Source organism: Myotis myotis, unplaced genomic scaffold, assembly GCF_014108235.1.
Source record: "Myotis myotis isolate mMyoMyo1 unplaced genomic scaffold, mMyoMyo1.p scaffold_m19_p_19, whole genome shotgun sequence".
Lineage (NCBI taxonomy): Eukaryota > Metazoa > Chordata > Mammalia > Chiroptera > Vespertilionidae > Myotis > Myotis myotis.
In genome coordinates this window covers 23,619,968-23,908,325 of record NW_023416323.1, presented here as the reverse complement: position 1 = coordinate 23,908,325, position 288,358 = coordinate 23,619,968, and the positions used below count along the sequence as shown (strand labels likewise).

The following is a 288,358-nucleotide window of genomic DNA, read 5'->3' as shown; positions in this document are numbered from 1 at the left end:
TTCAGAAACTAAAGATTCAAGGAAATAAATCATGACCACAAAATACTTCAATCCTGAAACATCTTATTGAGTTGATATCCTATAAGATACTTGAATAAAGCAAACAAAAACTTAGATAACTTTTTTTGGATCATAAAAAAATATTGACATTTACTGTAGAAAATATGGAAAACAGAAAGAATATTAAAATAATCATTATGTTACCATCCAAAGACAACCAGTTAATATCTGCCTAGCTAGATTTCATTTATACACATTACAGATGTGCTTCAGATCTTTTCATGAGTTTTTTCCCAATATGCTAAATTTTCCTCAGATTCAAATTAAAAGAGGTAACTCATTACAATGGGCTCTTTGTGTCTTTGTCCCCAAGCAGAGAGCCAGCTGTTTCGGCAGGTGTGGGGATGATGTAATTCTACTGCAGCAGGTGTTGAAACATCCTTTCCCGTACCTTCTATCTCCTCCAGCAGTGCCCTGAGCAACAGAAACTATTCTAAAAACCCACCCTGTGGAAGGCAGAGATTAAGCAAGAATGATCTGCACCTGTGAGAAAGATTGTTTGCTTAAGAGTCTCTTTAAATTGTGGTTAAGATAGATTTGCTTGGGAGCAATCTTAGCATTGGGGGAAAGCTCAAAGTTAGCTAGTGAAGATTATCTGTACCTGTATGTTTAATGCTAGGCTGACTTGAGCTTCCCTAGAATTCAGATTGTATGTTTTTTTTCTTCTGTAGTTTGAGAGTAAAAAAGGAGGGGATGGTTACACAGAGCCTAATATGGTTAGAAACTGTCCAGTCCCAATGTTGTATTTAATAAGTTAAAGCTAAGTTTTTTTTAGGTATATTTTTATTGATTTCAGAGAGGAAGGTACAGGGAGAGAGAGAGATAGAAACATCAATGATGAGAGAGAATCACTGACCAGATGCCTCCTGCAGTCCCCACACTAGGGAACCGTGACCTCCTGATTCGTAGGTCGACGCTCAACCACTAAGCTATGCCAGCTGGGCTAAAGCTACTTTTAAAAATAGTTTCTAATGGAAGCAGAGTATTTATGACCTTACCACTGCCTTGAAGAATACCAAATGCTGTTCCACTATACTCAGGTGCAGCTGATGACTCAAGAAGTATGAATCAACACTGGAAATGCAAGTTACATGGTAGCCTAGAACACAGCATCAAATGTGCTAGTCAAGCTATATTATTCTATTAGTGGCCCAGTGCACAAATCCATGCACACTGAAAGGATATTAATTAGAAGAAATATTTTAATATCACGATTCGCCCTTTCTCTATAATAGAAGTGTCAAACAAATTCACAATTGACAATAACAGATTGAAACACACACAAGCGACTGGTGCCAGCGAGAGTTTTATATATATACATAAACTTGCTTAATTAGACCTGCTTTCTGATTTAGCTAAACTTTTTCCAGCCCAGTGAAGCACCCCAACTTCTCTTTCAGGTAATTGTCAGCAACACAGCAGTAAATATCAACACAAAGCAGATTATTATTGTAAATCACGCAGGGAGAGCAAGGTAAAATATTTCACTGCAGCAGTGTTTGACTATATTCTGTGCACTGAGAAAACCTAAAGTCATTTTCAAGGTCCACCATTTCTTACTTCTTTTCATTCGAGTCAAGTTTCTAAGCTTTCTAAATCTCCATTTTCCAGCTAATGAAAAGAAAATAGGATTCCACCAAGTCTCCTATCTACCTACTCCAGGACTTCTGTGAGGATCAAATGAGATGAGGCACAGGAAAATGCTTCACAGACATTTGCTTAAAGTGTAAAATGTTTGCACCTGGCTTTAAGCAAGTCGTGTTCCTGGGCTGAAGAAACTCCAAGGAGGCTAATCGCTAGGGAGAGGAAGCCGGGTGTTGCTACGTGACATCATTACCCAGTACCCACAGCCACCATTTCCGGGCTGGGCTTGGCTGGGAGCCGCATTTTGCCCCCGGGGGTCTCAGAAGTGTCAGCTGTGATTTGGTGGGGTGTCACTCCTGGGTGGTGGCAGGGTCTGTGTCCCACTTGGGGGAAGCTGAGTGTTGCTTTGTGGGTGCCAGGTCTTCGGTGCCGTTTATTGTTAAATGGCCTGTTGCTAGGGAAAGGAAACCAGGCGTTGCTACATGACATCATTACCCAGCGCCCACAGCCACTGTTTCCGGGCTGTGGGCCACATTTTGCACCATGGGATCTCAGCAGCATTGGCTGCACTTTGGTGGGCTGTCACTCCGGGGTGGTGGTGGGGCCTGTGTCCCACTTGGGGGAAGCCAAGTGTTGCTTTGTTGGCACCAAGTCCACAGTGCCATTTCTCTGCAAATGGCCAGTGCGATTCACGGCAGCTCCTGTGTTGAGTGTCTGCCCCCTGGTGGTCAGTGCGCATCACAACAACCAGTCAGACAGTCAGACACTTAACATATTAGCCTTTTATATATATATTAGAGGCCCGGTGCACAAAAATTTGTGCACTCGGGGGGGGGGGGGGGTCCCTCAGCCCGGCCAGTGCCCTCTCGCAGTCTGGGACCCCTCGGGAGATAACGACCTGCTGGCTTAGGCCTGCTCCTGGGTGGCAGAGGGCAGACCCAATCCCTAGGTGCAGCCCCTGGTCGGGCTCAGAGCAGGGCTGATTGGGGAGTTGGGGCGCCGCCCCCTGTCATGCACAGAGCAGGGCGGATCGGGAGGTTGCGATGCCACCCTCAGTCATGCTCAGGGTAGGGCTGATTGGGGGGTTGGGGCACCATCCCGTCACACTCAAGGCAAGGTCAATGGGGAGGTTTCAGCGCCACCCCCTGTCACGCACAGAGCAGGGCCAATCAGGGGGTTGGGGCGCTGCCCCCGTCACACACAGAGCAGGGCCCATCAGGGGGTTGGGGCACCGCCCTCTATCACCCACAGAGCAGGGCCAATCAGGGGGTTGGGGCACCGCCCTCTATCACCCACAGAGCAGGGCCAATCAGGGGGTTGGGGCGCCGCCACCCTCACACTCAGGGCAGGGCCGATGGGGAGGTTATGGCTCTACCCCATCACACACAGAGCAGGGCCCATGGGGGGGGGGGGGAGCTCCCCCCTATCAGGCACAGAGCAGGGCTGCTCAGGGGGTTGGGGCCCCGCCCCCTGTCACACACAGAGCCGCAGGGCAATCAGGGGGTTTGGGCGCTGCCCCCTGTCACGCTGATCCCGGTGCCAGGAGGCATATTACCCTTTTACTATATAGGGTAGAGGCCTGGTGCATGGGTGGGGCCGGCTGGTTTGCCCTGAAGGATGTCCTGGATCAGGGTGGGGGTCCCCACTGGGGTGCCTGGCCAGTCTGGGTGAGGGGCTGAGGGCTGTTTTCAGGCTGGGAGTGACTGAAGTTCCCAACCGCTCCTTTTTTTCTTTTTTTTTTTTTTTATTCTGGGCCAGCTTTACCTTGAGGCTTGGCTCCAGCTCTTAGGCCTTGGTACGGCTGAAAGTAGGTTTCTGGCCTTTGCTTACAATGTTGCGAATCTGCTGGCTGAAGTCCGCGGTATTTGTTACAATGTTTCTTAAACGAATCTGCTGGCTGAAGTCCGGCGGTATTTGTTACAATGTTTCTTAAACTGCCTGCTCAGAGGCCTGCAGCCGCAGGCAGGGAACGTTGGTTTCCTCCAACGATCCTCCGTCACTGAGGCAAGCAAGCCTCATGTTAGTTTCAAGCTGCCTGGCTGCCGGCCGCCATCTTGGCTGACAGTTAATTTGCATATCTCGCTGATTAGCCAATGAAAAGGGTAGCAGTCGTACGCCAATTACCATGTTTCTCTTTTATTAGTGTAGACTAGAGGCCCGGTGCACAAAAATTTGTGCACTCAGGGGTAGGGGGGGTCCCTCAGCCCGGCCTGGGTTTCGCAGTCTGGGACCCCTCAGGGGTGACCACTTGCTGGCTTAGGCCTGCTCCCCAAGGGATTGGGCCTAAGATGGCAATAAGACATCCCTCTGGCAGCCCGGCAGCTCTCAGGGGATGTCCACTTGCCAGCGGGGAGCAGACCTAACCTGCAGTCAGACATCCTTAGCGCTGCTGAGGAGGCAGGAGAGGCTCCCACAACCACTGCTATACTGGCAAATGTCAGCCTGGCTTGTGGCTGAGCAGAGCTACCCCCTGTGAGAGCGCACTGACCACCAGAGGGCAGCTCCTGCATTGAACACCTGCCCCCTGGTGGTCAGTGTGTGTCATAGTGACCAGTCATTCTGCTGTTAGGGTTAGTTTGCATATTACCCTTTCACTATATAGAATAGAGGCCTGGTGCACGGGAGGGGGCTGGCTGGTTTGCTCTGAAGGGTGTCCCAGATCAGGGTGGGGGTCCCACTTGGGTGCCTGGCCAGCCTGGATGAGGGGATGATGGCTGTTTGCAGCTGGTCACACCCCCTTCAGGGTGGGTGTCCCCACTGGGGTGCCTGGCCAGTCTCGGTGAGGGGCTGAGGGCCGTTTTCAGGCTGGCGGGGGACTGAAGCTCCCAGCCTCTTTTTTTTTCTTTTTCTTTTTAATTCTGGGATTTATTTACCTTCTATAGCTGTCACTGGAGCTGAGAGCTGGCTCCAGCTTTGAGGCCGTGGCTGGCTAAAAGCAGGTATCTGGGGTTTGTTTAGCTTCTATAATTGAAACTCTGTTGCTATCACTGACGCTCTAAGCTCTGAGCCCGCTGCCAGCTGAAAGCAGGTACCTGGGGTTTGTTTAGCTTCTATAATTGCAACATTGTTGCATCTGGAGCTCAGAGGTGGGCCACAGCAGGCAGGGAACCTTGGCTTCCTCCATCACTGGAGCAAGCAAGCCTCATGTTCGCTTCAGCTGTGTGGCTGCTGGCCGCCATCTTTGTTGGCAGTTAATTTGCATATCTGCTGATTAGCCAATGGGAAGCATAGCAGAGGTATGGTTAATTACCATGTCTGTCTATTATTAGATAGGATATAGATGCTTAAAATCAGAAGATTTGTTTTGCATCAGATACTGCTCTATTGCTCGTTTAACAAAGTGACATTGATATTACTGAACATCAGGCAAAAGTAAAAGAACATGCCAGCAAGAATAGCAAATATGACAGGGGAATTCTGCTTAGGACACTGTTCAGTATAGGGAAATAAGTATAAAGGTATTTCCGTTTAAAAATAAGCATTGCATATAGTCTCAAAATGGAAAACATCTTTGGTAATCATATACTCTGCTATATCATTTTAAATATCCTAGAAAGATGTCAAAAAAGTTTATTATTACCACTATCTTCCATAACTTAGGCCAGTGGTCGGCAAACTCATTAGTCAACAGAGCCAAACATCAATAGTACAATGACTGAAATTTCTTTTGAGAGCCAAATTTTTTAAACTTAAACTATATAGGTAGGTACATTGTTATTAACTTAATTAGGGTACTCCTAAGGCTTAGGAAGAGCCACACTCAAGGGGCCAAAGAGCCACATGTGGCTCACAAGCTGCAGTTTGCCAACCATGGACTTAGGCTCATGTTGAGAAATGTTTAAGGACAATAACTTCTCTACAAATGTAAAATTAATTCATCATTTTGGATGTTTGGTTTTATTGTGCATCTTGCCTCAAGTCTAAGGACCTAGTGTGGTAACCTTCTAGTTTCAGAGGAAAAATAGAAGTCTGGAGAGCAACAGAATAGTCCAGACAGTTAATTGAGGAATCATTTAATGCCTTCTTTAAAAAACTAAATTAGGCATAACATCTGGACTATTACATCTGCTCCCTTAACCAGGTAAACCGAATAGGGTGCCAGGTCTCCCTGGTCAGGCTTCCCTTTCCACACATAATTCCTTTAAAAAATGGGCACTTTGACCTCAGTCCTTCACATAGCTCTTTGAGAATGTAGATTCTTCATTCCACCAAAACCACCATGGCTTATTAAGGAAGATGAACAATTGAAATCTGATGGATTCACATTATTACCAACTAACTGCATCTAAGAGTTGATTCAAATTTGAATTTGCAATTATCATGATCCTAAGGTTTTTCTAATTTGGCCCCTATTAATCCACATCTTCCTTAATCCTATGCATCCTCTTGCTTCTTCCAATTAATTAAACTTCATTTTTAAGAAAGTTATACATGGCCCAGCTTCTGTGGCCCAGTGGTTGAGCACAGACCTACAAACCAGGAGGTCACTGTTCGATTCCTGGTCAGGCACGAGCACAATCCCCAGAAGGGGGCGGGCAGGAGGCAGCTGATCAATGTTTATGTCACATTGATGTTTCCATCTCTCTATCCCTCTCCCTTCCTCTCTGAAACCGATAAAAACATATTTTTTAAAAAAAATTTTAAGTTACACATGGACATTAAAAAGCATAAACATGTTTAAAAAGAAAATTCAAGCAATAGAAAAATGTATGAGATACAAGACAGGTATCATTTGCTGTCCAGATCCCCAGTCTCTCAGGCCCTCTCTACAGCAACCACTGTTACCAGATTTGGATCTCCTTCCAGAAATAGTCCCAGACATTCATGCACACAAGTGTTTATGTAAATATGTAGCCTTTTTTCACAAAGCAGGAGCCTACCACACCTATTGTCAGTATTTTTCTTTTCTACATAGAAGTTAGTATAAAGATCTAGGTGAATAGCCCAAGGGGATTATTCAAGCTTATCAAGGTCACTTTAACCTAAAAATGGTAAAAGTGTCACATGTGTCCTCATCTAGATGCTGAAGAACAGACGGGGTGGGGGGGGGGGGGAGCTGTAGCACTCCACTACCAACTCTTCCCACCCCAGCAAATATCAATTAGCTCTCAGCGGGCATTGAACCCACTTAATGGTATTGTTATCCTGCCCACATTATTTCATTTCAGTACCCTGGGAGGTAAATCAGAAGAAGTACCAAGAAACGTGAACATATGCAGAGCCATTTCTTCAGTTACCCTGAGTTGCCATTTTTATTGACTTCCCCCTATTCCCTCAGGCTTAAAGAGAAAAAAACCTTTAAAGTGTATGCTTGGTTATATACAACATGCTATGAACAGTAGTCCTTACTTAATAAGAATACTGAGAACAGTAACAAAATAAAGGTAGTGATAAGGCTAAAATCTACAAGCCAGAGTAGCAAGATTCTCGCTTCTCTCCAGTGAACTTCTAAACCACTTGAAGTTCAAAGACACATCATGGCATTGCATACCTGTGTGTCACAGAATAGGCCATCCCTGTGAGTCAGAACAGCAGTTACCAGATGGATCTCTGTGGGCATTTCTATCCTGGCATCCTTCGGGGATGCTTCAACCTCTCCTACGTCTAAAGATCTAGCTTGCTGTGTGAAAATTCACTGATGCAAAAGAATAATGAACACCTTCAGTGGACCATGGTACTTTTCACTGGTACATAAATTTGCCGTATGTTTCCCCTTTCTTTAAGCTTCTACTTTTGGTTCCTCCTGCAGGCATATTTCATGTACTGCTGTTAGCATATGTGTCTATGCTTTTCAGTGAGTGAAAAACTCAATAAAAATAACTGCCTTGCCCGACTGGTGTGACTCAGTGGTTGAGTGTCAACCTTTGAACCAGGAGGTCATGTTTCAATTCCTGGTCAGGGCATATGCCCGGGTTTCAGGCTTGAGCCCCAGTGTGGGGTGAGCAGGAGGCAGCTAATCAATGATTCTCTCTCATCATCGATGTTTCTGTTTCTCTCCTCCTCTCCCTTCCTCTCTGAAATCAATAAATATATATTTTAAACTGCCTTAACCATCATCTAACCCCATGCTTTATGCTGAATCATATGTACTATGAATTTGAGAATTAACAATATTTAGTCCAGGGACAACTTCCCATGACACATGCATTCTGTTTGAAAGAAAGTATACCCAGACCATTGGGAGAAGATATGAATACAAAATTAAGCCACATATGGTTTCAAAGCTGAAAATAGAGTTTATCACAGATATGTATTCAATCATTGGTGAAACTGCAAGGTTTCATTTTTAAATGTAGAAGCAAGGAAAACATGGTAGTCATAATTTAATTGTGGGTTTTCTGCACTTATAGGTACACTCCCATTTTTGTGAAATGTGTATATTTCAAACTACTGTAAGGGTGTCATTTCAAATCCAGTATGGTTCCCTTATATTGACTTTACACTTCCTCTCTCATCTCCTATCAGTGATTGCCTCCTAGATGTATTTGCTGAGACACTACCTACAGGAAGAAAGTACTATTGTTGCTACATGTGCACATAAAGTGTATCTGATTCACACTTTAGATAAGAAAAAACAAATAGGTAATTAAATATTACAATTATATCTGTTATTATTCTAATCATTTTAATAACTATTGCTATTTGAGACTTCTAATAAGTTGAATCCCTAACGGGGCATATGCCACTCCAGAACCAATCAATCATTTTAGTCATATACATATGATATTATTATTAGCCAGACTTGTGGAATGAGTGGGAGGGGTAAAGAAGTTCCTAATAGGAAGATCGGTGATCTTACCATAGAAAGGGTGAGAGTGCTACACATGCAAATACACAAACACAACTTCAAATTCCTTTAACATGCTCCCATTAAGAAACGGGTCTAAGTCCCCTGGACTTGAATCTGCTTCTGTGCCTGCTTGACCAGTAAAATATGGTGGGAGTGATGCTGTCCAGTTTCCAGTCCAAAGCAGTAAGAAACAGGCAGCTGCCCTATCTCTTGGGATGCTGCTCTTAGAAACCAGCCATAATGTTGCAGGGGAGTTTGTGAGGAAACCCATGCAGAGAGGAAGCGAAGTCTGAGGCCCTGATTCCCAGCTTATCTCCCAGTCACAGCCAGGACCAAATGGCCAGTCACGTGAGTGAGCCATCCTCCAAGTTTATCCTCCAGCCCCAAGTCGACCCAGCCCAGCTGATGCCACATGGCGCAGAAACAAGCCTTCCCTGATGAGCCCTGCCAAAATTGTATGTTTGTGGTCTGATTATTTTTGTACTTTAAAATCACTAAGTATTGGTGCATCTGTTATATAAAAATAGATAACTAGAACAACCAGTCACCAAATGTTCCTCTTTCTTTTGCACCGAATGCACAAACTGCTACGCACCTTTTCCATAGCCCTCTAAGTACAAGCACTATGCCAAGCACAACGAAGTTGTGCTATAAATATTCATGAAATAGTTGAATTATACATTCAGAAGGTATTATCGTCTCTTTGTAAATGGATAAATGGCACCAAGAACTTAAATGAATTGCACAAGTAGGTCTTAAGCTGAGCTGGAAATAAAAGATTTTCAGATGAGTGTTTTATCTGTGAGGCCCCTCAGAATAGTCTCTCTGCATTAACTAAAATCCAACTATTCTTTTTTTCATGAATAAGACAATGGGCAGATGTGAATGCTTTCTGAGCTTTAAAAATAAACATGCTAAAATATCTGGAAAGATAGGTTATAAACCAACAGTAGTTAATGTTGGAGAGTAAGACCTGGGGTTAGGAAGCAATTCTTTTTATCTTCTGTGCCATTTTCATTTCTTACAATGAATACACATTCATTTTATATGTTAAAATGCATTAAATTAGATATAGCAAGGAACCCACCAAAATGTTAGTAGCAAGTGTCTTGATTATAGGATTATGAGAGTTTTACATTGACATTTAATATCTAAATCATATCTTGCTAGTGAAAATGTATTCCCCTACCTTTCACAAGAAATTTAATTTCAAAAAACTTTTTAAGAGCCCAAAGTTATAGAACGTAACATATCTAGATGTGTTGTACAAAATCAACTGTAATATATGAGCTCAGATTCACCCAGGAAGAAGAGGGTTACACATCTGGTCATGCACTCCCACATGCACCAGGAACCATGGTGGGATAGCTTTGCTCTCATAGGACATAGCACCACGAAGAAAATTGCAAATCACTTCCTAGTTAAACCGTTTTACTCTTGAAACTTTTGTCTTGCCACAGCATTTCTAGGAAAGGAGTTTGAAATATGCCCTTTCTCGCTGTTATGGTCAAGTGGGAAGGTGGTAAAGAGCCCATTAGTGTCTAGCTCTGAGGCTCAAGCACGGCTAAGGGATACTAAACCTTTGATACTTCTGAAGCTTTCATACTTATGTAAAACCTAGAAAACTAGTTAATGTGGCACTTTGTATTCTCTTCAGTTATAACTGAAAATTTTCTCTAGGCACAAAATTTCAGGGTACTCATATCTTGCTTCCTGGTTTTCTATTTCTATCAGTAGATTGAGTAATTTTCAGTACACATTACAGGTCCTCAAAGACCAAGCCTTTATTCATTCATTTATATATTCAACCTATATCTAAGGAACAGGTATCATTTGACAGGCAATCTGCTGAAGAAATATGAAATTGGAACATAAAGAATAATTTGTACTTTTAACTAAATGTCCAAAAGGATGATCTCTTATCTGCCAAGTGCTATATTTAGTTTCTTACCCAGCTATAATCCCTGCTCTCTATAAATTAAATTTATAGAAACAGAGAGTAGAATGGTGGTTACCAGAGGCTGAAGAGCAGAGGAAATGAGATGTTAGTTAAAAGATGCAAACTTTCAGTTATAAGTTTATTAAGTCCTGAAGGTACAGCATGCTGACTATAATTAATAATAATGCATGGTGTATTTGAAATTGGCTGAGAAAGTAGATCTTAAGTGTCCTCACCATACATGCTAAAAATAGTAACCATATGAGGTGATAGATATGCTAATTAGCTTAATTGTGGTAATCATGTCACAATGTATACACTTATAAAATTATCACTTTGTATCATTTAAATGTATATAATTTGTATTTGTCAATCATACCTCAATAAAGCTGGAAAGAAATGAGCAATAGACTTACAGCCACCTCACCAAAGAAGATATACAAACAGAAATAAGCATATGAAAAGATTCTCCAGGAAAATGGAAATTCAAATGAGATACCACCACAGACCTATTAGAATGGCCAAAACCCAGAACACTAACAATACCAAATGCTAGTGAAGATGCGAAGCAACAGAAACTCTCATTCATTGCTGGTGGAAGTATAGCCACTCTGACAGTTTGACAGTTTCCTACAAAACTAAACATACTTTTACCATGAGCTCCATCAATTGCACTCCTTGTTATTTACCCAAAGAAGTTGAAGACTTTTGTCCACTCAAAATTCTACACAAAGATGTTATGACAGATTTAATCATATCTGCCAAAACGTGGAAGCAACCAAGATGTCCTTCAGTGGGTGAATAAGTCAACTGTGGTACATGCAGAAAAATAGAATATCATTTAGCACTAAAAAGAAATGAGCTATCAAGCCATGAAAAGACATGAAGGAAACTTAAATGCATATTATTAACTGAAAGACAACAACCTAAAAAGGCTATATACTATATGATTCCAAATATATGACTTTGCAAGAGATTTGGGGAGAGGAAAGGATGAAGAGGCAGACCAGAGAGGATCTTTATGGCAGTGAAACTAGTCTGTATTATATTACAATGATGAATATATGTCATACATTTGTCCAAACCCATAGAATGTACAACACCAAGAGTCAATCCTAACATAAAGTATGAACTTCACGTGATAAATATATGTCAATGCAGGTTCCTCAATGGTAACAAATGTACCACTTTAATGCAGGATGTTGAAAGTAGGGGAGCCTATGTGTGTGGGGGGGACAAAGGGGATATGGGAATTCTCTACACTTTCTGCTCAGTTTTTCCATGAACCTAAAACTTTTCTAAAAAATAAAACTTACATCATTCCTAGCCCCTCCCCCCCCCCAAAAAAGGTGGCTGCTTTTCTTTTCTTTCTACATTTCCAAAATTAACCACTATTAAAATTAATTAGTTTAATTTTCTAATAAGCAATGTATATTTACTGAGCATACCTGAAGATTTTGCCCTTCTCTTAATTCCCAGGATTGCTACTCTAATTTAATCTTCAACAAAGTCACGCCTGAACTACTGCAACAGGAGCCAAACAAAGTTCTCCATCATCACATATATGCTCTGGTTCATCCTACATATATATCATTCTTCCTTAAGTACCATTTCACCATGCCACTGTCCTCTTCTTAAATCCCTCCCGTCAGTCTAGGACTGGTGCAGGCTCCCTCCCCACATGCATTTCTCCATTCATCTTCTTCAAATGTCCCATTCCAGAGTGATTGCTTTCATTATGCCATTTTAGAAAGCAAAGGCCAAGGCTTTAGGAAACTGCCTGTAAACCAATGTGCACCACATATTGGTTTCATCGTCTGTGAGTCATGGTGATATATCCTCAACCAGATTTTAAACCCTGTCATTGCAGGTACCACGCACCACACTTGCCTTCTATTTCATCAATTCCACTTCCGATGGGCAAAATGCCATCATATGTGGAATTTATGTTAAAATATTCTGGCAAAATTACATGTGGGGGGATACATTTTTTTTAAAAATGGACACAATAGCACAATGTTGGTATTTGCTGAAGACAGATGTTAATTATATGGGGATTTTAAAAATACGATTTCCCTAGTTTGTGTGATTTTTGAAATTTTTCATTATAAAAAGTTCTGAAAAGGAACTATGAAGAGTTTAAGACTGTTAGAACCATTTCTGAAACTTTAAATTATCAGACAGATTTGGGTTCAAGTTATGTCTTGAACTTTTTTCCAAATTATTTACATATAGCTAAATCGATCCCTTTTGCATATATATACTTTTATTTTTAATATAAACCATTTCACCTATACAAAAGTTCCTATTGACTGTTAAGTCGTAAAATGTGTTCCTATTTATAGAAATAAATTATGTGAAGATTAAATAACCTAAATATTAATTTGGAAAATAAAGTACCTGACTTGTGACATCATTTTTTCATTGTCCAAAGAAGCAGTGAACCCCACTTCTTATTTTGCATCATTTTTACATACTGACCTCAGTATGGGTTACAGAATGGCAATATTATTGCAGCAAGCATGATTAATTCACTTGTTTATTTCATTTATAAATCATTTTAATTAAATAGAAAATGTCAAGGGAGTTGAGGCCTCACATTTAGAGCTTTAAAAAAAAAAAATGAGGTAGAAAGATGATTTTAATCATGGCCAAAACATGCTGCTTTCATATTAAAACCATAAACAATTAAAAACAACACACCTGACCCCTTCACCCAATGAGACCTCTTTAGTTGTGATAAATGGGAGCTTATGAAAGCATCATAGTCCCTACTTAGCAACTAGAAAAATTTAGGCTGACAAAGTCTCGGTAGAGGCCCCCAAGTCCCTTTATTTATCAACCCCCAGTAGCAGTATATGTAGAAAAATGCACGCAGTTATTCACTGTGTAATGTGCCCACAAGTGCCTTCAAATAGGTGGGAATGCCTACCATGCAAATGACTTCTCATAATCTCTGCTCATGTCATGCTTTCAAACACCTGATAATGTGATCTCTAGCCTGGAAATTGTGCACAACGGCATACCTTCCCAATTCTCATTTTCCTCACGTATTAAACTGAGATAAGAACAGGATGTATACCCCACAGAGTTGTGGTTATTAAGTGAGATAATGCATGTGAAACAGTGCCTGGTACAAAAAAAATCTGAATGTGAAAATAAAAATAGAACTTCAAATAGTAGTTGTGAAATTATTTTTTTCTTCTATTTATTTTCATCACTCAAGGTTTTGGGGATCATTACAGAAAGACAACATAATTCTCTAGGTGGAATTCTTGCCTCCCATGCCCCTGAGACAACCTCTAGTCTAGGGTCCCCATCATCCCTCTTGAACGAGGATCTGGTAAGAGACAATTCCAGGAATCTGTTGTGGTTGGTGCCCAACTTAAGAAAAAGAATATAAAATGACAAATACAGAATTATATACAAATGTTCGTGCTCATTTAGAACGAGAAATCACAAAAATTATCTACAAAAATTCCCCACAAAATTCAGAATACACATACAGAACATATTTTTATTGGTTTTTGTAACCTGCATACTCTTTGATTGCTTTCTTCTATGGAAAAAAATTTGTAATTTCATTTTCTCCAGGAAGAATAGAATGTTAATTTAGTCATTCCTCTAGCATGGCTGATTAAATTTTTTGTTTTGATGGATAAAACGTGCAATTTTGCATATAGTTGTACTTTGTTTGCAGTACTCCTACAAAAGAGTGCCTAAAAAACAGAAATCCTCATGAATTCCATTTCATACTTGTTTCCATTAAAAATGCAGAGTGTTATTTACAATTTTATATGTTGCATATATTTCTCTGAAAAATAAGATATTAGAGAAACATGCCTGAGGTTACTCTGCTGGCAGATTGCTGAGCTGGGATTCCATCCTGACAGCCGGCATTCATTATCACTCACATTCTTCCCACCACTCCATGCCCTTAAGTTGGCTTCCAACTTAATGTCCAAACCTCTGATAATATGATCAACTGTGAAGAGGAGAGAGAGGGAAAGGAAAACTAACATTTACTAAACCTTTGCTGTATGTCAGGCTCTTATATTTGTCACTTTCTTTATCTCACATACTCCTCAAAGAAACTCTGAAAGGTCAAAGTCATTTCCCCCAAATTACAAGTGAGGAAACTGATATGGAGAAGTTAAAGATTACGATAAAAAAGAGGCAACTGTATGGCTCCAAGTCCATGTCCTTTGCACTAGACCAGTGGTTCTCAACCTTCTGGCTCTTTAAATACAGTTCTCATGTTGTGACCCAACCATAAAATTATTTTTGTTGCTATTGCATAATTGTAATGTTACTACTGTTATGAATCGTAATGTAAATATCGGATATGCGGGATGGTTTTAGGCGACCCCTGTGAAAGGGTCGTTCGACCGCCAAAGGGGTCGCGACCCACAGGTTGAGAGCCGCTGCACTAGACAAATCTAATTCCTTAAAAATGTAAGAGAAAGATGTGTAGTGTCAGGGATAAAATTGTAAAATGAGACTTCAAACTGATTTATTTTACAAATACTCTCATTGGTTCTATCCTTTCTTGAGTTGTAAGTGGACCAAGGAAAGCACCTAATATTTGCTGCACTCAACACTCCTTAGTGATGGTTAATCTGATGCAGGACTACGGTGGATAATGGACACTTGGCAAACCCGTGTTGGTGAGGAGGGAAAGAAAGTACTGGAAATAATTATACAGTTGCATATTTTGGTAGTTACAACATACCTGCTTCATCCCTACGATGTTTAGTGCCATACCCAAACGCATTTCCAAATCGCTCAAAATCATCTGGCCACTTCTGAACTCTAGCAATACTAGTACACTACCCAATACACTGTCCACAATGCTAATAAAACCAAGTATCTCCTCGTGGTGACTTCCTTGTTGTTGTGGGGGATTTGGGGATTTGGGTGCAATTTATTATGGTGAGGGGAATGACTGCCTTCTTGTTTTATATTTTTTATTGAGGTAAGATACATGTAATACAAAATTTACCATTATTATCATTTTTAAGTGTAAACTTAGTGGTATTAAGTATTTTCACATTGTTCTGAAAACATAATCATCAACCTCTCAAACTTTTTCCTTCCCAAACTGAAACTGTGTAACCATTAAACAGTAACTCCCCATTCTCCTCTCCCCACAGCCACTGGTATTCTACTTTATGTTTCTATGAGTTAAACTACTCTAAGTACCTTATATAAGTGGAATCATATAATATTTATCTTTTTGAGCCTGGCTTATTTCACTTAGCACAATGTTTACAAGGTTCATCTATGTTATAAAATTTTAAGGCTGAATAATATTATATTGTACGTAAATGCCACATTTTGTGAATTGTTTTTCCCTTTTGGCTATTGTGAATGCTGCTGCTTTGAACACTGGTGTACAAATATCCTATATAATAAAAGGCTAATATGCAAATAGACCCAACGGCAGAACATCCGAACAACCAAACAACCAGTCGCTATGACATGCACTGACCACCAGGGGGCACATGCGGAACATGGTGGGCATCGGCCATGGCAGGATGGTGGAGCAGGTGAGCGGGGACACCAGACCAAGGAAGGGCACCGGTCACTGTCACAGGGACAAGTCTCTGGTGGTTACTGAAAATTCTTTTCTCCCGCGTGCCATGGTTCCGCCCAGCACTCGCACCTGCTGCTGGTGCCAGAGCCACCGCTCGCACCCGCTGCCAGCGCCCGGTGCCAGTCCCAATCGCTTGGTGCCGTCAGCAGGTGCAAGTGGCGGCTGCCGGCCCTGATCGCCTCTAAGGTCTTCACCTCCCCCTGCTCCTGAGGGGCGATTGCGGCAATAGCCGCCGCTTGCACCCACTGACAGTGCCAGTCCCACTCACAACCACTGCTGGTGCCAACCCCAATTGCTTGGTGCCATCAGCAGGTGTGAGCAGGGCCAGCACCATCAGCATGTGGGAGCAGCGGCAGTGGGCGCGGAGCTGCTGTCAGACAGGGGACCAGGGGCCACAGTGGGAGGGGTTGGGCAGGGGCACTGATGATGGGCCAAGACCCACACCTGTGCCCACCACAGCCTCACGGCCCACAGTTCCTTTAAAGGTGCACAAATTCGTGCACTGGGCCCCTAGTCTGTTCTATAACTTGAGATGAAGAATTTAGCATTGTTGGTTTGAAAGTCAAAACCGGTGATCCTGAGAGCTCCACTCCTAGCAGTTGGGTCCAAGGGAGGAGCAAAGAGGCAATAACTTTGAGATTCTGCCATAGTCAATGCTTGTTGGAGGCAGATCCTTGTGTAAAAGACTTTGGCCAGCATTACTCAGGGTTATCCCACCAGTGTTGCCATGACCCAGGCTGAAGGAGAGTTGCAGCATTTCCTGCAATAACCCATCTTATGCCATGTGCCTTCATCCCAGGGTCCAGGTAAAGTTACCTCCAAATGCAGAGAGGTTCAGACTCAGTTTCCTTAGTGTCTCTAATTCACTGGTGACAGAAAAAGAGCCTCGTTCTACCAGTCTCCATGGGGAGTTGCTCAGGGGCAACCATACCAACTAAGATCAGAGGTCATCTACTAGAAGATTTGGGAGCCAATAGGATATTTTTAAAATCAGCTAGACCTGCATTGTGAGTGTTCCTTTGAATTAAGATAAGTAGACACTCTTTTTCTCTCCTATTGATCAATTAAGTGTTTTCAAATAATTAGATACTACAACACCAATCATAATATGCAAATAATATGATTACTGTATACAAATATATAATCTTTAAATATAGGAATTACACATAAGTAAATTGCTGGCTCTACATTTATTTCATATTTAAGCTTCATTAATTAATACCTTTATTATTTCTGAGGCTTCTATATATTTATGATCAGTTTGGCAATACAGCCCATCTATTTAGGAAACGGTAAGAAACATTTATTTATGCCCCTTTTCATTTTTTTTGAACATTCTAAAAAATATTTGGTTCTCATCATCATGGGAAATTGAACAAAGTATATTTTTTCATTGTATCCAAATGGGCATAAAGTATAAAGATGAGAAAATATTTCCCAATAAAGCTTATTTTACCCTACCTACTTTTCTTTTTCTTAAGAACAGTTTTGCTATTTCATAGAAAGAATATTTCATTTTTGTTGGTTTTTTCATTTGTTTATAAGTGGGGTTTTTTCCCCCTGTAGGCTTAATAATGGGATTCCCATAAACTTGAAATAAGCATCCCCAATAAAGATAATAGCAGATGCCTGTTCTGCTTCTCACACTCTGCAGTGACACTATACTGGGATCAGTTATGAACTGCAAGCACAGAAAAGGGTCCTTTCACTGGTGGAGCTCTTTTATTAAATAGTGAGGTCACAATCTTTATTATACACTAGAGGCCTGGTGCATGAAATTTGTGCGGGCGGCGGGGGGGGTTAACCTCAGCCCAGCCTGCACCCTCTCCAATCCGGGACCCCTTGGGGGATGTCCGATTTAGGCCCGTTTAGGCCCGATCCCAGGTATCCGGCCTAAACCGGCAGTCAGACATCCCTCTCACAATCCTGGACCGCTGGCTCCTAATTGCTCACCTACCTGCCTGCCTGGTCACTCCTAACTGCCCTCCCGCACCAGACTAGTCACCCCACACTGACCCCTCTGTCAGCCTGGTTGCCCCTAACTGCCCATCCCCCGCCGGCCTGATCACCCCCAACTGCCCTTCTGCTGGCCTGGTCACCTCAACTGCCCCCCTTGCTGGCCTGGTCACCCCCAACTGCCCGCCCCCCCCCCCCTGCTGGCCTGGTTGCTCCAAACTGCCCCCCCTGCTGGCCTGGTCACCCCTCACTAACCCCGCTGGCCTGGTCACCCCACGCAGCCTGCTTATTCAGTCATTTGGTCGTCCCTCACTTACCCCCCCCCCCCCCCCCCGCCCGCCGGCCTGGTCGTAGGCAGCCATCTTGTGAGGGTTAATTTGCATATAACCTCTTTATTATATAGGATTGAGGAGAGAAAGAAGAGGCTGGATTAGGACCTTTACCATCTTCACCAAAGCTCACTCCTGAATAGTCAGAAATGCTAGCTGGTTTGCTTCTACATTCTTGAGAAATTAAGAGAGTTTAATGGAAAAAACTCTCTTAACTGGGTGCTACTTTTATTGAGCTTCAGGATAATAAATTTAGACCTCCATGTAATCCCCTGACTGCTTAAAAAAGATAGGCCAGGGGAGGCTGGGAGTAGAAATGTCCACGTCTGGTGACGTCCCTGAGCCTGCATTCCCAAGAGCAAGTACCAACCTGTCCTGGGGTCAGGACTAGGGGCCAGGGCCTGGGAAACATTAGGGCACCTCCTTTTTCCTTTAGGATTTCTTTAGGAATGTGGGGGACGCTCCAGCAATACAGAACCACTCTGCATTTCACTGTATTTCAATGACTTGAAGACAGGTTTTTACATCCTGATGGCTCTGAAATTGAGATATGTCTTATGATTGATCACTGTTAGCCAGACAGTAGCTCTGGCCTAATTATTTCCTGAGCATGCATGAACTTTATTGTATCTCTATTCTCCTTTTCATGTTTGCACAATACCAATATCTAATTTTAACAAATCTATGTCTAAATAAGTAGAAAGGGGCTCTTTCAATAAGTCTGAAATTATAAAGAAGGTACTGTGTTATGGTTTAATTGTCAGTATTTTTTTTTTCTTTTTGGAAAATCTAATAATGGTACATCTTAGAAATAACATTTTATATTTGATGAAAATTATAGTGAGTAATAGTGAAGCTTAATTTATTTTTTCATTCTTATACTTTAAAAAGAATGGGAATTTGCCCTGGCCACTGTAGCTCAATTGTTTGGGCATTTTCCCATGCACTGAGAAGTCACTGATTCAATTCTGAGTCAGGGCACATACCCAGGTTGCAGGCTCCATCCCCAGTAGAGGGTGTACAAGAGGCAGCCAATTGATGTTTCTCTCCCTCTCTCTTTTTCAAATAAATAAAAAACCACATTTAAAAAATAAATAATGGGAATTATTTCTTTTTTAAAAAACATATTTTTATTGATTTCAGAGAGGAATGGAAAGGGAGAGAGAAATAGAAACATTAATGATAAGAGAGAATCACTGATCGGCTGCCTCACACACCAGGGAGCCCTCAATCCAGGCATATGCCCTGACCTGGAATCTAACTGTGACCTCCTGGTTCACAGATGAATGCTCAACTACTGAGGCACGCCAGCCTGGCAGAATTCTAATCTGTTCTTCCCAAGCCCAGAGGATCCTTCTGTGCATTTCCAGGATGCACACAACACATCCCTGTAACAGCCACTTAGGAAACAGCTTGACAGTGATTTCCTCCTGCTTCACGATACTAATACAAACAGCATTAAAAGTAATGAAGGAGGGAAAGAATTTGACCTTCTCAGGGACAGCTTCTTCCTGACTGCAAGCTTGTACCAGAACTGCCCTGCCTGGCACCAAGGCTGGATACTCAGCGCACAGCTCTGAAACATCACTTGAGACCTTGATTAGCCCACTGGCTAAGTGCACACAGCTGTTCCTTTCTAAAGTCTTCAAAAAACAATAATCAAATTATGTTCACTTCCTGAGTTCCACAATCATCTCAATGGCTGAAATGAAAAGGGAAATCATTTGCAAAAAGAAATCATTTCTTCCTGGGTTACTATTCAAGTAAATTCTACTTTACTAGTATTCTTCAAAAATTTACAAAACCCTCTCATTCCTTGCCACTCCGAGTGTGACCTAGGAGCCCCACCCCAGACCTGCGGAAGCAGAGTACAATGGAACACTCCTCAGCCACAAGAGATGATGACATACTGCCATTTGTGACAATATGGATGGATCTTCAGAATAACATGCTAAGCAAAGTAAGTCAGATGAAAAAAGTCAAGCAGCATATAATCCACTCATACGTGCGATATAAAACAGAAAGCAACAAATGAACAAACAAGACAAACAAACAAAAACTCACAGACACAGACAATAGTACAGTGGTTACAGAGGGAAAGAGGGGTGGAGGGAGGTAGTAAAGGGTAAAGGGAGTCAAATATATGGTGACCGAAGGAGACTTGACTTTGGGTGATGAACACACAATGCAACATACAGATGATGTATTATAGAAATGTACACTTGAAACCCATATAATTTTCTTAACCAATGTCATCCCAATACATTTAATAAAATATTTTTTTAAAAAGACCTCCATGTGACACCCTCAGGTTTGAGCGCACTCTAGCTCTCATTTGTGCTTGGACTGAATGAGGAAGTGATTTTTTTTTTCCCCCTGAAAGAAGTCACTGCATGTATTAATCCTGGGACTGGGACCATGCAGTCTCTTTCCCAGGAAACTGAGTTTATTTTGACTGTGATGAGACTCTGACAAAGCCAGATGAAGTCTCTCAGGTGCTCAGCACTGATCCTGAAAGCCCCATCCACTTGCAGCTCTTTCCTTTGAGAAGAAACTTTGGAACCTTCTTGCAAGAGGCCCAGCCTAAAAAAGGTGGGGGTAAGGGGGGAGGGGGAGTAATGAGAACACCTCAGGCTAAATTGCCACAGTCTCAGATTGTTGTTATCCAAGGTTCAATTCTTTATCTTTAATACTGTCAAACTGTTGTATGCCTTTGGTTAATTTCCAGAGTCCTAAATGGTTGTTTTGACATTTCTGTCCACTTTTATCGCTGGTTTTTGGAGATAGGAATTGCCAAGCTCCTCATTCTGCCATTTTTCAGACTGTTAATTTCAGATTGTTAATTTATCTTCAACTTTTTGTTTTCTTTCTTTCTTTGTTCCTTGGCTTGGATAATTTCTATTGCTCTACCATGAAGTTCACTTACTAGTCATCAGGCATTTGAAATATGCTGGTGATTCCATCCAGTATATATTTTTGTTAATTTTAGTATTGTCTTTTTCAAACCTAAAAATACCACTTGGTTCTTTTCTATATTTTCAGTGTTTCTATTGGGATTCATCATTTGTTACATAATTGCTATTACATTTTCCTTTAATTGTTTCAAAATGAAATTCTAAACATATTTATAACCATTGATTTGAAGTCTTTGCTAAATTTCTTGTCTAGTCCTTATAGAGTCAGTTTTAATCAGTCCCCATCCCCAAGTATGACTCACACATTAAATTCTTTGCATGTTTTATATTTTTTGGTTGAAAGCTGAACATTTTAGGTAATATATTTTAGAAACCATGGATTCCCTTTTTTTAATATATATTTTTATTGATTTCAGGGAGAGAGAGATAGAAATATCAATGATGGGAGAGAATCATTGATTGGCTGCCTCCTGCAGGCCCCACACTGGGGATCAGCCCACAACCCAGGCATGTGCCCTTGACCGGCATCAAACCTGGGACCCTTCAGTCTGCAGGCTGACGCTCTATCCACTGAGCCAAATCAGCCAGGGCACCATGGATTCCTTTTTAAGATACTATATTTCAGGAGCTGTGGATTCCTTTTTAATTATTCTATAAACTAGAGGCCCGATGCACAAAATTCGTGCAAGGTTAGACCTTCACAGACCCGGCTGCCAGGGCCTTTGCAGCCCTGGCTGCCTCACAGCCCTGGCCCTGCACCCTTCCCACACCCTCCTTGGCCTGGTGCTGCCCACATCCGCCGCCTGCATCCACCGCCACACACCCCAGGTTCCCTGGTTCCATGGAGCCCTACATTGATTGCCCTGCAGAAGGTGGCCTGAGCCTCCCTCTTTGGGGCGATTGCGGAGCCCCCTGATTGATTGCCAGTGGCCAGGGCCTCCCTCTGCGGGCGATCGTGGGGCAATGGCGGGCCCTCCAACCAATCGCATCGCACCCGCCTTGGCTGGCCTGGCGCCAGTGTGTGTCATCACGTGGTCATCCAGAGGGTCATTCTGCTGTTAGGCCGTTTGGCTAATTTGCATATTACACTTTTATTATTATAGATAATAGTAGCAATGGTGACTATTATTATTATTTTCTTGCCTACATTTTAACTGCCAAGAAAATATCTCTCAAGTAGTATGCTCTTATTCTTATTTTTATTCTGATTTCTTGGGGGTTTCCCTTAAGTCTGTATAGTTTAGTGGTCAGCTAATGATTTGGGAAAGATCTGTGCTCAAGCAACTGAAGTTGAAAATACTTCTACCCTCTACCAATCAATGTGTGTCTGTATTGGGGAAAGCATTCAAAGTCACAGCTAATTGTCCAATATCCCTTGGTATTCTCTCTCCACTGGACTCTCTCCGGTCTTTTTCCTACACAGGTAGAGTCCCAGACAGCCAGTTACCTAGTTACCTCAGCCTCAGGCATTTTATGTCTCCCTCATTTCCAGGGTCTCCCTTTGAGTACATACATTTTAAGCAAATTCCATTCTAATGAACTATTGTGCTTTTTAAATCCAATGTATCCCATAAACACAGATGATACATTGGAAGTTGGTGTTCTTGACTCTAATGAACTTATGAAGACTGTGTTTTGGTTGCAGAGTTGTATTAAAATAGAGTTGCTAGTGTATCTTGAAAAGAGGCCTTTTATTGCAGAATAATCATTATAAGAACAAGTGAAGCACTTCTCAAAGTTATCCTAAATCCTTAATGAATGTAAGTCCATGTGGTGCTTGTAGCATTAACTAGTGTTTTCAAAGCACCTGCCTTCTATACCTTTATACCTGAACAATAAATAAAAGCATGCTGAAAGATGGGGGTAGGGAAAAAAGCACAAAGCAGTGCTTAAGAAATTAAGTTACAGGAAATCTCGATGTGAGGGTGCAGTCTTCATGTAAAGAACTATTCATTTTCATTTTGAAAATATGGTCTATACACGTTGCTTCACATTTCAAGTAAGGGGTTTTATGCAGGAGCTTTAAATCTAAGTTTCTAGATTTCACAAATAGGGCAACTTTCCAATAATGTACAAGTAAAGCAGACAAACCCTCACAAAACAAAAATTAAATATCCTCAGGATATTGAGAAAAATAAGCAGTTGTCTTTATTTTTATACAACTTGGAGATATTTTGATGTTATCTTTCTAGCATGCAGTGTGTCATAACAGCCAGATGTATATATTCATTAATTTCAAAGTAGAAATACTGAAAGCCCTATGAGACACAAGAGTACCCATGGTGAACATCTTTGCTTAAGATCCACACATCCCAGATATCATCTGGCCCACCTATTTAAGAAAATAAAAATAATCTCAACTGCCCATACAATAGCATCCTTGTCCAGAGATCTCCTTTTCTTCAGTGCAGTAATTAGTACTCTCAATTCTGGATTAGAGAAAAATAGTATTTTTCCTCAGTTTTGCTATATCTTTGTAAACTGAAGAACTGCATGGCCAAGCAGGCATCTGTTGCCATAGCTCATTGAGTACTCTCTGGGTGAGCAGATACTTACAGGATGGAGAGAAAGGAAGAGAGAAAACCCCAAAGAGAAATATCAATCAAATGTTTCTTCACTCCCCTGCACTTCATTCCCTCGTTGGATTTTACTTCAGAACCAAAACAAAAATCACTGCTACATTATCATCTCAGTGATTTCTCCAGTATTTAGATGCAAATGCAAGACCATCCTTTTCCTGGCTGGAGGCCTTCAAAAGCAGCACTCTGAATCTAGTTCTCAATTCACCTCTATGCCCAAACCTCTTATTAGGAGAGGGAAATAAGAGGTGGCGTTTCTTCCAATAATAACTACCCAATATATCCTACTAGTCTCCCAGGCCAGCCACCTAAACTCTTGAATGGACATTCAAAGGTTTTTTTCCTACACTGATAGCCACATTCTCAGTAACCTTCTAATTGAAAACTGCAGGGATGCTCAAAGATGCTGCTCTCTGAAATGTCTGTGCTGCCTGCACTGAGTTTTTATCAATCTCGAGGGCAAAAGTTCTCCCTGGGAGTTGAATTGCACTAAGCCTCATTTTATAAACAGAAGAAAAGAAGCCAAGAGGCAAGAAAAAAATATAGATAACTGCTGAAAATCATATATCAGCCCAATCAATTTGTTCTTCATTGAAGCCTAATTTTCCCTTTGAACCAGAGAAAGCTAAGGAGATAGCTTTCTGATACCATTCCTTCATACAAATCTATGTCGGCCTTCTAAGTGCAGGTAAGTGACAAAGCAGATTGGGCCATCAGGTAAGAGATTTAAAGAGAAAAGAGAATTGTGTGATAGGGAAAGCCTAAGAGACACCCATAACAGTTGCCTAGAGCTGTCTGAAAGTCTTGGTTTCTTTCTAACAAAGGTTTTCTTAAAGGTATTGGGTTTAGCCCTGGCCAGTTTGGCTCAGTGGATAGAAGGGCACATCTGGACTGAAGGGCTATGCGTTCCATTCCAATCAAGGGCACATACCTCGGTTGGAGACTCAATGGGGGCTCAATCCCCTGGCACATACAGGAGGCAACCAATGTTTCTCTGTCTCCCCCCTCCCTTCCACTCTCTCTAAAAATCAATAGAAAATGTCCTCAGGTGAGGATTAACAAAACAAAACAAAAAAAGGAATTGGGTTCAGACAGGCATAAATTGAAATCACAGTTTAGTCAATTACCAGATACATTGCTTTAATTTATTTCAACCTTTTTGAACCTCAGTTTATAGTCTGTAAAAAGAGGACATGGGTAGTGCCATTATTCTTTGTTCTCCCAGAACCTGGCATGAAATCTGAAAATATTTGTCCATAAAACTTTGTTTGTTTGTTTGTTAATCCTCACCTGAGAATATTTTTTCCATTGATTTTGAGAGAGAGAGAGAGAGAGGAAGGGGGGGAGGGGGAGAAACAGAGAGAGAGAGAGAAACATTGATTGCCTCCCACAAGTGCTCTGACCCAGGGCCAGGGATGGAGCCTCAATCGAACCTCCAACTGAGGTCTGTGCCATTGACTGGAATTGAACTTGACCCTTCAGTCCCCAGGCCAACACTAACCACTGAGAAAACTGGCTAGGGCCATAATACTTTTGAAGAGAAGAATAAGGAAGGGAAGAACCAAGTGCTCTGCTTCTGCTTAATAAACTTGGATGTATGTTGTATACTTTCCTTAAATCTCTTCCAGACTTTTCCAAGCACACAGACTTCCTGAAAACTTTGTGAAGATCCTTAACTAAATCAAGTGAAGAGTGCCTGCAGGTGCTCATTTTAAAAAGCAGATTGGGAGAATTGGAAGGGAGCAAGATGATGGAATAGGAAGCCCTAGACCTCCCTCCCCCAACAGATACATGGATATAACAACAAAATACCTTGTGAGAAATCCAGAAACCAATTAAAAGGTTCCTGCACCCCAGGCAAGCTAGAAGCCAACCACATCAAAACCCATAATTCTTGACACTATTCATTGTCTCCATCAAGGCCCTTGTAAGGGTAAATAATATAGACAAATACAGAAGCCTGTGGTATTGGAAGGTAGATAAGTAAATCCCTTTTAAATATGTATAGAAATTTTGAAAGCATCCTATATAATAAAAGGCTAATATGCAAATTGTCCCTATGGGCAGGAGTTCGACCGGGAGTTACACATGCGTTGACCACCAGGGGGTGGTGCAGAACATGGTGGGCTTTGACAACAGGCAGCCGGGAGAAGAGAGGCCCCGGCCAATGGCCAGCAGCCGCTAGGGACCCTTCCCGTGTACGAATTTCATGCACTGGGCCTCTAGTAAAATTATAAATCAATGTTAACAGCTATTCAATATAAGAAGTAATATCATCAATTACATAATACACAAAAATTAATTCAAAATTAAAGACAAATGTAAAACCTAAAACTTAAACTTCTTTTTAAAAAAAAATAGGGGGAAAGCTTATAACATAGATTTGGTAATGATTTCTTGGATATTATACCAAAAACACAAATAAAAATAGACAGGAGTTAAGAAGAACAAATTGGTAGTTACAAACAGTCACAGGGATGTTTAGTATAGCATAGGGAATATAATCAATAATACTGTAATAACTATATATGGTGCCAAGTGAATACTGGAAACCTTGGGGGAAACACTTTGTAAAGTATGTGATTGTCTAGCCCAGCCGTGGGCAAACTACAGCCCGTGGGCCGGATCCGGCCCATTTGAAATGAATAAAACTAAAAAAAAAAAAAAAGACCGTACCCTTTTATGTAATAATGTTTACTTTGAATTTATATTAGTTCACACAAACACTCCATCCATGCTTTTGTTCCGGCCCTCCGGTCCAGTTTAAGAACCCATTGTGGCCCTCGAGTCAAAAAGTTTGCCCACCCCTGGTCTAGCCACTATGCTGTATACCTGAAACTTATACAGAATAAACTGAATGTAAATTTTAATTGAAAAAAAATTTAGAGCACTGTTGCTTATTGACATGCACAAAAAAAATTAGACAAATGGGACTATACCAAACTTGAAAACTTCACATCAAAAGAAACAATGAAGAGAGTAAAAAGGTAGCCTATGTAATGGGAGAAAACAACTTCAAATCATATATCAAACAAGGGCTTCATATACTGAATATGTAAGAAACTCCTACAACTTAACAACAAAAATTAATAACCCAATTAGAAATTGGGAGAAGAACTTGAATACACATTTCTCCAAAGAAGATACACAAATTACTGATAAGCACATGAAAAGATGCTCAACATCACTAATAATCAAGGAAACACAAATCAAAACCACAGGGAGATATCACCTCCCACCCATCAGGAGTGCCAACAACAAAAGAACAGAAATTACGTGTTGGTGAGGGTGGGGCAGAGTTGGAAACCTTGAGCACTGTTGAACACTCCACATCTGGAGGTTCCTCAGAAAATTAAAAATATAATTACCATATGATCCAGCAATCCCACACTTCTGGGTATATGTATATATCCAAATAATTCAAAACAGGATCTTGAAGAGATCTTTGCACATCCATGTTCATGACAGCACAAGAGGGAAGTAACCCAATTATCCATTGACAGATGAATGGATCAAGAACATGTAGTATATACATACAATTTTTATTCAACCTTAAAAAATAAAGAAATCCTATCAGGCTACAACATGAATGAACCTCGAGGACATTTGGGCTAAATGAAGACAGTCAGGTGCGAAAGGACAAATACTGTATGATTCCACTCATATGAAACATCTAAAATAGTCAAAATCATAAAAACCGAAAATACAAAGGGGTTACCAAGAGCTAAGGGGAGGGGGAGGGAAGGTGGTGTTTAATGAATATAGAGCTTCAGTATTGCAAATAAACAAGTTCTGGAGATCTGCTGCACAATAATGTCAATATACTTAACACTACTGAACTGTCCACTTAAAAATGGTTAAAATATATACTTAATGTTATGTGATTTTACAATTAAAAAATTTGAAAAAGAACTAGATTTTCATTTGAATTGGTTTATTAGGTTGTTTTGCCTTGGGTAATATTTTTGGAAAATAAATTTTCTAGTTCAATAGAAAAAATATGTATTTACATTCAATTGGCAGTTCAGCAAAACAGGCCAATCCAATTAAGACTCTATTCCTAACTAGGGCCAATCTGACTTGGATGGGAGCTAGTTGGTCTAATTTAAGCCAGCCTGTGGCTATTCTGAGGGTTTATTCTGCATGTCAAGCACAGAGGGGCTGAGAAAACTATTGATCACAGTCCTGGTTTCCCAAAAATGTCAGGGACATTTTATACTTTTTCTCTGAGATGTTAAATATCAGACCTACCATTAACCAGACTGTAAGAACAGGCACAATAAAGCCAATTCCAAAGATCACATTACAGAATATCTCTCCAAAGGTCATACCGAGCTGGAGATCGTAATGACCCTCTCCTTTGACGGCTACTGATTTCAACAAAAGATGTCCCAACCCCTGCTTTGCAACTTCCACTTCTCCATAACAGCAAACAATTCAGAGATGATTCTCTTCCTAAGAATCATTTAACACAAGCACAAGCCTCATTTAAAAAAGAAAATCTCTCCCTGTTCCTTCTTACCAAACCATACTTCATGGGTCACCTAGCATGCTTCCCTCACTGCAGTAAACCAACCTACTTTGTTGAACAAAAGGTTTGCCCCTGGTGGTCTTTAGCTACTGGAATTTTTCATCTCCCTTGCAGGAAAAGAATGTTTCCAACATACCTAAAACCAGCAGGCTTAGGTAAAAGGGTGTGTTCTTCTGCAACAGTGAGGATAAATCTGAGATTTTTAAAGAATTATTCCCATCTCCTGGCCTGGCTCACCAGCAACCAGCCCAACAGAATCAGTACAATCGCTGGAAGTTGGGAAAGATGCCTCAGTCTGTGACTTTGCACAGTAAGCGCCTTTCTCAAACTCCAGCCAGTGTTTCCCAACCTTCCCTTGAAAACAGTGTGTCCCTGAGGGTCTTTAAATCTAAAACCTCCTTCCTAAATTTTGGCGTTTGACACTCATCCCCCACATCGGGTCAAGACAGATTTAATCATTCAAGGTCTTGCTGAAATGTCATCTCTTCAGAGATACCTTCTTTGATCACTCTAACACATCTTCACAGACAATCTCTAACCCACGTCTTTTCTTCTTCTTCTTCTTCTTGGCACTTATATAAGGGACATTGAGTACTTAGCACTTTATGAATTTGATTCACCATTTTATCAAATTCTCATCTTAATTTTCACATTTGAGAGTTTCATGGGTTAACTTTACAATCATGTCATCAACACGTCTCTTTTCTACAATATTTATTGTAAATATGGCATTTCTTGTTCATATTGCATTAGCTATTGCTCCAAAGAAAGACCAAAACAGTAGTGATAGACTGATTCCAGTTTGGTGGGTTTTATTTTGTTTTTTAGTGTGGGGGAGATTTAAATCCTATATAATAAAAGGGCAATATGCAAATTGACCCTCACAGCAGAACCACTGGGAATGACTGGTCACTATGACACACATTGACCACCAGATGCTCAATGCAGAAGCTGCCCCCTGGTGGTCAGTGTGCTCCCACAGGGGGAGCTCTGCTCAGCCACAAGCCAGGATGATGGCTGCCAGCACAGCGGTGGTGGCTGGAGCCTCTCCTGCCTCCTCAGCAGCGCTAATGATGTCTGACTGCAGCTTAGGCCTATTCCCTGCTGGGAAGTGGACATCCCCTGAGGGCTCCCGAGCTGCCAGAGGGATGTCTGATTGCCAGCTTAGGCCTGATCCCCCGGGGAGTGAGCCTAAGCCAGCAGGTGGACATACCCTGAGGGGTCTCAGACTGCGAGAGGGCACAGGCCAGGCTGAGGGAACCCCTGAATGCACAAATTTTTGCGCACCAGGCCTCTAGTATAGTTATAAAATCAAAGCATTTTATTTCTGTAAGAAATGTTAGCGGTTATAAAACTAGTTTCTCGCCCAGCTGGAGTGGCTCAGTGGTTGAGCATCAACCTATGAACCAGGAGGTCATGGTTTGATTCCGGTCAGGGCACGTGCCTGAGTTGCGGGCTTGATCCCCAGTAAGGGGTGGGCAGGAGGCAGGCAATCGATGATTCTCTCTCAGCATTGATGTTTCTCTCTCTCTCCCTCTCTGAAATCAATAAAAACATATTTTTTTAAAAAATAATAAAAAGTCAAAATTTTCTCATCTTACAGAAATAAAATTGAGGGCTGGAGTGTGGAGGCAATTTGAAAATGCCCCAATTTACTGGTGACTGAATGCCAGGTGATACTTGATTAGAAAAGGGAAGAGGGTGACAGAGTATGTTTTGATTCCTATACCACTTTAGCATTTTGCCTCTTGAATTAATATCTTTTAAAATGTACAATATATACAGCGTTTAAACAAGTATAAATCAAAGAACCACGAATAGTCCATTTCCCTTAATAACTGAGCAGTGCTATTGAAACTCTGTGACACTCCTTAATCACATTCGTCTCTTATTTTATTATGTAGAAGGGGCCAGGAACTATTCTGAATTTTCTCTTCATCATTTTTCTGTTTTTATTTGTAGTTTCATTACTAATGTGTTCTTGAATTTAAATGAATGATTTCATACTGCAGGCATGCATTAACAACTTGTTTTTTCCACTGTTTTTGAGACTCATCATTTTCATGTTAATTCATATTGCTACATTAATTTTCACTGCTGTATAATATTCAAATGTCTAACAATGTCCTACTTTACCCATTCTCCTACTTGTAGATAAGTTAAACTTAGTAATTTAGGATGACAGCTGAAAAGACATGAGTCAACGCAAGGTAACTATTTGCTCCAAGAGAGTCTCCTGCAAAAAAATAAGACTACAACCTAATAAATAAGGTCACTCTTATCTTCAGGAAATTCTTGCAGTTCACTTTATCCAGGCAAGTAATTTGTACATTTGGAAAACAGATCTTTTAGAAGGACAAGAATTTGCTCATCCTGACGTGGTGGGCTTACCAGAACAATGGCTTTAAAAAACAACAACAACAATAAAAAAAACTCCATTAACTCAAAAGGTGGCGGAGAAGAGGGGGAAAGGATGGAAGAACAGATGGAACAAAGAGAAAATAGCTAGCAAGATGGCAGGTGTAAATCCAGCTGTATCAGTAATAATACTAAGTGTAGATTATCTACACACTGCAAGCAAAAGGCAGGGTTGTCAAGGAGGAAAAAAGCAAGAACTATTTGTCATCCACGAATTGGCAACTTTGAATATAGATAGGTTATCAGTAACAGAATGGGGAAAACTATAGCATGAAAACACTGATCCAAAGAGAGCTGGGTAAAATTAATGAGACAAAATTCCGTTTCCTTTCCGGTGTAGGGACCTAGTTGAAGAAGCCACAAAGGAACGAGGAATCATTTGTGAATTTGACCGGCAGGGCAAGAACAACTGCCATGTCCACTTACTGTGAGAAGGAGGCGGACACCGAGGGCCCAGAACATTCCACTGAGCCGGGATGCCGTCAAGGATTGGGCTGCTGTGATTCTCTCTACAGTCCCGCCACAACCCCACCAGCACCCGAGATGGCTTCCTGGAGGAGCGTGAGGCCACCCTGGAGTACATTTTGCACCAGAAGAAGGAGATCACCCTGCAGATGAAGGCCGACAAGAGCAACAGGGTGCCCGGCGTGAGGAGCGCCAAGAGCTGCAGCAGCCACCGTGCAGGACCAGGTGCAGGGCTTCCTGGAGAAGGAGGTGGCCATGGAAAGCCGTCCCTTCAACCCCTTCACGTCTAAGGTCCAAGGATGCCTCCGGCAACAGCCCGGTTGGTGCCAGCCTGCAGCAAGGACAAGGACAAGCGCTGCCCAGCTCCTGGATCCCGTCTCTGAACCCCGAGGCCAAGGCCACCAAGCTGGAGCAGCCCTGACGCACGGAGACCTGCCCCAAGTCCCGGAAGCTGCTGAGCACGTCGACGCAGTGGCGCTGCACTCCGCGCGCAGGATACGTGGACCACGTGGCGTTCATCCCACGCAGGGGCACTACGCATGCGCCCTGACCACCGCTGGTGCTGCACTCCCCGCGCAGGATACGTGGGCCACGTGGCATTCATCCCAGGCAGGAGCATTACGCATGCGCCCTGACCCGCGACAGAGCAATGCAGCGCCAGGTGGCCCTTGAGAGCACCGAGAAGCTGATTCTGAAGGGCAAGGGAGTCCTGGTGAACAGACAGGCTATTGACCGGGGCATCGGCGCACCGGAGACCCAATCAACGGGCTTGGACGCAGGTATGAAAAAAGCCTGGACCCAGACTGCCTGAGTCCAAATCATGTCTCACTGATCACTGGCTGGACCAAATTGCCATAACCTCTCTTTGCCTCACTTTATCCATCTTTAAATGGGAGGATGAATGGTCTCTTGCTTAAAGGCTGGTGTGAAGATTAAGTGAGTAAATAGATGAAGTAATTAGTACTGATTCCAGATTTTAATGATAAATGGACTTAATATTTTACCCTTTAAAATGGTGTTTTCTGTTTTTAGTAACTGGTATTTGTTTAAGTAGCTTCCTTCTAATCGTACTCTATTTGTTCATGGGAGCTCTATATTTTATTGAATAGTTTTTCAACATCTATCGATATCCTTTAGTTTGTTGTTTTAATGAACTAAGTTGATGAAGTTTCTATTTCTGAAGTCCTTGTTTTACTGAAATTGATCCCATTTGTTTATATCATAACTTTATAAATGGATAGCTAGTTCAGACTTCTAATCATTTATTTGAAATATTTGCTTCTATATTTGTAAGTAGATTTGTCTTTTTTTTCCCTCCTGTGCAATATTTATGATATTTTCTACAATGAATTAAGGGCCTTTCATCTTTGTCTGTGGACAGGAATTATTTAAATAACATAGGAATTACATGATGTATGATCTTAGATGAAATTCAGTAAGACCATCTGAGCCTGCCACTGAATTTGATTCTGGTTATTGGCCTGTTCAAATTTTTTATATCATTTTGGGTCAAGTGGGATATTTTGTCTTAATAACAAGTTATCTGTTGCACTCAGATTTTCCAAATTTATCATCATGAGTTTGTACAAGATGCCATATATATATACATACACACACACACACATACACATTGACTTCAGAGAAAGGGAAAGAGTAATAGAAACATCAATGATGAGAGAGAATCATTGATCGACTGCTGCTTGCACCATCCTCACACTGGAGATCGAACCCGCAACCCAGGCATGTGACCTTGACCAGATTTGAACCCGGGACCCTTCAGTCTGCAGGCTGATGCTCTATCCACTGAACCAAACCAAATAGGGCTGTACAAGTTGCTTTAATATAAATCTTTAAACTTTTCTGCAATTGAAGAATGTGTTTCATTAACACTTTATTCATTTTCTCTCTTTTCATTCTCTCTCAACTAAGTTTGCCAAGGATTTCATTTTTTATTTTACTACCCTTTCAAAAAACAAAATGTGTGTTTTGTATCATATAACATAGACCATGTGATATATTACAAAAAAATTAAGGAGCAGTGTCTTAAATGAGACAAAAGTTCATTTCTCTCACATGTAAAAGAGGTGCAGAGGGTCCAGATTGTGTGGGTCAGTGATTGAGCATCGACCTATGAACCAGGAGGTCATGGTTTGATTCCCAGTCAGGGCATATGCCCAGGTTGCAGGCTAGATCCCCAGAGTGGGGTGTGCAGGAGGCCGCCAATCAACGATTCTCTCTCTTCACTGATGTTTCTATCTCTCAATCTCCCTTCCTTTCTGAAGTCAATAAAAATATATATTCCAAAAAAAAAGGTGCAGAGGTGTGTAGGCACCCTGGCATCATCTGGTGCCCAGACTTAGTCTTCATGCTCTGATTCCCAATTAATAATTTCCATCCTTATAATCCTTAAATTCACAAGAACAATTGGAGATCTAATGATTGGAGTCATGTTTCTGATCAGCAGCAGGTAGAGGAAAGGAAAGAAAAGGATCATTTCACCAATAATTCATCCTCTTTTATTAGCTTTCCCAGAAGTTCCTGACCATGTGAGGGGGGAACAAAATCAAAGCTCTATACAGGAATGAATATTGCGTGAGAATAGAAGTGTCTGATACAATTTCATATATCATCTCAAACATTTCTGCTTTTATTTCTACTTTAATTTTCATTGCTTTCATGTGAATTATTTTTTTCTAATTTCTATTCGTTTCTTTTGATACTCGTCTTATAAATTCTAAGGTCAAATCGTTTGTGTATATTTTGTCTTTTTAAAAAATAACAATAAAACACTTGAGAAATAAGTCAGTCAGAGAAAGACAAATACCATATGATCTCACTAATATGTGGAATCTAATGGACAAAATAAACTGATGAACAAAACAGAACCAGAGGCATAGATACATGGAACAGACTGACAGATGTCAGGGGGAGGAGATAGAAGGTGAAGAGATTAGCCAAAGAATAGGTATGCATATATAGCCCATGGGCACAGACAACAGTGTGACAATGGCCAGGGGAAAAGAATGAAAGAGGGCAAAGTGGGGGTAAATGGGGGACATCTGTAATAGTGTCAACAATAAAAAATATCCCTGGCCAGTTTTCTCAATGGTTAGAGCATTGGCCCACAGACCAAAGCAGCGGTTCTCAACCTGTGGGTCGCGACCTCTTTGGCAGTCAAACGACCCTTTCACAGGGGTCGCCTAAGACCATCCTGCATATCAGGTATTTACATTACGATTCATAACAGTAGCAACATTATAGTTATGAACTAGCAAAGAAACTAATTTAAGGTTGGGGGTCACAACATGAGGAACTGTTTTAAAGGGCTAGAAGGTTGAGAACCACTGGACCAAAGGGTCGCATGTTCAAATCCCTGGCGTGTACCTCAGTTGCAGGCTCAATCCACTCATGAGGTAGGCAACCAACCAATGTGTCTCTCACATTGATGTTTCTTTCTTTCTCCCCTTCTTCCCATCCACGCTCTCTAAAAAAAATCAATGGAAAAAAATACCCTTAGGTGAGGATTAAAAAATAAATAAATGAATGAAAAATAATTTTTAAATAAAATATAACTTTGAAATCCTGCCTTTCATTGCCTTAGTGGCTAGCTCTTAACCCTTACCAGTGGGATAAATGTTTATAGAGCTGTCCAAAGACAGCTGGAATGAAGAGCATTAGATTTTACGGTTTATGATCTTTGAACATATATTCCCAGAGCTGGGTAGTTATTTGACATATTAAATCTCTCTACTTGCGCACATAGTCCCTCATATCATAATTCATTTAGCAAATTGCCTTTTGCCAGACACTTAGTGGTCTCCAGTTCTTCAAGATTATAAGTATTTGCTGTATCTGCCATCCTTAAGATAAATCTTTGTCTACCTGTGTAATTATTTCTATGGGATTAATTTTTAGGAATGGAATTGCTATGTCAAAGAGAATAAAAATGTAAAATCTGATACCTATCACAAAACAGGTTATTAGCTTGGTTGTTTTTTGCCCTCCAGAAAATATAACATTGCTTTCTCTCAGACATTTTTGGTAGGAGCATAACTTACTAAAGCTGATTTAGATAGCAATCTGGTAGAATCGGCCAGAATTTAAATAGGTATAGCCACTGATGCAACAAGTTCTCTTCCAAGAGTTTGTCTTTCTGAATTGCTTTTATATGTATGTAAGTAAATATACATTGTATATGGTGGTTTGGAAATGCAACCTAAAGACATTAAAATTAAGTGAAAAAATTCACTTTGAAGACATATAAATACGTTATGATTCCATAACTAAAATTATCAGTGCATATGTAAATGTATATTAATACTTAAATGCAAAGTAAAAGAATGAGAAGGGCCGAAACCGGTTTGGCTCAGTGGATAGAGCATCGGCTTGCGGACTGAAAGGTCCCAGGTTCGATTCCGGTCAGGGGCATGTACCTGGGTTGCGGGCACTTCCCCAGTGGGGGATTTGCAGGGGGCAGCTGATCGATGTTTCTCTCTCATCGATGTTTCTAGCTCTCTTCTCTCTCTCTTCCTCTCTGTAAAAAATCAATAATAAAATATATTAAAGAAAAAAAAAAGAATGAGAAGGATACATATTCAACAATGGCCAGTAGTTACCTCTGAGGAGTAAAAGAGACCTAGCCCAGGAGAGAGGGAATGTGATAAAGAAAAAGGTCCATGTTTAAAGAAATATGCTTTTTTGAATTATATGGATTTTTTATTTTGTAATACCTTTATTGTTGACACTATTACAGATGTCCCCATTCACATCCCCCTTGCCCACCTTCACCCAGTCCCCATCCCCTTCCCTCAGACCATCTGCACACTGTTGTCTGTGTCCATGGATTATATATATATACAGTGGGGCCTTGACTTACGAGTTTAATTCGTTCCGTGACGGAGCTTGTAACTCAAATTACTCATATGTCAAATCAACAGTGAACAAGTGAGACACGTGATGCTGGGCTGATGTTGTGGTGTTCACTGTGACGTTCGCTGCGCCAACTAGCGGTGGGGTATCTGAAGCTGGCTCGTAACCTGAATTTTAGCTGGCAACTCAAAGCAAAAAATCGGCTGAGAGACGGCTCATATCTCGGAAAACTCGTTAGTTGGGACACTCATAAGTCAAGGCCCCAGTGTATTAGAGGCCAGGTGCACAAAAATTTGTTCACTTGGGGGGATCCCTCAGCCCAGCCTATGACCTCTTGCACTCTGGGACCCCTCGGAGGATGTCCACCTGCTGGCTTAGGCCTGCTTCCTGTGGGATCGGGCCCAAGCTGGCAGTCAGACATCCCTCTGGCAGCCCGGCAGCCCTCAGGGGATGTCCACTTGCCAGCGGGGAGCAGACGTAAGCTGCAGTCGGACATCCTTAGCGCTGCTGAGGAGGCGGGAGAGGCTCCCACCACCACCACTGTACTGGCAGCTGGCAGCCTGGCTTGTGGCTGAGCAGAGCTCCCCCTGTGGGAGCACACTAACCACCAGGGGACAGCTTCTGCATTGAGCATCTGCCCCCTGGTGGTCAATGTGTGTCATAGTGACCAGTCATTCCCAGTCATTCTGCTGTTAGGGTCAGTTTGTATATTACCCTTTTATTATATAGGATAGAGACCTGGTGCATGGGTGGGGGCCGGCTGGTTTGCCCTGAAGGGTGTCCCGGATCAGGGTGGGGGTCCTGCTGGGGTGCCTGGCCAGCCTGGGTGAGGGGCTGATGGGTGTTTTCAGGCTGGTCACACCCCCTTCAGGGTGGGGGTCCCCGCTGGGGTGCCTGGCCAGCCTGGGTGAGGGGCTGATGGCTGTTTGCAGGCTGGTCAAGCCCCCCCAAGTGGGGACCCTCAGCCCATGGAGGTTTGGCCAGCCTGGGTGAGGGGCTGATGGCTGTTTTCAGGCTGGCCACACCCCCTTTAGGGTGGGGGGTCCCCACTGGGGTGCCTGGCCAGTCTGGGTGAGGGGCTGAGGGCCGTTTTCAGGCTGGCCAAGCCCCCCTGCCCCCCAGACAGAAGTGCCCAACCTCTCCTTTTTTTTCCTTTTTTTTTTTATTCTTAGATTTATTTACCTTCTATAATTGAAACTTTGTTGCCTTCAGTGGAGCTCAGAGCCACGCAGCAGGCGGGAAGCTTGGCTTCCTGCTTGCTCCAGCTCCGTGGCCACGGCCGGCTGAAAGCAGGTATCTGGGGTTTATTTATCTTCTATAATTGAAACTATGTTGCCTTCAATGGAGCTCAGAGCCAGCCGGGAAGCTTGGCTTCCTCCATCACTGGAGCAACCAAGCCTCCTACTCGCTCCAGCTCTGTGGCTGCCAGCCACCACCTTGGTTAGGTTAATTTGCATATAGTCGCTCTGATTGGCTGGTGGGCATGGCTTAAGGCATAGCAAGGGTACAGTCAATTTGCATGTTTGTCTTTTATTAGGTTCTATGTTCTTTAGCTAATCTCTTCACCTTCTTTTACCCAGTCCCCACTCTCACCCCCTCCCTTCTGAACGGTGTCAGTCTGTTTCATGTATCCATGTCTCTGGTTTTATTTTGTTCACCAGTTTATTTTGTGCATTATATTCCACATATAAGTGAGATCTCGTAGCAATATGTTTACAGATCCATCTCCAAGGGCAAAGGAAACTAAGGAGAAAATAAATGAGACTACATCAAAATAAAAATAAAAAGCTTCTGCACAGCAAAAGAAACCATCAACAAAATGAAAAGGGAGCCCACTGTATGGGAGAACATATTTGACAATGATACATCGGATATAAGTTTAATTTCCAAAATGTATAAAGAGCTCATCCAACTTAACAAAGGGAAGACAAACAATCCAATTAAAAACTGGGCAAAGGACCTAAATAGATACTTCTCCAAAGAGGACAAACTGATGGCCAAGAGACATATGAAAAAATGCTTCAAGTCACTGATCACCAGAGAGATGCAAATTAAAACATCAATGAGGTATCACCTCACATCTATTAGAATGGCTATCATCAACAAATCAACAAACAAGGATATGGAGAAAAGGGAACCCTAGTACACTGCTGGTGGGACTGCAGACTGCTGCAGCCATTATGGAAGCCAGTGTGGAATTTCCTCAAAAAATGGAACTGTCATTTGACCCAGTGATCCCACTTCTAGGAGTATATCCTAAGAAACCTGAAACACCAACCAGAAAGAATGCATGCACCCAATTTACAAAAGCTATGATCTGGAAACAGCCCAAGTACCCATCAGTAGACGAGTGGATAAAAAAGCTGTGATACATTTACACCATGGAATACTATGCAGCAGTAAAAAAAAAAAAAAAATAAGGATTTCTTATCTTTTGAAATAGCATGGAGGGACCTGGAGAGCATTATGATAAGTGAAATGAGCCAGTGAGAGAAAAACAAGTATCACATTATCTCACTCATATGTGGAATCTAACGAACAAAATAAACTGATGAACATAGATCCAGAGACATAGAAGCATAGAACAGACTATGGAACCTCAGAGGGAAAGCGGGGGAGTGTGGGTGGGTGGGAAGAGATCAAAGAACTTGCACGCATATAAGCATAACCACTGGACACAGACAGTAGGGTGGTGAAGGCCTGGGGCCTGGGTGGGTGAGGGCAGGCTAGAAGGGGTCAGTGGGGTTAAAAATCAAACATATGTAATACTTTCAACAATGGAGATGCTTTTTTTAATGAACAAAAAAAGGAAAAATACTAGTGGTCTAACATTTATTATGCTAATGAGGTGATATTGCAAAGCCAGTAGGTAACCAAAACCATTAGGTAACAGTGGTCTGTCTAGTAAAACTCATTTTACCCTACAGGTCTTACACGTTTGTATGATTATTTTGTTGAAGTTTAAGCTAGTCAGCAGTTAGTTAACTTGGGAAATAACATGAAGGAGAATAATGCTGATGTTTATTAACAACTGTATATTTGAGTTGGGTAAGCACATATTTCATACCTTAATCATCTTGGACATTACTGGATGAATGGGATATATGAAACTTGCTCCTAAAATATGTTAAATGACATAAGGTTGAAATCCATCAGAAGCTTTCACCAAATGCTTCTTTGTATGAGAAGAATCTGATTTGGCCCTTGTCATTCAAAAGTTCTAAACTATGACAAGCAACCCACTTGAACATTGATCATATACACAGTTGAGTAAAGAAGAAGAAAAACATTTACTGTGATGAGTAGAATAAAGAAAATATTTGTGGTTTTGGTGGTGTCGTTCTCAGTTAACATTAATTGACTGCCCATAAAATGTTGCTTAATGAATGTTAAATCAGTAGAAACTTGCTTAGGTTTTCCTATACATTATCTCACTTCATCTCCAGAATTTTCCTGTAAGATGTTTTTTAAGTCCATAGATTGTGACATCCAAACTTGAAGCAGTTAATGGACTTACTTGTCCCAAGACTTTGGGAGATCATGCAGTGCTCTCCCTATGTGTGCTGTGCTGGTTCATTCTTCTGGCTCATCAGAATGCAGGTCCATGGCCTAGGAGGTGGGAAAGGAGCTGGATTTGCAATTGGTAAAAAAGGTAGCTATATTGACTTGCCCCCTAGAGGTAAGGTGAGGGTTTGTGAAGCATGTGGGATTCCAGGAATAGAGGGAACATCAGAAAGACAAGACTCATCATGGCAGCTGAGTGCAGAGGATGCCACTTGGGGAAGGTATGTAGGCAGAAAGGGGGCTTATTGAAGAGACTTGGATGGAGAGATAGGGAGTGTGGTATTGTAACTTATAATAGGAAATAATGTATTTGGTCTTCAACCTGTTCCTGGCTCACAGCTTCTAAAACTTTTGGAATTTCCTTTGATAAGAGCAATAAAGGTGTCTTTTATTATGTTAACTAGAGGCCCTTGTGCATGACATTCGTGCACTAGGGGTGAGGAAGGGGGGTCCCCTAAGCCCAACCTGCACCCTTTAGCAGTCTGAGAGCCCTCGGGGGATGTCCAACTGACAGCTTAGGCCCACGGGAGAGGCTCCCGCCACACCGCTGTGCTCACCAGCCATCAGCCCGGCTTGTGGCTGAGTGGCGCCCCCCCTGTGGGAGCACACTGACCACCAGGGGGCATCTCCTGCGTTCAGCATCTGCCCCCTAGTGGTCAGTGTGCATCATAGCTACCAGTCATTCTGCCATTCAGTCGATTTGCATATTAGCCTTTTATGATATAGGACAGTGATGGCGAACCTATGACATGCATGTCAGAGGTGACACGCGAACTCATTTTCTTGGTTGATTTTTCTTTGTTAAATGTCATTTAAATATATAAAATAAATATCAAAAATATAAATCTTTGTTTTACTATGGTTGCAAAGATCAAAAAATTTCTATATGTGACACGGCACCAGAGTTAAGTTAGGGTTTTTCAAAATGCTGACATGCCGAGCTCAAAAGGCTCGCCATCACTGATATAGGATTATATAGGATGAGGTGATATTGCAAAGCCAAAAGGAAGGGTCTAGTTGCCAGGGGAACCAGCTATTTGATCAGAGGTTTGGAACTTTCCATGTCCCACCCCAAACTCTGGGGAAGAGGCGGGGCCTAGAGGCTGTAGCAATCACCAATGGCCAGTGGTGTAATCAATCATGAATATGTCATGAAGCCTCCCTAAAAAAAAAAAAAAAAAAAAAGTAAAAGAAAGGGCAGGGTTCAGAGAGCTTCTGGGTTGGTGAACACATGGAGGTGCTGGGAGGGGGGATGAAAACTCCACACTTCACCCATGCCTTGTCCTATACATCTCTTCCATCTGGCTGTTCCTGAGTGATGCCCTTTTATAATACACCAGTGGTCTAATAGATAAAATGTTTCTCTTGAGTTCTATGAGCCTCTCTAGCAAATGAATCGAACCAGAGGAAGGGGTGTTGGGAACTCTAATTTATACCCAGTTGATCAAAAGTACAGATAATAATCTGGGCTTGTGACTGGTTTCTGAGATTGGGGGGCAAGGGACAGTTGAGTAAGAAGCTTAATTGCTATGGAACCCTTACCCTGTGGAATCTGATGTTATCTCAGGGTAGATAGTGTCAGAATTGAGTTGAATTCTAGAACATCCAAGTGGTCTTCCAAAAATTGCTTATTGATGTGGGGAAACCGCACACACACACACACACACACACACACACACACACACACATTGGCATTGGTACCAGAACTTGCTTAGAGAGAGAGCTAAGTCATTTATGCAGAAAGTGGGCATCTTGAGGCTGTGCGACTATGTGAAAGAAAGTTATCAAGTCAAAAGTTGTGAGTGGAAAATGAAACTCTTTAAGAAAGAAAATACGTGGTTACTTAAATTTCTTGGCTGCTCACTGGTGGATCAAACCCCAAATCTGGCCAAGTCAACATTCCTTTGCCTTAAAAATAATGGGATGTGGTGTCTTGTTAGGGATTGAATTCTTCATGGTGCCCATTATTCCCTATTCACCCCTGGACTATCTGTCTGGCCCCTTAATCTCCCACAGTCTCCCAGTAATGCACACAGGCATGTTCCAGCAATAAGGAGCCCCAAACCTCGGCTCCAAAAGGAACAAAGATTAGACCAGCATGGAATAATTTTTTATTGACTCGTTGGTTGACTTCTTTGGGCTCATCCTTGCTTTATTAGCAACTTCTTTCAACCTGGCTTATAACTATGCAACTACAGTACCTGCTAGAATCAATCAGCCTTCCAAACCCAAACACGTTCATCTTTATCCAAATGTAATTTATCTGAAATGCCATGTTGGTGTGAGCATTATGTATTACTGCATAGGCTTTTATTTTCTTCTTAAATAATGAAACACCCTAATGGAAGCTATTCCCCCTAAATAAATTTTAATGAGCACTTATTTGCCCAAATTGTTCTTTCTCTGAATGGCAGAAATTTAATATGAACTTGAATTATCAGAGGCTCTTTGTTATAATGGGCTTGGGGAATAAATCATGCAGAGATGACTTATTTTCCTTTATCTTCCTAAGCTGCAAGTGCTGTAGTCACAACTTCCTCTTAAATGTAAAGTGAGTGTCAACATCTTACCTTGCATCTCTACAGGAAAATGTCACATCTGACATCATGCCCAGGCGTAAGATATTACTGGGGATTGGAGTGAACGAGTAAGAAGCTTAATTGCTATGGAAGGGCGTGTATCTCAGACTTTGCTACTACAAATGAAAATTCATGTGTCTGCTACATTTTTTAATCCCATGCATTGAACTCTTTTTTCTGAGGAAAGAAAGCAATTGGGAAATATTAGTCTGTATCCTGGCAGGCCACAGAGCTTGGGCCTCGCTGTGCTCACGGAGCATTAGAGCAGGGCCAGATGCAGAACTTGGAAAAGTGCCTTCCGGAGAAGAGCTCCAGCTGCAGCAAGAGTTATGAGTCAGTGGAGTAGGGAGCCAGATATGTGAGGGCTCCCTTAGACTCCAGAAAGCACACCATTCATTGCTTCTCTAGACTTTCTCTCCATCTGAAATCCTGCCAAAGGGAGCCATTGCCATTTCCGAGTTGTTTTTTATAATAGAAATGACACTAAGAGGGGTCATTTAGTCCAGTTTTAAAAATTTGGGTCACATACCTACTAGAAGCTTCTGGTTATTAAAAAAGCAACAGCGAAAGAGAGTTTCCATTTTTCAAGGAGCTCTGCTCTGGGATGAAAAACGCATCGCTAAGTTCAAGACACTTCAGTAAGTATCAGGCAGGTTCCTCTTTTTCAACCCAAATAGTGTCAGCTCAGGGAGCACCTTCGGTGGGGCAGAAGGCCACCAGAGTTCCTCTGGGCATGGTACAAAAGCATGGGTATCAGATGCTGATGGCTGCACCACCCACCAGCTGAGTGGCCTTGACAAAGTCAGTGAATACCCTAAAAACTCTCCTTCCTTATTGGCAAAATGGGCAAAGAACACTGATCTTGTAAGGCGGCCGTGAGGCACACACACATTCTAGAGACAGTCAAGGAATGCTCACTTGACCTCCTCTCCCCTGAGCAATCTCCAGTCATTCTGCCCTCTATCCTGTATAGGACCCCGACCTCCCCACCTTCCTAGCAGTTTTGTCCAAGAGCAGCTCTGTCCACAGAAATGATCCAATCATTAGAATATGGGATCTCAGAAGATTTGGGAAGTGGAATTATTTAATCCATGTAGAGAGAAAGTGAAGAAAATGTTATTAAATGTGATTAAGGTTATTTTATAGCCAATAACAATAACATGCTTTCTCATAATTTAGGCATCCTAATGATTACTCCTAATTTAACAACAATTAGAAAGCATAAAAATAACATTTATAAAACATTTAAAGGTTACAAAGCACTTGTATTTATTTTGTAATATGATTCCAAGAACAGTCAGCAGGACAAGTTTTACCACAAATTTTAAAAATGAGGAAACTGAGGCTCCGAGGATTTATATGGCTTGACCTAGTCACATGGAGAGTTATTGGAAAAACATGCTGTGCTTCCAAATCATATCTCCTTGCAGCATGTCATATTGCCTGAATACATGTCTGTAAAAGAGGTCCCACCTTGACTTTTATTCCATATCAGCATGCGTACCCAGCAGCTCAACTTGAATGTCAAATAGGTAACTCAAACTAGGTCCAAAACTCTATTCATGAACTCTCACCACACGCCTTCCACTCCTTTAAAGCTTCCTGACGTTATGCAGGCACTGCCAGTGAACCAGGTGTTCACACCAGAAGACTTGAGGTCACGCCAACACTTCACCTTTGCCCACTCAGTGGCCTATCACCATCTCAGTGGACTCCACCTCTTAAATTACTTCTGACTCTGGCCCCACCATCCGAGACAGGACACCATCATCTCTTCCTCTCATTGCCATGGCCTCCCAGAATTCATTCCTGCCCCGTAATCTGATTCTACAGAGAACCACCAAAGCCATCTTTTAAAGCACAGGCATAGATCCATCCCTTCTTTACCTAAATCCTTCTTCCTCAGGCTTTTTAGAACACAGTCAAATCTTCCCTGAGTGAGCCATCAGCAGCTGCTTTGAGCTTGTCTGTTCTCCCTCTCCGTCTTCCCCACAACTACACGGACTCTCAGTTCCAAGCAGACAAATCTCTCCCCACCTCTGGACATTCCCATAAGACACTCTCTGGATGATGTGTCCATGCTGCTCACTATAACTGCTTCCCTCCTGCTGTCCCTCAAGAATTCTTCTGAAGACCTTTTCTTCCTGGTGCCCTTTTCTCAACTCTTCTTTTGCTCCGTGTGGTAGACAGAACAATGGCCTGCTTGCAGACATCTGCATCCTACTCCCTGAATCCTGTGAATATGTGACCTTACATGGCAAAAGCAACTGCAGATGTGAATAAACTAAGGATCTTGAGATGGGGAGATTATAATCCAGAATAGTTAAAATCTAGGTGGTCCAATGAAATCTAAGGATCTTTATCAAGGAAAGTAGAAGGCAGGAGAATCAGAGAAGATGTGACTGATGGAAGTTGAGGTGGGTGTGATGCAATTACTGGCTGGCAACCACAAACCAAAGGGGACAGCTACTAGATAACATCTCCCTTAGAGCCCCCAGGAGGAGCACAGCCTGGCCAGAAGACCTTGAGACCCATTTCAGATTTCTGACCTTTAGAAGTGAAGATGTGTTTTGTTTAAGCCAGGAAAACTTTTTTCTGCCAAGGTCCATTTGGATATTTATAACGTCATTCACAGGACATACAAAATTACCAACTTAAAAATTAGCCTGCTGTATTTGGTCAAACATTTCATTAACTCACCTCTAATGCCTTGGCGGAAACAGACCAAATGATTTCACGGGGATTACAAGGCGAGAAATACTGGTGATAGCAAACTAATATCCTTCGACTCCCAGGCTCTTTTGGCCTCCCTTGTCTTGTGTTTACATGACATTGTCTACTTCTCCTGGCTGCACTTAGATCTCTGGCAAGTACTTACTTGGAATATTTTGTTTAACACTCATTCTCCTGATCAGAGTGTGACGCCTCACGCCATGTCTTTAAACTACCACTGGATCCCCAGCTTCTATCTAGCACAGGACTTGGCCCAAGAAAGAATTCGTTGATTCAAAGAAAAAGTTCACAGAGCATTGCTGTGGCAGGGGAAGCACCGTGTATTAGTAAAATAATGGAAATAGGCTATTTTCAAAGAAAGAGGCAAGTTTCAGGCAGCGTGCGGAGGAGGTCTCCCAGCGCTAGCCCACCACCTTTCCAAGTTGACGCAGGGTAAACGCTGCTGAGCAGGGTGTGGCTGCGGCCTCTGCAGCGAGCTTCAGAGTTTGTATAGCAAGGGACTGAGGGGCCAGGTGCCTCTGAGGGCAGAGGACCCAGAGACCTGGCTCCTGGGCTGCTCTACTCAGAGGAGTCTCCCACCAGGCAGAAGGGACCTGGGCAGTGCTTGGTTGCCACCTGCTCTGGAGTGCAGAGGTCTTGGAAACAGTGTCTCCTTGTGGGAAAAGAGGAGTATTTTTGAGTGCCTACCATCTACTCATAGTTTACTCACCAGTGTAACACACACACACACACACACACACACACACACCTTCTTTCGGATGTGCCAGATGAGACTTCCCAGTGAGGAAGAACTCTAGTGCAGGGTTAGGGATGATCCATTTCTAAGTTACTCAGGTGATGTCCAATTCTGGCTTTTTCATCTCTAGTGAAGGGACCAGCATCAGATCCCTAAATCTCTTTCCTCGTCGGCAACGAGTGTGTAATGCTCCTCTCATCACATGGTTCCGATGTGCCGAGGATCAAACAACACGCAGCTTAGATGCCTGGTGCGCACCGCGTGCTCGGTAACAGCAGGAATCATTCTTTCCTGAGGGAGAGAAGGATGATGCATTTAATTGGGCGCTGTTGTAAGCTGTGCACTTCCTCCGGAGCATTCACAATCACCACGTCCTGGATCCACACCACACCCCTGAGGGAGGCGGCATCCTCCCGACCTCGCAGGTGAGGCGTCTGGCTCATGGAGGTGTGGGGTGTGCCCGGGACCACACAGTGTGCAAATGGCAGAATGTTTGATCATTCCAGAGCCAGGGTGGCCTCCTGAAGGGGGCTCGGCTGTTCTTTCTTGGGGGAAAGGAACAATCAATACCTCTGCGGGATTACTGCTGGAGAGAAGCCTGATGTGAGCGCAGAGTTTCTGCGAAAAAGAAATTGGCAAAGCTCACTGTCAACAATCAGAAGACGATCAACAGGAGGAGAGTACTCTGAGGAAGCGTTTTTAAAAATATCTTCTTTGAAACAGAGCTGATTTCCCTAGACAAACGCAGAGCGAAATTCGTATAATTATCTATGCATGCACCCCTGCCATCTTCTATATTTTTAGACAGTGCATTTTTAAAGAAAAAAGACAGAGGCACCATTATTCACATTTTAGCAAGCTGAAAAATCTCCCTCCCCTTGCTTCTCTGTTACAGTCATCAGCACAGCATGCTATGATGAATTTTAGGAGTGGGTTAACATGCATCTTAAAAAAAAAAACAGTGGAAGAAACATTTACTGTTTCTTGGTGCTTGTTAATGTGAAAATATAATCAATTGCTTCCTGATTCTTTACTCCAGCAAAGACTAGGAACATGAACTCACAGGGACAGACGTGCCTGGACATCATTGCCTACTGTTCCTCGCACCGATACCACCTGGACAGCCAACTCCTCTTCCCAAGGCCCGTGTAGATTCTATGTCTCCAAAGAGGGAAAACTACATCTCACTATCCGTTTGCCTAGACTTCCTTGGAAATGTTGGGGTGACTATGCAGGGTGGTTGGAGGGGACCAGTCATGCTGGGGACATGGTAGGGTCCTAGATTTCATGTAACCGTGTGTGCCCACCACAGCCTGGGCTAAGGACACATGTTCATTCGCACGTGTTGAACTCATTGTTTCCTTCCATCACCCCGTCGAAAGCTGAAGTGGTAAACACCCTTCTTCCAAACCCACAGAAACCCTTAGACACAATGCCAGCTGTGTTTGGAACTGTCCAGCAGGCGGAAGCAAGCTTTTGTACTTTGTGAAGCATTAACCTTTTGGATCCTCATTCCTGGGGACCTCAGGAAAGCCAGTAGAGTGAGAGCAGCTGGTCTGTGCCTTCTTACCAGGGAGACCCAGGCCCAGCCTCAGTGGAATCATGAGGCCAGTGAGAAAGGACCTGTGTGAGGCAACCTTGGAGATGCAGGAGGGTGACCAGAAACCAAGATTTTCCACGGGATTCAATGAGGCAAAGGGTATAAAACAAATTGTACAATATAATCTCATTCAAACAATAAACATATATTTTGAAACAACACCAGAAGGAAATGTATGAAATTTCAAATTTTTGAGCATTTTCCCCCCCACCTGACTACTAGGAATACAGGTGGTTTTCTTGTGTGTGTATGTTTGTGATGCAGACCTATGTTTCCCCAAATTTTCTGTATTAAGCATATACTATGGTCATAATGACTTAAAAAATTGTTTAAAAAAAATTGCAAATGATCCACATCAGCCTCTGAGTTGGAGCCAAGGGAGTCCAATAAACACAGAGTCATTCCCCAGGCTCCCTTGTGCCCCTCTGTTGGCTTCACTGTAACCAAGGAAATGGAGCTTTAAAATGTGCGCATCATCAAGCGCTTAGTCATTGGACCACAGAGTTTTTAGGGGTGTGGATGTAAGTTTGTCAGAGCAGCCTGAGAAGCAGACGCAGCTTCCTTTACCCCTTGTCTCCTTTCTCACCCTCTCCAAGCAGGGTGGCTGTCCTTGGACCACTGTCCTCCCTGGAGGTCCAGGGGAGTAAAACTGCACACCAAGGTCGATAGCAAAGGAATGGGGACTTGGGGGAATTGGCCTGATTACATGCCAACATGCAGAACGAGATGCAGAACGAGAGCCACACTGCGGACAAGGCAAGTTACTTAGTCTCACCTGGCCTCGTGTTCCTCATCTGTTCGGGGATCCGTAGGCATTGTTGAAAGTGTGCAGAACAACCCTAACCAAGTTTGGCTCAGTGGATAGAGCGTCGGCCTGTGGACTGAAAGGTCCCAGGTTCAATTCCGGTCAAGGGCATGTACCTTGGTTGCGGGCACATCCCCACTAGGAGGTGTGCAGGAAGCAGCTGATCGAAGTTTCTAACTCTCTATCCCTCTTCCTCTCTGTAAGAAATCAATAAAAATAAATATATTCTTTTAAAAAAGAAATTGTACAGAACACTGATTCCTCCTCAGAGCAGAAACTGAAAAAAAATTACAGCTGTGACTCAGAAACACAAGCAAACCATCTTAGCTTGGTAACCGTGGAATGGAAATAAAGCGTGTGACTTTATTTCTCCTTAAAATGAAAGAAAACCAAAACCCCACCCTCTCACACACCCCAGGTACAGTTGTACAAATTCCTTTCATGTTTCCAAGTAAAGCCAGAATGTCAGGAACTTCGACACCTCTGATGTCGGGCTTGGTAGCCACAAAGCACATGTGGCTGTTGAAACGTGGCTCGTCTGAACTGAGATGTGCTGGAATGTAAAACACACCCCATTCCAGAGATTTGGCATGAATAAATATGCAACATGCCATTCACATTTTGCACTGGATAGATGTTAAACTTACATTATATTGGTCATCATGATTTAAATGTATCATTAAAAACATTTTCACCTTTACTGTGCTATACTTGAAAATTTAAAATTATTCGTGTGGCTCGTAGATAGTGTTGATCGAGATTTCCTTTCTGGAGATAGTCTCTCTGTCTGTAAGGCCTTTCATACACTGCCTACATGATGAGAGAACTATGTGAGGTGCATTGCAACACGGAGGTAGGGTTGAAGGTAGTCTACCACCCTAGCCCTCACTGGGTTATGGCTGGCTATGATTTAAGCCACTTTCTCGTTTTCCTTCCCTCCTTCTGCCTCTTCTTCCTTGCTCATTCCTCTTTTTCTTTTTCTGTAAAATCTCCTACACCAAAGCGGCCGGCCATTGCTGAGCTCTAATAAGAGTGAGGTGTGGGCCAGATAATTAGGTACTGTTTTACTTCACTCATCATTAGCAACTGATTTACTGGGAAAGCTTTACTCCAGGAAAAATCATTACCTGCCAGTGTGATGTGACTCGTAGTCAGGTTTTGCCGCCCAGAATACTTCCAGTGTGCTTTAAGTAACAGCGCTCTGATTTTTCTTTGCAAAACAGATCAATACCTTTGTTTGTGTCAGTCACAGTGCCCTACCCTCTTCCCCTCCCCACTGGGCATTCAGGACAACCCCACGCCCTTTCCCAGAGCTTGAATCTCAAGAGGAATGGCACACCTTAGGAATGGAGGTGTAACTAGGCCATGTGGATATCAGTCTCCTGCTACTGGATTCTTAGAGCTGTCTTGATACTGTGCCTGATTGATTTCCAATTCTTCTTTCAGTCTGATGAGCTACCCAGTAGCCTTGAAATAACTTCCTTTTGCATTTAAGCTACAAAGAATCATTTTCTTTTTAAAAACATATTTTTTTATTGATTTCAGAGAGGAAGGGAGAGGGAGAGATAGAAATATCAATGATGAGAATCATTGATCAGCTGCCTCCTGCACGCCCCCTACTGGGGATCAAGCCTACAACCCAGGCATGTGCCCTGATATGGAAGGAACCATGACCACTTGGTTCATAGGTCTACTCTCAACCTCTGAGCCACACCAGCCGAGCAGGAGTCATTTTCTATTCTTCGAAGCCACAGCCCTCTTTGCTATTATCCTGATTTTGCAAAACAGTGAAATACTGTACTGTAAAAAGTATCCAAGGACCTTTGTCCCTGGATGCAAATATTAGTGTCAACAGGAATAAGAAAGAATAAATTGTTGAAATATAGCCCGCAACGTTGTCATTGTAAAAACTACAATGAACCTGATGCCAGGCTCGCTCAATTGAGAACAGAGCTGAGTCCCACCAATGCCTGGCAGACCTCACCTCCATGCCATAGGGTGGAGCTCTGGGAACTGAGAGCTAAGGGAATGGATGGCCTGGATTTCCCCAACCTTTCGGTACAGTGAGTCCTCACTCAAGCAAAATAAGCTATCAACATCAAAACTTGATTTTATAAAGGATAGCTTGAAAAGAAAGAAACATCAATTGAGCTATCAGCTGTTAAGTGTATAAACATTTTTGGGACACCCTGTATATGAAACTTCAATTATTCTTTGTTATTCAAGCAGAATACTCGGGGTTTCGCCTGGTTAATTGAGATTTGAGGTAAAGGAGGGCTTTCTTTTCTCCCCAAAGGTGCCGAACTTTCCTCTTGTTATGAGGGTTTAAAGACTTGGTCATGATCCCTCACTAATGCTAATTGTTACTCAATGCAAATCTCTGTAGCATTTTATGATGGGAACAGGAGAGTTAATATAAGTAGCTAACAATTTTTGCAGCTGTGAGCAGCAAGCTTGCTATTAATAAAATGTCTTGCACTTGTAAAATAAGTTATCGAGAAATTGGTTGTTTCTTCATGAACTCTACACTTGTAAATGTTGTATTTATTAGAGAGGATGCTGCCAACGAGGGAAAAAGGAGTCAGGGATAGACATAACTGTCTTGATGTATGTAACCAAGGGAAGTAATATTCTTCCCTTATTGATTATTTTTTAATATATTTTATTGATTTTTTTTTTTTTACAGAGATAAAGGAAGAGGGATAGAGAGTCAGAAACATCAATGAGAGAGAAACGTCGATCAGCTGCCTCCTGCACATCTCCTACTGGGGATTTGCCCACAACCAAGGTACATGCCCTTAACTGGAATCAAACCCGGGACCCTTCAGTTGGCAGGCCAATGCTCTATCCACTAAGCCAAACCGGTCAGGGCTTCCCTTATTGATTATTGATTGCATCCTGAGTTTTAGGCACTGAACTAAGGTTTTTCATTTATTATTTTTAATTCATTTATTTACAACAGCCCTAAGATTAGATATCATTATCCCAATTTTACAAATAAGAAGGCTGAAACCAAAATAATTAAGTAATCTGTCTAAGGTCACCCAATTAAGAAATGGCAAATCAAGGTTACAAACTCCCAACAAAATCTGATTTCAAATCCTAGTTCATTTTAGCACATCTTCCCGTTTCATTGCTATTGTTGCTGTTCAAGAAAATAAATTTTAGTTAATTTAAAAAACACCTTAACTTTGGCTAAACATAACCTGTTTCTTAGATTAGCCTTCAAAGATATGTGAACGGACTTAAAGAAACAGGCCCCTCCCTTATCAAAGATAGGGACACCAAGCCAACAAACAAGTGGCATGTTAGGTACCATCTCTTTGGCACAGACACCACACACTTGTCTTATTCTCCCAGGTCCTGCTGCCTAAAGTTTCTGGATCCAGGGACACTGTCTCCTTAAGGCATAATGTGACTTACTGGCTGTCCCTCCTCACAGTAGGTCTGAACAAACTCTGCCTCTAGATTCATTCTGCCATGTTTCTCCCTGAGGTGAGCTAAAGTTGAAAGAAACTTACTGGCCAGGCTGATGTGGCTCAGCAGTTGAGCATCAACCTATGAACCAGGAGATCATGGTTCGATTCCTGGTCAGGGCACATGCCTGGGTTGCAGTCTCGATCCCTAGTATGGGGCATGCAGGAGGAGGCCGATCAATGATTCTCTATCATCATTGATGTTTCTATCTCCCTCTTCCTTCCTCTGTGAAATGAATAAAAATATACGTAAAAAATAAAGAAAGAAACTTATTGATTCTACAGGCTACCACCGCCCTGCAGTCCCAAGTTCCTAAACTTTTCATGACTGGATCCCATCCTTTGAAATATTTCAACAACTACATAACTTTATTATTCTCTGGCTCTTCATGCAGGATAAACCACCTCGCAAAGTCACTCATTTGTGACTGTCAACCAAACACCTAAAATAATTTAAAATACAAGATAAGGTTATACAATTATTACCTAAAAAGTCATGGATGGATTTATTAACTCCAAGGCTGGCCATTTCTGGCTTTGCCTGCTGTCCCAGAATCTTTCTGAGGTTACTTTGTGAGATTGTATCTGAGACTACCCCACAGGGATGGCAACCACTGCTCATCGAGTCCACTCCCATTTCTACAGCTCTGGATTACAGAAGGAGAAAGTTGGCAGAATTCATTTCTTACTCGCTATTTTCATATGGTGAACATCTCCATTCTCAAGCCAGCAATAGAAGGTCTACCATGTACTACTTGTCTTAAGTTTTGGATGCTTATAGAGAAAGGGTGGGGAGGAGGGAGACTGAAGAAAAATGGATTTCAGCCCTGGCCAGTTTCTCAATGGTTAGAGCGCCAGCCCGAGGGTCTAGGCTTTGATTCCATAAAGGGCATGTACTTGAGTTGAAGGAACGATCCCCCACCCAGGTCAGGGCTAGTTCGGGAGGCAAACAATCGATGTGTCTCACTAACATCAATGTATCTCTCTCTCTCTCTCTTGCTCTCTCTTTTCTCTCTCTTTCTTTCTCTTTTCTCTCCCTTTCACTCTCTCTAAAAATCAATGGAAAAAATGTCCTCAGGTGAGGATTAACAACAACAAGAAAACATTGTTTTGGCCTTATTTTAAAAAAATGGATTCCACAGAAAAGTTTGTGGATAATCGTGGAGTGGAATAAGAAAGGCAAAAGTATAAAGATTTGAGTCAAAGAGTAGAATAAGTTATCTTTATCAGTGTTAGTCTCTCTTCTTCTGAACCTTTTATTTTTTATTTTTTATAGGGAAATATTTTCTGAAACTACAAAATACATATTATGCTATGCCCCATGGTAGTCTATATCTATTCCAATTCTATGAATCTGATAAAGTTGAAAATTTAAATCTGTTTCTAAAGGAAGCACTGAGCACTACCCTGAAATATCAAGCATACGACATGTATAGTTCTGCAGCTAGATATGCCATTTAAAATCTTTCAGCAAGAAACTCCAAAAGCCAAATGAATTCAGCCCTAGACAGCTCACAGTTTATTTGGAAAATAACCCTTTGGCTGGCAGTTGAAAAGGAAGAACATGGAAGCCCCGTGGTTAAATGGAGGGAAACATGAGATTGTTCTAGAGTGGGCGCCAGCTGCAGGGAGCAGATGTTCTGAAAATTTCTAAGTCAGATAACCTCTGCCCTTTTTGCTTCGTGGACAGTAAATAAAGACGATGATCTGGATCCCAACCCTTGCTCTTCCCGTTGCTAGCTTTGTGACCTCGACAGGATGTTTAACTTCTCCAACAATCAAGTTTCATCAACTATAAAAATGAGCATAATTACTTTTGCCTCGTAGGACCATTGTTAGGATGGAGCAAGGTGATGCATATAAATGAACTAGCTTAGTCCCTGGCATGATAGGTGCTTAATGAATATTGGATTATTTTCTTCTTAATTTGAGAATATCTAACATTTCTGTTTGAAAAAGAGCCCTGATTTCAACTACAAATATCATTGCAGCCAACTTGTGAGTTGAGATGAGAGCTCAGATGAAAACTCCAATCACACTTCTCATCACACACTCATTGGGTTTGAAACCGGCAGCCAGTCAGATGTGGAATTTTAATTTTCTGAGATTCAGTCGTGGGGAGTTGTTTTTCCCTGACAGGATTGTGTGAGTAGGAAATAAACTCTGTACAACACCTGACAGTAAACTAGCATTGACGCCGTGCCTGTGAGTGTGGAGGTGTGTCTTACTGGAGAGATTGTTGCCAGCTGCTGAGGCTGTACTCTTAAATTATATTCTAGAATCATTATTTTGTCTCTCATACTTAGGTCTACAGTCCACCTGGTATTGATTGTTGCTTATAGTATGAAAAAGGGAATGTATAATAACTATGGATTATAACATAAAACCAGCAAGGATACTCAAGACGAGCTCATTCTACAGTGGCTTCTTCTTGGACCTGGGGACACTCTCATGACCTTGACCCTACAAAATTACTGGGGTTACATTGCACTCTGTTTTTCTTCCTTCCTACTGCCTGTCTCAAGTTCTCCTTCCCACTCTTTGCTGTATGTGCAGACACATCCACTAAGGAAAGAGGCTGCCTATCTGTCTTCCTAAAACCTATCTATATCTATAAGAGGCTAACATGCAAAGTGTTCCCTCAGGAGACCAGGAGTTTGGTCACTCACTATGACATACACTGACCACCAGGGGGCAGTGTGGAATGAAGGAAGGCCCAAGCCAGCAGCTGGAAGGCCCCGATAGGCCCTGATCACCAGTCAGGCCTAGGGACCCTACCCATGCACAAATTTCGTGCACCGGGCCACTAGTCTATATATATATATATAAAACCTGAATATGCAAACAGACTAAACAGCGGAGCAACGGAACAACCAAACCACCGGTCATTATGATGTGCGCTAACAACCAAGGGGCATGCGCAGAGTAAGGCGGGCATTGGCAGCAGGCTGCAGAGCGCAGAACATGGCGGGCGGCGGCCACAGCGGGATGGTGGAGCAGGTGAGCAGGGGCGCCAGACCAAGGCAGGGTGCCAGTCACTGTCATCGGGGCAAGCCTCTGGTGGTGATTGAAAATTCTTTGCTCCCACATGTCGTGGTCCCACCCAACGCTCGCACCTGTTTCCGGCGCCGGCCCCACTTGCACCCGCTGCCAGCGCTGGAGCTGCCGCTCACACCTGCTGCATGCCATCAGCGAGTACAAGTGGGGCCGGCGCCATCAGTGCATGGGAGCAGCGGCGGTGGGAGCGGGGCTGTCATCAGACAGGGGACTAGGGGCTGCAGCAGGAGGGGCTGGGCAGGGGCGCAGAAGATGGGCCGAGACCCGCCCCTGTGCCTACTGCAGCCTTGCTGCCCACAATTTCTTTCAAGGTGCACAAATTTGTGCACTGGGCTCCTAATACTTTATAAAGGATGCTCTTGGAGAATCCCTAAAAGGCCGGAATTTAAGTGGAAAATCACAGGAGGAAGAACCACACTCCCTACCTCTCTTCCTAACCTTCTGTTTTTATAGGCTTGGCAGGGAAGGAGACAGCATTGCAGCGGTTCTCAGCCTGTGGGTCGCGACCATTGGAAAACACATATAGCATATCAGATATTTACATTACGATTCATAACAGTAGCAAAATTACAGTTATGAAGTAGCAACGGAAATAATTTTATGGTTGGAGGTCACCACAACATGAACTGTATTAAAGGGTCGCGGCATTAGGAAGGTTGAGAACCACTGGCTTAGAGACTTCTGTGAGGATCTGTGCTCTGATTACAGTTTAATCTATTATGCCTCTTTCCCCTAAGCTTTGGGTCTCATTTCTCAATTCTAAGGCAACCAGACAAGAGCCAGAAATCAATCTCCCATCACACTGAGGTGGACATGCAGGGGAGAGAGGGCAATACAAAGAGAGCGCTGGGGTCCAAACATATATGGTGGCCATTTGACGGTTTTATCTGCTCACATGCTTAGAGAAATAAGGAAGGACAGCGCTCCCTGCAGTACAGAGTTCCCGGTGCCCAGGAGGACTTCAGTGACTTGGACTGTGACATTCAGAGTGCATGTCTTATAAGAGGCTCTCCATCACCCCGAAAATGAAAAAAAATCTCACAGCTGAGCAGCTGGCGATAATGTTCATTAAAAAAACAGCTAAAGCAGTCTGTGTGTTATCAAAGAGCCACATGGCACCTGGAAAAATAGCATTTTGATATTTTAGGGGGGAAAAGTAAAACAAGAGTTAAAAGGAAAAAGAACTCTTCTATCTCAAAAGACACAGATTTCCCAATTCTGAGAATGTGAATTACAGCCAATTTATAAAGTCCTTTGAAATTAACAGGTTATATTAGCAAAGCTGAGACATCCTTATCTAAAAGTGAGCAAGAACAGCCTCATTACAATGGAAAAACAAAACCAAAATAAACCTCTAAAGCACGCAGTGGCCCGAGACAAAGAAAAACCAAGGTCTTTGCATAATATTGTTCCAGGATGAGCTCATTATATATTTTCGTAAGGAACTTGGAATTGGGGCCAACAAGTCATATTTTCTTGGGTTGCACAACACGTAAATGGGGAGTTTAGAGCTGTGGGTGCCCAGGATGTTTGCTAAGAAGCAGGAAAAGTTCAGGGATAAGAAATAAGAATAATGGAGACATACAGAGAGAAGAATAGTGGGGATGGGAGGTGGACAAAGAAAAAGGTTTCAGGGTTTCTCTGGTTTCTGATTTCATCCCCTCTGAAGTCCAGTTGCCTTCCATTCTGTGTGTCATGAAGTACACATTGATTTCAGAGCCACCTTTTTGATGAACTGCCTGGCATTGGGTTTTCTTACCTTCTACCAAGAGTTCTGTCTGTAGCAAGTCTTGGGAAATTAGCCAATAAGTAGAGAGGCTATTTCTGGGCATAGAACTCTGACACAAGACAGCACTTCACAGATGACCTGCCCTCTGTCGAAAGGGTGCTGATGAAATTGCATAAAATTCTTGAACATCAAGTTATAAATCAGAGAAGCACATCAGACTGGATGTGTTGTGCTCTTGGAGGAGGTCAAGGATAGACTTGAGCTGCATCTTGAAGCAGCTGGGATGATTTAACTACTCCGTCACACCAAAGAAGGTCTTGTAACCTGCAGCCAGCAGGACAGTCCTGGTTTAAAATATCATGTCAACATCAGCCTAGATATGGCCACAGTGCTCCCCAAGAATGTATGTTCATCCTTACTCAGGGTAGCAGAACTAGAACTTTTTTCCAGACTCTCACTTATCAGTGGTCCAGTGATGAGGAGATTTTAATACATGTGTCACAGGCCCAAAGGGACAATTGCTTTTGTTGTTGTTGTTGTTGTTAATCCTCACCCGAGGATATTTTTCCATTAATTTTAGGGAGAGTGGGAGAGAGAGGGAAAGAGAGAGAAACAGTCTATGTGAGAGAAACACATTGATTGGTTGCCTCCTGCAGGCCAATGCTCTATCCACTGAGCCAAACCGGCTAGGGTGGGACAATAGCTTTTCATCCAAATTCATAAAGCCCTAATGATGTTAACATCAAGGACCATATTGATAATGCCGTGAAATATAAGTAAAATTTTTTAAGTCGCTTACATTTTTCTATTATATGACCATAAGTAAATTGCTTAAACCCTCTGCGTCTCTATGTACTTATCATTATTGTCAGTATTAAATAAACTTGCCAATATAAAGTGCTTAGTATAGTGCCTGGCACACCAGTCATTATTTTGACTAGAAATACCTTGCTGCCCCCACCATTGTCTTCATTTCAGATGAACTCTCTCCTGTCCAAATATTTGAGACGCCACCCTGGCCATTAGAGATTCATCACTTTGGGTTATCAAATAATCCCTACTGAAAGGCAGAAAGTTCTAGTAGGAAATATTAAATAATACCTAGTAGTCATTCCAACCTTTCATGAAATAGTTTTCAATGTAGATTCTTTCCTCCTAATATGTTTGAATGGTTTATCTCATCTAACCATCCGACTCCTGAGAGAGGTACAGATTGGGAGGACTGACATGGGAGTGGGCTCATGTTACAACGCTCCCTGATTCTCTATCCCCATCGGGCAAATGAGCTGGTCTCATTAGATACTCAGACTCCAGAATCTTAGAACAGGTGCCTTCTATCAGGTACATGGATTTTTTCTGCCATCTAGTGGTGTCGTTGAGGACAACAGTCTTGATCTGAGCAAAGAAGGCATTTGTACCTCACTGGCCTCTATAAGCTTGATTTCTCCAGGTATCTCATATATGTGGAATCATGGCTCCACAGGTGTGAAACTGTGTCCACACTCATCAAATTTTACACATGAAATATTTTTGTATATCATTTACACTTTATAAAGCCATTAAAACAACACAGCTCACTGGCTCCCACGCATCTTCTTCAGCTTACACTAACCTGAAATTCTCAATGAGGCAGGAAGGAAATCAGAGGCTTGGATCTACAGGGAGGATTGAGCCCCAACCTGGCTATTTGAAGACCAGTAACTCAGCCACTGATTCTCTGGGTGGCCTCAGCCCTGTCACTTCTCTCTCCCAACGTATTTTCTCCTCTATCAGATGAATTGCATTGGCTGGTTCCTGCTAGCTCTAATATTGTGGCATTTTATTGTCCTTCAGATTGTAACTCTTTGTTTAAAGAAACATATATAGAAAAATTATAACATTTGGACAATTAACTAATTTACTATTGTCTAGGACACCTTTTTCATCTCATGGCACACATAAACTAATTAATGAAATTCTGCGGCACCACCAAAATATATATTTTTGCCGATTTGACAGAAATATAGATTTAGTTTCTATTCATTCAACTCTGATGGCTAGTGTTGTGTTGGCTGTTATCATTTTTTTAATTGACAATCTAAGACAGTGGTCAGCAAACTGCGGCTCATGTGCCACATGCGGCTCTTTGGCCCCTTGAGTGTGGCTCTTCCACAAAATACCACGTACAGTGCGATTGAAACTTCGTGGCCCATGCGCAGAAGTAGGTATTTTGTGGAAGAGCCACACTCAAGGGGCCAAAGAGCCGCATGTGGCTCACGAGCCGCAGTTTGCCGACCACTGGTCTAAGGGAAAAGAGATCAGTGCCCCCTGAGTAAATAGATATTGCATATTTTAAAAATTCTTGTGGCCTTAGCTGGTTTGGCTCAGTGGATAGAGCGTCAAACTGCGGACTGAAGGGTCCCAAGTTCAATTCCAGTCAAGGGCACATGCCCAGTTGCAGGCTGGATCCCCAGTTGGGGCATGCAGGAGGCAGCCGGTCAATAATTCTCTCTCATCGTTGATGTTTCTATCTCTCTCCCTTCCTGTCTGAAATCAATAAAAATATATTTTAAATTCTTGCGGCACACCAGTTGAAAATAGCTGCTTTAGGACAACAGTGATAAGGTGGATAAGTATAATGTTTTTGACATCATCTTCCTCTTGGGGAAGCTCTTCCTTCTTAATTGCCTTGTAAAGACTGTGTGACTTATTGATTCAATTACTCTAAAGTCCTTAAGTTAAATGCAAACAACAGTGAGCAAGTGATTTGTTTCTAATACTCATATATTTCTTGATGAATGCCAGAAATGCTTTACTCACAGTAATACACAGTTACTTATTCATTTGTGGGATTTATTTAATCCAGAATTTTGCCGTGACACAGCACTGGCTTAATCCCTCCCAAATAGGACTACCATATATTCTTTAACATTCTACCTGCTTCTAAAATCTCTCCTTTCCCTTCATCATTATTGTATCCAATATTTGAGATAGAGGAATCTGAAAAAAAATTGACTCCCTATATATCCCACTGGCTTCCCATGGCCAACATCATCCAGTCCAAACCTGCAGCACGCCACCACAGCATCCCTTGATTGGGCCTCTCAGGGACAGCTGTTTATTGCTTCCTTGGCATCCCCACCCCCACCAGCTGCAGCACCCTGAATTTTCTTTGTAAAATTACCCCCTGCTATTGCTTGAGTAGTCTTGACCTGCCTTCCAAGAACAGAGTGACTCTTTATTGACTTAGGCCAGTGATGGCGAACCTTTTGAGCTCGGCGTGTCAGCATTTTGAAAAACCCTAACTTAACCCTGGTGCTGTGTCACATATAGAAAGTTTTTGATATTTGCAACCATAGTAAAACAAAGACATATCTTTTATATTTATTTTATATATTTAAATGCCATTTAACAAAGAAAAATCAACTGAAAAAATGAGTTCATGTGTCACCTCTGACATGTGTGTCATAGGTTCGCCATCACTGCCTTAGGCCATTCAAATGACTCCTTGCCTGGCCACAGTGATTGATTCGGGGGTGGACATATGATCCAGGCTGAGTCAATGAGATTTCTGTGGAGACATCTAAGAATTAGACTCCATCTACAGTGGGGCCTTGACTTACGAGTTTAATTCGTTCCGTGACGGAGCTCGTAACTCAAATTACTTGTATGTCAAATCATTAAAGTGAACGAGTGAGATACATGACGCTGGGCTGATGTTGTGGTGTTCACTGTGACATTCGCTGCGCCAACTAGCGGTGGGGTATCTGAAGCTGGCTCGTAACCCGAATTTTAGCTCGCAACTCAAAGCAAAAAATCGGCCGAGAGACGGCTCGTATCTCAAAAAACTCGTTAGTTGGGACACTCGTAAGTCAAGGCCCCACTGTAATCCCTTCTAGATGCAAGCTGGACATAGGTAGCCAAAGAAACTGATGGATCCATCTTGGAATCACAAGGGAGAGTCCTAGAAATTGAAGTGAGCATCAAGAAAGAAGAGCAAGAAATAGAAAAAAAAGTGAACCTGATCACATCATTGGAGCTCTGAATCAAGCCTCACCTGAAGCTAGCATTGCCTTTTTCCTCCATTTAAGGCAATTTGAATTGGGTTTTCTGTAAATTATAGTAGTAATAATAATGATAAGCAAAACATATAGGCCCCCATGCAAGCTTTCCATATTTCTCATTAGTCCTCATAGATTCTTGTCTCCCCATATCACTAGACTAAAGGAGAATGTTCGGACTGAAGGGACAGTGTAGGCGATGGCCCAGCAGCTTGGATCAGATTCTGGAGGTGCTTACTTGGTCATTAATATTGGACCTGAGCGTGGGGGAGAAGACAGAGGCAAGGGTGACTCCAAGGGGACAGACACAAGTCACTTTGGGACTGCTACTGCCATTAACTAGGAGAATAAATGAGTTTCGGAAAGGGGACAAGGTTCAGTCTAGAGCAGTGGTTCTCAACCTTCCTAATGCTGCGACCCTTTAATACAGTTCCTCATGTTGTAGTGACCTCCAACCATAAAATTATTTTCATTGCTACTTCATAACTGTAATTTTGCTACTGTTATGAATCATAATGTAAATATCTGATATGCAGCATGTATTTTCATTGTTACAAATTGAACATAATTAAAGCATAGTGATTAACCACAAAAACAATATCTTACCTAATAATAGACAAACATGTAAATTGACCATACCTTCACTACGCTAACCAGCCAATCAGGAGAGTATGCAAATTAACCCAACAAAGATGGCGGTTAATTTGCATAGATAGGCTCCAAGCAGTGGAGTGAAGACTGAAGGCGAGCCAGCGCAGCGAAGACGGAAGACTGAAGGCGGCTCCGGCCGGAGCAGCAAAGACTGAAGGCGGCTCCGGCCGGAGCGAAGGCCTGGGTCCCGGGTGCTGGAGGAAAACCGGTGCCAGCAGCCAGGAGAAGGGAAGGCCTATTGCACGAATCTCTTAGTGCAACAGGCCTCTAGTGTAATAATATTATGTGTTTTCTGATGGTCTTAGGTGACCCCTGTGAAAGGGCCATTCGACCCCCAAAGGGGTCACGACCCACAGGTTGAGAACCGCTGATCTAGAACAATTGGAATTTGAAGAGAATTATAGCACGCTGCAAAAGGCATTGTCCTATCTACCATCCCCAGGAAACTGGCAGGTCCATAAGAGCAGGGACTGTGTTCACCTTCAGTATACCCTTCTCCCCCACAGAAACCCCCGAGGACTATCTGTCCAAATAATGAAGAAATAAATACATGAAAGCTAAATTCTCTAAAATTAGAGAACATTTAAGTCTCTTCTGTGGGCCTGATGCTGAAGTTTTTCAAAAGTTCTGAAAAGTCAGTGATGCCTGTTGGTAGGAACAGAGGCAGCACTGTCAGGGAAGAGGCAGCACTGAAGCTGTATTTTGAGGATAAAAGTGGATGAAGGGAGTAGGCTTCTGGGCTGGGAGAGGGGCTCAAGCAAAGGAGTTCCTGCATCCGTCTTCGACTGGGGAGCACCACTATATTCTCTCCAAATAACTGGAGAGAAAGCTGGTGTGAAGCAACCAACAAGGGTTCCCACCTCACCTGACAACTGATGACTCATCCCAGTGGCTGAGACGTAAAGGAGACCAGGGAGGGGCCGTGCTTACAGAAATAGGTCACAGAAAATTCAACACAAATAAAAGGGAATGATTAACTGCAAGTTTCTCAGTCCTACAGCTGGGTCGGGAGACCATTCGGTGTGTCTCAATTGACATCCAAGGAGTAGGAGATGAGGCAGCTGGCATTGATGTTTGTGCCTTTTTCTTTTTTTTTTTTTTTTTCCTGATTACATAACAAGATGGAGAGAAAGAAGAGGGGACTTTGAACCATTCTGATCAACAAAATCCAGAAGCTAACTGCATAGTTTTGTTCTTACCGCTAGAGGAATTTTCCAGAGGAAACGTTACACAGAAAATTTCTATTTAAAAAGAGGAAGCGATTATTTCTCATAATTGTTTCCAATTTAAGGGGAGGAAAAATCTTCAAAAGGGAAGTATGACTTCTGAGCTAGTTGTTTCATATGCATTTAAAACAGAAAATAAGGCACAACCGAAAGCAGTTCTCTGTCAACTGTTGGGATTTGCCTGAGAATGATCAAAGGGGCCCTTCCTCTGTTGTTATCAGCCTGCGCTCAAAGGGCTCTCCGGTGCAGGCAGTGCCTCCTCTAGCATCACTGTTTACACTTCCACCCAATTAGCTCTACTGGCTGTTTTTATGAATTTCTTAGCCGTCCACAAGGAAGTACTCTGAGACATTAGCAAATCCATCCAAATCTTATTTAACTGGCAGCAGGTGACTGGGCGATGATTTTGTACCCCTTCTTGTTTCCTAATTCTGTGAGGAGTGATGCTGCTGAGTCTCATTACTTCCACGGGGAAACCGATCTGGGATGCAGAGACCCATAAAAACAGGCTCTCATCCTCATCATGCAGTTTCCACCTTCCGAGGTTTGGGTTGAGGAGGAATATAGGGGGCAACCTGGGGTGCAGGGGGTGGGGCGGCTCGTAAGCTGAATCTGTGCCAGTGACAGGTGTCCTAATGCACATTCTTGTTAGCCTATAATTAAGTCACTGCCCCTTCCTTAGGCAATAATCTGTTTTCCTAAATACTCCCAGTTTATAAGGGCCACAAACCAAGAATTTAACAGCTTAGCCAGAGGGGAGGTCCCCAGCACCACCCAGGCCAGGCCTTTAGCTATAATCTTACTTCCCCATAATAACTGACTTAGGTAGGGCTGCAAAAGCCCGCAGTAAGGAAACAAAGAATTTAGAAATATATATAAGGAGTAATCTTATTGTATAAGTTGTTCAGGCTTTGGATCTTCGAGTCCCCTGAGCCAGCAGTGCTGCTTTAAATAAAGGGTTTTTCCTGAATCTCCGGGTACTCGTGTATTTTCTAGTCGCCTGGTAAATTCTGCAACAGGGTGACCCGATTAGATTTATCCAAAGGAATAATGAGATGGCTGTGGCCTTGTACTCTGGAAATGGGCTCATGTTTTTGCATTTTCATGTGAACACTATATGGTAGAGCAGAGGGTGGCATGGAATAGTGGATGAAACATAGACCTGGGTGCCATGAAATCTGAGAGGCAAATTCTAGTATGAGTTGACTAAATAATTTAACCTTTCTAAGCTTCTATAAAATAGGATAGTTATAGCCATTCCAAGAGAGTGCTGAGGATTAAATAAGATCATATATATCAGACACCTCCTATAGATGACACACAGTATGGGTTCAATGAATTGATCAGGGAGGGGTGCTGCTGGTAGTGGTATTATTATCGCTCTTTAAATATTCATTCAATGAAAGAACATGTAAATGGGATAACATTATAAATTATCTATGATGACTGCAAATGGTTACAGTAGGAATAATATATTTTTAATCCTCATGCAAGGATATGTTTACTGATTTTAGAGAAAGGAAAGGAGAGAGAGAGAGAGTGCCGGGGTCCAACCCCAGCGAGTCCAGGGGTCCCCAAAGGTGTGGACGGAGTCGGCGAAGAAGAGATGACATGGAGACAGCGTTCAGTTGATCAGCAGCCTAGCCAGGATCTCTAGCCAGGATCTCCAGCCAAGTTCTGGTCTGGATCTCCAGCGAAGTTATGGTTAGGATCTCCAGCCAGGTTCTGTGTCCATGTTCTCTTGCTAGGTTCTCCAGCCAGGTTCTATCCAGGTTCTCCAGCCAGGTTCAGTCACCAGCTTCTAGTCAGGTTCTCTTGCCAATTTCTGTAGTCAGGTTCAGTCCAGGATCTTTTGCCATGTTCTCTCCAGCGAAGTTCTTCTGTCTGTAGGTTCTGTGTAGGTTCTGTCTTCTGAGTTCTGTGTTCTAAGCTCTGTATTCTAAGTTCTGTCTCTTGTTGTCTTGTTACATCTGTATTTATACCAGTTGATTCAATCCTATCAATCTCTATTCCAAAGGTTAGGGCATTTCTTATCTCCATTCCAGGGAGTAAAGATTATGTAACTTAAGCATGATTGTTCATAGTTAAAGTGATTAATTACCCGCCTGGCACTTAGTTAAGGGGTTTTATCCCCTCCCTAACTTCAGGGAAAAATCCCTACCTGGGGAAACAACCTTTCTCGGAGAGGTGACCTTGGTTAAAACACATAGCGCTAAGGGGAGCAAACATATTAAGAACAGTATGCTATATACGCCAGGTCCCTTGAAACAGCAAGGATGGACCGGCTCCCGGCAAGAGAGAAACATCTATGTGAGAGAGAAACATGGGTTGGTTGCCTCTCCTGTGTGCCCCAATTGGGGCTGAACCAGCAACCTAGGTATGTGCCCTGACCAGGGATTGAACTCACAACCTTTAGGAGGTGACACTACAACCAACTGAGCCACACTGATCAGGGCATGGAATAATTAATATTATAATATGTAATATGAAATTGACATTTAAAAATGTGGGTTATTTTTATTGTTTTATCAAAGCTAATTAATATATGCTCATTTTCAAATACTTAAATGATACAATTGTATAAAGTGGGAAATAATAGTTCCTTATAATTTTTTACTTTCCTGCTCTGAGATATGGTGATTATCCTTTCAAATTTGTTTTTGGGTACATATAAAAATAGTCCTAGAAAAAAATAACAGATTTTTCACTCAGTAGTAGGATTTGACCTTGATGTAAGGGTGGACCATTTTATTTCTAGGTCTTTATCTTTGGGGTAGAGCCCATTGGGAACTTTGTATTTTTGTCCCACTTTGTAGATTAATAGCAAATTAGGCTTTCAGATTACTCTAACAGAAGGGCTGTGAATTGTCTAATATAAAATAATGTTGAAAAGCATCAATATTTCCTGTCGGACTTCACTACTAAAGTAATGTCTTTTGTTGAGGGATAATTTTGAAATATAAAAACATGACTTTCAAATAAATATGTAATAAGGACATGCCAATGATTTGATTCAATTATTAATAAATGAAGGAATCAATCAGATGATACACCTGGTTCAAAGTAGAATTCAAGAAACATAAATTTAAACAGTTATTCAAAGAAATGCTGAAATGAATGTGTTAATAAATACAAAACTGCTTAATGCTCTTCAGGTTCCCTGAAACCTTTAGAGTTTAGATTTCTGATCAGACAGAAATCTAAAACTTAACATATAAAATCATAGCATCCATGATCCCATAAGATAATAAAGAGCAAAGTTAAACACAGATGCATTCTCTTAGTTAAATAATACTTGGATGAGACCTTTTAACAATGACCCAGTCTGACTTTGAAAGGACATGCTGTCATATTTGCCTTTATTTTTAAGTTTTATATGTTAATTATTCTCAATATTTAAGTTTGTTCTTGGTCTTTATGGTCATGGTGTCCCTATTATCTTTTGACCCACAAAATCTTTTTACTTCCTATTACTTTAATTTCCTTTTCATGTCTTTCAGAATAAAACAAACACACACACACACACACAAACTTTTATAAAGAAGCCAAATCTTAGATTTTTTTACTTTTTTTAAAAATAGATATGTACAATGGCATGAGGAGACTGGTTCCTTGTCACTAGCCAGGTCAATTTTATCTCCCATTCTGGAGCAGATTCCACTAAAACATAGTAATTATATTGAATTATATTAAAAAGATTCCTATTCCATGACTCTTTTTGCACATTTCTCTAAATTTTAAGCCTAGAATAAATTTCTCTTGTGTTTTCTTGCACCCCCAAAACCATAAAAGGTGTTTCTTATGTGCCCTAATGTACTTGTCACACTATTATGATACATACACTTTCTACCTCCCACCACAACACACCCTTCTGTTAACTTGGAATTTGTAAGGGCAAGACAGTCTTTGTCCAGTTTTCTCAGGGCCTGGCTTATATTAGATGCTCAGTAAATAACACTTGAATAATGGACACTATTCTTATGGTCGATGAATCGAATGTAAAAATTAAAAATAAATTCAAGTACAGCTGGCATTGCTCAGTGGTTGAGCATTGACCCTGGAACCAGGAGGCCACTGGTTTGATTCCTGATCAGGGCACATGCCCAGGTTGTGGGCTCAATCCCCAGTGGGGGGCCTGCAGGAGGCAGCTGATCAATGATTCTCTATCATCATTGATATTTCTATTTCTTTAACCCTCTTCCTTCCTCTCTCTCTATAAATCAATAAAAACATATTTAAGAAAATTAAATTCAAAACTTTCTTTCTCATATATCTCTCTCATAATTTTGTTTTAGTTATACTGCCAAACTTTCTTTGTCACACTCCAACCTAAACATTGTAAAACTCCCCATTTTTTAACATATTAATTGGTACTTGCCTTTATTTAGATCAATTACTCCTCTTTAGGTAAAACATAGCAAAATGGTCAATTCTCAGTTTCCCAATTCAAAGCTGAACGTAGGTATTCAAAACCAGCTTAAGTGAATGTTATCAGAGATTTAATTTTGCTCTAAAGGGATTTTCCCCACTGACAGCTAAAAACCATTTAGCATACCATTCTAATTTTCAGAAAACAACTGAGTCAAAATAGTTCCTTATCATAAAGCAAGTTCATGGTGAAATTAAGACTAGTTCTTTTTTTTTTTTAATATATTTTATTGATTTTTTACAGAGAGGAAGGGAGAGAGATAGTTAGAAACATCGATGAGAGAGAAACATCGATCAGCCGCCTCCTGCACATCTCCTACTGGGGATATGCCCGCAACCCAGGTACATGCCCTTGACCGGAATCGAACCTGGGACCCTTCAGTCCACAGGCCGACGCTCTATCCACTGAGCCAAACCGGTTTCGGCAAGACTAGTTCTTGATACACAAACTAGTGGATAAAACACCATGTGCTACAGGGATATCATATGCTACAGTGACAAGTTAGTGTGTATTGCCCAATGAATGTGATATGTCCCTGTCCATCCTTGCTCTAAGATTCATGTTAGATGGGAGGACAAGTAACGATAGACCATGGTTAGATAATGCTTGGTATGCCTATGAGATGATCAAGGACCAAGGATTATTAAATGAGTCAGGAGTAATACGTAAAACACTGGTCAGTTTCACATTGCCATAATGAGAACTAAAAGATGCTAGAGAGTTGAAGACAAAAAAAGCTACCCTTCCCCTATTATTGTTAACTAGAGGCCTGATGCACGAAATTGTGCATGGGTAGGGTCCCTAGGCCTGGCCAGCGATCAGGGCCGATCTGTGGAGTGACCGGCAGGGCGATTGGGGAAGGGGCCCCCGCTGGCACCTGCCTTGGCTGGCCTGGGGCCTGCGGGCTGGGGGCAGCTCCTGCATTGAACGTCTGCCCCATAGTGGTCAGTGTGCATCATAGTGACTGGTTGTTCCACCAGTTGTTCCGCCTTTTGGTTGATTTGCATATTAGGCTTTTATTATATAGAATATCACTGGTGGTCAACATAGTGAGTGCTCAGCAAATTCCTGTTAATACTGTTATCTACGGCCTTGTCCCCATTCCCATCTGTCAAGTCATCTACACACACTGACCAAGCAAGAAGAGGCATTGTTTCCAGGTGAGTTGGGAAGATCAAAAGTGGCCTCTCATGCCTTTCAATAGGAATTGTGGACGTAAATAGTTATTAAGCAATACCTGGATTTTTCACATTTGTCATTTCCATGGCATACTTTCATCATCTCATCACTCATTTTAAACTATCAATATATTGGTATATTATCTACACTAATAAAAGAGAAATATTTCCTTTCTCACAGCCAGTTGGCCTGGAGGTCAAATCCCCCTAGTATTAACTACAACAATCAAGGCTTAACTACAACAAGACTGAGCACAAAGACCACTAGGGGGTGCACCAAGAAAGCATAAAAAATGCGGAGACAAAGAAACAGGACAAAACTGTCAATGGAGGATATTGAGTTCAGAACCACACTTTTAAGGTCCCTCAAGAACTGTTTAGAAGCCACCAAGAAAGTTACTGAGATCCTCAAGAAATCTAATGAGACCCTCGATGTTATGATAAAGAACCAACTAGAAATTAAGCATACACGGACTGAAATAACGAATATTATACAGACTCCCAACAGCAGACCAGAGGAGCGCAAGAATCAAGGCAAAGATTTGAAATGCGAAGAAGCAAAAAACACCCAACCAGAAAAGCAAAATGAAAAAAGAATCCAAAAATACGAAGATAGTATAGGGAGCCTCTGGGACAGCTTCAAGCGTACCAACATCAGAATTATAGGGGTGCCAGAAGATGAGAGAGAGCAAGATATTGAAAACCTATTTGAAGAAATAATGACAGAAAACTTCCCCTACCTGGTGAAAGAAATAGACTTACAAGTCCAGGAAGCACAGAGAACCCCAAACAAAAGGAATCCAAAGAGGACCACACCAAGACACATCATAATTAAAATGCCAAGAGCAAAAGACAAAGAGAGAATCTTAAAAGCAGCAAGAGAAAGAAACTCAGTTACCTACAAGGGAATACCCATACGACTGTCAGCTGATTTCTCAACAGAAACTTTGCAGGCCAGAAGGGAGTGGCAAGAAATATTCAAAGTGATGAATGCCAAGAACCTACAACCAAGATTACTTTATCCAGCAAAGCTATCATTCAGAACTGAAGGTCAGATAAAGAGCTTCACAGATAAGGAAAAGCTAAAGGAGTTCATCACCACCAAACCAGTATTATATGAAATACTGAAAGGTATCCTTTAAGAAGAGGAAGAAGAAAAAGGTAAAGATACTAATTATGAACAACAAATATGCATCTATCAACAAGTGAATCCAAGAATCAAGTGAATAAATAATCTGATGAACAGAATGAACTGGTGATTATAATAGAATCAGGGACATAGAAAGGGAATGGACTTACTATTCTTGGTGGGGAAAGGGGTGTGGGAGATGCGGGAAGAGACTGGACAAAAATTGTGCACCTAGGGATGAGGACAGTGGGGGGGGGGGGAGTAAGGGCAGAGGGTGGGGTGGGAACTGGGTGGAGGGGAGCTATGGGGGGAAAAAAAGAGGAACAAATGTAATAATCTGAACAATAAAGATTTACTAAAATAAAAAAAAATTTAAAAAAAGAAATATTTAAATTGGTCATCACTCTGCTACACCCAACAGCCAATCAGGATGACTATCAAATTAACCCAACAAAGATGGTGGGTTAATTTGCATACGCAGGTGCGGAGTGAAGGCTGGAGGCTCTGGCCCGAGCAAAGACTGAAGATGAGTGAAGACTGAAGAGGCTTGGCTTCTCCACTGCGGCCGGAGTGGAGAAGCCTAGCCTGGAGGCGTGGCTTCTCCTCTGCAACTGGACCAAAGGCCTGGGTCCCGGGTGCCGGAGGAAAACCGGTGCCAGCAGTCAGGGGAAGGAAGGCCTATTGTGCGAATCTTCGTGCAACGGGCCTCTGGTCTATATTATAAAAAGCCAGTGGCCGTAACACCATAAAAACCAAATAACTGGTCACCAGGAGGTGCATTGATGGGTCTCATGGTGCAGCGGGTCTGAGGTCCCACGCGATTTCGCGCATTGGGCCTCTAGTATCCTTATAATGGAATATGGATTATATGTATTAGATATTTCAGCTGCCCCTTCATAAATGGAAATTACTGGGTATTTAGAAGGCATGAACAGTACTATCAACCAATGTGACCCACTGGAATACTAATTCTTTGTAATTGCAAATGGAACATTCTCCAATATAGGTGATATGGTATGACATTAAGTAAAATTCTAATTGTTTAAAAGGTTTAAAATCAGACAGATTATGTTCTGTGATGACAGAAGATTAAATTCATTAACAAAAGTTATTTAGAAATTTCCAGATATTTAGGAATTAAACAACACACTTTCAAAATTATTCATGGGCCAAACAAGAAATCACAGAGGAAATTAGAATATATTTTGTATTTATTTTATTATAGTTTTTATTTTTTATATATTTTATTGATTTCAGAGAGGAAGGAAGAGGGAAAGAGAGAAATATCAATGATAAGAGAGAATCATGGATCCGCTGCCTCCTGCACAACCCCTACTGGGGATTGAGCCTGCAACCCACTCATGTGCCCTTGAACCCTAATCAAACCCGGGACCCTTCAGTCTGCAGGCTGACGCTCTATCCACTGAGCCAAACCAGCTAGGACTAGAATATATTTTGAATTGAATAAAAATTAAACCAAAACATTTAATAATTTGTGCAATAGAGCTAGAAAGGTGCTTAGAGTATAATTTATAGCTCAACATGCTTATATTAGAAAAAAAGATAAAAAATCAACAACCTAAGCTTCTACCATAAAATGTTGGAAAATAAGTACATGTTATATTAAATCTCACGAGAAGGAAGGAAATAAATGAGTGAAAATCAATAGAAAATATAGAATATCAGTTAAACTAAAAGATTGTTTTTTGAAAATGGCAATCAAATTGACAACCCAGTAGGTATATTAATCCAGAAAAAATGAGAACATGTGCAGATTACTTATCTGGATAACAAAAGAACATTGGTGTATACATCTTATAAACATAAAGAATAAGAGTATTTAAAGAACTTTATGCTAATAAATTTGAAAGCTTAGGTGAACTGCACAAATTCTTTGAAAAATAAAAATTTCCAAATTACATGCAAGAATAAATAGAAAATTTCAATAGCACTGTAACAATTAAAGAACTTGACTTTGTATACTGAATTTTCCTTGCAATCTAAATAAACTTGACTTCATCGGTTAATTCTAACACTTAAGGAAAAACGAATACATTTATTCACAAACTCTTCAAAAACATAGAAGATACATAAATCTTTTCTTAAATTATTTTATCAGTGAAAAATTATCCTGAAACTAAAAAAAAAAAAAAAAAAAAAAAAAAGAAAAGTAAAACCCTCTAATATTACCATTCCTCATGAGCAAACACATAAATTCCACAAGAAAATATTAGCCAATAAAATCCAGCAATACATGACTGATTGGCATTTTAGCACCAAAAGCAAAGTTGGTTCATCTTTAGGAAAACTAAATAATGTAATTTACTACATTAACCAAATAAATTGTTAAATAAAGCCTATTTAATTATACAAGTAGATGCAGAGAGGGATGTCTGGCAAAATTCAACAATCATTCTTTATAATAGACCATTATTTATCTATTAAATAATGTATAATACCACTCTACAATCAACATCATACTTAACCATGAAAGACTAAATAACTTCCCCTTAACATTAGCAACAGGGTAGAGATTTCTGCTCTTGTCCCTTTATTCTACATTGTAACAAAAGTTTTGTTAGTACATAAGGCAATTAAAGGAATAAATGTCATAGTGGTTGGAATGGAAGAATAAAAACTATCTTTAGCCCTGTCTGGTTTAGCTCAGTGGATAGAGCATCAGCCTGCGGACACAAGGATCCCAGGTTCGATTCCAGTCAAGGGCATGTACCTTGGTTGCGGGCACGTCCCCAGTGGGGAGTGTGCAGGAGGCAGCTGATCGATGTTTCTCTCTCATCCATGTTTCTAACTCTCTATCCCTCTCCCTTCCTCTCTGTAAAAAATCAATAAAATATATTTTAAAAATAAAATAAAAACTATCTTTATTTATAGATGACCTAATCTTGTATGTAAACTTTCTTAGGAAATCTAAAGAAAAGCTACTATAGCTGATAAGTGAATTTAGCCAGGTTGCAGGGACAAGAGCAATGTACAAACTCCTCTTACATTTTTGTATAACAGAATCAATACAAATTGAAGTTAAAAATTAATACCTGCTATAGTAACCTAAAAGTAAGAAATAGTTAATGTGGGGGAGCATGGGACTTGGTTGGAAAGTTGGTAAGGAGGAAATTCCCAAAGAATTTTATAGGGGAGTTGGCTGAAGGCAACGGCCCCTAATTGCTCCTTGACCTTTCCAAACAAGTCTGTGGATGTGAGCACCCATGGTTGTTTATCCGAATCTTTATGCTTAATCTTTATGCTTAAAGGGTACTGCTGTGGCCTCTGTCCTCCCAAGAATGCTTACCTTACTGATTGTATCTAAAAGTTAAACTTTCAAACTGCCATTACAATAAAAGCCTGAAGAGGCAGGCGAACAAGGCTGTTTGGTTTCTCTAGCCAGGCAGTTCCTTAGCCCTCTCTCTCACAGAAACTTGTGTCAGAGTAATCATTCATCCGTTCCTCAGGGTCTGGTGGTCAGCCCTGGCAAGTCAAGAGCAAATTTACAAAATAGGTGCCAAATTCACAACACTGTAAATACCAAACATGGCAGAGAAATGTAAAATGGTAGAATACATGGTGAGATACAAGCTGCTCTTGGATTGGAAGACTCAATATTGGTATCAGGTTTCTTTAAAATTATCTCTAGATTCAGATGAATCCTAGTCAAAAGCCCAGTATGCATTTGTGTAGATGTTGATAAGCAGTATCTAAAATGCTTATACAATGGACTTTACATTAATTGGAAATAGCCAAGATAGAGTTAGAAGAGAACACATTTGAAAGAATTACACTAATTTCCAAATTTGAAGTATGTCATAAAGACACAGTAATAAAATTTGGTATTACATTGAAAATAGACATATAGATAGTAGAAGAAAATGTCCAGAAACAAACCCAAATACATAAGGTGAGTTGATTTTCAAGACAGAGGCCAGGGTGATAAAATGAAAATGTGTCCTTTCAAGAAATTATGTCAGAACTATTGATATTATATGGAAAATAATTAACTTTGACTCTGTCCCCAGACCATACACAAAAATTAACTTGAAATAGATAACAGACTAAGTGTAAAAGTTTACACCCACACACCCACAATTTCTAGAGGAAAACAGAACATTTTTGCAATCTTAGCCTAGGTAAATAATTCCTATACTGGACAAAAAAGAAAGCATGAAGGGTTTTTTAAATAACTTTTACTTTATTAAAAGAAAATACTTATTTTATTCAAAAGGTACTGTGAGCAAAAAACAAATCGGACTAAGAGAAAATAGTGAATATTTCATGCAGTCAAATTGAAAAAGAAAACAACTAGTTATCCCTTTCTTGAAATACATCAATGTGGCGCCATTTGCCTGGAGTGGCATTCCAATAAAGAGCCTCACACAGAGATGGTGTGTGTGCAATGGAGCTCTGATTTTCTGTGCCCCTAAATAGGAAGAGTGTGCAGTGTGTGTGTGTGTGTGTGTGTGTGTGTGTGTGTGTGTGTCTACCACTATGGTAGTCAAAATAAATAATGCCCCTCCGAAGATAATCACAAATGACAAGGAGGAATTGAAGTTGCAAATGGCATTAAATTTGCTAATCAGTGGACTTAAAAATAAAGAGGTTATCCTGGCTTATCAGAATGGACCCAGTGTAATCCCAAAGATCCTCTAAATCAGCGGTTCTCAACCTGTGGGTCGAGACCCCTTTGGGGGTCCACGACCCTTTCACAGGGGTCGCCTAAGACCATCGGAAAACACATATATAATTACATATTGTTTTTGTGATTAATCACTATGCTTTAATTATGTTCATTTGGTAACAATGAAAATACATCCTGCATATCAGATATTTACATTATGATTCATAACAGTAGCAAAATTACAATTATGAAGTAGCAACGAAAATAATTTTATGGTTGGGGGTCACCACAACATGAGAAACTGTATTAAAGGGTTGCAGCATTAGGAAGGTTGAGAACCACTGCTCTAAATGTATGTAAAAAAAGGCAGAAGAGGTGGTGTCAGATATGTGATGTGAGACTTGACTATCTATTGCTGGCTTTAAAGATGGAGAGGGGCCATGAGACAAAAAATTGGGGCCACTTCTAGCAGTAGTAAAAGTAAAAAAAAATGCAAAAGAAAAAAATTCTCTAGAAAAATATTAAAACACTTAGAACATTCAATTATTTTTAAAGTCTCTGCAGTGTGGTACTGATGAAGGAATGGACGCATAGATTAATTGGCTGGAACATCATAATACAGTCTCAAATGCATAAGGAAATTTAGCATATGATAAAGGTGACGTCTCGATTAAGAATGGAAAAAGGTATCTTTGTAGTAGAGGTATTGGGTTAATTGATATGGAAAAAAAATCAAACCTATAGAAAAAAATAGGACATGATATAGACAAGTCACACAAAAAATGCAAATGGCCCCTAGCCCAATCCATTTTCTAGAAATCACTTCTAAAAATCACATTTTCAAATATAGCAAATGTCATTGAAGTACTATTCGTAAGAGCAAACAACAGAAAAGTAGTGAAAGGACCAATAATCAGGAACTGGTTGGATAGTAATCCAGGGCACAACAGCATGGAGGATTATAGAACCATCTGAAGAATAGGAATATATACTATTGTAGTGTCATTTGAGGATATGGCATAAAATAAAAATAGCAAGATAACAAAAGCTATGTAGACAGTGTGCTGCAGTTTTACCTGAGAGAGTGGATGCATGTGCTTATAGATGTTTCCATTAACATAGCAATGGGAGTGTAAGCCATATCATAAATGGAAATGTGAGGGGGTGCAGGGAGGGGCAGAAATAGAGGTAGGGGCAGAATAGAAGTGGAATGACGGAATAAATCTTCTTTGGTAAATTTGGTGTTGGAGGTGATTTTATTTTCTCAAAATCCTGTACAAATTTTAAATTGTACAAAGGCCCTAAATATATATCTACTAGAGGCCCAGTGCACAGATTCCTCCACCTGGCCTGCAGGAATTTGGTTGAAACTAGCTCTCTGACATCCCCTGAGTGGTCCTGGATTGCGAGGGTGCATTTCTCGGGTGACACACCCTGGAATCGGGCTCCCTCCTCTCTGGTACTGGGGTGCATTACCAGAGAACCGCAGCTGCCAAGGCACCGCAGAAGAGGCGGTGTCAGATATGTGATGTAAGACTTGAGCGTCTGCCCCTGATGGTCAGTGCGTGTCATAGATACCAGTCATTGTGTCTGCTCCCTGGTGGTCATTGCACGTCATACCTACCGGTCGGATGGTTAGACAGTTCCTTAGGCTTTTATATATATAGATACCTGCAGGCCAAGCTGAAGGACCCTGCTCACTCCGCAGACACCCAGGTGCGGCGGGCCGGGGAGGGACCGCAGAAGGTTGACTCCAGGGCCTGTCTGGTCCCTCTCACCCAGTCCTGCCCCACCAGCCATCTTCTAATTAGTTTCCTTTTAATGTGCATGAATCTGTGCACCGGGGCACTACTTTATAAATAAAACAAAGGAGTCTGTCAGTTTTCTAGGGCTGCTATAACTATGTACCACAGACTGGGTGGCCTAAACAACAGAAATGTATTTCCTTATAGTTCTGGAGGCTGGAAGTCCAGATCTTCTGAGTATCTCCTTAGTTCATACATGGCTATCTTCTCCTTGTATCTTCAAATGGGCTTCCTTCTATGTGTTTATCTGTGTCCTAATCTCTGCAGATAAAGATAAGCCATGTTGGATTAGGACCCAACTTAATGACCTCATTTTACCTTAATTCTCTTCTTAAAGACCCTGTCTCTAAATAATCATATTCTAAGGACTTGAACCTATAAATTTTAAGGAGGCACAGTTGAGTCCATAGTACTGTCCAGGAATAGGTGGAGTGGGTGACTCCTTAAATAATCATCAGAAAAAAATTCTAAGTGACAAATGTACCCAATAGTTGGACCATACCTGCCTGGTTGACATGCTCGAAAGATGAAAAGAAAATACAGACGAGAGAAAAATGATTCCAAGTGATGGGTACACCCAGTAATCAGATTGTACCTCCCAGGTGGACAAGCCCCAGGGTGAATAGGAAATTCAGAAGACTATTTATCCTTCCTGGTTCTGGCTCTTCTGTGGAAGCAGTGGTACACCTTAGCTTGGCCTGATAGAGATAAGACATTTTAAAATATATTTTTATTGATTTCAGAAAGGAAGAGAGAAGGAGAGGTAGACAGAAACATCAATGATGACAGAGAATCATTGATTGGCTGATTCCTACACACCCACACGGGGGATTGAGCCCAAAACCTGGACATGTGCTGGACCTGGAATTGAGCTGTGACCTCCTGGTTCATAGGGTAACCCTCAACCACTGAGCCATGCCAGCCAGGCCAGGTAAGACATTTTACACGTGAGGCACAGACTTCATGCATGTGGTCCACAAGATTGTTGGGGGCTGGACTCTGTCTTTCTAGGTCTCTAGACATTAAGATAGTTAATCCTCCAAAGCCAGCTCAGTTTCTATCTGTAGGTGAATGGGGGTGCTGAGCTAAAAAAAAAAGGTCATGATTTAACACATGCCCTGTGTTCCCAGGACCCACCATGGATCCCTCAGTCCTGCTGGCCTTACCCTTGCTCCTGGCTCTTGTCCACACCTTGAAATGCTTGTCAATGTAAACTTCAGCACCCTCAGGCATATTACTGCTCCTCAGACATTGGTGAGTCTCGGGAGACACAGGGAAGTCTGCATCAAGAAGGTCTCACCATGGGGTGGAGAAATGCAGAGGTGGGGGAGCTCTGTAGATCTGAACAATGTCTCCAGGAGACTCAGGATGAAAAAAGTTAAATCAATGAACCTATGGGCTCCTGACCTATTTTTTCCTCCTCCCAGTCTTACTAGTTTATCTACTAAGACCAGGAGAAAACACTGCGTTAAAACGAAGTTTTTAAGTAGAAATCATTAAGGTAAACCCAATACCTCTTTCCTTCTTAACCCCTTCCTTCAAAATAAACTAGACTTTCCAATGTGCTTGGGCGGAGGGATTTTAATGGTGTCTAGAGCCTAGCACCTTCAAGGAAAACTAAGGTCTTAGCCTCTCTTTCTCCCCCATCACAGATCCTCAAGGGTCCCCACCCCCTCCCACTAATCAGTAATATCTACACCCCTCTTCGTTTGGATGACTGTGGATATCAGGGGACATTTCCTGAACAATCACAGTTACTTATTGCAGGTGAGCACCCCATCCCCATGGAGCCCCTCATGACCACTGTATTTCCGCAACCCCAGTTCCATGGAGGACCAGGGACCTCTTCTTCATAATCTGACAGATGTATCCTAGGAAAATGCTGGACCCTCTGGGTTTCCAGACTCTCTGGGGCTAACTACCTTAGGGCCTTAGCATGTCCTTCCCAGGGGGCATCCATGCATGCTGTGCTGACCCCAGGCCATGCTCTCTGATTACCTCAGACTTCCTGAGGGCCGGAAGAGTGAACTTCACAAGGTGCCATATAATGTTTTACTAGGTCAGGCTCACCACAGAGCAGACAGTAGGTTTCCTGGGAGCATACAAAAGAGGCTGCAAATGTCACGTGAGTAGCCTCCTATGGGTATTTCCTCTGCAGCCCAGGCTCTGGTCATTGTTCCTACATCTTCCTCCCTGTCATCTCCCTCTTTGGGTGACCTTGGCCTCCTTCCCCGCTTCCTTCCTATTCCCTGCCCCCTCTCATTGCCCCCTTTAGCTTCTCCCTGGATTCAGACCCCTCCCCCACCCCTCCACCCCTTCACCCTTATCATTTTAGGATGGGGTGTGTGAACATGAGGTGGGAAGGGAATGACAGTAAATCCTGTATCTCCCTCCACCTGTAGGTTCAACCCTGCCTCCTCTGCTCACTTGGCTGCCCTGAAGCTGATCTCACAGATTGTGTGTGGAAACAAAGAAATTGTGAATATCAATCATGGAGTGGAAACCACTCCTTAAGCTCCATGTGTGTCCCCTCCACAACTGGTCACTGTCAATGGACTAACATCCTAGTCCCACCTCTGAGAGCTCTTCCATGACTGCTCCTCCAACAACTGTTCCAAGCACTACTCCTCGGGTTCTGGCCTAGGCTTTAATATTCTATTGCTCGATCTGGTCAATATTAACAGGACTGGGTTGTACACCTACGTTTTGCTTACTTTCTGCAAGCAGTGTATGCATCAGTAAAATTTACAAAAATAAATCCCAGACTGAGACTGTGACAGCTTTTCCTTCCTTACCTCAGTTCTTCAATCAGATTTCATTTCCACTCATCCAGCAACTAACCTGACCCTAATCCTTCTCATTCCACAGTTCCTGTTAGACTCCACCTGACATGCCCTCACTTCCCCTGATGATTGGCAGAATCAAAACCCACCAGGTGAAAGAGAAAGGACATCCCTTGTTCCCACAGAATCAAGACTGCTTTGCAAATATAAAAATCATTCCTTGTCATCTTAAGGTCCTGAGTGTAAAACATTACACTTTTCAACTTTTATAAGAACACAAAGGGAAATAATTTTAGGTCATCAAATCACAAAAGACAAGAACTATGAAAGAAAATATTGACAAATTTGACTATTTTAAAATAAAACATCTTTCCAAGAATAAAGTACCATAAACACTGTAAAATTATAAGATGCAGACATAGATTGAAATTGTAGAAGATTTACAGCCTACTGTACAAGTGAGGTCTGGATAGTAAATGTTCTGGGAAATTGATTGAAGTTTTCCTTAAAAATTTCCAGAGTCCTTTCAAAACCAATCTCTTCTCTCTTTATTATATTTAGTTAGGTTTTTTAAGATGTGCAGTAACTTGGAATTTTAAAAAAGCGGTGCCAAGATGGTACAGAGAATTCATACACAGATGGCCCTTGCCGTAAGATTTTTTAACATTATGATGGTGAAAAAGTGATATGCTTCCAATAGAAAGCATACTTCCAATTTGAATTTTGCTCTTTTCCTAGGTAGCAATATGTGATGTGATATTCTGTCATGATGCTGGGCAGAGGCAGTGAGCCATAGCTCTCAGTCAGCCACGTGAGCAGGAGGCTAAACAACCCATATGCTACTGTGTGATCGTGTGTTAACCGTTTTTTCCCAACTTCAGGCTAATGTAAGTGTTCTGAGGAAGTCTAAGGCAGGCTAGGCAAAGCTATGATGTTTAGGTTAGCTGTATTAAATGCATTTTTGACCTATGATACTGTTACCCCAATGGTAAGTTGAGCAGCATCTGTACACCCTTCACCTCATTGGCCCTAATGATAACATCTTATGTATCTATGGTATATTTGTGAAAACTAAGAAATTTCCCCCAGCCTGTTTTTCCCAGTGATTAGAGCCCAAGCCTGTGGACTGAAGGGTCATGGGTTCAATTCCGGTCAAGAGCATTTACCTTGGTTGTAGGCTCCATCCCCAGACCCCGATGGTGCTGGGACTTGTGCAGGAGGCAACCAATGCATGTCCCTCTCACATCGATGTTTCTCTCTGTCCCACTCCCTTCCATTTGCTCTAAAAATCAATAGAAAAAATATCCTCTAGTGCGGATTAACAACAACAACAAACTATGAGATTTACCAAGTGTATAATTCTGTTAACTAAATGACACTCTCTTCAGATTTCTACAGCTTTTCAGTTTTTTCTGTGCCAGCATCCAAGCCAGGACACTGCAGAACTTAGTCACCCTGTCTCCCCAGTCTTCTCTGTGCTGTGACAACTGCTTCGTTTAACTTCGTTTTCAACAAGCTGGCAATTCTTAAGAGTACTGGACAGGTGTTCTGTGGACTGTTCCTCAGTTTGGGTTTGTCTGGTGTATTTTCGTGATGACAGCGGGACTATGGATTTGGGAGAAGAATACCACAGAGAGGAAGGCCTTTTCTCATTGTCCCACATCACAACATAGCATTGACATTTTATCCCTGGGGTGGTGACATTCCTCACCTGCTTACAGTGGTGTTGGCCAGGCTTCTCCGCTGTGCAGCCTCTATTTTTCTTTTTCTACACTGTACTGGCCATGCCCTCTTGTTTTAATTGGACAATGGAATTTAGAAACCCATATTTGAGCTCTAGGTTATTCGTTGCTCCTGGGTGCTACCGCTTGTAGGCCCTCTCAATAAACAGAGCTAGGAAATATGTGTACTAGTTCATGCATATACACAGTTATAACCATTTCTCTGTCTCTCAATATATATTTAAATGAACATGTGTTCATACTATCTTTAACTATGAAGTGATCCAGAGTTTATTCTAGCCTTCAATCCTTGATTATTTGTACCATTTTTCTCTGACAATAAGAAATCTGACTTCCATTTTATATAATTCCCTTATTTGTTCAACCCCAATATACATACAGGGTGGGGCAAAAATAGGATTACCATTGTGAGTACATGGAGCACAGAGTTCATTCTCATACTATTGTTATTGAGTAATTATTTTCCGTACAAAACAACTGTAAACATACTTTTGCCCCTCTCTGTATAAATTAGTTTCAGGATTGTCAATATATAACCTTTTGAAAATAAATTTACCAACTAAGATTATCAGGTTTATGTAGTTTTTAAATAAATCCGCTCATTGAAACTCAAAAGTACATGGTCCCTATCATTGAACCCCAAAGGTTCCCGGGGTCCATTCTGGGAGAAGAAGCCCAGCAGGGGAGATGGTTCTTGTGGCACAGACTCAGAAGTCGGAATGGGCTTCCATACAGTGTCAGAAATAAAGGCACTGCCTGATATCGACTCATCTACAATCCCCACCTAACTGATCCAGACCCTCGACATCACCCTTCCAATAAGCAGGTCCTTCCATTTAAAATTCTCAGAATATTCTATGCACCCAAAGTAGGAGCACCTAAATATATAAAGCAAATATTGAGCAACATAAAGGGAGAGAGTAACAGTAGTACAAAAATAAATAAATAAAATCCTCAATAAAATAGAGCCACGAATCAAAAATCTAAATGAGCATAGTTGTGGTTAATAGGAATAAAGGAGGCTGCAAACTCCATGCACAAATTGTCCATGATCTCACCTTCTGTGGCATTCAACCAAAACCTTGGAATCGGGAGCTGATTCTACGTGAGAAAACCTCTGGGACAGAAGGAATATCACACAGACTTTGGGAACCATATTGAGCACAGGGAGGTTTTCTGTGGCTATAAGGTCATACACACACATACACTAACAGAAATGTTTATATAAATATCTTTGTATACATAAGTAACATATTCCCTAGCTTTGTCTGCTAAGAACCTAAATGAAATAAAATTTATCAGTTGAATAGGCAACAGTTTCTTAGCTGGGGCACAAAAAGCAAAAACTGTAAAAGGCAAATCGATAATTGTGCTTCATTAAAATTTAAAACTCCCACTCTTCAAAAACTGTAATTCCAAAAGTAAGAGTAAGCCGCAGAGAGAGGATCTGGAAACAGCCTAAGTGCGCATCAGCAGATGAGTGGATTAAAACACTATGGTTCATCTATACAAGGGAATACTATGCTGCTGTAAAAAAGAAAGAACTCTTACCATTCATAACAGCATGGATGGACCTGGAGAGCATTATGCTAAGTGAAATAAGTCAGTCAGAGAAGAATAAGTATCACATGATCTCACTCATTTGTGGAATATAATGAACAATGTAAACTGATGAATAAAAATAGATTCAGAGACATAGAAACATTGAACAGACCATCAAACCTCAGAGGGAAGGCAGGGGAGGGGCGAGAGAGGTAAGAGATCAACCAAATGACTTGTATGCATGTATATAAGAATAACCACTGGACACAGACAGTAGGGGGGTAAGGAGATGTGCCAGGAGGTGGGGTGGCCAGGGGGAGGCCAATGGGGCGAAAAAGGAGACATATGTAATACTTTCAACAATAAAGAATTTAAATTTTAAAAAACACCCATAGACTATATAAATGAAATGTCAGTGCTGCAGTAAATACAAAATAAAACACCCTTTTTGCAAAAACAAAACACATATACTTGACAGACATCCTATATTCAGAATATATTAAGGAAAAAAAGCCTCTTACCACTCAATGATAAAAGAAACAATATGAATAGGCACAATATTTGAATAGACACTCCATAAAAACATAATATATGAATGACCAACAGTTCCTAAAAATACTTATTTTGGGAAAATGTAAATGAAACCTTTATGAGACACCACTTTGTATTCACTACAATGGCAAGAATTATGAAAGATGGATAATACCAAGTGTTGACAAAGATTTGAAGTAAGTAGCAGTCTTCTAAATTGTTCTTGGGAGTATAAGATATTACAACCAATTTGGAAAAAGTCCAACAGTTTTTTATGAAGTTAATGATATAAAAATCACATGATCAAATGATTACAGCTTTAGTGTTTGCACAAACAATAAAAACATAGGAAACAAAAAAACTTGTAATGAATGTATATAATAGTGTTACTCATAATGCCCCAAAATCTATCAATAACGAATGAATAAACACATTTTGGTTTAGTCACACAATGTAATAGTAACCAGCATGAAAGGATAAAACCTATGAGTTCAGGCAACAACGTGGCTGAAAGAAAATGCAGATGAGAGAAAAATGATTCCAAGTGACGGGTACACCCCGTAATCAGATTGTACATTCCGGGTGATAAGCCTCAGGATGAAAAGGAAATTCAGAAGACTATTTAACCTTCGTAGTGCTTGGTGTTCTGTGGAAGCAGTGGTACACCTTGGACCAACCTGACAGAGGTAAGACATTTTAAAATATATGTTTATTGATTTCAGAAAGAAAGGGAGAAGGGGATAGACACATCCATGATGAGAGAGAATCATTGATAGGCTGTCTCCTGCCTCCTGGGGATTGAGCCTCCAAATAGGGCATGTGCCCTGACTGGGAATCAAATCACAACCTCCTGATTCATAGGGTGACCCTCAACCACTGAGCCATGCCAGCCAGGCCAGGTAAGACATTTTAGACACGAGTCACCGACTTCATGCATGTGGTCCACAAGATTGTTGGGGGCTGGACTCTGTCTTTCTAGGTCTCTAGACATTAAGAGAGGTAGACAGTCCACCAAAGCCAGCTCAGTTTCTATCTGTAGGTAGATGGGGGCGGCTGGGCTAGAAAAAGTTCATGATTTAACGCATGCCCTGTGTTCCCCAGGGCCCACCATGGATCCCTCAGTCCTGCTGGCCTTATCCTTGCTCCTGGCTCTGTCCACACCTTGCAGTGCTTGTCAATGTAAATTTCAGCACCCTCAGACATATTTCTGCATGTCAGACATTGGTGAGTCTAGGGAGATACCAGGGAAGCCTGCATCAAGAAGGTCTCACCATGGGGTGGAGAAATGCCGAGGTGGGGGAGCTCTGTAGATCTGAACAATGTCTCCAGGAGACTCAGGAGGGAAAATCTTAAATCAATGAACCTATGGGCTCCTGACCTATTTCTTCCTCCTCCCAGTCTTACTTGTGGAGATACTAGGACCAGGAGAAAACACTGTGCTAAAACGAAGTTTCAAAATCAACACCATTAAGGTAAACCCAATACCTCTTTCCTTCTTAACCCCTTCCTTCAAAATAAACTAGACTTTCCAATGTGCTTGGGCGGAGGGATTTTAATGGTGTCTAGAGCCTAGCACCTTCAAGGAAAACTAAGGTCTTAGCCTCTCTTTCTCCCCCATCACAGATCCTCAAGGGTCCCTACCCCCTCCCACTAATCAGTAATATCTACACCCCACTTCGTTCGGATGACTGTGGATATCAGGGGACATTTCCTGAACAATCACAGTTACTTATTGCAGGTGAGCACCCCATCCCCATGTAGCCCCTCATGACCACTGAATTTCCGCAACCCCAGTTCCATGGAGGACCAGGGACCTCTTCTTCATAATCTGACAGATGTATCCTAGGAAAATGCTGGACCATTTTAAAATCATCCATGATTTGTGGATCACTGTACCAGCCTCTGGGTTTCCAGACTCTCTGGGGCCAACTACCTTAGGGCCTTAGCATGTCCTTCCCAGGGGGCATCCATGCATGCTGTGCTGAACCCAGGCCATGCTCTCTGATTACCGCAGGCTTCCTGAGGGCCGGAAGATTGAACTTCACGAAGTGCCATATGATATATCTCTGGAACCTGCTCACCAGAGAGCAGAAAATAGGTTTCCAGATAGCATACAGAACAGGCTGCAAATGTCACGTGAGTAGCATCCTATGCATATTTCCTCTGCAGCCCAGGCTCTGGTCATTGTTCCTAGATCTTCCTCCCTGTCATCTCCCTCTTTGGGTGACCTTGGCCTCCTTCCCCGCTTCCTTCTTGTTCCCTGTCCCCTCTCATTGTCCCCTTTAGCTTCTCCCTGGATTCAGACCTCTCTCCCACCCCTCCACCCCTTCACCCTTATCATTTTAGGATGGGGTGTGTGAACATGAGGTGGGAAGGGAATGACAGTAAATCCTGTATCTCCCTCCACCTGTAGGTTCAACCCTGCCTCCTCTGCTCACTCGGCTGCCCTGAAGCTGATCTCACAGATTGTGTGTGGAAACAAAGAAATTGTGAATATCAATCATGGAGTGGAAACCACTCCTTAAGCTCCATGTGTGTCCCCTCTACAACTGGTCACTGTCAATGGACTAACGTCTCTAACGTCTACGCCTAGGCTGCAGCAGCTGTTCCAAGCACTGCTCCTCGGGTTCTGGCCTAGGCTTTAATATTCTATTGCTCGATCTGGCCACTGTTAACAGAACTGGGTTGTACACCTACGTTTTGCTTACTTTCTGCAAGCAGTGTATGCATCAGTAAAATTTACAAAAATAAATCCCAGACTGAGACTGTGACAGCTTTTCCTTCCTTACCTCAGTTCTTCACTCAGATTTCATTTCCACTCATCCAGCAACAGCGCGCCTGACCCCAGTCCTTCTCATTCCACAGTTCCTGCATCTCCTCCTCCTACCAAAAGCAAGAGTTCAGGGCCCAGGCAAAGGGATAAACCAGAAAGACGAGGGTCAGACTCCACCTGACATGCCCTCACTTCCCCTGACGATTGGCAGAATCAAAACCCACCAGGTGAAGGAGAAAGGACGTTCCTTGTTCCCACAGAATCAAGACTGCTGTGCAAATATAAAAATCATTCCTTGTCATATTAAGGTCCTGAGTATAAAATGTAACACTTTTAAACTTTTATAAGAACACAAAGGGGAATGATCTTAGGATCTCAAATCACAAAAGGCAAAAAATATGAAAGAAAATAGACAAGTTTGACTATTTTAAAATAAAACATCTTTCCAAGAATAAAATACCATAAACACTGTAAAAATATAAGATGCAGACAGAAGCTGGAATTATAGAGTATTTACCCCTTATGTGAGGTCTGGTTAGTAAATGTTTTGGGGTATTGACTGAAGTTTTCCTTTGAACATAATCAACTTAAAAATTTTCCAGAGTTCTTTCAAAACTAGTCCCTTCTCTCTTTATTATATTTAGTTCTGGCTTTTTTTCTCACCAGAGGATATTTTTCCACTCATTTTTAGAGAGTGGAAGAGAGCGGGAAAGACATAGAGAAACATCACTGTGAGAGAAACACATTGATTGGTTGCTTCCTGCACGCTCCCTGACCAGGGCCCCTGCGACCAAGATACATGCCCTTGACAGAAATCGAACCCGGGACCCTTCAGTCCGCAGCCAACGCTCTATACACTAGCATGGAATCCTCCGGGCCTTATTTGAGTTATTTCAAAATGACTGTTTGCGGAGTGTAGACAGGTGCTTGGTTCAGTAAATTATACTTGAATACAAGGCGGGAGCAATCTTACCTGTGTGATTGTAAGGTTGTGAGGAAACAGTGACCTACTCTCTCTGTGGGAGTCTCTCTGGGGGTGCAGCAAGCAAAGAAAAGATTAGCATGTCTTGTTATGCCCTTTCCATGGTAGATAATAGAAAAAAAAATTGTAGGAGGAGATGAGGGACTGGAAGACAGTCCTGTGAGCAGAGAGAAGGAGCAGAGGGAGGGAACAAAAGGACAGGAGATGGAGCAAACAGTAGAAAATAGGAGCAGGGAGAAAAGATAGAGAAAAGGGAAGACCAGGAGGCTCATCAAATAGGAAAAAGGAGGCAAAAACAGAGATAAAACAAATGATGAGAGAAAGAGGAGAAGGGAGGAGGGAGACAGAGCGAGGTTCGGTGGGAAGGAGTAAGCAACAGGCTCTGGGCTGAAAGCACAGCTGCTGGGTCACTCATTATAGAAAGACCTCCTATCCTGTTGCTATCAGGATGCCGTCTTTCCCTCCTGGCTGCACTCTTTTCTATAGTTCGTGCTACATCTATTCAGTTTTAATTTATTGTTACTCAGAACTGCTCATGAGGACAGACGTCAGCACACTGTGTGAACACTCTGTGGTTTAAATGAGTCCAGCCTCCGGATACCCTGGGCATGGTCCCAAATCAGCCATGGATGGGTAGTCCTGGGAGCACAATGTCCCAGGTTACTAAGGAGCTGCAATTACTGTGTTTCTGGTTCGTTGGCTAAAATGGAGGGTTCCCATGCAGGGGTCAGAGAAGGCAAAGGGCTGTGAGGGAGGGTGAGCTCGTGGGGAGAGATGAGTGGGGAGAAGTTGGCAGGGTTACTTTGGTAATATGATCTCCTAGAGATGCATTCTCCTGTTGACATGGCCAAGCCCTAGAATAAAGAAATCACGATTGAGAGGGTGGAAAGAGACCCCTTGTGTTTAGGTATCAACATGCCACTTATGTGCCTCCAGCCAAGTCTCAAAACAACAAAATATGCAGCCCCACTGCACCCACACCCAAGACCCCCAACTCAACCCCCAGAGCAGGGAGAATTCTCACCCTTTATAGATACATGGGGAGACACCATAGTGAGGGACTCACTACCTACCAGACTCACCAACTTCCAGGTGAACAATCCAGTAGTGTAATTGCACAAGAACAGGCCTGCCCACCCCTGCTCATCACTACCTACCAGACTCACCAACTTCCAGGTGAACAATCCAGTGGTGTAATTGCACAAGAACAGGCCTGCCCACCCCTGCTCATCGGTCAGGAGGATGCAAAGACCACCAGGAGGGTGGGAGCCAGGTGGGTACAAGGGGGACAAGGAAGGATTTAGGAAGAGACTTTCTTACAGTTCCTCTTGATATAACATTATAATAGTGACAGAATGTGGGTAAATAATATTAGTGCTTTGTGCTAAGTATTCCTGTAATCACTGTGAGAAACCCAGAGATTAACTAAATGGAACCTGGACTCAAGGTGCTTGGGTTAAAATCCAAGTTGTATTAATTCCTGGCTGTAGTACCTCAGGGCAGGTCATTCAATAGCTCTTTGCATCAGATTCCTCAACTGTGACGTGTAAATAATTACAGAACTTCTCTTACAGAATTACTGCCAAGATTAAATATTTAATACATGGAACACACTTGAAATATTACCTGAAGTCAAGTAGGCACTCAATAAATTTGGATTTGTATAGTATACCCTATGGTTAGTAGTTATTATTACTAATACTTTAGCAATAATGAGCACTGCTTTAATAAAACCTCACAATACTCATAAAAATATGGATTTATGCCCTAATTTTCAAGAATCTTTTCATTCTTAATCGCAGTATCAATTTCAATTATACTTTAATGTGAAAGAAAAAAATAGTATCAATGATGCAGTATAACTATCTCAATTTCATAGAGATTAAGAGGGAACAACAAGATTCACCAGGGTAGTATTAATCATGGTTATAATGCTATGTTAATGCAAATAAACAAGGTACTGAAATCACCCCCAGTTCATAAAAGAAAACCAGAGAGGATGCCAATATTTTAACACTTCTTCCTTGGCCCTGAAATGTCCTGCATGAAAGAGTTCTGTAGGGCGTCACAACATTTCTCAGAGATTAATCACCTCAATCATTATCCCACATGGTCCTTCAAAGTTGGCATGAATTTTCTTGGACATAGTCATGCTCCTTCATTCTCACCCCACACTGGCCACTCACCAGGGTGAGGCTATAATCTAATCTCTCCCCATCCTCTGAGAATGCCCAAATCCAGACAGGCATGTAGCTGGATCTTACTTGTGGATCGGGGACCGGTAGCCATACTTCCTAATATACAACATGCTCCCACATAAAACATAAAATCTTGTTAGGCCATATGCCCCGACTGTAACCACACACTCAAGCTTTTACCTCAGGAGGAGGTCACAAATAGGTCAAGGATCAGTTGCTTGTCCTCAAACCTGTTTCCAGGGTCTTTTGGTGCCACCAATGAATTCACGCAACCTCCCACTCCTTCCCCACATAAGCAAAGGGGATAAGTACATTGTATACTGTGGCGATGGTTTAATTAGATGTGTGAGTGTGAATTCATGTTTATTTTAATATATATCCAGGTACTTAGATGCAGAAATAATTATAGACATGTTTCTATAAAAAGTTATCAGATATGTACACATATGTATTAATCAGTTATTTGTTTTCTGTTCTGTCTTGTGAGCAAACCTAATAGCAATGAGCACACCTAGTGCCCAGATCGCAGTTTCTAAACATCATTATCCATTAAAAGAAACCAGAGCCCTTTGTAGAAAGGGCTGGGGCAGGTAAAACACAAAATGACATTAGGTTGTAAGTGACAGAAAAGAAGCTCAAAGTCACTTAAGCATAAGAGGAGGTATTTACGGGCTCTCATAACTGGTTCGTATAGAACTGCCCTCTGGCCTCTGGCCTGGCTGGACCCCAAAACTCAGGACCTTCCAGGCTTTTAGTCTGTTTCTCGACCTCACATCTCTGTTTAACTCTTCATTCCTCAGAGAGCCTCCCACCTGCCAGTTCCGCAAGCCCACTGAGAAGGCAGCCTTTTCTCTTCCCAAGCAGAAAAAATTCCACAAACTCTCGCTGGGTCATGTGCCCTTCACCAACCAATCGCCATGCTCAGGACTCACTACTCTGCTTAGACTGGCTTGGCCAGGCCTTCTTTTTATTTTTTTATTTTTGAGAGAGAGAGAGAGAGATTTGTTGTTCCACTTATTCATGTATTCATTGGTTGCTTCTTATATGTGCCCTGACCAGAGATCCAAACCACAACCTTGGCCTACAGGGACAACGTTCTAACCAATTGAGATACCCAGCTAGGGCCCACCTAGGCCTTCTGCTCCATCCAGGGAAGGGTGGAGCCCAGTGGTTCAGGGACCAAAGGGGCCATATAGGAGAGGGAGGAAAAGTTCTCAAGGAAGAGTGTTCTCTGACCAGAAAGACTGATCATATGGCAATCACCCGCAAGAGTCCAGCATTGGATCAGCATGGAGCCTCACACACCATCCGCCACCCTGTACTGTGCTGAGCCAGGTCTATACAAAGCAGAGTTGTGAAGAGAAGCTTCTCTGGCGCAGCCTCGTTGGTCTGTACCCTCAGTGTGGTTGCCCCCTTCCACTGACATGCGGACAGGCTCCCAGGAGCCATGTGCACCATGTGTGAGGGTGCTGGTGCTGAGCTTTACGCTGGGCCACCAGAGGGACACATCAGGTTGGAAGGAGTAGATGATGCTTTGCCTGCGGGGGAGGGAGAAGATGGACTGCGTTGGTCCCTGGCAGCAGCTGGGATGACTTAAACTCTCCACTGCACTCAAGAAGGTCAGGTAACATGCAGCCAGCGGGACAGTCCTGGTTTACCACATTCTGCTAATGTCAGCATTGTCACAATGCTCTCTTAAGAATTTGTGTTCTTTACTCGGAGTGACACAGTTGAAAACTCTTTTTTTTTTAATTAAATCTTTATTGTTCAGATTATCACATATGTTCCTCTTTTTTCCCCCCATAACTCCCCTCCTCCCAGTTCCCGCCCCACCCTCCGCCCTCACTCCCCACCCACTGTCCTCATCCATAGGTGCACGATTTTTGTCCAGTCTCTTCCCGCATCTCCCACACCCCTTTCCCCCCCAAGAATAGTCAGTCCATTCCCTTTCTATGTCCCTGATTCTATTATGCTCACCAGATTATTTATTCACTTGATTCTTAGATTCACTTGTTGATAGATGCATGTTTGTTGTTCATAATTTGTATCTTTACCTTTTTCTTCTTCTTCCTCTTCTTAAAGGATACCTTTCAGCATTTCATATATCACTGGTTTGGTGGTGATGAACTCCTTTAGCTTTTCCTTATCTGTGAAGCTCTTTATCTGACCTTCAGTTCTGAATGATAGCTTTGCTGGATAAAGTAATCTTGGTTGTAGATTCTTGGTATTCATCACTTTGAATATTTCTTGCCATTCCCTTCTGGCCTGCAAAGTTTCTGTTGAGAAATCAGCTGACAGTCGTATGGGTATTCCCTTATAGGTAACTGAGTTTCTTTCTCTTGCTGCTTTTAAGATTCTCTCTTTGTCTTTTGCTCTTGGCATTTTAATTATGATGTGTCTTGGTGTGGTCCTCTTTGGATTCCTTTTGTTTGGGGTTATCTGTGCTTCCTGGACCTGTAAGTCTATTTCTTTCACCAGGTGGGGGAAGTTTTCTGTCATTATTTCTTCAAATAGGTTTTCAATGTCTTGCTCTCTCTCATCTTCTGGCACCCCTATAATTCTGATGTTGGTATGCTTGAAGCTGTCCCAGAGGCTCCTTATACTATCTTCGTATTTTCGGATTCTTTTTTCATTTTGCTTTTCTGGTTGGGTGTTTTTTGCTTCTTCGCATTTCAAATCTTTGCCTTGATTCTTGCGCTCCTCTGGTCTGCTGTTGGGAGTCTGTATAGTATTCGTCATTTCAGTCCGTGTATGCTTAATTTCTAGTTGGTTCTTTATCATAACATCGAGGGTCTCATTAGATTTCTTGAGGATCTCACTACATTTATCGGCGGCTTCTAGACAGTTCTTGAGAGACCTTAAAAGTGTGGTTCTGAACTCAATATCCTCCATTGACAGTTTTGTCCTGTTTCTTTGTCTCCGCATTTTTTATGCTTTCTTGGTGCACCCCCTAGTGGTCTTTGTGCTCAGTCTTGTTGTAGTTAAGCCTTGATTGTTGTCGGCAATACCAGGGGTGATTTGACCTCCAGGCTAACTGGCTATCAGAGTCTGCTGTGTCTGCAGTGGGAGAGCTTCTGTGCTGGATCTCTAGGGCGGTGCTAATCTAGCATTTGCCTGAGGCTATCCGGCAAATGGCTCTGGGCAGGGCTTGGGCGGGGCGGGTCCCCGGGGATCTACAGGGCGGGCTGGAGCAAGCAGTTATGGCTGCTCTCAGTCCCATCCCTAGGGGCTCTGCCTCACAGAGTCCCAGCAACCGCTGCAAACCTCGGAGAGAAAGCTGCCTTCGAGTTCCGACTGAAGCCAGACAGTCCTGCTTCTCCCGTTTGAGTCTGGGTCCCTAGAGACTCGCCCGGATCTGGAGCTCAGAGTCTGAAACTCCCTCCCGATTGAAAACAACAACCGCGCCCTCCGCCGCCAGCCCGCTCCGCACCTTAGTATTTCACTTCAGCACTGCGCCTCCTCTAAGTCTGGGTATGATATTCTCTTTCCTCCTAGTTGTAGAATTTCCACTCAGCCAGCCTTTCTGTGGTTCTGGATGATGTCCGTTCCGTCTTTTAGTTGTTTTTTGAAGTGGTTGTTCGAGGCAGCAATCTCCGGCGTTAACCTATGCCGCCATCTTGGTTTCCTCCCACATTTTCAATGACAGTTGAAAACTCTTTCCCAGATCTAGTAATGAGAAGATTTGAACAGGTGTCACAGAGTCAAGAGAACAATCTGAATTCATAAAGTCCAGCAGTGAGAACATCAAGTACCATATTGTTAATTGCATGCAGGGTGAATGCATACGAAATGGTCCTGATCGTTTTTCTATTGTATAGCTTGAGCAAATTACTTGAATTCTCTGGGAATCAGTGTACTTCTTAGTAAAAATGTGAGATATCCATCACTTCATAGGTATTATGAAGATTAAACTTGCCAATATAAAGTGTATAGTACAGTGCCAAGCACATAGTCAGTGCTGAATAAATATCTACTCTTACTATTATTACAAAAAGTATAGGGCTACATCCACCAACTTAATTTTAGAAGCAGATGAACTCTTTGCTTGTCCCAAAATATTACATACACCTTTCTGGCCATTACAGATTCATCACTTTGAATTGCCAAATCTCCACGGTAATGCAGAAAACTCTGGTAAGGAACATGAAATACCATAATCAGGCCTTTCATAAAATAGTTTCAAAGCAGATTATGTCTTCCTAATGGGTTTTAATGAAGAGAAAGATGAGATTGACCACAAGACTCTTCAGACAGGTACAGATTTGGTTAAATGGCATGGGAGTGGATAGGCTGTGTTATAAATGTTGGGCTGAGAAGAGAAAGTATCGATGGAAAATATTCTAATATCACAACAATCTCCAGTTCTCAGTATTTACCAGGCAGGTGAGCTGGTCTCCTCAGAAAAACTATATAGACTCTCAGAGCTTCATAATCTGTGGAGTAGGTGTCTACCTATTAAAATCGTGGATTTTTCTGCCATCTACTGGTCATTTTTGAGGACAGCAGTCTTTGTGTGAGCAAAAGTGATGGGGTCTTTGATGTCTCTCTTCTTCTGTGGCCCACCCGGGGCCTTGCCACAAACCTCACTGGAGCTGTGGGGTGTGGGATTGGGTTTGTGGAATAAGTGACAGGGGTTTGAGGGTTAATGGTGGTGGTACATGGAGACAGTGATGAGCTTGTGTGGAGTCAGTGATGAATGTCCATAGGTTCAGTAGTAAGGGCTCTGTCTGTGAGTCAGGGAGTGGGGCTGAGGGCTGAGGAGTGAGTGATTGAAAGGCTGCAGAATCAGAAATTGGTTTCTCCAGCGTTGGCAATAGGATCTCTAGAAGTACTTTCTAGAATTGGAGACTGAAATATCTGACATGTGGAATCTATTTTGTCTGTAGGACAAGTGATGTTTAGACAGGGTGCCTCGAGTCTGGAGGCTCAAGGATACGAAGTCTTATGTTAGTAGGTGGGGTTTCTCTGACAGTGATGGGAGTCTGAGCCTGCTGATGTATCACCTCTGAATATAGTGATGGGGTCTCTGGGGTCAGTAATGGGAGGCTGTAGGATCAGTAGGTGGGTGATGGAGAGCCTTTGCTGCCAGAATGACGCCCACGGGACCAGTGGTTCTGGGTTTTAGGAAGCAAATAGGGGTCTGTAGGCTTAAAGAATGGGGCACATAGTTTCAGTAATGGACTGTCTATGGACTTTTCAATCCTGTCCAGACCAGTCATTTGATGCAGGCTCCCTGCGGAAAGCAGGCATACACATGACTGCTGTGATTACCATCCAATAGGGACAATTCCTTGAGACTGACTCAGATCTGAGATGTCAGCACTCCTCATTCCTAAATGCCTCAGACCTGAAAGAGGGGTTTTTATGGAAGAAAAACTACCACAAAAAAGAAGTGCCCTTCTCATCAAATCAGATCAAGGGTGCACTCATTATCTGCACCTGATATTCTGGTGATGTTAACCTTGATCACTGGGTTAAGGTGGCTTCTGCCAGGTCTCGGCACTGTGAAGACCTTTTTATGTTCCCTTTCCATACCCTATCACTTGGAAGTGAGTCACAGTTCTAGCTCACACTCCAGGGGAGGGAAAGTAATTGGAATTAATTCAAATTGTCCCATAAAGAAAATCTGCCCCTTTCCCCATATCTATTTTATTTGTTCAATTATTCATGTATATTATTATGGACTCGTGGATATTTATTTTGTGTCTTGGGTTATAATGCAGCACTAATATTATTTATGTACTTGCTTAAATTGTTCCAGCTTTGCCCATTGAGAGCAATTTCATGTTGGCTTCCGTGCCCATTTGCAAAGCCCATCGTTTTTAAAATCGGAGAATGGTATTTAAAAACCAATATCTGGAAGAGTAATGTCAGCAAAATGGCAGACTAGGCAGCTCCAAGCTTTCATCTCCCCGCAGACACATCAAAACAAGCAGAAAACGTCAAGACCAATTTTATCAGAACTCTGCAAAACAATCAGCAACCAAGCAAATGCTGAATCAAGGGAAAATGTGACTTCAAAATTGTAGACAACTTCTGTGGTGATTTTACTCGCCCTTGTTCCACCCCCTCCCTGGCATGCAGTGGTTTTAAAGCAGTAGCCACACACACTGCTGGAGAGGCAGCTGGTCCCTGAGTCAGGGAGGAAGAGAGCAGACATTATTTTTAAATTATAGTGTGTGTCTGTTCAAACCTGGGGGGGGGGGGGAGGTGGTGTCTGAAAGACTGATGCAAGTTGTTCAATCTCTGTTTCAATTAACTTGGAAGTCAGCAGAAGGATAGCAGGTCAGAAAAGTGACAGACATTGTTCAAAATCACTGCAAGGCATACTAACAACGCTGAGATGCCTGGAGCAAAAAATAAATGACTGGGTCTTACACAGTTTACCCACTTAACATGCCTATCTCAATGGCTCTATGTTTCCTACTCTTACTGTCCGCCATAGCAATTCTGGCATTTCTCCACCAAGTGCTTTAGTCATTCCACATCTCCAGAAAACATCCTAGAGACATGTTCACACCATCTGATGAAGTCCCTGCTATGGTGTTAAATCCTGTATCCTCCCTCCCACCACACCCATTCAAATCTAATCTTCAATACCACTTACCCAGAAACCCCAGATTCTGGTCCCATGACCACTCCCTGGTTCTTGCAATACATGACTTCACATACTGCCAACACGTTGAGATATTGTCCTATTTTACTAGCAGGCTAAACGTATCCTGGCTGGGTTATACTATGACTTTTTCCTAGTTATTGACTTAGTGGGAAGCCCTTAGTTGGAAGGCTCAGCATTAGGAAGTAATTCAATAGGATGTGACAGAGTGCAGCATCAAGCAGGGAGAATGCAAAATGATTCTGGGGGTCATCTGGTGCCGAAAATAAAGGATCATTTTTTCCAGCTTTAACGAGGTATAATTTATTTTTTAAATTGTATATTATTAAATTCTTTGGCATGATTGTTTGGTACCTATATACACTTTGAAATGATTACCTCCGTCAAGCTAAAGGAATACATCTATTATCTCGCACAGTTGACTTTTTTTCTTCTTTTTGGCATGCTGAGAACACATCTACTCTTTTAGCAAATTTCAAGTATACATACAGTATGGTTAACTATAGTCACCATGATGTACATTAGATCCCTAGAATGTATTCATCTTATAACTGAAAGAGGTTCCCTTTACCCAAGCTCTTCTCATTTTCCCCACCCCAGGTGACCATGGTCTAGAAAAATGTACAGCACAATTTTTAAACAAATAATTATTACAGAAATACCAAGACATAAGAGCAGATCGGAAAGAGCTCACAAAGGCTAAAGCTAGAATAATATGTCCAATATATCTGATACTATAGAACTATAGTCTAAAAGAATAAAAAGCATATGCATAAGCAGGATGTAAATAAAAGATTGAATAAAGAAATAAATGAGCTCTAACGGGTTTGGCTCAGTGGATAGAGCATGGGCCTGCAGACTCAAGGGTTCCAGGTTCGATTCTGGTCAAGGGCATGTACCTTGGTTGCAGGCACATCCCCAGTGTGGAGTGTGCAGGAAGCAGCTGATCGATGTTTCTCTCTCTCATCGATGTTTCTAACTCTCTATCCCTCTCCCTTCCTCTCTGTAAAAAAATCAATAAAATATATATTTTTTTAAAAAAGAAATAAATGAGAAGAGGCAAATCTTTCCTACAAAAGAATTCCAAATAACACGTAGATACCTCTCCAGGATTTCACTTCCTTCTTCTTTTTTTGTTTTTGTTTTGTTAATCCTCACCCGAGAACATTTTTCTTTCCAGAATTGAACTCGGGACCCTGCAGCCTGCAGGTCTGCTGAGCCAAGCCGGCTAGGGCCACTTCCCTCTTCTTTCAGTGCAGGCTGGACTTAAGAAATTCTACAAAAGACCTGTACTCTTCAAAACTCTCAAGTTTAGGAAAAACTAGAGAAGACTAAAAACTGTCATGTGTTATAGAGGACTAATGGCACATGAAGACTCAATGTAATCTGTTATCCAGAATTAGATCGGGGAAGTGAAAAAGGATATGGGTGTCAAGACAGATTAAGCACAAATAAAGATTAAAGTTTAGCTCACAGTATTGTTACCAATATTAATGTTGCAGTTTTGACAAATGTATCATGATTATTTTTTATGTTAATTTTGGCTCTAGCCGGTTTGGCTCATTGGATAGAGCATCAGCCTGCGAACTGAAGGGTCCTGGGTTCAATTCCAGTCAAGGGCGCATGCCCGGGTTGCGGGCTCGATCAACGATTCTCTCTCATCATTGATGTGTCTATCTCTCTCCCTCTCTCTTCTTCCCTGAAATATATATATATATAGATAGATAGATAGATAGATAGATAGATAGATAGATAGATAGATATAGATATAGATGTTAACTTTGTGGAACTGGATGGAAGGTATACAGGAACTCTCCATACTAAATTTCCAACTTTTCTGTAAATCTAAAATTATTCCAAATCTAAAAGTTTAAGAAGTTGAACTGTAAAAATAAAATTGTAAAAAGTCCTAAAAGGAATAAACAAAATAAAGCAAAGGAGTCTGAGGGCAGGTGGAGTTGTGACTCTTCTAAAGGAAACTCTTCTAAATTGATTTGTGAACCCTTCATCAGGCCTTATTTCCCAAATGGATACACTCAAGAGATGAAAATAAAATGCAGTTAACTATTTATCCTCCAAGGAGCTTGAGAGCCCTGCAGAAATTGTGTGGAGTATCTCAGCTAAGACTGCCAAGGGGCAATACTTTAGAACAGTGGCCTAGACTAGGTGATTCTTGTCCACAGGAACTAGGTGTAGATATCTTTATGTTTAAACTATTTTGAGTTTGTTGAACTTCTTTTTTTAAATATATTTTTATTGATTTCAGAAAAGAAGGGAGAGGGAGAAAGAGATAGAAACATCAATGATGAGAGAGAATCATTGATCGGCTGCTTCCTATTCGCCCCACACTGGGGATCGAGCCCACAACCTGGGCATATGCCTGACTAGGAATCAAACCATGACCTCCTGGTTCATAGGTCTCTGCTCAATCATTGAGTCATGCCTGCTGGCTGGGGCTTTGTTGCACTTTTTAAGTACAGATATTACATCTTTTTTTCAAATTTGAGGAGCTTTCAGCTATTAATTTTTTCTGCCTCTTTCTCTCTCTTCTCTTTCTGGGACTAATATTGCATTTTTTAAATTGGAGTATAATTGACATGTAATATTATAGTAGTTTCAGTGTACATAATGATTCAATATTTTCATACACTGAAAAATGATCACCACAAAATCTAGTTACCTTCCATCACCATACAAAGTTATAGCATTTTTTTTCTTGTGATGAGAACTTTTAAGAGGGTGGAAAGGTAGAGTTCAATGGGGGGGAAAAAAAGAGACTCAAATAATACTTTAAACAATAAAGAATTAAAAAAAAAGATTTACTCTCAGCAATCTTTAAATATGCAATGCAATATTATTGACTATAGTCACCATGCTGTGCATTGCATCCCATGACTCATTTATTTTTTAATTGGAAGTTTGTACCTCTTAACCCTCTTCATCCATTCGCCCACACCCAATCTCCTTCCCCATGTTGCATGTTTAATGTAATATGTTTAATGGTTTCCTAAGGATCTCATTAGCATTCATTCATTTTTTTACATTCTTTTTCTGTTCATCAATTGGGAAATCTTCATTGATCTATCTTCAGTTTTGCAGATCCTTCCTTCCACTAGCTCAGATCTGTTTTTGAACCTCTCTAATAAATTACCCATATCAATTACTGTACTTCTAAAAATTCAGATATTCTTATTGGTTCATATTTACAATATCAATTTATTTACTCATATTGTTTATTTTATGAGTCATGCAATGACATTTTTAAATTCTTTAGATATGGTTTCTATTCGTGTTTTTTTTTCCCCATCACTATTTATCCCTCTATACACTCTTCTACCTCCACTCTCCCCATCCACCCACAATCACCCACTGTTGTCCATGTGGTTTCTATTAGTTTTAAAAACATATTTATAATACCTGTTTTGAAGTCCTTTTCTGCTAAATCCAACATCTTAGCCCCCTCAGAGAGCATTTCTATCAACAAGTGTTTTTTTCCTGTGTATACATGCACATATAAGGCACACTTTCCTATTTCTTTGCATGCAGTATTGAAAAATTGGCATTGTAGATCATATACCAACTTTGGATTCTGTTCCCACCTTGTGGATGGTTGTGGTTGCCAGATTTCTGTTGGTTTATTTGTTTAGTGACTTACCTGGGTTAATTCTGTAGAGTATTAGAATTAGTGTGTGTGTGACTGCTGTCACCTTGTTGCCTAGAGATTGGAATTCCACCCCTACATCCTTGTTACCTCCCTACATTGTCCCTATCCCAACTAGAGAATATGGGGAGCTTTATGCAAAAGATGAGGCAAGAGAAAGAGATTCACTAAATTTGTATATAATGTCCTGGCAAACCTCTAAGAGATGCATGTATGAAAATGATCAGAACCAACTCAAGCAAAAGGTTTGAGAACTGAACTACAGCACTGAGCACAAGACCTGTTTCAAAATTGACCTGTGGGTAGCATGCAAGTGAGGGAGACCAGAACTGCACTGCAAAGGCTTTGGAAGCTAAATTCATAGCTGAGCAATAGCCCCACCAACAGTAGGCCAGAGTGTATGTTACAAACCAACACAGGTTGACCACATACTAAAATGGAAGCATGTCATATAATACCCAAAATGTCTGAGGTACAGTATAAAATAGCATAATTGTGGGGGCTTTTTCTTGTAGACCCACAGTTTTGCCTTGTTGGTGTTCCCAGCTAGAAATCTTCCACTCAGTAATTTCTGCTGCATATATTCTGTTTCCATTTGTTATGGTTGAGAAAGGTGTGTGGGAATGGAAGGCATAGCCTGGGAATCGCTTCAGTGTGTGCAGTTATCCACAAAAAAGAACACATTGTGTTTTACAAAGAGTCCATTGCAGAGACTCGGAGCACCCGGAGGCAGGTGTAGAAATGCGCATGGCTGGCCACTCCTGGGAGCGCAATAGGCTGAGTGACTCATGAAGAACCATGTGCACAGAGGCGGACCTTTTGTCCTGGGAAGATGGGTGCGATCCACTTTTCAGAAACACATGCCAAGGAACAGAGGTAGGAATCTGGAGAGTGGTCACTTTACCCTAGGTGAGGGACTTCTCCTGAGATGTCCACTTTCGGACGTAAACACAATTATCCTCCTTCTAAGTCATATAAATGAACTCAAATACCCCTTCAGCTAACTTGATCCTCTGTAATTAAAGGCAGGCGTGTGACACGGGATTAAGGGGTATGATGGTGTTTCCATCAGTTCAAGTGACTATAATAAAATAGCACAAACCAATTTATTTCTGCAAAGTCCGAAATCAAAGTGGCAGTAGACTGGTATCCGGTGAGGACACACTTCCCGGTTTGCAGACCACTGCCTTGCTGCTGTGTCCTCATGGGAAGGAGGGAAAGAGAACGCAAGCTCTCTGGGCTCTTCTTACAACACCACCAATCCCCTCAGGTGCACCCACCCTTATGACCTTCTGAACCTACTTACCTCCCAAAGTCCCCAGCTTATTAAGATAATGTCATGTTTCCTCGAAAATTTATGGTAGAATATTCATCACAATTACATTAAAATGTAGACTTTTTTTTTTTTTTAGTTTTCCAATCAATGATCATAGTATAATCCCAATTTATTGAGATCTTCTTAGTTTCTTTCAGGAAAATCTTATAGTAACCTGGATAAAGGTCTTGTGCATATATTGCTCACATTCCCACTGTTTTTTGTTAGATATGTGATTCCCCCCCCCCCCCCCGCCCAGTCTGTGGCTTGTTTTTCATGCTTTTAGAAGTGCCTTGCAAAGAGCATACTTTTAAAAAAATTTAATCAAGCCCAATGGAGCAAATGTTTCTGTTTTAGCCTTAGTGATTGTGCCTCAGGGTGTTTTGTGAGGCTGCAACCAAGATGAAAATCAGAACTACAGTCATGTCAAGACTCAACTGCGGGAGGATCGCCTCCTAGCTAACTTACGCCATTGGCTCTTGGTGATACTGTTCTAAAAACCTAGTTATTATTTAACAGAAAAGGAGAAAAGACAATATAGGCACGCCCTTTACACAGCTTTGCCAGATAGCGGCCAATGGGCATTTTCTTTCGCCCACGGAACTCTGAAGGCTCTCAAGGCCACGCCCACAGGCTATCCCGTCAGACTGGGACTTCCCATCTCTATAGCTCCGCCCACAAGGCCGTGGCTTATTTGAAAGGAAGTCGGCTCGGTATTTTGCCCGTCTGGGCGAGCCCTGATCAGCCTGCACATTACCTTCGCAAACTCATTCCTCCGCGCCGTGAGGATGTTCACGGCTCGTGCTTCCCTTTTTTCCAGACGCCACAAGCCCTTTGGTGGGCTGAATGCAGAGACTTGCGAATACTTCCTATTTCTGAGAGGTCCGCCTTCTGCTTGAGCACCGAGTTCCATAGGCTGACCAGGTTACGCACGGCACTCCAATTGGAAGCGGCGGCTGTCCGTCAAACATCCTATTGGTTGGGTACAGTATCTACGGTTGTTTAGCTGTGAACGTCCTCGAGCGAAAAGGGGAATTGGCTCGAGCTTTCGATTGGGCCCAGGGAACTGTCAGTCAAGGAATGGGCGGGTGCAATCGCAACCCAGCGCACATTATTGGTAGAGAGAAGAGGCGGATACCGGGATGGGAGAAGGAAGCCGGCTTCTCTTGATTGGGCCATACGGAGGGCCGTGCGCCCCCATACTCCGGATTGGCTGACCGTGAGCCGCGCCCCCCTCACGCCAACAGCCTTCGGTACGAGAAGTGCGCCGGGCTCGCCTCGCGTAGCCGTGGAGCCAGTTTGGTGCAAAGGCGTGCACAGGGGGCTCGCTGGGTTCCCAACCAGACCCGACGTACACCCGGGAGTGGTGCGCTCCTTCTCAACGGTGAGCGAAGACCAGTGGGCAGCGGGAGAGGGGTCGGGCCGGCGGGCTGCGAATGAAGGTCTGCGGCACCAAGTTCCTTCAGAGCGTCGTCGCACCCGGAAGTGTGGCAAGACATCAGTCGCACCCGGAAGTGTGATGCTTCCGAGGCCATGGGAAGTAATGGTACCCGGCCAGTTGAGATACCGGGTTAAAACAGATGTTTATGTATCTTTAATTCCTGCGGCTCGGTAGAGCCTCCCTTTTCGGCAAGTGCTTGGAGGATGCAAGTATTTGGTCACATTTTTAAATGCTTCATTCTTTTCAGAACCGAGGGTAAACGAGCACTAGGAACGTGGACAAGAGGGCTAAGCTCAGTAAAGGATTTTAGGAAGTTTCTTTTGCTGCCCGTCACCCTCACTTCCCCTGCCGTCCAGGGATGTGCAGATGGAGGCCGGAGGAGACGCTGCTGCCCCAGCCCCCGGGGACGCGGAGGACTTGGAGGACACGCGGCTCCCCAGTGAGGAGGCTGGAGACGGTGGAGGGGTTCAGGAGGACCCCACAGATCCCGAGGACCGGAGCCTGGAGGAAACAGGTATGTCTTTTCCTCACTACAAATTCCAAAGAATGTATAGGGGTGTCATTGTGGAGGGAGGTCAATGAGGGCCCAGTAACGAGCGTTTTTGGGACTTAACAGGGTTGCATGTGGTCAGTAAGAGGTCGTCGTTGACTCACATTGTAGTTTAAATCCTCGAGGAATGAAAAGGAGGAAATCAGTGAGCATCGGTGAATGTTCACTGGGGGCTTGGGTTGAGTTTAGGCCCTTGGGGTATCAAAAAGGGATTAGTTGGGATCAAAGGGGGGCATTGGGGATTTAAGATGGTCAGGTCAATGACTGACCGAAAGGAAGAGGGCCAAAGGTGGACTATTTAGAAATCAGTGTCTTTGGGGACTAGGGTGTCACTTAAGTCACTGAGGTGGGGAAGAGGGTCAATGGAAGCCCGTGGGCCAGCGGTTCTCAACCTGGGGGTCGAACGACCCTTTCACAGGGGTCGCCTAAGACCATCGGAAAACACATATATAATTATATATTGTTTTTGTGATTAATCACGATGCTTTAATTATGTTCAATTTGTAACAATGAAATTGGGGGTCACCACAACATGAGGAACTGTATTAAAGGGTCGCGGCATTCGGAAGGTTGAGAACCACTGGGTGGGCACTCAGAGTATTTACCTCATTGGGGAGACAATGGTGAGTTGTCGGAGGTACTCTTGTAAGGAACCAGATGTTAGTGGCTACTAATGGTGATTATGGGTGGGGAGGCAGTGGACATCAATGAGATTATTTGGGGAGTTAGAGGACCAGTAGGAGAGTCTTTGAAGACCCAGGTGGCTGTGTAAAGGTATTCTGTGGGGCGTCGATGGAAGTCATTGGGGGCATTGCTCATTGATCACATTGGAAGGAGCAGTGGACATCTCTAAGATTAAATGGTGGAGGGGGGCGGTCTTTGAGAACTTGGGAATTGTTAGCAAGTAATGGCAGATATTGGGAGGAGGTCGTTGGTAATTGGGAGCAAGTGGAGTCATAGAATGTCAGAGAGAATGAAGGAATATGAGGTCATGGGGATTTCATGGGAAAATTGTTGAGACATAGTTGCCAGTGGGTAATAATGGTTGTCCTTTGGGGAAATCAATGGACGTTGACTGGGTTAAGTAGGAATTGTGTCAGGGGAGTCAGTAGGGGGCATTGAAGTGGTGGGTTTCATTGGTGATTGTTAATAATCATGGGGGAGAGCAGTGGAGGTCATATTCATAGAAGTCCTGTGTGTTAGTGTATATTATGGTGATTATTGTAGGGAGGGGGTGGATACCACTGAGAATAAAGGGAGATCAAGAGAGTCAGTGGAGGTCATTGAAGTCCTAGGGGTTAGTGGAGATTAATAGTGATCATTGGAGAGAAGGGAATAAGAGAGGGTTAGGGGAGCCGTAACCGGTTTGGCTCAGTGGCTAGAGCGTCAGCCTGTGGACTGAAGGGTCCTGGGTTTGATTCCGGTCAAGGGCATGTACCTTGGTTGTGAGCACATCCCCAGTGGGGGGTGTGTAGGAGGCAGCTGATCTATGTTTCTCTGTCATCGATGTTTCTAACTCTATCCCTCTCCCTTCCTCTCTGTAAAAAATCAAAATATATTTTTAAAAAAGGTTAGGGGAATCAACAGAGATCACTGGAAGTCTTGGATGTTAGTGGTCATTAATAGTAGTCATGGTAGGGATGGAATGGACATGGAGTAGAATAGATTGTGGGTTAGAGCAGTCAGTGAAGGTCATTGAGGACCCAGGTATTAGTGATGATAATGTGGGGTCATTGAAATGGTAATGAACAGCAGTGGGAGTAAATAGAGGGGATTAAGGATCTGGGTGTTAGTGGATATTCAGGAAATGGGGTGCTTTGAAGACTTAGAAATGGCAGTTATTGAAAGAAGAATAATTGGTCTTTAGGACATAAGAGGGTTCAATTATGACAATGAGAGATTGGATTATTGGGGTTTTAAGGGCATCGTGTGGATGTAATTGAGGGGCAGAGAAGATACCTGGAATTCTGTGTCAGCATCAGGGGTCATTGGGAGAAGGGGCTGGTAGGCATTTGGTGGGTCCTTGGGCACATGGGGTTAGTGGGAGTCCACAGGCAGGTGACCCACCAGGAGCTCCCTTTCAGGATCCGAGACCAAGGACCAGTCACCCAGCCTGCTGTCACCACTGCCCCAGTCAGAGTCCCCTTCATGTACCCCTGGGCTCTGGGATCCTGCAGCCTCTGAGAATAATGCCATGGATGACTCTGAGAGTGGCTCCGGGGGCCAGGGCGGAGATCCAAGTGACGAGGACTGGCGCAGCAAGCGAAAGCACGTGTTTGTACTGAGTGAGGCAGGCAAGCCCATCTACTCGAGGTACGGTAGTGTGGAGGCACTGTCGACTACCATGGGTGTGATGACAGCTCTCGTGTCTTTCGTGCAGAGTGCAGGAGATACCATCCGCGCCATCTATGCTGGTGAGCAAAGGGGCAGGAGGTGGAACTGGGGGCAGTGACTGTGAATATGAATATGGCTGTCTGGGTAGCTATAGGTCTGTCTGACTTCCGGGGGCACTGTCCAGCCAGCCAGGTGTGGGTCAGTGTGTGTGGCTGGCTTTCCAGTCCTGAAGGGGTGAGGGTTTGGTGTTGTGTCCATCTGTCAGTTTGGCCTTCTGCGTTCTGAGTGATTAACTCCTGGGATGTAAGTGACTGGCTGGATACTTCCTTGTTTATCTGACAGCATGGTTGTGTGGCTGTGTGGCTGAGTTGGGTATCTTTCTGGCTGTGTCAGTCCTTGCTTCATCTTCCCCCACTTCATGTTATATGTCTAACCTGATTCTTTGACCATCCCATCATGTCTCTACAAATGTTCAGTCTCCCCCAGATTGTCCTAACCCTAAGTCCGAGTGTCCACAGAGTGACCGCGCAAGCTTGGGCCAGAGGTGTGTGTTCAGGGAAAGGGGGGAAGAGCCTCACCTGATCCTCTCAGTCACCAGCGACTCATCGCTACCCCCTGCCCATCCCTTCCTCCCCCAGAGGACCACAAGCTGGTGTTCCTACAGCAGGGCCCACTGCTGCTGGTGGCTGTGTCAAGGACTCCTCAGTCAGCAGCCCAGCTGCGGGAGGAGCTTCTCGCCGTGCACGCACAGATCGTGAGTACACTGACCCGTGCAAGTGTGGCCCGCATCTTCGCCCGCAAGCAGAACTACGACCTCCGCCGCCTGCTAGCTGGCTCCGAGCGCACCCTAGACCGGCTTCTGGACAGTGTGGAGCGGGACCCAGGTGCCCTGCTCCTGGGTGCCGTGCGCTGTGTGCCCCTCACTCGCCCGCTGCGGGAAGCACTGGGTACACTGCTCCGACGTTGCACAGCACCTGGCCTGGCGCTGTCCGTGCTGGCGGTGGGTGGTCAACTGGTGACAGCAGCCCAGGAGCGGAATGTGTTGGCTGAGTGCCGGCTGGACCCAGCTGACCTGCAATTGCTGCTCAACTGGGTCAGTGCACCTGCCTTTGCAGCAGGGGAAGCATGGGCACCTGTGTGCCTGCCCCGCTTCAACCCAGATGGTTTCTTCTATGCCTATGTGGCCCGCCTGGATGCCATGCCTGTCTGCCTGCTGCTACTTGGCACTGACCCTGAGGCCTTCCATGACATGGCCACCTGCCGGCGCCTGGTAGAAGACGGCATGCACACACTTGGTGCCATGCGTAACCTTGGGGAGGCTGCCAGTTTCTCTAATGCCCCATCAGCCACTGCCCCATCCTACAGTGTGCAGGCTGTGGGAGCACCTGGCCTTCGGCACTTCCTCTATAAGCCACTGGACATCCCTGACCATCACCGCCAGCTGCCTCAGTTTACCAGGTAGGTCATGATCCTTGGGCAATCTGCCAGGTGGGAAGGCTTACCTAACTGGAAGGTTCAGCATCTCATAGACATGTTTCAGGAAACAAAGCCAGCCATGCTCTACAACAGCGGTCACCAGCTGGTAGTCCATGGACCACTGGTGGTCCATGAGGTCCAAAAGGTTGGCGACCGATGCTCTAGAACAGTGGTCGGCAAACTGCGGCTCGCAAGCCACATGCAGCTCTTTGGCCCCTTGAGTGTGGCTCTTCCTAAGCCTTAGGAGTACCCTAATTAAGTTAATAACAATGTACCTACCTATATAGTTTAAGTTTAAAAAATTTGGCTCTTCAAAGAAATTTCAATCGTACTGTTGATATTTGGCTCTGTTGACTAATGAGTTTGCCGACCACTGCTCTAGAATGATGGAATAGAACAGGTGTATAACTGATGAGGGAGGCTCAACTACCAATCTCAAGGAATCCCTTATTCTAATGGAAACTAAGGCCCCAGTATTCAAGGAATCCCATAGTTTGAGGGGAAAGCTGGGCCTCTGACCATAGAGATTCTTTAAGTTTAATGGGGAGGGCTTATTTAGCTCCTTAACTTAATTGAACTCCTTAGACTGAGGGGAGATGGCCAGCCAAGAAAAGCCCTAGAGACTGACCCTGTCGCCGGCCTCCCTCCCTCACTGCAGCCCTGAGCTAGAGGCCCCGTACAGCAGAGAAGAGGAACGGCAGCGTCTATCGGACCTATACCACCGCCTGCATGCTCGCCTCCATAGTACCTCCCGGCCTCTGCGCCTCATTTACCACGTGGCTGAGAAGGAGACACTGCTGGCCTGGGTGAGTTGGGGAGAGGGCTCTTCAGGGGTTAATTCCCTGCTTCAATTCTTTTTGCCTCCATTGTATCCCCCCAGCCATAACAAACTCCATCCATAGCCTTTGTATACCTCTGCTTTCAACACTGTCCCTGCCATTACACATCTGTCTTTGAAACCCATAAGGGTCAATCACAGTGTCTCCAAACCTCATTAATCCCATCATTCTGTTTGCTGTTCCCTCATTAGCAACCAGGACAGTGTCTTCAACTTTCAAGAGGCCCCATTAACAGCCATCACTGTGTCTGCTGATTTCCTGTATTCCCATTAGTCCTGCCCATGTGTATTCAGACACCAGTTCAGAACTCCTTGAATACCAAAGGCTTGGCTCCATGCTATGCCTCCTACCTGGCATATCCTTCCCTGCAGTCTTTCCAGGGCTTCTGTCCTCACTTTCTATGGGTGTATAAAATGTCATCTATTCTGGGAGCTTGGTCAAGGTTACCCCATTGAAAATGGCACCTTCCCCCCGGGCTCTGCCATTCAGTGCACATTTATTAAATAATGTATTGGGTACCTATTGAGTATCAGGCACTGTTCTAGGCCAGGGGCTCTTTTTTATTTTTTATTTTTTTAAACCTTATTTCCAAGCAATTTTAGACTTACAAAGAAGTTGCAAAATAGTAGAGAAAATTACTATAAATAGTTCCATCACCTAGTTTCTCCAGATATTAACGTAACCACAGTAACTTATCAAAATCAGGGAATTAACACCAGTATAATGACATCTAATCCACAGACTTCATTCAGATTTCACCAGTTGCCCCACTAATGTTTTTTTATTGGTCCAGAATTCAGTCCAGGATCACATGTTGGATTTATTTATTGTGTCTCCCTAATGTCATTTATTCTGGAACAGTTCCTCAGTCTTTTTTGTCTTTCATAATCTTGGCACTTTTAAAGGGTGCCAGCCAGTTAGTTTGTAGAATGTCCCTCAACTTGGGTTTTCCTGGTATTTATTCTGACTAAATAGAGGTCTGCATTTTTTTGAAAGAATATCACAGAAGTGATGTGACCTTCTCTGCATCATATCAGGAGGCCCACAATGTCAGTTTGTCCTGTTGTTGATGATATTAGCCTTGATCACTTAGTTAAGGTGGTGTCTGTCAGATTTATCCACAGGAGGTTAGTATTTCTCCCCTTTGTAATTAGTAAATAGCATGAGGTGATTATGTTACTGTTCTGTTTTTCATCATATTTTCACCCACTAATTTTAATATCCATTAATGATTCTTGCCTGCAATAGTTATTACTCTGGTGTTTATTACTAGACTGTCATTTTTCTAACCCTATCATTCCTTCTACAGTTATTGTTTGATATTTTATTGTCTTAGAGACCTTTTCCTCCTGATTTGTTTGTTGAATTTTTAATTTTATATTAGTATGGTCTCATGGATTTTTCTTTAATTCAGTGGGCTAAAATCTTCTCTATCCTTTATTTTTCTTGTCTGTTATTTATTTCATTGCTCAAATTGTCTCTCACATAGCCAGTGGGAGCCATGATGTAGGTACACTGTCCCTTGTGTCATTTGACATGTCTCCATCACTGCTGGAACACTTCTTACTTTTTGGCACAAGATGTTCCAAGCTCACCTTGTACTTTTTCTGTGTCAGTCCATTTGTCCAAGTAGCCCTTGTACCTTTTAGTGAAGAATGGTGATTCAAAACCAAGATATGGTAGGCCCAGGATTTTAAATCGGGTGATTGGGGGATTACTCACCAAGGAGATGGCAGCTAAGTGGGGCAGGGAGGTAGTGGGCCATGTGGGTATCTGGAGGAAGAGTACAGCTGGCAGAAGGAAAGGGATGTGCAAATGCTGTGAGGTGGGACTGAGCCTGGTTTATGGTTGAGGAAGAGCAAAAAGGCTAGAGTGGCTGGAACAGAGGAAGTGAGGGGAGAGCAGTGAGAAGTGGTGTGGAAAGAACTGGTGATCCCATGACATTACATCTCTCAGATTGGTGTGAGGATTAAATGGAATTAATCCTCTTCTACTCAGGGTACAGATGATGAAGACATAGATGTGCAGAGCTCAGAACAGGACCTTGTATACAACAATTGCTCATTAAAAAGCACTGTTGTTGTTATACCCATTCTATAGGTGAGCATCACAGTCAGCATCACCCAGTTGAAGCCACTAGATCTAAACGATCCCTTGGCTCAACTGAACCTGGCCCACCCTTGGTTCAACTGAGAACCCCTGGCTCACCCATGACACAATAATATCAGCTTACCTGCTTTAGCCCAGTGACCAGACAGCATCAGGTGGGAGCTGCTGCCAGGTGCGTCTTCCAAACAGGAGATAGGCATGGGGCTAGGGTTGGATGGACAGGGTTAGGGATGACCAGTTCCAGTCCAACTGACTCTGTCTCCTCTCAAACCCACAGGTGACCTCCAAATTTGAGCTCTATACCTGCCTCAGCCCCCTGGTGACCAAGGCAGGTGCCATCTTGGTAGTGACCAAACTCCTACGCTGGGTGAAGAAAGAGGAAGATCGGCTTTTCATTCGTTATCCACCCAAGTACTCGACACCTCCGGCAGCCTCATCTGCCTCTACGGACCAAGCTTCCCATAATGGCTTGTTCACTGGATCTTGAGAGGCAGAACCTCCCAGATTGGGCAGTGCTGGGAACAACTACCTTTGGCTCTTACCTTCTGTCTGCACCCTGGAAAGGGGGAGTTGGAAGGGGTGGGGTGGTTGATGGTGGTGTCTGTGGCTGGTCTCTCTCCCTAGACAATAGGGCAAGATCTGAGGGCTTGCCCACGAATGAGAGATGACTGGACATAGGTCAGCAGGCTGCTTCCTCAGCCCCTCACATGCTTCTTCCCTTCCCTCTGCCTCACTATCTCCACTTGGATGATGTTCCAGCCTCTGTCAGGGACTTTCTCCTCCGATACCTAGGCACCATGCCCTCTGTCCTGCGTCTGGAGTCGGCCTCCTCAGTGGGCTCTTAGCCCTGAGTCTCCAGGGCTGGCCAAGGTCTCTGTGGGTGACCCATGGGGCCAGCCTGTGCTGGAACTGACCTAAAGATACTTAAAAGAAAAGGTCTAAACCAATCCCCACAGGGACATTCCTTTGCCCTTGTTGTACTTCATCTCCCTGTCAAAAGGGACCCCATCAGTGTTGGCTGCTGCTAATGTTTATGAGAAAGGCGGTCCTCACAGTCTGTCTGTCTGTGTAACCCAGGGCAAAGCCCCCGACAAACACAGAGATCCAGAATTTTTACGTAGGAGGTGACTTAGCTTCTAAGGCTCCTTCTGCTCATTCGTGAAATAGAGATAACTGACCTCTCACCGGCTAAGTGAGCATTTGTGAATGAAAAGGGACTCGGACTCTTGTGTACCACCCACGACACATGTACATTTGCCCCGGACTTTCTTACAACCTGCACTACACAAGCAACCTGGAGGGGCGAGACCTCTTTCTAATTTGTATATGTACTCACAGCACTCGGTCCCCAATCACTAAGACCCTAGCTCTAGCCTTGTTTTCTCTAAGCGAATTACAGCCGCACGTCACTGAGCCAGAGGCTCGCGGAAACGCCTTTGCTCTCATCCTGGTCCAGTGCGCAGACTGCGCTGCACGCATGCGCGCTGCAGAGCCTGCCTGCCCTCGCGTGCTCCCCCCTCCCCCCATCAATTGTCGAAGGCGCATGCGCCTAACTCCTGTTCGGAAAATGGCGGCCAAGTTGGAGCCGCTGGCGGTCTCGGAGGAGGCGGAGGAGGGCGAGGGCGAGGGATGCGCGGGTAAGCCGGCTGCTCCGGCCAGGGCAGAGGGGAGCCTCTGTCCCAGTCCAATAGAGAGAGATTGATAGCGGTTCCAAAAAAAAAACGAAGTGAAAATTTAGGCCTTTTATTACAAGGTAAATAATACTCTTCAAGCAACCTGTGGAGGTAGACACTCTCACAAAAACCACTCTGCTGCTGCTGCCACATCTGAGGAAATTCACAGTAACTCCTGTCCTCTGACACCCAGGCGGTTCACACGTTGTGTGGACTCTTAAATCCTAATCCCACAGACCAGACCGCTTTTCTCCAGGGCGATGTGACAATGATGCCCACACCTTCGTGAAGGGGGAGCGGGGGGAGGGTGGATTGCCATCTAGGAAAGAAGAAAACCCCCGAAGACCGACCCGCCACTGTGCCGCCAGCATTCTCTAAACTATAGGAATGTTCAGAAAGGACCACAGGACAGGAAATAGCATGATGCGTGCCCGCGTACCCGTCACTGTTTCAACAGCTGCCACCTTTCTGCCCTCCGTTCACCCATAGCCAGCCCCCTTTCTGCAGCCTAAACCGCTGTGTTAATAAACATGGTTGCATTTGGTCCAGACCTGTCTGCAGACATCGACAATATCTTGTCTATTGTCCTGTCAGCGCCATGAGAACCCTTCGTTGCTCTTTCCCCAAGGCCCAAACAATGCCTGCTTGGCACATAGTAGGGGCTCAATAATTTGTGTATTGTATGAACAGTGACGTAACGAACGTGGAGAGCTCTCTCAGATTAGGGCCGGCTTTCAACAGAGGAGGGACAGAAATGAGGCCGATGCCAGTAGATCTCATTGATTGAGCACTTACTGCAGCTGCCACTGTGCTACAAAGCTTTTAGTATCCACTTTCAAATTTGTCACAATTGAAGTGACTTCATCAGCAAGGAGGAAATTTAAGAGCAGGTGATGTTACCGTTTTTAGCCATTAAAATTGGCTTTATAAAAGGAGAGATGATATCTACTATTGATTACTCTGGGGGGAAAGGCCATCTTTTGTCTCACTTGGAGAGCTGACCAGTAAACGCTTAGCTGGATGCAGTTTGGCAGAACATTTTAGCATCTAAAATGCTAGTCACTATATTCGGCCATTGTGCTTAGTAATCAGGAGAATACAGAGATACCTGGGCCAGAAAAAGTCATTAGGACGTTGTTGATGGAAGCCAAAAAAAGGAGCAATTATGGAAATTGCTAAGCTTAGGTATATTCATGCATATTGTGGAATGCCTGTGTGTGGTGGACCTTTAAAATTTTTTGAGCAGCAGGAAAAAAAAATGGTTAAATTGCAATTTAATTTAAAATAATTAAAATTTAAAAGGATAAGACCATGATTTATTGGCACAGAATGAACTCTAAAAAGATATTTTTATGAGTAAAAAGTTTGTATTTTCAAAATAAAGTAGAAGCAATGTCAGCCATAGCCCTTTGTAGGTTGCACAGAAAAATATCTGAAGGCAAAGGGCCTCACTGATGACTCTTAATAAGGGACTTGGATCTTGGGGGCTGTGCAAAAGTGGAGACATTTTTGTGATTGTTTTTCTTTTAGGAAACTAAGTAGCACTGTATAATTTTTTAAAAGATGAGAACGAGGGAAATTTGAATTGCATCCGAGAATCATATATTAATGTTGATTAATATTGGCATCTTGGTTTGGATGGTTATACTGTGGTTATCTGGTAGATTCCCCTTGAATAGAGTAAATATACACTGGAACATTAAGGAATAATGGGCCATGGTGCCTGCGATTTATGGTACAGAAACGCTCACAAATGGGAAACCTGATACAAGGCAAGTAGGAGCATTGTGGTCTATTTCTACAACTTTTATGTACATCTGAAATGATTTCAAAATAAAATGTTTAAAAGGGGCTCGTGCATTATAAGCTGTTTTATAACATGGATTTAAAAAAACTTCTATCACGTTGTTAGTTGGATTATTTAAAAGATTTGCTGATCACCCGTGATCTTACCCCAATGACTAGGACTGGAAGTGCAGGGGAGAGGAAAAACAGATGGAGCTTTCACAAAAATGGCTGCAAAAGCCAGCTATAAAAGGCATGGGGACAGTCGGGGAAATCACATATGTTCTGGGTACTAGATGATATTAATGATCCAATGATTAGTGATAATTGTTAATATTGGTATCATTATAGGATTGGAGTCATCTAAGAAACTGTCTTCAAGTAGTGAAACTTAATTATCTGGGGATGACATGTTATGAAGCCTGGAGCTTGCCTGGAAAAACATAGCTGAAGCAAATATTAAGGATTGTCAGATCTGGGCGATGAGTAAATCAGAGCTCATCACGGTATTCTCCTTACTTTTATGTGCATTTGGAAGTTTTCATAATGAACTATTTAAAAAACAATAACAAATACTTATCCTCATTATTAAAGTAGCTTTAATTTTTTTGTTTAATTTCCAAATAGTAAGAGTATTTAAAACTGCTTAAAGTCTCAAGAGACTACATACCAGCCTATTAATACCAGAGAAAGGCACTGAGATTTGGGGCCAAGGAGAGAAGGGAAAGTTTCATTTTTAACTTCACATGTTTGTGTGGTGTTTGAATGTTTTTAGAATGTTATGTGGATAAGGAAGTAAAAATTAAAACAATACATAAAAGACATTTTACTAAAAGATCTGCATGTCTTCACCAAATGTTGGCAGTAATTACTTCTTGGGAAGGGGACTGACTTGGGGAAGGGGCTAATGGTGAGGGGAGACGTATTTTTTACTCTATGTTCTTCATTTGTTTAATAAGTAATTTAAAAATTCAAATGCAAAATTAAATTAATGCATATAATTTGTAAAAGTTTTCAGGCAAGACAAAAATATGTAAAGAGAGTGAATACACCACCAAATATTTTAACAAAATTTAATAAATTCAGGTTACAAGCCCCTGGTTCACAACATGATTTTTACTTATTTATTTATTTTTTAAATATATTTTATTGATTTTTTACAGAGAGGAAAGGAGAGAGATAGAGAGTCAGAAACATCGATGAAAGAGAACCATCGATCAGTCGCCTCCTGCACATCCCCCACCGGGGATGTGCCCGCAACCCAGGTACATGCCCTTGACCGGAATCGAACCTGGGACCTTTCAGTCCGCAGGCCAACGCTCTATCCACTGAACCAAACCGGTTTCGGCAACACAACATGATTTTTAATGGCTGCAAATAATATCATCCTACAAAAGTGCTATAATCAACTAAGGCATCTTTAGGTTGCTTCCATCTTTTAAGATTGCAAACAATGAAACAATGAACATCTTGCCATCATCCTTAATTTTTTTCCTTAAGATAGATTCCTAGAAGTGGAATTTCTGGTTCAGAGGAGTTGAGTAAGTTTTGGATATTTACTCTGTAGATATGACTTGTTACTATGAGGTTATACTGGATCAGGGTGGGCCCTGACCCAATGTCTGGTTCCTAATAAGAGGGAATTTTGGACACAGAGATAGAATGCAAGGTGAAAACACAAACACACACAAAAGGAAGCCCCGGTTTATGGTACTTAGTTTTGGCAGCAAAAGAAGGAAAGCAGCCTAAATATCCACTAGTAAGGGACCTCTCTTAAATTATGGTATATTTACTCTGTGGACCACTATGCAGCCACTAAAAAAATAAAAAGATCACCAGTATACATTGTCAAATGAAAAATACAAGCTGTGGAACATCATTCATGATAGGATACCACTTATATAGAAAGAGTGGAGATATGCTTGCATATGAATTGAATTATCTCTAAGCTTGTAACACTAGTGACTTCTGAGGAGGGAAATTGAGGAATTGGTGTCTGAGGGGAAGAGACTTTTCTGTTTATAGCTTTTTAGCTATCATGTGTGATTTGTGTGCTGCCTTTTATATTCTCTGCCCAATTTTCCTTGGAGAGGGGTGAGTCATTGGGATTTGATCTTTTATCATTGATTTCAAAAGTTTAAGATGTCAATATATTTTTTTCTGTTATTTTATTGTTATTGTAATTCTAAAAGGAACATAGGCTCCTGTTAAAAATGTATAGAAGGCCCAGCTGGCATAGCTCAGTGGTTGAGTGTTGACCTAAGAACCAGAAGGTCATGGACATATGCTTGGGTTGTGGGGCTTGGTCCCCAGTGTGGGGCTTGCAGGAGGCAGCCAATCAATGATTCTCTCTCATCATTGATGTTTCTATCTCTCTCTCCCTCTCCCTTCTTCTCTGAAACCATTAAAAAAATACATTTTTTAAAAAAATGTATAGAAGTATATATGGTGAAAGTGTGTTTGAATTAAGATCCAAATTAGGTATTCATTACAATTGATTGATATATGTCTCAAGTCTTTTTTTAAAAAAGTATATTTTTATTGATTTCAGAGAGGAAGAGAGAGATAGAGACATCAATGATGAGAGAGAATCATTGACTGGCTGCCTCCTGCACACCCCCCACTGGGGATGGAGCCCAAAACCCAGGCATGTGCCCTTGACTGAAATCGAACCCAGGACCCTTCAGTCCACAAGCCAGCACTCTATCCACTGAGCCAAACCAGCTAGGGCTGTCTCAAGTCTTTTAATCCATAGTTTTCCCCCTCTCCCTTTTTCTTCTTTGCAATTTACTTGTTGAAGAAACAAGATTGTCTTGTGGAATTTGCCAGAGTCTTATAATGCTGATCACATCCCCATGATACAATTTAACATATTTTACTGCCCCTTGCACTTTCTTTGAATTGGCATTTAGATATGGAAACCTTAGTAAGATTTCTTTTTTTATTTGGTTGGCAAGAATCCTTCATAGGTGCTGTTATGTTCTTCCATCAAAAAGCTCATAATACCCTGTTGTCTTTTTTTTATTGTTAGTCATTAATAACTATTTCCTAGATCCATAAATTCTTTAAGATTTGCAAATTGTGGCCTATAATGATTTTACAGAATTCATATGAAATCTCTCTGCCCTATCGCATTGATTAGAACTTCATACTATTCTGAACAGCAGCAGCAAAAATGCTTCCCCTTCTCTCATGCCTGTGTTGTGTTAAGGGATCTGTGGTGTCCTTTGACCTCAGGGAGAAGCTGACCATAAGGGTCCCCGATTCATCCAGCACATACCATGAACCTCAGGTACAAGGGGCCGGGTCCTGCCGAGGCCCTCCTCTTGCTGAAAGCCTCGCCCTCAACCTGGCCTGGGTCCCAGCCCAGGGGTGTCTGTAGAACCGACTGGGGCTTCCTTCCTCCCTTCCCAGATAGGCCTTTCCGCAGTCCCCTCACTCTCACCGGATCCTGTAATTCTGGTTTTCATCTCCACAGGGCAGACCAAACCTTTGAAGACTGAGGACTTGCTGTCAATGGTGAAAAAGCTGCAGAAAGGTCGTGTGTCTCCTTGTATCTGAGGCTCCCCTGGGGTTTTGAGTCAGGCATGTGGCTCAAACCCAGCTCCCTCAGCTCACAACCTTGGAGAAGTATCCCATAGCACTCTCTCCCTCTCACACAATTTATTCTGCGCGCGCGCGCGCGCGCGCGCGCGCGCACACACACACACACACACACACACACACACACACACACACCAGCCATCCATTTCCCTGACCCACAGGCCAGCAGTGACTATTTTTAAATTCTTGGGTAATTTTCTAGAGATTAAAAAGAAAATACATTCATGGGTGTGTGTTCTTTGTCTGCCCTTTTTATACACAAATGGTAATACAAATAGCTTTGTGCCTTGCTTTGCTGTTGAAGGGGGCCTGGGAGCCCTCTATATCAGGGCTGGGCAAAATTCTGGCTGGATTGGAGGTTGGACACACCCCCTCCCCAGCCCATCCTCAGGTTAAATTCTACAGTGCATTGATCGGTTCCTAATAGAAGGGAACCTCCCCTCCCCCAGACCCTGTGGCTCCTGCAGAAGTGCACTGGGGCTCCTGCCTAGGCTAACATTAGAGAAATTGCAGGACTGGAGCTTTGTCAGCCATAATTAGCACCTTGGAAGCACCCACTGTGCTAGAAGTCACAGGAGCTGGAGGACTCAGAAAATCCAGGGCTTGAGTTTATTAACTCCAGAGTGTTGGGGCTGGGGACCCAGCAAGGGCTGGGAAGCTTTTTGCCCCAGCTCTGTGCTGCTGATCTTGAAGCCAAAAGAGGGTTGAGGAAGAAGGCTTCTTCACACAAAACACTGATAACGGGGCTGTAAGAAGGTAGAGACAGCTACACTAAAGAGGCAGCGACCTCCCTGTCACTGGAGAACTTGAAAGCTGCCACCCACAAAATTAAAGCAGCACTTTCCCATTTTCTCTAATGGGACCCATACCAGGGTCTGGAAGGACAGAGTGACAACCTACCCTGCCAGGCTTTTAACAGGATGGGGCCGGCAGGAGGTCTTCCCTGGCTCCCACCACGCTCAGAATTACAACTAGAAGCCCCCAGCATGTCCTTGGACACCCTCAGCGATCTGCACCCCCACTTCCCCCCACCTTGCCTCTTGCTGCTCCCCACTTGCTTACTAGATTCACACCTGCCACACCAGCCCCTTAGCCATTACTTTGGGCATCTGCCTCACTCTCTCTGCACTAGTCCATCTGCCTGGCAGGGTTCCTCCCTCCACACCCCACATCCCCACAAAACTGAAGGGCTCCCTTCCCTTTCCACATTTGGAGCCTTTTTCACATCTCAAGAAGCACCTTCTACGCTTTCACCCTCCAACCCCTTGCTTCACTTTATTCCCCTTCACAGCAGTTACTGCCACCTACATTGATACATATCTTTGTTCAATGTCCATCTCTCCCACCCAGAATGCAAGCCCTGCAAAGGGCCTCTTACAGAGCCCAGCATACAACAGGCACTCAATAAATGTGTGCTGATGATAGCAGCAGAGACACAATGCCAACACCCACCCACCCTCTGTCTGCCTTGGACAGCTAGGCATCTGTCTTCTCTGATTTAATCTTTCTTTCCGTCTGCAGAGGGAAGCCTGGAGCCACAGATAGAAGATCTGATTAGCCGGATTAATGAGCTTCAGCAAGGTAAACTGGGACTGAGGCTGGCCCTGGACTTTGAATGACTCCCCTTCCTCATCTATAAAATTCAGGCCCCTCCAGGTTGCTTGAAGATAGCGTGCTGTGTCACAATCTAAGAGAGAATAGCCAGGCTAGAGGCTGCATTCACAGTGTCTTCTGTGTTTTGACTCAGCAAAGAAGAAATCTAATGAGGAATTGGGAGAAACTCAAGCTCTCTGGGAGACGCTGCACAGGGAATTAGAATCTTGTAAGTGAGACCAAAACCAGAGATCCCATGACACTGCTGGTGTTCCTGTGCACACCTCAGGGTCCTTGCATGGGCTGTTCCCTCTGCCTGCAATGCTCTTATGCTGTGTAATCTAGATTGCTTCTTGCTATCTCAAGTCATCTTTTAGCTCTTAGCTCAAACTTCACTCAACAGGTCTACCTTGATGGTCCCATGTGAAATAGGATGTCATCTTCTCTCTCTGTCACTCTCACTCTTCATGGCCTTTATTTTCATCTGACTTGGTGCATTTATTTCTAGTCATCTCTTTCCTCGCTGTAACATTGTGCATCCTGCAGAGTCATTACTCCTTTGGAGTTTACAGGGAATGTGGGCACCCACAGGGAGAAGCTGGATCTGGATGGTCCCCAGTGGGAGATGGGTGCAGGGTGGCAAGAACATACCTCCCCTCTCCTGGGGCTGCACCAGACCTTCTGTATGACCTTGGGCATGCCCTTTGCATGAAGTTGCAGCGGGGGCACGGAATATAGCCCCTTCCTTGGAAGCTCAAAGTGTTACTGTGTTTTTCAGTGAATGGAGAGAAAGTACACCTAGAGGAGGTCTTGAGAAAAAAGCAAGGTATTTACAGCTGTTCTGTCTTCATTATTCTACCCCATCACCCCATAAAAGCCAGAAGAATCCCACTGAAGCCTGAGTCAGGCTGCTTCCCTCTCTGCTCAGACCTCTCCATTGGCTGCCACCTGACTTGAAGTAAACACTAAAGTGCTCTTAGTGCCCTTCAGTGCCCATTACCTCCACCCAAGCCTGGCTCCCCAAGAGCTCTCACATGGCCCTCCTGGTTCCTCTCCACAGAAGCGCTGAGGATCCTTCAGCTGCACTGCCAAAAGAAGGAAAGCGAGGCTCAGAGGTAAGAGGTCCTGCCCAGCTCTGCCCCACCTTATTCCCCAGCTTGAAGGAGCGAGGAGCAAGAGCTAGGGAAAATAAATCTTGGACACACACTCCTCATTTCCCCCTTTTATAATATACACCAGCTAGACAAAAGACTTCTATGCTCATCTCTGATATTAGATACTGGTGTTGAGATGAACTCACTCATTTAATCCTTCCTTGCTACTTTCTTTATAAATTTCATCCATTGGTATTATTCTAAGCTTTCCCCTATTGGTTATTCAGATCTTCTGCTTTTATCCAGATCTGTTTATCTATCTGCTCATTTAGGCCTCCCATTCATCCGTTTACCCATTCATCCATTCACCCATTAACCCATTCACCCATTCACCCATCAATACATCTGCCCTACTATCCAATCCTTCATCCGGTCAGCCAGACAAACAGTATCTCTCCAGCCTTCTATATAATCATCTTCCATCCGTTTAATCATTCATTCTTCTTCTCTCCATCTTTCCAATTATCTGTTCATCTAGCTGTTCATTTCTTCACCCAACCATCCACACAGACATCCGCTATCCTTCTAGTAATCCTTTTATTTCTCCACCCAGCCATCTCCCTCCACTGGTCATTTCTCCAGCCAGCCATCATCTCTTCAGCCAGCCATTCACTCATCCAATTAACTGTCTAGCCAACCATTCATCCGTCCATCTCTCCATCATTTGAACCTTTACTTAACTGTTCTGTGACCAGAGCTGTCACACCCTGGTGCACCATGATTTTAATTGCGCAGGAAAACCTGATGATGGATAATGTGTGAATGCTTAATTACACCACCCACACCACACACACACACACACACACACACACACACACACACACACGACAGAGTCTGATAAGCAGTTTATGTTCATTTATCAACATAATCCTCACAAAGACAATTAAAGGAGTTAAAGGCTAATGTCACCCTCCCATCATTACCACCATTTACAGATGAGTAAATTAAGACCCAGAGAGGTTAAGTAACTTAACCTCTTATACAGCAAAAGGATCACAGTAGAATAGCAGATCCAGGCTTTAAGTCAGGACTTTAGAATCTATGAAGCTAAACTACTGCTCCCCTCACAAAGTGTTCTTCCAACCGAAGCCCCTCCTCTTTGGCTTCAATGTCTCTGCTCACTGCTCAGATCAGGCCCAAATTCATGGTTTGATGGGGGACAGGATGGACAGGATGATAGTCTCAACAGAGACCCATAAATTTTCACATTCAATCAACAGAAGAAAGGGGAATGACGACGGTTACAAACAAACCCCAAACTCCCACTCCTGCAGAGAATGATTCAGAGAATGATTGAGGTTGTCTTTCCCTTCCTTGGAAGCACATGTTGCATGAGTTCATGGATCAAATTTCCATCCATAACTCTCAGATTGAAGAGAGTTGTAAACAGAGGAAGCTGGGGTAACCACTGGGGCCTGGGGTGGCACTGGGTGGGGAGTGGGCGTGGGGTTTGCATCAGGGAGAATTTGTTGGGAGAGGAGCTAGTGGAACCAAGGCTAGTGCCCGAAGCCAATTCCAGCATGTCATAATTTCAAGAGTTTCATCAAAAGGTTGATGAAACTTGGGGACTCAACAGGGTTGAGTCACACATGTAGTCACCTGTTGGGAATGGCTGAAGGCATTTCCCCAAACCTGAAAAGAGGATTATTGCTTGGCTGCCAGACAGCTAAAAGGCATCTTAATCTACATGTTATTGCCTCCTACTGGCCAAACACCTGAACAGCCATAGGCTAATTCCCCCATTCTGACAATGCTTGTGTATACCCTTTGAAGTGTATTATCTCTGACTCGCCTCAGGACAAATTGTGTTAATAAAAAGCATGGGGTCCTGGGACGAGGAAACCTAAGACCTGAGAACTTAGAACTTAGCTCCTTTAGCTAAGCTCCTCTGACCCCCTAATGCCTTTCAAAATTACGCTTCGTCTCCGGACTCCTATTTAATCTACGCACAGCCTTCTCCAGATTGCTGAACTCTTCTTGATGCTGGGACAAGAACCCCAGCAATATTGGAGGATAAAGCCCAGAAAAGGGCTCCTACCAGATGGAGCACCAGGCAAAGATCTAAAGGCCTGTGCATGAGGAATCCTCAGAATGAGCCGGGCTGTGTGTCAGTCCTAGTAGATGTTCTCTTATTCCTGGGTGTTGGCCCCTAGGTCACACATGGAAGAACAGCTGGAGGATTTCATGAGCCAGCACAAGGACCTCTGGGAATTCCAGGTGAGCTATCATCATTGCCTCCAACCAAAGCCTCTCCTCTCCAGTGTCCCCACTAGCTGCTCAGGCCCATCTGCTCCAGCCCAACTTCATGGCACAATCTTGACTCTGTTCTTCTTTTCGCCCAGCCACCCAACCCTTCAGCTTTTACCTTTAATCTGGCCACCTCTCACCATCCCCCACTGCAACACATTGCCAAGACTCTCACAGTAACCATTGCTGACCCTGTTCCCCTCCTGCTCACCTAGAGTGTGCTTACCTTGCAGTAGCAAATGGGAAAAAGCCATGGTCAGATTGTTCCTTCATTCAACCAATGTCCCTGGATGCATCTCGCAGCATTCCAGGCAGGAGGAGACAGTGGGGAACCCAAGGGCCAAGTGTCTGCCGGCCCCAGGATGGTTTGAGGCAAGGGGGGGCATACCCATACTCTAAGAAAATAAGACAATCATGTACTATCAGTTGGGGAAGGCCTCAACAAGTGACATTCGAATGCAGACACAAAGGAAGTAAGGGAGGAAGCAGGCAGGAAGCTGGGTGAAAAATATCCTGGCAGAAGGAAAGGCCAATGTAAAGGCCCTGAGGCTGAACTCTACCTTGGACATTTGGGGAAGAGCAAACTGGAGGATGGGCAGGGGAGTGGCAGGACCTAAGGTTTAAGATGTACAAAGGGACATCGGCAGCAGAAACTGCACTTTGAGTTAATAAATAGTTGAATGAATGAGTGACCTAATTCAAGTAAGGACTTACTGAGAGGCGCGAAGGAGCAGGGCGCCAGGACTACAGACCTTAGACAGGTCCCTTCTCTCCAGCAGGTCCTGGAGCGGAGACTGGCCTGGGAGATCCGCGCGCTGCAGAGCAGCAAGGAGCAGCTGCTCACTGAAGGTGGGACTCCCGCGTGGGCTGGGGGACAGGGGCGCGGCGGCGCGTGGGAGCTCCGGCCCCGCCATGATGCCCACCCTTCACCCTCTGCAGAGAACTTAGCGAGGGCCAAGCTGGAGCAGGTGGAGCAGAGGCTGGGCTCCTCGCCTACGGTCCAGGGCGCCCTGGCAGTGAACGAAGCGTGAGGGGAAAGGAGGCCCTGGGCAGGGGACGGGGCAGGGAGGAAGGGAATGGGCCAATGCCTCCCCAGGACCACCCCTCCCAGGAGGACTGGCCTGGGCCTCGTCAGGTCACTGGGTCTCAGTGGTTTCCTTCTGACCCCTCCACTCTAGCTCTCTTCTCCCTCTTCTCCTCTGGCCCTTCTCTGCAGGCTGAAGGTGGAGCTGGAGAAATCCGGGGGGCAAGTCCCCACCCAGACCCAGAGCCCCTCGGGCGACTGGGCCCACAAAGAAGAGGTCAGGAGCCAGGGATGGAGGCGAGACGGGCAGAGAGGGAGGCAGAGCGGGCGGGGATGTCCCCAGAGTCCCTCGGAAGGAGGGTCTGTGGGGAGCAGGGCATCCCCGGGTGCTGACGGTGACGGGGCAAAGGCAGCCACAGGCTTGACAGCCTGACTCTGCCTGCGCTCCGGCAGCCCGACCCGGAGTCCCTGTGCGCCCGCCACGAGGAGGACCTGGAGCCGCTGGTGGAGCTGGCCCTGTGGTCCCCCTAGGCCAGTGGGACCCACCGATCCCCAGCTGCAAGGCCCGCCGAGAAATAAAGGCAATGATTCAGACGGTCCTTCACCTCGCGGCCTGAGTCTGTGCTCCAGGAGTCCCTGGGTTGATGGAGAGGGGCGGGGCCGACGGGGCGGGGCTCCACGCGCCATGGGCGGGGCCTCGTCCGGACTCCGCCCCCAGGCCCTGCGGGTGCTCTCACCAGCTCAACAATGAAGGTACCTGAGCAGCTCAGGAGTCAAGTCCGCCCCATCTCCACCGCTGCATCTCCGGTTCCTGAACCGTCTGTTTTGCCAACACGAACAAGAGGAAACGTGTTAAAAACCCGCATCAGGTCGTGTCGGATTCCTGTGTTTCAGCGTAAAATCCTAGAGTCCCTGCGTTCCCCACAGACTCCTGCTGACTGACCTCTTGGGCCTCTGAGACTTGCTGCCTACCTGGGCTTCCCCTCACACGTTAGGTTCTAGCTTTCCACCCTTGTCCTAGCACGTTGTCGTCTTAGAGCCTCTATGCTGCCGGGCCCTCATCTGGGGTGCTTTCCCTCAGGTCTCCTTGGGGCTTCTGCCCTCACTTACTTAGCTGGGCTGTATGTCAGCTATTCAGGAAGCTGGGGATGGGGGGGCAGAAGGGGGTGGAGGGGAGGGACGATACCCAATTCCAAAAGGCACCTTGCGCCAGGCCGCTGCCACTTTGTAAGCAGGTACTGATTAAGCAAGCATTTGCTGGATGCCTCTTTTGCAGCAGCAATAAGCACTATTGTGGGTCCTGGGTTTTACATGACATGGTCAGGGAAGGTCTCGCTGAGGAAGTGATGTCTGAGCAGGAAGGTGAGCGGGCAAGTGCAGTGGGTCCTGTGGGTATCTGGGGAGATGTGCATGGGCAGAGGGAATGGTGCATGCCGGGGCTGTGAGGGGGACTGAGCTCAGTGTGTTTGGGAGCATCTGGAGGCCAACATCGAGGAGGAACACAAAGAGGTGAAGAGGGAGGGAGATGATATGGAAGGTTTGCTGGCGACCCAGTCAAGTTGGGCCTTGTCTATTTGTCTGAATAGAGTTCTGGGTACAGGACCTGGCACACAGCAACCACTCAGTAAATGTTGGCTATCACTTACGATGATTCATTATTCCCAGTCTTCAGTGAGGGAAACTGAGCTGTGTGAGTCACTTAGAACAGGGGTTTATAATCCATTAAGTGTTTAATACATGGTCCTTATCATTTATTATTACTGCTGCTGTTATTCCCAGACCACAGATGAGGAACTCCAAGGTGTGTGTTTCTCTTAGAACAGAGGTTTTTATGCAATAAATGCTCAATAAATGGTACTTATTATTTATTATCCTCATGACTATTCTTGATATTCCCGATTTAGAGATGAGGAAAATTGTGGCAGTAAATGTAGACAGTAAGCCCACAGTAAATGTTGGGTCTCGCCATTGTTGCTATTATTACCCCAGGTGCACAGATGAGGCCCAGGAGGCTTAAAACCTTGGTTTTAATGCCAATCTCCTGCCCCACGGACACTGTGCACCTGCTGCAGGTGAGCCTCCAGGAAACTTTAGTGTCTTCTTCATGATCCTCTCTGTGGCACACAAATGAGGATGGCCTGATACTCCACAGACATAATCACGCTTCTCCTCGGATTCAAATCCTGGCTCACTGGCTGAGTGTGGCCTCAGGAATTGTTTAATGTCTCCCAAACTCAGCCACCAAGTTTGTAAAATGGTCTTCCCAACTGCGCAGAACTTATTATACACCGGACCAACTCCCCACTCCTCCAGAAACCTCCTCTGAACCCTTAGATATGCTACATTGCCTCTCTGTGGTGCAGTACAGGAGACAGCTGGTGCGTGGGATTGTCTCTCCCTGACTGGACTGACTCTGAGGTGGATGGGCACGTCCACAGGGCACACACACAAAGAGCTGCACCCTGATCCCTTCTCTGTACATGTATCTCAATTTGTGGATGAACAGATCACATAGTCTTGCATTTCAGAAAATGTTAGAAAAAGTGTATTTGCAGGATGTTTGGAAATTCTCAGTGAAACCAGATTTCTTAAGTAGCTCGAGCAAAACCGTTGACTTTATCCCTGAACAACTAGATTAGCATCAAGTTTCTTCTAATGCCATTAGCAAGAGGCTCAAAATGCGTACACTGCAAAATTACCAGGCTTCCAGAATGCATTTTACATAACTGTCATGCCACCAAAACTGTTGCATGGCTGTTTAGGAGCAGGATAATCACATGTTCTTAAAGTTATATCCTACGGTTTATTTATTCAGACTGAAGAAGGATATGCCTTTGCAGTGGGGAGATGAGAGAGCTACCCTGAACCAGGGCCAAATTTAGCATCACCCGTTGTGGGACAGTTTGACCTTATCTTCTTCTTGGTGTGATGAGTGGGAGGCACACGTCATCACCCATGTTTAACTTTAATCAATAGGGAACCGACACAGTGAGGAGTGCTATGGGACAATTGCCCTGGACACTGGAAAGGAGTCACCGTCATGAAGAATAGAGAAGGCTCTGATGTACCAGTTTCCTATCACTGTGGTAAAAAACTGCCACAAACCTGGTGACTAACCAACACAAATTTATTCCTTACAGTCTGGAGGTCAGAAGCCTCAGCTCTGGAGGACTAAAGTCAAGGTGTCATTGAGGCTATGTTCCTTCTGGACGCTCTCAGGGGGAACCTATTCCCTACCTTTTCTAGCTGCTCAAGGCTGCCTGAAATCCTTGACTCCGATCACTCTGACCTCTGCTTCCATCTCGCATCTCCTTCGCTGACTCTGACTATCCTGCTTCCCTTTTGTAAGGGCCCTTGTGATGACATTAGACCAGGGGTGGGCAAACTTTTTGACTGGAGGGCCACAATGGGTTCTTAAACTGGACCGGAGGGCCAGAACAAAAGCATGGATGGAGTGTTTGTGTGAACTAATATAAATTCAAAATAAACATCATTACATAAAAGGGTACGGTCTTTTTTTTCAATAGTTTTATTCATTTCAAACCGCTGGCCGTAGTTTGCCCACGGCTGCATTAGACAATCAGGAAAATCCAGCTCAAGATGTCTACACTTACTTCCTGCATTCAGTGCCCAAAACTCATTCTCAGAACTTGGCTTCTTTGTGTCTTTCAGGTTCAAATGTGAATGGACCCGGGGAGCCCAGCATTGCCAAAGACTAAAGGGTGCACCTGAAAGAACTGAGCTAGAAAGAAACCAACTGTAAAAACAGAGGAGCCAGAGGAGAGACTGAAGGGGATGCATGCAGAACAGAGCCTGCAGCTGAGAGGGTGTGGCCAAGGGACATCATTAGATTCTCCAGGTAGATAATAGTTCCTCCCTCTGGGCAGGCAATGAATGACCTGGAGCCAGACTTCCTCCCTTAGAATCCCAGCTCTGCTGCCCACTAGCTGTGTGATATATATATATATATATATATATATATATATATATAATGAAATATTATTCAGCTGGAAAAAAAACCACACACACACACAAGAAAATCCTGTAATTTTGGGGACAATATAGATGAACCTTGAAGGCATTATGCTAACTGAAGTAAGTCAGACATATACTGTATGATTTCACTTATGTGTGGACTCTAAAAAAACAGCAAAATTTATTAAAGACATATTATTCTTTTAGGAGTGACCTTTGTAATAAAATTCTTACAATGAGAAATAAAAAACAGAAAAAGTCATAGAAAAAGAGATCAGACTTCTGGTTACTAGAGGCAGGGGCTGAGGGTAGGAGGAACTGGAGGAAGGTAGTCAAAAGATAAAAGCGTCCACTAATAAGATAAATAAGTGCTAGGGATGTCATGTACGATATGATGACTCTAACTAGTGCTTCTGTGTGATGTATAGCAAAGTTTAAGGGAATAAATCCCAAGAGTTCTTATCACAAGAATTTTTCCCCTTTATTCTTTCTTTTGTCTCTATATGAGAAGATGCATGTTAGATGAACCTAGTATGGTAATCATTTCACAATATATGTAAATAAAACCAGAAAAAGGAAATTAATCCACATGTAGGACAAAGTTAAACTATTTTGTAAGCCTCTGGAAACCATTTAACAGAAAAGGCATAATCTTGCATAATAGCAGATTGACTGAATACTCTAGAAATTTGCTGATTTAGCATTTAATTCTCACAGAGCAATTACTGGGAAAACAAGTTCTGTCAAGATAATATAATTAACATTGCTGCAGTATTTAGATTTTTAAAATCACTGCTGAGAAGGTAGATATGGCAGAGATAATAGATGAAATGTGTGTGTGTGTGCGTGCTGTGTATGCATGCAGCATGCACATATACGTACAACATATACATGCATACACACACAGGCACACACAGTGGTAATAAAAAGCCTTATTCTTTAAATATGTATTAAAAAGAAGGCAATAGCTGTCTCAGGAGAGGAAGAATCAACAACCAGTGGGTACCCCACAATCAAATTCACGAGAGTTGGAATTTACAAAGGACAACATGAAATTCTACTTCTCTCTCGACCAGGCCTCACAGATAAAGGTCTGGGAGAGCTGATTCAGTAAGAATTTTCCCCATTTGCCAGCTTCTGCCAGTTTCCCCAGGGTCCCTTCTGCAGGTTCTGGACTGAGGGGGTGTCCCAGAAGGTCTCATCCAGTCCCCTGAAACTGTAGAGGAAGAAAAATAATTTTTCCTTTATCTTTTATGGAGAGTGCCCGATGAGACCCCTTTTATACTGGGCACTTTGTAAGTGGATAAGCTCATCTAGGTCAAACATTCTCCACTGTGGCCACTCTAACTTGATTCTCTTTGATAAGGTAAACCTGCTTGTTCAGCCCTCACACCAAATATATTCACCTGAGGCCTCACACTGGCCCCACTCCGGCGTTAGTCAGACCCAGTCCCAGTCTGAGCCTGGACACAGTAGGTTTCCAAGTCAGACCCTGAACGCAGCAGGTGCCTAAGTCTGACCCAGTCTGGCTCCTGGGGTTTCAGGCCGCGCTCCAGGACAAGCAGTGCTCAGTCTGAAAGCTCCTATGCAGAGCTGGGAGCAGGATCCAGGAACCCCGGGGGCCTTGCCTGGCACCTCCAGAGGCAGCGAGAAAGCAGCGAGCCAGGGGCTCTGCAGGTACCTGTCCTGGTTGCGTTGTTCCTGGGGGCCGTGGGGTGTCTCCTTTGGTTCCCTCTTCTGAGGCCAGAACTGTTAAAAGATAAACTGGGGCATATTTAAAAATATGAGTTTATTTGAGCAAAAATCTATTTGAATCGGACAGCATCCCATCTAGCAGATAGAAAGGTGCTCTGAGGCCCTGTTCAAAATGAGAATTTTGAACAGAAGGAGGTGGAACAGGGGAGTTTACCAGGCCAAAGGCGAGTGGGTTACGAAAGTCCCCTTTCTTTAGGCGCCCGGTGGTCCATCAGACAGAAGGCCTAACAGTGCTGCTCAGGTGGCTCCGGGCTGACTGGCTAAGATTTCACCCCTGGTTTTGCTGAAAATGCAATCAGTTACGCCTTGGTTTGGTGGCATGGGCTTAGCCTAGGCCCATTTTGGGCCTGTTGTCCTGTTTTAACAAAGGCTAGGGGCATTTTCCTTGTGAAAAAGCTAGGCTGGAGGTGACATCCTGGGCATTTGAAATGGCAGATGCAAAGTTTTCTTTACCTATCATCTAAATGCATGTAGGTTCCACGTGTTTCTGCAGATGTTGTGAAAAATACCGCTTTTTGGTTATTGCTTTATTTCTACACCTGACGTAAGTTTTTATTAACCAAGTGTTTCGGTGGACCTCATGAAAAATACAGCTGGTTGGTTATTGATTTATTTCTGCACCTGAAGTAAATTCTTGTTAACTATCAATCTTAAAATACTGCTTTCACTTATAAAGAGGCTCAAATCAGATGTGGTAATTCTTTCTGTTGAAGAAACATGAGTGATTCATATATATAATTCATTATATATCCATGATTTCATTAACTTCTTGAAATAATAATGTAAATGAAAGAGGTAGATATGACAGAAACTATGAGATTCTCCTTGTAGTAGGAAAAATTCTAGAATGACGCTGTGATCCAAAGGCATGTATAATCCATCCTCTTGATTGGGGCAGGTCTGATGTATGTTACAGGATGCCACGCTGTGATTAGATGATGCTGTATGCACAGCTGACTTCATGAAAGGGTAACTAGCCTCGGTGGGCCTGACCTTTTCAGGGGAGCCCTTCCTTAACAGGGACTGCGTGCTTCCCGGCCAAAGACACTCAAGGCCTGAGAAGGATTCAATACAGGGGTGTTCTCCCTTTCTGGCTTTGAAGCTCGAGGGGGCCACATGACAAGGAATGCGGTTGCTTCTATGAGCTGACAGCCAGCAAGGAAGTTTCTCAGTTTCATTGAATTATTAATTTTTTTTGCATCAGGCTTGTGAAACATTCATTGTGAAGGCCTGCTAGTAAATATCTCAGGCTTTGCAGCCATGTCTGTCTCTATCACATGTTTTCTTTTTCCCCCTGTCCTCCCCTTTCTTCCTTCTATATTTAAAATGTAAAAAAATCTTCTTAGTTTAAGGACTGAACCAAAAACAGGTTGTGTCTGGTTTGCCAGCTTCTGGTGTAAACAATCAAAGTAAATTAAGGCCTAGATTGCAGTGTTGGCCGATTTCTGCCGTGTAAATACACCATGGTTGATTTCAGGCTACCAACATGAAGTGTCTTCACTGTCAGAAAAGATACGCAGTAGCGCCCATTGTATAGTGTTTCCAAGAACAAACAATAGGAGTAAATAATCACGGGAGCGTAGACAATAGTAGAATATAATGACATAATTAAGGAGGGTTGAGTTTTGAGGATCTGCTGCCCTTGTTTTTAACATAATGAGTTTCTGTACTTTAATTTTTACTAAAGGCTGTGTTTAATAACCAACACATGTAATTCCTGAAACTCATGAGCAGGTCCTAGCCACCTCCAGCACCGTACTGCTCGTGTCCCAGAGGCTCCTTTCACTATCCTCCTATTTTTGAATTCTTTTTTCTTTTTGCTCTTCAGATTGGGTGTTTTGATTTTTGGAATCCTCTACTGTTGAATCACTGTAGATTATTCTTTATCTCAGTGTATGCATAATTTCTGACTGGTCCTTTTTTATGTCTTTGCTTTTCTCACTAAGATCCTTGAGTAATCTTATAACCATGGTTTTTGAACTTGTATCCAAAAGTTTGCTTGCTTTCATTTCATCATTTGTGACATGTCTCTCCATTTTGCCTGCTTCCTTGTGTTGGTTTCTATGTATTGGGTAGAACTACTATATCTCCTGGAATGGGTAGAGTGGCCTTGTATACTAGGTGTCCTGTAGGGCCCAGTGGTTCAGCCTCCCCAGTCACCTGAGCTGGGCACTCTAGGTGCGCCCCTGCGTGGGCTGTGTGCACAGTCTTGTAGTTGAGCCTTGATTGCTGTTGGCATCATGGGGAGGAATTGACCTCCAAGCCAATTGGCTGTGAGGACCAGCTGCTACTACAGGGGAGAGCTGCTGTGCAGGAGACACCCCTGTGGCGCAGGACTTGCTTCAGTGGGGCTTCGGTGCTCACTGAGTCTGCCCCGTGAGTGTGTTGCTTATGGACCTGTAGAGTTGTAATCTGTTGTGATCTGAAGCTGTCCCCCAGGTTACTGGCTCTAGAGCTCCAGGGAGGTGCAAGGTCAGCCACTTCTTGGGGCCACCCTGCAGGAGCCATTTGTATTGGACTTGAAGGTGCACAGGCAAGGCCCAGCTGTGAAGCAAGGCAGGCTGGTGCTAGTGCTGGGTCTTGGGCCTTTTATTGATAGGTTTGGGGTATGCTGACCCAGCTGCAGTTTGATTTAGGGAAGTCTGAAGTCCTAGCCAGGACAGGCCATTCATATGCAAAAGCCAATGCAAACAGGTTGGGTGGGGCTGCAAGTTAGATGGGCCAGGATCTCAGGGAATCACCAGGGCAGAGAAAACAGAAATGGCTGCCAGTCAGCCCTGCAACAAGGGAGGTCCCAGTACTGGAACAATGACCCTTGCAAGCACCCCCATCTGGGAGAAAGCCACTCCGAGTTCCTGCCCTGATACCAGACAATCCAGTTCCTCACCATATATGCCTGAGTCCCCCAACACATCCTGGCGCTGGAGCTCAGAGAAAGTGAGTCTGAGTAAGTTCATGCCTTTAAGAGGGACACCTGGGATTCCAGCAGCCTCCATGTCTCTTAGCCCCAATCCCTGCTGGTTTTTACAGCCCATAGTTCAGGGACTTCTCTTCTCAGCTCTGGGACCCTGGGCTGGGGGTCTGGTATGGGACTGGGACCCTTGCTCCTCACGGGTCTCCCTCCCAATTAAAAAGGCAGCACACATGGGTGTCGGACCAGCCCTCCTACCAGTCTGTGTGCTTTCTTCTCCTCTAGTTGTAGGACTTCCATTCAGCCAGCTTCCAGGCGGTTCTGAGTGATCGTTGTTTTTTATTTTCGTTGTAATTTTGATGTGGCTGTGGGAGGTGGTGAGTACGGGCATTTACCTGTGCCCTCTTAGTTCCTCTTCAGGAGCACTTTAGATGATGAATCTTGCAAGACCCCATGTGTCCCAGGACCGAACTCACTCAAAGCTCAGAGACAGACACAGACATGTTTGCCGTTTTTTAAAAAATCTTTATTGTTGAAAGTGTTACCTATGTCCCCTTTTTCCCCCATTGACGCCCTCCAGCCTGCCCCCACCCCCCGCCCAGGCCTTCACCACCTTATTGTCTGTGTCCATGGGTTATGCATATATGCATACAAGGCAGACACAGACATGTTTTGTCATCATTTTTGAGCTGTAAATTTCTACGTTCTTATAGCAAACACATACGAACTAAAATAATGTTGTTAGTGTTGGTTATGCAATTAAACAGTTGCAAACATCTCGGCTTCTCCTCCAACGTGGCATTTCCTTCAGTGAATGCTCTTTCCTTGTTATGTGTGCAGGAATATGTTTACATGTCAAAGTCAATATGGATCTTTTCCCCTCAAGATAACTATTTCTAGGCATAAACAATGTCTTATGTTCTCTTTATATCTTGTCTTAGTCCTGGGCAGCCTCACTAAAATCCTAATCTCAGAGGAAGATTAATTTGATTTCCATGTTGCTTCTCTTTACGCATATCAGCTGAAGACAAATACTCTGTCTAGGGGTTACCATTATTGCATATCTGACTTAATTCTGCTCGCTCTGTTGGGAGGACAGGTGGCTATTAACCACTTAGTTCTGGGTCCTACAGCTTTCTATTTCCAGTTTGGGCAGAATTTATTTATTTTTCTTGGGAAGTTTTATTGTGTTGACACCTCCTTTGTCAGAATCTTCCCATGTGATACGTGCCTGGGCCATGTTTTCTTGGGCCTTGTTGTGTCTTAGCCTTTTTGCTACTAGTTTGTGGAAAGTGTCCCAGCCTTTGCTGCCACCTGCAAATCATGGCCACTGCCACCCCATGTAAGAGCAGCACAGGTATCCTCTCCTCCTTCCCCCAGGATGAGTGCTGGCATCTGATGGAAGACACAGGCTCCAGCAGGCTGCCCTGACCTGATAGGCCCCCAAGGCTCTGACTCCTCCCAGCACTTCTAGGCAGGAATGAAGTGCCTGGCACAGGGTGTGCCCTATGGCTTCACCAGTGGGTGTCTGAAAAGCTCAGGGGACACAGCTGGAAATGAGGAGTTAACTGCTAGTGGGGCAAATTTTGGACAATGAGAGACAGGCAATGACAGGGAGCGGAGACACACTGCCCTCTTTCTGTCCTCTGATGCCAGGGTCTGCGGTGGGGAGCTGCTATGCAGAGAGGTCCCTGTGACTGAGGGACCTCTTTTTTACAGCTGCATTGTCTTCCATGTGTAAATTCTCCCCTTTGCGGTGTAGCCACCCAACTGATGTAGGGAATGTTGGGAATCAAAGACCAAATAGTACCTCTCCGCTCTCTCTCCTCACTCTCTTTTCCTTGTGATTGCATCTCCCCTTCAAACAGTAGCACTTACTTTTTTATTTTTAATTATTTTTTAAATTTATCTTTATTGTTGAAAGTATTACAGACGTCCCTCTTTACTTCCCCCATTGACCCCCCTCCACCACACTCCCACCCACCCCCCAGGCCTTTACCACATGATTATCTATGTCCATGGGTTATGCATATACATTTTTTGGTTTATAGCTTCCCCACCCCCAAACCCCCCTAACCTCCTTCCCTCTGAGATTCATCAGTCTATTTCATGCTTCCATGTCTCTGGATCTATTTTGTTCATCAGTTTATTTTGTTTATTAGATTCCACATATAAATGAGATCATGAGATACTTGTCTTTCTCTGACTGGCTTATTTCACTTAGCATAATTCTCTCCAGGTCCATCCATGTTGCTTCAAAGGGTACGAAATCCTTCTTTTTTTACTGTTGCATAGTATTTCATGGTATAAATGTACCACAGATTTTTTATCCACTGATCTACTGATAGGCACTTAGGCTGTTACCCAATTTTAGTTACTGCAAGTAACTCTGCTATAAACACAGGGGTGCATACATTCTTTTTGTTTGGTGTTTTGGGTTTCTTAAGGTATATTCCTAGAAATGGGATCACTAGGTCAAATGGCACTTCCATTTTTATTGTTTTGAGGAAATTCCATACTGTTTTCCACAGTGGCTGCACCAGTCTGTATTCCCACCAGCAATGTACTAACGTTCTCTTTTCTCCACATCCTCACCAGCAGTTATCATTTGTTGATTTGTTGATGGCAGCCATTCTGGCAGTTGTAAGGTGATACTCATTGTTGTTTTAATTTGCATCTCTCTGATGATCAGTGACTGAGCATGTTTTCATATGTCTCTTGGCCATTTGTATGTCCTCTTTGGAAAAGTGTCTATTTAGGTCCTTTGCCCATTTTTTATTTCTTTTTTTATTTTAAATAATTCTTTATTGTTGAAAGTATTACATATGTTTCTTCTTTCCTCCTCATTGACCGCCTTCAGCCCCCCTCCCTGCCTTGGGCCTTCAATTTGCCCATTTTTTAATTGTTTGTCTTCCTTTTGTTAAGTTGTATGAGTTCTTTACATATTTTGAAAATTAACCACTTATCAGATGTATCATTGCCAAATATATTCTCCCACAAGTGGGATCCCTTTTCATTTTGTTTATAGCTTCTTTTGCTGTGCAGAAGCTTTTCATTTTGATGTAGTCTCATTTGCTTGTTTATTCCTTTGTATCTCTTGCCCTAGGAGATATATCGGCAAACATATTGCTACGAGAGATGTCTGAGATTTTGCTGTCGATGGTTTTTCCTAGTATTTTTATGGTTTCATGACTTACGTTTAAGTCTTTTATCCATTTTGAGTTTATTCTTGTGTATGGTGTAAGTTGGTGGTCTAGTTTCACTTTTTTGCATGTATCTGTCCAATTTTTCCAACACCATTTATTGAAGAGACTGTTTTTACTCCATTGTATGCACTCGCTTCATTTGTCAAATACTAATTGAGCATAATGGCTTGGGTTGATTTCTGGGGTCTTTGTTCTGTTCCACTGATCTATATGCCTGTTCTTGCGCCAGTACCAGCTGTTTTGATTACAGTGTCTTTATTGTATAGCATAAGGCATCTCAGCAAAGACAACAGAGGATCACTGGGAAATAATTCCCAAGTTTTCCTTGGGGATGTGGCACAGACTAAGAATAAGAAGTCAGCCCTTACGTGGTTACATTTGATCCATAGCCTATTGGCATTGATGACAAGTGGGAATCCACAGGGAAGAGTAAAATAAAAATGCAAGCAGGTATTAAAGAGAGAACCTACTAAAAGGAAACCCGTGTGTGAAGTAACACCTCTGAGGAGTCAGGTGCTAACGTTGGATTATGAGGACAGAGAACATTATGGAAAACAGGACAAATTCTTGTAAAGGCCCGAGTTCCTGAGGAGAGTCAGCCCCTGAAACGGCCATGGCAGAGTCTGTTCTGCTCAGGGATCGGGCACACGGACACCTGCTTCTCAATGCCCAGCAGGCAGAGGCTGTTTATTCAGAGCTCACTCTACAGGGGCAGCCACCGTCCTTGTACTTGGTACAGACTCAAGGCTGGCAGGGGAGAAGGAACACTTTATAGAGGAAGAGAGAGAGAAGGCTTCCGTGGGCCTGACTCCAGGCTGCTCTCCACGGAAGCTGTAATTGGGGAATGCAAGTAGGCCTCCTGTGTCAGGGGTGAGGGGTGCATTCTGCCGCACTGGGTAAGGCTTTCTCTGTGGGTCCCGCATTGGCAGTGATGACAGACATTAGGGAAGCTGTCAGTTGTTGATCGAGTCCTGGCCATCTTGGCACAGTTGCCAAAGGAGGTGCTGTCTGGCTTCCTGGACCGGCTGCTGCAGGTTGCGGGTTTGTAGGTTGGCTTCCTGCAGGTTGTGGTTGCTGCAGACTGTGGCTCAGTGTGTTTCCACTTGCGTTCTGGCTGTTGTCTGTTTGTACCTTCAGTTTCTCACCCCCATTAACATGATCAAGAAAGAGATGATATCACATTTAAGTGCTTTACAAAGGAGCTGATTCTAAATAGTAAAGCTGGGGTCGTAATTTAGTCACAATTATTATTTCTCTGGAGCGATATGTCCTATATTTTTGCTAAAAATGAATTTCAGGGAAAAGTAATCATGAGATGTTTTTTATTTTTTAAAATTTTATTTTTTAGTCCAAAAATGCATTGATTAATACTATTAAAATAAGGACCTTGCCTCCAAAGTTTACTACTGTAGGAAGTTATTAAATAGAGTATTTCTTAAATGTCTTCTCATTTCTTAAAATAGTGGTTTGAAATGTTCTGTGTAGAGTTCTTAAGTTGCTTTGTAATGAACCAATGCCTAAGTTTGGGTGTATTTTGATTCTATGTATTTCTACTTTTTTCTATTTTTATTGTGTACATCTAGAAATAAATTGATTTTTACTATATTTTCCTTCTATCCAATGACTTTATTAAACTCACAGGTTAATTTTAATAGCTTATCTCTGTATTCACTTGGATGTTCTTTGTGCACCAAATCATCTATGAATAATAGTTTTATTTCTTTATTTCCGAAGCTTGCCTTATTGCATTACATAGGACTTCGAGTAAAATATCAGAGAGAATTGGTGAAAGCAGTCATGCTTGTCTTATTTCTGATCTTAAGGGAAAGCTTTCAGTATTCACAGTGACATATGAGGTTTGCTGGAAAATCCTCTTAGATATTCTTTGTCAGATTAATGAAGTTCTATTTTAGTCCAAGTTTGCTACAAAAGTTTTTATTAATGAAGACTGACTTTTATATATTGTTTTTTCTGCATCAATGGGAATATTTTATTTTTCCATTATTTTGTCAATGTGGTGAGCTTTAAAATTGATTCTTTGTTGTGGGAGAAAATGTGCAGAAATCATGAATGTATAGTGGCGTGAATTTTGACAAATGAAATGAGAGTGCTCAATTCTCACATGAAGAAACAAGCCCTACTAGGGCATCTGTAATACTCTGTGACCCCTTTCAGTATAGAGACTGGGTAACCAGTATCTTGACGACTTTTTTTTTTTAAATTTAAAGGAGAGGGGTGGGGGAGAGAGAAAAACATCAATGTGAGAGAGATACATTCATTGGTTGCTTCCCACATGTGCCCTGACTGAGGCTGGGGATCAAACCTGCAACCCAGCCCTAGCTGGTTTGGCTTAGTAGATAGGTGTTGGCCTGTGGACTGAAGGGTCCCAGGTTTAATTCTGGTCAAGGGCACATGCCCGGGTTGCGGGCTCAATCCCCAGTAGGGGGTGTGCAGGAAGTAGCTGATAAATGATTTTCTCTCATCATTTCTGTTTCTCGCTCCCTCTTCCTTCCTCTCTGAAATCAATAAAAATATATTAAAACAAACAAACAAACAAACAAACAGACAAAAACACCTGCAACCCAGGCCCATGCCCTTGACTGGAATTGAACCCGTAACCCTTAGGTATGCAGATTGACGCACTAACCAGTGTGACGCACGAGTCACACTGGCCAAGGCAGTATCTTGACTTTAATGCCATAGATGAATTTTTATTTATTTTGGGGGGGGAAGCAAGGGGAGGGGGGGCTCATCTGGCTTTCTTCCTTTAGAATTATATTTGCATGATTAATCTTTACTATAAGTAGTTGTAGTTTATCTATTCTTATTGGTGGGTAGTATTCCATTGTATGAATATGTGACAATCTATTTACCCATTGTAATGTTTATGGACATTTGGTTTGCATCATTTCTGTTTTCTCTTATGATCAGTGCATATATCAACATTCTTGGATAGGTGCCTTTGATTGTATCCATTCACTTTGCATGCGCGTGTGCGCATGCACACACACACACACACACACACACACACACACACACACGTGCACGCATTCACCCACCTACCCCAAGAGTGGAGTTTCTGGATCAGAGGTTATGTATATGTTAGGCTTTAGTATATACTATTGTCTAACAGGTTCCCAAAGTGATTGTACCAATTTGTACTTCAACTAAGAGCGTATGAGAGAGTTCATAGTAGATTCTCATTAAAGAGTAGGTGTTATTATTAGAGAACATCTTTCCTTTTTATGGAGGTGATAAAGGGCAGTAAAAAGTAGTGGTGCTGGCCTTAGGCTAAATGGAGTGGGTTATATGGTGTCTAGTTCTTATAGTTTCTTCCATGGTGTCGAATATATTACCTTGTAACAAGTAGCCATCCAATGAGCTTTTACTGCATTGAAAGGTGTTAATAACGACCTCCACAGTATCTGCCCTGTGGGGTGAGCAGGTACGTAGGTGATATATTGGCGGGCTGGGCAGTAGTCAGCACCATTGCGATAGGAGCGGTGGGGGAATAAGAGAGGAGAATGTATAAACAGAGGTGGAAGGACCGTAAAGTCGTGTTTTTCACTTGGATTTTTTTCTCAGGGTTGCTTGTGGTGAATAGTCAATGTTGGTTATTCCATCTATTATCCTGATCATAGAAAACTGTTTAAAAACTGGAATTGTTTGGGGGCAACCTAGAAGGATAAGGGGGAGCCCAGTATCCAGAAATCCAGCGCCTCCACCCAGCACTACCCTGCCCCAATCAGGGCATTTCTACCCATTCCAACTGATTGCCATAGAAGATTTTATTTGAAGATACTATTTTGCTAAAATAGAAGAGAAGCATGGTAATATTTTTCTTGATAAATACTAAGTTTTCTGTTTTCTATCTCAACCACCTGTTAACCATTTCAGTGTTTTGTTTCAAATCATGATGATAATGTAGGCGCATGTTTTTATTTTTGCAAGAATCACTAGACATATTGGTTTTTTAAAATTTAGTTTTGTTTTTAATCACAGCATTCCATGGCTTATATTTTTGTCAGAGAATGTCTCTTTTCTCAGTCTTTCATTGGCATACTCTTTCTGTGATATTTTTACTGTTCCTAATATTAGCCATTTTTTGCAATCAAAAGAAGAACTGGAAGCAGATTTTTACATTTGTGGGATTTTAGCAAGGCAATTACATCTTGATATGAATGACCAGACATGAATAAGCCAATTTTTAAAATTTCCCATTATCTAGAAAGGAAGTTGAGTCATAATTCTTGATGATGCCATAAATATTGGTAATTCTGAAAAGCATTATATATTTAATCATTCAATTAGAAGAAAAGGCAAATTTCTCAGGGAAGCATCAATGTTAGATAAGAACAAGCATTGCATAAAAATATTTTGTCTTATAGTCATGTTAGATTATTCATAGAATCTAGTCACTTTGGAGAATTCAGTTCTTTAGTTTTTTGTTGTTTATTCTGTACCAAGAACAATAATTAGTTGCTATAAGTGTTTTAACAATATGTGCCATTTAGAATATGGGACCTCAATTCCCTTTGGCATATTAGCAGCCTACAAATGCATATGAATTTGCAGATCAAGAGTTATATCTCTGATTATTCAGATTGAACTGGCAGTTCCAGTTCTAGGGAAATAAATTGTTTTTCTCCACATGTCATTAAAAAGATTCCTAGTTTCTTGACTTCCAAATACTGAGCCGTTACTTAGTAAATGTATGTATATACAGGGTGGGGCAAAAGTAGATTTACAGTTGTGAGTATGCAAAATGCAGTTTTTTCTTGTATTATTATTTATTGTTATTTTCCATATGAAAGAACAACTATAAACCTACTTTGCCCCACCTTGCACATGAACCATGCATATTAGACATGCACATGTATAAGTCCCTTGTTATGAACTCCTATGTGAGCCAGGAGATGACACAGCTGAGTGTTGAGGCTGGAAGTTGGCAGCCTCTTTAAAGTTTCAATCATTCCCTCCATTATCAGGGTTGAGGAGTTAACCGATACTTACTCAAGGTGCCAGGGCACAGTCTGATTATTCGCACTGATGGAAAGAATTGGCTCTGTTTTTTGCGTGAATAGGTTCTCTTCCATGCTTTTCATTCAAGTCTGGCTCCTGCCACGGACCAACATTAGACAAAGCTCTCTCCTGAGGATCCCCACTGCCCTTGGTTCAATCTCTGTAACAAGGGGACCACGTTTGTGGTCTTTGAGCTCCTGCAGGGCCTCAGAGGCCTCAGGTCTGGGTCGAGTCTCAGCAGACTTTTAAGCCATAAAATAGGCTCCATTTATTATTAGAGACAGGGTTTCCACCTTTCCATGCTTTGTTACATGAGGGTGACCTTCACCAAAATGAGAGGACTAAGACTTAAGGCAAAATACAGCTGTGGAGAAACATAACCAGGGTATAATATTAAACCCACAAACTGATAAAATCTTAAGTCACTAGTCCTGAGAGTGGTGAACATGGTTCATGAAGATGTCATAATTGTCCCTTTGATTGGGAGTTTGACCAGGGGGCAGGGCCAGCCGGCCAACTGCCCACAGCCCCTCCCTCTGGCTGGCCCCATCCTGGCCAACGGCAGCAGTGGCAGGCGGCTGAGGGAAGGGAGGCCCTGGCCAGCAGCCGCTGGGGACCCTACCTGTGCATGAATTTCATGCACTGGGGCTCTAGTTCCTAATAATTGGCCATGAGAATAATTGATCAGAAAAATACTCTCTATTTAAACATTTAAGAAAACAAAACAAATATAGACATGGGTTATCATCATCAAATAATATTTTTCTTTCCTAGAAAAGTCTTTTTTAAGTCACATTAATCATTGTCATTAACATATAATTTTCAGCCATTATATCTGTGATGATCTGAATGTTTGTGTCCCCCAAGTCCATTTATTGAAATGTAACCCCCAAGGTGTTGGTATTAGGAGGTGGGGGGCCTTTCGGTGGTGATTAGATCATGGGGACAGAGCCTTCATGAATGAGATTATTGCCTTTATAAAAGAGACCCCAGCGAGCTACCTAGCCCCTCCCACCATGTGAGGGCAGGGTTGAAAGGTCAGCAGTTTGCCACTTGGAAGATTCTCCAAGAACCCAACCATGCTGACACCCTCCAACCTCCAGAACTGTGAGAGATATACTTCTGTTTACGCCACGCAGTCTGTGGTATTTTGTTAAAGCAGCCTGAAGAGACTATGACAACGTGCATGACTGTAAAATTTCTTTTTTTCCTACTTTATACTTCTCATTATAGCATCTTTCCAAACCAAACATAGGACACACTTTCTCACCATCTAGATCCTGCTTCTCTCTATGGGGTAGGGCAAGAGGAGAGGTGCTATGGGTATTCAAATGGTGCAGCTGAGGATTATGGAATCCCTTAGGCAGCCACTTGATGTAAAAGTTTAAGTATTTTTTCACTCTAGCTGGTTTGGCTCAGTGGATAGAGCATCAGTCTGTGGACTGAAGGGCCTTGGGTTGGATTCCTCCTTTCTTGTAGGCATCTTAAAGTTGGGTGTTGTTTTTTGTCTAATCTGACAGTCCCTGTCTTCAAAAGCATGTTTAGACTATTTACATTTCATGTGATTCTTTTCGTTGGGTTTAAATTCACCATCTTATTCTGTTTTTGTTTTTCATTAGTCTCCTCTGGTATTTGCTTATTTTTTTCTCTTTGGTAACTTCTTTGTATAATGTATTTCTTTACTCCATGTAATCTCCATTGCCAGTTTATTAGCTACAATGATTTGTAATTTTAGGGCTTGCTTAGGGTAATACAAATCTTTAGGTTATCTCAGTCTATTCAAGTGATACACTTTTTGGCATATTCTAGCTATTCAATTTTAGAGATAAAGCTGAAACTTAGTGAAGAGATGTGACTTGTCTATGCCCAGAAACCTTGGTTATGGGGCTAAAATAGGAATTCTAGTTTTTGGATTTCAGACTCTGCATATTTCACAGCGTAATGCTAGGATGAGTGTAAATGTACTTTCTTTGGAGAATACCAAGTCACCACAATTAGAAATTATAAGCATTGATGGGGGAAAAAGTTGGGATTATTTTTTTCTTATTTAGGAAAATGTAAGTTTTAAACACCTAATAGAAAATCCCTACAATTTCCCTGCAGACCACTGGGCAGGCATCACACATGGGCATCAGGTGAACAATGAGAGGTAAAGCTGTGAGCCAGCATTTCAGTTGAGACCCTGGAGCGGATTAGGATTCCTTAGGCTTTTCACATTAGTCCCTCCAGAGAGCAGCTCACATCCCATAAATCATATTTGTGACTGGTGGGGCTGTCTGAAGTTGTACTTACTCATCTTATTCCATGTGCTCGTATTAAAGAGTATCTGAGACTGTCAGCATGATAGGGGCCTCTACCCAGGCCTGGTTATGCACAAATTGAATGCAAGATGCATATTCACTTCTTGCATTTGTAACATTAGGATTGCAGGTTGATCTGTTCATACATCCATTTGGACAGATCGGATTTTATGATCCTTGGATCATGATAGGAACAAAGAAAATAGTCTATTAATAATATGAATAAATATGTCAGTATTATTTTTTAACACAAGTATAACTTAAATAGGAACCAATATACATTAAAATGAAATTCTCTTCAATATATTTTCCCTAGTATAATTGCATTTATGTCCAGCTTTACTCTAAGTATTATATATTTATACAAGATTAAAATTAAATGCTCTCTGGGTATTTATACACCATCACTTTCTGTCATACTCATTCATGAGCTCTAGAAAGCAGACACTTAATCTCTGAATCTAGGAGACAGGTCATAAATATGGCCAGTTGTTATAAATAGTCTGATTTATTTGAAAATAAAGAGTAGAATTCTTAGGTTGAAACAAAGTTTGTCAGATCAGGAATGTGTGTGTATGTGTGTGTATGTGTATGTAGTGTGTGTGTGTGTGTATGATGCCAGAATGCCTGGATTTCTTTCTTATAGTCATAGGAATATTATATAGAAACTAGAGGCCCGGTGCACAAAAATTTGTGCACTCGGGGGTGATGGGGAGCCCCTCAGCCTGGCCTGTGCCCTCTCGCAGTCTGGGACCCCTCAAGGGATGACCACCTGCTGGGTTAGGCCCACTCCCCAGGGGATTGGGCCTAAGATGGCAATCAGACATCCCTCTGGCAGCCCGGCAGCCCTCAGGGGATGTCTACTTGCCAGCGGGGAGCAGGCCTAAACTGCAGTCAGACATCCTTAGCGCTGCTGAGGAGGCAGGAGAGGCTCCCACCACCACTGCTGTACTGGCAGCCATCAGCCTGGCTTGGCTGAGCAGAGCTCCTCCCATGTGAGAGCGCCCTGACCACCAGAGGGCAGCTTCTGCGTTGAGCGTCTGCCCCTTGGTGGTCAGTGTGTGTCATAGAGATCAGTCATTCCCAGTCCTTCTGCTGTTAGGGTCAGTTTCCATATTACCCATTTACTATATAGGATAGAGGCCTGGTGCACGTGTGGGGGCCGGCTGGTTTGCCTTGAAGGATGTCCTGGATCAGGGTGGGGGTCCCGCTTGGGTGCCTGGCCAGCCTGGATGAGGGGATGATGGCTGTTTGCAGCTGGTCACACCCCCTTCAGGGTGTGGGTCCCCACTGGGGGTGCCTGGCCAGCCTAGATGATGGGATGATGGCTGTCTTCAGCTGGTCACACCCCCTTCAGGGTGGGGGTCCCCACTGGGGTTCCTGGCCAGTCTGGGTGAGGGGCTGAGGGCTGTTTTCAGGCTGATGGGCAACTGAAGCTCCCAGCCTCTCCTTTTTTCTTTTCTTTTTTTTAATTCTGGGATTAATTTACCTTCTATAGCTGTCACTGGAGCTGAGAGCAGGCTCCAGCTCTGAGGCTGTTGCCAGCTGAAAGCAGGTACCTGGGTTTGTTTAGATTCTATAATTGAAACTCTGTTGCCATCACTGGCCGCTCTAAGCTCTGAGGCCGCGCTGGCTGAAAGCAGGTTTCTGGGGTTTGTTTAGGTTCTATAATTGCAACATTGTTTCATCCGGAGCTCAGAGCTGAGCTGCGGCAGGCGGGGAAGGTTGACTTCCTCCATCACTGGAGTAAGCAAGCCTCATGTTCATGTTCGCTTCAGCTGCCTGGCTGCTGGCTGCCATCTTGGCTGGCAGTTAATTTGCATATCTTGCTGATTAGCCAATGGGAAGGGTAGCGAAGTTATGGCTAATTACCATGTTTCTCTATTATTAGATAGGATAGCCTCAAAATATAACTTTTTGACTGGTATTTATATAACGAGAAGAATTGTCAGACTCAGTTGTTAAGGCTCTTGACAGTTTCTCATCAGCTTCCCCTGGATGTTTACAAAAGGAGTAACCATTGCTCAGTGGTTTCCACTGTAAATGCACAGGAGTGGTTCCGTGCGTGTGTAGGGAAATGACTATCACCACATAGGCCACTGAGGACCATGGCAAGAAGGCTTCCTGGGCTGGGTACATGATAAGGGAGAGTTGAGAGGGACAGAGAGAAAGAGGCCACACAGCCTGGTCCAGTCACTCTTGCTCTGCAGCTGTGCAGCTCTTAGGCCATTTGAGTTCCTCACAGCCTTTTCCATGTGGGTTAATAAACAAGAAAGATCTACAGCATTCCACAATGAAATTGTCTTTTGGAATAGATGTTTAGCTGGCAGCTTCACTCTTTCATTTCTTTAAAAGAGATATATCGTCAGTGCTGTTTGCAGGAAACTGTGATGAGTCCCGTCCTGGGGATGGCTTTGCCTTCATTTCCTAAAATGTGCTTTAGACAGGCTGATCATTTGGGTGAACGATAACACAAAACTCTACAAAATGAAATTAAAATGTTTGCTCAGGAAAGAACAAGAGGGCAAGGTGAAATTTTATAAAGAATTATTGGTAAAATATTGGGTTTGATTAATGAGATATTTAGTCATTCCCTTTATTCCATTTCTAAATGCCCTCCTGGCCACTGTGCATTTCAGGCTCTATATTATGCTTAGTTACAAGTTAGTAATAAAAACAAAACAAACATGACCACTGCCCTAGGAACTCAATCTGGGATTCAGTCAATAAAGAAGTGAACAAATGAAAATTTTAATTTATATTAAAATACATATATTTAATGAATGTTATGATAGAGAATAATTTAGTTGGGTTCTTTGTCAGAAAATGTTATAGCAAATCCCTCAGTAAATTAGTATTTTATTTATTTATTTATCCTCACTCGAGGATATTTTTCCATTGATTTTTAGAGAAACTGGAAGAGAGAGGGAGAAAATACCAGTGTGAGAGAAACACATCAATTGGTTGCTTCTTGCATGCGTCCTGACCAGGGCCTGGGCCAGGGAGAAGCCTGCAACAGGTATGTGCCCTTGACCAGAATTGAATCTGGGATCCTTCAGACTGCAGGCCAACGCTCTAGCCACTGAGCCAAACTGGCTAGGGCCAGGAATTAGTATTTAAATCACACTCAGTGAAATTACTAATCCATCAAGGGAAAAATTGGCAGTATCGTCCTAGGAAAAGGGAAGGACATAAGCAAAAGTCTGGAGCTGGCTGAAGCATTAGCGTATTTGGTAACTGAAAATGGACCAGTGTGCTGAGAGGTGGAATGGAAGCCAGGGAATATGTAGTTTGAATTGTATAGGGTCTTGTAAGGCATAGTCAACTGTTTGAAAATGGGTCACTATGGTAATTCCATTTCTTCTTTGCTAATTGGTATTACATCTGCTATTCAATACAAATTATTAAATGAATATACGCTATCGAATAAAATATTAACTTTTATTCTATATAATTAATAGATATCTACTTTAATGATTTAAACAATCTTAGGTCATCCAATGGAAAAGAACTTACATTGTAATAGGGCTGACATGCTGAAGTAAATGACATTGACTTTGAAATGACATAGACTAAAGTTAAGTGGTAGAAACAGATTTCAACTCATTTTATTTTTTAATTTCCTACTTTAAAAATATGTTTTTTAAATGGATTTTCAGAGAGAGGAAGGCAGAGGGTGAGACAGATAGAAACATCAATGATGAGAGAGAATCATCAATCAGCTGCCTCCTACATGCCCCCTACTGGGGATTAAGCCTGAAACCTGGGCATGTGCCCTGACCAGGAATTGAATCGAGACCTCTTGGTTCATGGGTCGACGCTCAACCACTGAGCCACTCCAGCCTGCCAACTCATTTTATTTTTAATCTTTAACATGATTCTTTTGAACTTCAATGAATTAAAAAATTTTGGACTTGTTGATGTATTATGATGGGATAATACATCAATAATATTACATGATACATTGTGTGATAGTAAAACAAGCAGGGTTCAGGAATTGATAATGTAACGGAGATGGAACTATTTTCTAGTTTGGATCTCTATACTTTTAAAAAGAAAACGGAAATGAGTAATAAGTTAAAATATGAACTGCATAAGCTGTAATTCATATATATGTGTAAAAATGTTAAAATTAATAACTGTAACAAAAATATTTCCAATTACATGGAGAATTTACTATAATAGTTGGGGGATAAGGTATGCAGGATAGATCAATATTGTGGATCGAGTTGTCATCAAAAGCATATTTCTATAATTATTTGTTTTACCTACTTTCAATCTCAAAATGTATTTTTCTAAGTTAGCCCTTCATGTCTTCCAATCTCTTAGGCTCCTCCTTGTTCTTGAGTTCTTTTGACAGTGTGCTGTCTCGAAATCCTCCTTTACACAGTAATTCACCAGCTTTATACAATTGTTAGAACACCTGCTATGCAAGACATCCAGTAAAGAAGACACTGTCCTTCCTCTCAAAATTTTGAAATGGGATCAGTAGGAAGAAATATTTAGATTAACAACTGCAATATAGGAAAAATGTTGGTGCAAGAAAAAATGAAAAACATCTGAGAGGGGAGAATTCAGAAGAGAGAATGATAACATTTGCTTGGGAGGATTAACATGTTAATGGAGGCAGTAGAATTTGAACTGATACTTGAAGAATGGCCATTATTTTGAAGACTGGGAAAGGAAGGAATATGGTGAGCAAGGGAGTGGCAAGCATGCACTAATCTTGAGAATAGAATGATTGCTGCAAAGTTTGTTTTGACACAAGCCAGTATTACCCAGCTTGTTCATCCTCTTGATTCATCTTACTTGGCACCAAATGACTATTGGTTATTATCAGAAATAAAACTCGCCTCGTAAGATAAAAATATTTATTCTGATTCACTTATGTTTATTTTACTACTAGAGGCCTGGTGCATGAAATTCATGCATGGGTAGGGTCCCTAGGCCTGGCTGGTGATCAGGGCCGATCAGGTTCCCCACCTCCCTGCCTCCCGGCCTCCTTCTTCCCTCGCTCCCTCAGTGCCCTGCCGCTGGTTGCCCACCATGTTCCATGCCGACCCCTGGTGGTCAGCACACATCATAGCGAGCGATCGAACTCCCGTTCTCCAGGTAGAACTCCTGAGGGGACACTTTGCATATTAGCTATATCTCTCTTTCTCTCTCTCTCCAGGTTTCCAATGATTCACACCCTTGTGTACTACACTCCCTAATCTATATACATAAAAGCCAAGTAACTGCAATGATGGAATGACCGGAATGACCGATGGCTATGATGGACACTATGGTGGCCAACTGGCCTGATCGGGGCCCGTTCAGCCCCCCAACCTCCTATGGCCCCTCCCCCCAGCTGGCCCTACCCCCAACTGCCCCCCCCTCCCCGATTGAGGGCAGGGTCAATTGGCCAACCTCCCTTGTCCCCTCCTCCTCACCGGCCTGGCCCCCATAGGCCCCCAACAGGGCAGGCTGGCCGGACCCCACATGTGCACAAATTTGTGCACAGGGCCTCCAGTAATCTTATATTTTAGATAATGTCTCCCATTGACAGATGAGGAAACTGAAGCTTAACAGATTAAGCGTTTGAAGCACATGGCATTAGAAAATCATTTGGAAAATTTTTTAAGGATAAAAAAGAGAAAGTAAATGAATGATAAGTTATTTTTAAAAGGAAACCATGTAGAGAAAATAATAGGACAGGAGAATTTTGAGGGGAAAATATTTATTGAACAACACATTGTTAGGGACCTGATAAAGGCTCTGACAAGACTGCAGATATAGTAGATGTGATCTGATTATGAAGTATGAAGGAAACATATTGTTTCTATAACCCCCCATAATGGTAGAAGTGTGGACTGAGGGGAACAGTGAGAGCAAATGGACCTCACAGAACAGAATGGTCACTTTACAATGACATGGGCTACATGCTGAGCTCTGATAGACTAGTGTAGTATATTGTAATATATTTTGAATAGGCAGGAAGTGAAAAAATAATTTTTCTAGGACAGAAAACTGGGTGACCAATCTCAAGAAAGTGACAAAAGATATTGAGGGCAAATTTGAAAAATAAAATAAGTGCAGAGTTCAAGGCAGAATAGAAGTAAAAAAATCACTGTGCATTTCTCTCCTCTTGAAGGTCAACATCATGACCCTAAGGTCCCCCAGTCTGAAACCTAGTACCATTTTCACATCAGGCATGTTAGGTTGCTTCAGTTGTTAAGAAGACTGAAGTAGCTGAGATAAATACACACTTTCTAATTGAATTCAATAAAATCTCGAAAGTTCTTCTCCTCCTGGGTATTTTATTTCAGCCGGGTGCATGCATGGTTGATCTCACCACTAAATATCTGTGACTTGAGGGTGGGATACACATAGACTTTATATTTGCATTTATTCAAGTCCTGTCACAGGCCACTAAACACAGCAGGATCTTAGTGTGTGTTGAGGAGTCCTGGGTTGAGGTGGGGGAAAGGGATTACATGGAGATGGTTGAATTGGTGGTTCCCTGTTGATGGGAGGAGGAGGGAAGAGTTGGGGGCAGCTGGGAACCAGACACAGAAGTCCAGGTTGTATGCATTTGGTGGTGTCGTCACGAGCAGCCATTCAAAGGATTCCTGAGCAGTAGCGTGGTCGTGAGCAGAACCACTCTTTGAAAAATTTAATTGAGCAGGACACTGAAGGAGGAAAGATGATATCGGAATTAAATATAATATTTTAGGAGGAGGCAACAGGGGCCTGCCTCACCCAGGCAGTAAGAATAGGAGAAAGAGATGATAATATTGAGATCTAAAGAACAAGAGAATAGAAGTTCAATTCTAATTCCTTCTTTGAGCAGCTCTAGCATGTGAATATCAAGTGAGATTTCATTATTTTCATTGCTGACATCAAGAAGGAACATTGCGTTACTTTCTTTTGGTGGAACATGTGCTGAGTAGTAAGTTGGTATAAAGCCACTGACCTTGCCTAGCCTTTCATGGTGCCTGATGTCTACTTATACTTGGGCAGAAGGCAGCACACACAGAAGGAAGCACTCACTAGGTCTCGTCAGCTGCTGGGCTCACATCCACACCTTCCCACTCGTGTGACTGAGCGTTACTCGCTGACCCACCCTAATCTCACCGACACAAGTGCAGGTGAGGTTGGCGGTGGTGTGCCTGTGGTCTGGCCACTGTGGGGATTAGGGGTTGCCGTGAAGCACTGAGCACAGGGCCTGGCCCGGAGTAAGTGCCCAGGCTCACTAACTGATACGCAGACCGTCATCAAGATTCCAAAATCCCGGCCACTGCAGTCAGTGAACAAACCAAGGAGCCTATTGTCCCGCATGGGGTCTGCCTGAGAGTATCATGTTCTTAGGTACCGGCCTTGCTATTATTTTTACAATGGGCCTATTAAGCTTATTTTCTTAGGAACAAAATTGCTATGCAGTGCCCATTTTCAGGGAACCAAATAAAAGATTCACTTTCAAACTTTCTTTTGAATAAGAGGGAAATTTCCACACAATGGAACTATAAATTTAAGTGAAAGAACACGCTTTGGAATTTACAATAGATGGCAGGCTGTGTTCTTAGTCTTCTTGAAGGTGTGAAATTGTAGCTAATTGCTCTGTTCTCCATTTTAAAGAGCAAAGAGCTCATAAATAATAAGCTCCAGTAGCAGTTTGCAAGGCTCTAAAACCTCTCATTGCCAAAGATGTAATTCTTTTGAGTGTTGATTATTCCCATGCATTTTGAAGTGCCTTACAGAGACTAAGGGGATGAAAACCATCTCTTCCATTCCCTTTGCATAGAAGAGCTGTTTATGCCAATGAGAAGCTTACTCCCTTTGGTTGCCTACGACACATGCATCCTTTATCGAGATATAATACTGCTTAAAGATATAATGTAGGGGTCTCCAATAAAATGTAAATAATGAAATTACTACTTCCTGGGTAATGATAAGTATTTTCTTTAAAGTAGAAGTCAAAGCTCCTCTGAGCCTGCAGAGGCTCCATTCCCTTCAGCTCAAAATAATTCAGATGCCAAAGTGGCATGTCTCAGGGAGGCCCGTGCTGAACCACTTCAACACCTGAAACAGCATGCTCTTGTAGGGAAGGAAGGAGAATTTTCATTCTACCCTTTTAGGTTCTTGGCTGAGACTTGTTCCCCCACCTTCTTAAGAAAAGACAGATTAACAGGAGAAAAATAAAGAGAAGTTTAATGACATGTATACCTGCTGTATACACGGCACATACCCAAGAAAACTGAGTAACTCTCCCACATAACCCAAGCCACCACTTTATTTTTATTTTTTAAAATATATTTTATTGATTTTTTACAGAGAGGAAGGGAGAGGAATAGAGAGTTAGAAACATCGATGAGAGAGAAACATCGATCAGCTGCCCCCTGCACACCCACCACTGGGGATGTGCCCGCAACCAAGGTACATGCCCTTGACTGGAATCGAACCTGGGACCCTTCAGTCCGCAGGCCAACGCTCTATGCACTGAGCCAAACCGGTGCTGGCTAAGCCACCACTTTAAATAACATCCCTATTTAAAGAGGAAAGACGACATTGGGGGAAGGGGAGGCCAGTTACAGGTATTACCAAGAAAAGCCCGGCAAACAAGGGTGAGGTTGTTATGCAGATTTAAGTCCTAGATTTCTCCATTGATAAAAAGATTTAGTCACTTCCTCTTCCTGGTACAGAGGCAGAGACCCTTGCAATGGCAACATTTTCATTATAAATGTGTCTCTTACAAAAGGGTACCTTCTACTCAGTTTTCAGAGCTTCTCCCATGTCTACTGTTTCTTAAAAATAACGATCTCAAAATAACCAATAGGCCAAGGAAGCATATTTTGGGGTGGCATGTTATGCTCCCCTTTACTTCTAAGGGGCAGTGGGGCCAGGGGAGAGTGCCAGGCCGGAAATCAGGTGGTTCCTTTTTTGATTCAGCCCTGGTTCACCTTGTGACCTTGTTGGGGAAATATAAGCAAAGCAAAATCTCCTGCCAACCCAGAAAACCTCTGCACACAATGTAGCAGAGAGAGAAGACAGTTTTATCATTGAATAGGCATTAAACTAGAATGAGATGCACATCTCAGGCCACTCACTAAAAAAGAGACAAAGGAATCTCACCCTTACACATAGCCAAGCAGATACAGCCCACTGATAGACAGTACTAGTCCTCAAACAGTGGACTTGACAGCACCATTTGTCACACACATGTCACCTGAAGTTCATTTGGTAATTAGGGGGACCTTCTGTGATAGCCAATTGGTTTTATCCAAAGGAAAATTAAATGACAGGAGGTAGTTTTGGAGCAAGGCACCTGCCAAGTCAGGCTGCTGTCCTACCGAAACTGGATGACAGGGGCTTGATGGTTACATTTTAAAGTGATGGGTTCTAGGTCCTTGAGGCAGAAATTCCTGTTTTTATTAGTAAAATATACATAACATAAAATTTACCACTTTAAGTGTACCATTCAGTAGTAGGTACATTTGCAATGTTGTGTAACCATCACCTCTATCTGTATTCAAGACTTTCTCATCACCCCAAATAAAAACTCTACCCTATAAGCAATAATGCCCCATTCTCCCCTGAAAACAAAAACAAAAACACAACAACCCTCTTATCCTATATAATAAAAAGCTAATATGCAAATTTTTCCCATGGGTGGGAGTTCTACCAACTGGGAGTTAGACATTCGCTGACCACCTGGGGGTGGCAGTGGCAGGCAGCTGGGGGAAGGGAGGCCCTGGCTGGCAGCCGGCAGCCTCTAGGGACCCTACCTGTGCACAAATTTGGTGCACTGGGCCTCTAGTTTTAAATAATTCCTAAAACTTCTAATTGTGCCCTCCTCCCCTCCCCACACCTGCTTTCAATAAAACCTTTGGCAAGCAACTATATTTTTCTATAACTTAATGTGTTGTTTAGTTTTCCTTCTATTTACTTTTGCATTTTCCTCTAAAGACAAGGGGTGCTATTACTTTCATATATGATAGTAATAAAAAGAATCCTTTAAATAAATTTAAGTAAAAATGAGTTTATTTTTAAAACATTTAAAATAAAATGAGTCAAGGCCCTGGCTGGGTAGGCTCATTTGGTTGGAGCATTGTCTGCAATGCCAAGGTTGCAGGATTACTCCCCATCAGGGCACATACAGGAAGCAATCAATGAGTGCATAAATAAGTGGAACAACAAGTCAATGTTTCTCTCTCCCTCCGGCTCCCCCTCCTTCCCTCCCTCCCTCTCTTTCTTCCTCTCTCTCTCTCTAAAAAACAAACAAACAAACAAACAAAAAACAATAAATAAAATGAGTCACTGTTGTGACCAATGAGGGGCATGTGTTCAAGTCAGCAGTTCCCATAGTTCAAGGATAGCAAACAGGAACTGCACAGCCTTAAACTGTCACAGTTGAGAGAGAGGACGAGTATACGGAAAGTCTGAAAACAGAGGCAGAACCAACCTTGTGATGATACATGATTTTTGGACTGGAACACATGGTGTTCCCTGGATTCTTTGTCTGTTGGAGTCGAAGAATGAATCCACGGACTGAAGATGGTATAGCAAAGGTGGAGATTTATTGAAGAACAAGTACAGACTCCCACATGGTGAAGGGGAAAGAATCTCAGAGCACAGACTCCCATGTGGGGAGGGGGAAAGAGTCCCATTGACTTCCTGTTTCCATGGTTTATAAAGGCTGCAAGTCCCTATGTCCTGATATCCCTTCTGATTGGTCAATATCTCCTTTTGAATTGGTTTCTACGGTAACTCCCAAGGCCCTCCTCCTTCATTGTCCTCCTCCCCCATTGTCCTCCTATTCCTTCTGGGCTTTCTTTCTCCTTTATTTTGTAAATATAGACCTTTTGGGTACTCCTGGTTCCCTTGTCTTATGTAAATATAACTGTTGGCTCCCTTCTGTTATGGAAATGTACCTTCTCCCAGCTCTCTAGTCTTATGGAAATGTAACTTCTAGTCTATAGCCCTGTGTGTTTTTTTCCATGAACCCCCAATTCTAAAAATTCCCTAAGCCTGCCTATATCCCCCTAAAATTCCTATTTCAGTGGTATGAATGTGAATAATTGATAGATGCTCAAAGACCAGGGTCTGTATATAGAAAATTTGGCAGGTGTTCCTGTGAAAAAGATCTAGATGCCGTTGTGCAAACATGTTTATTAATCCTTTAAAACCATATCTATGCCTCTTAAAGCACATTGATGCAACTCTAGTGTTCAGAACAAGGAGATTATGGTTGTGCTGATTTAGCACTGCTCAGGGCATTTTATAAAACCCTGGTAAATTCAGGTGGAGATGGATATTATAAAATGAAGCACGTCCAAATAAGTAGGGGAAGTATGATAAAGAGTTTGAAACGCATGTCGTGAGTGCTAAGTCTGAAGAACCTAAGAATATTTCGATGAACAGAGACTTGATACTAAAATCCTCTTTGCATATCTGAACAGATATCATGTGAAAAGAGGAACCAGTGAGACAAATGAGGACTTGCTAGCAGATACCGTTGTCCAACAGTAGAGTCAGCAGCCACATTGGGTAGTGAGAGCTCTCTCAGCAGAGGTAATCAAACAGATGAGGCCTTGGCTGATGATTGTGCAGCTGCAGATGTGTGCAGTGATATTACCGTAAAAGGCTTGGTTGGGTTGTGGTATGTTGGGAGCAGTTAGAAAAGGAATTAATATGTAAAAAATACCTGTTCTATTACAGGCTATTTGCTAGTATTTTTGATCACCTGTTTCAGTGTAGGAAGAACTTAAAAAAAATTACTTTCTGGCAAAGTTGCTTAATTCCTAACAACAACAACAATACTGATGCTTCGAAGATCTAAAAGAAAACTACCAGCACAGACCAGCTTGCAAAGTGCAATGGTAGAGAAATGTGTAGAGGATAATGGGCCCAGATTATGTCTTAAGGGAATTTTGGGCTTTGGGGACAGTCAGCTTGTTTTTCCCTTTGTATTTTCATGCCTTCCAAAAGCTGACTCTGGGTCTCCAGGGATTCCGGTGAGAGAGGCCCAGTCTTTGCAGCTTCCCTCCCAGAACAGTGAACATCTGGGATTTGCTAAGTGTGACTCCCACCAGGAGATGGCAGCATGTGCCTATAGATGTACCAGCCAGCCCATGTAGTGCCTCACAACACCATGGGCTATGTTTAAGGGACACTAGGGGGCACTAAGCTCCCACCGCTGGTTACAGAGTGAGCTGTTCAGAGGATCACTTCGTAGGAAACAGTCCTCCTTATAACTACTACCCTATAACTCCACCCTATTACTACTACCCCCCCCCCCGCACTCCCCCCCCCACACACACCTACACCTATTCACAAAGAGGGTCCTGTGGCTGTCTACAAAGCCGTGGCTATTACACACACACACACACACACACACACTTTGCAATCTGAGACAGGTCCAATGAACCCCCCAAATCTCAAGGTTCAGAGACAGCTGTCATCTCTATCTACTTCTTTTACACTTTGGCGACCACAGGAAGTGCTCTTTATTCCATGCAAGTTTCAGTGGCAGGACTTACTAGACTCCAAGACCAACCAGGGTACCAGATGGACAGGTTGTATCCAGCAGGAAACAACAGCAAATCAAGAACAAGGACAGATTTTGTGCTTCTATGAGCCTCGCGCAGTAATTGTGGAGCTATATGTCCAATGAGATTTTAGACGTGCATGTAGTTTAATTTTGTGAAAGCGGTAACTCTGTCCTCCCTTCCCACTTTAGGTAACTGCTGCTCAGTGTTACTTCTTAGTTACTTCTCCACTGTCATAATCTGCCCAGCAACTGAAAAGAGACTCAATCCCAAATTTAACTGATTCCAAATACTCTGTTATTTCTACAGCCTCTTTCTGCTGCTTCCCCTACAACACGGGAACATTCAAATCTCTGAAGAAATACTCAATTCTCTGAAAGGAATTTAGTGTCACGTGCAGTTGTTTTTCCTTTTCCAAATAGAATACAGTGGAATTAAACAAAGGCTTTTTGCCAAGTGCTAAACAGAATCTCTTCCGCCAAAGGCGAGCTCTAGTTAAGCGGAATGTGATGTGGGAATTCACAGGAGCGTTGCCCAATACCCCCTTCTCTGTAATCACGAGAGCACCCACACCGTCCAGGTACCATACACATTTTAAAACAAGGCTAACGTGCACGTTGCTGTGCTTGTTCTCGAACATGTTAGTCAATAAAGTAAAATGAACCACACATTCTCAGGTCCAGGTGAGATGTGAATGAATGTGGACCCAGAGGTCTTTGTCACCTGGGCTGCACTATGGTCTGCATAGTGAGTCTGACCAGTGAACCTGGGTGATCTTAAGGGGCAGTAATAAAAGCATAGAAGTTCTAAATAACGGATGGGATCATTTCCCTCCACTGTGGCTTGGTCCGATCATTCCTGGTGGTGCCAAGACCTTGTTGCCACATTTTGGCAAGAGGAATAGTGGCCTGGTGAGGGGGTCAGAAAACACCCAATGGACCAATGATGATTGAAGCAGAAACTCCTTTCCACACACAGGGCACATGCTGAATTAAAGCTGGGAGCACAATAATGACGAGGCAAGCTCTGTCCCCGCCCTGTTGAACCTCCGTCTGATGGGGAAAACGGATATCGCAACCAGGAGGTATAAAATGTACTGTAACAGGGGAAAGAACTGGGTGGTAAAGAGCCCACCAGAGAGGCCCTACCCCCATCTCAGGGGAGTCGGAGGAAAACTCTTGGAGAAAGTTTGTCTAATTTGAGACCCGAATAGTGACTAGGAATTAGTTAGAGAGGGTGGGAGAAACTGAGGCTTTTCCATGGAAATAATCTGCTTTCCCAAACAGAAAGGTTCCTGCGACTTTCTATATGTATGCGGTCTTTCTAAAATACCTAGAAAAATGTCTTTTGTGTCTGTTATCTATTGGTCCTTGCTGTGTCTCCTGGTTTGACCCTCTGAGTCGTGCTTCCCGTTTTGGTCCAGATACCTCCCTGGGAGTGGAGGAGAGGTCTGTTCTTTAGCTGGCGACCAATACGCCTTCTGGCTTCATTGTGGACACCGAAACCAGTGACTCTGAGGACTATTATGAAAGCGCGTGAGTTCAGCACATGAGGGCAGAAGCCGTCTAAGCCAACAAGTATCTACTGCCAGTTGGATTTCCACAGGATTACCCCGCCCCCCCCCCCCCCCCCCATTTATCTTCAGTCATTTGGGAGAAGACATGTTACTGCTGAATGGCCTTTGAGAGGAAGAATTGAATAGCAATCAACTTTTTGGCAAAGCCAGGATAGAGGTGACTTAGATCACCGAAGGTCATATGATAGCCAAATGATCTAAGCCACTGGGGATGGATAGTAAACATTTCCTCACATTTTTTGGTTGCTCTGTGGGCAGGAACAAAGCATGATTGAAAATTAAAGTGCAGACTCTCTCTTTTGAGTAAACCCTTCTGTCATTTTGAGGCCGGCTGGCAACCACCTAGCCGTTCTGTTCAGAAAGACTTTTGAAAATCAAGTAGAGGCATGCTCTAGAAGCCATAGCAAGCATAACAAGTGTCTTCCGCTTCCTAAGTATATCCCTTTGTTCCTTTAAACCCAAAGGAACATCTGTAGAAATGCAAACCAAGAATCCACCCATTCTTAATAGCTGGCAGTTGGGGTTTATGTTGTTCAATCAACCTTAATGCTGGCAAAAAATGAGTCCTTTGTTTTGCTTTGGGGAGAAATGGAGCCTCTTAGAGGTGGCAGGCATAAAGACCTGTTGATTCAACGCATTTTGTGTTAGATTAGCTAGACTCTATAGAGTGACAGGCCCCTGCGCCTCAGGTTGTCTATGTTTTGCTAAGATAGGAAGGATTCCCTCAGGGACCGACAGGCCTGGGGCTAATTATGCTGTAGGGTGAATTCATCACTAAATCTTTTTCACTAACAAAGACAAATGACTTCATAGGTTGTAAAAGGCCCTAAAAAATTAGGTGAGTGAATCTAACTTGCAGCCAACACATGAACCCAGAGTCAGCAAATGGCAGCCTGCCAGAGAGGCTCCTCATTGTTGGTTTGCATAGACAAAGACGAGAAATAGGCAACTGTCATTGGGTTTACAGCTTATGACCTCTTTCACCGACCGTGGTCTTCACTGCAGTCAGTAAGAGGGAGGCATTGTTAGGGCCTTCATGTGCAAATGTGGAAATTGTGCTTCAGAAATTTCAGAATCATATAATCAAAAGAGCTTGGGTTTTGCAGATATTCAGCTTTTAGCTCCAATTCTGTCTTCACCACTCATTGATGTGTGACAGATTTTAAAATCTCTTTGAGACTCAGTCTCCTCATCTTTATAATGGGGATGATAATATCTACCTCATAGGCTTGTGACAACAGAGAGAATTCATCCATTCTCTCTCTCTCTCTCTCTCTCTCTCTCTCTCTCTCTCTCTCTCACACACACACACACACACACACACACACACACACACACACGTCCCTTAAAACATTTGTGAATTGGAAGAACTAGTTTAGCTTCTCTGTGACACATTTTCTTATTTATAAAATGTAGACAAGAATAACAGCTGCTCCAGTGATTTGTTGTGAAGCTTAAAGCTGATAATGGGAGGTAAAGTCAACCAGTAAGCACTTTGATGATGATGATGAGTCTCTTACCCCTCAAATTATTAGTCCATGGTCATCATGTAAGGTCCAGAGCCAGGGTGCAGTCCCAGGAGTTCTAACTTTAAGATATAAGGTTTTTCTATTGTGAGAAAGGAACACAGAATTAAGGGCAAGGATGGGAAACAATGTGAAATCCCAAGAGCTGGGATTTCTGTGATGGCATAAAAGACTTTCAAGAGACAATGGAAGTGTGGGAGGGCTAGGCTAATGCCTTCCTGATGGGCAGCCTGGGACCTCTCAGGCTTTGATGAGGGGGTTCAGAAGGACATTATGTGGCAAGACCTGCATAGCCTCTCTGTGTTGGTCATGGGGCTGAGTTACAGAGCCACCAGATATGGAGTGTGATCTTCAGCTCAGGTTTGAAAGAAGGACCTGCCATGATCAAAGGGAAATCATATTCCTTGATTATTCCTCCCTTTTATAGCTTCCTCTTTTGGGAGAAGGATCTAGGCGGTCGTCATTTATATCTGTAGTAAAAAGTGTCTTATCTTGTATTATTTATTCAGTTACTCATTTTCCTATATTACCACTTGCAAAAGGTCAGATGGCTGGTATTAAGTTTCTATCTCTTTATCTGTAAAACTGGTAATAAGAGTTTTTATCCCTTAGGATTTTAATCAAGATGTAAAATAATGCAGGTAAAACACTTAGCTGTTATTTATTAGTCACTGTCTTACTACTTATTGATAACTCCATTGAAAACACATTAGGGATATAGCAGCAAAAACGGGATTTGGTCATTTGGTTATTGTCTGAGGTCTAGCTTAGAGACCTGGTTCAGATGACTAGTACGACCTAAAGAAAGTCACATTTTCTCTCGACTTTTGTTTTTATTCTCATCTGTAAAATGAAGATATTGGAAAAGATCAACATTTAAAGGTATTTTCTGCCTAGCTGGCGTGGCTCAGTGATTGAGCGTCGATCTATGAGCCAGGATGTCATTGGTTGTGAGCTCCATTCCCAATAAGGGGTGTGCAAGAGTTAGCTGACCAATAATTCCCCCTCATCATTGATGTTTCTCTCTCTCTCCCTCTTCCTTCCTCTCTGAAATCAATAAAAACATATATTTTTTTATAAAGGTATTTTCCAAGAAACATTCACCTCATGAGATTGTCCAGGGATGAAAAGGAGTTCACTGGACATGCAAGTGTGAGAGAGTTTGTATCTTATATTCCTTTCCCAGAAATCTTCAGTGCACAACACCATACTTCCTCCTGAAGTAAAGGAGTCCTCTCGTAAAGAAACCTGTTAGATTGAGATGAAAGTTTCCCAAAGTCATTTGACCACAGGACCCATTTCTCTCCATACAGCAGATCCCCTTCATGTGGCTTGTTCTTTGGGACATGCTGAACTAGGTGACCTAAGGGCTTTTTCAACGTTGACCATCTTTTCTCTCTACCAACACACCTACACTGGATGTTTTCTTCTGTGCCTTCAACATCAGGTACAAGGGGGGATATTCTCCTTGTTGATAGGCACCATACCTGTCAATCCCAAAGCATGTGGTCTAGGCAGCTGACAGGTCTGTACTTACAAAGCCACATGGGTAAAATACACACATCAGTGCATGCACAAAGAAGATGATAATATGCAAAATGTAGACATGCATTTCACAACATTCTTACTGCTGCCAAAGCTGTTTATTTTTTCAGTGTTCCCTGAGAAGCCTTTTCTTTCAGAATTGTATCTCGTTTTTCTCACCCAAATGGAAAGAAAACCTTGGAACCAGAAGCCTTTCTTTGCTTTCTGAGTAGTTGAGCCAAATAGGAGTGATGGTCTGGAAGCCAGAAAGGTTGGATTCTAGTTCTGCCTGTGCCATGGGCTTGACCTTGATTTAGAGCACGTCATCTGGCCAATCAATCCCGCATTTCTCAATCTAGAAGGTGAGAAGTTGAGCTTAATTGGTCTTGGTGTTCTCACCCAGCATGAGATGTGGTTTCTTCTAGATAATTGGCATCTGAAGCCCGCTTTTGATCCAGCAGTCCCACAGTCTATCCCAGAAGCCTCCTGTAGTAGCCATCTGATCCTGTGTGGTTTGTATTAGCCTCTCTGCACCAACAAGCAATAGCAGGGGATGGGAACAGCTCGAACCCATCTGGCTCTTCACACCCCACGTGCCACCCACACTGATGTCACCCTCATTGTTGGGGAAAAGGCTCTTTCCATCATCTGTTGGGACAGTCTGTGTCCACTAGATCAATGGTCTGGATTTTAGGGATTTGGGTGTTTTTCTTTCTTTTTTTTTTCATGTCATAACAAAAGAAATATCATCAACACAAAACCTAATTTAAGTTATGGGAAGGATTTCACTTAAATCCACAAAAGCAATGAGAACCAGACTTGGGCTGGCAAGTAGGGCCAGACACAATGGATTAGGTTAAGGCACGAGGATCAGCCTCAATTCTGAGGTTAAAGATTGTTCTTTCTTTTGTGGCTCTGTCAGACCCTTAACATCACTTAACCATAATTGATTCGGGGGAACTGAATGCTGTGAATGTGTACATTGGCTTCTGTTTCTCCAGAATTGTGCTTTCTAGGAGCTCATATTCCCTGAACTATTGAGCACAGTGATCTTCTCTTCAGAAAAAGCCTCAAGTGTTGATCTTGAGGTTGTTTTCTGTGTCCCTCTCCCTGATCCATAGGCAGTCAGCTAATTAAGACCTGCTTGGGGCTTGGATCACTCAGTAACTCCTGGGGAGGGTTAGTCTCTGTACATTTCAGGAAGAGGAGCATCACAGACCTGGGCTGTGTCTCTGGGAGGCTCAGTGGCTTTGCCACTCTGACCCTGGGCCAGGTATTTAACCACTCTGTTCAGCTTCCATTTATGCACAATGGGGTGGATAAGCCATGAGCCCCTCATGGGGTGGGTCTATTGGGACACCTTTTTCTCCTTCACCAGTTTTCTGTATAATATCTGTGGAACATCTTGACTTTGTCTCACTCTTCCTTGTTCTCAGTGTCTTGGACACTGGGCAAGGGCTGTCCCTTTTCCCAGCAACAACCTTCCTCTGTTGCTTGGTGAAAGTGTACTCATTCTTCCAGAATCAAATAGAGTGTTTTCTCTCTTTGTAGTTTTTTTATGACATTCCAGGCTAGATTTCCCTGCTCTGTGTTAGATTTCCCTCTCTGTATTTACATTTGTCAGAGCACCTAGGAAACCTGAAGTCCACCCTTAAGATGCTCACAGACTTTGGAGAGATGTGTCCAGCATCCCATGGTTAAACCCTGTTCTAGGCATATCATAATTGGTGAATAAAACTGCAGAATATATTTTATTTTTATACACCAGTGATGAGAAGGATCATACTAGTGAGCTGAGTGAAGGTAAAAAAAAAAATTCTTGGTGACAGTTTCCTATGAGCCAGGGTATATTATATATTCTACCTCATTGCACCTCTCCAAATTCTGAAGATGTATATGGAGCAATGTAATTTGAAAGAGGAAGAATTGACTCTCAGAGAATTTAAGTAACTTACCCTGTCAGTTGGATGCTTTGGGAAGCAGACACTGAAATGGAATTAATAGTTTATGTGGAATTAATTGTGTGTGTGTGTGTGTGTGTGTGGTGGGGGAGTGGAGTACAAAGTATAGGCCAATTCCACAGGGAACTCCAGAGCAAAAATTTCCCATTAGAAATGCCCCATGTTGAGCAGAAATGGTAATGAAGAAATGGTACTGCAGTTGGAAGTTCTCAGCTAACTGTAGCCCTTACATATGGAATCTAGATGTCCGAACAAAGCCATGATTTGAAAACATGGGTCAGCCTGACTTTAAGTCCAGTTTTTACTACACTATACTTCTCAAACTTAAGGGACCTCCTATTACTTATCTTGACATAGTTTTAAAGATCACATGAATGACCAAGACCAGTACAATACCAACACACATATGACACTAGAGTTTAAGTTCCTCTGAAAAACCAGATACAAGGTGACCTTCTCATTCACAATCTTGCTTCCATTACTCTGTTTCCTCTCTCTTGAAACTATGTTTTGGCAGAACCTACAGGGATCATATAATATACTGAATGATTAAAAGTTATTCAAACCCCAGATGATTGAACCTACTGATTAAGCAACTGTATGGACATCCAAATCATTTAACAGGGCTCTGATGGTCGCCAAGTGTTGTAACCCTGGACTGGAAAGTCAGGGGATTTATACAAGCTGGTCTGATCCAAGTCTTGATTAACCATGACCTCATCTTCATGACCCTCATTATAGACATCCTGGGACTGCAGCCTTTCAACCACCTCCATTTATGGCCACTTGAGGGCCATCAGAGTGGGATGGCATGGGATCTATTACATGAACTCTCTGAAGTATTCAGAAAACTACAAATCAATGCACAGCCATTTGAAATCCAATGCTTTCAAGTAGCTGGCAAAATATGATGTCAAGTAGAGAGACTGAGATGGGTTTAACTTTCCCTCAGATGATTCTGTTGCTCAATTTGGTAGTAAGTGTAAAGTCTCAATCACTCTACTCCACAGACCCCAACCTAGAGTTAATAAGTATCTCCAGGGTTGGAGCTCAGAATCATTTATTACTGATTTATGTGAGTTCATCACAGAGAGAGCAGACTGGCCCTAGATCTTGAACCCCATCCAAGTTCATGCTGATCTTAAAAGTTCTAGTCCCAAGGTCACCAGCTTTTTAGTGGGAGAAACAAGCCTAAACCCCACTCCAGCAGTCTTTCAGAATTACAGGGAGTCATACAGCTCTTCAAATCTATATGTCGATGGCTGGCTCAATTGGTGGCGAGCTTTCCATCCCTGGAGATATTCAAGCAGAGGCAGGAAGGTCATGTGTCAAGTAGATTGTGGAGAAGAGTCTTGAAGAGGGAAGGAGGTTGGAATCCATAAATTCTCTTGCAACTCTGAAAGTCAACCTCTAATAAAGCTTGACATAGACAATCCAGGAGGAAAAAAATTCACTATAATTCATGCCTAATATATCTACCCACACCGTCCTTCAAATAATGGTCTAGTATTAGGCATTTACTTTCTAATGCCATCTACAAATCTGCTGGGGTCCAGCCCCAGCGGGTCCAGGGGTTCCCAAAGGTGTGGACGGAGTTGGCGAAGAATGAATGACACGGAGGCAGTGTTCAGGTGATCATCATAGCCAGATGATCTTTTTTTTTTTATTGTCATCTAACATCTGTATTTATACTATTTGGTCCTCACCTGGGGAAACAACCTTTTTTCTCCTAGCCAGATTCCTCCCCCTATTGTCCTCTTACATCTGCATTTATCCTATTTGATCTTAACCCCATCCATTCCATTCCAAAGGCTAGGGCGTTTCTCATCTCCATTTCAAGGTTCCTTGAAACATCCTTGCAGGTACTGCCTCAAGCAGCCAGGATGGATCGGCTTCCAACAAATTCCCCCATTTTTATTTTTTAAATGACAGAGCCTTGTTAGAAAAAAAAGAGGGAGAAGAAAGGGAAGAAGGCGGCATCCTGACACAGCCCTTTCCTTCAGCTGCCCCTTTCCCTGTGGTCCAAGGTAGAAATGGGAAACAAGTCCTGTTGCAGTGAGAGGGCAGCTGCTGTCAGCCAGGTCTCTTATCTGGGTACTGATCTCAGCTGGACCAAGTCTCTTTCTGTTCCCGATGTGAGCTGGGCCAAGTCTCTATCTGTTATCTGGGTCCTGATCTGAGCTGGACATGGGAAGCGAGAAGCAGCCATGGGGGCAGGAGACCTTCCTCAGAAGGGGCAAGTGTTCAAGCCCCTGCACAATTGGGGGGGGGGTGAGGATCTGTGCCCCACCTCTGTTGAACCCCAAGTTCTCTCCTACTGGCCCTCCGACTGTGCCTGTCTTAGGTCGCCCCTCCCTAAGGGGTCTTACCCGTCATTGACTACCAGCCATCCTCTGGGCCAAGTAGGGTGATGTGAGGTTCAGTTCTGTCTCCTTGTTAACCTATGTCCCTCTGGCCTCCATGCCCAGCAACTGCCTTTGGATCCCCTCGCCTGCTGGCGGGGCCCCGGCATTGATCACATATCTTGGGGAACCCAGGTTTCTTCTCCAGAGAGGGCCCAGCTCACACCATTGGGTGAGAGACAGATCCATGGTACTAGCCACCATGACCTCAGCATTAACAGAGAACTCAGGCAACAGCTGTGGGCAATTGGATAGTAAGAAGAGGGTCCCTCTTGACACAAGGGCAAGAGGGGCCAATACAGGACAAAGGAGAGTCCCAGGACAGGCTTTCTCAGACTAGGAAGTCAGGCTCTTGGCACAAGACAACTCCACATATGGGGCATATACCATACACCCCCTAGTCATGGTAGAAAAGGGAGGTTCCCTTCCTGGAACAGTAGGGTAGAGAGATTCTAGAAAAGGCTGTGTTCAGGAGAGAAGGAGAAAGGCCAAAGAACCAGCAAACAAGTAGTTAGATTTATAAAAAGAAAAGGGAAAGGAGATGTGGGGCAAAGCTGGGACATAGTTTTTAAGCATCAAGAACAAAAGGCTACCATAATGAAAGTAAAACTTAAGCATCAAGAACAAAAGTCTGGCTATTAAAACAATAACAAGACAATGCCCATGAAAAACCCAAAACATTTCAGAACTTAAACATAACATTTTTAAAACTAGTAAGAATAATAAAACAATGGCAATGAAAAACAGCAATAAGTGAGTTTCTGCTAAATGAAAATTTCTTTTGCTGATTTACTCAGAGTCCTCGGCTGAGAGTCCTTGGCTGAGAGAGTAGCTTCCACTTCTTGCTTTTCTACCATCTGCTGGGCCTCAGTTGTTAACTTCTTCAGCTGACCCCATGTTGGTACCTCAGTCCCTTGCATAGCCTTCCTTTTCTTCTTTTTTTCAGCTTTTCTGTCATCAGGGCAACTCTAAGTCTTTGGAACAAGGGGACAAGGAGCTTCTCTGGGTCCATTGTGGTGATACACGTAATGCTCTGGTACCCAAATTGGCTGCACTGCTCCTTCTGGAAAGATACAAAACACAACCTCTTCCCCACATCATTACTAGATCTGGTAAAACTCTTGTCTGGTTTGTGTATCCTTCTACCAGGCTGAGTCGGCAGAGGCTATTGTACAGGAGGCCCGATGCTTTTTGGCTGCTGTAAAACCCTCTGCATTGTATTTCCCAAAAGTCTAACATATAACATTATTCTCCCCCCCTTTTTTTTGTTTTAATCAGACAAATGAGTAACATATTTTGAATTCCTGATTATTTCAGAGAAAACAAAAAATTATTTACGCATTTAGCTACCATAACTACACAATTTCTCCCAATTCAATCCGAACCTTAAAATTTTAGCTGGCAAGTCAAATATTTAGCATTTCTCAATCAGTAACATTTTTAAGAATAAACTTCAAAAATGCAAGACATAATCAACCAACAGATTTAATTCTGTCCTCTAGATTTTTCATGAGGCAAATTTAGATTATTGAACAATTTTTATAATTTGATTTAGTAAACTTTACTTTTTACTTTCAAGAGGCTCTGGAGAACCACATTTGAGCCTTGCAAAACAGGTTCTGGCCTACCTGGTCTTTTCAGATGTAAATTGACCACATTCTTTCTTTAAGATTTTGCTACAGGTGGGAAGCAACTAGCCCCTTCCTCCATTAGAAAGGCTTTCTTAATTAACAAAGGACCAGTTTTTTACCTGGGCTACTTAGATTTTTATAATTCATATATTTCAATAGTTCTTGAGATTCAAAGCCAAATTATTATTTTAAGGCATATTCTTTAGCAAATTTTTGTAACAGAGATAATTTTACTGAATTTTCTTTTCGGCCTTGAAGTTAACTTTGGAATGTGGTTCATTAACATTTTAAAGACTACTCTTTATTATGGAAAAATACCAATCTTGTTGCTAGAATCAGCCTGCATTTCTTTTTCCCTTGGGTAAAATTTGCCATTTTTCGTAGGAAATAATCAGTCTTGGGTTTTATTTTGTACATTTGTAAAGAGATTCTAGCTCAAAACTCTATCTAATATCCGAAATCGGACGATGCGCGCATTAGTTTTAAGCCAGTTTTCTCTTTACACGTGCACAGAAATCCCAGACGCATTTTCTAAATTTTGTAAAACTTTTCAATTACAAGAAGGACTTTAAATTATAATACTGGGGATGAGGCATCCATATTGGATCGCCATGTGTTCTCTTCTTCCCTTCCCCCACATCCTGCTTTGGGGGAAGTTTCAGCAAATGACTCAGATGGCATATTTTTCCCAAAGTCATGCTTAATAGAAAGAGACATTTTAATTTTTTTCCTATTTCGCTTTCTAAACTCATGGCTAGCACCCAAGGTAATCTTAGCCAAAGTTTGGTTGTCATAAGATGTTCTCTGGTAATTTTTAAATAAAACATTAAGTAATCTCATTGCGGGAGAGCTTACAGCTCTGCCTTTTCCTGCCACCTTTGAATCTCTCCACACCAGAGGTGGATTCGGCAGCAGGGTTTCACTTCTTATTACTGATTTTAGATTCCAAACACAAATTAAAATATTAATTTGAACAAGAATCCACATTGTGGTGACCATGGCACTCTTTTTTTCAGCCTGATTTAAAAGAGTATCTTTTAATATTCCAATTTCTTTATAATTCGGTCTTTTTGTACAGGTGATTCTATTAACAGCAAATGAAACATTTCAGGATTAGGACATGGAGGTGGAGGGAGCCATGAAGGCCATTCCTCCCATTTTTTCTTTTCTTTCTGCTCCTCTTAAGGCACCTTTCCTTCCTCAGAAAAGCATGGACACACTTCTTGTATAAAACATTCCGTCTGACTGGGCGTAACCTTAACTCCTCTGCTAGCAAGCATATGTGTTAAAAGATCAATACAGAATGTTTTTTCTTCTAGACTCAGTATGGTACATCTTCTCAATCTAAAGATCAATACAGAGTCTTCTTTCTTCTAGACTCAGTATGGCACATCTTCTCAATCTAAGTTCTATACTATCCACCCACTTACCCTACTTATCCTCTATAGGGGGGTCTGCAGCACCCTACAGTGGAGTCCTATCCATCCCGAGTGCGGGGGGGGGGGGGGCAGGGGGGCTTACCTAGGGGAATCCTGTTCGGCGCCAAAATGCTGGGGTCCAGCCCCAGCGGGTCCAGGGGTTCCCAAAGGTGTGGATGGAGTCGGCAAAGAATGGATGACACGGAGGCAGTGTTCAGGTGATCATCATAGCCAGATTCATTTTTTTATTGTCATCTAACATCTGTATTTATACTATTTGGTCCTCACCTGGGGAAACAACCTTTCTTCTCCTAGCCAGGTTCCTCCCCCTATTGTCCTCTTACATCTGCATTTATCCTATTTGATCTTAACCACATTTACTCCATTCCAAAGGCTAGGGCGTTTCTCATCTCCATTTCAAGGTTCCTTGAAACATCCCTGCAGGGACTGACTCAAGCAGCCAGGGTGGATTGGCTTCCAACACAAATCTAATGCCATCACTTCATTGCTAAAATAAACAACAATCCCCTTTTGTAATTCTCTGTGGTTCACCCTGAATACAAAACCTTTCCATTTAGATCTCCCCCTTTTCCTTTGTACCCTCATCCCTTACCATTTCCCTTCTTATCCCAGAGCATAGCATGAAGTTGGATGCCATCTCTATTATCTATCTATCTATCTATCTATCTATCTATCTATCTATCTATCTATCATCTACCTACGTATCAGAGTGTAACAAATTACCCCAAACAGTGGCTCACAATAGTCACAGGCATTCAGAAGAGATTACCTGTGTGGTTCTGGTTTGAGGTCCCTCAGGAGGCTGCAGGAAAGATGTCAGGCAGGTCTCAGCTCTCTGAACACTTAGCTCGGGAATCTTCTTCCAAGGTGATGCTCTCACCTGGTTCTAGCTGCTGTCAGGAGGCTTGAGTTCTTCTTCATGGGGGCTTCCTCCTGGGCTGCCTGAGCCTCACCATAATAGGGTGACTGACTTCCCCCAAGTGTGAAATCCAAGAGGGCCCAAGACAGACACCACAATATTTTTTAATGGCCTGGCTTTGGAAATCACAGTTATTCTGGCCTATTTTATAGTTACACAGCTAAGCTTTTTTCAGTATGAGAGGGGACTACACAAGGGCATAAATACGGAGGCAGAGATCACTGGGGAGTTTCTTGGAGCCTGGCTGCTGTACTCATAACGCTGAACATGCCATTCCATTTGCCTCGATTGCCCTGGTCTCATCTTTACCTAGTACTCGCCTATCCTTCTAGAATCATCTCACATGCCACTGCCTTTTTCAGTGAAGTCTTCTCTGAATCCTTTAAACAGAACTAATAATATTCTTTTCTGTTTCCCCATAATATTCTCATAATATTCTTTTCTGTTTGCACATACTTCTATTAGGTTATCTCTTATAAAAAAGATTCATTTTATTATAAAGTACAGCTTTATCTCTCCAAGAGACATATAAAAGAAAGGGCCATATCTTATCTAGAGTTTCTAAGATTGAGTTGAATTTTGGCAAATAACAGGTACTTATGGAATATGTCAATGAGTTTATATCACTTCCCTCATCTGATCATCCCTAACCTACTTTCAGGGACTGAAATTAATACTAAGGAAGTAAAAATAAAAAATAGAACCTAAGATAAAGTAAAAGGCACCAAGTGTTATTTTTCATTTAAACCATAAACTTACATATCATTTTAATAAGAAACAACCTTGTATGAGGAAAAGTTGAGATAAAATGGAAATCAACTGTTAGAGCAGATAAAAAGCCTTAAAAATTACCAGTATGTTGCCCAAATTTCTCCTTTTGGAAATGGGAAAAATTAAGGCCTAATATCAATAGTGTTTTTTTTTTTTTTTTTTTTTTGGCAGACACTATAAAAGAGGGTTAACTAACTTTGATAGAAGAGAATTAAATCACTTGAGTAACTTTGGTTTTTATGTTTTTATCCCTCTCATGGCCCAACATCTCTAATCTCATCTCCATGAGTCTTTTTTCTTTTAAATATATTTTTATTGATTTCAGAGAGGAAGGGAGAGGGGGAGACAGAAACATCAATGATGAGATAGAATCATTAATCAGCTGCCTTCTAATGGGGATTGAGCCGACAACCCGGGCATGTGCCCCTGACTGGAATCAATCACACCCGGGACCCTTTAGTCCTCAGGCTGATGCTCTATCCACTGAGCCATACCAGCTAGGGCCCCATGAGTCTTTCTTAAAGAAGAGCAATATAGAGTAAATTGACAGAATGAGTCAATTTCCTTCACAGGGCAGAAGGAAAGCAGATGGTAACTCCAAAACACCAAGAGAAGGAAGACTCAGACATTGGGTGTCGAACTCAGGTAGAGAAGAAGTCTTCAAAAAGAGAGAGAACTTCAAGGCAGCCCATTCCCCTCTCCTCTGAGCTCAGTGCAGAATCCTAACTTCCTGAGTGGGGTGCATTTTCTCTGGAGAAGGAAAAATAAATACAGTGGCAAAGGCTTGCTAAACAAGTCCTGTTTAGCAAATAATAAAACTGACTTTCTTTAGAGAGTGGAAAATTGAGGACATTGCAAAGGGGACAGAGAGAGAACATTGCCTCTTCCCAATCAATCTTGAATGTAAACTGTACTTTTTTTTATGGGGATATCAGGGCTCATTTATGCCCATCTCATTCCTCTATGACTGTCCCCGTCCAGAAGTGGTACAAATAGTTTCTCCTTGTCAAGAGTTATGCCAATATCCATGTGAGATTTCAGATGTTCCTGGGTAAGGAGAAGGAAAATAAGGTATCTGTGGAACCAGAGAACTCCGGTGCCACCATACCAAATGCACCAGTAAGATGTAGGCAGGGCATTTGCTGCTGACACCATAGCAACAGTAACACACATCCCAAAAGGGTTTGATTTGAGTTTTCCAACCACAAGCTCCCCGAGAACCACTTCCCCCCATTCCCATTGTGTCCCAACTAGTACTCAGCACAAATGTTTTTAATTTGTTGTTGAACCCACCCAGAGAAGATAAATAAATTGCTTTAGCAATTGCTCTTTCAGGCCACTTACACAATAGGCTGAAGTCATTCTTAGATTTTCAGTGAGAATAGAAACCAACGTAAACTTATGGGAGAATCAAGGGCTTGGAAGAGCCCTTAAATGACTCATCTACAATGTTGTTGGACTTGAACCAGTGGTTCGCAGCCCTGGTGAATAAGAATAACCTGGGGGAACTTGCAGCTCTATTTCAAATCAGTGGGATGAGGATTTCTGGAGGTGAGGCATGGGCATAATATTTTTTACATTCTTTTTGGGTTATTCTAATATGCATTCAGGGTTGAGTATCACAAGATCTAATGATATCCTGAGGTTACGGAGAATATGAGAGCAAAGTTTAAACTCCAGGTTTTCTGTCTTCCTTTTTTTTTTAAAGGCACCACAGTAATGCACTGAGTAATTAATGCACTTAGTAATGTCTACTTAATCACTTCAGGGAATAGAGACAGTAAATCTTAAGATCTTTTGCTTTAAGTAATGAACCTCAGACATCCGAGATTCTCAGTCACTAGAATATTGGGCTCCAATACTTGTTGATAATTGGGCTGAGTGTTATTTCTGAGAGGCAGCAGAGCACATAGAAAGCATGTTGGGCTGCAGGTCAGGTAAAGCTGGGTTCTAGTATCAGCTTTAGATGAGCTATCAATGTAGGCTGAATGCATTCAGTTTAGGCTGTGGTTCCCTATCCAGGCTGCATACCTGAATCACCTCTGTGTGCTTCAACATATAAAAGCTTTAACTCTTCTCTCAAGTATTTTCGTTTAGAAAATCTACAGTGACCCAAGAATATGTATGTTACAAGATCCTCAAGTGAGCCTGATGTCCATCCCTCGTTGAAAACCCCTGGGCTAAATGTTCCCCAGAGAACATTTTTTTTCCAGTTCTCATATTCTGCGGTGAAAAGATTTCTATGGCGCTGGCATATGCTACACTGTTTAAGTTTTTTTTTAAAAAAACAGCTTTATTAGGATATAGTTTGGATACTATGCATCCATTTAAAGTGTACAATGCAATGGTTTTGATATTGTCATAGATAATGTGCACCCATCACCATAGCCAGTTTTAGAACATTTTCAAACCCCAAAAGAAACCCCACCTGCTTTAGCTATCATCACCTCCCTAACTCCTAGTTTCACCCTAGCCCTAGGCAACCACCAATGTAGTTTCTGAATCTATAGATTTCCCTACACGAGTGGAATCATATGTAATATTTTGTGAGTTACTTCTCTCATTTAGCATAGTGTTTTCAAAATTGATTTGTTTTTTTTCTCTTTTTATTTATTTAGATTTTATGGAATTTATTAGGGTGACATTGGCTTGCAAAACCATACAGGTTTCAAGTGTACAACTCAATAACATAATCTGCACACTGCATTGTGCACCCATTGCAAAATCTCTTTTTATGGCTGAGTAATATTCCACATTGTGGTTGTACTGCACTTTGGTTAACCAGTCTCCAGTTGATGAACATTGGGTTGCTTCCAACTTTTGGCAATTAGGAATACAACCTACTAAGACTAAATAATGAAAAACAGGAAGACTAAACAGAAAAATAACAAGCAAGAAGATTGAAGCATTAATTAAAAACCTCCCAACAAAGAAAATCCCAGGACAGATGGCTTCATGGATGAATTCTTCCAAACATTTGGCAAATAATGAATGCCAAACCTTCTCAAACTCTTCCAAAAGTTGAAGAGGAGGGAACATGTCCAAACTCATTTTACAAGGCCAGCATTACCCTCGTACCAAAGCCAGATAAGGACACTACAAGAGAAGAACATTACAGGTTATGTTCTTGATGAATATGGATGAAAAAATCCTGAACAAAATACTAGCAAATTGAGTTCAACAGCACATAAACAGATCATACACCAGGATGAAGTGGGATTTTATCCCTGGGATGTAAAGATAGTTTAACGTAAGCAAATCAATAAATGTGGAACACACATTAACAGAATTAAGGCTAAATTTTATATCATCCCAATAAATGCTGAGAAGCATTTGACAAAATTCAACATTCTTTCATGACTTAAAAAAATCACCTCTGAGCAAATTAAGTATAGAAGTAATATGCCTCAACATAATAAAGGCCATGTATGACAAACCCAACAGCTAACATCATACTCAATGGTAAAAAAGCTTCCTCTAAAATCCAGAGCAAGACAAGGATGCCCACTCTCATCACTTTATTCAGCATAGTACTGGAAGTCCTAGCAAGAGAAATTAAAGGCACCCAACTTAAAGGAAAAAGTGAAATTATCTCTCTTTGCATATGACATAATCTTATACATAGAAAACCCAAAAGATTCTACCAATAAAATGTCAGAACTAATCAACAAGTTCAGTAAAATTGAAGATACAACATACAAAAGGCAGATGTGTTTCTATACTAACAACAAACTAGCTGAAAAATAGATTTTTTTAAAAATCCCATTCACAATAGCATCACAACAATAAAACACAGGAATATATTTAACAAGGGAGGTGAAAAATCTATACACTGAAAACTACAAGACATAGATAAAAGAAACTGAAGAAGACACGAATGAAAAGATGCCCTGTGTTTGTTTATGTGCCCAAAGAATCAATACTATTGTTAAAATGTCCAAACTATCCAGAGTGACCTGTAGATTCTATGTGATCCCTATCAAAACTCCAATGGCATTTTTCACATAAATAGAAAAAACAACTCTAAATTCATATGGAACCACAAAAGACCCAAATAGCCAAACAAATCTGAGGAAAAAAATAGCAAAGCTGAAGTCATCATACTTTCTGATTTTAAATTAATTACAAAGCTATTATAATCTCAATTGACCTGCGTTTAAGTTCTCTGATTCTTTCTTTTCTTGCTCCACTCTGCTACTTAGCCCCTCTCATAATTTTTTTCTCATTTCAGTTATTGAACAATTTAACTCCAGAATTTTTACATGTTTCTTTTTTTTACAATTTCAGTCTTTTTATTGACACGCTCTATTTGGAACAACATTCTCATATTTTACCATCACTCTTTTTAAAAATATATATTTTATTGATTTTTTTGCAGAGAGGTAGGGAGAGGGATAGAGAGTTAGAAACATCAGTGAGAGAGAAACATCGACCAGCTGCCTCCTGCACACCCCCGACTGGGGATGTGTCCGCAACCAAGGTATATGTCCTTGACTGGAATCGAACCTGGGACCCTTCAGTCTGCAGGCTGATGCTCTATCCATTGAGCCAAACTGGTCAGGGCTATTACCATCACTCATACTTTAGTTCAGTAGACATGATTTTTTTCCCATTTTTGAAGTACTTGAAATGGAATAAAAACCTTTGCTTGCAAAGTCAACATCTGGGTTTCCTCATGGAAAGAAAATGAAAGGAAAAGAAACTTACTCCTTTGCTCTTTGCTTCTCCACATTGTGCTTACGTTACCCTCTGGATCTTTAGGCAGGTGTTTTTCATATTTTATCTGAAGTCTGTCTGTTTGAGAGTTGGTCTTTAGGAGGCTTATAACATCAGCCTATAAGTGGAGGCCACAGGGCAATTTTTAAACAAATCTTATTGGCTTGTTTTTTAAAAAGTGGGCTTCTTTCTTTTCTAAGTGGAAAGGTTTTATAACCTGAAACAGACCTATATTCTAAGCCCCGTCATGTCATGCTTTACTGTGTGGCCTTAAGTGAATTATTTACCTTTATTGAACCACAGTTTTCTTGTCCTTAAAAGGGAGGAAATTATAATAAGGGATTTGATGTGAGAATTAAAGGAGAGAGTGCCGACAAAGTGCCTCGGACAGTATTTGGCACATGATCAGGGTTTGTAAATGTCAGCCCACTTCTCTTTGTGTAGCAGTAAAGGCTTTGGAAAAGAATTGAACTAGCTGGTGATTCTTTGGCTACCGCATTTGAAGGCAGTAAACCGACATCTGCATGATCTAGGTTGATAAGATTATCTAGATCACTGCTAAATCTCCCTGCCACTTTGTAGTGGGGATATCGAGACACCTAACGCCCAAACATAATCTTCCAAAAAGCAGCCTTACAGAGGAACGCTGAAAGACTCTTTGTGCTAGCAAACAATACCCAGTGTGCCTTCCAGATAGACAATATGGTAAAGCAGCGCATTAATCTTCCCAAATCCTATTTCATGTCTTCCGGACCTTGCAGAGGGGAGCTGGGTGGAAACAATTGATCCATTGAGAATCACAGGCTGACCTCCAACTCAGACCTCTACCTGGGTGAGTAAATTTGGATGGAGAACAAGTGCTTTGGCCCCAGCCAAAGGTTGTTTCCTGTTCCCCGACGGAGGCTGGCTGCAGTTCAGTTATGAACTCTGCTGGTAAGACTGCCACTGGAAAAGACGTTAACAGTGCCCACCCAGTTAGGGTTTAATTAATAGTCACACCGGAACCAACTTCCTCCCACTCTGGGGAAAGGAGGGGTTTGGCAGCTGGCCATCCCCAGGCTGCCAGCTCTCAGTCCTTTGAGGACCTTGGCCGTGCACCTGTGCCAGGAGGCTGGCAGCGGAGGGTCAGATCCAGGCCCTCGAGAAATCTTGGCCACGAATACACTTGCTCCTCATTGTTTTCTGAAAAGCTTCAAAATCATAAAACTCTCCTTTTAAGCTTCAAATCTCCTTCACTGTTGCAAGAACATCTGCGGCCTTCTTCACTATTCTTTTTCTTGATTGTTCTTTTTTTGTAGTTACCATTTGTTGAGTATTAGTATGTGTCAGGCATTCCTGTTCAGTGCACAATACATTATTGAACGTTCAAACAGTTCTAGTTACTATTGTTACTCCTGACTAGGTCAGTCACTAATAAACGAAGGACACATTGGTTGAGGGTCTTCCCAGGGTTGAGGGGGAAGTACATTTCCAGACACTTGTGGTTGTGTGTTTGCTGCAACGTGGGTACCGGCAGCAAGAGTACGACTTTGGAAAAAGAAACGCAGGTGCTGGCTGTGGAAGTAAAATCACACCCAAGACTGGTGTGCAGCAAAAGGCGTAAGGGTTCCATTGACTGTGTAGCCTCTGCTACCACCTACACCTTCTCTGCTCAGTCTTTATTTTGTGTTTTTCCATGAGATATCTTGGTTCCTGGCTGTCCTCATCCATGAATCATAAGCCCAATGAGGGCAGAACCCTATATGTCCTCAACCCTGTCGTATCCAGCACTTTGTTGAATAAATGATTAGATGAGTGAAGAAATTAAGGCTCAAAGAAATGAGGTGACATTGTCACTGACCAGAGGAGTCTTTTGGGGAAACTCAGGATATGACTTTGAAATGTATGTGGATGCAAATTTCTTGCTCCTTATCACCATAATAGTGTCTCCATGAATCCAATGTCATCATATGAAATGTCTGTGAGCTGTGATTCATATGCAAAATTAGGGGAGTTAATAATAATTTTACATGTTGTTTAAGATCCAGATAACTGCAGAAATTCAGATTAATGTATGGGAAGTACAAGAATATCCCTTGTGCATAGCAGATGTGTATTGTTATTACAACCATCATCATCCTATCAACATTGCCCCTCCCTGCTCCTCCCACTCCTAATCTTTGGGAACTCTAGCATCTTATTGCATTGTTATTCTTGATTTTCCAAGTAAGTCCTAGGAACATATTATGGAAATAAGCAAAACATTTAAATTTAATCTGATGTCTTTTTAAAAAATATATATATTTTAAAAACACCTGTTTTATAGAATCCACAAAATATTCAAGAACTTCCCCTGGGTATATCTCTATTTCTTTTTTAATGTGGGGGTAGAAAAAAAAGGAGTAAGATCAAATTAGTTTTTCCTTCCCTCCTCCTTTTATAACCTCAATCTTGTCATATAGGATGCAGGTGGCTACAAAAAGAGACATAGCTCTCCTGCCAAACTCTTAAAGAATAGGTTGAATGCATAATGTGTATGCTTCCATTATCTAAATTGTTTTCTGCAACCAGAGCTCAGAACTGTGGCAGTGCTTTCCACCTACTCTTATCCAGGAAAAATAGTCTTGTTCCTGACAGATCCTTATTCTTCAATGCCACACAATTACAATGAAGGGTTTACTTTCCACCTGGTTTATTTCTTCCTATGACCCAGTCAGGCAAGAGGATTTAATTATCATTGTTTCAGCTGTTCTATGTTTTTGTCTTTTTAACACAACAAGCACAGTAAATCAAGTTACTCTTTTAACTGGGCATAGATGGCCATTTTAAACTTACTGATTCATCATATGATTTGAGTCAAAACATCCTTACTCTCTGTGCCCTTAACATTGATACTATGAATGTTTATCCTTTTGGAAAAGGTATAGGGAATCAGTTTAGAACACTTTTAAAACAAATGCTAACATTAAATTTATCCTTTCATTTAAATTATCAAGTTACATAATTAACCAAAGGACTTGTATGCATGCATATAAGCCTAACCAATGGACACAGACAACAGGGGGGTGAGGGCATGAGTGTGTGTGGGGGGGTGTAATGGGGGGATAAAAACACATATGTAATACCTTAATCAATAAAGAAATTTTAAAAAGTTACATAATCATATTTCCTCAAGGATTAGTGATGTTGACCATCTTTTTTTACATGTCTATTGACCATATCTATGCCCTCTTTGGAGAAATGTCTATTCAGGACCTCTGCCCATTGTTTTTAAATTGGATTTTTTTTTTTTATGTTAAGTTGAATGAGTTCCTTGTTTATTTTGGATGTTAACCCCTTATCTGATGTATCATTGGTAAATATCTTCTCCCTTGCAACAGGCTCTTTTCATTTTCTTGCTGGTTTCCTTTGCTTTGCAAAAACTTTTTAGTTTGATGGAATGCCATTTGTTTATTTTTCTTTTGTTTCCCTTTCCCATGGATGGATATATATCTAAGAGAGATGTCAAAGAGTTTACTGCTTATGTTTTCTTCTAGGAGTTTTATAGTTTCAAGTCTTACATTTAAGTCTTTAAGTCATTTTTAATTTATTTTTGTATATGGTGCAGGAAAGCGGGCTAGTTTCTTTTTTGCATGTGTTTGTCCAGTTTTCCAAACACCATTTATTGAAGAGACTGTCTTGACCCCATTGTATATTCTTGTCTCCGTTGTCATGTTAATTAGGTGTGGGTTTATTTCTGGGCCCTCTGTTCGGTTCCATTGATATATTTCTGTTTTATGCCAGTACCATGCTGCTGTTGAATGCTACAGCCTTGCAGGATAGTATAGTTTGATATCAGACAGTGTGACACCTCCAACTTTGTTTTTAAGATTGCTTTGGCAATTTGGGATCTTTTGTGGTTCCATATAATTTTAGGATTATTTGTTCTAGTTCTGTGAAAACTTCCATTGGCATTTGATAGGGATTGCATTGAATCTGTAGATAGCCTTACGTTGTATGGACATTTTAACAATGTTAATAATTCTATCCACGAGCATGATATAGCCATCCATTTATTTGTATTTTCTTTAATTTCTTTATTTAATGTATTATTGTTTTCCAAGGACAGGTCTTTTACCTTCTTGGATAAATGTACTCCTAGATATTTGATTTTTTAAAAAATATATATTTTATTGATTTTTTACAAAGAGAAAGGGAGGGATAGAGAGTTAGAAACATTGATGAGAGAGAAACATCAATTTAGCTGCCTCCTGCACACTCCCTACTGGGGATGTGCCCACAACCAAGGTATATGCCCTTGACCGGAATCGAACCTGGGACCCTTCAGTCCTCAGGCCGACGCTCTATCCACTGAGCCAAACCAGTTAGGGCTATTTGATTCTTTTTGATGCAATCTTAAATGGGATTGTTTTCTTAATTTCTCTTTTTGATAATTATTGTTATTGGTGTATAAAAATGCAATCAATTTCTGAATATTAATTTTGCATCCTCCTACTTTACTGAATTTACTTATTGAAATAACTTGTGGTGGAATATTTAGGGTCTTTTTATATGGAATCATTCATCTTCAGGTAATGACAGTTTTACTTGTTCTTTTCTAATTTGGATGCCTTCTAATTTTTTCCTTGTCTGATTGCTGTGGGTAGGATTTTCAATATTGTGCTGAATAAAAGTGGTGAAAGTGGCTATCCTTGTCTTGCTCCTGATCCAAAGAAAAACACTTTTAGCTTTCCAGCATTGAGTGTGATGTTACCTATGGGTTTTTCATATATGGCCTTTATTATGTTGAATATGTTCCCTCTATTCCCACTTTGCTGAGAGTTCTTATTGTAAATTGATGTTGGATTTTGTCAAATAATTTCTCTGCATTTATTGATATGATCATATGATTTTTATCTTTCATTTTATTTATATGGTGTATCACTTTAATTCATTTGCTGATACCAAAACAAACTTGCATCCTGAAAATAAATTCTACTTGATCATGGTGTATGATCTTTTTAATGTATTGGTGAATTCAGTTTGCTGAGCATTTTTTCATCCATGTTCATCAGGGATTATTAGCGTATAATTTTTATGTTTTTATTGACTTTAGAGAGAGGAAGGGAGGATAGAGAGTTGGAAATATCAATGAGAGAGACATTGGCTGCCTCCTGCATGCCCTCTACTAGGGATTGAGCCAGCAAGCCAGGCACATGCCCTGACTGGGAATCAAACCTGGGGAACTCCTGGTTCATGGGTTGATGCTCTGCTCAACCACTGAGCAACACGGGCTGAGCTTTAATTTTCTTTTTTTGGTGGTGGTGTTGGTATTGAGACCAGGTTAATATTGGCCTTGAAAAATGAGTTTGGAGCTTTTCTTTAATTTTTTTTGGAAAAGTTTCAGAAGGATTGGTATTAATTCTATTTGAATGTTTGGTTCTAGGATTTTGTTTGCTGGGAGATTTTTTGTTTGTTTGTTTTATTGATTTGATTTTGTTAGTAGTTATTGGTCTGTTCACATTTTCTGATTCTTTGATTCAGTTGTGGCAGCTGGTATGTTTCTAGAAGTTTGTCCATTTCATCCAGGTTGTCCATTTTGTTAGCATATAATTGTTCGTAGTATTTTTTAAAAATCCTTTGAATTCCGTTGTCACTACTTCCCTTTCATTTCTGATTTTATTTGGGACCTCTTTTTTTGAGGGATCTGGTTAAAATTTATCAATTTTATCTTTTACAAAAAATACAACTCTTGGTTTCATTGATCTTTTCTATTGTCTTTTTTAGACTCTATTTTCACTCTGATCTTTATTATTTCCTTTTTTCTACTCACTTTTGGCATTGTTCTCCTTTTTCTAGTTCCTTTGGGCATAAATTTAGATTAAGATTTTTCTTGTGTCTTCTACTTTAGTGCGGCCAAAAAAGCATCAGTCTAGCATTTCTTCTCTATATTATAAAGATGTTTTTTTTGTCTTCCATAGTATGAAAGCTGAAGTTACTATTTTTATTCAGTTGAGTCAGCCGATGCATTTTTGGCAATTTGTAAGGAAGTTACAGTTGGCCTGATTCTTAAAAATGATTAATTTACCTCTTGGCACTTAATGACTGGGCAGGAAACAGGACAGGAGCCTTCATTCTGCCTTCACTCTGGATCTCAGAAGCACAACTGTTTTTTTTTTTTAAATTTAAGTTCTTTATTGCTTAATGTATTACATAAGTCTCCTTTTTCCCCCACTGACCTTTCCCTGGCCACCCCCAACCCCCAGCACATTCCCTCACCACCACCGCCCCCTCCCCGGTCTATGTCCATTGGTCATGCTCATATGCATGCATACAAGACCTTTGGTTGATCTCTTACTCCCACACCCCCCATCTTCCCTCATAGGTTGGACAGTGTATTTGATCTATGACTCTGGTTCTGTTTTTGTTCATCAGTTTATGTTGTTCGTTATATTCCACAAATAAGCACAACTGTTTTCATGCACTGTCGGTTTACACACACACACACACACACACACACACATGAGATCCTGGGAGAAATTTGCCAAAAGACACTTTCTGAGGGTAATTTCACCATTTTTTTTTATTGCATGCTTTTTCCTTAAAAGCCACACACAAAAACCTCTACACAGTACACTAACTCTTGCATATAGATGCTTGACTGAGAGAAATGGCCAATTGCCTCAATACTGCTGATCCACTGCCCACCAAACCCTGCTGTAGGCTATCGACGTTCTTGAGAATGAGAAGAAGCTGAGAGAAAGATGACCAGGGAACTGGTCCCTGCTGGTGAGTCCTCCTCTTGACTCATTATTTATCTCCCCAAGAGTTTCCCAGGTGAGACTTACGTGCAGGGGATGAGAATAGGCCAAGGCTCCTTTAATATTAACTGAGTTTGGCCCAGAACACCTCAGAGCTGCACCAGAAGGGGTGGTGCCAAGGGAACGCCTTTGCCTACACAAGGAGGGGTGATTCAAGCTTTTCTTTATTTGCCCTCAACCATTGGTTTCAAAAGTAGCTGTTCATTGAGAACCTTGAATGCCTTTTAAAATATACATTCCCAGGTTCTAACCCAGGCTTAATTAATTAAATTTCTGAAATGAGGCCTGGGGAGATTTGTAAAGTATTCTCTTGATTGTGATGTCACTAATTATTTAGAGACTATTGTCCTGAGACATACTCTAGATCAGTGGTTCTCAACCTTGGCTGCACATTAGAATCACCTGGGAATCTTTTTAAAATCCTGATTTCTGGGCCTCATCCTCCGGAAATTCTGTTTCTTTGTTACTAATGTTGTGGCCCCACCCCATAACAAAGAAACAGAATTTCCGGAGGATGAGGCCCAGGAATCAGGATTTTAAAAAGATTCCCAGGTGATTCTAACGTGCAGCCAAGGTTGAGAACCACTGCCCTAGATCCAACCTGCATCCAAAAGGGGGCGGGGCAGGGAAGGGAGGACCCTCTTTCCCAGAAAAAGGACGACCCAGCCGCAGAGCATATGGAGCGGAAGTGCAGGAACAGCAGAGCTGGCCAGGCCTTCATCCAAGAGTGGGCTGCCTATCCTCCCTGTGCGCCAGCCACATAAAAGAGAGAAAGGAGGGAGTTGGAGAGAAACCTGTCTGGGGCCTTGTCTTTAGCAGGAATAGCCCCTGGCCCTGGGTTCACCTTCAAAGTCCATCTCCTCAAGGGCTCTGATTGTTAATTTATTCCAGCAAAAATGCCACGGTCTGTACTGCACACCAGTTTTAGAAAGTCTGTTAGCCATGGGGATAGAGGACTAAGGAGTACCAAGTGCTCGTTTAGAGTAGAGTTCTCCAACATGTGGTTTGGCGGTGGCCCAACACTAGGGAATTTCAGAAGATCTCCTAACCTGTGTGGGGCAGAGGCAGCCTAAGTGGGGAGCCCAAGGCAATGTAGGGAGGAAGAGAAGAGGGCTAGAAGGAAACAGAGGGGCTTGGGGAGAAATGGCCTACAGGGTTTCCTTTTCCTAGGCATTGGCACCTCTTTCTCACCCCAATTAGGATGCTGGAGACACTCCTTGAATCTCACCTGTTAATGAAATGAACCAACATTTATATAAATTGTTATTGAATGAACTGACTATGAACTTAACTATGACTCTTACTAAACACAGATCATTTATTAATTCTATAAATTAATTATAGTGACATTTTATTTTTAATTAAAATTAACAAATGTTAATATTTATTGGGCTTACTTTTATAGCTACTTTCTATTTATGGCAAAAAATATGATTTTTCCCAGTAAAGGACTTAGTAAAAGTTTATTTTTTTAAAGAATATTTTATTACTTTTTTTACTTAAATAAATTAGCAATTTGTGTTTACAGGGAAACTCAAGATGATAGCAGTTAAAGAATCACTTCTCCCTGTGGTCCTCCCTGGAGGAGGAAGACAGAATGACCTAGACCAGTGGTCGGCAAACTGTGGCTCGCGAGCCACATGCGGCTCTTTGGCCCCTTAAGTGTGGCTCTTCCACAAAATACCACGTGCGGGCGCGCATGTACAGTGCGATTGAAACTTCGTGGCCCATGCGCAGAAGTCGGTATTTTGTGGAAGAGCCACACTCAAGGGGCCAAAGAGCCGCATATGGCTCGCGAGCCGCAGTTTGATGACCACTGACCTAGACCCAGGGTGACTGATGAAGAGTTACTGAGGTGAAGATCATCAGGATCAGAGGAGGCCAAACAGGTGTTCCAGGATTCAAGGTCTTCTGGGAAAGATAAGGCAAGGCAGACAAAACATGAAATGCAAATCCAGAAGGCCCTTGAATAGCACCATTTCATTCCACATCGTTTTGTGGTAACATTGACAAGATGCGGTCAGAACTTAACTCTCGTTTATATCATTTAGCCTATAAAAACCGGTTTCATTGTATGTCGTTTCAGTTAATGTCACACAACCTATTGGTGACATTAAGTGAGGATTTACTGTATGTACTTTTCATTCCTAAAATAAACCCACATAGAACGTAAGTAAATGGACTTTTCTACATTGCATTTAGCAGTAATGGGTTCTATGCTGTTAATTCCCTAAAGGATTTTTTTGCATGGTACACGCTGCTGTGACATCATCCTTCCCTCCAGTCAGCATATAGAATCCACAGCAAACGCATTTCTTCACTCTCTCTTGCTTGCTCTCCCTCTCTCCTAATGGACTTGACGTTGCAGGCTCCGGACTCAGATTCTGTTGTGCAGGAAACATTTTTACCCAAGAGATAAGCAGTTATTAGAGGATAAAGACAACAAGTCTTTAAGTATCCTTTATCAAAAAGACGGGCTAGGTGGGAATTTATTACCCCCCATTCCCAATTCCCCACCTTATAGCATCGCAGCTCTGCCCATAATTCATTGTTAAATCATTTATTACCAGATTCTTTTCACATGCAGAGTTCTAAGGCCTACATGTCCTTTTTTGTTTTGTCTTTCTCAGGGTAATGCAGCACAGTAACAAGAGAATAATCTTTTAAGTCCAATGGACCTGGGTTGGAATCCTGACCCATCACTTGATGACCATGTGCCCTGAGGCCAAATCTCTGAACCCAGAGTTCTCATCTGTGGTGGGAAGATAGCACTGTCTTCCTAACTAGGCTGTTGTGAGGATAAATGAGGCAACAGATATGCGGGGCTTGTTAGCACAGTACCTGGCACCTGCTAAACACTAATATGTGGTTACTTTTATTAGTGATACTTTATTACCAAAAGGTATAAAGATACTTTCTCTTTTTTGCCATTTATACCATTTTTCATTCTTAACCACATTTATTTTATTATATGTGCCAATTAGCAATAACTCATATAAAAACCCTCTTAAATATTTTTAGTTATATATGCATAAATTATATATATATAATCTATTTTTTTTTCTTTCTATGTATGCAGGGAAAAAACTTTTTATTCAGGTCAGTTGGATTCACTGCCCAGAGAGTTTTTATTCTCCTCTGGTCTGATGATTCAAAACTTGAAAAGCCTGAAAAAAAATGCTTTTTAATTTTAGTTTTTTAAAAGAATTTGAATGTTTATTAGGGTAGGAAATTGATGCTTACACGCAGATTTGGTATAGTATTCAATAAAAAGGATTATATATATATATATATATATATATATATATATATATATATATATATATATATATACTTTGTAATCATGGCCTAGAATGATCCTGAGCTTGGCACAGTTATGTACAAATTTTAGAAATTTATAGGTAGGGGATTGTGGAGTACTAAATTCTGGTCGAATAAATTCACTACAACGAAACGGGCAGGGCCCACCCTTTAGAATTAGATTTTGTAAACGAAACTCTAGGTCTTTGATTTGTTTCTTTGTCTTGAGAATGTTTCTTTTGAGGTTGATATCACAGCTCTGGGCTTCATCTCCAATGACAGCCCATTGCTTTTCCCTTAGGCTCTGGTCTGAGGAAGACCAGTCAAGGGAATCTATGCAGTTTCTTTATACTTTCTGGTTTCTTATTCTTCTTTCATCTTTTAAAAATTGTTTATTATTTTTCAATTTCAGTTGACATACAATATTATCACTTTCAACTGCACAACATAGTAATTAGACACTTATGTAACTTACTAAGTGATTACCCCAGTAAGCCTAGTACCCACCTGACACCATATATACTTATTACAATATTATTGACCATATATTCTCCATGTTGTACTTTATGACCCTGTGACTATTTAACTGCCAATTTATACTTCTTAATCCCTTCACCTTATTCACCCATTCTACTAACTCCTCTCCCAGCTGGCAGCTATCAATTTTTTCTCTGTATCTATGAATTTATTTCTTTTGTTTGTTCATTTGTTTTTGTTTGTTCATTTTTTTTAGATTCCACATATAAGTGAACTCATATGGCATTTGTCTTTCTCTATGTGACATTTTAGCATAATACCCCCTAGGCCAGTAATGGCAAACCTATGACACGCATGTCAGAGGTGACACGGAACTCATTTTTTTGTTGATTTTTCTTTTTTAAATGGGATTTAAATATATAAAATAAATATCAAAAATATAAGTCTTTGTTTTACTATGGTTGCAAATATCAAAACATTTCTATAGGTGACACGGCACCAGAGTTAAGTTAGGGTTTTTCAAAATGCTGACACACCGAGCTCAAAAGGTTCGCCGTCACTGCCTAGGCCCATCCATGTTATCCCAAATAGTAAGAATCAATTATTTTTATGAGTAATAATCAATTACTAATATTCCATTGCACTACTACTTTATCCATTTGTCTATCGATTGACACTTAGGTAGCTTCCATATCTTGACTATTGCAAATAATGTTGCAATGAATATATGGGTGCATATGTCTTTCTTCAGATAAATACCCAGAAGTAGAATTTCTGGATCATATAGTAGTTCTATTTTTTACTTTTTGAGAATCTCCATACTGTTTTACATAGTGGCTGTACCAGTTTGCAATCCTAGCAACAGTGCAGGAGCGTTCCCTCATCTCTATATCCTTGCCAACACTTGTGGTTCATTGATTTATTGATGAGTCATTCTGACAGGTTAAGGTGATATCTAATTGTGGTTTTAATTTGCATTTCTCTGATGATTCATGATGTTGAGCATCTTTTCATATGTCTGTTGGCCATCTGAATGTCCTCTTTGGAGAAGTGTCTAGGTCCTTTGTCCATTTTTTAATCAAGTGGTATTTTGGGGTTTTTTTTGGTGTTGTGTGAGTTTTTAAATATATTTTGGATATTAACCCCTCATTGGATGTATTTCCTCACATTTAGTAGGTTGTCTTTTCATTTTCTTGATGGTTTCCTTCATTGTGCAAAAACATTTTAGTTTGATGTAGTCCCATTTGCTTATTTTTCACCTGATGAGACATATTGCTAAGAGTAAAGTCAAAGAATTTGCTGCCTATGTTTTCTCCTAGGAATTATATGGTGTGAGACTGTGGTCATTTCATTTTTTTCTTGGTATGTATCTGTCCAGTTTTCCCAATGCTATTTATTGAAAAGAATGTCTTTACCCCATTGTATAATCTTGCTCCCTTGGTCATAGATAAATTGACCAGATAGGCATGGGTTTATTTCTGGGCTCTTAGTTTTATTTTCTTCCTCCCTTTTCTCTTTCTCATTGCAAAACAATTTTATCAGAATGACTTTCAACTAGAAAAAAAAATAAAACCAACTACATTTATAGGTTTATCTAACTAACTTAGATGATTTCCATAAATGTTTGCATGACTGTTATGATAGAAAAGAATTTAGTATATTCCTAAGGTGGTAAATATGTTATCTATTTAATCCCACTGTTTGACAGTTTCTAATTTTCTAATACACAAACAGGAAAAGTTGTTAATTAATGAATATCTTATCTTCCCCCCCTAAAAATTTCTCAACTTTTCATTGAAAAATTAACATTTATACAGTTAAATTACCTTGGACATAACTGACTTCTCACTAATTTATTCAAAAACTTAACAAGTTTCAAAGATAAACAGAACACTTTATTATAAAACTTATAAAATAATTAAATATTACACATATATTTTGACTTTTCTCTATAACCCATGGTTTTAGTCAACACTTTTCCTCAGAATTAATATCACTCAGAGAAGCAAGTGAGAACACAACAATAGGCTATTAATTAATAAATTAATTTTTCCATAAAATAAAATGATAATTATATAAAAAACAGGTAACTTGTAATTTTCAGAGGGTGGTGATGTAGAACTATTTTTTTATGATAAAATGACCACTATTCTAGGCCCAGAGAGTTGAGAAAATATCTAATCATCTCTCTGAGATTCGAGAATGCATGATTTTAATTAGAATGGGAACAAAGGATGATCTAAATTTATAAACCACTGTCTAGTTGGTTGTGCTGAGCTGGCAGATCCCTGTTTGAATTGAGACTTTTTAAAAGTAGTTGGGTTACATTCATCAAAAATACTGAGGAATGGAGTAGAATTATATAAATACGTCTTTTATAACCACATCTCAAAAAATTACAGAAGGACCCAGTCTTGTAAGTTACTTTGGTTTTGGCAAAATAGTATGGTGTTTTTGCAATTGAGAACAATTTTAAACTCATTAGTGCCAACCAACAGCTGGCTTTTGAAGACTGAAAATATCATCTGAAAGATTGTAAAATACTTATTCATTGAATAGTTTTGTCATAGTATGATTTATTAATATTAACGTAGCAGGAAGACAGATGGATTTTTCTATTGCCACTATGAATTTTTTTCTTGTTAACTAAATCCTAGGGCAGATTTAAACATGTCAGTTGGTAGGCAAAAACCACAAGTGGCCTTTAATTTTCCAAGCAGCTCTGATAATAAGTAGGGAGCATTACAAATAATGGTCTCCTCTCCTTCAACACACTGCTATTTAACCCCTCCTAGATTTTTACCAGAAAAGAACATTTCACCAATTCGGATTCCCAAAGAGCAGACTCGAGGATCCTGTCTAGCACCAAAAGTTATGAGGTTGATATAATGTGTAGGGCATCAATATTTACCTTTCTGATGAGCTCTTTTTTTTTTCTTCAGAGTGTGCATTTTAATTAAATGGAGATCTTAAATAGTCCATGTTGCCCTGTTTTTTTGAATATTCCTTGGAATACTTTTCAAGTTGTGAATTTTAGTCTTGAAGACTCTCTATAAGCAGAATATACTTTAAACAAAACCGTAAAAACAACACACTCACACTAAATAAACATACATGAAGCTTGCCAGTCCAGCAGCAAGCACTGTCGTGAGCACCATTTAGCTTTCTGTGTAACTCCTGGTTGGGGGTGTCCACAGTTTCAGTCACACTGTGAGCTCCAAGTAAACGTTCCGTCCATGCTTGATTCCTCCAACTCTCAGCCTGTGACCTGAAGTCTTGAAAGACCTTTCAAAACAGATGTCTTTGCCATGGAACCCTTTTAAGTTCAAAGGGGGATGTGTCCCAAAGTTGACCAGGCTCTCACATTGACGTATCTCAGTGTGGTTCATCACTTCTTTCGATTAACAGTGCAAATCAACGTTGTTTCTTCGTGAGTCAGATTTGTCATCGCTTCCCATTTTCAAGTGCTTCAGAGTACCACGTGCTTTGGGGAAGTGAAAAAGAAGCCGGACTATTCTTCAGAGCTGGCCCCTCAACACTGCCAACCACCCGTGAGGTGCTGAGGCTTCGGCCTGAAAGGTGAGACCCCGGCCTTAAGGTGCTGGGGAAGGTATCAGCTCTTCCTTGTGCATGACTTACAGCACTGTTTGCCATAAAATTTGTGGTTGCAGACACCATGTTGAGGAACTAGATGACACCAGTTGAAGAAATCTATACAGGATGGGTCCTCTAAAAGGAGAAAACATAGTTAGCATGCTAGGAAAAGGCTCAATGTCTTAAGGTGAAGGCTTACAGATTAACGACCTTGGATCTACCTGCTTGTGCTTCTGAGTGGCTTTTCTTCTTATCCATTAGGACTTGGATAGGAGGGTGGGAAGAGTGGCATTAAGAGTTCAAAAGGGACTATGACCATTAACAAAATTTACACCGGTGGGGGGAAAGTGGATGTTAAGAAAAAAGTCATATCTAGCCAGAGATTATCTGATCCTCCCCAAATAACCTGGGAGGTATCATTTTACACCCCAGGGAAGTATCTAGAACAGCACATGCAGAATCACCTAAGGATCCTGTGAAACCATTGGTTCTGATTCAGAGGTCTATGGTGACTGCTGGGATTCCATATTTCTAACACACATGCTGCTGGTCCATGCGTTACTTTGGGGAACCAGGAGCCTAATGGAGCCCCAGCTGCAATACTCTCTAAGCTTGGCTCTGAGATTTATTTAATCTGCAACCAAATGGATGTAAGTCAACACCAGCCTTTTCTAACATCTTTGTTCAAATAGAACAGCCATGATTACTGATTAGAAGCAGGACATTGTACGTCAGGAATTACCCAGAAGCATCTCACAAGATACAGAATGTGCATGAAATTGTAAGTAAGATGTTCTTTGTGTAAACATAAACACATGTTTGAGGAGTTAGGACTCAGTTGTTTTACTGGATTCTCAAGGAGTTTTGACTTCAGACATATTTAGGGTCTACCCTCCGTAAATAGTCTCATTCACAGCTGGGATAGTTTTCCCTCCTCTATGCAAGCCTTAACTTGCCTTTACCTGCAACTCAAAACCACACACTGCCCACAGGTATCTACTCATGTGCCTTCTGAATTCACCCTTCAGTGGCTCTCCACTGGGCCTTTTGTCAGAACATAGAAAGCTCCCAATTTGTAGCCCATCTTTCTGTGATTCAGAACTACCTAAATTTGTTCTGCCTAAAAAAAAAATTCCCTTTTAAACACACATCCCATCTAATAGTGATCCTTTAAAAAAAAGTAAGCCATTTTATGTAAAACCTATGCCCCAAACTCTCCCCTTAGCTCCCAGCCACTCAGAATAAAAGGTAGTTCTTACATTGGTCTACATGCCCCAGGATGTGGTTCTCCTAATCTCCCCTAATCTTTGCATGTGTGGTTGCGTCTGGAGCCTTCTGACTAAAGGGTGGAAATTTGAAATCACTGATAGTGAAGGAAGGAGGAGATGGTCCGGAAAACATGGCCACATGCTCAAAATGTGTGTACTTTTCCCTCATAAGCTTTCTGATGAGAAAGGCTGCAGGTGTGTAGAATCCTGGCATTGCCTAGAGGTGATCTGGCTCTGAGTAACTGCTACAGGACTAGCTTTCTGGCCTCCAAGCCTCAGATAAGACAGGGGAGGGAGCAGAGGGAGGGAAAGGGATGCTGGAGCTAAGGCTATCTCAGAAGCAGATAAGCAAGCAACAATGTAGATTCAGCTGGGAAGTGAGTAACTGTCCTGAATCTGATTCACCACAAATTGGCAAGTGTCGGCTAAGAGACTGGAGAGTCTTGGAAAAAACTGTGATTACATAAAGAGAAAACTCAGCAGGTACACAATTGAGACTAAGAAAATCTGGTTAGGCTGAAAAATATTTCATGGTGTTCGTCAGATCACTTTGAAATAAATTGCACTGGTGAGGAATGGTTTCCCATCAGCACACATGCACTTCATCTGAAATAAGAAAACATGTCAGCTGTCATCCTAGGACAATACATAGTCCCTGTACTGGACTGTAATGTAACTGTCTTCTCAATTAAAATGTGAGCTCCTTGAGGGGAATTCTTGTTCACTCTTGCATTACCATTGATCATACAATCTCTGGCACACAGCGTTTACTTTTTCATGTGTTTGCGCAATTAAAATTTAGTTTAGAAAAAATGGACTTGCAAGATTACCATTTCTCCCTTGCAAAGAATTAATGCCTATAAAGTCTTATCATAGCACAAAATCTTCCTGCACATGAGATCATGTTGAATGGGAACTGCCTGGATTTGTGCCTTGTACACCTCCAAGGAGTGCTGTTCACATGGACTTGGATGTGAATGGCATCCCCTAGAGGTGTGGAATGTACAAGCTGCACAACCTGATCTGATGGCATTTTGAAGCATTCTCTGGAGACCAGTAAAACTGACTGGACTGTGGGGTCCCTTTTACCTCTCTTTTCAGGAGCTGGGCAGAAGTTCGTATTACAGGCGCGTGTCACCGGAGGTTTCTGTCGGAGCAGGCAGCTTGAGGAAGGCCGGCCCTGCTGCACACAGTGGACGGATCGGGTCTGGACCCCTCCCCCACAGGTCACCGTGCACTGCAGAAGAGGGAAGCATCAGAAACACTCAGCGGGATGGGATCCATTTAATGTCAGTGACATCAAAGAAAGGGTCTCCAGGCTTCATGACATGACCAAGGTGCCTGCTGATAAATCGTCCAGAGCCAGGTACATGTGCTTGCCGTCTAGTCTTTCTAACGTGGGAGCCAGTGGATCTGATTAGAAGGGTCGTAGGCTAATGCTATCTCACCCAACAGTGTGTCTCCAGGTAGGTGACTCATAAAGAAGAGACCTTCCAGAAATCCAAAAGCTGCCGTAAGAATGTGGAAACAAATACAGACACATCTAGGCCATTAATCCCCGTAGCTTAGGAATTCCAAATAATCTCTGCAGATGCAATCGTGGAGGGAATGGTTCGAAACTAGGGCAGCAAACGAAAGGCTTTGGGTGCCCAGCCAGATTCCTGGTTAGCATGGCGGATAGGGTGCTTCCCAGAAGTCAGTGCTGTTACTGTCTAATTAGTCATCTATTTTTTTGAAAGTCTAACAAGGACTGTTAGCATTCTTAAATTTTCATGTGTCTGAACAACATAACAGATATTTCATAACAAAAGAATAAACAAAATATTATCAGGGAAAAAGACATCCCTTTAAATTATTTTTTGTTTCTGCTTTTTAAAATTGCAGACAGGTGAAACTTAATCTTGGACAGTCATCACTATATAGACTGGTATTTAGGAAAAATAAATTCTGGTGGAAAAAGTATGAGTTTGTAATTAGCTCCAAATTCAAATATAGTTGTATAATCGTTATTTCATCTAAACCAGCGGTCGCCAACTGATGGTCCATGAGGTCCAAAAGGTTGGCAACTGCTGATCTAAACCAGGAGTATGCAAACTTCCCTGTGAAGATAGTAGATGTTTTAGGCTGGCAGTTCTTTACTGACTGAAATAATCTTATAAGAATCAATCTCCAAATCTGTAAAATAATGATAAAAACAATCCATAGCAATAGGCATTGCATTTAGTACATAGGTAACGACATAGGTATAGCACCTAGCCAATTAGAGATATAAAATCATGCTAATTTAATTTCCTCCATGTTTTACTTCCCAAACACACACATATATACACAGTTGACTCTTGAACAACTTGGGTTAGGGGTATCACCTATCTGTGCAGTTGAAAATCTGCATATAATTTGGATTCTCCTAAAACTTAATTTCTTAAATAGGTAACTGTTGACCAGAAGCCTTATTGATAACATAGTTGATTAACACATACTTTGTGTTATTTGTATGATATACTGTATACTCCAATAAAGCCAGCTAGAGAAAATACACTTATAGTATTTATTGAAAAAAAAAAATCCTTGTATAAGTGGACCTGCACAATTCAAACCCGTCTTGTTCAAGGGTCAACTGAATACATACATGTACATGCGTGTATATAAACATAGATACACAGACATACTACTTGTTTCATGATGAGGTATGGGCAGCACCTCTCAAGCCAACAAGCTCTTCGAAGAGCTGTGCACCACAAGGACCAAAACACAGTGTTCTCTCAAACTTTGCATCACCTCCTCCTACCAATAAGAACCAAAGTGATCACCCTATCAGTGGTCGGCAAGCTGCGGCTCGGCAAACCGTGGCTTGCGAGCCACATGCAGCTCTTTGGCCCCTTGAGTGTGGCTCTTCCACAAAATACCGACTTCTGCACATGGGCCACAAAGTTTCAGTCGTACTGTACGTGTGCGCCCGCACGTGGTATTTTGTGGAAGAGCCACACTGAAGGGGCCAAAGAGACGCATGTGGCTTGCGAGCCGCGGTTTGCCGACCACGGCCCTAGCTGGTTTGGCTCAGTGGACAGTGTCGGCCTGTGGTCTGAAGGGTCATGGGTTGTGGGCTTGATCCCCAGTAGGGGGTGTGCAGGAGGCAGCCAATCAATGATTCCTTCTCATCATTAATGTTCCTCTCTCTCTCCCTTCCTCTCTGAAATCAATAAAAATATATTTTAAAAAAAGAAAAAAAGAACCAAAGTCACCAAACCTTCATTGAAGTCTTCTGAGAAAGAGGGTGGCACTGACATCTGCTGAGCTAAAAGAGCTGGGGGTCTAGGGCTGAAGTGCTCACCTCTGAGCTTTACCTGCCTCATCCACAAAACAGCAACCACAATAAGACCATTGAAAGGATGCAGTGAGAGTGAGAAAGTAGCAAATGCATGTAAAACATTTAGCATCGTGAATAGCAAGGGTTTGACAAATGTTAGCTATTATTATATTATTTGGAAACATGACACAAGAACCAAATGAGTCAAGACCGTGACGGGCGTTTCTAGAATATAGAAGACACTAATGGTGGATTTAATAGCAATTGCTGGCATTGTGTGACAAGCCGGGTACTAAGTGATTTATATTATCTTATTTGTGTAAAAAAAAAAATCATCAAACCTTGCAAGATATTATCCTCTGTTTTTTTTTAGATGTGAAAACAGAGGCTTCCAGATTACGTAACCTTCCCAGGCCACACAGGTGGTGAAGCCCTTTGTTCCTGACATGCGGACAGGTTTCTACCAGCAGCCCTTGGTGGACTGCCTCCTCTTTTTGAATCTCACTTAAATACAATCCTCGTACATCTGGGGGCACTCACCTGTTGCCATGGCGATGAATACCATCCAGCTGCCACATTGTACACAGGACGCACTGGACAGGCCCCTCGGTCACAGGCTTCCTCCAAATTCAGGTTTGGTTTCTTAATGTTGCGGCACCTTCGCTCTGGGAAAGTTATCAGCTTCCCCTGGAAGGCCTTCTCGCTGCACTTCATTTCCCTCTTCCTCACCCCCAGCCCACAGGTCGCCGAGCACTAGGAGCCAAGAAAGGAGGCATTAGCGTGCAGAGCTCTCGTCAGGTCTGCCGAGCAGGTGTGTCCCTGCCTGAGGACGTGCCATCCACGTGAAGTTAGAGGGGTTGGGTGATGGCAGGTCAGCCACACGCACGCAAGGATCCCACAAATATGGCACCAAGTCCCTCGTGCTACAGGTGAGAAAACCAGTCACAGGGCTCATCAGCACCAACAAACCAAAATGAGGCATCGCCCCACGGATGTGAGTGCGGCAGAGTCCAAAGATGAGGTGGCAAGGGATGGAGTCAGGGTCTCTGGCTGATGTTCGTTTGGATGTCCAGGTCTACCTGAGGCCTAAGGATTCGGGAGTCTGTGTCAAGGAGGCTGGGCACAAAGATGAGAGTTGAAAGCTCCCGAGGGGAAGAACACCTATCTTTTTACCCTGCCCCTCGAGGCCGAGATATAACCTGATGATGTCTGCCGCAGGAAAAAGAGAGAAGGATGGAGACTGATGAAATCAGTGTGGGAAAACGTGTTTGTGTTTCAAGTATTACGGGATAAAGTGTAGGGCCTTGATGAATAAGTAAGCACTGGCATCAGTGTACCAGTCAGACAATAAAGGATGGCACTGAGCTCATACAACAGCTCTGAGAGGGAGGGGCAAGCCCAAGCATGGAATTAGGGTTTTAATGTTTCTCAAAGAAAATGAGCGAGGAAAGGAGAGATGGACACACTGCTCTACACTTATCCTTGAGGCGGAGTAGAAGGGCATTGATGGACAAGAACTGGAGCTGTTGCCATAGAAACCCCTCCTGTATTGGACCTCACCAGACTGAACTGCGAGCAGACACCTGTCTCCTAGGCCCGCGGTTGGCAAACCGCGGCTCGCGAGCCACTTGCGGCTCTTTGGCCCCTTCAGTGTGGCTCTTCCACAAAATACCATGTGCGGGCACGCATGTACAGTGCGATTGAAACTTCGTGGCCCATGCACAGAAGTCGGTATTTTGTGGAAGAGCCACACTCAAGGGGCCAAAGAGCCACATTTGGCTCGTGAGCCGTGGTTTGCTGAGCTGCAGTTTGCCGACCACTCTCTGGCTTGGCTCCTTCCCTCAGGATTCCTGTGTCTGTGAACTCCACTGAGGTGCCCAAGCCGAGGAGGCATCTTCTTCTTGCCCACATACTCCTGAAGGGACCAGTGGCCTCTCTAGGAACTCTCAAAGGTACCACTTCTCTCTCCCTGAGACACGTTCCCCTTTTGTCTTTATTACGCTGATGCCCATGCAAGCGCCTCTCTGGCCTCGGCCCATTTGCATTGAATCCCCTTCTCTCTGAAATGAAAACCTGCTTGTTCTTCTTCTTTAACATTTTAATTGGCCCCCAATGTTTAAAGGGTAGATTTTCAGTCTGTTCCCTGAGGCCCTCAATCCCCGATGTCTGCAGCTCCAGCACACACGGCTCCATCCTTACCAAGTGTGTTCTGGGAACCGCTCTGCGTGGAGCGGCCTCCTCCCCGGCCCTCCTGATTCCTGCCCATCTTTCAGGCTCACACTCCCTGCAAACTCTCTTCTGACAAGGATTCCTTCTGATGTTGGGCTGAGTGGAGCTAGGCCAGCCGTGGGCAAACTACGGCCCGCCGGATCAGCCCCTTTTGAAATGAATAAAACTAAAAAAAAAAAAAAGACCGTACCCTTTTATGTAATGATGTTTACTTTGAATTTATATTAGTTCACACAAACACTCCATCCATGCTTTTGTTCCGGCCCTCCGGTCCAGTTTAAGAACCCATTGTGGCCCTCGAGTCAAAAAGTTTGCCCACCCCTGAGCTAGGCTGTCCCACGGGAGGGCCAACCCCCGTCACAGCACTTTGCATCCCCAGTGTTGCCATGTTTCCATTCCAACACTTTATGGGGTTTTGTACCTCCACTGCCCCAACACCATGATGGGTGCTTAATCAACATCTGATGAAGAAATCAGATGGGAAGAATGAATAATTGGAAGGTACCTGGTAGATGTTGTTGAATAGAAAGAAGCTTTGAGCATCCGGATGCTGGTGGATACGCTGAGCATTAAAACAAACCAAACCCAGACGCAGCAGTGATAGAAAGTCCTACCTCGCTCCACGAGGAGACGGCCCACTGTAGCCGGGTGTTTTTGGGGCATCGCCCCAGGACACAGCCCTCCTGCGACTCTGGTCTGGGGATGCCGGCGCACAGGCTCTCGGGGAGGCCCTCGGTCCTGGAGGCACTTTTGCACAGCACTGCCCGCTTCCTCACCCCGCGCCCACAGGTCTTGGAACACTTGAGGTGAAAAGAAAAATGCTGTTGGCATGCTGGTTTCAAATGACTTTCAAGTTCTCAGACATAGTTGGTTTTAGTAGTCAGGAAAGAGAAATAAAATACTCTCCCAAAATATTTCCGTGTGAAATCTGGGGCAAACTCCATGAACTAAGGCTCCTTTCCGTGAAGAACTCCATGTCCTTTATCCATGCCCACCCTACACACGGCGCCGAAACAGCCCTCTGAATTCTCCTTCTGTAAATGATAACTACCAATGGCAGAGAGAGGCCGGACAGCACCACATACTACTTAGATTTGCCCTAAGCGGTAGATGAACGTACACCCTCATTTTAAAAGTACATCTACGCATGCTCACACATTCTCCCCCTAAGAGATATACTCCCAACATTAGAAAACATTTTCCATCATGTCTTCTCATTAAATACACAAACCCTCACTCTGACCTCTGTTGGGGACAGGGTAGTGCACTGTTAAACTTGATCCGAAATCAACACCCTCCACGATATTGTGTGTCCTAAGAGAGCATGGCAGGAATGTGGGCTGCTCCCTGGCTTCCTAGTTCAGGCAAGAAAACCCCTGGTTTTTTTTTTTTATTATTGCCTAAAACTGTCTTGCCAGCTGTGGTTTAGCAGAGGCTGGGTTTTTACAGAGCAGAGTTCCCCCCGTCCTCAGCACCATTTGGGGAGCTGTCCCGCCCACTGTAGGATGTGTATCTCACCCATGCCCCCTCCCCATTGTCCTCATTGTAACAATAGAAAATGTCTCCTGTTATTAACATCAGGGCCCCAGTTGAGAACCGCTGTGTGGATGACAGGTAGTTCTATGCTTCCTCCAACTTTATAACCTTGTATCTCTCACTGGGAATTTGTGACAATAGCAACTGTTAGGCACAACTCCTCTCTGTAGGCCACTGACGCAAGAGTTAGATATCCCTTTAGGCCGCTCTCTCTGTATTTGTCTTTCCCATTTGCTTCGGGGAATTCAGTAGCCAGATTCACCGGCCATTCCTCTGACACTCGAATCCTGTCAAGCTGTGCTCACTAGTCTAGCCTAAACGTCCTCTAATTTCTGGACGTCTAAGGGTCCCAAACTGCAGGTTGCATAAAAAATCACTGAAAACGTTAATGAAAATGCCCCGTTGCATTAAGTCAGTGTGGTTCTCTTGAAGGTGTAAACACCTGAGAGTCTCTTGGGCAGCAAAGGTACCACCTATGTTTTTGTCACCTTCATTTTCCATGGGGAACAAGACCAACGGCTCTAAGTCTGACCCAGTTACCTGAGACCAGGGCCCGAGGCTCCACTCTGGGGGGCAGGCGTGGCTGTTGCAGACCTGGACCTGAGTGGGTGTGCTCACTGGGCAGAGGGAGTGCACCACCGCCGCCTCCTTCTGGAAGGGCTTCTTCTGCACACACTGGATTTTCCGGCTCTGCTGGCCCCCCGCACATGGCTTGCTGCACACGCTCCAGTCGCCTGGCTTCCAACTGCCAGTGAAAAGCAAAATTACTTCCAATGAAGCTGAGACTTTGGCTCATCCCTCTCAAAGCAGTTCCTATGAAAGATTAACCACCTGATGAAAGCCTTAGGGCAATGTTAGAACCGATGACGGCCATGCATACTAATTCTTGTGCACATTTTGAAGCCCGTGCTCACGGTCCAGTTATAGGGAGTCACTTAGTCACCACAAAGTCGTGGGGAAAAATACAGTCCTGCCCTCTGCAGGGGAAGAAATGTGTGCCATTTGGAAATCTGAGCAACCCACTCATTCAGCCAAATTTCTTGGGATCTTAACTTTGTGCCAGGGACTCTCCTAGGCATTAGGGTTGGAAAAAGGAATGTTCTTTCCATTAAGGAGCCTACAACTCAGTGAAGAGGCAGACATGTGAACAGATGCCGACCATACTTTCTGATAATTGCCATGCTATTCGTTAACACATAAACTACAATAATGAGAGTAATGGAAGAGGGATCAATGAGCGGTTGTGTGGATGTGTGTGTGTGTGTACGTACACATGTGCACATGCAGGAGACAGGGATACATTCCGAGAAGTTCTTACAGAGGAAATTTCTAAGGAGGCAAGTCCCCCAGCTACTTTTCTGATTAGTCTTAAAATTTACTGATGGGTTAGGGACAGAACCTTGTGTTCTTATTTAAAAATTACCAGGCCAGCTTTTTCACAGTGGTCTGAGACTTGGTTTATATTAAAGGGTAATCAACAGAAACTACTAATACTTTTCAACAGCTACTTTTGACAAATTGAAATTCTATGATTTGAAGGCCTAGCATAAAAAAAGATCTAGCAGATATGATTTTAATACCTACATTTGAATCCCGGCAGCAATGTCTAAAACTCGGCTTGTTCTAACAAGGTTCTAGGTATCATTTTAAGAAATACAACGTCACACATATGTTGTTATATCTTTGCATTTCTCTCACCTTTCCTAGTCCTATAAATTTTTTCTTTGGTTTCCCCCACAAGCCTGACATGCGAAATTAAAGACCTTTTGGCCAGGGAATTTAGCACATGGATTCTAGGGTTATATGCATTCTAAAACATTAGAGAGTCCATACTATCTTATTTAGTAAAAGATTGTATCAAATAATTTCTTATGTTTGTACAATTATTTGTATCTTATAAGATGTAAAGAAAACATATATTTTGCTATTAGTAGCTTCAACAGTTGTCTATCAAGATGGCATTTTATTGTCTACCAAATTAAAATCTCTTTCCTTTATGTGGCAAAGATGGTTTTGTAAAAGTATTAGACGAAGTATAACACAAATAGACGCTTTGCGTGACATGCGTGATCCCCCACATCGGGGCCGCAGGCTTACTTCTCACCTACTCTCCTTCCCTCTCAACCCCGACCTCGGAGCTCAGACCTCTACAACCTCCATGTCTCCCTTACAGCCTTTTTAGGTAAACTTGTTTATATACATGTATCTCACTGCATCTCAATGACTTCTTTACACTTCCATCTCTTCCATTTGGCTGAGGGTTCATTAATGGCAAGAGCTTCAAGTTACCCATTTCCACACCCCAGTTCTCATCTCAGAGCTGGCATACAAAAAGTACACGTGACATGATTGCTCCATGTGGAAATAAGGGCGTTAGCTCAGGTTAATTCCTTTCTCCTTCTAGCTCTAATAGTGTGAGTTTAAACTTTATTTCTAATAGATCCCTAGTGAAGAAGAGTCCGTGAGAGTCCCCATTACTACAACAGAAAATAATGAGAAATAATAGGGTGAAGAAAAGAAGGCAACAAAAGATCCTGCCCCTTCCTCCGCTCCACCCCGGCAGTCATTGTGAGGCACTTTTCTAGTTGTAAAAAGCCAGTAAACCTGCTACTGTAGAGTATCATTTCCACATGGAGCCATCAGGGGAGGCTTAGGAGTCGGACAGGAGCGAGGCTCTCTCTTTTCATGGGTGTATATGTAAATGGAGTCCCTTTCTTTGGCTGGCTAAAATAACCAATGATGGGAAGGCGGCTTAAAATAGGAAACATCAGCTTGCCATTCAGGCATACAATTCCTATGCATGCACACACACACCTACCACCCAAAGGAGAGGTTACTCCATGAAGGTCAGTAACACTGTCTGGTAGTCACATATTTCTTAGAACCAGATATTTCTTAGCAAAAGTGGAAAATCCATAAAAGCCCCCCAAGTTTCTTCCTCTTTTTTTGTGTGTTTAGAATACAGCTGGTTCCATATTCTAAGAGAAAAACTGACTATTGTGCATATGGGATTGGTAGATAGCGATAGCCCCAAGCGATGATGACAGAATGTGTATAAAAAGATTGTATAAACTCACAGCATTACCACAAAGCAAACACTACTTATTAAGATGATCTGAAACATTAGTGAATACAACCTTGCTTTGGAAGAAACTCTGTCAATTCTATATAAATACATTTGGCAGAAGATAAATCACACAAGAAAAGACTCCATTTGGCTGGGAAGATTACTTAAAATTATTGTTCAAACAATAGTGTGGCTAAACTCCATCCAAAAACAAACCCACTGAGCTGCCCATAGGTTACCATCATCAGAAGTGGATTACCACTTGGCCTCTTACCCCTTTCTTTTTATTTTGTGTCTTGCTACTGTGTAATTTGCATTTGGGGTTTCATGGTCTGCTTTCTAAATTCTTAGACAACTATATAAAAGTTAAGCACACAACCACATGTGACCTTAACTAATGTAGGAATCTGGGTTAAATATCTGTTTGCAGAGAAGAGGAGTCTGTATGTAAAGGTTAAAAAAAACACCAACACCACCTTTATAGCCCAAGGTTAGGTTTGCAAAGACAGTTAAATGAATGTCTAAAGCCAATTTGTGTTTTTCAAGTTTTATATTTTAACCTCAACTACCTTCTTTCTTCTATTACTTTTTGGGGCATTCTATCTATCTATCACCTATCTATCTATCTATCTATCTATCTATCTATCTATCTATCATCTATATATCTATCAATCATACCATTACTTTTGATCAGAAGCATTGATGTGGCTTTAATGGTCTCACACCAACACTGAAGGCATATAAAGAACTAATATCACCAGAAAGACATTTCCAGATGACTTACTAGGCAGGGCAGGAGAACGCATTGCATACTTTGGGTTCAGTTGCTGGCTTGGTCCTTGCGTTGCAGAATGAGGAATTGACTTGAGTGTTTTGATCTCGTAAGCAAATGGCCTTTACACTTATGTAACCTAACAAGACATCAAAAGATACATAGTAAAAATTACAGATAACCAATTCAATTTCGTTTCCAAATGTAGCTTCTGATTTACCAGGGTTCTGATACCGCATTTAGGATACAGAATCCATATATTGGGTGAGACCGCCTCCTTCTGATGAAATCTGCAACTAATTTGAATCCCATTTCCCCCCAAAATAATAGTCTTCACATCTCAATCATGTTAACGTGTAGCTTCTTCACTTTCCAGATGGCTGTGGGTTCTAGAACCACACGGTGATACATACAGCCCCTTGAAAATAGGGCGGTTGTAAGGGAAATATCCCGCCAACTGTACCTCTCCCTGCACACATCAAATGGAAATGCTCCCCAATGAAAAGCCATTGGCGGGCTATGCGTGGAAACTCTAAGATTCTACTTTTCCAGGAAGCGCCTTCACCTTCCATATGCGTGTAATGCATATATAAGCAAAAGTGCAGCCCACTGAATGTGTGTGTGTTTGTACCGGCCAGCTAGGACTCTGATTTTTTGTTTGTTTGTTTCAGTGCCATCCTACGCCTGGCTTGCCATGCTCACTTCAGGGCTTCTCATCAGAGGTGTACATTCTGTGAATAGCTGTATCTGTCAGCTCCCCAAATAGGAATTCTGCCTCCTCTTTGAATTGTTTGTTCCTATGTATATAGTGCTTCCCCTTCAAACGAATCAGAGGAGCCATGAAAAGTCACCTTGCTATTACCATTAGGTTGAAGTAGATTTGCCTGAGGTGGCACTTAACCACACTGGGATTCCCTAAAGTTAAGAGTTTACTTCCGGAGATCTTATTCATTTGAAAGCTTCTTCTCATATGCCTTGGACACAACATGCCTGCGAGTCACCTGAAGGGGTTGCTAGATCAAGGCAAGGGGGAACCCCAGAATGCACTTCTCCAGCATCCTCCCCTTGGCTGCATTCATTCCCTGGAAATGGAAAATGGATCGGATCTCTGTGCTTCCCAAGGAACTGTGCTCTCTCTGCAATACCAGGAAGTGACTGCAAATAATCTCAAAGAACATTTGATGTGTGAAAAACTGCTCGTGCTCCAAAACAAAGTAAAAAAGGGTAAAGCTATGTCTACAGCAGTGACTTTCAACCAGTGTTCTGCAAGAATTTTAAAAACATGCAATACCTGACTATTTAGTCAGGGCACTGCCCTCCTTTTCCTTAAATTGTCAAATAAGAAAATGACAGCAGCCAACACAACAATAGCCATCCAGTGTGAATGAATCAAAATTATACCTATTTTTTTTTTGCCACAGTATTTTAGTAATTAGTTTATGTGTGCCATGAGATGAAAAAGGTTGAAAATCGCTGGTCTATTAGCATGGTTTCTGTTCTTTAAAAATAACAAACAAAATGATACAGATGGCATATGTCTGAGGAGGTCAAACACACATATTTTTATGTTTGCATAATAAAAACAACGATATAGAGCAAAATATTTAACATTGGCTATTGATGATTAAGGGATTATGGGAAGTTATTTTTCTTCTTTATAGCATATTGCCTTTAAAATGTTCATTAACAAAAACATTACCTTTGGGTGATTTGATATTTTTAAAAAAGAAGTATTTCCTCATATGTTGTTAATTAGCATGAGCACCTGAAGAACAGGCCTTACAGACATGAGAATTTCTTCATTTTCTATGTTTCTGCTCCGTCTGTGGTTCCAAGACGCCCTCCTCTGCTAAGGGGGATGGAAGAGTTAGGCGGCCCACTGCCACCAGGTGCTCTGAACAGGAGGAAGTGAGTGACCCGCCTTCCTGCCTCGGTTTCACGGACCTATTTATGGACTTTCCATTCCTTTTTCCAAGTGTGACTAAGATTAACGAACAAACGAAAATATATGAGGTTTTTGGATCTCAATAAAATGCCAGCCTTCTACTTGCTGAGGGGATCACTATTGCACTTCCTCCCTTGCAAAGGTGTTTCTCAGAGCTAACCCCTCCCTGATGAGACTGCCGACCCCGAGGGGATGGCAGTGTCCACACTGCAGGGCCTCTCCGTCTGCCTAGCTGTGTTCTCACCTGTCATGACCCACCTTCTACAACAGGAAAGTCAGGGCAGGGAGAAACTAAACCGTAAGCTGAAAATTTTAAAAAATATACAGATATATGTGTAGATATTCTTATAAATAGATTTTCTTTTTCTCTTTCCATCTATACATTTCTGATGTATAACTTCTGACGAGTGGCTGACGAGTTTTGTGAGAATTGTTTCCTCTCTACCTAGGAAAATCCTCAGTGCAATGATATTTGCTTCTTACAGTGATGGCTCCCATAAAAGACACTTATTTTGTTGCTTATTCAAACAACACAATTTGAAGAGGCCTGGCATGGAAGGACCTGTTTTAAGAAGAGACTTGAAGGTGGCGTAAGAAGTCGCCTTACCTCCACCGCAGGAGGCGGAGCACGGGGTCTGCAGGGTGCTCCAGGTGTGGGCGTGTCTCTTCCCAGCGGGCTGAGTCCCATTGGTGGCCTTGGGGAGCGCGTACTTCCAAGCTATGCCCGGGTTTTTGCCTTGCATCAGAATCTGGACAGCGTAAGACACAAATCAGAGATCAAGATGCAGGTCAGGCCCTGGAATTCCAGAGGGCTCGCTGAACATGGTAAAGATATTTGTATGACATTTCGACCTTAAAGTGGGTTCACATCATTGTTCCCAAGTATGGTGTATGTTGCTTTAAAGTTTTCCCATGCCGCTTAAAAATGTGTACGCCATAGCATCAAAACTGTGATTAAGATAAATGTTACACAGAGAAACTTGACTTGGCATTTGCCATAAGCCCACAACCCTCAACTCTAGGTATACATTTAATAAAAACAACTGCATTAATAAAACAAAAAATGTTTTACATTATATTGAAGGAAGGAAAGTTATGAGGTCTTAACCAAAGAGAATGTGTCTGTTAACTGTGCACCAGGATGAGCAACAGATAAGACAAAAAGAAATATCAGAAGTAGGGATTGATTTTATATAAATAAATATAAATATAAATATAAATATAAATATAAATATAAATAATATAAATCATATAAGTTTAAAAAGTACTTAACCTTAAAAGGGCAGAGCCTTAGGCTAAATCTGATCCTATAAGATGCTAAAATAAGAGCAATAATTTACTGGCACATTCTACGCACCGGGCACCCTGCTGAATTTTTTCTATGCATTATCTCAAAACATTCCTCTAACCACTTTATAATGTAGCTATTTTTTCACTGAAAAAAGCCCCCCACCAAAACAGAAAATTATTAAGGCCCTGTGCAAGTCACATAGGTGACTAGAGAATGACCTTAAAACAGAACAACTTGGGACCTCCAATAAAATGCATCTCAGTACTGCAAAATGTCACCTTGTTCTGGGCGTGGGCAAATATTTGCCTCCCTTCCTGATTCTCTCTTTTCTTCACTATTCCTCTCTTCTCTTCTTTCAAGCTTGAAGCATGAGTATAAATAGCTGCTTGTCTCTGCCCCATGAGTCTTGTGGAAAATTCTTTACCACCAGAACTGGGCATTTGTGCCCAAGAAGCAAAGCAGATTTCCAGTTAAATATAGAAACCTCTGGCTCTATCGCTGTCTGGTGGGATCCCACCTCGATTAAAGTTGGGCGGGTGGCGGCTGTTCAAGGACCTCCATTAAACCAGACCACTCCTCAGGATGCTGCAAAAATGGTTTCCACTTCACTATTAGCGTAAGTGGATCCAGGAATATAATGGCTTACACGAAAGATTCCATGGTGTGGGCATACTGTGTTGCACAACAAAACGAATCTTGGTGCCTCTCAGAAAGAACTAAAATGTTAATAGATGGGTCTTTGTTCCTCTCACCCCCATCCAAAACCCAAACCAAAAGTAGCAAACAGGTAGGACCATTAAAATAGACAACTGCCAAACTATATTAGTCACCAATGAAAACCTTCTTAAAGTCGAGGTCCTAGGGATTTTTAGTTCTGAGGACCTTTTTCGTCTTTGCTTTTCTTATTTTTGCAGCTAAATCATACAACGGTTCTTGGAATCATGTGTATTCAATTGTGTTATAACATTTCACACACTTTGAACACATAGCGTGCTTTCCTTATTTGACATTGTTGCAGTGTTTCTGTAAATGTCTTCATGTGCTATGAAGTACACAGACACTTACGTGTGTTTTTTTTCACAATCAAACTAGAATTGTGAGAGAAGTTTTACATTCAGAAGATCCTCTTGATGGTCACTGATTTCTCACTCAAATTTCTCCTTCAATGAACATAGTATCTCAATGCAACACTTTGGATTGTTATTTTCTGTATGCAGTAGGAATGGAGAGATTGTGTAGGGGAGAAAATAACGCAGTGCACCACATGCAGGAAAACACAGGGACTGCATAAGAGTTACAGGGAGCTAAGACTCAGGAGGCAGGATGGTATTACAGCAGTGGCATTGCATCACACATGCATGTGTGGAGGGCATATTCAAGTGTAAGTGTGATAAAGAAATCCACTCACTTTTCTCCTCTTCCTAAGACCACCCATTCCCCCCATTCAAACTAGATTCTGACTCCTACTGCCACAGGGGAGAGTGGTCCCTAATGGGAATGCAAAGAAAATTAAACATTGGTTCTTGCTTTGGGGATTTCAAGGACTTATATTCTGGTGATTTAACAGTGCTTTAACAACTTTTCAAAGGGAAATAAAATATATTCTACTTTCATCTTACAGACAGATTGTAGAACTTAAGCCATGCATGGCATGTGGTTTTACTATAAAACATTTTTAAATGTTGCTGTGAAGAGCAGGATGCATTTAAGAAAAAAAAAAATAGACTGTGAAGATCAAAGTGTCATCACGATTGAACAAGCAAAACCAACCAAGATGTCAGGTTTCCCCAGATCTCCAGGAAAAAAATTATCAAAATTACCTTCCTACAAACAAAAGAATTTAGACAATCTCTGTCAAACCTAATTCTGTTCCTGTACCCCCACACTCCCCTGTTACCCAGGATGCCCTGTCCTGACTCTGGTGTTAGTCCAGGTTGTCCCTCACCTGCTTACGGACATCACTACTATGGTTGCCCACTCTTTCTTGAGCCTTAAATTTCCCAGTCAATTGGATCATTCCCATATTGAATCTAAATATGCTAATGTATCTCTAATATTAAGCAAAAAATTATCTTCATGTATCCCCCAGTTCTTGTCCCATTTTCCCCCTTCAGAGCAAAAATTTCTCCAAAAGTTGCCTTTACTCTTCTCTCTCTTTATCTTTCCTCACTAGTCCCTGATTCTTCTCTATCAGGTGTCCCTCCCACCACATCCCTGCAACTGCTCTTTTAAGAACACCTAGTTATGTTCAGTACGTGATAGGCCTCGTCTTCCTTAACCAATCGCCAGTACTGGACATAGTTGATCACTTCCTCCTTCCTTTGCCACAAGAAACCCTTTTATTTTCTCAGTTCTTCTCTTGACTCACTGACCTTCATTACCAGTCTCCTTTGTTGAATTCTCCTTATCTCCTAACTATTCAATATCAAAGTGATCTTCAACCTCTTGACCACTTCTTTCATTTATCTATACCTGAATGTTTAAAAGGTGCATCAACGTCTAACCCTGAACTCTTGCTTTTCCTCCCTGTTCTTCCCAAACTCATAGAATGGCAACCTGATCCTTCCAATTGTTGAGGCTAAAATGAAAAGTTGGTGGCACCTTGATCTCCTCTCTTTTTCTCATACTCCACAGCTAATCCATCCAGATATGGTGATAGCTTTACTTTCAACAAATTTCAGCTCTGACCATGTTTCCCTGTGTCTATCTAGGCCACTGTGGCTGCCCAGATCTGAGCTACATTGCCTCTTCTGATTCTCATGGTCATGGCCCTCTCTAGATGAGGAGACACCTAGTCTCCAGTGGAGGAAATGAGGCAGACCACACAAAAATAATACCGTACTTAAGAGGTTAAAAACAAGGTATTACACAATTGCCAAGAAAAACCCAATGCTGCTGTGAAATTGGGGGAAGGAATCACATGACTGAAGAAGCTTAGTAGCTGTCATTTAATTAGTAAAGCATGCTGTGGATGATTTCAGCAAAAAAGCCACAAAACAACAAAAGAGAACTTAAGTTTTCTTGGAGGATTTCTATTTACCTCAATAGGATGAACTCTTATATTGAGTTTCCCATGTGCCTTCCCTCATAGCTCAAACAAAAATATGTAAAGATCCTCTGAAAAGTAAAATTATTAAGCAACAATTAATAGCAAACATAATATTGAATAGCAAGAAGGCAACGAATCCATTCCATATTATCCTATATAACAAAAGGCTAATATGCAAATCGACTGAATAGCAGAACAACTGGTTGCTATGACATGCACTGACCACCAGGGGGCAGATGCTCAATGCAGGAGTTGCCCCCTGGTGGTCAGTGAGCTTCCACAGGGGAAGCACCATTCAGCCAGAAGCTGGGCCCATGGCTGGCAAGTGCAGTGGCGGTGGTGGGAGACTCTCCCACCTCTGTGGCAGTGCTAAGGATGTCCGACTGCCGGCAGTTGGACATCCCCTGAGGGCTCCCGGACTGCAAGAGGGCACAGGCTGGTCTGCGGGGACCCCCTCCCCAGTGTACAGATTTTGTGCACTGGGCCTCTAGTCAAGGTAATAAGGCATTTACTTAGCCAAAGCAAGAGAGAAATAACTTACACAATTTACTGTAATTGTTTACAGGATTATACAACTTTAAATTACTAGCTCATAAAATACATAGAGCTGGATATCGTTGTATTACTGTTATAGTTTTATAGCCAGTGGCATAAAGGATCTTTTGTTTATAGTTTGTTTGTTGAGCATATTAAAGCATTCAATGAATGCATAAATGAATAAATGACTCTCAACTTTAAAAAATCAAATGACTCAAGGGCCAACTGTAATGTCTACATAGCTATACATTCACAGACAGCTGTTTGTGTGATCACGTACGCTCAGAGACAATATTTGTATAAACTAGCAGAACGCTGACTTAAGAATTTATTGTAGCAACCCCTCCTAAAAACCTCTTAAAGATAATAATTAAACAAATAGATGCCAAGACCAAATATATAAAAGATGAACCTTTGGCAATTGTAACGTACTATTTGTTTCTTGAGAATTAAGGTACATCTCTGCCTTTTTCTTTTTCTTGTATTGAGGAGAAAGGTGACGAGGAACAGACTACATAGCAGTAGGTTATCTCTTCCTTTTTCCTATTTTTCCCATCTCCTTTGGAAACAGACTGCCCACCTGGCTAATAGAATAGAGATTCTCAAAAAGCCTGGACTTTAAAAAATTGTTAAGAATTTCAAGTTGGTGACAGCCAAGCATGAAACCAAACACAGGGCCCATCTGAGCATGAGGTCCCGCATGGCTTTGCAGATTCCACATCCGTGAAGCCGGCTCCATCCAACCTCAAGGTGGAGGTTTTCTCACCTGCAGCAGTATGAGGCACAATTTAAAAGTTTCCAAATTTCAAATGGCCCAGTGGTCTAACGATGACTGCACCTGCTCTTCCTAGATGGAGACGATAGCCCCCTATAGTCTTGGTGATTTGTTCATGCCTCCCTCCCTCTGGATGACCATGACCATCATCTTGACATGGCCGGTCCTGCCAGAATCTGGGAAGCAGGAGGACTTTGGGGTGCCATGTGATAACCACACAGCTGGGACTCTGACTGCCTCTGTGAATGCTGAGGAACACAGCTGGGGCAATGCATAATTTGAAAATAATTCCCACCCCTCACATCTATTTTAAAACAATGTCAGTGACCTTGACAGGAGCAGTCCATAACTCTTCTCAGCACCAGCGGAGAAGACGAACGCCCTGCAGGTCCTAGGAATGCCACATGGCCCTCCCTATCTCCATCCCGGCATCACAGTAGCGCTGTTCCCGGCCACCCCGCGCTGCATGTCAGACGGGAAGACCGCGCGGCTCAATGCACAGATTTGGAAAGACCGCCGGCGATTCCGTCTACTTAACTGGTCTTAGTCCAGAGAATTTTCCAGCCAACTGGCATTGGGTCTCTAATTTACAGCTGGCAAGCAACCTCCTTAAACGCTTCCAGGTCCTCGGCAGAGCTGTTTAATGTCTACCTTGAACACACGAACCACCTGACTTCAGACACAACACTCAGCAGCTCTGACCACAGGGTGCAGGGTTATAAAATTTACAGCTTCTTAGGTTGGAAAACCACAGATGGGGGCTGGACGCTACCAACTGCCCTCGGGAGGAGGGGGGGGCCGCTCCTGCTTCCGTTGCACACAGCTGAAACAAAGGACACATTGAGTAATCTTGGTAAACAGCCTTCTTTCTTTTGCTCCCATGTTTAATTTTTAGTGTTAAAACTACAAATGACTTCAACCAGCTTTGTATTTGTTTCATTATTTAGGCCTTAAAAAAAAGAGAGAGAGAGGTTGTTCTCATCCTCCAATGGAATTTACCAGTTATGCCTGGGCTGGAAAGACTGGCTTTTTATTGAATGCATGCTAGAGATCTTGCTTCTTGTCTTCAGTAATATATTTGACTAGAGGCCCAGTGCATGAAATTTGTGCACAGGAGTGGGGGTCCCTCACCCCAGCCTGCACCCTCTCCAATCCGGGACATCCCTCTCGCAATCTGGGACCACTGGCTCCTAACCGCTCGCCTGCTTGCCTGATTGCCCCTAACCCCTCTGCCTGCCTGCCTGATCGCCCCTAACTGCTCCCCTGCCAGCCTGATCACCCCTAACTGCCTCTGCCTGCTGGCCTGATTGCTCCCTAACTGCCCTCCCCTGCTGGCCTGATTGCTCCTAACTGCCTCTGCCTCTGCCTCTGCCTCAGCCCCGCCACCATGGCTTTGTCTGGAAGACATTCGGAAAATGTCAGGTCTAATTAGCATATTACCCTTTTATTAGTATAGAAGATTGCTTACGAAACACCAATAGCAGCACTTATTGTGCGCCAGACAAAACACTGCACATATGATCTCATTTAAAGTTGATAACATTATGAGGAATAGACAGTGCTATTAAGACTCCACTTCGGTAGACGAATAAACCAATAAGCCAATCCACAGGATCACGAAGCTGGTAAACAGAAGCACCAGACCCCAGTCTCTAATATCCCTGACTCCAAAACTCAGCATCTTAACTCTCGCGACACTGCCTCCCCAGCTATGAAACCCAGTGTCCAGGATTCTAACAAACTTCTAAAAACTGTACCAACTGTTGAAAAGATCTTATCACTGGGCTTCCAGAGCATGCTGTGCTACTGACATAGTGCTACTGGGTTCCAACCCGGGACGTGTTATTGCGTGAACGTGCTAATGTCTGATTTAAGCACTCAATGATTCTTAATCTCCTAAATTCATGTTCCCCTGTGTTTATACTTCACTGCTGTTTTAGCCACTGAAACGCAAGACACGTTATAGATTGGCCCCTCCTGGTAAGTCAGGGACTGCACCACCCGTCCCATGTGGACTCATGCTCCGGAAGGGACGTTTCCGTGGTGCGGATTCGTGTTTGTGGAGGTTCCTGTGGCGTGTGGAAGGCCCTGTGCCGGGAAAAGCCGGCCAGCTGTCTCTGCCTCCTTGTGTGCTTCAGAGCCCGGGGAGCACGACCGGTATCATCATTGCTATTAAGTGTGAGTGAGCTGGATTTGACAAGAGACAGCAACGCAGAGACGCGGACGGGGACTTGCAAACGCATCTGTTAGGCAGCTTCAAAGGTGCGGCTGACACACTGAACCCCGACTGCAGTTCTAATTCAACTCATCAACATTCCTTCGGGTTTAGTGAAGAGGAAGAGTGTCCTCCCACCCGTCACAGAAGTATTTGCCGTGAATGCGCTGAAGCCTGCGCTTCCAATAGCACATGGCGCTCTTCTAGACAAATGACGTGGCATCGCCAAAGCACCTCCGAATTGTCCCCTGGAGTCTGAGCTTTAGATCATCTGTTCTGCATTAACCCTCCATTACGTCTCTGCCTCTGTTGTGTTTTGTGTCTGCGCTCAGTCCGTGCTCCTTGGCTAATCTCCTCACACTGAGTTTATCTGGAGGCTCATCTTCATTCATTTCAGCTCCTTTCCCTGGGGGAGGGGCGCACTCAGACAGCAGGGTCAGAGGGAAGGGGCTACATGAGAAGGTAATGCTCTGTCGGCGCTGCTCACACACTGTCAGCGCACTGATCTATGTGCCCGGCCACCTGGTCCCCCGCCACTCCATCATCTCCGTTCGCCCGAGAGCGGAGGAAGTTGTTTATTATAGCAATTTTCTTTAGATGTCTTTTTCTGCCTTGAAACTGGCCTGTGGTTAACTTATTTCTCACTTACTGTCATTGCAAAGGCCGCTGTCCGTTTCCCCTGCAGGACTCTCCCTCGGTGCGCTATTAATTGGGAAGGGAGTTTCAAAGAGTTAAACACCCCCTTTGCCACTTAACAGGGAGGGGGAAAATGCCTTCACATAAAGGAGAGCTTTTATTTTTAAGACTTTGAAGAAAAGAAGGAATGCTGTACAAACACAGGGGATCACCTTTCAGTCTTAGAATAGCAACCTGTGTTATCTTGTCGTTCCCAATCAGCGTTCATCAGACGGAGATGAAGTTACTTCATAACGAAGCACTCTGATGAATTTCCTCATACCCTCCCACCGCGAGACAGCTTGACAGAGAATGTGACCCAGTCATTGTTTTTGTGTGTGTGAGTGCGAGACAGAAGCAGAGACAGAGAGAAACAGAAGCAGATGGAAAAGGAGGAAGAGAGAGAGGAAGTGGGAAGAGAAAGACGGTGGGGGAAGAAGAAATGGGGCAGGGAGGAAAGGGGTGGCATTGTGGGGATGAGAGAGAGGGCAAAGCTGGCAGAAAAGCTCACCTCAGTCACTTCCAAAGAATGTATCATCTCTAAGTGGGCACCTTAACTAGTCATGAAAAAAAAGAGTGTGTTTTTAATTATTGTCAAGGCCCCCTAAAATGATATATTAGACACACCTTTTGCACGGTGCTTAAACAAACAAACAAACAAAAAAGAGTCGGTGGCCTTATATGACCTATATATTATCTCAAAATGGAAAAAAAGTCGTTTTCAGCTATACTCAAAAGCCCAGCACATCTATGTTGACTTCAGATTAAGTGATTATTTTTCAACAAGTCATGTGTAAATGTCAACTCTGATCTTCAGTTTTCACATTTCTACCATTTCAAAATTTAATTTCTTACACAACTCTCTCTCTCTCTCTCTCTCTCTCTCTCTCACACACACACACACACACACACACACACTAAATGTTGGGTGTGGAAGTAACATACTTAGTTTTTCTTGGTCTTCCCAAACCCCATGAACTAAACAATGCGGTGGTCTATACATGATCTCCTAAAGACTATAGAAATGGAAGCTGACTTTTCAATCTTTCAGATGACTGACAAGTGAACTCATTCAATGAGCAATTCCTTAGACTTTATTCCAGGCTCATATTGTGTGGAAGGAGTTGAGTAAGAAAGGGTGGGAATAAACTAGTTGGTAATAACTGTATCTGCAGTGGCCTCAGGATGTGTGTGACTTGCCAGATCAACACTGACTTCTTCTGGTGCTGGTTCTGCATATGCCTGAGGAGTCTTTCCCCGGGGGGCAATGCACAAATATAATACAGGGCCCTGGAAATGAGCTCTTTTCCTCCAACTCATTTACATATATATGTGTATTTCTCAATGAGATATTGATTGGACTTAACTAATGCCTAACATTTTTAAGATCTAAGACAATCATATAAACCCTCCGTTATCTTTGTGAATTTCCAGCATTGTGTCCGTGATATGCAGCCCTTGCAAATGCGGACATGGAGAGCCAAAGGTTCCCAGGAGAATGCATGTGTGGAAGGGAGACTGCATTTTAAAACTGGGCGGACGCACGCCTCAGTGATAGAAGTAACGGTCTGTTTTCCATTTAGACTGAGCTTCCCTATGAAGACGTTCTGCACAGCTTTGACAGATAAACATAACCAGAAGCAGAAGACCTTGCCTTTGGGGTTAACTGACAGCCGTCAGTTACTCCCAGGATCTCATCAGCCTGCCTTCCTTGCACTAGAAAACTATCAGAAATAAGGGTCTGGGAAACCCACCACCTTGGGAAGGCAAGTTGCTATTCTCTCAGACTGGGGTGAGTCTATTGTGAGCCAACTGGTCAGAAACTTCTCCTGTGTAAACTGCTCACTTTGGGGAAGGCAGGCATTTCAGCCACCACGCTGATTCCTCAAATGCAATTCAGGAGATCAAATGTCAATACTTTAAATGCTGTTGACTGTACTCAACTTTCAGCTCAACCCAGTTCTAAGGCTAGTCCTGAGAGATGATGAAACCCCGTGGTTTTTAAATGTGTCCCTTAGAAGTCTGGGCTTGTCAGAGATTACAGCTGCGGTTTGGGACAGAAGCAAAAATGGGGTAAGAAGAGGCTGGTCTCTGGGCCTCTCACTCCTGCCTTTGGTCCGAGAAATTTTGCTGTCATTTAACTTATTTATCATCTCTATGTGTGATGTTTTTTCAATTTGGAAAGAAGATTCCACTTTCTAAATGTATAAATGAATTTTATCACCGGAAGCTCTTCGTCCAATAAATATATATTTTTTGAGCATCTACGATGTCCCAGGTACTAAGTCAGCCCTGGAAGCTGCAAAGATGAGTAAGTCCTTGTGCTAATGTGGGATTCCGGGGGCCATTAAAGTGCGCAAGGCCAGTGCTGTGGAGTACAGCAGAAGGCACAGTTTAGCATGAGTTCGGGGAAATCATTTCCCAAATGAGAAAACTGGGATCCAGATCGATGAAGTGACTCCTGCACCGTGGCACGGGGAAGAGCAGCAAGCAGCCCGTGCTGCCAACTGTTCACACAGCACTCCCTGCACCAGCCCATGCGCTTCCCAAAGAATGGGATCCACATACCGGGGCTCCCGCTTGACATCCCTTAAAGAGCCGAGACATGATCTGTGTCTTAACCACTGTGTACTCCCTATGTCTAGTTCAAGGCACCCAGCAAATGTCTCATTTTGTTCAGACAAAGAGAGGAAGTAAGCAGGGGCAAATTACTTTGCAAGTAGTTACCTAAGTCAATACACACCAAGGCAGTCGAAGATGGGAACTAGCTAAGCTATTGGGAGGGTCTGATTAATATATATAAACGAGATAAAAATAGAGACAGTATGCTCTAACCGGTTTGGCTCAGTGGATAGAGCGTCGGCCTGCGGACTGAAAGGTCCCAGGTTCGATTCTGGTCCAGGGCATGTACCTTGGTTGCGGGCACATCCCCAGTAGGGGGTGTGCAGGAGGAGCTGATCGATGTTTCTCACTCATAGATGTTTCTAACTCTATCCCTCTCCCTTCCTCTCTGTAAAAAATCAATAAAATATATTAAAAAAAAAATAGGGCCAGTATCCTTAACATGCCATCCTCACGTGTTTTGGTAAACACACACTCCTGCCGACTTTTACACCATGAGAGGAACTTAGTGAACAGATATTTTAAGTGGCTGAGAGAGAAAGTGCTTTCTTTCACAGACTTATACTTTCTGTGGATGCAACAGCATTTTTTATTTTGGTCGGTTCCCACACTTTGATTTTTAGCATCCCCCAGGATTGTAAAACGCATTCAACATTTTTATATTGGAGTGAACATATTTTTGGCTCCCAGAGTATTCATTCTGGTTCAATTCACAGTTGTATGGAGAGGCGTATGAACTTGAACTCCCTTTAAAGAATACAGCCATGGATCACTTGGATATTGCTAGACAGTCTAGTTTTGGGAAAATGTAATTTATTGCTTACTATGATTTTAACTTTTTAAAATCACTGTGTTATATCGATTTAGGAAGGTCTGACCGCATGACAAAAACTGGCCTGAAATTTGATGTTCTCCTGAGAGGAATAATGTATAATTTAAATATTAAAGTCATTAACCCCAATATTTTTAAAAGACAAAATAGACATGATACTAGGTCACTGGATTTGATGTTTTTAAATCTCCCAACACATCTGCAAGTTTTGAATGAAACCACAACTCCTTTAAAAGAACAAGCAATTCATGTCCAATTAATCAAGTACGTGTCCCTGGAGGTCACTTTCAGACAGGTCACATTCCTGGGACATCACGCTTTCATTGATTCTGTAAGTAGAATGAGTACAAGAAGTGTGGCTTTGTAAGCAAATGTGACCTTATTCCATTGCCGCCAAACTATGGTTTTGCATTCATAGAAATATTATTATAGTTCTTACTTCTATTCATATGGTCGTAAAAATTATTTTAAAAAAATATAGCCCAGCCACGTTGGCTCAGTGGTTGAGTGTCGACCTCTGAACCAGAAGGTCAGGGTTCGATTCCCCGTCAGGGCATATGCCTGGTTGTGAGCTCTATCCCTAGTAGGGGGCATGGAGGAGGCAGCCGATCAATGATTCTCTTTCATCATTGATTTTCTTTCATCATTGATTTTCTATCTCTCTCTCCCTCTCCCTTCCTTTCTGCAATCAATAAATATATATATATTTTTTAAAAAAATATAATACATATCCAATTGAAACCGGGGAAGGTTTTTATGTTTTTATAATTTTATTTAGATCTACATAATATTTCCCCTTATATTGTAGTTGCTCCACCATCTCCCCCCGAAGGCACTGCCTGTATTTGCAAGCAGATGGACTGATGAACCTGACCAATTTTGGAGAACTCCATCACCCACTGAGGTCATCCTTCTATTTCTTAAAAATAGCTCCTAAACATCAGAAAAAAAATTGGACCTAGTGAACAACCCAAAGATTTCATTCATTTCAGCCAGGTCTAAACTAATATAGATGAATGAGATATGGAGCTATGCTTAGATCAAGCAAAGCACAAATAAAAATTCTCTGCCTGAAGCCAGCACAACATTCAGTGACAATGTGTCCATTATCTGGTTAATGTGATCAACGCCGACAGTGCCAGGGGATATTCCGGGCTCTGAAGATGAAAGCGAGAAGGGACTCTGTTATTCTGCTGTGCACTTTCCATCATTCTTGTCTGACTCTTTGTTGTGGTTTCCCTACGGATGATATATGTTTAACAACAAGCCTGAAATTACCAACAGGACTGTCGACACCTACTGGAGTGGCTCTGTGTTTACGAACAAAACCGGAGGAACAACAACAAAGAAGGGCTGCTTGTCACGAGGGAGTGAACCACACATTTCTCACGGGGAGCGACTTGCGCGTGCCTGTGACTGCGCATGGCAGAAGCCGTGGGAGGCCCCTCGTCCCCTTCCGACCTACATTATTTTTCAGCCACAGACCTCGGTGTGTGTACACTTGCTCAGAGATGGATCAGAGGCCTCTTGGCAAAGCTAGTGAAGCCACGTTGCTCTAAAACATAAACCTTGGCGCGCGCAGTATACCCCACCCCTAGAGAAAACACACCTTTCGAAAGAAAAGAAAAAGGTGTTTGTGGCTTAGATGCTGAGTAGAAAAGAAACAGAGCAAACATGCACATTTAAAAGAAAAAGATTTGGGGGGAAAAAAAAAAGTCCAGAAATCCCTAATCGGAGAGTTCAATCCCTGGGGCCTTAGGCTTAATGAAAGCGCAATTTCAGGGGCTGGATGCACTGTTGAGCTCCCGCCACCCTAACTTCAGTCCAGTTTGATTCGGGGTTCCTATCTTATCCCCTGAGAGACCTGAGGGGGTTGGAAGAATACCGTGTGCTGATGGCTTCTCTCAGACTTAGTGTTGTGAAATCTCTGAGGGACCTTCTGTCACACAGACAGAGGTGATAGGACCTGCTGCCTCAAATTGGTAGGACAGTGGAGGTTAACTCATGGTCAAGATCAAGGGCCTAGGCTGCAAACTCAAATGCTGTACCTACTGGGGCCAGAAGTTCTTTTATTTTTTTAAAGAGATGTCAAAAATCTGTATTTTTAAAAATAGGAAATCACCTTATATTAAAGTATTGGTCCATTTTGTTTTAATATGCAGATCTGGGACCTGGATTTGACTTGTGGTCAGCAGTTGGCTAACCATGGTCTGAGGTTTAGATTTTAAAAATATATGTGCAATACACTCAGAGGGCAAAATGATGATCATGGTTACAAATATTATGTGCCAAGGACTCTGTAAGCATTGGACTTATCTTAAATTATCCTCAAACTGGTCTTAATAGTTAGCTAGTATTGTTTGTCCATATTTCAGATGTGGGTATTAAGAGATTAAGAAACTTGCCCAAGTTTATAGCTAGTTAAGAGTCTATACTTTGCACCCTAGCTGGTTTGGCTCAGCGGATACAGCGTCGGCCTGCAGATCAAAGGGGTCCCCTGGTTGGATTCGGGTCAGGGGCAGTACCTTGGTTGCAGGCTCCTCCCCTGCCCGGGCCCTGGTCAGGACACATGTAGGAGGCAACCAATCGATGTGTGTCCTCTCACATCAATGTTTCTCTTTGTCTTTTCCTCTCTCTCCAACTCTCTCTAAAAATCAATGGAAAAATATCCTTGGGTGAGGATTAAAAAAAAAAGAGTCTGTACTTTCCACCATACTACTTGTACAATATCTGACTTAGAATCCAGAGTTACAGTAGGTCATTTTTTAAAACTGTCTTCTACTCATTTTCCTTAGTAAATGTTTAAGGCTAATGCCTTTAATAACAATAATTATTAATATAATTATAATTATTGTAATTATTGAATTAAGCTACCGTTTCCTTTAATTGAGAAGAGCAGCATCACCCCCCTCGCTGGGAAAGATTTGGGCTACAGTTCAACTCTGCTTTTCCCCTCACTGTGTGAGTCAGGCAAATCTTTTAAGCTTTCTTCACACTCCATTGCTTATTTTTTGGCACATCAGTGAGGTAGGTTTTCTATCCCAATTTTGTGGGTGAGAAACTGAAGCTCGAAATGACTAACGTGAGTGCCTGGTTATGTAAGCCCTCAGTACGTGGGGGCCAATGTGATTCTACCCAACCCGAAGCACATCACTTGTCTCTGAAAGCAAATGACCAGCCCCGGCTTATACACTGAACATTATGAGGACCAAAGAAAAGGTACACATGACAACAGTCCACAGAGCCATTTGCAGATACGCCGGCTGTTTTCATTACCATTATTAGCCATTCATACCGCTAGGAACCTGACAGCCTCCAAGAGCAAGGTGGCTTGCTGTGATTGAAACTTTCTTGGCCCTCAGGCCAGTGTCCTTTCTGCTCCATCACTCTGCGCCCCCCCCCCCCCCCAAGCCGGGCCAGCTGACCTATGCGGGGAATTGCAGCAATGGACTACCCCAATGGCAGACACAGACACACGGGAACGATGTAAAAAGTGCTCCTCTACGTACTCAGCATTCGGGACAGCCGCGTGCCACAGTGAGAGGCTGGCGTCTAAATGTGAAACTCACACATTTTCTCGGGGACCCATTGGATCCCTGCCCTTTCCCCCCTAAATGGAGTTGCTGCCTCTTCCCCTTTGCACTCTGAAATCGAGCCTGTTAGGAGACGTGGACTAGAAAGACTGGGGCTCTCAGAGCTCCCTCAAGCTGGGATCATCACTACCCACTTAGCAGGAGGCGCTGGGAACTGAATGAGCAGAAGGGGCTTACTTCAAAGACCAGCGTCTCATTAGTGGGTCCTGGCGCGTACAGACGTTCCGGGCGGTTGAAGGGGCGCTGGTACTCAAACACGGTCCCGGAGAAGAGGAACTCCCCGGGCCAGTCGATGCTCCAGCCCCCCGTCAGGTAGTACTTTTGATGGAGGCTCCGGACGGCGAGGTAACTGGAGGACATCTGCAGCTCCTGGACTTCGATGCTTCGGGCTCCTGCCGGGATGACGACCACCGGGTAATATTCTAAGTGGGAAGAACAGAACATGTTTGTTTTCCACGGGAGGTGACCAGAAAGGCTCAGACATGGAGTGGCCATTTTTTGTAAGGGAGGTTTTTGAATCATCAACTGACATTCATTTCTACTCTTATGAAGTGAGAGTGATTGGTAATTTTTAAAAAAATATATATTTTATTGATTTTTACAGAGAGGAAGGGAGAGGGATAGAGAGTTAGAAACATTGATGAGAGAGAAACATCGATCAGCTGCCTCCTGCACACCCCCTACTGGGGATGTGCCTGCAACCAAGGTACATGCCCTTGACTGGAATCGAACCTGGGACCCTTCAATCCGCAGGCCGACGCTCTATCCACTGAACCAAACCGGTCAGGGCAGTGATTGGTAATTTCATTTTCCGAGTGGCAGGAGCACGGGAGCGAGAGATGTATGTGGCTGTCACCAGCAGCTGTGTGCAGACTGAAGGTACTGCGCAAGGCCACGGAACTCAAGGATGCGATTTATTTTGCATCTACTGAGGAGAAAGTGAGAACTGTATACTCTCACAGTGATATGCAAAAAACAGGGCTCCAAGTTTAACCTTACTCAAGATGTTTAGATAATTGCTTCAAATACTCATCCAACATTTGAGGGGGTATTATCTAAGTTTCGCAATAAGTTCTCTATTTAACGAATGAATGTGGGGCATAGGACAGCCTGATCAGCAGATTCAGACTGCCAAGTAGAAGGGCATTTGTTTGAACACATCTGAGATGAGTGTGTTTCGAAAACCCTTCACAGGAAAATCCCCACCTGTCCTCCCTAGCTCTTGCAGAAGTGTAAAAGCCATCATCGGCCCTGCGTCAGGTGAGCCAGGCAAAGATGCTCGACCACATCTAGCATCACTTGAACTTGTTCAGTAGCAGAAGATGTGTCCCACCAGTGACAGCCACGGAGCAGCAGCGTCTCTTACCATTTGCTTTATGCTGGTTGAGGTACAGGCCTTTATAAAACTTGCAAGTCGAATTATCACCTTTGCAAACACCACAGGCATCAGAAACTGCTTTAGAGCCAAGTTCATGATCGCATCCCACTGGCTGTGACAAGAAGGCAAAGAGCGAGAAAAATCAAAGGTCAGAGAAGCCAGTGGCTAAGAATAACCTAGCGGTTTCCTGTATTTGCAGAACCTTAGGAAGGAGGTTCAGCTTTATGATGAAAGCACACTGTCAAGTTTGACTGACTCGGAGTTCAAATCCTTCCCTGCCATTCATGACTAGATTTATGCCCAGGCAATCATATAACTTATCTAGGCTTAGACTCGTCATCTGTAAAATCAGAATAAAAAGTTACCATTGCTACCAATGGCAGGTGAGCCAGCTCTACTACCGAAACCTAAAAATGCTGGACAAAACACACACACACACACACACACACACACACACACCCTGAAGAGATCAACAATCTCACAATCAAATTAAAAGAGAAAGTGGGTACCCAAATAAAACTACTAGAAAGAAATAGTAGTACTATTTCAAACACATGTGTGAGGTTCTAATCATATAGTGAATGTATTTAGTGAATATGCAATAAAAGTTTACATTCTTATTTCATTTTTACAGCTACTATGTACAGCAGGCTACGTCATAGGGTTAATGTTGCCCCTTAACCCTATGCCACCTGCTTTTCTGCAGACAGACTCTCTTGCCACCCTTCTCAATATTTGCCATCTGATATGAGAAAACACAAACATGATCAGACATCCCAAAGCAGAAAGGTTCTCTTACTTCACAGATCCCATCAATACAAACATCATTTTTGTTTGGGGAGCAAGGAGTTCCGTCTTTCACCTTGCTGGACATTGCGAAAAAAAACTCAAAGTTCTCAGCCTTGCAGTACAGTCTACACCGGTCTTCCTCTAGAAGCAAAGAGAGTAAGATAGGACACGGTCAAGAGGAAATCACAGGACAATGACATACCCTCCAAAAGGATGAATTACATTTATTTAAAACGCTAGCATGATCAAAATGGAAAATGTTACTTACAGGTTTGTGTGTGTGTGTGTGTGTGTGCATGTTGGTGCACGTGTGCTCATGTATGTGGCTTTAAAAAATACAAATGCCAATTAGTAATCCATATAAAGTTGCTTTAACATCAATATGTAAGAATTTAATTTTTTCCAATCCTTAGTACTAGTACGATACACACGTGGATTGTGTAGCTACTCTGCTTGGATAGTAAATATTTGAGGCTTCCTTGGCCCTACTGTCTGCCATTGATAACATATAAATGAAGGAGTGTTTAAAGTTCCAATAAATCTTTATATTTATATTTTAAATTTTAGTTTTCAATGACAGTTGACATTTAATAATATTTTATATTAGTTCCAGGTATACATCACAGTGGTTAAACAGTTATATAATTTACAAAGTGACCCCCCCAATAATTCAGGTATCCACCTGGCAACATACATGGTTACCTCAATATTATTGACTATATTCCCCGTGCTGTGTTTTACATCCCCATGACTATTTTGTAACTACAAATCTGTGCTTCTTAATCCCTTTTCACCCAGCCCTCCACCCTCTCCCCTCTAGCAACCATCAGTCTGTTCTCTACATCTGTGAGTCTATTTCTGTTTTGTTTGTTCATTTATTTTGTGTTTTTAGGTTTCACATATAAGTGAAATCATACCATATTTGTCCTTCACCAATAAAACTTTATAATTTTCATAAAAAAGCAGGTCAGACTTGGCTCACAGGGCATAGTTTGCTGACCTGAGATTTAGGACATGACTTACTTTAGGTATTTATTCAACTAAGCGAAAAAAAATTAGGCATTTCTGAAAAAAAGACATATGTCAATAATGTTTATAAAACATACAGAGAAGTATCATATCATGAAAAGGAAGAGGAAGCAAATAAACTGAACTTAAAGGCTAAAAAATGTAAGTTTTATTGACCACTAAGTTACTGAGATTTCAGATATCACAGGCAAAAAATGAGAGCATTATACTTATAGAGCTCTTGTTATCAGAAAGACGTTATGCTAATTTCTCAAATAGAAAGAGTTGTTCTAGTCCAGGAACTGCAGATGACATTTCTCACGAGACCTGACGTAAGCAGCCCTGTGTGATATCCCTGACAACATCTTACAACAAATGTGTAAACAGTTTGCAAACAGTTGTGCTTCATAAACTCTCTCAATAAAGGACAAAGCCAAAAATGAGGAAGAAGCTCAATTATTATGTTCCAAATATGCAGATGTGCGGATGGATGAACTTTTTCCCCCACCTAGTTTTTTTAAAAAATATATTTTTATTGATTTCAGAGAGGAAGGGAGAGGGAGAGAGAGATAGAAACATCAATGATGAGAAAGAATCACTGATTGGCTGTCTCCTGCAGACCCTCTATTCGGGGATCGAGACCACAACCCAGGCATGTGCCCTTGATCGGAATCGAACCTGGGACCATTCAGTCCGCAGGTCAACACTCTATCCATTGAGCCAAACCGGCTACGGACAGTTTTTTTTTGTTGTTTTTTTTTAAATAGCAGTTTTATGTAATGCCTACTAACTTTTGCATTTGAGATTCGGGAGCTGAAATTAACACAATCTAGAAAGCTCCATTTTTCCAGCACAGGTTCCTGAGCAACTTATAAATTAGTCCATTAGAAATACCGAAGAAGGAAAAGAGCTCACTACTGTCAGACAAGGATGGTCTACATTGCCCTCACCGGATGGCCCAGTGGATAGAGTGTTGGGCTGAGGACTGAATGGTCCTGGGTTTGATTCTGGTCAAGGGTAGGGTCGATCCCTGGCCCTGGTTGGGGCATGTGCGGGAGGCAACCAATCAACGTGTCTCTCTCACATCGATGTTTCTCTCTCTCTCCCCCTCTCTTCCACTTTCTCTAAAAATCAATGGGAAAATATCCTCAGGTGAGGATTAACAACAACAAAAAAGAAGAAAAAAAGGATGGTCTACATTTAAAAGGAGAAGAGGGAGGGACGGACAAGAAGGCCTTTACTTTTCTGTCTCCCTCCACTGGGATTTGAGATCCCAAGGCTGGGGTTTCTGTCTTATTCAATCTAGTTTCCTTGGCATTGGGCAGGGTGTCTGCCAGGCAGTAAGCATCAACAAGGGAGCATGGATGAGTTCTAGTAAGTCAAGTGAATGGAAATAATGAAAAAGAAATAAGTAGAACAGTGACAGCTTATTCTGCACAGGTAACAGAAAGCACATTAAATTTGCATATTAGAACTAAAATAAATGTTTTGATGCTTAGCCAAAATAAAAACTAACTAATTTAAAAGTACAATACATGCCATTACTTTAAGTTATAATAAGTACTAAGAACTTAGTATGGAGATAATTTTTATTCGTGTGTGTGTGTGTGTGTGTGTGTGTGTGTGTGTACATACTCTGCAAATAGGCCTTCCCATGCATGTAATCATCGAACATGTCAGTTACTGAGTATGGTGTCTCCATGGGGCATATATGGTTTCACGAATTTTTAGTCTGGATAATTCAGACCCATTTCAATTAACATCCCTGGGAGACTTAATTGCTGAAATGTCAAAGGTAAGTTTGGAAATATAAGTGCATTCCAAACACATGAATACTTTGGCTTACAGATGTGGGAGACAAGGGGTGTCTTGTGAAATAAAAAAGTGTGGAAAAATAAACAAAACCTATGGAACTGAGAAAACACATGAGCCAGGATGGGTCTGGGGAACAAAAGATAAAAACTGAAACTTTCATACAGGCAGCAATTTCTTCTGAGCTGTTCGTTCACATTACCGTCCATGTAGAGACATATTTATTTGAGGGTCACACAGACCAAATTACCTTCCACTTTCGTATAGGGTTTCCACTGGTAGAACCATCCCCGGAAAGGTTTGCTGTTATATTCTGCACACTGCTGGGCTCGAAAATCCAAGCTATTCTCATGGCAAGGGTTAATGTTGCACAGCTGATAAATGCGGCCGGAACCTGGACAGAACTTGCCACCATACTGAGGCCTAAAGAGAAAAGAACTTTAAGGCTGGCAGTCAAAGGGCTCACTATTCGTCACAGAGGGTACTATACAGAGGAACATTCCAGATGGGTGTTGTCCCGCATATATAGTCTGAGAATGGAAGTCTGTAGCATACAACTTGTCACACCCCTTTTTGTATCCATGGCAGACATAACTAACCAATCAAAGACCCTTTTTGTTTGTTTGTTGTTGTTTTTTTTTTTTTTGGCAGAGCCTGACATTTCCTTAAAATCCCCCTTTAGCACAGCCCTCAAGGTAGCCGCTTGTCACTGTTCATCAACTGGAACTGGCAGCTTAGATCAAACTTATTTGCCATTTCTGATCCAATTTGTACATTCTGGCAATTTCCTTACAAACTGATGAAAGCGTATTTTGACACTCATCCTATCACCTTATATGTTAGGAAACCTGTAAACGCACCTCAATGTTCTCATTAATGTAGATGTGTGCCACACACACACACCCTATGTTGGCATCAAAGCTCTTCAAATGCGAACCCAAGCCACTCGCCAGCTTCTCTCCCATTTCTAAACACTCATCATCTTCCCACAGGCCGTCCGGCACCTGCTGCTGCGTGCAAATTCAGGACCCTGGGGAGACGGAGCAGAAAGCCCCATCTGCCATGCTTCCCAGGCCAGCTTTGTCAGTCCCTGGGCTGATATTTTGATTACTGTCTGACTCTTGTGTGTTTTATTCTAATTGTTCCTAAGCTCCGAGGCAAAACATTCCCTCGTTTTCATCTGCACAATCACTTTTTAACTTTGCAGGTGGCCTACTCTTTTCCTGCCAAGCACGATGGGAAATGGATTTCAAGAGTAGGGAACCCCATCAGAACATAAATAATTAGGATCTAATGGCAAACTCTTTAAGATCTTGGTAGGCAGGCTGCAAAACACCAGAAAGCAAAATAAAGGAAAAAAGGAGCACAAGCCACACGGAAAGTCACCACTAGCATTGTGTCCAGCTTAATCTGGGCACAGAGCAATTGCTTCTTTTCAGTCGCATATTTTTTTGGCGGTTTCCTCCAAAGGCTAAAACCCAAGGATGGATTGTCTCACACCAGAGCTCAATGCAAACATGTAACACGAAAGAAGCCTCCAGGTTAATAAACTGATGTGATTAAAATTCCTTGTCTCTTTAGGAAGCACAGGAATGCTATAAAACACCCTGGATTTGCTTCAGCATATTTTATCAAGTCCTCCTAGAACTGCATGTGAAAATGGATTCAGCAGAAACGGGAAGTGTCACGCTGCCAGAATGAGATTTTTCTGCTATTTCAAAACATTCTGGAGTAACTACTTAAACATCCAGCAGTCACTGGGCTAGATCAAATCCCCGAGGACTTCTTAAATCATTACCTAAAAAGCGTTGAGCAAAACTTTAAAGGGCCACATCTGACAGTCTTCCTATCGCTGGTCATCTTTAGAGAGCCGATGCCAAGCTTTCTCAGTAAGACTCTCCGTCTGAGATTTTACACATAACCTGCATTTCGACGATTTAAACGCAATCAAGTGAAAGAGGACCACATGTGTTACTTTTTTCAACACTGAAACGATAACAGGGAAAAGACCTCAAAGCTCATAGAGCCATCTCCTCATTTGATAGATGAGACAAGTGGCTGACAGAGCTCACAAAACTTGCATAAAGGTCACAGGGCTACAGGAGAGTGGAGTTAAACCTCTTATCTCTGGGCTCTCTGCCCACTGCACTCTGCCTGCGCCTCACTGTGAAACAGTAGGACCCGTGCACGGGAGAGGAAGAGTAACACACAGTGGCTGGGGAGCTGGCCTTTGCGATGGCTGCAGATCAGGACTGAAATATTCTCTGCCTCTTCCCAGCTTACCTTTAGGCAATTTTATTCTAATCTGTAAAGTGGGGGCAATTGTGACAATGAACTGAGACCACATTTGGAAAGAATTTAGGACACAGTCTCGGGCCCAGTTTGCACAAGTAAATCATAACTATATAAAAATGCTTTCTACTTGTAATGACTGGCAAGCATTTGGACTTTTCCATCAAATCTTCCAATACAGGTCCATTTCTCTGCGGCTATGAGCATGGGTGTTAGGATAAGTTAACAGAGAATTCATCGGGGGCATCCCTTGGTATAATAACTTAAGATTTTAAAAGAAATGTAGAAAATGAGAAAACAAATGTCTAGGCACACGATTTTGTGTTTACATTAGACTATTTTAAAGTTTACCCATAATTTGCTTCTGCATAATTTGTCAGGTCCTCCCTGTAAATGGTTATCATATTGGCTGGCTGATATTAGAACCATGTAGGGAGCCCTGCTAAATACACAGACACACTCTTGGGCCCTTCCCAGACATTTTCTCTAAGAATATATGGTGGGGAAGATCCAAACCTCATTTTTTTTAAAGCACACTTGGTGATTCTGATCATCAGCTGGGCCTAGAAATTACCAGTTGGGAAAAGAGCCAGAGGTTGGATTCAATTATTATTCTGGAGCTATGAACCTAGTGGTGTATTATTCTTTCTCAAGTAGACTCACATTTTAGGAAAAAGTTCTAGAATGCCTTAATGTGTTTAATTTTCACAGTTTTCCTAAACAGTTTATAGGAGTTTTACTAGGCTCCCTTAAGTATAATCATTTAATTGCCAGGGACCCAGGAAAAATGTCAAAGGATTAAGACTGTGGGCTCTTGGTCCCACTGTAACATGATCAGCTTGGTGACTTGGGCAAGAATTGCTGCTGTGAATGGGACCCTCTGCCACCCTACTTATAAAAAAACTGGATGAGACAACAGATTGCAACTCACGGAGGAATAAAAAGGGCCACATGTACCTGGGATTGGCCATTCCCGGACCACATTAACCTGTCAAGCCTTGGGAAGCTGAAATGCATCCCCGAATTGGCCAGGAATAACTCACTTTTTATGAAACAAAAATATGTTCTGGGAAAACCATCATGGTGTGAAATAAAAAGCTTGCATTGCCTCCACATGAAAAAATAAAAATGGTCAGGCTGAGTGATGGGAACAGACCGAATGTTTGAACTGAAGGAAGAAAGGAACCTGCAGGGACGAGAAAAAAGCAGCTGTACTACAACCAAGGGAAATAGGAACAGAGAACATCTAACCCAGTGGTTCTCAACCTTGGCTGCACATTAGAATCACCTGGGAATCTTTTTAAAATCCTGATTTCTGGGCCTCATCCTCCGGAAATTCTGTTTCTTTGTTATGGGGTGGGGCCACAACATTAGTAACAAAGAAACAGAATTTCCGGAGGATGAGGTCCAGAAATCAGGATTTAAAAAAGATTCCCAGGTGATTCTAATGTGCAGCCAAGGTTGAGAACCACTGATCTAACCCAATGGCCTTGGGATAGTCGACCACTAGCTTGTTTCATTTGTGACTTCGAACTTAATGAAAGCAAACAGTACCCTGACTAGACTTGTTTAAAATTAAAACTGCACCAAATGGAACTACTTTAGTGATTAATTCTTCTATTAGGCATCTCTAAAATTATGAAAGGGTATTTCCACGAACAATGCCCTATTATCATGAGAGCTCTCAATCCAGCAGATATGGGAGAGGCTTCCTTTAAATCTCAGGGGCGTCATTCATGCACTTTCCCAGCAGGGCTGTTAAATTAGGCAATCTATTTCTTTCTTGGGGGGAAAAAAATCGAGATTGTAAAATGTAGTGAAGTATGAAAACCAGATCCATGAAATATGTTGCAAAAATGAAAAAGTAATATGATGAATTTTAACAATCCTATCCAAGACACGGGCTGTGTTCAAAGTAGACAAGAGTGGTTTTAATAACCTGATATAAATTGTACATGTACCACAAACGTCCCTACCATTACACACAGTCACTGGGTCTGACTAGGGCAGTCAGGCTCAGCTGGGGATGACTCTGCCCCTACAGGACATTTGGCAAGGTCCGGAGACAGTGTGGTTGTCATAACTTGGAGACTGTGGGGAGGGGCGTTAAGAGGGGAGAGGCTAGAGATGCTGCTAAACATCCTGCCATGTACAGGGCCAACTCCCACAGCAAAATGACGGTCCAGCTGAAAATGTCAACGGTGCCCTGGCCGAGTAGCTCAGTTGGTGAGAGTGTTGTCTTGATGCGCCAAGGTTGTGGGTTTGATCCCTGGTCGGGGCACATACAAGAATCAACCCGTGAATGTCTAAATACATCGAACAACAAATTGATCTCTCTCTCTCTCTTTCTGCCTCTCTCTCTCTCTTTTACTCCTTCTCTCTCTCTTTTACTCCTTCTCTCTCTAAAATCAATAAGTTAAAAAAATTAAAATAACCTGTCAATAGTGCCGACATTGAGAAATCCTACGTTAGCCTGAGATAGCCCAATGCGTGTCTAGCAAGCCATGGTTGATGTATCTCCCAACCCTCCCTGGTATTTTGGAACAAAATGGCCTCTTGACCCAGCTCACTTACATAACGTATCACTGTCTCTTTACAAATTTGCTTGGGCTTTCATTTCATCATTTATTTTAGTTCTCAACCTACCAAGCAGTCCTGCGATATTTACAACCTGCCAGGCACTTTTAAAGAGCACTTTACAAATATGAACTCAGTTGATGAAGGTACTTTCTTTATCCCACTTTACAAGTGAGGAACCTAGAGTGGGAGAGGCCGTGGTCCATGGCCACAGCCCTGGGAGCGGTGGGCCACGAGGCCAGCCCAGGTGATTGGGTCCGAGTCTGTATTCCCACCCCCCGCGCTGTGCCACCACTCCGGTTATGTTGTACAAACCAACGCCTCTATTTTCCAACATCCCATCACATCCTCCTTACTCCATAGCATCCGCCCAAGTCAGGCCTCTCCCCACTGCTTCTCAGGGCCGGCCCTCTGTTGCCCTGTGTTCCTAGTGAGCTTTCAGATGAAATGATGAAAACCACATGGACCCTAGAACCTTCGCCGAATGCCCATTAGGTGCTTCTTGGTGTGTCAGAGATTCTACAGGTGCAATTTTTAATCCTCCCCAAACCTTTAGAGGTATTATCATCTCCATTCTATACACCTAGGCCCAAGCTCACCACTCACATGACCTTCCCAAAGCCACACCGTGAATACATGGAAGGCCAGACATTTGGGGTCATATCAGTCTGTCTCCTGAACTTGGGCTCTTGCTACAGAACCACGTCAATCAGGAAACATACATGTTTCCTGTGGGAATTAGAGCCCATAAAAGTAGCATTAAACCCCCTTCTCCACACAGCACAAACTAGTTCAGAATCTCCGGACCAGAACAGAGGGTGCCCACAGGTGATCACGGGCTGATTTCAATCCACGGACATTTTGATTAATCCTCATTATGTGTGTGGGTTGTTGTTTTTTTTATTATTTTTTTAAGAAAATTGAATTTGTCGTCGATATTTTAGAAATTAGGAAAATTCACACACTTTTTTTTTTAGATTTCGGGTTTCTCTTGCAAAGTCAGACAGATCTGTCAACACGTGTTGCTGTACATTCCTGCGAGGCAGAAATCAGCATACTTTCTCCAATTCATCACTTTGAGAGACACACACTCCCCCAGCCAACCCTCTCTGGTCCCCAATTGCACAGTGTTTGGGTGTGTGACTGTGCGGTCCTAACTTAGACTCAGAAAGTGAGTAGCTTGGATGGACCGTTACTACCATTGCTGGAGCCCTTGATAAGACTATTCACGCGGGGAATCACTCCTTGCCGTTTTTTTGGTCCCCCCCGCCCATAACCTTTACATACAGCCCTAAGACCGTCGATGATTGCTATGAGCCGGAGCGAAGAAAACTGCCCGTAAAACAAACAGAAGCAGTACGTTACCGGCTGAGGGTTAATGCCTGACACAGCCTCACTTGCTGCAGAGCCTTACTTGGGGTTGTTGCAGTGTCTCTCCTGGTACTTGACTCCTCCGCCACACGTCCGGGAGCAGTCTGACCACTTGGACCAGGAGGACCACTGGCCGTGGACGGGCCGGGGGCCGTGCTCCCCGAGCTTCACACACTGGCCTTGGCGACACCACTGTGGAAAGAACATGGGACATGTCTCCTGTCAGGGCCGCCTGGGGAAGGGCGAGGAGACGCACACGCCTGCCCGTGGACAGGGAAGCCGAGTCTGTGGGCAGGTGGCATTCCTTCCCAGGCTGCGCTGTAGGAACAGCGGCTCAGTGTGCATTTCCCATGTGCATTTTGAAAAGCTGACATTGCCCAGCCGGTGTGGCTCAGTGGTTGAGCGTCAACCAATGAACCAAGAGGTCACGGTTCGATTTCCCATTGGGGCACATGCCCGATTGCGGGCTCGATCCCTAGTGGGGGGAGGGGTGTGTGCAGGAAGCAGCTGATCAATGATTCTCTCTCATCATTGATGTTTCTATCTCTCCCTCTCCCTTCCTCTCTGAAATCAATAACAAACATTAAAAAAAAACACCCACAAATTGAAAAGCTGACGTCTAGAGAGAAGGGCCATCTGTCACCCATGAACTTTGTGAGCTGTGGAGGTGAAATGCTCAGACCAGATCACCCCCCCTATCCCCAATAGCCAAGGGAGTCAGAGCAGAAAAATGACAACAGAGCCTCCCTAGACTTTTAGGGACATCGCTGTGTAGGAACAGCTTGGCATATGAACTCACAGCGAGCCAGTTTTGAAGACATTAACAGAATTCACCCTTCTGATGGTTATCTCATCATAAAAACAGATACAGCCATGCAAACATTTCTGTTTATTCCACCTATAGCGGTCTTAAAAACTGCACTTGTCTTAATAAAACTGAATAGCTCCCACTGTGCACTTAGATAACACCGTTTTGTGTGTATAAAAGGTCCCGACTTAAGACCCTTGGATGACTTGGAACTCTGAGGGCCTTTTATAACTTAGCTCTGGGTCTTCCGTTTGTCTGTGATGTGCTCGCCAGGGCGAGGATGGTTTTCTGCCCTAACATTTCCTTTTAGTTTTCCTCTGTAACACAATCCAGGCGCTGCGGGTCCTCTCTGTCCTTGGGGGTTGCGTTAGCCTCTGGTGTGTGTGTGTGGGGGTGCTTTTACCAGGAGCAAGTTCTGCATGACTTAGCATAAGCGCACCCTTTTCCGAAAGCCTGTGCAGTCAGACCCACAGGCCTGCGCCGGGTTCTGCCGAGCAGCGGGGGTTCGGTTACAGGATCACGGGGAGGTCTGACGTTCAAATGTTCACTTTGCCTCCACGATCCATTTGGCTGGTGGCTGTTTATTGTCTTGCTAGTGCACTTTGTCTAGGTCAAGATATTGCTTCCTGTCTTCAAATTCTTGCCATGAACTGATTAATTCTTCTGTTTATACTGTTTCTTTCCCTCGGATTAATTGCCATTTCAGGGTTTGCACGAAAGCCTAAAACACTGTTGAGGACTTTGGGGTCGGGGAGGAAGCAATCGGTCATTTGAGGATTCTATCGACCGTAAGCGCCAATCTGAATCTTCCCTACTAAGAGTCCCCGAGTCCTCCTGGACAGAGCTCAGTGGCTGAGACAAAATAACAATAACAAACAGCCAACAACAGCAGCAGCTACCATTTATTAAGTGGCTTCTATGTACCCCAAATGGTGCAGGCAGGGGACGGAGGCGGACTTTAGATGCAGTATCTAATGTAATCCTCACAAAGTACTTAGGGGTTAATAACTATTTCCTGGATGAGAGAACTCCAGCAAAGAGATACTAACTAACTTGCCCAGAATCACACATCTGTCCAAGTAGCTACACAACTAGCTGAGACTGGATTTCAGCTCAGCAGCCAAAACTCCTGAACAGGACACACAGACTTCTCACCTCGGAGGCAAATTGCCCACCAATGTATCTGAACTCTGACCTAATTTCTATTTTGAAAATGTGTTTTTTAGTTCTGTTCCAACCCTTCAATCATTTCAACTTTCTTTTATTCCAGCATCGTAGTATTGACAGTCTCCTCCGGGTTCTTCATTTAGTAGAGGAGTCAGGAACATACAAGAATATATACCCATGCATGCACAATCCACATATATGTATGTATGTATATATATATATATATATATATATATATATATATATATATATATATAAAATTCTACTAGTACATATACCATGTGACTGTAAAACAGACACACATATAACCGTATCTATCCAAACAGATGTATGTCTAGCACTGCTTCTAATTTCAAATAGAATGGCCATAGCTGGGCAAACGTCTTTACTGATAGACAACAAGCACAAACCTTTCTTTCCTTGCACACAGATCTAGATAAAATAATGTGGCTTCCATATCCTCACCCATTTACTGAACATTCAGGGTAAAGCTGTCACTGAAGGGTGAGAGAGGGACTGGAGAAAGAGGGGGAAGGATTCAGTTGGGTTCTAGTTACAGAGGAATAAACAAAACATGGAGTAGCTGCTACTCTGCAAGACCCTTGAGATAAAGCATGAGTAAGACACAGCTCTGGCCTCATGGAGGTTACAGACTAATAAGTAGCCAGTTACATTCCCCCCGTGGAGGGAGACTCAGAGAACCATCGATATGAATGAGGAAGAATTATACTGAGTGAAACTTACCAGAATGCTTTCTATAGAGGGTGGCCTTACAATTAAGGGCTTTCCTCCAGTATATAGGTCCACAGTGTGGTCTTTCAAAATAGTGGGTGGGGAAAGTGTTAGGACATCTGTTTTCTGACTCCTGGCTTGATGTGTCTCATGTTATATTAGCTGAAGTCTAATCCAGGGGCATGTTTGTCCCCTGGAACTAGATCCTGGATATATGTATGTAACAAACGTTAACCTATGACATTATGCACTATTTTCCTCATTTATTATATCAGTATTTTCTTGTACATCCCTCTCACATATAATACTGTGGCTTTCTTAATGACAAAAATATCTATTAATCTTCAAGTTGAAGTTCTAAATTTTGATGCTTTAACAATACAAATAAGTTGAGCAGAACCTGTATTTTCAATCATTCAATTAATTCATGGTTTTGTGTCATTCCAACCACTCCTGTGCATGCTTTCATGAGAAGCCTTATCGGGATTGCGTAAGACAGGTGCATCTGATTAAAAATTGCATGTAATGCCTTCTTAAATGTCTATTTTCTTTAAAGTACAAAACAGTGAAAAACTGCCAGTCTTTTAAGACATTAGAAAAATGAATTAACTAATATCAGAAAGCCTTTTCTGACACATCTATTTTCAGGTGTGTCTGTCCTTGCCTTTACTGTTACTCTGTCACTAAAAGTCTCTCTTTCATCTGACTGAAGAACTTCAATTCAAATCCCAACATCCGCCTTGGTGCACCCACTCATTGTCATTGATTCTAACAGCACACCAATCACCAGCAAGCTTCCTCTCCCATTCACATGGGCCTCGCTAGCAATTCTGTGCTTAAAGAATGTGTGCTTATAAAGAAAGCTAGAGTTGTTGGCTTCTGCACAGGTCTCCCCACTAAACTAAATTTTTGAAGAGATAAAACTGAGTTTTACTCATCGGTGTATCCCCAGAGCTTTCTGTCTCTGATAGCTAGTAGTCAGGAAATTATTGTGGCATTGAATTCACTTTCAAGGACCAATTCTTTTATATGCAGGCTCGTGCTGCCTCGAGAGAGCCAAAAGCAGAGATAAACATCCTGTAACCTCATATGCTCTTTCATCAGTCATCGCTCCCTTATCTCGGCCTTTCAAAGGAACGCCCCAAATCTGGAGCATTTACTGAACTTCAAGTGCACCTCTCCCTCCAGATTCTACTGGGACAGGGGAAGAAAAATAGAAACTAATATGTGAGAGTTCTTCACTCAAAACACAAAAATCGCCCATAATCTTCCACAATGGAAGTGGTTCTTAGGGTTGAAGACACAGGCAAGCAAAAAGGACTTTCTGGTACAACATAGATGGAGACACAGCTTACCCTTCCGCAGGAGTCACTATGTGATGGGCCTCCACTGGGCTTATCCCAGGCTCCACGCTGGTCCTGGGAAGTGCTTAATAGAGGCCTTGTATGGAGGGGCCATCTTTTCTTTGCTATCAAAGGGCTATCTGCTCCCTGAGGCCTTTCTATGCTGAATCAAGTTTAAAAGACAAAGAATATGCAATGAAGCCTATCAGCTCATTGGAAAAGAAATATTTTGGCTCAAACCTCCAGCCGAAAATAAAAATAAAGGCCAAAAGCAACAACAACAAAATCTTGAACAATCAAGCCAACTGGGTTATGTTCGCATTGAGTTTTATAAGCTGCTAGCTAACGCTGGTTCATGTAGTGAGAAGTCAGAACATAGACACAGAGAGGCATTCTATTCTGAGGTTGCAGCGCAAAGAGTTTGGGTTCTAGGCTCCATCAAGTTTCTAGAACAAAATCTAACAAGTATGCAGTTTACCATACTCAAGCCACAAACGGTCCCTTCCGCTGCAGGCATAAACTTCGTCTCACACCTGTGGCCCACTCGATGGCACCAAAGTGACTTGCAAATGTCCTGAAAGGAAAGGAGGAACTGGTAAGGGTGATGATTCAATAAAATAAAAAATCCAAAGTTTTCGTACACATATTATATTCAGGGGTGGCTGAAATGACACTCTATCCAGAAAGTGAAGGCAAGAGAAGTTGATAGTAGCAAGGTAACCAGTAGTATGTTCTAACAGATGAATTCCCTACACTCCCCCCCCCCCACCCCCCATTCAGGTATGTTTAGGAATGACTGGGATCGAACAGTAGTTAATTTAGAGACCATTTGGCTGGAAGCTAAGAGGTCTGGTTTCTAATAACAACAGAAACAAAACAACAATATAACAACCAGTGAAGCAGAAGAGGCCAAGACTGGACTAAAGCCCGATTCCAATCCTTGTCTGGAAACTCCAGGTTGCATGCCCTGTGCACATGTTCTGGAAGGCTTGTATGCGCAGTTTCTTCCTCTGCCAAATAGTGATCATGTTAGCACGTGCCCCTGTAGGGTTCTTCTCAAGGATACAGGATGTAAATGATCACTGTCATTACCTTCTTTATCTTTATAGTAATTGTCAAGCATTTAGACAGTTTAATTCTTGAAGTAGGTCTAAGAAATACATAAACTCCCATGCTGTTCTGTAGTAGGCAGACTAAAGCCCCCCAACAATGACCACATCCTCCTAATCCCTGGAAACTGAGTGTGTGAGGTCATATACTACAGAAGCATTAACGTTACAGAGAATTAAGGCAGCTCATCCATTAACCTTGAGATGGGGAGACTATCTTAAATTTTCTAGAAGGGCACAAGGTAATCACAAGGGTCCATTCAATGGGTAAGAGGAAGACAGAAGAGAACCCGGGAGATGAGAGTGGGAGGCAAACTTGGGGATGCTGCTGGCTCTGATGATAGAGAAAGGGGCCATGAGCCAAGGAAAGTACGAGGCCTCTCGAAGCTAGAGAAGGCAAGAACGTGGCTTTCTTCTAGAGCCTCCAGAAGGAACACAGCCCTGCCAACACCTGATCTTAGCCGAGTGAGACTCACGTCAGATGCCTGCCTGCAGGTCTGTAAGGAAATAAACGTGTGTTGTTTTAACTCACGACGATTATGGGAATTTATTGTGACAGCCATAGGAAACGAATCTTATTGCCTTTTAGTGGAAGACACTGAACCAGTTCATTATAAAAATTCATTTGGATGGGGAAACTGAGAAAGCTACTGATACATTCAAAGCCATGATGTCACACAGCTGGTAAGTGGCAAAGGCAGGACCCCAAATGGCCTGATCATTGCAGGCTATTGATCACTGCTCTGGACCGGGATTTACCATCAATGGATGGTAGAAAGCTCTCCCTTCTCCAGGCCTCCGCTGCCTGACGATAAAGAAAGGGGACTGAACCAGACTCCTTCCAGCTCACTCAGTTGAAGCTGCTCTTTGGGATGACGTCGCTAATAAAATGTCAAAATCACAAAACGCCAAAGTGATTTCATTTTATTTGCCACAATCTATTGACTAAGATAGAAGTGTGAACACATTCCTTTTGGGGGAAATATCAACCACCATGTTGGAAACAAAATCATTTTTGTGGTCACTTGTCGTAGCCCTGAAAATTCAATTAAACAGGCACCCAATTCCCCGAGCATTCGGGTTAATATGGATTTCACGGTTAGAACATATAGCAAGGACATACTTAGAAATATTTCACAAAATAGTTTTCCACAGGAAGGAGAAAAGAAAACACAGGGGAAGCAGAGATGTGTGCAGTGAGTGTGCTATTGCAGACCATGAAATCCTACCCCCCCTTCCCCAGAGAGATGGGCAGGCGATTCAGGACACCGCTTGGAAACACCGCTGCCACCAGCAGCCCGACATGTGCCACACATGCCACTTCCAAACAGCTCAGAAGACACAACATGTTCCCATGGAAATGGACCTGCCATTGACATTAGGAGAAAGCATAGGGCAGCCTCCCAGCACCGTGAATCAGGTTCCTCATCTCTGTGCGCCACCATATCATATGATGCTGGGCCTGAGGAGGACAAGTTAATGTGGGAAAAGAACAGTCTACAGCAAAATGGAAGAATGGCCTGGCTGGCGTGGCTCAGTGGTTGAGCGTCGACCTATGAACCAGGAGGTCGAGGTTCGATTCCTGGTCAGGGCACATGCCCAGGTTGTGGTCTCGATCCCCAGTGTGGGGCGTGCAGGAGGCAGCCAATCAATGATTCTCTCTCATCATTGATGTTTCTATCTCTCGCTCCTTCTCCCTTCCTCTCTGAAATGAATAAAAATATTTTTTTAAAGCCATAAAAAACAGCCCTGACTGGTTTGGCTCAGTGGATAGAGCGTCGGCCTGCAGACTCAAGGGTCCCAGGTTCGATTCCAGTCAAGGGCATGTACCTTGGTTGCGGGCACGTCCCCAGTGGGGAGTGTGCAGGAGGCAGCTGATCGATGTTTGTCTCTCATCAATGTTTCTAACTCTCTATCCCTCTCCCTTCCTCTCTGTAAAAAAATCAATAAAATATATATATTTTTTAAAAAAGCCATAAAAAACAATATAATAAAAAAATGGAAGAATTGGATGTGACCATTGAAACCGTGAAAGCCACCGTGAGAAAGGCTTTCAGGATTAAATTGTTTTCCTTCTTACAGCCAGGGGACAGCCATCACACAAACACACTCCCAGCGCCTATGTGGCAGCCACCGAGATGACCCAGGGCAGACAGAAGCAGACGCCAAGCCACAGGGCGAAGGGAAGGGGGCAGCCCGAGAAGACCAGGAAAATAAAGCCAAACACAAAAACACAGGGATTCCAGAGCGAAGTCAGGCAGCTGCACGAACATGTTATTTCTTTTGTGGTGAAGCACAGAAGTCAAACGTAATTACAGCCGACTACATGCTCTGACGGCCGTGGGGTCCTCTGAGAAAGCTCCCTTTCAAAGTAAGCAGAAATGAGAGTTTGCACTTTTTTGCTCATTCTTCCCTCTTTTTTCCCCCCAGTATATTCGACTCACTTTTCCTTATCTATAATTCCCTAGACTTAAGTCATAATTTAAGGGAAAGAGAAATAACCACAGAGACTATGTGGTCTCCTGTTGCCTGGGTGTGACTTTTGAGGAGTCTCAATGCCATACATTCTGTCCTGTCGCTCCTTGGCCATGCTCTCCAGTTGTATTTCAAAGGCTTTAGGCTCAAGTCTATCTAATGCCAAAGGCCAGTGGATGAGTGAGTGAGTGAGTGTGAGTGTGTGTGTGAGTGTGTTTAAAGTTTAAGATCATCTAATTCAGTAGCTCTCCCCCCGTTTCCCCCCGCCTTGAGCATGCATCTGACTCACTTAGAGCCCATGTTCAAACATAGACTTCCAGGCCTCACCCCAAAGTTTTTTATTTTCTGGGCCTGGATGAGACCTGAGCATTTGCATTTCTACCAAGTCCTAGGTCAGTGATGGCGAACCTTTTGAGCTCAGTGTGTCAGCATTTTGAAAAACCCTAACTTAACTCTGGTGCCGTGTCACCTATAGAAATGTTTTGATATTTGCAACCATAGTAAAACAAAGACTTATATTTTTGATATTTGCTTTATGTATTTAAATGCCATTTAACAAAGAAAAATCAACCAAAAAAATGAGTTTGCGTGTCACCTCTGACACGCGTGTCATAGGTTCGCCATCACTGTTCTAGGTGATGCTAATCTACTGCATCTGCTGGTTTGCGAGGACACTTTGAAAATGATATCTTATTTTTTTTTCCTTTTTCTGTTGCTTCTAAACATTTTGCAAAACTGCCTTTCTAGGAGGTATTGAGGGGAAAAATAGGCAGCAAAGAGAAAAGGTCAGAGAAAGAACATAATAATAGGACAGTGAAGACCTGAACAGAAACGTCATCCTGTTCTTGTGTTGCTGGAGCTGGTCTGACCTGTTGAGATCAACAGGATGAACAGGAGACTGCTGTTCTGAAACCCCTCCTCCTGGCAGGCACCTCCTCATGATCCTCAGAGACGCAGCCATGGTCCAAGTTATAAGTAGGTTTGGCAATAATACCAAAACGTCAGCGGTCGGGGGAGAAATATTCCACATTCAGGACCCACCTACCAACCCTACCTTCTCTACCTTACCCCCTAGTCATCGTCAATGATCTCTCTCTTAGTCAAATCTCCCTACCCCGCCAGGCATTCCTATCCCTGTGCCTTTCCTAATTTTATTCCATCCTTTAGTCTGGAATTTCCATTTCCCTTTGCTCTGCTTCCTCAGAAAGACCATCACACTGAGATGCTATCTTTCAAAAGCATGGTGTGTTTTCAGGAAAAAAAAAAAAGGTCTAGGATTTAAGAATGGTTGTTTAAGCCCTGCACACTGTCTGACACAGAACAGGCACCCACAAATGTTTGCTGAATGTATGATCCTAAAGGAATGACTGTAATTTTAGAAACTTCCTTTATATTACTAAAGAAACTCTAACTCATTACCAATTGTGCATTTACTGAAGAGTAAGTGCTTTATACACATTTGATTAATGAATAAGCTAGTGAATCCACTAAGAATGAAGTGACCAGGAGACAAAGTTAGCAAACAGTTTCAACAAAGTGAATGGCTATGCAATGTCTACTCTGCCAAATGCATCAACTTAATATGTAATTTGAAATAGTTATAAGTGTATTAATTTATACATATCATATAGGTTCATGTATCATGGAGAACACACCAAAAAATTGTGAATGATATATGTATAAAACTTCTCTAATAGTTATACATTTAAATTATATTAGAGAAATATGTAATCCCATATCAAAACTGTGATTTAATGGTTATTATTTCCTAGAACTGAACTTAGTGGTGGTGCTATTGGTAATGATGGTGCCGGTGGTATTGATGGTAATGGTAGTAAGAATGGTGGTGGTGATGGTGGTGGTGGGTGGAGAAAGAGGAAGAAGAAAAGAGGAGCAATAGAAAGAGGAAGAGTAGGAACAGAGGAGGGAAAATTAGCTTTAAAATTCCATAACTTCTCTGCATCCAGACCTAGGATTTCCATGTTTCTCCTGTGGTACTAGGGATAAACCAACTTAAAAGTGAATATACTTTTTAGTGATGCTGAGGTTGTCAGTGATGTAGTTTTTGACCAACTAGAACAATGTTCCTCCATTTGGACATCCTCTTTTTTGCTTTTCCCATCTACCTTTCTCACAAATGATGAATGAAAGGCTTGACACAAACATAGTAAGACTGCTCAAGATACACCTTGAACGTTTACATATCAAAGAGTTGGCTGCCATCAAGAGTTTTTGTATAATATAAAAGGCACATGTAGGCATTTTGGGTGGTGATTATTTCAAACATATCATATTAAAAGGGAATGTGAACATGATGATACCGAAAACAGAGATGAGCTGTAGGTAAAAGCTATGGTACCCAGATTTACTACTTGAGATAAAAATCTTCGTCTCCAGCAGAGGAATGTTCTTTCAAGGATGCAGTCAGATGGTATTAAAACCAGGCATGGTCTATGGGGGATAAGGCTGGATAATTCATTGATGGTAAAATTGCCACTTAATTTTCATGCCAAACAACTGACATCTTCGAGATAACCCAGACTCCAACCCTTGGCCTTAGCAAACTAAATGTTTATACTTCGGTTAGGTACACAGACACATGGCAGGATCTTAATGTAAGTTTCAAATCACAAGCGCACATACCTTCACAAAGCCAAGGCTGCATAACTTGGCTTTTGCTCCAAATTGCCACTTGCACTGTGTGTCGGCATCATAAATCTGTCCTGGGAGTTTGTCCGGATATTTATACTGTCCTGTTTGCTTGGGCTCATCCACCAGACACCCAGCCTGAGGTGTACTGCAAGGACAACATAGCCTTGTTAATGACCTTGTTTATCTGTGATCTGCAACTTCAAATCATGCACCTCTGAATGCATTCGTGCAGAGAAAAATATAACATGGCTAAAGAAATGGGTATGTGCTTAAGGTTAAAATGCGTATTTATTCCAAATATTGAGTTTTGTCCTGTTTAAGATGAAATTTATACAGTCATAAAGGGTTTCATGTGGTATTGAAGTTATAGCCATCCAAGTGACCTGGCCTGGCCTGCGAAGAGATGGGCAAGGTCAACATATTAAAAGCCTTCCCCTGCCCTAACCGGTTTGGCTCAGTGGATAGAGCGTCGGCCTGCGGACTCAAGGGTCCCAGGTTTGATTCCAGTCAAGGGCATGTACCTTGGTTGCGGGCACATCCTCAGTGGGGAGTGTGCAGGAGGCAGCTGATTGATGTTTCTCTCTCATCGATGTTTCTAACTCTCTATCCCTCTCTTTTCCTCTCTGTAAAAAAATCAATAAAACATATTAAAAAATAAAAAGCCTTCCCCAACAGTCTTGCTCAATAATATTCAACAGATTTTTATTGTGTGCCTACTCTGTGGACAGCGTAGGCTAAGCACTAAGGGAGCAGAATAAACTAAACACACAGAGAGTGCCCATGTTTATGGAGTTTAAAGTGATGATATATTTTTTATAGATAATGGGGAAGTAATCAAAGATGTATTTTACCTCAGATGATATTTACAAGTAAAAAGTGAATCAGGTTTTTGAAAGAAATCAGGAGAAAGGACACATGGGCATAAGGCAGAGCAATGTCCCTGAGGCATGTTCAACTGGGACGAGCTGTCTTGATGGCATGGTTATTCTTAGAAATCACCTTATCTCCACTGACTTAATGAAACTATGATATCAATGAGAGGTAAAACAGCATGGTGGCTAAGTGTGACCTTGGAGTCAGACAGATGGGGGTCCTGGTCAGCCATGCAACTCTTGGACATCTCCTTTATCACAAGGACTCCCATAAACATCGTCCCACAGATCAAACAAGAAAAAGGAAAGCGCTTAACACAGCAGAGTTAAGTGTTCAAAGTTAGCAGCTGCTACCGTTATTATCATCCAAAAGCATTTAACTGTTTCACATAGATAATGGAAATTCTATCTACAGGGTGGGGCAAAAGTAGGTTATAGTTGCGAATACCCCAAACAGAGTTTATTCTTGTATTATTATTAATTATTGATTATTATTAATTATTGTATTACTTTTCATATAAACAACTATAAGCTTTCTTTTGCCCCCCCCCCCCCCGTATATTAAGTTGACCTTGATGTATAATATCTATTCTCACATGAGGTAGAAAAGATAATTTCAGGCACCAAATCATAAACTTAAGACTAAAAAAATCTATGTGACAAAGCTTATTGTGAGCAAAAGGTTTGTCAATTTCTCGCTATCTTTTGGGACGGCATTTGTTAGACATCAGCATTTAATCAGCTTTGCCTGTGCTGTATCTATAGCTAAACCTATAAACATTTGTAAATAATATGCAGTGGTACAGGTAAAAAAAAGTGCGGTAGTCTCCCCGTTTCTTCGAGATGTGTTCCAAGACCTCCAGTGGATGCCGGAAAACAGGGATAGTACTGAAAAATCATAGTATACCAGTACATGTATACTATGATTTTTCCTATACATATGTACATATGATAAAGTTTATACAGTAGGCACCATAAAGATTAACAATAACTAGTAATAAAAATAGAACACCTATAACAATATTTTGTAATAAAAGTTATGTGAATGTGAACTCTCACATTCTCTGATAGCTGATGATGACTAAGACAGCTACTAAATAATGAAGGGGTAGGTAGCGTATATGGTGTGAAATGCTGGACATAGGGATGATTCACATCCCGAGTGGGAGGGAGTGGATTCCATCACATTACTCAGAATGAGGAGCAATTTAAAATTTCTAAATTGTTTATTTCTGGAACTTTTCATTTATTATTTTTGGACTATGATTGAACATACGTATCTAAAACCACAGAGAAGGGGAGACTACTGCATCAATATCAGTTCCCAAAGAAATGTTTAGTTTTCCTAACATCTGGTCAAAGGGAGATGGGATTAGAACCTGAGAGTTCTTAGAGTCAACATAGATTAATAAGATATAGCTACATGCATATAACTATATAGTGCTGTTACAATGGTCAAATAGTCAAATATATATTATTGCTAAATAAAATTAAAGGAAACTTCAGAGAGTTTCAACTTTGGGTTCATCATTTAATATGAATCAAGTAGTGCTACCTTTGTAATTCACACTTTATTAATGTAATATAAGAGTTCTTAGTTATAAAATAAATTTTACATAGCTATCACCCCTTTGGATATTGTTTGGACATAGAACTAGCTCTCAACCATTCCAAACAAAATAGCCAATCAAGGCAATCTCCATTCATTAATATCATGCACACCATTTTAGTGCGTTTTAATACTCTTACAACCAAATTGATTAGTCAGATTAAAATAGTCACAGTGAAAAGCCCATACATCTAGCAATCTCTGGAGGTCATAAGAAGGATAGTTATAAGCACAGATCTTGGATTCCTATTAGACTAAGTGTGGGTCTTAGGTCTGTAACTTAGCAGACGCAGAACCTTAGGCAACACAATTATCTTCCATTTCCTCAGCTCTAGAATGAGGACATAATAGGATTGCTGTGAGGACTGGATGAGGCATCATGTGGAGAGCACATAGTACAGTATTAGGCCTTTAATCTGTTTTTTCAACAATGACAATGTCATCATCATCATCACCACCACCATCATCATCATCAGAATGTGTCAGCCTTTCTGTTCATTGGGGGGAGGGGTCAGAAGATACTCCCACTGCACATTTGTTGTCACACTTCTTGAACACTGTTCGTTGGCACCGCTCCAAACCTGGGAGCAGCCCTGCTTTGGCCTGTCTTACCTAAGGAATTTCTTGAGATACTGCCGGCTGCATGAAGACCATGAAAATACCCCATTGTTTCCGGTGAGCGTGGGAGACATGATATTGCCTTCAGCCTTCCTGCAGGGGTTGCCTTCTCCATCGTGAACCATGCCGAAGCTGAAGCAAACAACAAAGCCTTCTGTGAACAACCACTTCCATGATTATAATCAGCGGAGAAAAATGGTGCCCTAAGAATCAAGGAGCCCAAGGGAGAGAGAGTGATCAAGGTTGTTAGAAAAGCCCAGCCCGTGTTGCTCAGTGTTGAGCACCAGCCTATAAACTAGGAGGTCATAGTTCAATTCCTGGTCAAGGCACACGCCCGTGTTGTGGGCTCGATCCCCAGTGTGGGGAGTGCAGGAGGTAGCCGATCAATGATTCTCTCTCATCACTGACGTTTCTCTCTCTCTCTCCCCCTCTTCCTTCCCCTCTGAAATCAATAAAAATATATTTAAAAAGAAAAGATTATAAGAAAATGGAAATACAAAAATTAATTACTACATAAAGTGTTGTGAAATTCTTGGAGAAAATTTGAAAGAATGCTGACAGCTTTGTTATAGTATGTCTTGGCCGCAAAAAAATCAAAGAATGGTATGCCTGCTACGTATTTTAAGGGGGAAAAATTTTGGTCAAGATTTTTTAAGCTAAACTGAAGTGAAGAGGGAGTCAAATTATTTTTTTATTCAAATAGCAAAATTTCTTGCCACCAACTGTGGAACTTTGGTAAGAAAGTTTAGCGTGAGTAGGAGGTAGGTACAGAGAGAAGCTGATGGACAGCTGTGGGCTGTTCATGCATACAGCTAGTGTGACACAAAGTTGTAATGGTGACCCATTTATTAGCTGAAATCATAAACTCTGGTCATAATTAAATCATAAACTTCTTTACTTATTAGTGGTTGAACCCATCTATTGAAGGCATATAAAAGACTTCTTTTGAGTGCATTTTATGAGAAAACTTTGATTTGTCCCATTTTACACAGAAGGTTATAGCAATTACAGAGTGAAAATAATTTTAGGTGGTTTACTCCCTATAAATCATGCACATTACACCTACATGGTTCCTAAATCTCCTGACTGGGAGAATAAATGTGACAGTGATGTACAAACCCATGTGTAATACACACACCACAAAGCGCTTACTTCAGGCCATAGTAAAGTGGTAGAGGACAGGAGAATAACTGTCTTTAATCATCTCTAAAAAACTCAGTTCACCAGGAAGCTTTTTGTGGTTCTTCTAGAGAGGCGGATAATAGACAAATATCAACTTTATCATTAACTTACATTGTTCTTAACCTAATTATTTAAAGGAGCACAATTTGGCCCTAGCTGGTTTGGCTCAGTGAGTAGAATGCCGGCTTGCGGATTGAAGGGTCCCAGGTTTGATTTCGGTCAAGGGCACATGCCTGGGTTGTGGGCTCGATCCCCAGTAAGGGGCGAGCAGGGGGCAGCCGATAGATGGTTCTCTCTCATCAATGATGTTTCTATCTCGCTCTCCCTCTTCCTTCCTCTCTGAAATCAATAAAAATATATTAAAAAATAAAGCAAAACAAAAATACCTAAAGGAGAATAATTTGCCTCTGAAAAAAACATATTTTTATGAAGCAGATAGGATTCCTGTGGAAATAAACACGTTCTTCCAATATAATCTTATTTATGTAGTTATCCTTTGAAGGTAGCCTCTACCAGATAACATATTACAATGAAATGTAAATAGATAATTATGTTACAACCATAAGTGGGATTCCACTGTAACTCATGTCTAAAACTAGCCATTTTTCTAACATTCCTCTCAATTGACCAGGCAGGTAACCCCAGATGGCTGTGCACCGTGACAGAATCTGGGAATGCCCCCGCTATTTATAGGTGGCAGATTCACAAATAGTTTTTGTCTTTGTTTTGTTTTGTTATGTTACAAATAGGTATTATTTCTTCAACAAACACTCAGAGAAAGCATTTTCTCTTACTCAGCTTTGCCCAATTCAACTCTTCTTTATACTGAACCAGGAGACTAAGGGAGTTAGTCTGGGAGACACTCCTTTCTAAACGTATTCGTGAAAGTCAAAACCAGAAGGAAATTCATATGTCAAAACCAGAGGAAAGGGTAAAAATCAGACAGATGGGAATGGGTGAGGAGAGATGAAAGTCTTTATTTAAAATGGAAATGGTAATTAAATTAGCATTTCACTGGAGTTTTATGAACATAAAATCAAGTTTGAATTGAATTTTGAACTTTAAAATGTTAACTTTTCTAATTTATTTTGATTTAACAGCATTTTAGAGAATAATATACATTTTCCTTAGCAAATGTCAAAAGGCATATCAAAATCTCATGAAATGTCTGTTTCAAAATTTACCCCTATAAGGCTATGTTTTTTAGAACGTGAGTATGTATATTTTATTTTATATCTGTTCTTTCTTCTAATTCTGACCATTCTCTCCTCACCCCATCTGGAGAATGTCTTTGTTTTTCCTTACTAAAATGTTGGATTTCAATTTTGGTTACTTTAACTTATAACCAAGAATGAGTCAAATTTTTAATGGCCAGTATTTTGAAAAGTGAGAGACCTGTTAATTTGGACTTCGTGTTGGTGAAACAAATTTAGATATACATTTGACATTCACAGATATTTTATTTCCTGCGCTGTACAAAGGAGTCTTGTGCCTAATGGGCATTTTTGCACCACCGCCATTCATGGTAAAATTGGTTCATTCATATCTTGCTATGAAAGCAGTTGTGTATATACATAAAATTCTAGGAAACTATTAGATAACGGTATCGTCAAGATTCAAATTTCCTAGAGATAATAAATTTAGCTCATGGGAGACTAACACCAAAATATCAAATATAAATTATAGTTGTGGAATAGATGACATTTGCTTTTATTTTTAAGTCAGAAATTAATTGGATGTTCTGAAAATGAGCATTCAATATAAATGTCAAATATAAGGCACACATACACACACACATACACAAGCCTAAACTCATACATCCAAAGAGTTTGCCCTTGAAATAGTCATTTTGCAAAGCAATATGCTTATCCCAATGTAGATGCTGTTGCTCAAATAATGTTTAAAAATTCTCTGTAGAATTTTATCCACACCAGATCATATGCCTTGTAAAATACATCCATCTCATTTTTCTTAGGTTTCTGATTCCTCATTCCTAACTATATTCTCACAAAAGTGCCTGCAATGATGCCAACTAAAAGAATATCTAGAAAATGCATCAGAAGTTTTTAAGCAATTAACATGCCATTACTTTGGAGAATTTACATGTCTCTATCATTATTTCCTTATTATAATAAACTCAAAGTATCTTCAGTAAAACATGAAAGAATATAAACAAATGCCTAAGTTGCCAGAGGATTTATTAGACAACCTGAAGTTGATTTTTGCAGAATGTAATGTGGTTACTAAATGCTGTTTAAAAAGCGCAACATCCACAAGGGCCTTTATTGAGCCCTTCATCCAGTCAGACAGTATTCTAAGCTTTACACAGACTTATCCTAAGTACTCTACTTATATCAATAATAATCATTAGGGGAATGTCAATGAATCACCGTTTCCATATAAAGTCACTTACTTGTGCCCTGACTCATGAGCGATGGTGAAGGCCAGACCAAGCCCCGTGTCCTCATTGATGGTACAACTTCGGTACTTACTGCACATTCCACTGATGGGGGCAAACCCTATTGAAAGATCAATTTCAAATGTTAGTCCAAAGGGAACACACCATACAGATACCTCATCATCTCTTATGCGCTCCAAATGTTCTGCATAGTTTTAGTTTAATGAATTCATTAATTTGTGGGGGGTTTTTGTTTGTTTTTGTGGGGTTTTTTTTGCAGGAAAACACTAATATGGTTCTCTCTCCTGTCCAAACACATGAATGTAGTGTTTAATATTTTCTTTCTTCTAAAGATATTATCATCAATTGATCCTCCTAACAACACTTTGAAGTTGAATATTGTAATTCTCATTTTATATATAGGACAGTAAGTCACAGAACATTTATATGCCTTATCTAAGTTTGCTATTTGGGTCAGCGGAGCTGATGAAATGATCGCTAAACCAATGCAAAATGCTCACTTAACAGTAGTATTTGCATCAAAGCTCAAGGTTTGTTTTCTAAGAGAACACACATTCTGGTCTATTTCTAAAGCATATAACATGAAAATGCCTAAACAATGTGAATAGATTAAATTCATTTTTCTCCTGTTCACTATAATGTGATCAATATTCCTGTTTCCAAAAACTAGTTCCTTCTGAGAACAGTTATAAAATCATCCCAGCCAGTCCTTGATTGTATCTTAAACTACACGATTTTGGTTTCTCCCAAGTTTTGAGTCCTGATAACCAGTAGAACAGGGCTACGTACCCAGTTAGTGTTAAACGCACACTTGTGAATGGACTGCGCCCACCTTACAGTCAGGGTGTGAGATCACCGGGGACCTAATGCACAGGCATGCATCGTGGATGGCACCATCGCCGCCACCACCATCACCATCAATATTGATCTAGATGACCATCAATTCATTAAACAAACTGTTGAATCCCTACTATATGCAATAGAATACACTAGAAAACATAGTACAGATGTAGAAGCTTTAGTGCTCACTCACTGTCTTGTACAAATATAGGAGGTCTGAGTCCTTCAAGGCTCAACTAACTTCCTAAAGGACACACTGCCACCAAGGAGCACAGTTCAGTACCATGGAGACCAATCACATTTTCTTCAGCCACCCCGCTCTGCAGTCATGATGCTTATGGAATAAACCACGGCTTCTCTAGTTAAATAATTCATCTCATGCCTCAATGAGCCTCCATAGAGTTAAAAAGAAAAACACAGAAAGGAATAAAGTAAGTGGGTTCCCCCTTCTGGACTGAGCTCAGTTGAATAGAACAATACTCACAAGAGGGTACGGGGAGGACACTCCACCACTTAAGTATGAGGTCTCCTTATTAATGATCATAAGGGCCACCCACCCAATAGAAAGATTCCATACTGTGTTTTCAGCTACCAGGGGTGTGTGGAAAGCATCTGTTCATACCATACCTAAAGTGTCACATGGTTCATTCTTCCAGGAACAAATGTCAAATCCCGTGAGTAAGATGGCATGGTCATGCCTCTTGCCATTCTTTCCAATGAGGGCAGACTGCCACTGACAAAAACTATTCAAAGACTGGTCTGCATGATGGTTGATCAATAATCCTCCCTATGGGAAACCCACACAAATCAGAGTGTGAATTTGTCACAGAGATGAGAACGTTGAATCATTCCATTTCTACAGGCAAACACAGAAACAGAATGTTTCTAGGGAGAAAGGTCAGTAGAGGAAAAAACTTGAGCTAAGGTTGGTGACAATTGGTTAAAAAAAAAAAAAAGAAGAAGAAAAATGCCTAAAATCTACTTCAGGTAAATGCTCACAATATTTAAAGTAACTACAGAGTTTCAGTAGTGTAGTTTATGGTCAATTATATTTCTACAACAAGGAACCTGACATTGGTTAGCAACATCCTTGTTCATCTCTTGCTGGTTCCATCTTTACAAAAGTATTAAAACTTTTAGAATATAATTGTAAATTAATGGTGATAAAGTTCAATGCCTCGTCAATAGAGTATGAGAAATGTAGTTGAGTATAGCTCAGTTACTCCTATATCAACATTTCCAAGAAAGGGCTTGGCATATCAGAGATTACCATCAATCAACCAACCAACCAACCGACCAACCAGCCAAATGAAAGCTCATTGAAAGAATGCAGAAACAAATAATTACAAGGTTCTAAAGGGTAAGATAGAATCTACCCTTAAAATACTTTTTTTTTTTTTTTGCCTGGCTGGCGTGGCTCAGTGGTTGAGCATTGACCCATGAACCAAGAGGTCACTGGTTAGGTTCCTGGTCAGGGCATATGCCCGTTTCAGCCTCGATCCCCAGTAGGGAGTGTGCAGGAGGCAGCCGATGGATGTTTTTCTCTCTTTATCTCTCTTCTTCTCTCTCTAAAAGTCAATAAAAATGTATTTTTTAAAAATAATAATTTTTAATCGAAATGTTTGTTTAAATTATTGACTTGAGTCAATTTGAGGGTTCTTAGAGATATTCAATTCTGAGTGAATTAGGATGCTGGGGTTTCAACGTCCTTGAGGTAGGTGTAAGTGGAAGGTTAAAGACAAATTGTCTCTCAAACAGCACACACCATTTCTTCCTTCCTAAAATTCCAAGAATCATTTGACAAGTTGTTAACCTCTGTAGCTCTACACACCTGGGCAATTAGATTTATTTTCCTTTTGTCTCTGACTCCCTGCCTTCCATGTTCATTATTGGGGCTATAGATAAAGATAAAAAGCCACAGGAGACTTTAAAAATAGTCTGTTTAATTGGTAATCCCCAACTGAGAAAAATACAGCTTTAACATCAAAATACTACAAAGCAGTGAGAGTTGTGCGATTTAACACTTGATTATGTGTTCTGATTGTATAATTTACCCCATGCCTTTCCCTTGTACCTCACTGTAATCAATCAGGGCAGCTACATATTCCTTGTTTATTCTCTGTAGTACCCAAGATGGTGCTGCGGAGACAGTAGGTTTACTACAAAAATTTCCTGATGACTTATTTTCAAAATATCCTTTTGCATATACCTGCTATTACCCAGCCTATCCAACTTGCAAAATCCAATTTACCCTTTAACCTATTACCAAATGCACCTTCCTTATGAAGCCTGCATAATATTTATATTTTTGTATATAATGTAAAATTTATATTTTGCATTTGTATTCATATTATATATGCATATTTAATCATATTTTGTGTCATTATATATATGCATATATATTATACATATATATATGCAGATAATTATTTTGTGATGTTTTAGTTATTTGACTGTACAACCCTATTAGACTATACTTTCCTTGAGAGTAGGATCAGCATAGTTTCAAATTCAAATTTCTAATGACCAGTAAGTACAAGATTGGCACACAGCAGATACTTAATAAGTGTATCCTGAGTGAAGAAATAAATGAAGTTTGCCACTTACAGGTTCTTGTTCCAGAAGAATGAGGCTCACCACAACAATGTTTATATCACTTCCAATGGTCCCGTCTTTAAATAGGCTGGAAACCTGTTGGAACATGTAAAATCAAAAACAAAATCTGAAAGTTTCCAGAACTGAGGTGGTGGGAAACCAATTAGTAATATTTATATGTATAAAGGCTTTAGTTTTACCAAATATATGTACAATGAAGCCAATTTCAACACTTTTTTTTCTCTCTCTCAAGAAAAACCCACGGCTGCATCCCCTAGTCAACCCATAGCGGGGATTCTCTGCTTTCTGGCTGTCGTGGAGAGCCAGCAGGGCTGGAGTCCGACAGCCCCCCTTACCATGTTCATGACCGTGAGGATGTACGTGGTGACGTTTGCCTTGCCGTGCTTTTCCACCATTTTCTTGTCTGCTACCACCAGGGTTTCCACGTTTAGGCCCTTTTGTGACTTCCCAGCTGATCTTCTGGGTCTCCCTGTGCTCCCGTATTCATCAAACCTGAGATAGGTGTCCCCTGTGGGAGGCTTGGGGGCATCTACAATGAACAGAAGAGCATTTGGAAGGGATATCAGTACAGAGCATTTGGTAGTACAGAGATAGGCAGACATCTATACCAGGGGAGGAGAAGGACTCTGTAACCAACATCTCACTCATCTATGATGCCATCAGTGCCTGTCCTGAGGCTCTGCACCAAGTTTGTGATCAAGAGCGATTCATTCACTTGTATGCATATATGCATAACCCATGGACACAGACAACAGAGTGGTGAAGACCCGGGTGGCGGGGAGTGGGGGGCTAGAAATGGTCAATGGTGGGTGGTGGGGGGAAAGAGACATATGTAATACCCCAACAATAAAAATTTAAATTAAAAAAATAAAAGAAAATAAAATCTTCGTCTAGTAAGTAAAAAGAAAAAGATTCATTCAATAGAAGTTTGGATGGATGGATGGATAGGTGGGTGGATGGATGGATTCAATAAATGAAAATGCTCTAATGAGTAAAAGAAAAGATACAATTCTAGGGGGTCAAGAAAAATCAATTTTGTGAGCATAGTCTTTAAAAACAGAAAGTGCTCATTTTATTTTAGTGTTTAAAAACTGCAGAAATAGGTATCGTTCTTTGCATCTGAATTCATAACACTTTATATATTACTTTCTAAATAAAATTAGAAATGTATATCCTGTAGAATACTGCCCATGTCTGATAGTCTGTTTCATCAACATGAACTTTAATGTCGCACAAAATAAGTGGTCAAATCAGGTCTCTTGCCTGATATTGACTTAGTTATAGGGGAACAGCAGGGTCAGGTTGATGTTTGAAAGTATAAATATTTTGTAACAGGGAAAACATGGACACCACCTCAACAGAATGGATGCTGGCCATGGCCTTTGCGCGGAGCCCTGAATGGGCCTGTTGGGCTAGGCATGGCCCCTGTAGTCCCAGGGTGGCCGAGACAGTCACTATGTAAACGAATATGGAATTATTTTAGTGCTTTAACAACTGGTATAGTTACAATAGTGACGTCCTCTCCCCACAGCGTGAAATTAAAAGAACAAATCAGTTAGAGGCAGATTTAAAAACTCAGGTTGGCCATGTTGACGGGGGACCTTGAGTTTAGTTCTCATCTCTCACTGCCGCTGTGAATATCATTACAATGATCAATACGACTATTACTGTAGACCCATGCCAAAGAGATGTCTCTAAAAGAAAGTGTGTCCGTACCACTCCAAATGCAGAAACCAATTAAAATGGTAAAAACATGACCTTTCATTCTAGCTCCCAATCAAGACCTCAGCCATCGGAGCTCCCTTCTCCAGGGGTGGGACCATCACCTGGCTGCCTGTCCAGCTACTTGCCTTTGAAATGTGGTGACAATGGAGGAAGTCAATGTTAAGTTTAATTTAATGTAAAGTTGTATTTAAAAAGCAATACTTGGCTCAGTTATTAAAAAGCTTAAGCATGTGTGGAACAACTTGAATATGTAAATCTACTTTTTTAACCTTAAATGTTATGAAACCTAAATATAGGTTGTTTCTGATGAGAGTTTATCATCTCACTTGTAACTGTGCTCTCAGTGCAAACTAAATACTCGATTTCCAAAACTTAACATTTAAAAGTGTAGTTTGTTACATTAATGACATATTAACATGATATTTTGTGTATACTGGGTTAAATGAAATATATTTTTAAATCTATATTATCAACATTAATTTAGCCATTTTTAAATTTAAAAAATGTGCCTCTTAGGGCATTTAAAATTACATGTGGGGCTGGCCTTGTATTTCTACTGGCACTGCTGGTCTAGAACATGCAGAAGGCGTGCCTGGGTCAACAAACATGGCCGCAGGTCCAGCTAATTCCACTCAGGTGCCAATGTTCTTACTTCCTGGGAAGTTTCTCCTTCAAACCTTCAAAAGGAACACCCACCACCCCTGAAGATTCACCTCTGGTTTCTTAGTTATGGGAAGACTGGGTGCTTTTCTCATGAGCACAGAGATAACAGTGGAGCCTGTGACTAAAATGTAGGAGATGCTAAAAGAATGACAAAGAAAAGCATATAAAAATCTTCCCTAGTTTATCCGAGAAAAATTGAGAACTGATCACCTAGTGTTTGTCTGATTGGGTGATGTCTGCTCCATCCCCAAGACTAAATTCTGGGGGCGCTCAGTGTAACCCCATCTTAATCTGCAAAGTCAGCACACCCAATGGCACTCAACAAAGCCTATCGAGCGCCCACATAAGAACAGAACAAGAAAAAGTTTCCTTACATACATTTCTTGCGCCGTCCACAAAAATGCTGCTTTTGCGACCTTCGATGGTGGTGCTCTCTTTCTTGACTCTGGTACGTGTGCGGAGTGTGACTGAGGGTATGACCAGGATAAATCTGGCTGGAGCCTGGGTAGCCATGGTAACGCTGGACCGTTTCCTCGGCGGTCCTTTTGTACAGTACGTGAGGATGGTGGCCTGCAGGTGAGCTGTAGTTGTGTTCCTGGGCCAGTAGCTGAGGTAATGGCGAGATGAGGAATTCATTTTTTCGTGTCCTTATTAGACCTGACTGAAAAGCCAAATACAAAGAAAACATCAATGATTCCAGGCATGCCTGTCTTATGTGTTGATTTTCAGCAACTGCTTATTGGCCGCTTCCTGTGGTGCAGGCACTGTGCTAAACGCATGCACGTATCTTCTCATTTTACTTGCAACTCTTATCACTCCCATTTTACAGATGAGGAAACCGAGGCTAAGATAGTAAGTGGGAAAGCTAATACTGGCACTATGGGAAAGGAAGAATAATTTTCCCTCTTCCCTTCCAGGTTCTTGGCTGAGAACCCCCCTGTAATAAAAAAACAAATTAACAGGGGAAAAACAAACAGATGTTTAATGACATGTATACCTTCCTCTCTACATGGGAGAGACTCAGGAAAACTGAGTAACTCCTGGAATTGGCCCAAGCCACTACCTTAAGTCTGTTTTATTACAGGCGTACCTCAGCCAAGAACCTAGAAGGTGTGAAAAGTTGGCATAATAGAGCCAGAAGTCAGCCCAGAGGAACTGCTTGCATGTCTTGCTCCTTGAACCTTCGGAAAGTTTGAAGTGGACAGCATAACCTCTGGACCGAGCCGAAGCTACATTGTCTTAGACAACATAATTGTTTGCAAAACTAACAGGAAAGCAGACATCCTGACCACAAGCACTGTGACTGTGGGCTCTCTGAAGATAGAATCAGCAATCAGCACGTATAGCTAAACAGTGACTCCACTTGTTAGCACCAGTAGAAATCGTTCCTTCATTCATGCAAACATTTCCCTTGCATGTCTCACAAAACCCCTTGTCCTCACCCTGTAATCAGGGCACAGCTTGGGTTTCTGCCTGAATCTGTGCCCCGAGACTGCAATTCTGTGAAATTAAATAAACACCTGTGGCCTCTCACTTTGGCTTTTTATTTCTTAGGTGAATAAGGGATAAAGAGAAAATGACTTTTCCTCCCCTACACACGCGTAAGGGAGTTTGCACACACTTCTTTCACTGCGATCTTCTCCCTCCAACTGGCTTGGCTCATGGCTTATGTCTCAGCTTAAATACTCAGGACTACCCTCCCCCACATCCAAGTGACCTCAGGCCACGGACTATGTGCTTTAGTCTATCTTCAGTGAAGGAAACAAACAAAAGGCACCTTTTCCCCACCACCTCTGAGGTACAGTTTCAACGCACACACTTACCAGGGGCAGGCGCCGCGCTGGCACCCCGGTGTGTGCCACACATTTATAGGTAATAAATATTGATTGGCTGCTAATATTTGCTGGATAAGCGAGTTAAAGAAACTCAGCGTGCAGAGGACCCTAAAGGGGTGCCAGCCCCCCCTCCCTTCACAGATGGAGAAACCAGAGCAGGGGAATGCCATGTTCAAATTCATAGAAACCATGAGCTCTGCCCAAGTCACAGGTGGGAAGCCAGAGTTTGAATCAGTCCCTTCTTTAATCTCGCAGCTACCCTGTGAGCCAATCTCCGCTGGACAGGGCCCTGAATAGGACCCTCACCTCTTCAAGCTGCACCATTGCAAGGGGCACCATTTACTGTCTCCAACAGAGTGAACAGAGTCGACTGTTTTTGGGAAAAAAAAAAAAAAAGTGAATTACCCTTGAAAGCCCTCCAGCCTTAGTAACTTCCTTACTTGGTTAAACTCGTATCAAAGGCTTAAGCCCCTTCAGTGCCTTAACTGGACAAACCAGTTTGAAAGATTTTTTTTTCCCCTTCGTTTCAGGAGAATGATAGGCAACTCAAATACAGAGAGAAAACTTCCATTTTGAGAAAGCAATACAAAAATAACACAATTGTCATCCTATATTGGGACAAACACACGGGGCCCACACAGCCCACTGCTTTTCAGTTTGGAGCGACAAGGACAACAGCTAGAACAATTCTTTATAAGAAAACTAGGGTTTGGCAGTGTTGGCTCTTAAAGGAGAAAGCATTCTCTGGGGGGTTTAGTTTGAAAACACGGAGTGTCACCAAATAAATGCATGGGATAGTTTAAGTATCTAAACCCGGTACATCCAAAAGGAGTGACCTGTGTGTGCGCCTGTGGGATGTGGGAATGAAGCACTCGGAGTTGCTGAACCCTCGCGGTGCTCTGAAGGGATCGGTGCCCTCCCAGGGCTTCTGATGAAATGGGAGGAGGAGGAATTAAATGAAGACCACCAATGGGCTACGAACTGTTCCTGTGTGTGAAGCACGAAGAAAAAGAGCAGGGTTCTATGAGAGATGATAACGGAGAGGGTGCGGAGGAGGGTGGTGGTGGGCTGCTTTGCTGAGGACGGGCATGTTCACGGGGACCAGCAGCCCTTTCCTGAAGAGCCCAGTCAATCCACATTTAATCAGAGGCTGTCAGCATCCCCCAGTTCTCCCAGCCTGATGAGAGGGGGGGTCGGGCAGCTAATAAGAGCCACAGAGTGTTTTCAGTCGGCAAGGGCCAAGCGCCCCTTCCGTCCTTTCCTTATCTCCTGGGGAAGTTCATAAACCTCTGAGGGACGCAAGTCCCTGATTTGTAAAATGGGAATAATAAGTGCACTTCCCTTAGACAGTTTTTAGCATTAGTACTTTTAAGTGCTAAGAACAGTGCTCAGCACACAGGAAACACTCAGTACATGCTTATTACTGTTATCATTATTACATTTGATTATTTGAGGGAACAAAGCAGAGAAGTCATGCCTTTTTCTAACAGTGTGCTTGATTTGCCTTAAAGAGATAAATGGGTGGTTACTGCTGGGAGAAAAAAGTGAAGTGGACTTTTTGGAGAAGATGGCAGAATGCACCATGGCCATGGACTAGAGCAGCGGTCGCCAACGGGTGGTCCGTGGACCACTGGTGGTCCGTGAGGTCCGAAAGGTTGGCGACCTCTGGACTAGAGCTCTCTGAGGCCAGCCGTCAGTTTCGATGGGACAGGCACAGGCCCGCCTCCTCCCAGGGAACACCTGGGCAGATCGCTCTGAGGCTGTTCCGCCGATGCCCATGAGCACTCTGCCCGCGGTACACGCGGCTGCTTCACTGGCAAAGGTGTTCATCCAGGTGACCTCTGACCTCAGCTTAGGCAGGTAGAGTCTTCATGCTCTCTCAGTCGCTATGTCTTTCTGAGTCACACTGATAGTGATGGATTAGGGGGGGGAAAAGTTCAAAAATCTTGCTTCTTAGAAGTTCTTAGAAATAATTGGCTTTCCCCCTCTTTCCTAGCTCCTTCTTCAAACACTGCAGTAGGCTCAAAACAAATGATCCCTCTCTTTCACTCAGACTAACCAATTTGGGCTCCAAACAAGTATCAGCCAGCACGGTTCTGGCCATATGCAATGGTTTGTGCTACTGACACAAAGATGCATATTCTCGGTCCCTTCTTCAAAGCACTGTAACTACAAACTGTCTGTGCGGGTATAGATCATGCCATTCTAGTGGCTCTTAAGCAATACTATAACATAGTGATGAAACTTATTTATTTGGCCAATTAGCAATATTTCTATTGAAAGAACTACTTAATGACTTCAACAGCCCAAATCTCATGAGACCAGCATGCAGTGGCTGGCAACTCAGCATGGGGTGGAGGGGTGTGAGCCGATTCTGCCCAGTGCCTGGCTGTGCCCCTCCTCAGAAGGCCATATGCTTATAAGAAGCTCTTTTTATTTTTTAAACAATGTATTAATATCAAAGGGGTTGGTAAGTTTACCATAGCGTATTGTATAAATTTCAGTATTAATTTAAAAAAATTTAAATCCACAAATGCTCTTAAATAAGGTTTTTATAAGCAGTCAAAATCTGTGGTTTCACATTTATAAACGAATCCAAGTCGTTTAATCATGACTGACAGATTCTCTCTCCTTTTCTCCCCACCTTCCTCACTGCCCTGCCTGAAGGAGTTGTTTACTGTTTTCTACCAGACAATGCGCGTGCGCAACATTGTCTGAGAAATCGCGCCTGCCTCTCATATTAGTCCTATTTGATTAGTTCTCTTACTAAACTTTCTCTATCACACAGCCTTTCTTCACCCATAAACACGCATCCCATTAGGATTCAGGAAAAGTTCCAGGAACACTGTATGGCATAACTAAAATTTACTAAAAGAGAACTTGAATGTATTTGTAAAAGTTTTTTTTTTTAAAGGTACATAATATGAGGTGAAAGAATGTGATCATTAACTCGATGGGGAAAATCTTTGCATAATATACAGGTAGTCAAATCATCACATGATAGGCTTTCCATATCTTACAGCTTTGTCAGTTACACTCCAGTAATGCTGAAAAAAGACAAGAAAGGCTCCGGAGAGGATAAGAACAAAATACTTCTGGGCTGGCTTAACTTAAGTGTTAACTACCTTTTACTGCCACTTCATATGGAACAAGAACTGCGAGAGTCTAGAAATGAAGGCTGGGGTCCAGGGACGCTAAAATCAGAGTCATCCCTTTGTCTTCCCCTCTCAGTGTTCACACCAAAGGGAGGGTGTTCCGTAGTGTCACTGAGAAAGCTTCTCCCTGGATCTGGCAACAGCTGGCTCACCCGGGATGTGGCCTTCCTGCACGTTCCCAAGCTAGTTCAGGTCCAGCCTGCAATGCCTGGGGTTTCCTCCCTTCTATTGCATTGCAAGTACTTGCAGGGCATGGCTGGGCTACTCTGCTTGGCCACAGCCAAGGCATGTCCTCCTGTGTGTCAGAGGTACTCCACAAATCTTCGGGAGAGTGGTAAGTGACACCCCGACTTCTCTGCTCCTCCAATAGCTTATTAGGCCCTGATCATCAATGAGGCCCGATGTCAGAGCTGCATGGCCCGTACCAGCAGCTTGGTCACGAGGACTGTCTCATGGAGGGAAGACTGAGGAAGGGGCTATTTGACAGTCTTGTGTCACACAGCCCTCTTGGCTCCAGACTTCGCTTTAGATCGGATCATTTCAAAGGAAGGATTCCATTTGGAAAACACATGACGGCCATCATGGCTGTTGGTTAATTGTGAGGGACCAAGACGAGAGAGCTAGCACGTCTGGATTTAATAGAAACCAGACTTCGCACGAACTCCACATGGGTCCATGCAGCCAGCCTTTCCTCCTGGATCATTCCAGGCTTTGGTGCTGTGTCTGCTAATAACGGTCCTCCTTCGTCACGTGTCACGTCGACGTCCTGGGGAAGGGGGTGTGCATGCTAAAAGTCTGGGAGGAGACAGTCATAACTCACATCCATCAGAGCTGTGTTTTTTCACGTCAATTTGAGAATCCAAATTTGTTCTCCCTATCTCAAATTTCCATTTCCTCCAAATAACATCCTACCAAATGCAGTATTATGTGGTTAAACAATGTTGACAATTTTAAACGTGCAGTTGATCCCTTGGGCCCCTAACTCTGTCCTTCCCTGTGTTCTGATTCCAGTGTGTCCTGTATCGCCCGGTCTTAGAGGAAAGCACTGGCCCCCTCTTTCATCTCCCTGTGGGCAATGCCTACCCTTTCGGGCTCCAAAGTCATTTTTCTAAAGCACCACTTTGCAGAGTGTATTATTCACACTGTATTATTACACGCTGAATGCCAGAACAAAAAACACGGATTTCCAACAACATTGCAGTCCAGGTCAACCTAAGTCCAGTGCCTGGTCGCCTCTGGACCCATCCTCTATCCCTTTAGACTAGACTCTAGGTACACCTGCTCCATCGCTGTTCCATCAACAGGACAGCCACACTCCTGCCCCAGGACCTTTGTGATTGCTGTTTTCTGTGTCTAGAACAGTGATTTTCAATCTGTGTGTCACAAGAATGTTTAAAACATGCAATCCCTGACTATTTAGTCAGGGCACTGACCTCTTTTCCCTTAGAGTGTCAAATAAAAAAGTGACAATAACTGTCCAGTGTGAATGAATCAAAATTATTTTCTGTGAGATTGACAAAAAATATACGTTTGGTATGCTGAAGAATTTTATTAATTAGTTACATGTACTATGAGATTAAAAAGGTTGAGAATCACTGGTCTAGAATAGAATGTTCTCTCCCTAGATACATCAGTGCATTTAGATTTTTGCTCTAAGGCCACCTCTTCAAACCACCCTATACACACAGCAAACCTTGTCCTTCTCCATGTCAGTCAGCTTTATTTTTCTATAGAACCCTTATCATTATTGACGATGCATCATGTAACTGTTTGCTTATTGTCCATTGCGCCTACTCGCTCCATAAAACCTGGGGCTTTTGTCTATGTTGCTCATTTTCATATACTCAGTGTTTGGCACATGGTAGATGCTCTGTAAATATTTGTGGAATGAGCTAGAAGTAAGGCAATGTGCTTGGTACGGAGGGAGACATAAGAACAAGCAAGACATTGATGTCAATACTTAAGGACACATCTACTATGGGAGATACATTAAGTCCTTTCCTGATTCATCATTCTGATTTACATGCCCCTGTGTAGGCTTCTTTCCTAGTCTGTACTTTGCCACAGCACTCATCGAAGGGGTCTTTCGTCCTCCCTTATTGTAATGTAAATCCCTGCAAAGTGGCGACAGTGTGCCCTTGGTACTCAGATAGCATTGGCATGACACTGAAATCGTCCTGAGTGAATGAGGAAACATACAGAATCCTATGGGAGTACAAAGTCAGGGCAGACCACCTCTGAGGATAATATTCAAACTCTTGTACAGTGAGGAACAGCAGAAGGTTTTGAAGGGAGAAGCCATAAGAAACAATCTATGTTATAGAAAACTGGCTGGCTTCAGGTTGTAGGGACTCTCTGCTTCCTGTAACAGTGAAGAATAAACTAATTTGACACTTTTTATTGTGCTCGGTATTATCGTGAAATATGTCAAAAAATGTAGGCAAGACTAGAAAATTATATAATGAACACACATTAGCTAACATCCGCTTTGTCAATTCTTACTATGCCATCTTTGCTTCACATTTCTTTTTTAAAGAGCCTAATTATTATACATATAGGTATTCAAGTATGGAAATCTAAACTCTCCGAATACAAATAAATGGAAGCATATGCTGTGCTAATAAATAGGAAGAATGAACATCACAAAAATGTCCATACTACCGAAAGCTATCTAAAGATTCAATACAATTCCTATCAAAATACCAATGGCATATTTTACAGAACTAGAAAAAATAATACAAAAATTTATATGGAACCACAAAAGACCCTAAGCAGCCTTAGTAAACTTGAGAAAAAAGAACATGTTGGAGGCATCATACTATCTGGTATCAAACTATACTATAAGGCCATAGTAGTCCCAACAGCAAAGTCATGTAGATCAATGGAACAGAATAGAAAGCCCAGAAATAAACCCACGCCTAGATGGTCAATTAATATTTGACAAAGGAGGCAAGAGCATACAATGAGGTAAAGACAGTCTCTTCAATAAATGGTGTTGGGAAAATTGAACAGATACAAGCAAAAAAAAAAAAAAAAAAAAAAGAAAGAAACTAGACCACCATATTAACCCATATATAAGAGTAAACTTAAAATAGATTGAAGACTTCAATGTAAGACTCAAAACCATAAAACTCCTAGAAAAAAACATAGGCAGTAAAATCTCTGACATTTCTTTTAGCAATATTTTTTCCCCTGCTATATCTCATCAGGCAAGGGAAACAAAAGAAAAACAAATGGGACTACATCAAACAAAAAAGTTTTTACACAGCAAAGGAACCATTAACAAAACCAAAAGACAGCCTACCTAATGGGAGAAGATTTTTGCTAATGATACATTAGATAAGGAGTTAATATTCAAAATGTATAAAGAACTTATATACCTAAAAACTAGGAAAAAAAACCCAATCCAATTATAAAATAGATAGGATCTGAATAGAAACTTCCCCCAATAGGACATACCGATGGCCAATAGAAAGGATGCTCAATGTCACTCCTCATCATAGAAATGCAAATGAAAAACTCAATGAGATATTACCTCACCCCTGTTAGAATGACTATCGTCAATAAATCAACAAACAACAAATGCTGGTGAGGATGTGGAGAAAAGGGAACCCTTGCACACTATTGGTGGGAATGCTGATTGGTGCAACCACTATGGAAAACAGTATGGAGGGTCCTCAAAAAAGGAAACTGCCTTATGACCCAGTGATTTCATTTCTCAGTATATATCTAAAGAAATGCAAATCCCTAATTTGAAAGAATATATACACCCCTATGTTCATTGCAGCATTGTTTACAATAGCCACGATATAAAAGCAACCCAAGTGCCAATCAATAGAAGAATGGGTGGAAAATGCTGTGGTACACATACACAATGGACTAGTACTCAGCCATGAAAAAAAAGAATAAGATCATACCATCTGAGACAGTATGGATGGACCTAGAGGATATTATATTAAGTGAAATAAGTCATTCAGAGAAAGACAAATGCAATATGATTTTACTTACATGTGAACCTAAAGAACAAAATAAACAAAATTGGAACAGACTCATAGACACAGAGAACAGATTGATGGTTGCCAGAGAGGAGGAGGTTGGGGGAATTGGGTGAAAAAGGTGAAGGGATTAAGAAGTAGAAATTTGTAGTTACAAAACAGTCATGGGGATGTAAAGTATAGCATAGGGAATATAGTTAGTAATATTGTAATAACTATGTATGGTGTCAGGTGGGTGCTGGAAATATTGGGAGGAACACTTTTTAAAGTGTAACCACAATGCTGTATACTTGAAACTTCTATAAAATAACATTGAATGCAAACTGTAATCCTATATAATAAAACCCTAATATGCAAATCGACTCAACAGCAGAACCATCAGTCAGTATGATGCGCACTGACCACCAGGGGGCAGACGCTCAAAGCAGGAGCTGACCCCTGGTGGTCGGTGCGCTTCCACAGAGGGAGTGCAGCTCAGCCAGAAGCCGGGCTCATGGCTGGCGAGCACAGCAGCAGTGGCGGGAGAGGCTCTGTGGCAGCACTAAGGACCCCTCGGGGGAGGCTTACATTCCCCCGAGGGGTCCCAGACTGCAAGAGGTCACAGGCCAGGCTGAGGAACCCCCTCCACTCCCCCAGTGCACGAATGTTGTGCACCGGGCCTCTAGTTGAAAAATAAAAGAAAAAAGAAATGAAGTAATTCCGTAGTGAATTGATTATGGTGAACATTTTCATATAAGATTAGTATTGTTTGCTATGAAAACTCTAACTCCTTGCTATCTGATAATCAATAATCACTACATTATTGGTGTCTCCTGCTATTTCAATTCTCACTGTCCACATTTATTTGGTCCCTGAGTTTGGACAGAAAGGAATGTACGTAGTTGATGCTTAACATACACTTGCTGAAAACAGTGATTTTCCGGGAGGAACAGCTGACACGGGCCCAGCGACTCAGCTGGAGCTGCATGAACCGTGTCTGTGATACTTGCAAGATACTGGAGCAACCAGCTTTGAAATAAATGGTGCTCCTGCATCCCCAAGGCTGCGGCCTGCGGATGCACAGCATCAGGAAGACATATGTTTATACTTGTTTCTGTAGTGCTGATGGGTTATGTCAAGCCCTCCACCCTACCTTGCCCTGCCCACCTTGGAACTGATAGCACTCATTTTTTAAAGAGACAGCTGGAGCTGGAAGCCATGCCAAGAACCAGCTGTTAGAGATGTGATGAAGCACACCACGTGGCGTCCATCGATTGGGTGGCTACACGGAGGGGCTGGGTGACTGACTGGACTGCCCGAGTTCTCTCGCGGGTGGTGCGGAAGAGCCAGAGATGAACACCACGTTGGAAACGGCTGGTCCCAATTTTCCTCAGTTATTTATCTCCTCCTGCCCCTCCTCAATCCCCGCCTGAAGGTAAAACCAATGAAAATAATCATAGGATGATGGGATGTTAACAATTATGTACTTCATCCCCCTGATTTTACAGGGAAAGGAAATGCGATCCAGAAAGAACAAAGAAATTGACCAAAGTCTCACAACTGCTTAGCAGCAGACCGTTCCTGCCTCGCATTTTTTTTTCTCACCTACTTAATGCAGGCATTGGACTTGATAATTTAAGGGCCCTACTACTTCTGTAATTCTATTCTTTTTATGAGTTGGGATGACGTGCAGGTTATTTACTGTGATGCAAAATACAACTTCTACACAAGATGGCAAGCCTGTGTGAGAGCCTGGTACACATGTAGCAATAAACACGTTTCTTGGTGGTGCTGTGTAGCATCAGGGCCCAGTCAGGGGCCTTAGAGCCCACCTTCAACCTGGCTGGATATCAAGCTTAAAGATGTAGACACCTGTACCCAACTCAGACCTTCACAGTCTAAATTTCTAGAGTTTGAAAACCAGTCTTCCAGAACAGACTACAAACAGGTGCCTGCAGGTCCAAGCTGGCCCTTGGTAGGGTTTCCCTCTCCACCCCAGCTTTATCCTATATAATAAAAGGGTAATATGCAAACTGACCAAATGGCGGAACAACCGGTTACTATGACTTGCACTGACCACCAGGGAGCAGATGCTCAACACAGGAGCTGCCCCCTGGTGGCCAGTGCGCTCCCACAAGCCAGGCGGACGGCTGGCAAGACCAGCGGCAATGGCAGGAGCCTCTCCCGCCTCTGCTACAGGTGGGCCGTAAGGAACAAGGGGTCCCAAACTGCGAGAGCCCCAGACTGTGAGAGGGATGTCTGACTGCCGGCTTAGGCCCAATCCCCACGAGGAGTGGGCCTAAGCCGTCAGTTGCACATCCCCTGGGGGCTCCTGGACTGCTAAAGGGCGCAGGCCAAGCTGAGGGGACACTCCCCACCCCCCCAGTGCACAAATGTCATGCACTGGGCCTCTAGTTGATGTATAATTAACAAATAAAAATTGTATATATTTAAACCAGCATTTCTCAACCTGTGGGTCGCGACCCCTTTGGTGGTCGAATGACCCTTTCACAGGGGTCACCTAAGGCCATCCTGCATATCAGATATATACATTATGATTCATAACAGTAGGAACATTACAATTATGAAGTAGCAATGAAAGTAATTTTATGGTTGGATCACAACATGAGGAACTGTATTTAAAGGGCCAGAAGGTTGAGAACCATTGATTTAAACTGTATATTATCTTTTGGCATATGGGAAATGATCCCCCAAATCAAGCTAACTAACATATCTATCATTTCATAGTTGCCATATATTTTGCATATATGAGGAGGATGCTTAAGAGCTACTCTCTTAGCAAATTTCAAGTATACAACACAGTACTATTAACTATAGTCACCGTGCCTCAAGTAGATCTCAAGAACTTACTCATCCTGCATAACTGAAAGTTGTATCCTTCGATCAATATCTCTCTATCCCCCACCCCTTTAGTCCCTGATATTACCTTTCTACTCTGATTCTATGAGTATGACATTTTTAGATTCCACATATAAGTAAAATCATGCAGTGTCTGTCCTTCTGTGCCTGGCTTATTTCACTTAGCAAAACGTTCACTCTTGTTTTTGCAAATGATAGGACTCTCTCCTTTTTATGGCTGAATGATATTCCATTATATATATTATACACACACACCCCACATTTTTTTTATCCACTTATCTGTTGATCCCATATTTTGGCTATTGTGAATAATGCTTCAATGAACAAGGGAGTGCAGATATCTCTTTCTGATCCCAATTTCATTTCCTTTGGATATATGCCCAGAAGTGAAATCGTTGGGTTATATGGTACTTCTAATTTTTTTTGAGGAATCTCCACATTATTTTACATAATGACTTTGCATTCCAACCAAAGTGTACAGCATCTTTCCCAATACTTATCTTCTCCTGTCTTTTTGATAATATCTGTTCTAACAGGTGTCAGGTGACACCTCATTGTGGTTTGGACTTGCATTTACTTGATTAGTGATGTTGAGCATTTTTTCATATCCCTGTTGGCCATTTCAATGCCCTCTTTCGAGAAATGTCTATTTGGGTCATTTGTCCATTTTTAAATCAGGATATTTGTTTTCTTGCTCTTGAGTTCCTTACATATTTTGGATATTAACCACTTAACAGATGTACAGTGTGCAAAGATTTTCTTTCATTCCATAAGTTGTCTTTTCACTTTGTTTATTGTTTCCTTTCCTGTGCATATCATTTTTAATTAGATACCATTCCATTTGTCTATTTTTATTTTGTTGTCTGTACTTTTGGGGTCATATCCAAAAATTCACTGCCCTGACCAATGTCAAGAACCCTTTCCCTCATGTTCTCTTCTTGTGGCATTACAGCGTTCAGTCTTACGTTTAAGTCTTTAATGCACTTAGCTTAGTTGTTGTGAAGGTTTTTGCTTAAATGAATGCGTTCAAATTGATGTTTCTATGAGACAAGCCCTGTAAATTTCTACTCCTCCATCTTGCTGAAAACACTCCCCATTAGGTTCTGCTGTTCAACTCTGTGTTAACACTTTTTTTTTTCCATGTAGGAATTTGAACCCAATTTTGCCATTTCAATTCAATTTTTCAAGAGAAGTCAGAAATTCTGTTTTGTATATACAACTACTGGGCATCAGCTAAGGCTGCCCCCTAAGGATATGATACCATTGTAATTAGTTATTAATAACAGGAAAGGAGCAAAGGGGGACGCCAGACACTACATGCATGTCATTTGGGCGGCTTCAGCAGGAAGCTGCAACCTCACGCTCCCCAGGGAACCACTGGCCCACTCCCCGCAGATCTCTGGGGAAGAGACTGGACAAAGGGGAAATGGATGCATGGCAGTGAAGTCGGAGTGACTCGGAAGGTGCTGCTCTGTCAAAACTGGGAACACACATCATTGGCCCGAACTGCCAGGGCCACTGCCAGCCCGCAAAAAGTTGGGAATACACGATCCCCTAAGCAAAGGAATTCTCTCTTTTGGCTCTTAGCTCTGGATCCTTTCTTGGTTCTCTGGCTATGCAACCCCTCCCTCCCCCCCATGCAATGGACTGATGGGCTGCAGCGGGAAACACAAGCTAAGCTAGCCTGATGCTGGGTTGGACTATGCCCTAACATGGAGAGGAAACTCTGGACACTGTCTCTGATATTAGCCCTGCTGAAGGCAAAATGGGACTTTTTTTCTTGGCAGGATAAAGGGAAATGAGACCTTGGAAACTCAAGGGTTTGATTCCATGCAAATAAAAATCACTTGTTCTCTTGTGTGAGTCTCAGAGAAATCCATGCCCACTAGCAACAGGTGGGGATGAGGACCTATCCCCACCAGGAACAGATATGGCATATGCTCTTTAGTTCATCACAGTCCCCCCCTCCCCCATACTGTTCCACGGTCCCTCATTACATTACTAGTCTGGTGCCTCCACATTTGGCTTTGCGACCTTTGCCCTAATTCAACCCTATAGTTGATGCATTGCTTATATGAGTCATGTCTTATTATCAGAGACATTTCTTTTTCCTTCTTTTTTTTACCTGCCAGATCACCGGACATAGTGCTAACTCCGCAAATGTAGTTACTGACCCAAAAGAATCTGGTTATGAATGAAGAGTCTAAATTGAGCAAAGGGAAAAAAAACAGGGATTTGGAGTCAAGTTCTGGTTCCACACGAAAATCTTTGCAACCTTGAACCATTTGCATTCCCTCCCTTCCCCCCTTAGCCCTAGTTTCCTCACCTGTAAAATGAGAACAACATAGAAGTCTACTTGTTAGCACTGTTGGGGATTATGTAAGGCAAAGCACACTGCTTGGCGACAGGCATTCATTAAGAGATCGATAAATGATCCCTGTTTGCATGGGACGGCAGACAGACACAGCTTTCTCAGAAGGTTGCAACAGAAGCCTCATTTATTTACCTTGTAAAGCCTGTGAGTTTGCAAATATTTGGTGCCTTCATGCAGAAACAAACTACAGAAGCCTGCAAACGGGTAAACATTTCTGTTATGGGAACCAAACTTGCCTTCTGTAGCATCCAAATTACTCCTCCAAACAGATGCTAGGGATGGAGGAGGGGAGCCTGGGGGCAAAAATAGCCAAGGACCATTTGCGTTAAATTAAAGTCATACCCTCCATCCAGCCTCAGCTTCAGAATGACATAAATAAGATAGGATGTCAGGCAAAGGCATATGCTGTTAACTCGTTAACATACAACAGACGGATTAATTAAATATGTGTGGTGATCTCCACGTTTTCCCTCCGGCTCTCAGAGTTTCCTTGGCTTCCCCAACAGTCATGCGAGCTCTCTTCCTGCTACAAGTGCAGGGTGGCAGGGAGACGAGAAGGGGTCTCTTGCCAGATGTTGGATCACTTCCATCTGATGTCAATAGTTACACATTAGTCTGTTGTGGGTTAGGGATCGGTTTGCAAAGTTATTCAAAATGTCAGACGGCTCCGGCCACACTGTCCTAGGCTAAGCTGTACTTCAAGGACGTGCAGGCTTCCGGATTGCTGAGAGAAACAGGCGGCCAGGTGCTGGTAGCAATCCGGGTGCCCCAGCCAGTGCGCGCACACGGAGACAGCTCTGTCCTAACTCGGCACTCACGCTCCATCCGCTGCCTGCAGTTTACCCCATGGCCTGTTCTCATATTGCAGGGTGAAGTGTTTTCAAGCGAACTGCTTTGCTGTCATGTTTCTCCTTGAATCGGAGATTACAGGCTGCATAGCAGTGGTTTACCATGAGCACATGAAGGAAATCGGCAGCAGGATGCTGAGTTCTTTAGCTTGTGCCAAAAAGGAGAGTTTTGTTTGTGTCTACAACCATAGCTAAGATAACATGTGTACTGAGATTACAGCTAATACCTTACATTTATCCATCAACAGCCAAGCCTGCGAGCAAAACGGGCCCTTTGCTACCCAATAGGTGATTTATTTACCTAGTGGCTGCTGCCCGCATCTGGGTGCTGGGACCCACCTAACGCAGCTGGAGTAAGAAAGACAGTGCCTGCTCTGATGTGCTCCCTGACTCCATCTCTCACCACTGCGCCCACCCCCAACCCCGCTCTAATACTTCTTGAGCAGGCAGGCCTTTCTGCTGTTCTTGAAACTTGTCAGACCTGTTTGGGGCTTTCCCCGGGAGGAACACTGGAAACCCCGAGCTCTCTGCAAGGCTGAATTCACCTTCTCAGCAAGGTCTTCCCCGACCTTCTAATTAAAAACTCCCCTCCTGACATCACAACGGTGGGCAGCGTGGTTGTCACGCCACAGACCGGAACCAAATATCTGGGTTCAAGTCCTGGTTCCACTACTTGTGACCTTGGCTGAGTTACTTGACCCTTTGCGCCTGCTTCCTGAGGATGAATGAAAGCCATGGGCTTGGCATGAGCACTGAAGACATAAGCTGTGTAGAACAGTGCCTGACATACAGCCAGCGCCTGGCTGGTCTATTTCATTTGCTGCTTCAATACCTGCGAGTATTGTTTCTCTGACTGATGATTTGTCTTGTCCCAGCAGCATGTGGGGTAGCAGAGAGGAGGAACCTTGCCATGATCTTGTCCTGTTTTGTTTTTTTCTTCTTCCTAGATTCCAAGTACCAAGAGTAGTGTCTCCCCCTGGCTGGTTTGGTTCAATGAATAGAGCCTGGGCCCTCAGACTGAAGGGTCCCAGGTTCAATTCTGGTCAAGCGCACATATCTGTTGCAGGCTCCATCCCCAACCCTGGTTGGGGCACATGCAAGCATGCAAGAGGCAACTAATCGATGTGTCTCTTTCACATCAATGTTTCTCTCTCTCTCTCTCTCTCTCTCCCCCCCCCCCCCCCCCCCCCACTCCCTTCTGCTCTCTCTAAAAATTAATGGAAAAATATCCTCAGGTAAGGATTAACAACAACAACAACGACAAAAAGAGTAGTGTCTAATGCTTTTGTGACAAGATAGCAGCCACTAATGCAACTGGCGGCAGTCACCTAAGAAGTCATTAGGTGGAGAACCAGGGATGTGATTTAATGAAAATAAGAGTATCCCAAGCTTTGTATTATCTATTCCACGAACTGTATATAAAATGAAAGCCTATATGAAGAGTTTGGTTTTAATCTGTTTCTTTGAGGCAGGGGTTTTGGAAAACTCCCCACATGGTAACATGTAACTGTCAGTTCAACTCATTCACGAATATTGGATATTTATAATGGACCAGGCACTGACCTAGGCCCTGGGGATCAGGAATAAAACAGTTCTGGCCCCTGCACCCCAGGGTGCTGAAATTCTGACAAGGGGGACCAACAGCTAAGCAGACATCACAAGAAAGACAGCCCCTTTTGCCCTCCCACCCATCCCCCCAAGGAGCTGGGGAAATCACAGAAGAGGCACCTAACAAATTCTTAGAAGGACTTCTTAGAAGAGGGAATATCTAAGCTTAGTCTTTAATGAGGCTGGTGTCAGCCAGGTGAGCAAGGGGCGGGGGCGGGGTATCCAGGTGAGGGAGCAGAGGTGAAAGAGAAAGAGTGCTGGTTGCCTGCAGCTATTTGATTTGTCAAGCGTAGAATGCTTATGTGCACTGGCATGCACATGCTTCTGAGAGCAGAAAGGGACAGACTTTTAAAAGCCCTAAATACTAAGAAGATAATGTGTACCCACATGTAACTCCAAAGAGAAATATCATTAATAAAATGTACATTAATCTGCTGTTCAAATAGTCAGAGCTTTACAACTTACAAAGCAAAAAAGCCATTATGTTCATTAAAGCTCAGGACTTTGAGCTTCATCCTGAGAAAAATGGGAGCGTCATCAGGGACTTAATCCTGAGCGGTTAATGCGGCTGCAATGGAGGAAGAATTCATTGAAAGGAAGACAAGAATCGAGACTAAGCAATCCCTCCGAGCCTACTGCCCTGGTTTCTGCACGAGAAAAGGGCAATGGAGATTAGGCGATGGCGGTAAAGATGGAAGAAAGCACATGAATTAGGAAAAAGAAGACTGTAGACTTACAAGGATTTAATTATTGGGTTTGGGTAGTTAAGGAAAGTACTCAGATCTCTTTGGTAGGCAACTGGATAGATGAAGGATGAAAAGAGCCTTTGATTTCATTTTTGTCACCCACTCTGCTGACTTCCTATAGATAACTCCTTCAGCCCACCAAAGCTGTACTGTCCAATACAGCTGCTACTAGCCACATGTGGCTATTTATGTTTAAATGAACACAATTTAATTTAAAGAAAATTAAAAGTGCAGTTTCTTAGCTACACTAGCCACATTCCAAGTGCATGTTGCTAGCGGCTACCACGCTAAACAGAGCAGAAAGTTAAATTGGCTGCACCATGCTCCCATTCTTCCATCAACTTTAGTAAGTTGTCCATGGTCCCACACATTTATATTTTGTTTTCCTTTTGAAATTAAAAGATGTCAAGCTACTTCTAAAGATTGGAATTTCAATCTACTTACACGCAGAAATTCAATGTCATGGCTGGCATACATGAATTTGGAAGAGAAGGAAGGCAGGATTGGAAACCATCCCTTCATGATTCCTCAGTCTTAGATAAAACTAAACAAGGCTTGCTGCAAACAGGCTGGAGCCTCCTAATGTCAAATAACAAGTAATTATGGTGATTATGAGGGTGTTTCTGATAAAGTACCAATAGCCAGGGGCAGGGGGAGGAGTCAACAGTAAAGTTCTATTGATCTCCCTTTGAATACCTGCAAAGACCCTGTGAACAACCTATAGTCTGCTGGGGTTAGAGGGAAAGCAAGGTATAGGGGGGATAAAAGGTGATGGATGGAGACTTGAGTTGGGGTGGTGAACACACAATACAGTGTACAGATGATGCGTTGTGGAATTGTGCACCCGAAACCTGTACAGTTTTGTTAACCAGGGTCATCCCAATAAACTCAACAAAAGGGAAAAAAATAATGGGAATGACAATATCTTAAAACAATAAAAAAACTACAACAACTATATTTGGTTTCAGGTTGAACAGAAAGAAAAGGTGTTATTTTCTTCATGCAGGTGGCAGGCAAGGGGATCCAGGAGTTTACTTCAGATCAACAGAGAGGTCCCTTCCTGTTTCCCAGCAGCCTTACCAAGGGGTCCATCTCTATTATGGGAGAAGGGGGCTTGGTGATTTGGACAAAGGTGCCTCAACTTTGAGAAATGTAACTCGAACTGCTATTAACTAAGAAAATAGTTCCATTGACCACCTGTGCTCACAGAAACTTCAATCACAGAAAAACAGTGCCTCCCACATAGAGGATACTCAGTCATCATACAGGAAATTGTACAAAAACAATGAGAACCACTGAATCAAAATTTTCACCACATACTATGTGCCAGGCACAACTGGTAATATTATGGGCAAGGAAAGGTCAAGTGGTATCACCTTGCTCCTCTGCTCAAAACTCTTGGTCAGCTCTGGTCCAGGTCAGAGTAAAAGTCAAAGTATTTGTCATGTTCTCCATGGTGTTGTCATGTTTATTTTATGATTTGCATGATCTGAACTCAGGCATTCTTCTTTGGCTTCACTTCCTAATGGTCATCCTTCACTAAATGAGCACCTGCTATACTGGCCTGACGGCTGTTCTTCAAGATGTTTAAGTATAATGCTCCTGTGTAGGGCCTTTATAAGTTCTGTTTATTCTGCCCAGAACACTCACCCACACCTCCCTCACACCCTCATTTCCTTCCTGCTCATAGGTCTATTTCAGTAAGACCTTCCCTGACCCCTCCCCCCGTATGAAATTTCCACCTCATCACTCCCCATGCCCACCTCCCTGTTTTACATTCCTTCATAATACTTCACCTGCTGATGATTGTGCATGTATTTGCTTATGGTCCATTTTCTCCCACTACAGTATAAGCTCTAGGGGAGTGCTCACTTCAGTTTGTGCACTGCTGTCTTCCCAGTGCCTGGTCCATTCCTGGCATAGACGGGGCATGAAAATTACTTGTTGCATCAGTGAGTATTTCTGTCCTTGTTGAACCCTAGTTGGCAAATCCCTCTGCATTAAGTACTAAAATCATACCTTTTTGATATAATAATAGCAATGCATTTCATTTACTATTAAGTTTAATCAGGCATTAAGTCAAAGAATAAGTGTGAACTATTAAATCCTTTTCTATACTGACATGATGAGTGGGCTGGCATGGAAACTTCCAGACAGCATGGAGAGCTCACAGTGTCTAAAAGTCTAGGTGTCATTAAATAATGTGGACAAAAAGGAGTCACATGCTAACCTGACTAGCTCAGGGAAGGCCTGCAAACTCAGAGGACATTTAGATGGCCACTATACATATAAAAAGATGTTCAACATCACCAATCATTATGGAAATGCAAATTAAAATCACAAGAAAATATTACCTCACACCTGTCAGAATGGCTACCATCAATAAATCAACAAACAATGAGTGTTAGTGAGGATTTGGAGAAAAAAATAACCCTCATGTACTCTTGGTGGGACTATGGAAAATAGTATGGAGGGTCCTCAAATGCCCAGCAACTATGGGTGTATATCCAAAGAAATCCAAAACATTTATTTGAAAAGATATATGCATCCCCATGTTCAGTGCAGCATTATTTACAATTGCTGAGATATGGAGGCAACCTAAATGTCTACTCAAAGACATTTGGATAATGATGATGTGGTACATATATACAATGGAATAGTACACAGCCACAATAAAGAATGAAATCTTGTAACTTGTGACAACATGGATAGACCTAGAGAGTATTATGGTAAGTGTAATAAGTCCGATAGAGAAAGACAATATGATTTCACTGTTATGTAGAATCTAAGAACGAAAATAAATGAATAAATGAAACAGAAAAAAACTCATAGATATAGAGAACAAATGAATAGGAATAAATAAATGGTTTCCAGATGTGAGGTGACTTGAAGGAGAGGTGAAAAAGGTGAATGGGTTAAGGAGTATAAACTGCCAATTACAACAACAGTGTAGGGATATAAAGTATAGCACAGAGAACATAGTCAGTGATATTGTAATAACTACCTATGGTGACAGATGGACACTAGACTTATGGGACCGATCACTTTGTAAGGTCATGAATGTGTGATCACTATGTTGTATGCCTGAAACTAATATAATCTTGTACGTCAACTGTAATGTAAACATATTTTAAAATAAAACTAAAAGGGTCCCAGTGACCATCTGGTCACCATGGAAGTAAAAATAGTTGTCCAGAGGATGGCGTGGCTTGTAGGAGGTCATGGAGTGGCCAAGCTCTGCCTAGAACCCAATGTGCAGCCCTCCCAAGTCAGTTACTAATTCAGCACAGTCTCTACCGCACCATGGACTTAATGCAAGGCTGCCTGGGAGTGTGCAGTTCACCCCAAATGGGGAGCCAGGCAGGTTTGAGCCAGCAGGGGCTCGGCAGTTTGCACTGACATCACGCACAGCCCAGTGGACAGTTTTCAAAACCCCGAGCTGCCATAAAATCCAGCCTGAACAAAACACCTCCAATGGGCCGGGCCCGTTATGGTCCAGTGGCCTCTAATGTGACTCTCACTCCAGGTCCATTCTTCCTTCCAGCGTCCTCTGACACTGACGAATGTCCTGGCTATGAACCCTGCATGTAGCCCAATGGGATTGTTGCTGCTGAGATATTTGACTCATGTTAACAGGGCTCCGCATGATTAATGATAATTTTGTTTGTTTTTTTTCAAGACCATCAACTTTGTTATAAAAATTTACCCCCCCCAGAAACCATTAAACTTGATACCACTGTACATGAATATACAACCTTAGCAGTCATTTGGGTGGAGTGGGGGTGGGGAGGCACTGATTTTGCTGTCAAGAGATTTTTGAACATAACTTCACAACTAGGTTCCTGCACTTAGGCATTTGTTTATAAACTATTGGAGACAGCCCAGAGTTACAGAATAGACAAGAAGTTAGTTAAGCCTAGTTTTAAATACTGATCACAGATTTCAGGTTGTTGAACTTCTCTGAAATTCAGTAGTCTCATTTAAAAATTGAGAATACAAAAGCTTTTCTTTGCGTGGCTGATGAGAGAATTAGACATCTGTTCAATACTAGCACATAGAAAAATATTAGTTATCAGTGTTATTTTTAAGAAGAAAGTTTTGGAAGGAAGCAAATATGACATAGGCATTAGAAATTTGTGTCAAAAGGAACCGAATGTATTTTGTAATATCCTAATAAACAGAAAGGAGAACAAAAAAAGATCTACCAGAGATTAAGTACATCTGATTTACCTTAGGAATAAGAATAAAATGGCTTTCCCGTTTGACAAATGGTAAGAAGGAACAGATATTGGCAAGGATGTGGAGTAAAGGGAACCCTTGCACACAATTGGTGGGAATGTAAATTGGTGCAGCCATTATGGAAGATAGTAGGTAGGAACATCCCTCAAAAAATTAAAAATAGAACTACCACATGATCCAGCACAAATATCACTTCTGGGTATTTAGTCTAAGAAAATGAAAACACTACTCTGAAAAGGTGTGTGCACCCCCATGTTCACTGCACCATTAGTTACATTAGCCAAGATATGGAAACAACCTAAGTATTCATCAATGGGAGATGTGGTACACATACACGAGGGAATATTATTCAGCCATAAAGAGAAGGAAATCTTGCCATATGCAAAATCATGGATGGACCATGAGGGCATTATGCTAAGTGAACTAAGTCAGATGGAGAAGACAAATATTGTATAATCTCACTTATAAGTGGAATCTAAAAAGAAAAAGAAAGAAAAAAAAACCACAAAAAGCCAAGTCAGAGATACAGAGAACAGATTGGTACTGCACATTTGAAAGTTGCTAAGAGGGTAAATCTTAAAAGTCCTCATCACAAGAAAAAAAACGTTTTAACTATGCATGGTGGTGGATGTCAGCCAGACTGATTGTGGTGATCGTTTCACAGTCATTTAATCGTTATGCTGCATACCTGAAACTAATACAATGCTATGTGTTAATTCTACCTCAATTTGAAAGAAATAAAAATTGCACTGCTAACAAAACATTCCCACCCAAAATGTAACAAGAAATTTTTCAAGAAAACACTTAACATAAAAAGCAGGCAGTTCTTAAGGCTTTTGAAATTCTTGGACCTGTCAATAAAAACTTAGTTGATTGATATTAACATAGATTTCCACATTTATTCCCCAAGCTGCAATCTTTTAGCAACATCATTTCATAAAATACAAAACAGGATATTTTGTTGCCAATAGGCGACAAAGAATAGGCACACACACCCAGGTATATATGTATGCATGCATGTATATGTATATATGTGTAACTATGTACAGGTATACACACATATGTTTAACAAATAAATGCAAATTTATTTGTTATTCTTCTCTTTGCATTGAAAACCAATCTGCAAAGCTGTATTTGTCTTTGAGGAATCCTATATAATAAAAGGCTAATATGCAAATCAACTGAATGGCGAATGACTGGTCAATATGACATGCACTGACCACCAGGGCGCAGACACTCAATGCAGGAGCTGCCCCTTAGTGGTCAGTGCACTCCCACAGGGGGAGTGCTGCTCAGCCAGAAGCGGGCTCAAAGCTGGAGAGCACAGCAGCAATGGTGGGAGTCTCTCCTGCCTCCGTGGCAGCGCTAAGGATGTCCGACTGATGGCTTAGGCCTGCTCCCCATGGGAAGCAGGCCTAAGCCATCAGTCAGACATCCCCTGAGGGCTCCCGGACTGCGAGAGGGTGCAGGCCTGGCTGAGGGACCCCCCCACTCCCTAGTGCATGAGTTTCGTGCACCGGGCCTCTAGTTAATAAAATAATAGAGATCTCTGGCTTATGGAGCCAAACACACAGAAGTGTGGACACCGCCTTTGCAGAGCTGAGGAAACATGCTTTGGAATCTCTGTGGAGATTGAGATGATTATCACTGCACAGGCCACACACCATGATAGACTGCGACTCATCAAGTCTTGGATGGTCCTGTAGTAACTGCTTTTTTAAAAAAAATATATTTTATTGATTTTTTACAGAGAGGAAGGGAGAGGGATAGAGAATTAGAAACATCGATGAGAGAGAAACATCGGTCAGCTGCCTCCCGCACACCTCCCACTGGGGATGTGCCCGCAACCAAGGTACATGCCCTTGACTGGAACCGAACCTGGGACCCTTCAGTCCGCAGGCCGACGCTCTATCCACTGAGCCAAACCGGTTAGGGCAGCAACTGCTTTTATAAGCTCCACGGGTGAACCACTGCAGCTCTCCTCACACTTGGGTGTGCAGCAAAGCAGCAAGGTAACAAGATCGTCTGCACCTAAGTTACAACCCACATTCCCTCCATGTCCGGGCTCTCAACATACAAAAAATCATAAGCACAGGAAGCTGTTTGCTTGTGGCTGGTGAGAATATGGACCATTTTCCCTATCAGCCTCGCTTCACCACAATTCTTATTACAGGCCCAAGTAGGTCTGAGGAAAGAGAGCCTGAGCCACAGTGCCAAAGGAGACCTCAGGAGAAAGTAGAAACCATACCTACATCTTCTTTCCAACTGGACTATCAGTTGGTAAATGTGCGGTGAGATGGAGGGAGAAGGCGGGGAGGGAGAGTGGTTTGGTATGGAGGAGGCCTAAGTGCTCTGAAAGCGCACTAGGTCCCTGGGGTCTGGCCCTGCCCACCGCTGCAGCCGCACCAAGGACCCTGCTCCTCCAGCTGCCCATCCAGTGTGGCCCCTCCATGGTGGCCTCCCTGGTTCCTCCAGCCATGCCATACTTCCTCCTCCTCCTAAGGAATGAGCCATTCCCTCTACCCAGCAGGTTCATGAGGTTTCCTCTTCCCATCACTTCTCAGCTTAATCACAGCTTCCTTCACGGCAGCCTCCTCTGCACCCCCCTCCACCAAGCACGCCTTCCTTGCTCCGCGTCCCTTTCTTCGGAAGCACTTACCGAAGCTGTAATTGCATGTTTCCATGATTCCTTAATGGACAGATCTGCTCCCACAAGATTATAAGCTATAAATCCCACAAGGGCAGGAACATACCTTTTAAAAAACAATCATTCCATCTCTTGCACCTAACCAAAGGCCCTGGCATCGAGAATGAAGTGAAAAAAATTAAGAAAAGAATGGAATGGACAATAGCAAACAGGACTCTGGAGAAACCTAAATTGAAAAAAGCCTCTGGGCAGTCTTAGATCCACTCTAGAGAAATGTGATGGATGGCTACCACTCTAACCACTGCCACAGTTACTACAAGTACCAGTGTTAGGAGTAGTAGTTTCCAATGCTTACAAAGCACTTCCCACTGGGAGCCGGGCGGAGTGCCAAGCTGCTTCATCTCATTGAGTTCTCAAGTAGGAAAAACACGATTAATATTTCCTAGATGAGGAAACCGAGACTCAGCAGAAGTGAAGCCACTTGCCCAGGGCCACCCAGCTGGTGTGGGAAAATGGGAACACCAGGGCGTTCGCTAACCATTTGGCTACCAAGCTGGAGCTCTAGACACAGCCATCTGTCTGTAACTCCCCACCGCCCTCTGCCAAGTCGTACACTGAATCAAAGACTTCTTAATCTCTAGACATTCCAATTGGATAAATAAAGCTATTGCCACTTGACTGCAAGGGAAGTCAAGAGGTTAATCGACTTACTGTGTTTGCCATAAAGGGAAATTTGAAATATCAGCAGAAAAAAAAAATCAATATGGCTTCAAACTGCTGCAAATTAAAAACAGATCACAGCCTTTTTTTTTTTTTTTTTTTACAAAAATATGACTACATTTCAGCATAAAGTCATTTAAAAATAACTATTTCCAGACACCATATGGGTTATGTACCAGTTTCACATGATTAGTATAATTTCTGAAGGAAGTTGTTATCAGAACCACAAGGTTGAAAAATCATTTTAGACCAAAACCGCAGGAAATATTCAAAGGTAAAAATCTTAATGGAAAAACAAATGTTGAAGGTAAGACGATTGGTCAAGAGGAAACCTGAAAAGAGTAAGCTCTAAATTCCGGCACACAGGGGAAATCTAGGTTCCAGGAAGACTTATGAGAAACAGGGATTGGTTTATTCTGTAAACCCAAATCACAAACCAGGTGGATTCCAAAAACATTATTATTTTCAGAGAGTTCGCATTCAACAATATCCCAGTTTTGTCCACTAAACATGTGCCAATCATATTATTCCAGATCTGATGCTATTATTACAAGTACAGCAAAGAATAAAAATTAGGTTTAGAATCTGTTTTAGATGTGGGAAAGAAGAAAAACCAACCATATAGAAAAGAGGAACGTTGCACATTTATTTATTCCTTTATGAGTGAAATTTATAGAAAAAAGGGGCAAGATCCTAATTTTTCCAATTTCCTTAAGTACAAATATAAGAGGATGTCAGACTTCCCAACTGCTGCGGCTATTATGTTAATACATCACGCTAAGTTTTTCTTCTCTGTAATCGGTTTCATCACCATTACCCAGCAGATATTACATTAAAAATGCATAATTATCCCTGGCTGGTGTGGCTCAGCTGGTTGGGCGAGGTCCCCTGCACCAGGAGGTTGCTTCTTCTGTTCTTATTTTTGTTGTTGTTGTTTTTTCAGTCTCCTTAGAGACCGTCAAATATTGCCAGTGCCGACTGTATTTCAAGTCGTCACGGCGGGGTATTGGGAAAAGTTTTCAATTAGCAATAATCGCACCTCGGATACCTCATTGGCTACAATACTTCCACTGAGCAAAGATTGGAGGTTGCTGGTTTGATTCCCAGTCAAGGGCACATGCCTGGGTAGCGGGCTCGATCCCAGGTAGAGGGCATGAAGGAGGCAGCTGATCAATGTTGTGCTCTCACATTTCTGTTTCTCTCTCCATCTTCCTCTCTCTCTCTAAAAATCAATACACTTCTATTTTTAAAAGCGTAATTAACTCCATTCTGTTAACAAGCTTAATAGATCCATATTGACTAGATACATAGACCTTGTAGAATTTCGAGTCATTAGCATATTGATATTAATCTATTCCAAGGAACTGGGTAAACCTGCCACTATCGAGAGCCTGAGAAGATAATGAGGTTTATTAAAAGAGATCCCCAGGAAATTCTGATCGTTAAGGCAGAGGTGGCTACACTCTGGTAACACAGAGCTTTGCTTTGTCCACCCAGAGCTTCGTACAAAAATGTTGACTCAGTCGCCCACATTAAACATGGAGAGACTTCACAGACTGTCCAGGTGTATGGCTTGTCTGGGAAACTCAGAGAAGCTGGTGACACACTGTATCTCATTCCTGAGAAACTGGGCGTGACAACAAATTGGAGGGCCCCTCCTTAGATGGGGACCCTGCCCTGCACGCCACCGACCCCTCTGTGCCCTCTCACATGCATCAAGATTGTTTGACTTCCTCACGTATCCTGCCTGGCCTCAGGACTTGAGCTTGGGACACCTGATAAAAAGAACGATAAAGGTAAGAAACAAGAAGCAGCAGCCAAAAGTATAGCAAGAGACCAGGGGGTGGTGTGACAATCACATATTCCAAGGACGTGCAGGGCTTCCAGAAGGCCATGATCAAAATGGTCAAATACTTCTAACAGGCAACCTAAGGGCTGACAGCAATGTGCCTGCTTCAGCGAAAAGGAGACATGGTAACTTTGGTCACAACAGTTTTAAGGCATTGATCTAGACCTCGGTTTCTCAGTATCTGCACTATTGATATTTCTTAATGTCTGCACTACTGATATTTCTTAGCGTCTGCACTACTGATATTGATCTTTGTGGTGTTGGGCTGTCCTGTGTGTTACAGGATATTTAGTAGCATGTCTGGCCTTGACCCACTAGATACTAGTAGCTCGGCCCCCACTCCTAGATGTGACAACCAAAAATGTCTCTAAACATTGCCAAATGTCCCCTGGGGTCAAAAATGTCCATGGTCGAGAACCGCTGTTCTAGGTAGAAAACTGATAGAAATGGGTTAAGAAGCAAAAATTCAAGAACTGAATAAAGGGAGGATTTAAAATCTGTAGAATCCAGAAGTTAGGTTTGATGAGGAAGAGGTCATAGAATGACTGTTGGGGGAGATGCTGAGTCCAGCAGCCCCCCTCATCTGCGGGGCATACGCTTCAAGCCCCTCAGTGGATGCCTGAAACTGCAAATAGTGCTGATTTCTATATGTTTCCTATTCATACGTGCCTATGATGAAGCTGAATTCATAAATGAGACACAGTAAGAGAAATAAGGGCTGCTTACACACGAGCCTTGATAACTGACCACTGACTGACCAACGGGAGGGTAGCCTCTACAACGTGGGGACGCTGGACAAGGGATGATTGGCATCCTGAGAGGACAGAGAAAATTCATCATGCTACTCAGAATGGCACACAATTTCAAATGAACGAATTGTTTATTTCTGGAATTTTCCATTGTGAGATCTGCAGTCAACTGTGGGTAACTTAACCATGGATAAGGGGGGGGACTGCTTGTGTATAAAAAGAAAGTTTATTCATTTATAGCCATAAAAACAGAGATGACATGAGCCTGTACAGTGGTCATCAACATGCCCGGCCTTTTTTCTTTGGGGCCGGAAGCCACACCTCTTGGTGGGAAAATGCCTTTACCTCACTGTCACTCCATGTGGTTCAGGCGTGAGGTGGACCTACCACTAGCCTTTTGAGGCTCTGCCACTTAACCTGGGTTTAGGGATGAGCCCATTCCAACCCACCTCAACCCGGCCGATGAGGGCCAGCCTGTGCACTTAGCTGGATCTCCTGGGAAAAGGCTGTCTTTAGTCTGAGATTGTTCAACTGCATGCAAGGCAACCAGGACTGCTTGTGGTCATCCCTGCCCTCATGCAGGGAGGCCTGAGGAAGCCGACACAGAGGGAAGCAGGCCCAGGCATCAGAGAGAGACCCGGGCCTGCTGACCTTGCTTAGCACCTACATCACACAGAGACCAAACCAGACATTCCTTTTCCCCTTAAACCAGGTGAGTCAATCTTTTCATTTTTGAATTTAAAGCTAGAGCCTAGAGGAATTCCGAAGTTTTTATTTTATTTTCTCCCTAAAAGATGAAACTAAGTGATGTCGGTTGTGTTTTCTTGGTCAGAGACTCTACTACTTGCTGGTGTTAGGATGCTGGGATGTTGCTTAGTTTCTCTGACCTTCGGTGGCTTGAGTCATGAAATGGAGAAGATAACAGTATATACTTCATAGAGCTGCCGTGGGCTGCAAGTAAGATTATGCTGCCAGGCACAAATTATAGTGGCTGGCTTATACCAAGCACAATACATGACACATGTCAATAGTTACTGTTCAGTATGCAATCATGACTTGATTATCTCCACAATAAACTACCCAAAATAAGAAGTGCCCATGTCTCTACTACTACTACTACTACTACTACTAATTAGTGATAATTACAACTACAACTGTAATCAGCCCCCAAAATTCTGTCCCTTATACAAATTAATTACAGATAACTTTGCTATCTACAATTTATAATCCTACATGGATCTATCTTTAAGAAGATAGTGGCTTATATGAATACCTGGCCAGGCATCTCTCTCTTTAAAACAAGTACCAAGACTTTCTAGTGCCAAGAAGTATATGGTGGCAACTGGTTAGAGTGAATTAATGTCCGCAGCAGATTTCTCGAATAAATTAATAACATTTAAAATGGAACCTCTGACCCTGCACAGTGGAAAGTCCACCCCTGACCCGGGACCTCATAGAAGCTCTGCGGTGCTTATATCACATCCCCTTCAGGCCCCCTGGCTTCAACCCAACCACCATGGAGAGTTCAGGGTGAGCTCAGACTTATAGCCAGATGACCACATCCCACCTCAAGCCCACGCTATGTCTCCTCGCATGTCTGCCTCATGGCTTTCTTCTATGCCGCCCACTCAGCCTCCAGCCCAGCATTGAGGATGGAGTGAGTTACAACCCCCCTGGGGTAATCCTCAACCAGTGGAGCATGGGACTCAGTGAGAGTCACCCCCCAGGGAGAGTTCTAGGAGACATCTGTGTGCTTCTCAAGAGATCTTGGCAGACCTGAGCTCACTGTGGCCCCCAAAGAATCCTCCAGAAAGCACCCCAATACTGTTGAATCCTGTTGTTTTTCTTTCCTTATCATGTTCTCCCTGCCCTCTCACTTCTGGGATCATCTCCCCAATAAAATATCCCAAATCAGAAGCACCCAAATCCTTGTCTCAGGTTTTACTTTGGGAAAAACCAAATTTAGATAAGAGTTGAGGCACAATGATCCAAGATAATCACAGCAAATGTTTACTGTGGACCAGGTGCTGTTTCCAGAACTTTGCCTGAATTAATTCATCAATCCTTTGAAGTAAGTTATATTTTGCACCCTGCTTGAGATATGTGGGAACTGAGGTCCAGAGCACTTAAGTCACCTTCCACCAGATGGTGGAACTGGGATTTGAACCTGGTCTAGCTCCAGAGCCTTAAGCACCGTTATACGGCCCTCGTCAGACACTAGACTTCATGAGCTCTGTCTCTTTCTAAACAGTGGGAAAATCTCAGAGACAGAAGAACTTCAGTTATATGGTGATATAGTCAAGCGCCTGTTTCCTGTTACAGCACAAAATATGACCCACTATGTCTTCCACCCAGAGCGGACCCTTCTACTGGGAGATGCCCCACTTCTGACTATTCTTGTCCTCTTCCTGGAGGCAACTCCAGAACCCAGCAGTGTTCCTTATCCTCACAGTCCTGGGACATCCTCCTAAACAGAGATTCCCACAGAGAGGACTCCTGCAAAGCCTGGAGCGTGGCCTGGGAGACTCAGGAGTGGGAAGGAGCCCACCATTCAGTGCTGCTGAGGTTACTAATGGGAAGTGAAACCCAGAGAGTCCCATTTAAGCCCCAGATTTAAGTAGCATATAAACAACTTTAAAAATCAACCAAAGTTGGAGAATGTTTATGTGCCTTCTCTTCCTTTTTACTATACAAACTTGCATTTGGTCAACATGGATAATTCATCTAAAGACTAACAGTAGAAAATACATTTTTATAAAACAAAGGAAAATTGGATTAGCATTTGTTGCCCCCCCCCCAAAAAAAAAAACTCCCACAAAGCTTTAACTTTCCAGTTCTTATTTTTAAAAAAGTATCCTAACTTAAGAGATGCTTGGCTCAAGACCAAGAACTCTGGCCATGGTTGAATGCCCTGAATTCTTTACCCCAGCATCTGGCTTCCCTGTGGGAAATGCCCCACAATGTCATAAAAATACAATCTCTATCAAATACACATGAAGCAATTACTGGGCAATCACATAGTGGTACAGCATTAATAATTATTACTTTTATAATCATCACTATAAATCATAACAAAGAAAGCTAATATGTTAACTTCTTATTATGTGCCAAGCCTGGTTTAAAACCTTCTGCATGCATTAACTCAATTTCATGTTCATTAGAAATATGAGACACATAATAACAATGTCAATTTTATAGTTAAGAAAACTGATGCACAAAGAGGTTAATTCACTTGCCCACTATCATATAGAAAAGATGAAAATACAGGAATTTATGATAGAAGGGTGTTGGTACCTTTAAGAGATGGAATGATGTAAGTCAAGAGAGACTATCCCTGGGCTAAGATTTGGTATTACTGGAAATAATAATGCAAGCATACATTGAGAATGCTTTCTTTGAGTCACTTCATTCAATCCACATAATGATATTTGGATGTAGGGAAGATTTTATCCATATTTGGGGGACAGTGTGGAGAAATGAAGGCATAAGCAAGTTTAGCAATGTAACATGCTATCAAGTGTCAGAGGTAGGATTTGAACTTAGGATTGTCTATGTTTAGAGCCTGTGCTTTCATCCCAGTATATTCCACTACAGTACGACATATGAGGCTGGGAAAGGGGGAGGAGGTGGGAGATCTTTGGGATACATATGATCAAAAGTCAACAATTTCCTTGCTTCTGAATATCCAGGTCCCTCTGCCTGGAATACAGCCTGTTGCTGAGTTAGGTCCTTTGAACAACATCTAAATGATCTTCATGTCTCAGCCAGCATAACTATAAGGAGAGACAGAGTCACTCATGTCATCCAAAATATTTATCAAGAGTACTTGTATATGTTCGATCTTGTGAGAGAAATCAGAGTCCTGCCTCACAGTTCTATGGCCTAGTGCGAGAGATCAACAATACCCAAAGAATCACACAATTAAGTGTACAATTATGAATGGAGACAAGTACTTTAAAAGGCAGAGACATGGTGCTGTGAACGTGTAACCAAAGGGACTTGAATGGATCCAGTGGGGAGAGGGCTTTCCTCAGGGTGGAACAGAGACTGAGGACAACTGGAGTTACATGGGGCAAGCTTTCATCAGAGAATGATTTCTGAAAGTCTTCCACTGCTGGTTCTTGTAAATCAAAGGCCTCGGTCTTTAAGAATCTAGTGTCCATTTGCGGAGGAGGAGGAGGTGGAGGAGGAAGAGGGAGTAGAGAAGAAAAAGCTATGAATGAATGAATCAGGAGCTTGAATTGAGTCTGCATTCCTGTTGCAACATCATAAAACTCCATAAAGCAATGAATGCCTGTGACCAGAGAAGAGAGATAAGAAAGTAGATTTTGAGGCTAACTTCTCAGGGTTACAAAATATTATGTTTGACAGAAAATAGATTTTAAGTGTGAACCTCAATTCTACCCTACCATATTATCACATGGACTCAAGGTTTCTTTATAAGTAAATACCTGAACCAATGTCAGTAATATAATAAGGAAATAAGAAACAAGATCACCGAAAACTGCCTGTAAACTCTATAGCTAAATATTTTTAAAAAATCAACATGAGAAACAATAGCAAACATGACTTGATTCTCAAACACATGGTAGATGGGACTTTTAATAATGTGAAAGTTCTCTGTTTGCTTATCCTGTTTGTATAATGACAGGCTATACATTCTCAAAGCCCAGTCCAGGTCATTCTATCCATGTACTTTTCTAATGCATTTCTGACACAGTCCACTCTGTGATTCTTTGCATCTAGTGTGACTGATTCTGTGCCGGGATCTGAGACTGCAAAGATTATGATCTGGTCTCTTTCCTCAAGGAGTTACCTATCTTGTGGGGAGGATAGCCAAACCGACAGGTCATTGCAATACAGCGTAATGACAAAGGGAAGCCCGAGAGTACAAAGAATGAGTCCTGAACTCAGTGCGAGGGCATCAGAGAAGATTTCTTTGGTGAAAAGGATATTTGAACAAAATCTTAACAAGGCCAGTACTTCCAGAAAACAATGTTTTCAGCACTGCTGTTGATCACCCTAGCCATTGGTGAGGAAAATAATTCCAAGTGATCTCGGGCAGATTGGCTCTGACTAAAAGTGGCATTGATGTGCGGACAGGGGGAATGCAAAGGAGAGAGGAAATTTAAGACTTTGTCTTGAAGCAGCATCTGGCCACCCCTGTGAGGTCTGTCAGATCAGGGAGAGAAAATCTGGATGCCTCGGTAGTGTGTTGACAGCAAAGTGAACCTAAATTCAGGTCCAGACATCCCAAAATGTCCATCCTGAGTGAAAATCAAACTCAGACGACGGAATTTTTTTTCAATATCTTAAGCACCTCTCCAACCCACTTGGGAAAACCTCTTGCAATGTCCAATTAATTCAGTTCACAACACCTCTCTGATATTCCATTTCTGCTTCTGCAAAATGGTGATCATAACGAACCCCTAGCAGGCGGTGATAGTGAGACATAGCTGAATAACCAAGTAAAGCACTCAGAACATACTTTAAAAGGAAGAAAACATTGTTATCATCAATCGAAAGGTGGTACAACAGAACGCTCAAAATATTATGCCCTGGACCAAGAAAGACATTTTTAAATCTTAACATATGTGGAAGGAATTCTGAAAGGGGATGAAGACTTCCATTACCTTCTTAAGTACAACTCTTCATAAAAAAACAAGATGGTGTTACATGCAAAATGATGAGTCCTCTTGGTCACTACCTGTGTGTTTTGTCTCTCAGTCCCCCACAGTGCCAGCCACAACACAGGTGTGCACGGAAGTCTGTTTCTTTTCTATAGAGTCTTTAATAGAAAATTAAACTGAAACTATCTTATAGTAGATCATCCTTGATGACAACTTGATAAGCTTTATAAGATTTCCACCCCCACCGCCCAAAACACATCTGTTAATAAGATATTACATGACTATTTAGACATTGCAAAGAGACAGAAACTTCAGCATCATTTTCTGCTGATTCAAGAAACTAGAAAGACAGAAACCATGTCAGGCTACCAAAATATCCAGGACTTGAAGTGCCAGCATCCTACAGAGGAGAGAAGTACAAAGAAGTGAATCCAAAGAGTCTGAAATGCTTATCTCTTTGAGGAATGTTCTACTTAATAAATGGTGCTGATTCGGAGAAGCTGAACGGAAAGTGACAAGCCAAAGTTTGAGGGGGCCAAACCACGGTGTTGGCAGTTTCACGGGGAGATAAAAAGTAAATGGGGTTCAGCAACCACCGAGGAAGAAGAAGATTGGTAAGGACCTGCAGTCTCCCCTTGAGCCCGCCTGAAGCAGTGCAGCGCAGGTATAATGGACAATGGGAAGTGGATGAGACTACAAAAGCTGAAGTTTCGCCCTCAAAACATTGATTGGATTAAATGGATCTACCTGGAAGACTCTACCCTTACCTAACTGCCTCAGAAGCTAAAGGCTCATCGGGAATCTCTATAACTTTTCATACATAAAGTTCACCATGTAATTAAAATCACAAGGCATAATAATAATCGGGACCAAAGTGGGGGTGAACCCCAGAAACTAGACAGAGAGGCTCTGGTGAAGCTGATATTGATGTCACTAGCCACATTAAAGTAACCGTGGTTAGCACGCCCAGGAAATAAATTGCAGGTGAGAAAAATGTCACTCGAAAAGTAAAATTTATTTCAAAAGTCAAGTTTTAGAATGGGACTGATAATCATTGAAATTAAGAACTCAGATGATTTCACAAAAATTCAGACTCAGTTAAAAGGAGGATTAGCATTTTGGAAAACAGGTCAGTGGAAAGCACATAATGCACATGCTCTGGGTAGTTTAAAAATATATGTGTGGTACATGTGCCACTGAAGTCTCAAAAGAGGAGATGAAACAACGTGAAGCAGATGAAATATGATGGCCAAGAATTTTCCAAAACTAAAAATGACTTCCAGTCACACATCTAGGAAGCATTGAAAACTTCAAGAAGCCCTGGCTGGTTTGGCTCAGTGAATAGAGCATCAGCCTGTGGACTGAAGGGTCCTGGGTTCGATTCCAGTCAAGGGCATGTACCTCAGTTGCAGGCTTGATCCTCAGCTCTAGTTGAGGTGCATGGGGGAGACAACCAATCAATAAGTCTCTCACATCGACGTTTCTCTCTCTGTGTCTCTCTCTCTCCTTTCCATTCTCTCTCTGAAAATCAATGAAAAAATATCCTCGGGTGAAGATTAACAAAACAAAGCAAAACAAAACAAACTTCAAGAAGTTTAAATAAAAGAGAACATACCTCTGGCACCTGTATCAGTGATAGAACTCATTATCTCTATATATAAAAGCCTAAGCAACCGCTAAGACTGAATGACCAGGACAATCAGACGACCAGCGGTAGCTATGATGTGCATTGACCCAGACCTTGCTGCTGGGGCCCTGACAACCCCGAATCTGGTTCACCCGCACCCTGGACCCATACAGGAGGAAGGAGGGAGCCTGATTCCTCACGGAATTGGCTGTTGGTTAGCTTGCTGCTGGGGCCCTGACAGCCTTGAATCTGGTTAACCTGCACCCCGGACCCAGGAGGGAGGAGGGAGCCCAATTCCTTGCAGAATCGGCTATTGGTTAACTTGCTGCTGGGGCCAACCTCCCGCGGTCCTTCCCCTTGGCCTGTTGGCCCCCGCAATAACCCCGATGGGGGGGCTGGCTGCCTCCCCTTCCATTGGCCCCAATCACCGGCCAGGCCGAGGGACCCCACCTGTGCACGAATTCGTGCACCGGGTCCCAAGTAATGGTAATATTTGAGGAACTGAGAGAAGGTAGCCAGAGACTTCTGGGGGCTGATAACATTCTATATTCTAACTGAATTAGCAGTTCCATGAGTGTGGCCACTTTGCAAAAATTGATTGAGCGTTACACTTATTATCTGGGCATCTATTTATCTTTATGCTATTCCAATGAACGTTTTAGAGCAGAAAGTGAAACATTCTTTAAAGGAGAGAAGTGCTATGCAGGATTTCAGGAGCACCTTGTAAACTGATTGGCCACGTTTTAGTCAAAAGCTAGACTAAAGCTACATCGCCTGGAGCCCTGTCCCACCGAAACAGACGGTGCAGAAAGCAGAGATAAGGACCTGCATTAGAGTCAAAAGTAGCATTTAACAGCGGAGAGGAACAAAAAACTGTTCACCTAAGCTGATATGACAGGATAAACAGTATCACAGACGTTCTGCTCTCAGTAGCTGACTCAACAGGCCAGGCTGACAGATTTACAATGGAGAACTGAATCCTCAGATCAAAAACCATGTGCTGTGTTTGGGGCTGATGACCTACAGTGTACACTGAACCCCTTAAATCAACAGGTTTATGGCATTTACGGCGGAGCCCTCTGACAGGGTTGTTTCATCAAACAAGCCCCGGCTTGAATCTGAGCTCAGCTAAAAGCTGGGCTATCAAAGGCAGGCGTTTGCTGACATGGGAGGGGAAGTGCTCCCTTTCTGTTCAAATACTCACTGGGAACCTTTCTCGTGCTTTTGGGGGGGCAGTGGGGGGAGAGGGAGAAAAAAATGGCACAAATGTATAGAGACCTACATAATCTTTAAGACCCATCAGTGAGACAGAGGAGACATTTACCTGGGGACTCCACAGCTCCTGAGAATGTTGCCGCAGCACAACCCTGCGTGTTTGTCTGGGTTGGATCTAAGTGGCCCACACAATACCACCTTCTTGAGGGACAATTACATAAACCACATTACCCAGCCATTAAATATGGATGCTCTATAATAGTGTCTCTAACTATTTTGGCTAAAAGCCATGTCTAAGAAAATTAGCATACATGTCATAACATGGCTCAGTGGGCACGCACATTGAAAAATCTCATTCAGTGCTCTCCCAAGACAATAACTGGAGGAGTCTAGCCCAGTGTACTTAATGCTACCTGTAATATTTCTCTTTTTGCTAATGGTCATCAGAACCGATTAAATTGACTCATGACGCACTAGTTGGTTGCAACCTAAATTCTGAAACAAAAATTCTCTATAACGAATCAGAATTTTTTTTCAAGTGTGATGAGCATGCGCATTATTGAAAGTGCCGATTCCGAGGGTCTCAATCCCAGAGACGATGACTCTTTAGATCTAGGGTGGGGCCTAGGAATGGGACCGTTTATCGGGCACTCCAACAATGCCTGTGCAGGAAGACCGAGGTGACAGCGTGACACATGCTTCTCTAATCGCATCCCTTCGCTTTCAGATGTGGAAATTGAGGCCCAGAGAAGGGAAAGGATTAGCCATAAGGGTCTAGGGCAGTGGTCGGCAAACTCATTAGTCAACAGAGCCAAACATCAACAGTACAACGATTGAAATTTCTCTTGAGAGCCAAATTTTTTAAACTTAAACTATATAGGTAGGTACATTGTTATTAACTTAATTAGGGTACTCCTAAGGCTTAGGAAGAGCCACACTCAAGGGGCCAAAGAGCTGCATGTGGCTCGCGAGCTGCAGTTTGCCGACCACTGGCTAGGGCAAGCATGTCAAACCAAAGGCTAACCTGGGCCAAATAAACAAGGCATGTGGCCCACAGGCCGCGAATCTGACATGCTTAGTCTAGACCAGGGGTCCTCAAACTAAGTCTCTTGGCTCCCCGGCCATCTCAGCAGGCATCCAATAACCTTTCCCCCTTCTTTTAAGTTCTGTTGGAAAAGTGAACATAAAATTGAGCTTAAGCAAAAACGAATAACATTAGAAATTAGCTAGACCCAAACCCAGGACTGAGCACAGGTAGCTGAGAACACCTTCTTCCTTCCACTCAACATGGCAACAGAACGTCTTCACATGGTGAACCTTTCCAGCACCTTCCTTTTCAACTTCAAACCGCACAGTGTGGCCAACAAGATAATATTCTGGCCTTTCAGCTACTTCCTATTTATCCAGCAGTTTTAGAAGAACTTCACATCATTTCAAACACGTCAATGAGTTTGAAATGATGTGAAGTTCTTCTAAAACTGCACATCATTTCAAACTCATTGACGTGTTTGAAATTTTTTTTTCTAACGAAGTGCCAATGAGACGTAAGTATCCACCGCCTGCCTGTTTTCAGCGAGGAGCTGGAGAGGAGCGCAGCAGCAATGATTTATTGTGATGGTAGGTGCTCACTGGACATTTGAGGCTCCTGCAATACACCGCCCACCCCAGGGCATTCATACTTGCTGCCTGTCCAGGGCCGATCCTGCCCAGCAAGGCCACATGACTGGCTCCTTTATGTCCTTGGGTCTCTGCTCAGTTGTCAACTCACCAGTGAGACCTTTCCTGACCACCCACTGGGAAGAACAAATACCCCCTCTCCCCAGGCTTCTGCCCCTCCAACCCTTCCCGTCTCCCTCCCCGCCTTTTATAGCACGCTGACCTTCTGACAGATTATGTATTCGCTTGTGTGTTTGTTGTCCGATTTCCTCCCGGCCTGAGGGCAGGGACTTTTTCTCTTTACTCGCTGCTGGATATCAGTATCCAGAACACATCCTGGCAGGCAGAAGGCACCAACACTTACATGGTAAATGGCCAAGAGATAGATGCTTGCTCTCTCCAAGGCATGGGTGATGCGTTCTGCATGAAGGCTGTGAGACTCACCACAAGCATAAGAGACAGGTGATCGTATCCATGTTAGTGATGGGGACAATGAGAAGCACAGGTTGCTCAGGAGATGAAATGCTGTAACTCACACATCAGTCTGATGCTAATGGCCCTCGCCAGGGCCCCGAGGCTAGACTGTTCCCTCGACACGACCTGGGTGGCACTCTACACATATTTACTGAGTGTATTACTTTGGACAAATTTTCAATATTTAAAATATTATTTGATTGCATTCATATGCAATCAATGTGAAATTACATGTGTGTATATATTTATATTTGAATATATGTATGAAGACAGTAGGTAAACAAGTCAGCATCAGGCACTATGACAGGTCCTTAAGCTACAAGGAAAAAAAACATTAAAGGCAGAGTTCATGGCCTCATGACACTTGCTGTCTAGCTCGGGAGACAGGCCTTAATGAAACAACCACATTACCAACTATAAAAGCACAACTGGAGTTATGAGAACAAAAGACACATCAACTTTTCCAAAGGGCGGGGAAAAGATCCGGCAATGGTTGTTTTATTAAATGCCTGCGGGGGCCCAGGTAGCTGGTTGAGCATCAGGTGTGTCTGTGAGCGCGTTTCTGGATGAACATCTGAGCCGGGGCACAGAGTAAAGCAGACCGCCCTCCTCAGTGTGGGTGAGCTCCTCTACTTGTTGAAGGTCTGGATGAACGAAAAGGCCGAGTAAGGGTGCCTTTGCTCTC

At 42.5% G+C, this 288,358-nt stretch overlaps 3 protein-coding genes, 1 long non-coding RNA gene and 1 other non-coding gene across 8 annotated transcripts; 3 read left to right on the top strand and 2 right to left on the bottom strand.

Moving 5' to 3' along the window:
• Positions 1–100,771: 100,771 nt before the first annotated feature.
• On the top strand, positions 100,772–111,812 carry MON1B (MON1 homolog B, secretory trafficking associated). 4 transcript variants are annotated; one of them, XM_036345740.1, is made up of 6 exons: positions 100,772–100,922; positions 101,227–101,493; positions 103,614–103,943; positions 104,502–105,321; positions 105,998–106,145; positions 108,565–111,812. In XM_036345740.1, exons 2-6 carry the CDS (start codon positions 101,346–101,348, stop codon positions 108,772–108,774), a joined length of 1,656 nt encoding a protein of 551 aa, XP_036201633.1. In that variant the 5' UTR covers positions 100,772–100,922; positions 101,227–101,345; the 3' UTR covers positions 108,775–111,812. The 4 variants fall into 4 exon arrangements, 3 of the variants coding, with proteins under 3 accessions (XP_036201633.1, XP_036201634.1, XP_036201635.1); XM_036345741.1 differs by having other exon boundaries at positions 100,778–100,922; positions 101,336–101,493; XR_004973602.1 differs by adding an exon at positions 108,279–108,459 and having other exon boundaries at positions 100,786–101,493; positions 108,565–108,705.
• SYCE1L (synaptonemal complex central element protein 1 like) lies at positions 109,502–122,515 on the top strand. Its single transcript, XM_036345743.1, has 11 exons — positions 109,502–109,924; positions 115,224–115,283; positions 116,870–116,929; positions 117,096–117,170; positions 117,720–117,767; positions 118,002–118,056; positions 120,249–120,312; positions 121,119–121,191; positions 121,282–121,369; positions 121,559–121,643; positions 121,820–122,515. The coding sequence occupies exons 1-11, from the start codon at positions 109,534–109,536 to the stop codon at positions 121,895–121,897; spliced, it is 1,077 nt and encodes a 358-aa protein (XP_036201636.1). The 5' UTR covers positions 109,502–109,533; the 3' UTR covers positions 121,898–122,515.
• A 2,923-nt stretch (positions 122,516–125,438) lies between these two features.
• LOC118674564 lies at positions 125,439–190,900 on the top strand. Its single transcript, XR_004973666.1, has 5 exons — positions 125,439–127,018; positions 185,492–185,662; positions 186,370–186,458; positions 188,047–188,311; positions 190,626–190,900. It is a non-coding gene; the product is annotated as an uncharacterized LOC118674564 (long non-coding RNA).
• ADAMTS18 (ADAM metallopeptidase with thrombospondin type 1 motif 18) lies at positions 185,650–250,088 on the bottom strand. The gene is made up of 20 exons (XM_036346508.1): positions 249,822–250,088; positions 247,395–247,588; positions 247,051–247,134; positions 245,071–245,230; positions 243,598–243,703; positions 239,997–240,134; positions 236,895–237,048; positions 231,146–231,241; positions 226,661–226,809; positions 220,628–220,800; positions 217,568–217,698; positions 216,757–216,880; positions 215,568–215,812; positions 200,409–200,550; positions 197,869–197,995; positions 194,558–194,762; positions 193,096–193,281; positions 190,793–191,005; positions 188,035–188,182; positions 185,650–185,812 (listed from the first exon to the last, which is right to left on the bottom strand). The coding sequence occupies exons 1-20, from the start codon at positions 250,081–250,083 to the stop codon at positions 185,697–185,699; spliced, it is 3,153 nt and encodes a 1,050-aa protein (XP_036202401.1). The 5' UTR covers positions 250,084–250,088; the 3' UTR covers positions 185,650–185,696.
• A 25,328-nt stretch (positions 250,089–275,416) lies between these two features.
• LOC118674889 lies at positions 275,417–275,555 on the bottom strand. The gene has a single exon (XR_004973737.1). It is a non-coding gene; the product is annotated as a U4 spliceosomal RNA (small nuclear RNA).
• Positions 275,556–288,358: the final 12,803 nt, after the last annotated feature.

What these genes read in the sequence shown, in the direction of transcription:
- MON1B (XM_036345740.1), top strand. Translation starts at nt 101,346, where the DNA reads ATGGAGGCCGGAGGAGACGCTGCTGCCCCAGCCCCCGGGGACGCGGAG. An exon ending in CCGGAGCCTGGAGGAAACAG is followed by an intron (nt 101,494 to 103,613) that starts GTATGTCTTTTC and finishes GCTCCCTTTCAG; the next exon opens with GATCCGAGACCAAGGACCAG. An exon ending in CATCCGCGCCATCTATGCTG is followed by an intron (nt 103,944 to 104,501) that starts GTGAGCAAAGGG and finishes TTCCTCCCCCAG; the next exon opens with AGGACCACAAGCTGGTGTTC.
- SYCE1L (XM_036345743.1), top strand. Translation starts at nt 109,534, where the DNA reads ATGTACATTTGCCCCGGACTTTCTTACAACCTGCACTACACAAGCAAC. An exon ending in GGTGAAAAAGCTGCAGAAAG is followed by an intron (nt 115,284 to 116,869) that starts GTCGTGTGTCTC and finishes TTCCGTCTGCAG; the next exon opens with AGGGAAGCCTGGAGCCACAG. An exon ending in GCACAGGGAATTAGAATCTT is followed by an intron (nt 117,171 to 117,719) that starts GTAAGTGAGACC and finishes TGTGTTTTTCAG; the next exon opens with TGAATGGAGAGAAAGTACAC.
- ADAMTS18 (XM_036346508.1), bottom strand. Translation starts at nt 250,083, where the DNA reads ATGAATTCCTCATCTCGCCATTACCTCAGCTACTGGCCCAGGAACACA. An exon ending in TTCTTCTGGAACAAGAACCT is followed by an intron (nt 245,231 to 247,050) that starts GTAAGTGGCAAA and finishes GGTTTCCCATAG; the next exon opens with GGAGGATTATTGATCAACCA. An exon ending in CCGTCTCCTCGTGGAGCGAG is followed by an intron (nt 191,006 to 193,095) that starts GTAGGACTTTCT and finishes CTTGGCTCCTAG; the next exon opens with TGCTCGGCGACCTGTGGGCT.